Source organism: Simochromis diagramma, unplaced genomic scaffold (genome assembly GCF_900408965.1).
Source record: "Simochromis diagramma unplaced genomic scaffold, fSimDia1.1 OVJJ01000305.1, whole genome shotgun sequence".
NCBI lineage: Eukaryota > Metazoa > Chordata > Actinopteri > Cichliformes > Cichlidae > Simochromis > Simochromis diagramma.
In genome coordinates this window covers 205,067-490,506 of record NW_024387169.1, presented here as the reverse complement: position 1 = coordinate 490,506, position 285,440 = coordinate 205,067, and the positions used below count along the sequence as shown (strand labels likewise).

General features: G+C 41.3%; 6 protein-coding genes and 1 non-coding gene across 22 annotated transcripts; 6 read left to right on the top strand and 1 right to left on the bottom strand.

Moving 5' to 3' along the window:
- Window positions 1-108,940: 108,940 nt before the first annotated feature.
- On the top strand, window positions 108,941-129,614 carry marcksl1a (MARCKS-like 1a). The gene is made up of 3 exons (XM_040049010.1): window positions 108,941-108,953; window positions 126,812-127,107; window positions 128,246-129,614. The coding sequence occupies exons 2-3, from the start codon at window positions 127,024-127,026 to the stop codon at window positions 128,768-128,770; spliced, it is 609 nt and encodes a 202-aa protein (XP_039904944.1). The 5' UTR covers window positions 108,941-108,953; window positions 126,812-127,023; the 3' UTR covers window positions 128,771-129,614.
- Window positions 129,615-130,561: 947 nt separating this feature from the next.
- trnas-gcu lies at window positions 130,562-130,643 on the top strand. The gene has a single exon. It is a non-coding gene; the product is annotated as a tRNA-Ser (tRNA).
- A 3,663-nt stretch (window positions 130,644-134,306) lies between these two features.
- LOC120744459 (gap junction beta-4 protein-like) lies at window positions 134,307-142,834 on the bottom strand. Its single transcript, XM_040048887.1, has 4 exons — window positions 142,498-142,834; window positions 137,709-137,916; window positions 134,774-135,075; window positions 134,307-134,691 (listed from the first exon to the last, which is right to left on the bottom strand). Exons 2-4 carry the CDS (start codon window positions 137,877-137,879, stop codon window positions 134,358-134,360), a joined length of 807 nt encoding a protein of 268 aa, XP_039904821.1. The 5' UTR covers window positions 137,880-137,916; window positions 142,498-142,834; the 3' UTR covers window positions 134,307-134,357.
- A 5,107-nt stretch (window positions 142,835-147,941) lies between these two features.
- Window positions 147,942-156,133, top strand: LOC120744460 (protein tyrosine phosphatase type IVA 2-like). 4 transcript variants are annotated; one of them, XM_040048889.1, is made up of 9 exons: window positions 147,942-148,069; window positions 148,625-148,767; window positions 149,976-150,101; window positions 151,357-151,784; window positions 151,815-152,004; window positions 152,094-152,186; window positions 153,683-153,813; window positions 154,668-154,742; window positions 154,823-156,133. In XM_040048889.1, the coding sequence occupies exons 5-9, from the start codon at window positions 151,909-151,911 to the stop codon at window positions 154,932-154,934; spliced, it is 507 nt and encodes a 168-aa protein (XP_039904823.1). In that variant the 5' UTR covers window positions 147,942-148,069; window positions 148,625-148,767; window positions 149,976-150,101; window positions 151,357-151,784; window positions 151,815-151,908; the 3' UTR covers window positions 154,935-156,133. The 4 variants fall into 4 exon arrangements, with proteins under 4 accessions (XP_039904823.1, XP_039904822.1, XP_039904825.1 ...); XM_040048888.1 differs by having other exon boundaries at window positions 151,357-152,004; XM_040048891.1 differs by lacking the exon at window positions 147,942-148,069 and adding an exon at window positions 148,106-148,183 and having other exon boundaries at window positions 151,357-152,004.
- Window positions 156,134-159,536: 3,403 nt separating this feature from the next.
- On the top strand, window positions 159,537-216,407 carry LOC120744456 (apoptosis-stimulating of p53 protein 1-like). Of its 8 annotated transcripts, none has more exons than XM_040048877.1 (24): window positions 159,537-160,027; window positions 174,970-175,117; window positions 177,008-177,115; window positions 182,852-182,916; window positions 195,576-195,671; window positions 199,392-199,448; window positions 200,014-200,134; window positions 200,394-200,473; window positions 200,568-200,735; window positions 201,155-201,295; window positions 201,377-201,572; window positions 201,936-202,061; window positions 207,061-207,128; window positions 207,396-207,594; window positions 207,697-207,924; window positions 208,017-208,235; window positions 209,469-209,619; window positions 209,738-209,775; window positions 209,856-210,223; window positions 210,331-210,468; window positions 211,880-212,013; window positions 213,412-213,578; window positions 213,667-213,866; window positions 214,798-216,407. In XM_040048877.1, exons 1-24 carry the CDS (start codon window positions 160,019-160,021, stop codon window positions 214,837-214,839), a joined length of 3,267 nt encoding a protein of 1,088 aa, XP_039904811.1. In that variant the 5' UTR covers window positions 159,537-160,018; the 3' UTR covers window positions 214,840-216,407. The 8 variants fall into 8 exon arrangements, with proteins under 8 accessions (XP_039904811.1, XP_039904810.1, XP_039904812.1 ...); XM_040048876.1 differs by lacking the exon at window positions 159,537-160,027 and adding an exon at window positions 169,606-170,225; XM_040048878.1 differs by lacking the exons at window positions 159,537-160,027; window positions 201,936-202,061 and adding an exon at window positions 169,607-170,225.
- Window positions 216,408-216,463: 56 nt separating this feature from the next.
- On the top strand, window positions 216,464-221,944 carry sdsl (serine dehydratase-like). Of its 2 annotated transcripts, none has more exons than XM_040048885.1 (9): window positions 216,464-216,581; window positions 218,355-218,508; window positions 218,596-218,632; window positions 218,721-218,860; window positions 218,948-219,036; window positions 219,123-219,356; window positions 219,443-219,573; window positions 220,988-221,074; window positions 221,210-221,944. In XM_040048885.1, exons 2-9 carry the CDS (start codon window positions 218,362-218,364, stop codon window positions 221,311-221,313), a joined length of 969 nt encoding a protein of 322 aa, XP_039904819.1. In that variant the 5' UTR covers window positions 216,464-216,581; window positions 218,355-218,361; the 3' UTR covers window positions 221,314-221,944. The 2 variants fall into 2 exon arrangements, with proteins under 2 accessions (XP_039904819.1, XP_039904818.1); XM_040048884.1 differs by lacking the exon at window positions 216,464-216,581 and adding an exon at window positions 217,200-217,343.
- Window positions 221,945-231,405: 9,461 nt separating this feature from the next.
- On the top strand, window positions 231,406-283,089 carry syt14a (synaptotagmin XIVa). Of its 5 annotated transcripts, none has more exons than XM_040048902.1 (9): window positions 231,406-231,519; window positions 244,277-244,324; window positions 256,408-256,560; window positions 260,102-260,329; window positions 269,518-269,789; window positions 269,874-270,323; window positions 271,762-271,951; window positions 277,393-277,482; window positions 277,649-283,089. In XM_040048902.1, the coding sequence occupies exons 1-9, from the start codon at window positions 231,507-231,509 to the stop codon at window positions 277,960-277,962; spliced, it is 1,758 nt and encodes a 585-aa protein (XP_039904836.1). In that variant the 5' UTR covers window positions 231,406-231,506; the 3' UTR covers window positions 277,963-283,089. The 5 variants fall into 5 exon arrangements, with proteins under 5 accessions (XP_039904836.1, XP_039904837.1, XP_039904838.1 ...); XM_040048903.1 differs by lacking the exon at window positions 277,393-277,482 and adding an exon at window positions 272,445-272,522 and having other exon boundaries at window positions 231,407-231,519; XM_040048904.1 differs by lacking the exon at window positions 277,393-277,482 and adding an exon at window positions 272,466-272,522 and having other exon boundaries at window positions 231,408-231,519.
- Window positions 283,090-285,440: the final 2,351 nt, after the last annotated feature.

Below are 285,440 nucleotides of genomic sequence, written 5' to 3'. Positions count from 1 at the left end.
TACTGTTACCTTCCTATCAGCTCAAGGCCTCTGACCTCTGACATCAACAAGGCAACCGCTTGATATTTTCTCTGTTTTCAGACCAACCCCAGAGTTGGTTGTGTGGGAAAATCCCAGCACATCAGCAGATAGGTTTGACCTCTTTCACTGTACTTTTTTCTAATCTTTTTTGGTCAAAGTTCTTTGGCCGTTATTTAAATAAATGCGTAATATTAAGACATACAGAGGTATGGAGAAATAATTAAAGCTTCCTAATAACACCTGAGAGTTGCAGATATGTTCGAGCAGGTGTTCTTACTCTGAGGAATAACGGAGCCATCTGTGGACTTTACAGAAGAGCGCTGCTATGATGTGAAAATAAGAATACAAATGACTGAATGTGAACTCAAAGATGTCTAAAATTTGGAGGAAAACACGGGTGAAAAATGATCACAAATTTGAATGTGGCTGGTAAATTATTTCATATTTAGCCTTTAGGGTTGGAAAACCTTCAGTTCTGGCATATGCTACAGCAAGAGCATATGTTTGCACCGACCAGCCCTGCCACCTGATGGCGCTGTTGCTCCATTTAGACAGTTTTAGTCACAAGCTGCCACTCCTTTTCTTTCAGCTGCAGCATCCATCTCACACACGGATCAGCCACGTTTCAGACACACACCGATGTTTTTATCATCAGTTGCATTAGTAGTTTTCCTTCTTGCATTTTTCACACACAGTCTCATCTAATTTGACACCCTCCCCCTCCCCGGATGCCCCGAGGGGGCTGTCAGTGAAACGCTTTGGTGGGTGCTTGTGGTGGCATCTGCTGGGCTAATGTAGGTCACAGTGGAGGGACACCTGTACAGCGTGCTGCCTCTGCAACATGGATGCTGTCTGAAAAGATGGCTACTGTCTGCCTGTGTCTGTATGGTGGGTGTGGTCATGGTGGGTGACTGGTGATGAATCTCCATTTCAGATTTTCAGATTTTAAGCATGGATAAACACAACCTTGAACCTTGGTCTCCTGCGGCTGTGTTGATGGATATAATAAAGAAAGATTAGGCAAATCACATTCAGCTCTTTATAGCAGGAGGGGCCATACATGAATGACCCTAGAGGTGTGTTTGTGGTGCTTACAGCTGGCTCCCAAGGACAGAGTCACCTAAAAGACTTGAACATGTTTACCTGCCTATTTCTTTTATATTATTATTATTATTAATACTAATGATGCTGTTTTATGCTGAAACCAGCAGACTCACAGCGCTGTGGTAATGGGTTGTGCATATGCTGCCCTAACTGGACCTCAAATAACACAGAGTCCATATACATCACATTCTTTCGTACCCTGTTCCCACTCAGAGGCCTTAGTCAGCAGAAAGGCTGTAAAAGAATTTCCTGTCGAAGCCCACCGCTCCCTGCGCCTGGAGTTGCATGCGTGTGTGCTTTGCATTAACGCCGCCTTTCAACAGTGTCATGTAAAGATCATTTTAATAGTGTGTGGGGGAGAGAGGGGTGGGGGGGAGGCAATCAGAGTGGAGAAAGAAATATTCCCCTCCTGAGGATTTCTGCAGCGCCTCCCCCCCGGTAATCCATCCTTCACCAAACTCTTCCTGCTTCTCTTTCTGGCTCTTTGACTTTCTCTCGCTCCCATCCACGGCCACATAGACACTAACCGGGTCCCGCACGTAGACCTCGAGTCTCCAGCAGAAAAATGCATAGAGAGTCAGGGTGAGGTCATTGTCTTGAGAGCGAGTATTATTCTCGACACCCTAAAGGGAGAAACCCTGTAACCCCCTCTGCCTTTCAGTAAGCACAAAAGACTCCCTTTGAGGGAGGAGGCCGTATGGAATGTGTTACCAGGGTTTTCTATAACGTCCGGTCTCCAGATTCACACCCGTTCACCCCTGCATCTTTGTGCTGTCATGCAGGATGTGCGTGTTTTGAAGGTTTGATTAAATTCTATGTCCATTAAGGTTCAAAACTAGCGTTACATAAGCTTTGATGCACGTATGATTCACCTTCCCTTTCACAGTAACTCTGCAAACTACATGTCTAACATACATTAGTCTCCTCCCTTCCAAAAACAGAGAAAATGCAGCCACCATGCAAAGATCTGATCCATCCCTGAGTCTTGTGGGGAAAAAGAAGAAGGAGAAAAAAAGGCTCCTAAAGGACTCTTGAGATGCCTCTAGATTTTTCCATGACAAACCATCGCCTTTCCCAATGCTGAGTGGTGGGAACTGGCTACTTTGTTTGTGCAAAGCGGTGTCTGGGAGGAATGCAGGGTTTAGTCCGGGAGGGGACAGTTGGGGGAAAGTATGATAACTCCCACTCCATTCAGATTTATGGTGAAGACAGAGGGGCTCCTCTGGATGCATGTCAGGGGACCAGCAGCGCACCGCCCCTCTTCTCCCGGCCTGCCAAAGCAAATGTTTAGTCGAAACCCCCTGGCTATTCTTTACATCCTCTGCTGTCTTTCTCTCCCTCTCTCTGCCACAGTATGGGAATGTTAACAGCAGTTTTCCTGTAAAGGTTTTATTCTGCACACTTTGTGTGAGCAGGAGCTTTGAAACCTGAGTATACGTCAAATTTCGATATGATTTTTTTTTTTAAATTGTGGAATCTGCACAGTTCTGCACACATAATGTTGCAGTTCAAAATGATTCAGGTTTCTAAAACACCTTTACCTTTTAAAGGTCATTTTCATTTCATATTAGTTTGATATTTAGGATACCGGCTCCTTAGTTTTGGTGCAGATATCTTCATATCTGTATGCCAAAAACTGAGCTACAGGCAGCAGTGAGTTAGCTCAGTGTAGCTTGAAGGTTGGAAGATGGGAAATACACTGGGGGAACTGCATGAACTCTTTGGAATTTTAAGGTTAACAATCATCCAGCCTCTGAAAGCCACAGATTACAAACAAGGTTGGGAATAAATATTTAAATGTGGGCCTCGCTGCACTATATTCCTGCAAATGTTGAACTGGAACCTGATTTACCTTCTGTGTGTTTTCCTCAAATAAAGACATTTTCATGATAAAACGATGCAGAAATAGTGACAGACTGACTCAGAAATATTCAGAGCACAGGAAAGTAAGTGTTTGGAGAACCACTGACTCTCTGCTGAATGCTTTCACAGCTCAAATGATTTTTATGTCCATGCCTGCTTTATTGTTTTACTACATAAAATTGCATATTTTATTTGGTAGAAGAAAATATGCAATTTCTGAAATCTACCAAAACCCAGTAGACAAACTACTTCTTGCTTCACTCTATCAGGATTTATTTCTCAGACCTGACAGTGCTCCTGTTTCTTCTCCATCCTCAGTTAAACTCTCAGTGACAAGTAAACGGAGGTTAGCGTGTCCCTTTGAGTGGGCATGTGAACCTGCTTGAATGATCACAGTAATATCTTATCACTCTAATCTGTTCACAGAGTCTTTCCTTACACTGTCATCTACTCAGTGAGTTAAAAAAAAAACATTCTTTGTTTAAAAGCTTACTGAGCACAGTGTATAATGTGTGAGTCATTTCACAGCAGAGTGAGACTTTTATGAAAGTTTTAAAAATCCTTTAAAACCCATCTGTTCCCCGCTGAGCCGGGCAGACACAATAGCCCACAAGTCTCCACCTGTGACTCAACTGTGCTCATTTTATCCTCTTCTCCAATTCTTTTTAACAACCAGACCAACCACTCTGAATGTCCTGTTCCTTCCCCTCCATTCTGCCCTCCACCACCTCCTCCTCTTTTCATTACTGTCCCATTCATTCAGTCATCCGTTTTATTCTCAGGCTTCTCCACTGCTCCGGGACACCAACGGACCCATTCATCTTTCTCTCACTGTCTCTCTCCTTTCCTCCCTGCCTCCCACCATCCCTGGTCTAATCACAGGACCACACACTCCCTCATCTCATCTGATGTCTGGTAATTGAAGGTGAGATTGTTTTTGTGGTGGAGGAGAGTTGAGGCACAGCCGAATTTGACTGTCTGCACCATGCAAATTAGACTGTCAAAACTTCACGGAAGTCTCCATTATTCTATGAATATAAGCCGGCGCTAGCTAGGCTGTTACATAAATCTGCCTTGTAAATTGCTGAAACCAGGAGGGAAGCTGGTGCACAGTGTTCTCTTGAGATAAGACAAACTGAGGACTCATAAGGACTCCTGCTGGTCCAAAACTTCACCCTTATAATAAACAGAACAGTGATTTTAATGTTTTTTATCCTTTACTGTTTGCAGATTCAACCAACATGCCTTTAGAGGCGGTGAAACCGGTTGGTTAATCAGGTTTTTTGTGTTCTGTAAGTCAGTCTATTCATATGAGCACATATGAAGTGCCAAAACCAGGAAACATACAGTTACAGTAAGTCTGTAAGTTTTTGGATAATCAACAGTTTTTCTAATTTTGCCAGTACAGTGAATTTTAAATCAAACAATAAAGATGGAAGTGCAAACTTTCAGCTGCAATCTAACTGTTTCAGAATTACAGCTATTTCTATACACAGTCCTTCATTTTCAGAGACTCAAACGTAACTGGACCAACGAAAATAATCCTAAATATAAGAGTTCTTTTTAATACTCGGGTAATAATCCTTTGCGATTATGAGTGTCTGATATCCATAACCATGAACATCACCGAATGCTGTGTTTCCTCGTGGAAACGCTCTGCCAGGCCTTCAGTGCAGCCACCTTTTTGTTGCGTCTTGTTTGTGGGCCTCTGCCTTCAGTTTTTGAAAAGCTGCTCTGTTGGGTTCAGGTCAGGTGGCCGTTGAACAATTTCCCATTTCTCTGTCTCGAGAAACTCTTGGGTTCCTTTCGCAGATTGCTTTGGGTCATTTTCCATTTGCACTCTGAAGCGCTGGCCAATCATTTTTGCAGGATTTGGTTGAATCCGAGCAGCCCCGAACACTTCACAGTTCATGCTTCTGCTTCTATCAGCAGTCACATCATCAATAAACACCAGTGGCCCGGTTCCACTAGCAGCCATACGTGCACATGCCATAACATTGCCTCTGTGATGTTTGACAGTTTATGTGGTATGCTCTGGATCATGAGCTGCTCCTTCTCTTGGTACAAGTTTGGTTTCTGTCCAGAGGATGTTTTTCACGGCCGAGCAGACTGTTAGATGTTTTATGGTCGTTCTTGTGTGTAACCGGGGGTTTGCACCTTGTTGTAAACCCTCCTGCAGGTTTAAAAGGTTTGGTTTGTAGAAACACACTGCATTGGCTCTCAGTTGTGAGGTGTAACACTTGATTAAAAAAAAGATTAGAAGTATTTACACCAACCTGTTCATTTCATCAGGTTTTAGCGAACGTGAGGGTAGGCTGAGCTTGTGGGTGAAACTTTATGCTGATCACAGTTTCTTCTGCAGTTTGCACTTTCGTTTTTATGCAGTTTGTGTATTTGTCAGTGATGTTTCTCAGCACTAATGTTTGTGCAGTGTGGTAACTGAATAAGGCAGAACAAACCGATCAACTCCATCTTATCCCTTTTGTGCCTGTCATCAGTTTCTCTTGTGTTTCGCCTGCTGTGGCTCGTTTGTCTGTGTCACCTCTGTATGAAGACATCTCTTGATGTTGGACCTTGACAATGAATGTGCTTAACCATGGAAATACATCTGTCATCATGCACCTTAGTTCTCTTCTGTGATCTTTCAGGCCTTGTGGTGTTGCTGAGCTGGTCAGAATGGACGTTGCTGTCGATTTGACCACTTCTGTCTTTACTCAGATTTAGTCTTTCAGGTTAAAACCCCTGAGACGTTTCGAGGGGTCCAAACAAACATTTATGCACAGGAAATTCTTGCTATGTTTGATATTGTAAAAAAATGTTATAATGTAAATTTAACACTTTCAATAAGCCATGCATGCTTTCTGTCTCTCTGAGCTCTTTATTTAGGTTTTCTGCCTTTCACTTGTACTGACTTGAACTTTAGATTTCCTACTGAGAGGTCCTGTGAACAGCTACCAAATGCAAGTTTAACACTTGGGAAATAGCAGAGATGTGTAGAAATAGAGACAATCTCAGAGGTATGCGCTTTTTGTGTGTAAAGTAAGAAGGAACACGACAAGCCCGTTATATAGCATCCTCGGATAATCCTAATCCTAGCCTGCTGTTGTGTCCAATGTCAAGTCCTGTGGCAAAAGTCATTTCTAGGTCTGGGCTTAGCCTTGAAAAGGAATTTTTTTTAAAAAAGGAGGAGAAACTGTTGGTTTGCATGCTGCCGAAGCTGCTGCTGGCCCGCCAAACCTGCTGATCCTAGTGCTGCGGCCGCTGGAGGACCCTCTTCCTCCTCCTCTGTCCCAATCCCAGTCCAGGGGATCTGACAGACACTGTGAGAGTGCCATCTGCCCTTTGACAAGATTACACAGTGCACTGGGCCAAGAAATCCGCCAGCACAGCAGATTAAATATGAAATATAGGGCAGGAATAGTTGTGCTGCTGCATGTCTAGATTTAGTTGTACCACGTCCATGATGGTGCTATTAAAACACTTTTATTCATGTCTCCACTTCAGTCTTTTTGTGTGTCATTGTGTGTGTGTGTGTGTGTGTGTGTGTGTGTGTGTGTGTGTGTGTGTGTGTGTGTGTGTGTGTGTGTGTGTGTATCTAAATTCACACCTGAACCTCTTGTCTCCTGTTTTTTAATTCTAATAAATGCAGTCCACCTTTGTGCTGTTTATTTGCTAAAGTCGTTGGTGGTTAATTTCCCCCAGAAATGGAAGCTGAGAGAGAGAGAAAAAAGAAAACAAATCAAGAGACAACTGAGAGCGAGCAAAGACAACCACTTTGCCTGAAAATGGTTACTATAGAAACTGTGCCTTTCTTTCCTCTCCCCTGGTCCATTTGGAGTCGCACATTTTTGTTTAACACTGGGTGCAAATTAGCACCACCCATCCTCCTGTAGTCTGCAATCCTGTTGGTGTTGCCGTAGTTGTTATATACTGTAATTGTTAGATATGCCAGCCTCAATTAGTAGGAAAAAGAATCCTGTTCCATAATCAGTATTACAGTCCCAGTTATGAGACTCCTTGCAGGAAGTCCAAAGAGCCATCGCTATAGCTCACTTGCAAAGAATTCCACAACCGACGTTTGTGTTTTTCCTCTTTGCTGTATGAATGAACAACCTCGTCAAACTCTGAATGTGCCTGGAGAAAGAGGGTTGTGGGAGGCTTTTTGGCTGCCTGAGAACGAGCTTTCTTCACTTCCCTTGGAACAATCCAGATCCACACAACCATAACCCTCACAGTCGGAGCCCTACGGCTCGACACACGATCGGGGTCAGAGCAATGCAAATGCAATGCAAAGCAGTGTGAGTGCACGCATCCTTTTTAATGTCTCATGCCTGGTGAGTGAGTGAGACCGCTCTGATTTGCAAAGCTAATGCTATGCATCACATCACAAAAACAATGGAAAAGTTTTATGCTCTAAGTTTTTTTTGTTATTATTATTATTATTGTGGTTTCTTCCCCGGGCATGAATGATGTTTTTGTTCTGCTTTGCATATTTTTCTGGACTTTTATCTTGCTGTACATCGCATTTTTACTCTTCTTTCACACTCCTTCATCCGGTCCCTCTCCCCACTACATTACCTCTGGCTCTTTAGGTCTGGATGCCAAGCTGTTTTCTCTGAGTGCCCATTTATAGATTACTCACCAAGAAATCATGTGGCACAATTGAATTACCACTGCTTACAGAGGCCTCTATTACTGCTGAGGCATCTGGAGAATGCTCCTTTTAACCAGCCAATTGCCGCCAAACCATCCACGATCCCAGCACACAAAGGGACCCTTCTCTGTTGCCCTCGTTGGCCCTGAGGCACTACTGCAAATTAATACATGCAATTTAATACAGGCATAACAGAACACTGCAAAGGGCACAGAAAATAGGTTACAGCTTGTGTTATATATTTTCTGATAATACATTTTCACTTCTGCACATTTAGTTATAAATCTCAGGTGTGTTTTACAGGGCTGCTGTCTCCCTGCCTGTGTTTTCTGTGACTATTCCCCTTTTTCTTTCCAGCACAGGGTGTAGCGGTTGCTGACTGGCCTCGATCCACAGCTGCAGATGTTCAGTCCAAAGGAATCCACCATAAAGATCTCATAGGCAGCTCTGACTGCTGGTACATATAACTAACAACTGATGTCTGCATGTCAGGAGAAAAGTATCAACGCCTTTTTTTTTCAAGCATACTTTGGTTTTCTTTACCATTTAAATTATGTACAGTCATGTGGAAAAGGAAGACTGTGCAGTCCTGTAAAAAACACCAGGTACACCCCATAATTCAATAGTCTATAGAACCACCTACAGCAGCAGTAACTTGAAATAATTGTTCTCTGTATGACTTTATCAGTCTCTCGGATAGTTGTCAAGAAATTGTGGGCCCCAGTTCAGTGAAGTTTCTGGGCATTTGTTTATGCACAGCTCTCTTAGATTCCACCACAGCATTTAAATGGGCCATTGCTGCACACTGTGTCTTTTCTTTTTCAGCCATGCTGTTATAGATTTGTTGCTGTGCTTGGGATCATTGTTCTGTTGCGTAAACTAATTTCCATTCCAGAGCATTGTATGGCCTGACCTTGGGGTGAATTTGCTGGAATGTCCACTCCTGGGAATTTTGTGGCATTATATTAGCACACACCTGAATGCTTAAGAACAGCAAGCTGACAACACTTCTGCTATCATAGAGGTTTTGATACTCATACTTGCTGATGATCAGTTATTAAAGTGCTTTTATTTTCACAATATTGCCCAGAAACCTTGGAAAACTGACTTTTTTCACATGACTGTATATAAATAATCATATTTGTACCAGAACTGTGGATTCATCCAAATAATTATGTAGGAAAGACTTTTGATAAGGGGTCAAGCAAGCAGGGGAGTAGTTGCTCCGGTGTTCTGATCCAGGTAAAGTAAAACTGGGGGTGGTAGTGAACAGGATGTAAGACAGCAAACATGGCAGGCAAGTATTGGAAACACTGACTTGGAAATAAACAAAACTTGAGCACTGAGTCTAGACTGTTACTGCACAGCTGTTTGTTACAGCTGTGCAGTATACTGAAAGTTGGCGTCTGAGACATGCAGATGAGTGGCAGTAGACCCAATCCTTAAATACAAGGAGGTCTGATGAGTGATGGGAAACAGGTGTGCCAGTCAACCGACAGCAGGCAGTGGAAGGATGCCACGCCCCCCCCCCCCAAGCACTGCTCACTCACTCATATTAGAGGGGAGGTGAAGAAAGAGGGAGAGAGCGAGCACAGAAAAAAGGAGCCAGCACAGGAAGCCAGTGGATCCATAACAGTATGAGGCTGGCAGCTTGTCTCAGTTTGGATATTTTATCATGGAGGACAGCGGAGATTAAACACGCTTTTGAAGAATGTATTTCATTTTGCAGGTATGTCACGAGAAGCCAAAGCATTAAAAGTCTTGTGCGATATTAAAGTGTGTTTAAACAACAGACTGACAGTTTTATCAGAAAGCTCACTGCGTTTCTAGAGAAGTCCCTGACATTCAGATTAATAGTGTGTCAACGTGTTTCTGCATAACTGTTTTGTACTAATCAAAGTAGTAAATAGATGTGTGTTAGAAATTTCACAAAAATGTGGCAGCAGATGGAAATCACCAGTGTTTATGTCCAGAGGATTTATTCTCTCATCAATATTGCGTCTCATCGATCTTATACAATCAATATCTGTACGAAATTTTCCTCATTACCCAGCCTGTAGTTGCTAAAATATTTTTACTAAGCCTGTACAAAATTTACTGCGGATACCACAAATGAATGTACAGAATTTTTGAAAATCCATTCAATAGTAATATGCCATAGTTCAGTCTGGGCTATAGTAGTAGACTCACTGCCCCAGCGTTGCCTTTCATAGAGAATATCTGGTTTACAACTGGCAGTGAAGGAAAGAGGAGAAGAAAGAGATACGAGTGAGAGGAGGAAGTGAGACGTTTTATTACCTGGTCATTTCCCTTTTCGGAATGACAAATTTATATTCATAGTGCTGCTACGAAAATAAATACCAAGTCCTTTAAAGGTTAATAAAATAGCTCTGGCGGTCTCCCACTGCCATCATCGGCACCCGGCCTACGTCTGGCTACTATGGCAACGCTCCCTCTGTTGATTTATGCTGCAGATAATTAGGAGCAAAGATGACAGAGCTCACAGGTGTGAACACAAACACTCAAACACTCATTCATACTTATGCACAAACATATGCATATGCCGTATACTTGCGCTGTCACACGCTGCTACAAAATCTCATTATCGAGTGGTTTTTGCTTCCTAGATTTAATATCCCCTCTAATTTGGCAGCTCCAATCACCGTCCGTCATTCTCATTCAGAGTGGCAACTTGGCTGACTCTCAATGCAGATACTCTTTCTCACACTGTACACAAATGTATGCCACTTGCCAAGCATGAAGCCATGTCTCCATTGCACTCACTGGGAGAGCATCCTCATTTGAGTTTTGACACATTTCTAGCATGTAAAGGCAGATGGCTTGAGCACGATTTGAGGCAGCGGTTTCAGGAAAGCCTCAGAGGGGAAAGATCCCCTTAAACTAATGAGAAGTGAATGAACTGAAAACGGGGAAAGAGGCTGGGGCATGAAAACAAGAACGAACAGCCTTTAAAGCTGGTGGGGTCATACATAGATAGAGAACCGGAAGGGGCGTGTACGAAAATGTGGTCTCGCTCGTGAAATTCAGATAAATCATCTCCAGTCCAGTACTGAAACAAGTGGCGCCTCTTTGTTGTAGAGCAGGAGTGGGCAGTTCCAGGCCTCGAGGGCCGGTGTCCTGCAGGTCTTAGATCTCACCTTGGGTCAACACACCTGAATCACATGATTAGTTCGTTACCAGGCCTCTGGAGAACTTCGGCTGTGTCCCAATTAAGAGACTGCACGCTTGAAGTACGCGCACTACGCGTACTATGTACGGTGCGTACTATAAGTACGAGAAGTGCGGAAGTGAGAGGCTTGTGAAATGGGACGGTATACGCTTCATCGCGCTGTTCAGGTTGCCTAGCAACCATGATACTAACCGCGAGACACGTTACATACAGCTTTGTTTGACAGAAATGAAGGAGAAAAATGTTTTGTTGGTCATTCATTTTTGTCATGACATCACTGTGATTAGTTGAGTATCTGAGGCTGAGACCACGGGACTGTAAAACATGATAGTTGGGCTTCATTTCTGTGCTGAACAGACATTTAAGATTAGTTAGTAAATAACAATTAGTTAATGTTGTTCATGAGACTAAAGTCATCTCACTGTGGCAATGTAAATATAATATGTCCAATATTATAGTATTGTCAGATTATTATGATATATATATATATATATATATATACACATATACATGTATCACTGACTTTCAGCTTGTTGTGTTTGTGGATATATGACTGACTTTAATTATTAAACATTCGCACATAAATAAGTGACGTCATATTCAGTACTTTTGACAGTTCACTCTTCGGCCGCTCCATCTTATTAGGGAAATTCCATATACATAAATGTAAATTTCAAAACTCAACCCCATCATTTAATTTGTTTTTGATTGAAATTGAATATTACTTAAACTCTCTTAAATTAACTTGCAATAAAAAAGGTTTATCATTGATTGAAATTCATTCAGAAATGTTTAACGAATGAGCTGTCACAACTTTCAAGTACAAAGTTATTATGAAGTCTGTCACATTCCCCCCCCCCTTTTTTTTCTTTTTTCTCCTTTATTTATTTATCCTTCTTATTTCATTGTACTGTATATTGTTACTCTTATTTGCCTTGTATGTCTACTGTACAAACTGAACTGGAATGACTGACTGTTTGCTTTATGATTTCAATAAAGTTTTGAAAAAAAACAAACAACCTCTTCGGCCGCTCCCTTCTGCCTTATTTTGCGGCACAATTCTCCACACCCACCGCCGCGCTATGAATTGTGGGATATATGGGACCACGAAGCGTGCACCGGACCACGCTTGATATTTGGGGAAATCGACAGCGCATTTGGAGTATGCATTTGAAGCACACTTCGAATTGGGACAGCCGTCGTCGCGTGGCGGTGACGTAACCGCACTTAAAATGCGTACTTCAAGCGTGCAGTCTCTTAATTGGGACACAGCCTTCAACTACATGTTGAGGAGCTAATTTAGCCATTTAAATCAGCTGTGTTGGTTCAAGGACACATATAAAACCTGCAGGGACACCGGCCCTCGAGGCCTGGAGTTGCCCACCCCTGTTGTAGAGGAAGGTGAAGTCAGTGCACAGAGGTTCTCCTTCTTCATCACTCTGCTATCTGCAGCCCTCTGCAGCTCACTAATCCTGTTCAGAGGCTCCCTTCACCTCAGGGTCCCATTGAGAGTGTGAAACTAATCCAGCCAAATGGATTTCATCAAGTGAAATGGAAAGGTAATGATACCTCTGGCACTTTGGGGCTTTAAATGTCTACTTCAGTATTTTTCTTCTTTTCCCCTCCTTTTGTCCTGCCATGTTCTGAGAGGTTTCAGGTTCAAGCTGAACATGGGTGGAGTCTCTAAAAAAGTGCAACTTAGCGTAGAGCTTTAATACACTTACAACAAACACACACACATATACACACAAATGTGCTTTAGACCGAGGAGAGCTGAGAAGCATCATCCTTCCAGCCTGACAACCCATAACCACCCTCCTCTCTCCCCAAAGGCCTTACTGCAGGGTCACTTAATAGACTACATTTCAACGCACTGCAGGCACAGACGCTTGCAGGTGACATCACCAGATGGATGATGGGGGCCACTGCAAGGCCGAGGGCTCCTCTTTCGTCAGACCAGTTCACCTTAAAAGTGCACACTCCCCCACTGACACGCTCGCCTGGCTCCTCTACCGCCCCTCGCGCCCACTCCACACGGCAAAAACGTGCAAAACCCAAAATTTGCAACCCCAACCGTAAAAATGATGGATGAAGGCGTGAAATGTGACCTTTCTTTTTGCATTTTTCTGTTACACTCTTCCTCCACCCACCTGCACACCTCTCCAGCGTGTCTGATGTGCTCGCTGGAATGTGCTGTGAACCCACTGTTTTTATATAGTATACAAATACTTTGTTATCTGCACTTTACGTCAGTATTTATCAGTCTGACAAATTTTACTTTTACTCCCTAAATTTTAACACAAATATCTACAACTCCACTTTCTACTCCTTAACTTTTTAAAACAGGCCCATCACTTTAAGGTAAGACTTTTGAGGGGAGTTATTAGTTCACGTAACTGCGTGCCTTCAGACATCAAATCACGATGTCTATTAGCTGCGGTCGCAGTATTTTAGCATCTAGCAAGTGCCACTGAAAAGGAGTGCGTAAGTGGCAGCTAATTTCAAATGCTACATTTCAAACAGCTTGACAAATATCTGCAAACACACAGTTTTTCTGTGTGTTTGTGCATATTTGTGAGATAACTCAGAGATGGAGAAAGAAGCAAGAGAGTGGACAAGAGGTAAGGTTTATTCTGTGACATGTGACAAACCTCATTCATTTCAGTGTTGTTTGCAGTACTGTGACAAATATACAGTAATGCAATATCCTGGACTGGTGCACAGCAGCTGTGGTGTTCATAGTCAGTTTGAGGTTACTTCAAGGGCAGCAGATATCACATTATATTTAATGTGATGATGCTGATTAGATTGACTCAGTGAATTCCACATTTATACCAGCTTTACACTGTCTAGGAGTGGGAAATCAGCCATATAGCACAGGTCAGCTGACCACAGCATGTGTACAAAATCTAGTTGAATTCATCACAGAAACTATTATCAGAAGCTATTGACTTATTTCTAAGTGTTTCTTTCCCACACCCAGAATTCTGGGTCTGCCAGAGGCCTCCTCCTGTAAATAAGGAGTTCTTGCTTATCTGATCACCAGGCATTTCTCTCTGATACTGTAGGGTCTTCAGCCAGCTGAATACTGTAAAGACTGTTGTGAACTTGGGCATTATAAATAAAACTAAAATGCAGTTCTTTCGTGTCATTACGGCTTGTCATGAACATTTTGATTTTTGTAACCTAGTGCGTGCCACTAGGTGAAGTGTGCCCGATGAAATGTGTCACTGTTTGCTGCCATTTTAATGATATATTGATATAGGATCTCAGAGACTATCAGCATATAAAGATGGAGATGCTGGAACAGCTTGAAAAGATTTTCTGGAGAAAACATTTGCAAGTGGCGGCACTCTGCCAGTCTGGAGTCTGGCGCTCCTACAAGCACCATTTGTAAGCAGTGATGAGGCTGTAGTGATGCCACGGCTGGTGTGCAATGCAACCAAGGCAGTGACCATATTGTAAAGGTTTAGAATATGCCTATTTGTAATGTTAAACCAAATAAATGGGTACTCTGTGGCACCAACGTGACAAAGTGTCCGTATGTGAAGAGTTAGCAGTGAGATCGACTTCCTTCCTCTGGCAGCTTAAAATGAAATCACATTACATCGCAGATGGAGTAAGTCATAAGTTAGGCGTTAGATTCCTGCTGCGTTAGAGGCATGGGCAAGGAGAGACTTGATGCATTCCTGGGTTCCAGATGTGCACATCAACTTATTGTATTTCCTCAAAGAGGCTCATGCTATCCTCAAAGTGGTGACATTTCATGGAAGAAGATGAAGTTTGGGTTAAAGACGGAGAGTGAAGGGAGCCAAAAATGTGTGAATTCTCCTTCTCCCCAACATACGAAACTACAGAATCACACACTGACACATGAAAACACAGACCAACCCATCAATCACTTGCTAAATAACAGCATACTTCTTTTTCCACTCCTTCAGCCTGCCTCGTGGATGCATGAGTGTTTCACTGGCGAGTTTTATAAATGATAAACAACTGAAGTGGAATTGTATTCACACCAATCAAACAGCAGGCTCAATACGAGAGCCAATGGAGAAGTGCTTTAAGGAGGAAAATTCTCTGATGACTGCTGACTCCAGAAAAACCCAAATCAATATCAAATCCACCAATTTCTCTGCTGAAATACTTTCCTCCCTCAGATTATTTTTGTCTGGTTCCAATAACCAACACATGGCAGTGAGTAAGAAACACTGACAAAAGCATTACACTGTCATTCTGCATATTAATAAAGAGTCCTTGTCAAGGGAGCTCATGCAGAATAGATTAATCCACATTCATGCGCCTTTATATCCATCACTTCTACATATTTTGTATTCTGGCATCATACTTTCTGTGCATTACTACAGTACTGCAGGACCTGGTTAGCAAGCAGGTGCATCATTAGGTCTATTGCAAAGAAGTAGGATCATTAGATCTAAGTAGCAGACTAAGAAAACTAGAATCCATCACACATCCCACAAAAATAATATTTTTTTTGTTCAATAGTGCTCTTATAAATGCTCCAAAACCCAGCATACCACAAACACAGTCAAGAGGTTCAGTTCAGTCATTTGATTGGCAGTGGTTAAGACTAGCAGACAAGTAAGTCCTATTAACTCTGTAAAATATCTAAGCCTTAATAGCATTTAAACAGTTGAGTTATTTTTAAAAAGCCCACTTTAAAGTAGAGTTGGATGTCTCGAGACCGGTCTTGGTCTCGACTTTTACGTGGTCTTGGTCTTGTCTTGGTCTTGACGAACTTTTGTCTCGGTCTTGGTCTCGCTGTCTCGGTCTTGCGTTCTCAAATCAACATAGTGTTCGGGAGATTTGGAGTCAACCATCAGCGGAGCGGGGGGATGGCTTACTGGGCTTAAGCCCGGGTCATTTTTTCAGAAGCATGGGGTCTTTTGGAGTGTAATTTGTTACGGTGTGTTCACACCGAACACGATGGACGCGAACAAAACGCCCCAAACGCCCCTAATTTGACGCGTGCACATTCGCGTCTCAACGCGTGTCCAAAAAAAAGAACCGGAAATGTGGGAGAAAGTTGTGCCAGACGGAATCTTTGCAAGATGGCAGCTGTCGAGCTAGCGCTTGAAGAGAGAGTCTCCCTTCTCTATTTACTGCGGAGAGCAGAGCAGCGGCGTAAAAGACGTCCTCGCCGTACCTGGGTCCATCAGGTCCTCCAGACGCGTGAGCAGTTTGGTGAGTTTCACCATTTGCTCCAGGAGCTGCGCCTGGATGACGGCCGATTCCAGCGATATCATCGTCTGTCACTCGGCCAGTTTGAGGACCTGCTTTCCCGCGTCGGTCCCAGAATCGCCCGCCTAGACACCAATTACAGGCGCTCAATCCCACCTGCAGAGCGCCTGTCCATCTGCCTGAGGTTAGTAAAAGTGTTTAATACGGTAGTCCTTTATTGATACCTGTGCTAATATATGCTAAACCATCCATTTATACACTGCTAACATGGATGTGCTATGCTAACAGTGAATGCTGTTGGCGTTTACTGATAGCAAACTGTGGTACAGAGACGACTGTTTATAATATTTCTAGTGATACTCAGAAGGTCTCAAGTCCCGATTTAATTCGATTTATGCTGTTATCAGCAATGATAGCATGGCTGTGGTGTCATATCAATGTATGCGCTCGGTGTTTGCTGATATCAAACTGTAGCATTAGGACCACTGAGTTAACCTTTGTAGTGATACTCACTCCTTTTTATTTAGACCTGGTTTAATTCTGGGATAGTTGAATATTTGTATATAATCACCGCAGACTGTTTTAGATTATATCTAATATATATCATGTAATTATCCTTATAATTACAAAATGCTTTATGTAAGATTTATGTTTTGTAATTTGGAATTTTGGAATTTCAATAATGTATTTTGTAACTGCAGTACACATAATACTCATTTTAAACAATTTTGTCCAGGTTCCTTGCCACCGGGGACTCCTTCAGGACCATCGTGTTCAGTTTTCGAGTTGGTGTGTCCACGGTGAGCCAGATCATCCCCCAGGTAGCGACGGCCATCTGGGACTGTCTAGTGGACAATTTCATGGCTGTGCCTTCAACTGAAGACTGGCGGTCCATCACAGAGGGATTCCAGGAGCGCTGGAACTTCCCTCTGTGCTGTGGAGCTCTGGATGGGAAGCATGGCCAAAGGAACCCCATATATCATATAGGAGACACACACATTGATATACACTAAATATTTATTCCATTTCTTTTTTTGTGGTGCCCAAATTTATGCACCTGCTTGATTTTGTTTAAACAATTATTGCACACTTTCTGTAAATCCAGTGAACTTCTTTTCACTTCTCAAATATCACTTCGTGTGTGTCTCCTATATGATATATTTAACTGACATTTTTTATTGTAACAACGATTTATACAGGAAAATGATGGCTATTAACAATGTTGCCCAAACTTTTGCATCCCACTGTATTAGTATAGTATTAGTCATTATAAAAATTTATTTGAAATAATATTAAAATATTAAGGCAGCACGGTGGCACGGTGGTTAGCACTGTTGCTGCACAGCAAGAAGGTCCTGAGTTCAATTCCAACATCAGGCCGGGGTCTTTCTGTGTGGAGTTTGCATGTTCTCCCCGTGTTTGCGTGGGTTCACTCCGGGTACTGCGGCTTCCTCCCACCGTCCAAAGACATGCAGCTGTGGGGATAGGTTAATTGGATAATCCAAATTGCCACTAAGTTTGAATGTGTTGAGTGAATGTGAGTGCGAATGGTTGTCTGTCCCTGTGTGTTGGCCCTGCGACAGACTGGCGACCTGTCCAGGGTGTACCCCGCCTCTCGCCCTATGACAGCTGGGATAGGCTCCAGCGCCCCCCGCGACCCTGAAAAGGATAAGCGGAAGCGAAATGGATGGATGGATAATATTAAAATTCTCACACAGAAATACATTAAATATATAAAATATAAGTATTTACAGAGAGACAGGAATAAAAAGGACCAGCTGCTCTCCAGAGCAGGAACAAGGCTGAGGAGGAAATGCTCCATTGGAGACTGTGTGGCCTCTTCAGGGACTCCAGGATGGCCAGCTCCACCGCCGATGGACCGTCCTGGGACCCGTCCCTCATCTGCCTCGGAGCTGTCCTCCTCTGTGGGCCTGTAAAACAGCACAAAACACAAAGCAATGAGAAGACTGCTACTAGATTTTAATTTCAACATCGAAAAAAAACAAACAGGATATAATCAGATTGGTTGTAGACATTTAGTAAAGGTGATCACAAGGGAATCCCACCGAGTAAAAAGCTATCAGTGCTTGCTGTACATCTGATGCTACAATTACATACCTGTGGTGCAGCAGCAGGAGCTCAGGGACTGGGCAGCCAGGAGAAGCAACAGGGGATGCTCTGCTGCAGAATCAGTTGGTTCTATCAATACAGTATTAAATGTTAACAGGTTGAATATAATAATCATAGAGTAGACAGTGGTCCCTCATTTATTGCAGCAGGGGTTGGGGTTCTCAGAATAACTAGCCCCTCACCACGCACTTTATACACTTTTTTCCCCACACACATGAACATTGGTCACAGTTCTCACAATTGATTCTCAAAGTGCAAACCTTTGTAGCTTGCAAAACGTAAAAGTATTATTATGCCGCGTTTTGTCTTCATCTGCCTGCCACTTTCGTGCGCCTTTTTCCCTCACGGTGCAGGTGTCTATTTCCGAATGAGGCTCATAGTTATGGGTGTTTTTGTGCTGTTTTTTCTATTGGACGTGATGGTTATCAAAACCAAACGTGATAAATTTGGCAAGCGCAGGAGACATGACACGGAGCAGATTTGTCAATCAGGCTGCAGAATGCAATGCTGTACTGTGCAGAAAAAAATCAGCGAAAAAGCGAAGCAGTGACGGATGAGCGGGACCACTGTGTGCTGTTTATTAATAAACAATAAAATATATTCCTATATGACAACATGCATAAAAGCAGAACGGTATTTGTACATCAGTGGGAAAATAGCGGTGGCTTGCTAGCTTTTGTGCGGCTTCCCCGGGTCAGTGAAAACTTTCAAAAGGGAAATGAATGAACTTACCAGGTTGCCCGATCTCTTCACATATCTTCCTCCAAGCTCGGTCCTTTTTATTCCTGTCTCGGTACAGAAAGCAGCTGGTGTCGTACAGCTCCGAGTTGTTTGCTACGGCATTGATTAGCCTTCCCTCCATTGAAGTATGAAGGGCTTTGGCTGGATCTGCCCCTTTGACCTAGGTCACAGCCACGTCACCAGGCTCCTGATTGGTTGTCGCGGCGCGATTTGACGCTGGAGTTCAGATTTTTCCAACTCGAGCGGTAGATGCGAAACGCGCGTATGCACAAAATGCAACACAAAAACTCACGCGCATGGTTTTATTCGCGAGTCAAACACGCCAGACGCGCTACACTGACGCGCGTTTCACGCGTTTTGGCGTTTTCGTGACGCAAATCTGCTTCCGAATTTTCACGGGACCCGCAATCGCGTGTCATCGCACTTTTCCATTGAATTTACATGTAAACCTGACGCTCTATTCGCGTCCATCGCGTTCGGTGTGAACACACCGTTAGTTAGATGCCTGACTGACTAGGGCTGCTCAATTAATCGAATTTTAATCACGATTACGATCTGGGCTTTCAACGATCATTAAAAATGACTGAGCCGATTATTAGCCCCTCCCTCGTGCTGTACTCTGGCGCTGCTCCGAAACATGCACGAAACATAAATGTTTACATTTTTCGTTTATTTTTTATATTGCAAACATTTGCACTGTTATCAGTATTTGCACACTATTTTATATTATTTTTTAAAGTCATTATTCTATACATTGTTATTGTTAACCCTTTAAATCCCTGTAGAACTGGAACCGCGTAAGCTAGCGCAATAATTTGTTTTGCATATGAAACCAGAGGAGTTGTACTTACATCTTATGCCATCAGCTTGTCCTTGGTCACGGTTTCCTTCCACATATAGCTTTGCAAAAATTGCATAAAAAGCGCTTGCAGGAACAAAGACATAATATTCCAGAAACAGGCTTTGCCGATCCGATCAGCTGTTCGTAACACTTCCCACAATGAAAAAGACGTCAACACGAACTACCGCATGTCCGCCATTTCCTGTCCGAAACCGGAAGTGACGTCATTTCGCGGAAAATGTAGTTTTTTTACTTGTAGGCCTTAAAAGCCTATACTGGTGTTTTTATAAGTCATGTTTGACTCTATACTTTTCTGAATAGTTTCTGGGATGCTTAGAACTCGAATTGCACTGCTGGAAATAGTTTATTTTGATGCACATGCTGTTCTCTTTGCAAATTTGCATCATAGGATTGTTTGTTGTTTTTCCTGCAGTATATAAAAATTGCTGTATCTCCAAAATAAAACTATGAAGACACTCAAAATAAATTTCCTGTGGTGGGAAACTATTTTTTGCAACTTTTTTGTATTTAAAGTTTTGAGGGATAAACCTCTTAAATTTCCCCAAGTAGAAATATATGTAAAAAAAACAAAAATGATTTTCAATTTTTTTTGTAGTTTATTGCACTTTTTTGTAATTAATGTAATTACTATGGACTTAATGCATACATATTATTAAAATATGGGCTATAACAGTTGTATTGATGTATAGCAACTTGAAATGCTCCCAAAAAATGACACTACAGCATGTAAAAAAAAATATATATATATAAGCTCTGGTGGACTTGGTTCTATGGTAGGTCTTAAAGGGTTAAATAAATATCGTCAAATAATCGAGATCTCAATTTCAGTGAGAGTAATCGTGATTATCATTTTTGCCATAATCGAGCAGCCCTATGACTGACAACTGTATAAAACAAAAACAACACACGAAGCACAGAGCGCACCGTCGTAAATTCCCCCTAATTTTGGTATGATCCGAGCTCAGGCACTGGGCGACTGAGCACAGCACCCATGTGAGCGAGGGGGGGAGAAGCTGCTGCCTGCGAGTTTGCTGCAGACAGAGGAGAGCTTAAGTTTGATTTGATGTTACAATTAAAAAAGTGTTTGTGTTTTTATCTGAAGAGTGTGTAAATATCTGGTTTCAACTGTATATTTGATGATGTTGGTGTTTGGCTTGATTGTCAGCACAAAGAGGGAGAGAGAGGGGGAGAGAGAGGGAGATGGAGAATGAGGACAGAACAGAGATGGAACAAGAGCAGGTGAGACACACATGTTAGTCAAATGGTTGTTTGCCAAAACTCATCAGAACATGTATCTAGTGCCTAGTGTAACTTTTTAGATACCATTTGTTACTTTTCAAATTCTATATTTATTAAGTTATGCAGGCTTATGAAGGCTAAATAATTATATAAACTTTTCTCAATCTAAATAGTGTACTTTGGTAGAATTAAAAAATAAGTGTAGTGCAGGTCTATGATGATTTTTAGTGCTACTATCATCTAGTTTTGATTCTGGTTCTGTTTTGGTTAAGTCCTAAGTAGTCCTGATTTTGAACTGTTGTAGTCCTGTTTTAATTCTGGATCAGTTCTGGGTCTGGTTGAATTGGGGTTTAGTCCCTGTGTCTTGATACAGCCCTGATTTTGTTCTGCCTTGCTGCTTAATTAAAAACTAGTTTAAGGTGTCCTGCATATGTGATATATATTTTTCCCTATATGAAGTCATTCTTTTTTGAACAAAACTCAAAACAGAGCCTATTAATCTTTCAGTCATTTCCACCCTCACTTAATTTCCTTTTGCTGCTCAGCTCTCACACAGTGGCTCAGCTATGTTCCAATCCATCCATATTGTGGCCTCACATGCGAGGATATAGGATAATATCATTATGTGAAAAACAGAGAGGGTGAGAGACGCGACAGTCAAGTGGAGCATCTGTCTGTCCTCTCAGTAAGTGAGTGAGACAGTTGACAGCGGTGAGGAGGGCTGTGCGAAAGCAAAAACACATAAATATGCCTGACACCCGTAAACGTAGCAGCATCTGGCTGCAGTTTAAAGACTTTTTTTGTCTCGACTTGGTCTCGGTCTTGTCTTGGTCTCGGATTAGGCGGTCTTGACTACAAGTCTACTTTAAAGTTATGAGGAGGATAATTAGTTTCAGAGATACAGATGGAATAAAAGATGGACGTAGCGCTGGGGTCTGAAAATCAAAGCTACATGCAAAAGCCAAAAGAATAAATAATTCAGTTCAATTTGCAAATTTCTGAAAGTAGTTTTATCCATATGGTCATTGGCTGATGAGTCACCAGATCTCAATCCGATACAGCACCTTTGGGATGTGGTGGAAAAGAACATTTACATCATGGATGAGCAGCTGACACGTCTGCAGCACTGTGTGATGCTGTCATATCAATTTTGAAAATTTCTGGCAGTTTTTAAGCCAACAGGGAATCCGAGTCCTAGCAAGGTGTAAGCAAATAAGTGGCCAGTGAGTGTACGTGACAAATGAATGTGCCTCCCTGACATCTCGGATGTACTAACGCAGCAGCCTCATTGATGTGGTGTGCAGGAGGGGGTGGGGCGGGGTTGGGGGGGTCCGGCCACACCTGCCAATGAACACCCTTCACCACATCAAAATGCATCACACAAGTAAATGTCTCTCAATTCAGTGGTGAAATATGCAAAGCAACACGTTAAAACGTCTCTGCCCTCTGTCATAGCACATTCCTCATTTTACACTGCAGCCACAACACACCCAGTCAAATCAAAGTGTTCTTTTGTGAACAGCACAACCTCGTACCCAGGGCCTCCCATCCTCGACCACTCCACAGTCCGGAGTAAAGAGCAAGCTCTGGAGTTCCAAAGCAGAGGATTACAATAAACCGCCCCACCCCAAACTCTGGTCCCACGCCAAGCCTCAGATATTTCACTTTTGTTGACAAGACACTTTTCATTCCAGTACTCCCCCCTTTATTTTACTGCACCCCTCATCTCCTCACTTACAAACTATCCATCCCCATGTGTACAGCACTGCATGCATGATGAGGACTTGTATTATGAATCATCACAGATGTTTTGTTGGACGTCCACACTTTAGAGAATTGTGGTTGCGTATTAAGTCCACTCCTTAACATTCCATACACACATGTGGAAGTGTTTACATCCAGGGAAAAACTGTTTAGGGGTTTGAGCCACTCGAGGCCACATGATCGAATGTGGGACGGGGGTGAAAAAATTATTTTTTTTCACACCCGCACCAAAAAATGATGGGATAACTGTAAAGACCAAATTCCCTGTAATCCTATCTTTGGCATTACAACCACTGACTTAATTTCTGTCTTTCTTGGTTTCTTTGGTCACCACCTGTTCATCCAGATCCACCGTGATGAAAAGCATGAGAAATTTATCCGCTTTTGCTTTCTTGATAACCCTCTCCCTGAATGAAATTATCCAGCAGTTCATGTATTTCTTGCTTTGACCCTGTGCTTCTTCATCTTCTTTATCTCCTCCTCCTCAACTGCAGGGAATCTCCAAGATCTCATTACTGAACCGAAATGGCTGGAATACAGCGCCTGATTAGCTCCAACTGACCTTTAGTTTGTTTTCCAGTAATGCAGAGCAGCACTGAGTGATATCCTCAAGTCATATTCATGGCTCTGCAACACTCTGCATGCATGATTTTTGCTCTACAAACCAGATGATGAGCGTGACCCTGCTCATCCACCCACACCAGACTAAATGCATTTATTTAACATGATTTTACTCAGGACTGTTTTAGTGAGACAGAAAAAACAAACGTGTCAGAGAGATAAGCCAAACTGCCTCATCCTGTTAGTATTAGTGTATTCTCAAAAGGCCCACCGCACCCCGGCTCTCTCTTGGCTCGTGGGCTCTTGTACATGGTTGAGATGAATGGGTGGGATGGGGCCCGTTCTCACTCCCGAGGCGTAACATGTCGACGTTTTGTCACGTCCCGCGGCGTTCCTGAGGAACGCAAAAGGAGACCTTCGGCGTTCTTATGGTACGCGGCGGGTGATGGCTGGAATCCAGTGCAATGACGCTCCCGCGGTAATAGACGTTCCAGCCCTGTATTCCAGCCCTAAACCTAACCTTATCCCTAACCCTGACCATAACCTTATTCCTGATCTTAACCAGGACTATAATGATGTTAAATAGCGTGTTTCTAAGTGATTTGAAGAGAAAGAGCGAACATGTGTAGATGGAGTCCAGACGGTTCTCATATTTCCTCTTTTTTCCGAGGTCGTCATTTAGGAACGTGGTGGGTAGCCGAAAACGTAATATGTTGAGGATTTGTCACCTAGCGTAAAATGTTACGCTTTGGGAGTGAGAACGTGTTGGATGGGGAGTGCGTAAGGTGACTTGGATGGCTTTATCAACCGTGAGTAATTCCTCCTCGTCCTTTTCCCCAGCTCCCTCGGTTCCTGATCTCTAAACACTGAATGTAAAGTGAACATCTGTCCATCTATCTATCTCTATCTTTACCTCTCATCCTCCCATTCGCAGCTGCCTTGGCTCCAGCTCTCTTTGGGGAGGAGGTGGGCAATTATGCGACGCAATGAGAAACAAATAACACTTGCTTATAGCCGTCTGCTGGTTTGGATTACACTGATTGGCTGGTGTGTGTGCTCCGGGGCCAAATCTTTGAGAATTTGTTATTAAATTTTTGACCTGTTCTGGCTGCCAGAGGAGAAGAAATACCATCTGCACCTTCTGGAGAGCTTCCCCTGTGATCGGGCTCTGATGTTGGGCTCAAGCTGTGAATTACTGTCTGAGCTGGAAACGAGGGACTCACATGAGCCGTGTTATGTTTTTAAAGCCTCAAACAGCTGTGAGGTAGCCATTTGGAGCTGCCCTTTTTCCCTCAATCAAATTACACAAACTGGAGCTGCTCGGACCTGTTTGGATTGTAAAACGCTGGCGTCCTTTGACATCGGTATCAGCGGGGTTGTGATGAAAAGGAGCTAATTCCATATTGGATATTCTTACACCTATAGATTTACTCTCATCCTCACGTTCAGCGGAAACGAAGCCCAGTGCAGTGCAAACACTCTTCTTCTCAAACATGGTAAAATTTATTATATTATATATTATATTATTTATTATTTATATTATTTAAATGGATCTGTTATGCTTTTCCTTATTTTCTGTCATATTGTGCTGTGCAAAAGTCTTGAGCCACCCCTTGTTGCTGCGTGTTTTGCTTCCAAGGATCCAGACTTGTATCTTTGGGCACTTTGTTACCAGCAGCCTCTAACAAACACATCATTTATTCAATTTCTTTAGTTAAAGTTATGAAAACATGCCTGAAAAAACACAAACTGACAGGTTAAATGATCACCAAAAAGGTGATTCTCAATGAGCTACCAGCCAAAATCTTGGATTATATCTTGGGATGGTGTGCACGCTGTGGTTGTCCAGGAAATTGGACAAAGGAAGACGTTTCAGGCCTAAAAAAGAAAAAAAAAAACAAAAACTATCTACAGCAGATAAGCACTATCTGAAAGTCATGTCCTCAAGAAATAGGAAAGAAATCTAGCAAAGACCTGACAGGACCTGAAATATAGATCTGGCCCTACAGTTGATCCATCTACTGTTCACTGAAGAATCATCAGGAATGGTCTCAGTGGAAGTTTGGCTGCCAAGAAGCCATTCTTAAGCAAGGGAACGAGGAGGGAAAGGCTGATTTATGCCAAATTACGCAAGAACTGGACTGAAAATCAGTGAAACAGGCCTTATGGATGAATCCAAAGTTGAGATTTGTGTTTCAAAAAGCATGTACAAAGTTGTCAGGAGAAAGGTACAACAGCAAGTGTCAATTGTCATCTGTAAAACACAGTGGAGACTTTCACTAGCTGGGCCCACATCCTCTTTTTAGGTTTGGCAGTGTTTTACACTGTTTTACAGTGAATGACTTAATCAGGAATTGTGCTGCGGTTTGGGGAAAGCCTTGATGGGGACTGGCAGATCCCTGTGTACTAATGAGAAGTGAAGAAGTGAAAGAATTGAAAAAAGGGGAGGTTATATCTCTCGGCTGGCCTGGGAACGCCTTGATGTTCCCCCAGACAAGGGGTGAGAGGGAGGTCTGGGCTTCTTTGCTTGGGCTGCTGCCCCAGCGACCCGGCCCCGGATAAACAGAAGAAGATGGATGGATGGATGGATGGATGGAGAGACGGTGGGCACGAAACCGAGAAACAGCTTGTAGAACTGGGGGGGTCATATACAGATAACACCCGGAAGAAGCATGTTTGGAGGCGTGGTCCTGCTCCTGAAATTCAGATAATTTATCTCCAGTTGTGAGAGTCTCAGTCACTGGTTTTGGGGATCTTGTCAAAACTGATTGAATTATGAACGTAGAAAAGTGTCAGATTTTGATGTACCCAACCCAGAACTCAGTATTATTGAAGCAGTCTGGGATTGTTTTGACAGAAATTGGAACAGAAGGCAGTAAACATCCAAAAAACAGCTTTGATTGTCCTTAAAGGAGCCAGGAGTACCATTCCTGAAGACTATGAAAAGATAGTAAATGCCAAATACTGACTTTCAAGGATGTCAGAATTGCACAAATTTTCTTGTTGCCCCTTAAACTGTGTTTACAAGTAAGAATATTAAGGGAATGAAGGGTGGCTTAAGACCTTTGCACAGTATTGTAGTGTTTCGGATGCTAATATTACATTTTTACAACATGTAAAAATTTGAATGATGAGGTCAACATCACAGCTGCCCCACCCTCACATTCAGGGTGAGGCATGCGGGTATAAATAAAATAAATTGGCAGGTAGGGTGGCCTTCAAAGGGACAGAAGGTAAAAACAACCCATGTCCATCAGTGGATGAACTCAATGGTTGCATGAAGGACAGTATAAAGTAGATAATGAGCATCCTGAACTATTAATGATTCAAAGTTACTCTACTAAGAGACCAGGAATACAAACATTGAGCTGGAAATGAGCAGAAAGAGGCACTTTAAGGTCATAATCCAATCACACAAGAGTGGTTTGCAGTCCATCTCACCTTACTCTCTATTCATGAGGCTTATAAAGGACTTATTTTCTTAATGGACATCAAAGGTTTATGACCTTATAATCCACACTGTCCCTCTTGGACAGAGGGACAGGATGGATCTAGCTGCTTTCTAAATGTATTGCAAAAGACAATAGAAGGTGTTATGGTAAGCACCTTACTACACCTATTAAGTTTCATTTTGACAACATCTTCCTGTCACTATAATTTTGAGAGTAAAAGGAAGTGAAGTGCAGTAGGAGAGCCACAAAGATCTATTCAGGGATGAAGTTTGGGTAGATGAATGGATCCTCGAATACACTAAACACCACATTTAACCTGCAAAGTGCTGCAATTCAGATAAAAATGTGTCAATTAAGTTTTTGTGTCAGCGACTAAGTCGTTGCTGCCAAAACGACACATTCCTTCAACAGTGTCTAAACCAGAGTGTTCAACATGTTTGACACTGACAATGAAAGCCTTCTGTGCCAGACTGCTATTTTTCTCGGGATAACTGACTGCTGTTGTGTATCAAAGAAAATATTCTTCAATTTCTGTTTGTTTTTTTGTCTTTTTGTCAGGCAAAAGAGCCTGTAAATGATTTTTCCCTCGTGAGAATTTTTAACTTTTCAAATGTAAATTACTTATTTGTAAATCTGGGTTTTATTCATAGAATTATTGGTGGGTTATATCACCAGTGGGTTCAACATATAAGAGAAATTATTCCTGTGCTCTATATTATATTATGAAAGCTGTCAGTATGGGATGAGATTTAGGTGATTAACTTCTTGCCATACCTCAAGTCGTGTTAAAAACAGTGACATCTGACCTTGTTGTAGTACGATCTGGTTTAAGGTGTTAAATTAAACTGAATTGTATTTACATTGTTTATATTATTTCGTCTAAGATGGTTTGGGGAGCCGGAGGAGCCTGAATTCTTTCTTCTTGGGCACCTGTGACTCTTTGGTCTCATCCACAGCTGGTATTTAACATCACGTCTCTGCCAGATTGTTTTCTATCTCAACGTGGTAATCAGGCTTGCTCTTGGCCACTCACTGTAATCCCATGTACTTATCACTATGCTCCTGTGCATGTTCTAGCACCTTTCTGCTAGACATTTGCTTCTTCTCAATCTTTATTGCTGAGTGTTGTGGATAGGCGTAGCTTTGGGTCACGTGGTGTCGGTAATAGTAATAGTGATTGCTATATCACCTGTTCACGGCCCGAGGGAATTTTTGTGAATGAGTGGGTGATGGGGGAAGTCGACTTTTGCTGACCGCTCAAGCTTGGAATGTTTTTGATCACTGTTTTTCTACGGATTTTAAGGATTTGATAACAAATAAAGGAGTTTTAACCTGGAACTTTGACTTACGTTTTAAACAGCGGGCGCGTCAACATTATTCCCCTATTCAGCTGCTCGGCGACTCAAAGGCTTGACAGTCGCCAATACTGAGGATTCTTTCAAGGAGATGTACCACCTCGCCCTGCCTGTCTGCCCATCCTCCTTTAACTTTCAGACTTCTTTTGGAGAACAAACCAGTGATCCAAGCTCCATCGCCTCCTGCTCCAAGTATACTATCCCACATCTTTGAGACTTTTTTTTGGAAATTGCCTCTTTGTCATCCAACCATTACACTCAACCTCTTCTCTCTTTCAGAAACACTGACCTCTGAGCTTGGACGTCTCCTGCAAGAGTTCAGTTTGTTTACATTCATCCCTGTGCAAAAAACCTCTGTTGTCAATAAATCTGTTGAACTGTGTCCCTGGTGTATATTAAACCCATTATTTGATCTCCTAATTCCATCAGAAGAGTGATTGTGAAGCCTGCAGCCAGGGCAATTACTGGATCCTCTTGTGAACACTCATGGCCTCCCTTTTTGTTTACAGACACCTCTGGTTTCACTCTTGCTGTGTACACTGCCTGAGGATGAAGCTGCTCTGATGACATAAGTCACGTATATTGTGTACAAACAGGTTTTTGTCTCGTCTTCTCCAGAACCTGCAGCCAAAAACTGAAGTCACTGGTTTCCGTTGCTAATAGAGACACTTTTGTTTAGCAGCAGTTGATCAACATACTTGACAAAGTAACTGTAAACTTATTGGTAGCAGTTTAAATCGTGTTTTTATTTGTGGTAAATTCAAAACCATTTTAAACATAATGAGATGACAATAATCTATTTCCTTAATAACGATTTGTGCATTTGCTTGCGTGTACAGTACGCACAGTATCTGAAGTGTCCATGTGTTTGTAGTGCAGAGGCAGCTGTGTGCGCCTGTGAAACTGTCACACAGCGACACAGTTTCGCTGGCTTTGGAGCCTGAGCAGTTTAATCCTTCAGTACGTAGAATTAATTTGCTGTTCCTTGACTCCCTGGCCCAGAACACAGGGCCATATGGCCCAGCTGGTCATTGTGCACAATGACCAATCATAGAAGACACAACTTAGAAGCAAAGGTGAGGCAGAGCGTGATGGGTGCTGTTAACACCCCGGATCAGATCTGTTTGGTGGCACAGCAGTACACAGTGAAAAGCAATAGTGACACTTTGCAACTCTCTGAGGAACGCAGCGATCACTTCTGCTGCCACGCTGGGACATTTTTGATTGACGCCGATCAGCGCTGCCACTTCCACTGTGACAAACCTGCTGTAGTTATCGCCGCTCTCACTTTGCCGAATATTTGAGGCTATCCATAGCTGCAGTCATCTGCGTGGGCGCCCTGCTACAACAAGTGTTGTGTCTGTTTAACACACTGTGACTCACGCATAGTGAATATTTTACACCTGACCCCAGGGCTGGAGGGAAAAGTCCACCCTGAGACGTATACTGTATGCATTACACTGAGACTGCAAAAAGATTTTGCTGTTAAAGCATTTCAAGCGCTACTGCTGGGCTGTAAGTAGCTGCTGGATGGGCTGGACTCAGTTTTTACTACGACGATCCAGTGAGTAGTTGTTGATTCTATCATCACTCAGAGGAGTGCCAGGGTGAGTATTATAAATATAGACACGTTTCAGGCTGTGATAGCAAGTCTTGGTGCTACAGAGATACGTCAGACCATCACTACGACACGTACCTCCCACCATCCTCCTGCGGTGGCTCCTAGCAACAGAATTTTCCTGAATGTCAGGAGAGTGAGAGATGGTGCTGGGTGTCTCATTATGACGGCGCGAACAAACTGCATGCCTAAAAACAATGCAATTACCTACAGTGCGTCATCTCTGTTAGTCATATGTTGCGTATCATGCATCCATCAGTTTGACAATGGCTGCTTCTCTAAAGGGAATGAATGGAAAGTCGGTTCTGTTATTTCATTTACCCACCTCTGTCGTTCTTCTTCTCTCGCTCTTGGGTCGTTTAATAATTCCGTGTGCTTTCCTCCACTGAACTGGAGAATCAATAAAGTCTTTTTGTTCTCCTGTACGACATAAATCATCCCATTAAGAAATCTTTTGTTGCAAATGGCATCTCCTCCCTTTATCTGATACTCATTCTCTCAGTTTCTCTCTTTATCCCATTCTCCTCTGCAAGCAGTCTAAAACACTCCTCTGGGATGCTGGCTATGCTGTAATTCAGAAGTAGATTAAGAGAAGATACAGGGTATCTAAAGGCAGCAGGCCTGGGAGAGACAGCACTTGAGAGACAAAGAAGAGAATGAGGGACAAAGACAGAAACAGAGAGCGGCAGAGATTGATGGCTGCAGAACTCCTAGTATAGTAAGCAAAAGTGGATCAGATAAAGAAGAAAGAAGGACACGAAAAACGAGACAGGCACCCACATCGATAGATTCAGACAGACAGTCTTTGTAGTTGGACCACAGGAGCAAAGTTAGACCAGAGCAACTCAATTCAGACCTCTTAGTCTTAAAGACACTCTGGTGATCGGAAAATTAAAGACTCTACAGTCTCAAATGGATTGGAAAGACCTCATGATGACAGCATCAAACTAATATCTTTGGTTAGTTAGCAATTAATTCACCAATTTACTAAATCTGATGGCAACAGTGAGTATGGATCAAGCAGGCTAATATGAAAAGACAAAACGCATGCTGGGATCAGTTACTTTCATCTGGTTGGAAGCCTTTTTGTTTTTCCCAAGTTTATCTTATTACACAATGAGAAAAATGTGCCATTAAACACAAACTGTGGAAAAAATAATAATTTGGAACAGAACTCCAGAAAACATCAGGATAATGAGTCTGCCGTTGTCCGGTCTCACATGCAGAACACATCAGGAAATAATTTCAGGAGCGTTCTGACTTCTGGAAAAAGTCTGTTTGGATTAGAGGAAGGTGCTGCTTGTTTAGAGAGTGCAGAAAGCTGAAAACCGGACACCAAATGGTTGCTGTGGATTTGTTTAATATCTGATCTGACTTTTGGGAACGAAGCACCTTTTGTCAGGGTGCATGAGATCCTGGATCCCACCACGGATGTGGATTAACTAATCCAGGTTAACGGGTTGTTATCAGGTTAAAATAGTCTTTTATATCATCCAACATACTTGGTTAGCATTTCATCTAAAATAAAGAGAAAATGGTTACTTCTACTCAAGGTATGCGTCATGGTCTCAATTGCATCCTTGATTTCTGAATTGTTTGCGATTTCCTTTGCTTTTCTTTGTCTTTTTTTTTTTTTTTAACTTTCTTCTTTGTTTGTGATGGCCTGTCCCACCTATATTAGTGTTACTTGTGTCCTGCAGGTTTCAGATATCACCCTGGGTCAGCACACCTGAATCACATGATTAGTTCATTACCAGGCCTCTAGAGAACTTCAACACACGTTGAGGAGGTAATTTAGCCATTTGAATCAGCTGTGTTGGATCAAGGACATCTAAAACCTGCAGGACACCGGCGCTTGAGTCCTGCAGTTGGTGTAAAGTTATTACTTCTTATCAGTTTTCAGTAAAGTTGTCTTAAAAATATTCAGTAAAGTAACCTCCAGCCTTCAATATTCACCTTCATTGAAAATTTTCTAATTAAAATGCAACCACACTAATGCAGGATCTTGAACAAGCCCAGTACATAACTCAGTTTGTGGTTTAGTCTATACAAATAACATCTCGGCTTAAATCACTGTTTTTTTTTCAGCTGGTTAATGACTGGTTACAGTGACATGCTTGTCAGACTAAATAATGAGTTACAGTTAGGAATGACATGGCTGTCAAATCAGCACAAAGCATTCATTGGGTTTGTTCAGGTGCAGTAGTTTTCCCAGCATGACTTCTCCTCTCCACCTGCAGCCAAACTAGAAAACCACAATACTTCAACCTGCACAGTTTGGAGCAGCTTGTTTCCAGCTGGCCCGTGAAGCATGGCGTCCTGCAGGGTCCGTCCGTCACTCTGTCGCAGTTCTGTGCGTCTTTGACAGCAGGGACAGGTAGAGAACCGAGTCGCAGTGCAGCACAGTCCTTCTGGCTCACAGAGAATCTTCATCATCCTGAGACACAGTTGGGCTGTTAAACTATACAGCACCAATAACACAACACAACTTTTTGCTCGGTCATCCTCACCTCCTCAGTTTCACAGAGTTTTACCACTTGCAGAAAACACCTGTGATGTTTTCATCTGTAAAATGTTACTGGATAAACTTCCAGTTTACCTTCCTACCCTTTTCTATCCCAATAATTACCAGCTATGGTCTTCCAGATCAGTGCTTTTAAGTGTTTTGGTGGATCTGATGGAGCTGGACATGGGTTTACCTTCCTGAAAGACCTAAGTGTGCTTATATGTGTTATTAAAATTAAAAGCACCATAAGGAATGTGGTGAAGGAGGCGTGTGGACGTTTTTCTTGAGGGCCCCCGTGTTATAGATCTAGTATTTTACAATATTTAGCATTTTTAATATTGTTTGCTGCTACCTTAGGCAGGTCTGCATTTGGTCTCAGTGTTAAAATAAAGTAGAAAATAAATTGGTACTGTGCCTAATTAATCTAAAAAGATGAAAACGTATCTTTTTAATTTTTGTGGAATTGAAAAAAGGACGTTTATGACAGAAGAACGTGACATGAGAGCCGACTCCAAATGAACAAACATTTCAGCACTAAGTGAGAACCATAAATACAGTGCAAAACAATAACACACCTGGTGGTTTAATCAAAGCAGCTACAAGACACACTGCCGAAAGCAGTCCTTATAAACAGTGGAAGTACATCTCAACTGAATTTCAAATCAGCTCAAACTCTCATGCAACCTGGAAGACGTTAGCGCCTCAGCAACATCTGCAACAAATATGAGACAGTTAATCTGCAGTTCTATAGTATCTGTTTTCTTAACCACTTATCCAACTGAGGGGATGAAGACAGATGACTGGAGGCTCAACAAGGTTCTACTAAGGAAAGGGGGCTCACAGCAGATCCCTAAAAAAAAGCAGAACATGAGCAAATAAAAAGGAAAGTAAGAAATGAATTTGAGCTAGGTTATTTTAACCTGCACAAGCAGAACTTTAAATTGGTTTGCACCATTCGTGTGGACTCAAATCCACAACTTGGGAGATCGGGTTCACTGTAAAATCAGGGTTTGGTACACTGACAAAACCAAGCAGACAAAACAAGAGAAGAAACATGTGAAACATGAGAAGACAAAACCAAAACCTCGGAAAAAACGTGATGGTTTCATCTGCATGGGAGTCTTACATTTTGGTATACTCATACACCCTTAAATATGATGCTGTAACTGTGTTTTGTCCTGACTGGTGTCACAATATCCAAGCTGGTTTGATGCTGCACGCTGGTGTGGCCAAAACAAACACACACACACAGACACGCACAGAAAAAAGCCACATTTTTCTTTTTTTCATAGTGAAAGTATCCATATTCAATATAAGTAAAGGTGATGTGATGTCTGCCTGCATGCTGTGTGCTACGCCGTCCAAACATCACTGTATCATGATAACAGTCTGCCCCAACAGGCGGCACCATCCCTCCTCCACTCTCTCTGTCTCTGTGTTTTTCATAGAGGGGGGTCGGCACACCCCAGTAACAGGTTTGATTGGAAAGCATCTAGCCCCCAGCAACCAATCCCCCAGCAGCAACACACACACTCACACATACACACTCACACACACATACGGTTTCCGTGGAAACTGTGGTGCAGGGGGTAGACAGAATGATTCGGTCTATGGAGCGAGCCAGACTATGGTGATGAGGGGACGAGGCCTCCACCACCTCTGTGGTGGTGGGGGTGGCGCTACTGGTTCATGATAGAGAAAAAATAGAGACGAGGAGTTTAATAAGGGAGTGATTTGGGGTCAGTTTAAATGTTAGAATATATACACAACACCGACTTAATTCATTTCTGTCGACTCGCTGTTTCCAAAATGAGGATTTCAATCTCAAAGGGCATTTTAAATCAGAACTGACCTGTTAAACTCTAGACTACTGTTCGACACATGCAGCTGAAAAACCTCCAAATTAAAAATTAAAGTGTGAGGCCAAAATGGGCTCGAAGGATAAGAGACATTTAGGAGAACTTGAAAACTGGCAAAAAACAGCAAGTATATTCACTAAACTGGGGCTCTATTAAATAACTGTAGAGCTATTTCGAGTCATGTAGTGATTGCACAGTTCATCTAGAAGCAAGTGTTGCCACTTTGATCAATCAGAAAAAACCTTTCGGGGTATTTTTTCATGCATTATCAAAATAACCTTAAATGGTTTTCACTGGTCACCAGCACATAAAAACTGCATGTACAGAATTACCCATCAAATCTAAAGTTTTTACAAAAAGCTGTAGTTATATTTCAACCACAGATTTTAAATTCAGAATTCCTTGAGTGGTGCATATCTCTCCTAAAAGTCTCCACTGGTGACGTTTTTCTAATGGATAAGGCCTGGACCCGGTACACCAGCTGTAAGGAGTTAAATAGGAGAAACTACCAATGTAGTAAAAGTGCATTTTTTCAGTACCGCCATCAGAAAGTGTTGGCGTTACTGTAAAATTAATCTCGTTCTTTTTGAACAAATCGAATAAAAACAGGGCAGCGATGGCGAACGAGCTGGCTGTCTGGATTGTTCTACTTGGAGCCGGATGTCATGCAGCTTCCAAAAACCAGGCTTTTTGGAGATTACTGACTCTGAACCAGTTCTCTCTGGTTACTGGAACAGGATTAACTGCTGCTGCTGCTGCTGTGTGTGTGTGTGTGTGCCTGAGGTTTGTATGTTTATGCATGCATGCACATATGTGCATGTGTGACAAAGCTGGAGAGCAAGTGAAAAAAAGAAAAGGGAGACATGGAGAGAGGCCAGCCATGTGTGTGTTTGTGCTTTCCCAGCATCCTTTGTTGTCTGGCCTGATAAATGTGGCTTAGCCCAGAATCGTCTGTTTAATCTTGCCGCCATTTTGTTGTTTGGTGCAGTCTATGGCTCTTCCCTCTATCTCTCTCTCATGGCAGTCATACGTGTAGCGGCGGGCTTAACTATCCAGCATGGTAACCATGGCAACACTGACAGAGGTTTATCAGTGGCCATGGCGACGGCTGATGCACTGTGAGGTGGCTTGCTGTGGTTAGGGGATGAGGTGGAGTCGGTGGAGTCAGAGCAAACGGCTGAGGCGGGGGGCAGCCACACCTTGGTGAAGAAGATGGACAAACACTGAAAGCTCAGTTTTAAGGTGGTCTGTGTGGTTTATTTCTAAACATCAGCAGGGACATGCATGCGTGAGTGGAGGTGGTTTATTTTGTCCTTTTCTGGCCGGGTGCCTGACAAACTCATTAATCCTGCCTTGTTAAAATCAAACCTATAGGACCTCATACATTTTAATGTATACATTTGAATTTTTATTTCATCACATTTTGAGTAAAGAGTGCTTAAATTTAACAGCAATAAATCTCCAAAGGAACATCTCTGAATTCACTGTGCAAGTACATATAAATAGAGACTAATATTAACTCTCAACTGCGAGGGTGCAGAATTTGTTAGCCATGTCTCTCTGCACATACCCAGCAATAATTTTGATATTAGAAATAAATACAGCAGTGAGTCACTGAGCTGGGATTGAATTTCCCTTAACAGCTTTTTAATTATTATTATTTTTCTCCCCTTTTAGTAAACAGTGAGTACGCTTTAGCTATCTCTGGGTGCAAAGTTCCCAAAAGGAAACAAACAGTGAGCTGTTACAATGATGCAGAGTCTTCAGACAGCCATGGAAAGGAGGTTTTACGACACTAGCGATAAGCTGGTGCTTGTCACAATCCTGGGCCGTTTGACCCAGCGCTTTGAATTATAATATAGTTTGATGTTTATGTTTAAGTTTATTTAGTCATCTTAAGCTCCTACGTTTCTCAGTTATACTTCTTTGTGTTATCACCACCTATAATTAAGTCTCCCTTGTCGGTTCGTCATGTTGAGTCTGCGTGTCTTAACCTGTCCTGCTCAAGTCATGCGTCCCGTTGTTTCCTGTTTTATTTTGAAGAGGTCTGGTGTCCCATGTTCATTGTGTTTAGTTTCACTTCCCCTGTCGGGTCATTATGTTCATTCTAATCAGCTGTTTCCCCATGTGTTTCCTCTTCCCCTGATCACCTCCTGTGTGCTTTTAGTCTGTGTTTTCGTTCCTTCCTTGTTCAATCATCTGCTATGCTCATGCTATGTTTTCCAGGATTTTCATGTACTTATGCTAAGTCTTCACCGTTCAGGTGTTCATGTTCATATTCAAGGTTTTTGTTTTTGTGTTTAGCCTTAGTTCGCCCAGTTTAGGTTAGTGTTTAGTTTTACCTTTGCCCCTTGTTTTATAAAATTAAAACCAGCCTTTAATAAACAGCTTGCTTTGAATAAATATTAAGTTTGTTTCCACACTGTGTTTTGTCTGCATTGGGATCCTCTATTCTCCACTCCACGCAGTCTGCATCCGCTGACCGTGACAGCGCTAAGCTAGGCCACAACAACATAAACAAAAATGTAGACCATTTCTAAAACACTAGTCAGTGAAGACAGGCCAAAGAACAGAATAAAATACATCTGATTTGTGACAGTTAACCATGTTACTCATATTTAAGAGAAACAACCTGTGTCCCGCCTCCAAAACTTGTTCAGAGGTTGGACACAGGAAGAGAAGAAGACACAGCTGAACATAATCAAGACAAAACTCTAAGTAAGGACAATCTATTAGTAAGAAAAACAGCAAATGAGGACAGAAATAACCAAAAAAAAAACTCACACTGAAGAGGCAAGAATGATTAAAAACCTAAAAGAACCAAGAAATAAAGACAAAACAAGGACCCGAACTTCAAAGCCAAACTTCAAAAACAAAAAACCCAGTGACCATAGCAGAGGACTTGTTCACAACCAAAAAATTTTTCACTCTCATTTTCTTTACTAAATGTACCTGTATATTGTTTACATGTTTGTTTGAAATAAACATTGCAAGGAAGACAATGGCTAAACATACATAATCAGTTTTTAAAACCTGTGTCTAATTACATGCTCTTCCATCTTTTATCGTCAGCTGCACATCTGAAGCGTAGGTTATACTCATTGCGAAAATGGACAGCGTAAGACCCAATGACTGTTCTGCTGTTCTTGCGCTCTTCAAGTCCACTGGCTTGGAACACGTGTAGCTGGTGTGTTGTGATGTAAATTCTCCACCAATGATTCCACGTGGTCACAAAAAAAATGGGCGAGGAGACATCCGCGTGGACTAGAGTGGACCATACTGGAGTCACAAACGCAGAAATATAATCCCTGCTTTACAGCTGGATGGTGACAATAAAGCACTTAGAAGCATCAGCAATCACAAGTTGTTAGCCAGTGAGCTAATTGCAACTTTGTTTTCACTATGACTTTAAAGGAGTGACTGAGACCATAATTTATAACACGGCCATTTCTCCATTGACTTCTATAGGATTGCAAATCTTTTTGTAACCACAGGTATCACCCCTGGTGGCCATTAAATAGAATGCAGTTTTAAGGCATTTCTGAATGGGCTTCTCTTTTTTTTTAGACCCCAAAGCTACTTTTTATTTTGCGGTAAGATTAGAAGCTGCTGTACAAATAAGAGAAACGTGCAAAGCCAGAGATGACTACAACTGTCAAAAACGAGGTTCATCACAACCTCTGCATGGTAAAACAAACCTTTCATGTATCTTCCATGACAATGTGCAGTTGTTTAACTCCATTCTGGCTTTCAGCGCCTATACCCTAGCTTAAAGGTGTTTGGCAAATGAAACCAGAGCCAGTGCATCATCACTTATCAAGCAGATTAAAGAGAGATGGGATAAAAAGCGTGTCCAGGAGAGAAAATCAATACAGGTAATTAAACCAACCAAGGTTGATCAGGTGGCTGCGAAGTTCTAACTTTTTTATATTTCATTTTCTGACTGATAGATTAATTTAAATCAGTTGTATTTAATAGCCTCCCAAATCCTTTTTATACAGCATGTGTGAAACAGCGTTGACTGGGCACCAATCAGCACTGTCTGGTCTTAAGGGACTCAAATCTTGCCTCTCGACTGAAATGAGAATTTTCAAATCAATTTCTCTTTTTCCTCTCCGTCCACCTCGAACGGATTTGATTTTTTTTCTTCTCCTCCTCCACCAGAGCTGAATTGTAATTTAAAAAGTGTTTGGTGTAAATACTGCTATTGTTGGAGGCGTAATCAAACATTCATGAGAGAGAGGGATCTAGGGAGAGACGGAGAATCTAGGTCACAGAGTCTCTGAGACGGCGGCTTCACCGAGTCTCTTTTTCTCTCTCCTCTTTGTCTTCTCAGCTAGCTTTCCTTCCCCTCTTTCCTCCACTATTCTCGCTCCTCTTCGCCCCCCTCCTCGGCTCTCATTTGTATTCCTCTACTCCCTTTCTCCTTACATCTTCTGCTTTCTCATCTCTCCACATCTCCTCTCTGTCTGCATCTTTCCCAATCTTAGAACCATATTTTTTCCCCTTTTCTTGTCCCACATTTTACAACTCGTGATTCTGATTATTTTTACATGTGACTAAAAACACACCTGCAGTCATGTTTAACCACAGCTGTACATACCTTAGCCAGTAGATAAGCTACTAATGCCCCCCTTGACCATCATCAGTCAAGGAGAAGGTCATGCTGTCAGTGCCTTTTACAACCATCTCCAAGCCAACTGTGGTGCTCTGAGCACCACATTAGCAGAGAGTGACCTTGTGAGCGTGTCCACAGTGTCAGTGAAGACAGAACAGATGCCACCAGGAACATCGGGAAGAGAGGGATGCAAAATTAAAATGAAGGAATTTTTAACTGTTCCTCAAAAAATAATCCAGTCTTGAGCTGGATCATCATTATTATCTGTAACTCTGTTTCATGCATATATTATGCTAGTATATACAAGAGTGGCTTTTTTATTTAAAACACCAAAATCCTGCAGATTTTTGGCGCCTTATCGATATCCTAAATCACACAGAAAGTGCAGACAAGCATGTGACCTGCCACACAGCCATCCATCTAACCTCCTGATGCACACTTTGGAGCTCTTTAAGATTGTGTGTATCTGTGTGACACATCTGCCAAACATGTGACAGAATGGCGGTGTCTGACACCCCAGACTGAGAACACAAAGCAATGAACCATTTAAAATAAGCCTTATGCCATCACAGGTTAATACCGTGTCCGCCTCATAAGCAGTAGATGAGAAAGTTCAACATACAGATGCTTATTTGAGATTCTTATCATCGGACTACTCATCATTTCAAAGGCATTTATGAAAATGTCCCTTTTTACTTGGTGGCTTAATCCAGGAGTGAAGTGGTAATTCTGATAAACACCTACAAGGTGTTGATGCCCTTGGTAGAGATTATTCTTAAAATCTGATTGGAGAAGAGTGCTGGCTGATATCACACTCAGTATAAAAGATGGAGGAAACCTTCACTTTTTACTTGTATTTTTTAAATGCCCACTAGAGGGCGATAGATGTGATACAAGAAGTCTTTTGGCCCTATAGATGTCTATGAGAAAACCACCTTCGACGTAACCTCTCTAAAAGCTTCACTGATGACTGTATGGGCTCAGTCACTCACTTCAAGTCCAACTAAATAAAGCACTAAATCCAGTTTGCAGTTTTTGGTCTAAGTAAGAAGGAGGGATAATCCAGGATATGTTTGCTGGCTGATAACATAACTGATGTCGTTAGCGAATGAGAGTGTGGTTCCACTGTCAGTTTCCCCTCACGTTCACTTCCCGGTTTGAAAACACAAAAATGGTGACTGTCAAATTGAGGTGCCCTGGTAGCTATGACCATTCTTTTTACTGTCTGTGACCGACAGGGAAAAAATAGGTGACCCTGATAAGTAATGACACATTGAGTAAGATGGAAATGTGGATTATAAATTATTTTTTCCATAATGTCAGACAGAATATATGTCCAGTTAATAGCAAGAACGTTTGGAGTCATCACCCAGAAGTTAGCCTGTAAACCTTTTGCTTAAAATTTTTGTTTTAAACACAATTTAGTTTCCAGTTTGGTTTTACCTGTTTCTGATTAGTTTTTAATCTTCGAAAATGTTACATTTCACTTTTAATACAAAGAAGCGGCTTTATGCTGCAACATTTTTATCTGTGCTGGATTATTCTCACTAACTATAAATTTCAGACTCACCACTGTGAGGATGGCCTGCTTTGGCCAGTCAGAGGAATTCTCATTTATACAGTTTTATATATAAGGCAATACTCGGATTGCTGCCTTACTAGATATGTTTCCTGCTTGCAGTGAAAAATGCTGGTGGTCATTCTCTTCATCCGCAAGGTTACCTGTTGCTTTCTGTTCCATTTCCACAAACTGAACTTTGCAAAAGTGCTTTTGTCTGTGTAGCACGGTTAGCTTGGAACGAACTGCAGAACTACTGGAAAATGACAGAATTCATTTTATTAAGTGCTTCTTGAGACTAATTCCACAACATGCAACTGTTGTCATTTTAATTGAAATTTCTTTTTAGTTGTTTTTGTGTGTGTTGTTGTTGTTGCCTGTGTTTAATTGTGTAATTGTTGTAACTGTGAGATACTTGCTGCTGCCAATCTTGGCCAGGCCTGCTTTGAAAGATAGGTTTTCAATCTTAATGGGATCTTTGTGGTTAAATAAAAATAAAGTTTCAGTTTAGTGTTCAATAGTTTCAATGTAAGCTGTAGTATAATATGGCAACACTGATGAACACTAAAACTGTGGACATTTTATGTATAGTTATATAAATATAATTCATTATCTTCTCGCATTATTATCAAAAATCTCGTTTCACTTCATTTTTAGCTAACTATAATAAACAAAAAATGGAATTACTTAAAAAAGGCTGCTGATTAGTTTAAGCTGATTAGGAAATGTTTTTGGAATTCAAACGTTCTTCGGATAAATGTTGCATTTAGTGGTTATTTGCAGATAAATTAAGGCATTTTAATAAGTCAGCCTAAACATTTTCAGTTTTCATGGTGACTTTTGAGAACAAAACATTCTTCCTTAGGTAAGCACAAGTAAATTATCATTAATTACATAGTGTAATTATTGATATTTTAATAGGATGGTTACTTTCTGGTCTCTGCTGGTCTAATCTGTATTGAAAGCAGCTTTGTTCTCCATCTAAACACACTGAAGCAGAGCATCCATTGTTGCTGCTGTAGCCAGTGTATCGTGCACTGCAGGCTGGAGCAGTGGGTATATCTTATATACGGTATGTGTGTTTGCATGTTTTCCTCTGGCGCATGTTGATTTTAATACCAGTCCTGCCATGTTCCAGCTGATCAAGAACCTAAATCCCTCTCTCTCTGTCTGTGTGTGTGTCTCTCTCTCCCACCCCCCTCTGCGGTATTAGAGGGTCCGAATGCACTGGCCGCCGCAGTAGACCCACTGGCATTGAACTCTCTCCAGCTAATCCATTTGTATGTTTTCAATTACATATCGGCGGCTATGGAACAAGTGGACAGTAAGCTCCTGGCTTCTGCCTGGAAAACGCTTTCCCTTTGTGACCTAAATATCAAGCTAAAGAAGAGAGGTGGGGGGTAAAACAAAACAAAACCAAACCATACAAAATAGGTCACATATTTCCCAGTTCCACTCCACAGGATTGGATTGTGCTGAGGAGGAATAATCACGGTCATGTTTGAATCTGACAGGCGGATTGCAGGGCTGCTGCCTCCCCCCCCCAATCGGTCATCTAGGACGAGCCAACTGGCTGAAGGGATGACTCAGTTTTCTGTGGCAAGCTTCGGTGGAGTTGCACACTCCGTTTTGGCTCGGTTGTAACCTCAGACAGCAGAAAATCACAGGGACGTCGTCCATGGTCTTCAGCTTGGTTGGTGCAAAAATGAGTTTACACATAAAAATAAACAGCATGAACAGAAAGACATTACATTACAGCTGAGATGTCCAGGGCATTAAAATGGGATGAACCACATTAGAGGATATCAGTTTTTCCCTCAGTTATTTTCAAATCCCTCAACTCCATTATTATTTTCTCATTTAATTCTCCCTGCTCCTGGAGCTCTCGCTCCACCGTTAAGTCTAGTTTTCTGTCTGGCTTTCGCTCCTCTGTCACCGTCTCTTCTGTTTCTGGTCATTACTCACCATTATCAGGGGAACCTGTTTTCGGCTCAGCAGACCTCCAGCTGAACCTCCAATCCTCCCTTTTCCCATCCACTCCATTCGACTCCACACACCACCACACACACACCTCTGCTTCGTACAACCTGATGAAGAGCAGCTTTGACAGGCTCATCAATAACTCAAGGAGGCTTGAACACACAAGCAGCTGCAGCCAGGGGAGATTTTGAGATTCAAGAATCAATTTTTTTATTTTTCAGCGGTGTCTTTTTAGCATCCCCGGCTGCCTCTAATATACATTCAACATCTCGCCTTCTTTACTCCCTAACACGTCCTCTGCTTTCCCACATCCTTACCAGCTTTCTCTCCATCAAGCAGAAGTCCTTTCATAAATGTCACATCACATCAGGCAGCGCAGCGTCGGTGGAGCAGACAATGCAAAAGAAAAGCGAGACAGAGGAGAGGGGGCACACCAAAGGTCCCCTGCCTTACCCAGTCGTGTCTACCTTACCTTGAAGTAAAATTACATCAGGGAGAGGAAGAGTTAGGTCCTCTTCTTCTTTGGCTTCTCCCAGGTTTTACCTTTTACTGTCTGATATTCCTGTGTGGCACTGAAGACGTTTTAACCCCTATGTCTAATTCAGAAGTTCACGTGTAAAACACAAGCATCCTGACATGCTCATGTGTTCTCCCTTTTAAAGAGGCGGGTGATGATGCAAAGAATGGTGGAGGAGGTGAGATCTTGAATGTTGCAGTTTGGCAACTGGATAAGAAGTAAGCCCACACATAAGGAGTAACAAGGTCAAATGTGCAGGTCTCTTTCTGAGCTTACACATGGCATAACAAGCGTTAGAGTGATAAGTGTGCATTGATGTCTGATTCCTTCCACTTTATGTATGCCTGCAGGTATGTGAGCACATGTCGCCAGCAGCCTCTGTACTTCCGGTGTGCGGCGCATCTAATGTATAAACAGAGACAAGTTTAACCCGGCACGCATCACTGGCTCTGTGTCGAGCACGCTCCACTGAGCAGGGGAAAGTTTTCATGTTTGGCATTATGTCAAAGTGCCCCTTTAGAAATAACTCATGCATCAGTAATTGGCAGTCCTCAGAGCGTGGCTCTGTGGCGGCGGCGAGTTTGACCGATTGTGCCCCATATGATGTATTGCAAAAAACAATGCTTGGGAGTGTGCTGCTGCACTATCATCGCAGACTGAAGGGCTGCATGTGCAAAGTTTGTCAGGCAAAGTTGCCTTTTGTAATAAACTCAGAGGAGAACACGAAAACTTTAAATCCCAAAGGAAAAAAAAATGGTTACTATATTTTGTTACTGAATACTGAATAAAACATAAGTACAAGTACAAGTTCAGCTGTAAACAGTTGGCAAAAGAATCTCATGGGTAGCACTTCAGGAGCTTCTAAACATCCAACACAATCTTCTTTATCATGTTAGCTTAAAAAGTTAAACCTAAAGCAAATGACCTTCCAATTTCAGCTTAAATCAATATAAGTTTAGTTGTAGCATTACTAGTTGATATTTCATTTAGAGATTAAGTTGGTGATCTAAAAATAAGTGCACAGGAAGGATGCATTGTTAATGATTTACTAATCTTTAAACTCTCTGATGATACCAGAAACTAATTGTCTATATAGTTTGTAATATTCTTATTCTCAGTATTTACTGACACTCTGATCATTAGTCTGAAATGTCAAAGACATCCTAGGACATATCGTCACCTTGTTTTTCTTCTCCTGATCAGTCCAAAACAGAAAGCTATTCAGCCAATATTAAACAGAGAAAAATCAGCAGATGTGTAAAAACCACTAAATTGATGTTGTTTTACCTTGAAATCAATAAATTGGTCATTAAAATGACATATTTTCACTTTCGGAACAGTTTGGGTCAAGTTACCTTTAAAAACCTTAAAATTAATTTAAATTACAAGTATATTGAATCCATTATTGAATCCATTATTTCAGAGGATTACCAGTTGAGACGAGCAGCCCATTAAAGTTATTTTTCTCTACCACAAGTGAACAGCTCTCACAATTCTGCAAATGTTATCAGTGGACTGATAACATCCAGTGGGTGACAGTTCCCTGCATGCATCCTGCTATGATGTGGAGTTGAGTAGAGAAACCAAATGCAGGACACTACAATCAGAACTAAACTAAAACTGAGCCTAGACACAAACACAGAAATGAAGTAGAGGAAGGCACAAATAAACTACTACAAATGCTACTCCTAATTTACCTGAAACAAAATGTGAGCTAAAACAAAACTAAAACTAAGCACTGGAATGAAATTAGAAACCAAAGCTTCAAAACCAACACAGCTCAGACTCGCACAAAGGAAAGAACGGGTCGTTCCAAAGAGCTCACTGAATGTCTTCACCCTGATCAGCTGTAAGTGGTGTTACTGCGAAGTGAAGGCCTTTGGGAACCACAACAACTCAGCCATGAAAATCCAAAATAAATTCAGACTTGTGCCCTCAAACTTTGTTTTTTTAATGTCATTTTAAAGTCAACATTTGTACTTTTCAATCATTCCACCCTGGAAAAAGAACAGTTCAAATTAATCATTAAAAGCTGAAAATTACCACGGTGTTCATGCCTGGATGGAAACTTCTGACTACCACTGTATACGATTATATAGAAATGCTAGTATGCACTGGTACAAATGTTACTTTTTGACTTGTTGCAGCAAAAGAAACTGAAAAATATGGTGTTAAAAAACACCAACAGCAAGAAAAAATGGTAACTTTGTGGCACATTAGATCATCACTGTTCGTGATAGGCAATTAAGACGTATCAAACAGCTGATACGAAACACAGTGACTCATGCAACCTGTCATTACTCATCTATGAAGCGTATCACATTCAAAACAAGTCTTCACAAAGAATGACTCATTAAAAAAAAAGTTCTCAGTGTGAATACATCAACCTGACTTTGATCATGGTGAATAATAATGAGTCAGACTCAGAGAGACAGAAGAGCTGTTAATTCTTGACGGGCGTCCACAGGGAACAGGTGGGTCCGAGCGCTGTCTCTCAGGTGGTATCGGGGGGGGGGGGGTCAGGCGCTGGATGGCTGCTTCTAATTAAACTGTCTCAGTGACAAGTGTATATGCATCCTTCCCAGGCCATGCCACGTGGAGCCGGGCTTAACTGAGCGAATAATGGCCGCCTGGCGAGAGAAGCGTGACCTCACGGCCCCTCCCCTCTGGCTACGTTGCCAATTAGATGAACACTAGGTAATGACTGCATTGGCGTTGTTCATCTGGATAATAGATAGGATAGGTTACGTTCGTGTTCTTGTGTGTGTGTGTGTGTGTGCTTTATTTTTGCTCACCCTGATGGAGGCCAAGCCCTCACCACCTGCTCCGGGAACGTTTTTAGGGCAGCCTGTGTCAAATTATGACATTAGGAGTTTTATTAGAGCCCTGGCACTCTATAACAGATACACAGCCTTAGGTCTGCGCTGTCAGAGTGTGTGTGTGAGCCAGCTTTGTCAGCTAAATCAAATTTGTTGCGCTCCATGGATCTTCTATTATAACAGGCTATTTCAATAAAACCTGAGTACCTCCCACCGTGGCCGTTCTGGAAAAACTGGTGCTTAAGTTTATTGCACATTAGTGACATGTACCCAAAAGGTTTCCTCATGGGTGGAATAGCCGTGCAGCACAGACACATTCGCGCACATACATTCACTCAAAATGGCAGCTAAATAGCTAACCAGGCGCTTAGCTGAACCAACAGCAGAAGAAGGGAAAACAAACAAAGGGGTCAGCATTAAATCACCTCCATCCACAACTGTGTGTTACTGGGGAGCTCTGTGAGGAGGCACAGTGCTGATAATCAGTCCCAAGAAATCTGCAGTGTTGGGAAATGAAGGGGGGGGGGGCTTATTGTCAGTCAGTTTGTTGTCATGTTAGCTTTTCATGCGCGTTCAGTCCATAAATATTTGGTTTTTATAGTTTTGCCTCTGTACACCATGAAAGTGGGTTTTAAAACAGCCAAGATGCAACTGAAGTCCAAACCTTAATATTTTAAGGGGTTTAACAAAACTGTTTAAGGCATTATAACCTTTTTTTAGACAACCCCCCCCCCCATTTTCAGAGACTGAAAAGTAATTGAACAATTATTTCATGGCAAACTAAACAGATAAAAGATCTGAAGTTGGTTAAATGTGTTGAAGTCGCACGGTCCATCAGTATCTCTCAAGCTGCTGATGCAAGTGGAGGGGCCTGGTGATGATGTGACTGCTTATAGAAGGTGTGCAGGGCAATACTCTCAGCTCAGACTCAGACAAATGCTGCAAACTGATCAGGCATTGCCTCACCTTGCAAATGCATAATGACCCAAAAGCAAACTGCAAAAGCAAACCAAGTTTCTCAAGGTGGGGAAATGGGATGTTCAATAGCCAAATCAGTCACCTGATGTCAGTCTGACCGAGCACGCTCTTAGTTACTGGAGACCAAACTGAAGGCAGAGAGACCCACAAACAAGCTGTGAATACAGGTGGCTCCAGTGCAGGGCCGGAGTGGGATGGGCCAAAGGACTTTCATCAATATTAAAAACAATCCATACATTTAAAATAATGTTAATTAGTTTGGTTTATTTGGTGCCTCTGAAGATGGGAGATTGTGTATAAAATAACTGTAATTTATTGTTTTAAAAACCACAATGGATGTGTACAGAGGCAAAATTACAAAATAAAAATCCCAAATTTGTGGACCTCCCTGTTTCACACAACATGGGATTTTCTGCAATATCACTGCTGGAAATAATCCTTTTAGTTTTGGCAGTGGGTGATACGACACGACACCCACTGGCTCACTGTGAATTCCCAGGACAATGACTTGCTCTAACCCAATATGTTCTCATCCCAGGGTGTAATATAATGCCATTTTGCTGGATGCCACCTGTGTCACCCTATTCTTGTTGGAAATATTGGCAGCCCAGACACACCTGTCCCATTTTCAAGACCCTGTTTGGAGGTTTGACAGAGATCTTTGCGAGCCAGGCGACAGTGGTTTGTATCTCACTGAGACCTTAGTGTTTTTCATAGTGTTTCACTTTGATTTCACCCAATGATCTGTTTCATTTTCCTTTCACTCAGAATGGAAAAAAAAACCTACTCAGGTTTTGGAAAACATAACTGTGGTTATGTTAAAACGCGCACACTAAAACAAGACGGGCTGGGATTGATGGGCCGTCTCACTAATGCCATAACTCGAAGTGTTGAGCTCTTCTGCCAAAGGAAACTGTAAATGAGCCATGCTGCGACAAAACAGCATTAACTCACACCGCGGGAGCGAGATTGGCCATTTCATGGATTTTGAACATTTGACTGTTTGACTTTCAGCCCAATTGATGGCAGCACACGCGTCCTCGCATACAGCTCACCAGGAAATGTCCAGAAAAGTTCAGAGCTGCGGTGCATGTGTGAAAATGGATTTAGCGAGGCATCGCTGCTGCTGGAAGAGGTGCAGGGTACTCGCCTTACCCTTAGAAGAAGGGGAAAAGAAAACAGCAACTGCAGGATGGGTGGAGAGGACTGAAAGAATGCAGGAGCAGCGTTCCTCCCTTTCCCCCTGACTCCCCCTTCCTCATCACACTCCTCCAGTCCCATCATTCCTTGTGGCAGGAAATGGGGCGTGTGCCCTTTGACCTGTCAGGAATGTTTTCCTCCTCCGTCCCGGTCGCCCCTGACGGTCAAGCCCGTCACAAGCTGATAGAGTGGAGCCTGTGAAACAACACCGTCACCTCCTGCCCTGCCCATCCATCCGCTTACACACCCTTACGTGTGCGGTTTACAGAGAAATGCCTCATTTTTATCTCCACTCAATTTCTGATCTAATCACATAACTCGCTGTGTGCATCCTCTCACAAAGTGTTAACAAAAGTCAGGAAGAGGATACCTATGGTTTGATGTGACACGGAGCCTAGCAGGCTCAGAGAGAGGCCTATCTGTCCCCGTGGCCCGCTGCCAGCTGCAGAGTGAGGTATTGCACTACAGCTGTGGGTGAGCTGCCTTTGGTAATGACTGTGAATGGGCTGTATCTACGGGCCATTACTCTATGGACTCAGCTGAGGCAGCAGGGTAATGCTGACTAATGGAGATTAACTTTTCGGCTGATGAATAGTATACCCAGCCGATGAGGCTCAGCAACAGCCTCTGTCCCCGTTTGCTGATGCTTATTTGTTCGTTTTCACAGCAATGACCATTAAAAGGAAAATTAGTTGGCATAGAGCTGTAGATAAGTTGTTGTTGAATGGAAGGGGAGAGTGTATATGCTCGCCAGCTATTAAAGTGTGAATCTATTAGACTGTATAAACCAGACAGCAAATTAATTTGTGTGTATTTACCTCATTGTAGCAGCGATATTGTTTTTCCTGCAGTAAGCGCTTTGTTAATGAGATGACTGAAAAGCAATACTGGATGCAAACAGAAGTCTCCTTTTATATGAGTTGACAATACACTCAATTACCAATATTTGCCGAGCTTCGGGCCGTGACATTAAAGAGGAATTCTGTGGTTTTAATATTTCATATAGAAACATATCAGGCATGGGCTCATGTTATGAAAATAACCCTCTGTTTTCATTCCTCCGCTGACCGTTTCTGGCAAGGTGCCCTCTGGGGCTTTTCAAGATGGCTGTTTCATCTTATCACCTATTAGATCCAGATGAGACCCAGGCCTCCTCCTTCTGACCGACCCTGTCTCAACAATTCAAAGCAGATGGTGGCTAGAGCTGGCCAAAGCCTCCGTCTGAAGCTGTTGCGCCGAGACAAGATGAGCCCGTGTTAGCTAGCTCGCAAATTCTCTTCCATTAAAGGGAGCGTGATGGAATGTCAGCGGCTGTTAAGCCGAGCTGAAGCTCATATACCGGAATAATCGTTTGATTTAAAAACATCGATCCTAAATGCTGCTTTCCTTTTGCGCAGCAAAAAGTGTCAGTCAGGATTATATCTGCGGTGTGACTGAGGCATGATCTCATAAACGTCCGAGAAACAGAATATGAAACAGAAGACTGATGAGACCCCTCCCTTAAAACACACATCATTGCACCCGCACAATCCAAAGACAAGGGTCACAACATGTCACACACTCATAAAACACTTCATTTTATGTCTCGTATGTTTTCTCCGAGGCCTCTTCCTTGGTTATACAAGATACCGGTTTATTTTTCTCAGTCTTCACTTGAAAGTGCTGTGGGTCAGTGTTTCTTTGGCACCTTTTTATTTGATTTCTATTGCTGTTTAAATATTTTTAGTTTACAGAAATTAAAGCGCTTGCACTTGTTTTTTTGCTTGTTCGTCAGTTGTTGCACCTCCAAGCAAACTGTGAACACCTGAGCTGCGCACAGTGACACTCTGTGAATCTACTGCAGTCTTTTTTGACACTCGCTCACTGTTGAAAAACTAGAAAATGACACACACGCACACATCCACACCAAAAAGGAGGCAGCTTCTCTGTTGTCAGGCAGATTTATTTGCAGTTCAGTCCTCATGTTCTGGAAATAACATCCATGCGGCAGGTAGTAGGTGCTTTAAGATGCTGTTGTGAGCTCTGTTGTCTGATGAAGAGCAGGTGTGCTCCTTTTCTTCTCTTTCTGTCCCTGTTACATTGTTAAAGCTCAGCAACCAACAAAAACAACAGTATCATAAGAAATATAGAATATTTCATTTCCAGTTTGGGTAAATTGTTATTCAGACAGAACAATTATAGAGCATCTCACAGTCCTGGTCAGTGGCAAAATACGAAAGACTGCTGACTTGACAGAGGTTCAGATGATGATCATCGACATCCACAAGGAGAGAAAAATCCTCCTTTTAGATGAAAATAAATTTTATCTTTCATAGAAATCAAGATCCTAGAGCCAAGACGAACAGGGGAGAGGCAGAAAATCTGAGATATTTGAAGTTTGGTGTGACGTTTCGCCAGTCTGTGATGATCTGTTGTGCCGTGTCATCTGCTGGTGCTGATGTTGGTTGCTGATGCTCTAAAATCCATTTTAGAGCATTTCATGCTCCCATCTGCTGACAAGTTTTATGGAGATTTCCTGATTTCCTTTCCCAGCAGGACTGAGCACCTGTCCACAGTATCCAAAGCTGCTGCCAGATGCAATCAGCTTGAAAATTCGCCTGACATGAAGCCCAAAGACACTTTTTGAGGAATCCAGAATCCAGGGGAGCTGAAGGCTGCTATCTAAGCGAGTGTGACAGTTTTGAAGTCTTAGCTGGTTTCCTACCACTGTTCATAAACATCTGCGATATTTTTCTGAATAGAACTTAAAAGCTAAAATTCCAGATATGGATTAAAAGATGGGTATCAGCCCAAATCAAAGCATTCCAGCATGAAATTCCAGGCCTCGTTACCCACCGTGTCGTGTGTGCTTGCTTACCCTCGGTTTCCTGCTATCATGCTGTGGGGGCCTCTCCCCTCTTTAATCTGTGTTTACATTGCCGTCTGTCTCAGTTTGCCCTGGTTCCAGCCCCTGCCATGTCAAGAAACAGGGATTCCTCTCTGACCTTCTGTGACTGGATGACCTGTGGCCTTCCATATATGCGTTCACACTCCGACACCAGACCAGAACTCCACCTTGACAATCTGTTGTGCAGTCCAAGATGCAGCTGCAGTCGTGCTAAAGAGGAAAATAATAGATGGACCGAAAGCAGAGAGAGCTGGGGACTGAATGATTTGCTGCTTGTCTGATTTTAACACGGGACTTTCACATTTGATTTATTGTGTTGTCATCTCTCTGTCTATCTGACTCTCTGTTTTCTCTGCCTTTCCCTCCCTCTCTTCTTTCACTCTCCCATCGCCCTTACAGCAGTTTCCAATTAAGATTAGGCCCCAACATGGAGGAAGGCCAAAGCACTTTTGCACTGGTTGAGGGTGAAATGAGATTTGCTAAATGGCTGAGAATGAATAGGTTATAATAAATAAATAGTAATGAGGCCAATAAAAAGATAGCATGTCATGTGTTTCCATGAACAGAGTCTGAGCTCATCCAATGGAAAACTGCAAAATTCAATCACAATAGAGTCAATTTAGCCAGTAATTTCCAAATCTGCCAGGGACAATCATCATTAGATAAACTTCCTAATATAAAAAGTCTGCAACCTTTTAAGAGTTTATATGTGTGCACATGATATATATATATATATATATATATATATATATATATATATATATATTTATTTAAATTTGTACTTCTGTGGATGCAAAGGGAAACTATTTAATTTAAAAATGCTTATTTGAATGATGGTTTCTGTTTGGATTATTTGTTTGCTGGGAAGTATCTGCTGGCTACCTGGGCACTGCGCACAGCCAAAACATGTAATAAACATGTAATGTCATCAGGTGTTAGTAGGTGGATGTTTTCTACCCTGGGATGTAGCTGTGCTCTTTCACACTCTGCAAAATTTCTTTGTAAACAAACATGAGCAGGCTGTTTGCTGTAAGCTTAGAAATGATGCAATTTCTAAAATTAAACACAAAATCTTTATTATCTTATGACTCACAGACTCCATTTAACTTTTATTGAAAAACAGATTCTATTTTTATTCTCCGGTATGTTGTTAGGTTAGTTTCTGTGGTGAGTTTGCATGCTCTCCTTGTACCTATGTCGGGTTTCACCAGCTACTCCAGCTTCCTCACACAGTCCAAGAACATGCATGCTAGGTTTGGTGAATCCACAATGACAATAGGTGTGAATGCACAGAATTTAATGTTGCTCTCTTGCAGCATGAGGTATTTTGAGTGGTCAGTAAAAGTACAGTGCTAAATAAATGTGAGTCCATATGTCTGAAGCATTATTCCAGCTGCAGACTTGGTGAAAACCTGAAGCCTGGAGTTATATGATCGTTTGGATGGAGCACAAAAATACTGAGTGAAACAGCAGTTCCAAAATCCCTCAAAACCAAAATCAGTGAACTTTTTTCAGCCTCTCTTATAAGCGTCTGAGCATAATTAGATACTTCCCAATTTTAAAAAATTGAATGGATGTACAGTACGGTGCTTTGGATATGAATGTCATTATTTCTTGAAATTGAAATTCAGGGGCACTTATTTCTCCTTCCTGAAGTGCTATTAATCTCAGCCCTCTCTGAAGCCACCAAAATTCAGCCTTGAAATATGCTATTCGTTTTCCTGCAGACAGTTTGGCTTCTGTTAGTGGACTTATCCTGCAGCTGCGTCTGCAATAAATTAAAAAAAGTTAAGTGAAACTTTGACAGCACGGGTTCATTTTCAGGGAACAATTGTAGGCAAAACATAATGTACTGCATAAATAAAATAAAATGAACATTTTAATGATGTTATCTTTTTTGTCATTAACTAGTTCCGCCTCTTCTCATTTCCCAGGTGACAGTTATATATTTTTGAGGTAAAAAAATATACGTGATGTAAGAGCATCTTTAGTCCATCGTAATGAAGACACTGAGTCTCCCTGTAAAGAGATGGCACTGATCAGAGGAGAGACCTGTTCATTCCACTGCAAGTATAGTTCAGTATATTTAGCGTGTGATTGTTTTTAAGAATTCATCTCCTCCAAAAGGAAATCAGACATTTCTTTGCTGCACTGATGTGTCCTAACACTTTGACACATGTGTGTTTTATGAAGTTACAGTGAGGCCATGATGAGGTTGTTGGAGGAGTGTTTTAGCATTTGCATGTTCCCATGTGTGTGCAGAGTCCATTGATCATTCTGTAAGCCTGGCAGCCAGGAGCCAGGTAATGGATGATGCTGCTGAGAGCTTTATGAACTCAGTGACCTCTTACAGTCCAACTCACAGAACGGGGAGCAGCTCAGACAGCAAACAGCATCTCAGAGCTTTGGGACAAGAGGCACCAATTTAATTCAGCTGTTCTCTATAGGGTCAGGTAGGAGCAACTGCTCTGAGAGGGCGACCAGATGAAGGGATGAAAAACTTGGAGGAGGATGACTGACTGAAACTAAGTGGTGGAGAAGATAAAAGGTGGCCTTATGACAGATGCTGGGATTTACTCTAAAATGTGACACTGATTAAGTGATCTTTAATCAATCTATAGCCACTCCAGCTGCGAGAGCTATGCAATGAAATGTGCATTTCTCACAATACAGAGCGCTGGTCACAGCGAAATCCCACCAAATGCTGTTTGTCCATTCAGATCAGATGGTGGAGGAAAAGCAGCCACCCCTCAAGATGTGTTGATGTGACCAGCTCATGTTTCATAATGTTTCTCTGTTGATCTCGCTGCGGCATACCACAGAGACAGCCCCATGGTGGCCTCCATCCCAACTGCCACCATAATGCATTCCACAGGAAAACATAATTGGGACACAGAGGAGTCATGATCACAGAGCACCAGTGCTCCTATCCTACTCCCACTCCTCTGGGAAAAGGTTCCCATGCAACCCTGCATAGACCACTGTTAATCCGGCCATTTTCACAACTTCACTGTCAGTGCTGGATGAAACAGAAATGCATTCCCATCTCAGGGCGTTAGTGTTCCTGCTGGCTTCATACATGCACACACAAAGTCTCTTTTAGGGCTGGTAGCTTGATGTATGAGCCACGGGAGCATCATGTTTAGGATGGAGTGGGGGCGTGCCTTAATGCATCTGCCAAACGCTGCACAACTGACGCATGGTCCGAAATAATGAAGGGAGCAACAGTCAAGTTTATCAGGAATGTAAGAGTCACACAAAAACTTTAAAGATGAAAAAAGACAGAATGAAAGGTACAGACAATGTTTGATTGTTTTTAACACTTGGTTCACTTCATCACTTTGCATGCTATAATTTTGCTCTTCTCTGCATCATGAACCAACAGCATCCCACGAGGGCGATCTGTCTGCCTTTCTGTCCTGGCCTTACGAGCGAGGTGGTAACAGGAAGAAGTCCGTCAACCAGTCGGTGAGGTTTGTGTACCATTTTTTTGTTTCTTTCTTTTTCACTTTATTTATAATTTGCAAGAGACTCTGATTTTGGGTTATGGTATGCCCATTTATAACATGAAAGGACAGTTAGCGTTTCCTAGACATAAGTCCTTGTATGACCAATTTGTAGTGAAAGATGTCGCACTACATGCCTAATCTTTAGATGTTCAGATGTTTTATCAGGATAATGTCTTGGTTTAGTGCTTATAGTTTATAGTTTATTTATTTATATAGCACATTAATGACAACAGGAACATTGACCAAAGTGCTGTACAAGAATACAAAATACCTAGTAAAATAACTTATAATATTGGTACCAATATTATAACTGTACATTTAGGTAGAGCACACGAGAGGCAGGGCACACGCTTGGGTGTTCCCTCTGCTCTTCACACAGTGGTTCAATTAGAAATTACATAAGCTGTGTAGTAGGAAGCTGGCAGGGTAAAGACCATTTAATATCCATATATCCAATATCCATATTCATTCAGACATTTGCATTCTCACATCTAAAAACATTCAGGCTGCAGTGCAGTGCACGAGTGCAAACATGTTTAGGGAGTTCCAGTCGCTCGCTGCGCCACTGTCACTGAGAAAGAGCCACATGCGGAGCCTACTACAGTCACAATTCTCAGATGGTTTCAGTGATTTGAGTCACACAGAAGACTCGACGGCTGTGTGATTAGATCTTCTTCCAACAGCGCTCTGAGTTATCTCACGGGGTTGAAGCCTCACGCGGCACTGGAATATCCCCATTAGCAGCTGGCACATATGGCTGGAAGTTTCATGTGGAGAAAAATCCATTTTACATAGTGAAAACACTGAAAGGGTCCTTACTTCAGCTGTAAATCAAATACACCTGAATCGCCTGCCCTGCATTAAACCAGTATTAAAATACTGACTCTCAAACCACCAGGGCCCCGTGGTGCAGTCCTGTTTGACCATTGCAGTCAGTCTCGAAGGAAATGAGAGCGCCACATTTAGTTTTTGCTGAGCTCATGATTTTCCAACACTTCTAAAGAAAGACACAGAATCTCAAGATAAGAGGGAAGTGATGACAGTGAACTTGCTCTATAGTAAACTTTCTTTGCCTGGCTCAGCCAGTGCAGCATCATTTGAGTGAATTTCTACTGAATGTTATCCATTTTAGACTGTCCTCACTTGGCCCGGCCTGGCTGTGTTGATTGGTATTGCAGAGAGAGTCCAGACGAGACACAGTTATCCTCTATTGATCTACAGATGACTATCATGTAGGGTTGTTCAGTGAATCCAAGCACAGGGGAAGCGTTTAGCTCCATGTGGTGTTTTTAAAATCAAGCTCTTCACTAATACGCTGAACAATTCTTGAAAGTGACTACATGCAACTTTTAAAAGTTAAAAGGAAATAGCTTTTCAATGGTGCACGATATAAATCCTTTTTCCTTTTCATGTTTCATCAATTTCATCAAATTCAAAGGAGTGTCAGCAAAACAATATCAAGAGCAGCAAACCAAAATATGCATGCACGTCTCTGCATAGCAGAACTAACACTGAAGTAACACACTTTTAACGGCGTCATCTTAGCAAACACTTACAATTAATGCTACTTTCCTTCTGTTGCATTAATCCAGCAAGTTTATAGCACAATTCTTACTACTCACTGGTCTTTTCAGTGTTTCCAGATGTACGACTATATTTACTATATACTATAATTTTTGTAGGGTCAGTAGTTCTAAAAAGGTGTGAATTATCATACACTGTCTGCATAAATGTCCATAAAAACTAGGTTAACTAGATTCACAACACCAGTTAAACCAAGGAGATTGCCTACAAGAGGTGCGTACATAAATGGAGCCAACATCAGGAGGGCTTCCTCCTTTAAATCCCTTATCCGGGAGGATCTCTTTTGGTCTGCCAACACAAAGGCGTTGGTAACAAAATTGGAGATTATGTATCGGAATGTCAGGAGTGGGACCACGCCTCCAAACACACTCCTTCCGGTTCTCATCTATATAGGTTCCCCCAGTTCTGCAAGCTGTCATTCTCATTTACAATTCTTTAACTTCTTCACTTCTATTTAGTACATGGGGATCTGCCAGGCCTGGGAGCTGCTGCCAGTCCACTTCGAGGCCTTCCCCAAACCGCAACTCAATTCATGTCCAAGCATTCACCTTTACCTACTAAAACGCTGTCAAACCTAAAATGAGGACGTGGGCCCACCTAGTGAAATAAATAAATAAATTAGCCCAACAGTGACTAGATTTCCTGAGAGTGCTGTGGAGAAATCACATATAGCAGAGGCTGTTGTTGGAGTACTACTGCTCCACCATTGTGAGTGGTTTGCCAGCTGCTCAGTGCCAGGCAGGAAAGCTGCACACAGGGTCACTGACTCCACCCAGAGATCCATCAGCAGGGCAGTGGGCAGCTCCTGGTGTCTCAGCGTGCAAGCAAAGTAATGAAATACTCTTCCCACCCTGTGCACCACTGGCCAGAGGGCTGATGGTACAGATGCATGAAAAGAAACTTCAAAGTAATTTCCTCCAATGAGCCTTCAGAACTCTCATCTCCTGTAACTAAAATGGGCCTTATGAAGATGTAAAACTATTTAACGAGTCATTTTAAGGTCAAAAGCTAGTCCTTAGGGTGTCACATCATGTAATCATGTTGTGAATGCGTAAGCTCTATTTCATGCGTTCAGACTCAGTGCAGTCGTTCACACAAATCGTGTCATGTTGCTAGATAAATTTGAGGCATTTATTTTTTTCAAACAAAGCTTCATTTTTCCCTTTTTTTGATGTGAATCCACACATCTGCTCATTTAGATCACTGCATTTGGCAACAAGTGCACTCATAGGTCAAAACGTGCACCAGTACTGAATATGCAGTGATATGGAGACACAGCTGGACTCTGTTCCAGGTCAGTCAGCTCTAAAATTATTTGTCTGCCTCCTCAGTTGTGGTCCCAATTCTGCTTACAAGAGCTCAAACTGCCCCCTGACATCCTGAAATATGTATGAAAGTGCTTGTGATACGTCTTTAACTCCTGGATCAAACCATGAAATTCTCCCTTGTGCTGTCATCTCCTGAGAATTGGATGAACCCAGAGTTTCTGTTTCTTCCCTTTCTTGTTCAGACACATCAGGACCGGCTCATCACGGCTCAATGCCGACTTCATTTTTTTCAACTGAGTGTTTTCTGAGGACACATTTTCTATAAAAATGCAACACTTTGTTGTATAATGCATATACACACCAAAGTTTGGAACTTAAAAATTCTGAATTTTATGTCGCTTCTTTGCGATGCACCCAGTGTATAAAGGCCCTTAAGCTGATGGTAGTTGTTATTTCAGTTGGGATACATTCATAGATTGGTGCAATTTTAACAGTTTTTAGTGTTCCATACACACATTCTTAATGCCATATTTTATTCCCTGCATCTAAAAAAGAAAAAAAATTTCAGCCAGAAAAGATAAAACTTATTTGTCAAATACTGTCACTTCATTTTGTTTGCCACTTCATATGCGCCAGACTTTAGGGCACAATACGTAGTCAATGTCATCAACAGCCCTCAATGGAAGAGTTGATCCAGAAGCGACGACAGCAATGGTTTGGCCATGTCTGCCGCATGAGCAACAAATGCCCGCCGTACCACCTTCTGCTGCAGCAGCACCCCGCCCACTGGAGAATCAAGCATGACGCGCCCAAGACGACTTGGATCAAGCAAAGTGAAGACGCTCTTAAACCGTCGAGCAAGGAAAGGTCAAGGCCACAGATCGCAAGGCCTGGAAGTGCATCGTTGCATCATGTCAACATAACAAATTAGTGTGTGACAAATGGGGCGCTCCCACAGCCGTAAAATAAATCAAACTTACTTCTCCACCTCGTTTAATTACAGTTTTGATCAAAACAAACACCAGCAACCACACGTTCTTAACAATAATGAATCATTCCTGTCCCAGCTCTTGTGTCAAACAAAACCTCAATGCCACAAAGGAGAGAAACAGTTAGCAGGCTTTTTAAACCCAGTACCCACTATTTTGTTTAATTTTGCTACCATAATTAAAGCGTCATATCCATGGGAAACAGAAGGCTACACACTTGTACGTCAACACTCACCAGCAACACCATTTCAACTATTTCTTGCAGTTTATTTACACTCAGCCTGGGGCTGAAAATTAAATGAAGGTTAAAAGTTTAACAGAGCTGCAATGAAGGCCTTTGGAAGGATTCTGATGTATAGAATTACTTAATTACATTCACAGGATTACTTTCTGTGATTAAAGAACTAATTAGGAACTGGAACAAGCTGAATATGAGACAAATAATAACTTGCAGGCATTGTTTTTCTGTTTGCACTGAGCTTTGAAAGCATTGTTTTCAGTCAGTACTGAAAACAGCTGGAGGGAAGCTAACGGTCTTTTGTGTGTGTGTGTGTGTGTGTGTGTGTGTGTGTGTGTGTACACTCACTGCATGCATTAGTAGATGACTAGAGTGCTGATGGGAAGTTGGGTGTGGCCTGTGTGTGTCCTTCCCCTTTCCTGTGCGACACTAAGCAGTCACCCCTGTGTTTACAGGAGCTGAGCAGCTGAGAGGCAGCAGAGGTGTCACTTCCTGCCACCAAGATTAAAACACATGCACAAATAGCCCCTTGCTTACATAGAGAGGGACACACAACTGAAATTTAGTGCCAACAAAGCAATGCTCATTTGAAAAAAAACCCCACCAAAGACATTTAGAAAAATAAATAATGTTTTGGAGATGTATGAGAATAAATAAATGGCATGTGCGCATGTAGGTGTCAGCACTTATATTAGACTACATAAAGCGCATTCACGCGTTCACACTTCTTGTGGCATTCGCACATATGATGAGGCATCACGAACAAATGCACAGAGAGCTCTTACAATAGAGGCTTGTTCTTGAGTCTAACCAACCAATGCACGATTATTTTAATGATATAAAAGCAATCCCTGCATAGCAGTTATTATATTCCAGCCGTTTTCAGTTTGCATCACTATGAGGTTGAAGAGATCTGGATGGATTTTATTGTCATCTGTACTGTATAGTCATGATATTTAGAGAAGTAATTTCCCTCATTAATTTGTGAGCCAATCCATTTGCTATATTTAAATTTTTTGACTTCTTGACATCAGGCAGCTCACTGGCAACCTATTTGAGGGTTAGGGTTTGACTTTAACACCCACCCTTTGTTATGTTTCTATTTTTGGGGGGCACCCAAAGAAAGCTTTTAGCATATATCTTTATCATATACCACACTACAGGTGGTTTTTAGATGATTTCCAATACATTTGGCTCCATTTTGGCCACAGAAGGAATCCTGAGATGCTGCACGTGTAGAATCAGGATAAATAAAGTTTAATAAGTTGGACACCATATTTGCTGTTGTAGAATTCAATTTAGGATTGTTTGTGTGCCATGTCTCTCTCATAATTCCTCTGGTATAAAGATGTTGCCTTTTAGCGGGTACACTGAACTGCAACATGGGTGCAGCCTCTTGCTACACTTGCATAAATGCATAAACCCACCGTAGTACACTGTACACACACTTTAATAATGGGTCATTTCACAGTGAGCTTTTTTTAACCATGTCTAGTAAGAGCAAAGTTCACAATAGGATGCCAAATCCAGTAACTAAGCATCAAGCAGACACATCAGTCTGGGACTAGATTAAAAGTGCTGACTTTAATAAGTGCGCTTAAGTAGAAATCTCTGCAGCGTGCATGGATAACATCCCCTGAATGGGTCATTGATGAGCAACCAATGTGCTATTTACACAGTCATGTGCTTTTGTTCAAAGCCCTTTTCATCTCCAACTTACACAACTACTAGCATGTATAATAGATTCATCTCCAATGCTCCATATTTCTAAAATAGACATTCAGAGCACAAGCAGAGTGTCGCTCACTTCTTTCCCCTGCTGCGACAAAAAAAGAAAAAAAAGATGATCATAAAGCATTTTACGTAAGAAAGAGATTGAGCAGGATTATGACGATGGCAAATGTACACAGCCTTGCACATAAACACATGGTTAGCAGTGGACGAGAACAATGGCACAAGATCACACACACGCAGATGTGATTTGGGTCAACCAGCAGTGGACCAAGGTTTTAATTCTGCTAATGACTAAAATCTGTCTGTCTCTTTAGCATGGCTCGCTTCTGCCAAAGGTCACCATCTGAGGACGCACTCATCAGTAGGCTGCTAGTTGCCTCTGCTTTGACTCTGATGAAAAGAAAGATGAAAGGGAGGAGGGAAGGAGAGACTGAGTGTCTTGTTTCCTCTCTGCCAGTGGAGGAAACTGATTGAGCAGGGGTGTGGGAACGCCAAAGCCAACAGCTAGGGGCTCAGCGGGGCGCCGAAGGCCTCCTTGGCAGGATGCAAGCAAAGGGGATTGTGGGAAATTACACGGGATTAGAGCGGGCGTCTAATGCTCTCATCCAGCGGGACATTTTCATCAAGAAACAGGGCTGTTGGACAGGCACAAAGAGAGAAAGAGAGAGAAACCTCAGCCGACCCTTTTCTCCAGCTCCCCAGGATTAGACTTTACAGAAAGATTCTTTCTTCTGCTTTGTGGTGCCTCCTTACAGAAATTGTCAGTGTGCATGGGAAGAAGGGAGCAGACAATAAGGAAGAGAAGGAAAGCATTAAGGATGCTGTTGGGTGGAAGTCCTGATGTTCTAGTTCGAGGTTTCACTACAACTATACCTTCCTTTTGACTCCAAATGTTGTTACAGTGTTCTTTAAGCTTTCTGTCTAATGTTATAAAGAGAACAGAAAGAATCAGATCAACTGCTCGATCCAAAAACACTTTATTTGATAAAGTGATCAAATGCAGAGGTTTGCTGGTGGCAGCTGAATTACCACACCGACAAGCAAACTTCCTTACTGGTGGACATAAGCAACAGTCGCCTGGTTAGGTTGTAACCCAGCCTGCTAAAATGACATTACACTCTAAAGTCGGCAAGGTGGGTGGCAAGAGGAGAAAATGCAGGTAACCTGAGAAGGAATAATCAGATTTAAAACAAACACAAAAGATAGTTTACTTTCCTTAAGGTTTAGAAAAATGTTTTCATGTGCCTTAAGTCACTTTGTTCAAACGTTATTAACGAAGACCATCACCTTTCTTTCAAACAGAATTACTCTGCTTTCCCTATTTAGTCCTCTCTTCCTTCTCTCACCCCAACCGGTCGCAGCAGATGGCTCCATGCCTGATAATCCTTCTGTGTGTAAGGAACAGTCAATCCAAAGCTGAAAATGGGGAAAAAGGGAGAGGAAAGAGAGCCAAAATGACTTGTTTAAGACAGGATGAACTGAGGGGCAGTAAAAGATGAATAAGAGTTGTTTCAAACTGTAAATAATGGAAAAGCTATCCCATCCATCCACCCATCCTCTGCTTCATATCATCATATCCCTACTCTCCAGCTGCCTCCTCCAGGGGGACACTAAGGTGTTCCTATGCGAGCCAAGAGATATAATCTCTCCAGCGTGCCCTGGCTTTGTTCTCCGAGTTTGACATGCCCAAAACACTTTGTCTTGAAGATGGAGAAGCCTAAACCACATCAGCTGGCTCCTTTCAATGTGAAGTAGTAGCAGCTTTACTCAAAGTCTCCCCGGAATTACAGAATTCCTCACCCTACCTGTCAGGGATAGCCCAGGCACGTACTCTTCATCTCTGATCTCATTCTTTTGGCCACAGGTGGGGGTGGTAAACTGACAGCTTCATTTTCACACCGGTACACCATCTGCATCACTACAAACATGGCACCATTCTCAGGATGTCACCATGTAATGTTCCAAAAAAGCCTGGCACTTGGGAAACATTAAGGGGAAATTTAAGTTGTAGGAATATAACCCAAATTTCAAAAGTGTTGGGATGCTGAAATGTAAAAATTATAGTAATAATAAAATGAAAACAGAATCCAGTGATTCACAAATCTCACAAACCTGTATTTTGTTCACAATAGAACATAAAAAAAACAAATCAAATGTTTGAGCAAAGGTATTTTACTGTTTCATGGAAATGATGAAGTCATTTTGAATTTAATGGCAGCAGTATGTCTCAAAAAACTTGGGGCAAAGTCAGCAAAAAGCTGGAAACACGAGTGCTTTAAAAAAAAGCAGGAGTAACATTTAGTTAATTATCAACAGATCGGTAACATGACTGGTTATAAAAAGGGTATCTAAGAGAGGCAAGGTTTCTCAGATGTAAAGATGAAAGCAAACACAGAATGATATTTGTTTCCTTAAGGATGAACTATTAACTATTCTGCTTTCCTTCATTCCCACCCCCAAAGTATCCACCAGTACTAAGGAATCACCAGGATCAAAGGACCTTCTTCCAAAAATGGAGTGGAAATCTATCTTCGACCACCTGTGACTATATCTATTACTATGTTGGAAATGTCACAAACACTCTGTGGGGGAAACGGGAAACACCCTAGGGACAAAACCGTATGCCCACCAACACCACACAAAGCGGGGCCCAAAGACGAACACCACACTATTAAGACATTTTCAAAAGCATGGACTTCATAACCATAACAGCCAATGTTTTGGAGAGCAACATGAATACCTACGTGAATTCTATTTTTTTTTAAAATGATGTTTGTAAGTGAAATGCTTATTGTTTATGAAGAATTGCCATATTATTATTATTTTTTTTATTTTGTATTTTTTGTGTTTTTATCCTATTACTAAAAGGTTTTTAAATAAGTGTTATTTGTGATTTTTATGTGGGTTTGGTAAATGTTTTTTACTATATGGTTAGGGAATGAAGACTGACTCTTCCCCCCTCAGTCGAAGGCAGGAAGACGTGCACAGTCCATCCCTCAGGTGACCCGCTGGCGCGCCCTGGGCGACACTGGCTTTTCCAATAATGCACCAACATTCATCCATCCTCATCATCAAAATAACCCATCCGGGTTTGTGACTTTACACTTATTTGTTGTTGTTTTTTAATTTTTATTCTGTTGATTTTTGAAATATTTTTATTTCATTTTATGTTATCTAGTAATGATAAATAAAACAATTTTAAATGAAATTAAATGTTTTTAATTGTTTTTATAATAAATTGAAATAAAATAAACCAACAGAAAAAAAGGTCAGTAAAATTAAATTAAATGTAATTAAGTTTAAATTTGTGCCGTCGTGACGTTTCGGCTGTGAAAAGAGGCTTCTTCAGGCTATGGCACAAAAACAATATAAAAAAAATACTTTGTGTCTCTAAGGCTACGTTCACACTGCAGGTCTTAATGCTCAATTCCTATTTTTTGATCAAAAATGCGTTTCTCTGGCGCTGATAATTGGCGTCTGTCTTGTGCCAGTGACGTAAAAGATGTATTTAATGCGACATGACCGTTCAAACAGCAGTCGCTTTCCAAAACATCAGGTATGTATCGGATTCAGTACCACATACGAAAGTGACCCAGGTCAGGTTTGAAAATATCTGATTCGTGCTGTTCACACTGTCATACCATGATCGGATATGGGTCGCATAGGGTCAAAAAAGTCGGATTTGATACGCTTGAGCCTGCAGTGTGAACGTAGCCTTTGTCTCTGTGTTGCTGCTTCGGTGTTTTAAGCGAAATGCCCTCATTCTCTGTCATGCTCCTTTTATAATCACTGTTCAGTAAAGTTTCACCTTTGCTTTTTCCTTTCTCATCCACAAGTCACAGAAGCCCATTATTGTGTATGTGGCCCCTTTCATTCAATTTTAAATAATAAATTCCCCATGGATTACGATATATTTTTATTTGTAGTAAATTTTTATACCCCCTCATGTTTACACATCATATTGGCATTACAAATTTGTAATAAATTTTTTAATATGGAAAATTTTCTTCCCAAATTTTTACACGTGTTTTAATATGTATTTTGTACTTGCAAATTTTTATACCCCCAAATCATGTTTGCTCATCATATTTACATGAAAAATTTTTAATCATAAAATTTTATCTTTGTAAATATTGCAAATTTTTCATTCTAAATTTTGAATATTTAAAGACTTTAACAGACCAAATTTCTAATTCCCTCCAACAATTTTATCAACCCTACATATTCTCCAAATTTATAAATTTTTAATTTTCAATTTTTAACCCCTCCATCCTACTGGAGTTAGGGTTAGGGGGGATTAGGGTTAGGGAAATTTTCAGTGACACCCCCCAAATTTGGCCTAGTAGCCAGATATTGGTGTGGAGTGGATGGCTACCAGGTAATACACGGGCTTACACGTGTCGCTTATGGGTCACTTCCGACATTGCAGCAGGTGCACAGAGTTTGATTTTGGTAATTTCTTACCACTGTGGGGTATTTTGCCAGTGGGATCTACTTATCCCATTCCGATAGTTTGGCCCTTACCAGTAGATCCTGGAGACTAGGGTTTTTCTTGTATGCTGAAATTATTTTGCAGTTTTCCTGCATGACCGACCCTTGAAGTGTCCTATGAAAGTTCTGCTTCAAGACCTGATGTGCTTTCACTGCGTAGGAAGAATAATTTGAGATGATCAGGATTAGTTTTTGTTTCTCCCTTATCCGGGATTCATTGACCGTTCTTTGTGTTAGACTTTTTCTTTATCTGCCTCAGTAGGGATTGGGGGTAGCCCCTGCTTCTTAGGGCTCGAAACAATGTGGCGGTTGATTGTTCTCAGTCTTCATTCCATGTTCAGAATGAACTCTGAGTTGAGAGTAGACAATGCCCTTGAATGTATGTTTCGGATGGAAGCTTGTTTTGTGTAATAGTGCATTGGAGTCTGTGAGTTTGAAGTATATTTTGATGTCCAATTTACGTGTTCTGAATGTGGTGGTGTCCAAGAAGTTGATTTCTGTTGGGTCTAGGGTTGGTTTGAGTTTTATTGAAGGGTGGTGGTTGTTTAGGGTTTGGACAAATCCCTCAAAGTCCTTGGCAGAGTGGGTCCAGATACCCCAGATATCATCCAGATATCTGAGGTAGATTCGAGGGAGTCTGGAACATTTGAGAAAGGCAGATTCCTCTCATTCTGCCATAGACGTATTTACATAGGCCAGCGAGAAACGTTTGCCCATGGCCGTTCCCTTGATATGTAGGTAGGTCTTTTGGTTGAATACAAAGTCATTACAGGTTAGATTCATGTGTAGCAGGTCCAATATGTGTTCATCTGGTCTTTTCTCATCTGGGTTGTTTTGCAGAGTTTTTCATGCCCGTGTGTGTCGATGTTTGTGTAGAGATTTTCTACATCCATGGAAAACAGAAAACACGATTCAGGTATTTGTGTTAGGGATTTCACTTTTTCAATGAAGTAATTCGTGTCCTTGATACAGCTCCTGTGTTTTACGGAAGTGGTCCAGGTATTCCGCTGATCCGTATGATTCGCTGCCACAATCTGAGATGATTGGGCGTCCTAGTGGGCATTTCCCTGGGATTGGCCAGTCTGTTGGGGGTTTGTGTATTTTTGGTAACAAATAAAAGAATCTGGGTCTTGGGGGGCTTTTAATTATTATATTTTCAGTTAATGGGAAAAGAGAACTACTACTTCAGAAGCTATTTTGGAACAACTTATTTAAACCAGTAGTTGGCATATATAGTATGTCTTTGGAGAAAGTGGAAATCTGTTTGACTAGGAGGTCTAATAGAATAAATGGGGCTTTTATTTGCTGATGAAAGAGGCCACAATGATCAGGGACATCAAACTGGGGTTGCTCAAAATTGTTTTCTTTCTTCTGCTGGACCAGATAGCATTATCTGAGTTTCATATCTTTAAGAGGAAGTGCGAGTGATTTTGTTGCATTTCTTCTCATCTTTGAGGTAATATTTGATGTTTATTCTAGTTTCACATCTTATTATTTAGTCTCTTAGGAGAAAGAAAAGTGAAAATGAGTATATATCTAGGTGTTTGGACTGTGCATGTATTATTCATTTCATGCATGCTATTCTTTTTATGGCAGTTTTTATAGATATTTTACTTAGCGCTCAGTGCACGTTTGATTCGATGGCAGTGGCAGTCTCTAACCGTAATGGCTCCCTGTTCTTCTGGATATCTCTGACCCTGTAAGTATCCATTATAAAAGCACAATCGATGGCAGCTTTGAAAATGCACCAACAGGCAGTGCTTTCCCCTTGGCTGAACCGTCGGGTGTACGAGGTAAAGAGAGTCCATAAAAGTGACAAAAGAGTCCAGTCCCTGCTGCTTTTAGAGACAGGCTGTAAACGCCGATGAGTTTATTTCCACTTTGCTCATCCTAATGATTCAGGACATTTTTACACACAGAGGAGAGAAAAACACAAAGCAATCATTAGTATACTTTTCCTATGGTTGGAAAAACAGGAAGCATGCATCTTTATAGGGAAAAATAAAACATTAATAACACCTTTTTAATATTTGGGATGCCAGGTGCCAACTTCTCTGGTGTGCATTTCCCCTTTTACTTTACTTGTCGCTGTTGAGTGCAGTAGGAGAAGTCACTGCGAAGCCAGGTTTAGATGCCCATTAAATTTGGCTTAATCAGCTCCAATACAGCCGTGACTGCTTTGTGTAACTAGTCGCGCAGGCATAATTGGAATGATATTGTGTACAATCTAATTAAAAGATTCAAACTCCTTCATTTCTGCTTTTAAGGTTATCCATAAGTCATATAATTTCATCAACTATAAAATGTGATTTACATCAGAAGATCCGATTACTTCTACTGCTATGAATGCCACATTTCATACAAACAGAGGAAATGTCTGCGGCCCACTGCAGAACGAATTATTTTTCCTTTCTACTTAATTTATGTCATAAAATATTTATTTTTGCCCTTTTTACCCTACAGCGCTGCTAACGTCACAAGAATCCTAAATTCCATTTGCTAACTTTCTATTCAACTATTTTTCATTTGAGGATTTCGAACATCTGTCCTTCATCTATACTTCAAACCAGTGGTAGTACAATTAGCACTAATTCCCACTAATATTTTGTTCAATTTGGTGCCAAAGGGCAGTCTTGGTAGAGTCGAACACCCATGGGGAGTAAGTCCATTCACCAAGGAGTCTGTGGACCCCTGTTGTCTCCTTGGCTTCAGTAGAGCACTATTCAGGTTGATTTAATAGCACCACAGCTCTATACGCAAATGAAGCAACACTGTTCCTCATAAACTGGCACCTGAGTGTGTATCAAATATGAACACAGTGCTATTAATGTTTACTGTGATCCACAGCTTTTACAAGCACTTTGTTAAATACAGCACAGCCTATAAAGCTGTACTTTGAATACCACAGATAGCACGTTGCAACTGCCAACCAACACAAACTGGAGGTCACATGATTCTGGTCTACTAATCCTTCTAAGAATCAAAGACTGCAGGCAGCAGGACTTTCCAAAGCTGAGCGCCACTTACACAGAATAACCACAAAGGAGGAGAGGGTACAGACAGTCTTGGTGTTCAAACCCAAAGACTGTGGTTCTCGTCTGTCTCCTGAGGGGCTCAGAGGCCCTGGGGTCCCATTTTGCAACCCCACCCCACTAATCTCTGCTCTCTCCAAGAAGCTGCAAATTCTCAGTGTAGAGCTGTGATGAATAGCTTGTATTTTATGATGCATAACAAGAGTGATTACTCACAGAGCTAATTATTCTTTTTGAGAAGTGCAGGGGGGAGACCGCGGCTTTGTCAGGAAGCATTTTTTTTCATTTATTGTAACCTCAAGTAACCCAAAGCAGGCAGGAAAAATAAAGTGAAGTGGTTTCTGTGTGAAGAGATTACATACAAACAACATATGGTTCTTCTATTTTATTTGGGTGTTTCCCTGAGTCCTCCTCTGTCATCTGGTTACCTCAGTGGCTTGGTTTCCCTACCTCACAGCTCGTTTGTTTAGCCACGAGTCAACACACACACACAGGGTGTCATGTATAAAGAAGCCATTAGATAAACAGCGTAACTTGAGAAGTGCTTTCCCCCGCCAGGTTTACGATGTCAGCGGCTCGATATCAACAGTTTTAATCTTCAAATTACTTCACTTCTTCCACCTTTCATCTACATCCAACCTCCCACCCACCCTCAGGACACAGGGGATGTTTCACACATTCAGCTCAAAACTATGCCACTTCATGCCACTTTGCATTGCTGCTGAGCAAGTGACTCACATTTGTGCAACAGCTTCGAGACAGGAAGTGGCAGCGTACTCAGCGCTTACTTAAAGTGTAATAAAGTTTATTGGTGTTCACGCTTCACTGATATTTTTGCTGTGGAGATTTTTATTATGCACAGAAGCTTCTTTAAAATTATAATTTTTTGAAAAACGTAATTTAACTGGGCAATGAATGAGAGATAAGATCCAGGAGAGTTTGAAGAGCTTTGGCAGTAACCATAACAAACTTTGGCACAATAACTTCACACACAGCCACCGGTGAGTGCACTAAATATACAGCCTGTCCAGTGCAAAATCAACAGTGTCACAGCTGGCAGCCTGTTTGCGCTGCCCAGACAACCGTCAGGCTCTATAAACAATGCCTCTGTACTGCCCCTGCCCCAGCTCGTGCACCCCACCGCACCATTTGTTTGCATTGCCTGCTGCATGACATCACCACCTGGGGTCAAAACCCCTCCAGCCGATTGGTCAGCTGCAGCAAAATTGCTGATCGGGTCCAAAGATCACAAAGTAGTGCCAAGAGGTGACATCAGCGTGTGGAGCTTAGCCAGTGACCGAGAGATGCCTGTTGGACTCTAAAACAACACACAACATACGATGTGGACCTTCATTCCATCCAGCAGATGAAAAGGATGTGAAGCAGCTGAGATTAAGTGTGCGGTAAATCAAAAAATGTGCTGTGGTTGTGCTTTGGATCGTTGTTTCTTACTGAATCACACATGCAACCCCCCCCCCCCAAACTAACTTTTGTCCGTCTCTTCTTTATGCACATTAAAAACTGGTGAGTAATAATGCATGAAATGTGTTGTAATTTGTCTCATCAGATGTACTTGTGAATCACAACCGACTACTGTTATATTCACGTATTGTTTTCCAGGCCCACAGTAATTACAATGCAAAGGGCCTGTTAGAATTCCTTTTTATTATCCGTCTTCATTCATCCATCCATTCATTTTCTGTTGTCGCCAGGGTTGCCATCAAAGCAATGACACTCAGACCTCCCATCCATATGTTCCCAAATTATCTGAAAGATGTAATCTCTCAAGCGTGTCCTGGGACAGACCTGTGGGGGGGGGTCCTCCCTGTTGGACACGCCCAAAACACCACAGCGAGGAGGCAACCACAAAGTCAGATGTTGAATCACATCACCTGGCTCCTTTTAAAAGACGCTTTTATGCTTTTTTAGGGCCTGATGCTAAAAAATTTATTAAATCTTGAACACATGTGCAGTACCCATGATTAAAATGTATATATATTAATTTATGGGTACTGCACACAGGGGTGTGAAAAACTCCATAACGCCTCTTACAAAATTGCAGCAAAGGAGCCTGACCACTGTTTCACATACATGTATGAAATTTGGGACACATGTGCTACTGTCCAAGATGCTGGCGCTATGTCCTAGGATGTTTTACAGAGAATTTAGATGTGTCGCTACAAAACCAGTCAAACCACAACCTACTTGCCACAGGAAGTCAGCACTGTAAAACTAGAACCCCTTTGATGATATGGCGTTAAATTTTCTGAGCCTGAATTTTTTTTAAAAGCTGAAGTTGTCCATTTCAGACCCTTTGACCTTCACGCCTGCCTTACAGTGATCTTGGCCATTTGGAAAGTTTTATAACACCCTAGGGGTGATTTTTGACACCTTCATATTTGATAAACAAATAAATGCTGTCGTCAAAGCCAGTTTCTCCCAGCCGATGGTCCTTGTGAAGGTTAATGGTGCGTTCCATTTGTCTTGGAAGTCAGATGCTGGAGCTGGGTATGACATCATTCCCAAGTTGAGCGCATCCCAGTACCTGCTTGGCTCAACTCGGTTTTTTGGGGTTTCCATTAGGTGGTAGGAACTTGTTTAGTACCTACTCGGACAGGTTTCCAAGCAATATTGGTCAATCAAAAAATGTCACATCAGCATACCACATGCGACCAATTGGCCTGTAAGAGGTGTCACTCAATGAGTCATGGGAGCGACTCCTTCACAAAAATCCAGACCGATGAGGGAAATGACTCCAGAAAACCAACACCGTGGTCCCGAGTCTGACAAAAAGCCACAGACCACACAGCAGGTCTATCACCGCCTCAACGTTTTTCATTGTTGTGCTTGTAGTGCATACAAATTACGTTATTGAACTTTTATCTATGTTGCTATAATATCCCACACCAAGTAGAGTTGGAACAAGCAGCCCCTTCACATTAGGACCTCATCAATACTCGACATTTTCAAAACCTGCCTGAAATCTCATTTTTATTATTTGGCATTTAAACCAGACTGAGTGTCGGCTTCTGCTTTTTATTTGTGTCTGTTTATTTATAGTGTGTTATTTTGACTGTTTTGCTTTTATTCCTTTTCTTTTAGTTGTGTAATACTTTGGTCAACTCTTGCAGTTTTTAAATGTGCTTATAAATGAACTAGCAGGATTTATATCATAAATATCAGCCGATACACGTGACAGCTCCAAATTATTACATTATCTGTTTTGTTTTGGGGGGTTTTATCCATAAAAACACCACATATGCAGATTTGTGTTTGTGTGTTTATGTCCAGTGTGCTCCAACTGATTGAAAAAAGCCAAAATCTCCAAAAGAAGCTTTATAAGTGAGTCACCTCTTGATGGACTGCCCTTCACGAGCTTTGGTCCCTACAAGCCAGTTCCAGGAAGAAAGTCCTTTATCAGCACAAAGTAGGTCTGTTTTCCAGTCATTGCTGTTTGATTTTTCATTAGGAAACAAAAAACTTAAACTCCCCCTCAACATGACACTGATGAATCAGTTAGCTTTGAAACTATGTTTAACAATCTTTGACTAACCAGACTCCTGGAGAGCTTCCCACAAAGACTCACAGGGAGCACAACAGGAGGCCGCATTTACTGCTTTAGCGAAGTGGATAAAAGCTGGTCCCAGCAGCAGCTGTAAGACTCCACATACTCTCCTGGGCTTAAACCTTCCCTAAACTTGACTGTGTTTGGAACAAAGACCCTGATGCGGCTCAGCTACACCGTTTTACTGACTGATGATGATGATGGGGAGCGTGGCTTAAGTCTATAATCTACTGTTCACTATATAAAGCTCGTACTTGAATGCAAAGAGGGGATCATCATTTTCTGTGCCTGAGATTCTCATTTTTAAATTGTGACATCGGTGACCTGAGAGTGAGGAAATCCTTAAGTCCTTCTAACACCAGACCTTTCGGCTGTTGTGTTAAAAAAAAAGTGGCATTTGGGATTTGGGGATTTTCGTAAGCCACTGTGTGCTTTTTGTCCTTGTCTGTCCCCTCTTTTCATACGACAAAGAAAGAGTAAACTGTCTGTAAATCTTTGTTAAATTAGGGACTCTTTACTCATAGACGTAGCTGGATTACCCAGTTCCTTTTCTCTGTGAGGCTGGGAAAGGTAGGGGATTTTTTTATTGCTTTTACTGCACCTATCTGTAAATTCCTCAGTAAAGGTGGAAAAGAAAAGCACTTCTTCTTTTTGCTTTCAGTTTCCTTTTTCCCCCTGGTCTAGCAGTGCGTTACACAATGAGTGAGTGTAAAACAAACCTTTAAAGCGAAAGACACTTTGTTATTGAGGTGGTGACAGACGTTCTGCCCCACATTTCACAAGAGAAGTCATTGTTGACGGCTGAGGGAAACACCACGTGTGGTAAGTCGGTGACAGGGCATAAGAACAGGCTTGTGTTAGTCATTGTACATTACAGTTAATGCATCTGACAACCTGGCACTGAAACCGCTGTACGAGAATCAGCGTGAAATCCCATCAGAGTGTACAATTATATCTCACACACATTCATAGATAAATACAGTCATGCCGCAGTTACACGCAACCTGTGCCCTTCTTGTGCAGGCTGGTGTGCCTAGTGACAGATAAGTGCTGGGGGAGGTGCCTGTTTGCTGTCTTGTCTGCATGGCGGATGGGCTTTGACTCAGTTATCTGGCTGGTGGTGGCTCCTTTGAGGATGTTCCTCTGACAGCGAGAAGCCTGCATGTTTCTGTTATTACCAGTAAAACAGTGACGTCTCTGCAATAAGTCACAGCGGTTATGTGTTGCTTTACTTGCGGTCTGTGGTGCTTAGACTTTGCATAATCTTAATACTATAGATGCAGGGTTATACCTGGATAGATACAATGGTATCCAGTTGGACAGATGGAAAAACACAACGCGAGGAATTTTAAAGGTTCACGCTATTTCCTGGTAAACAGAGACATTCTTTCATTTTATAGAGACCTGCAGAGACATGGGTGAACGTTATCAATCACTATAAATGAGGCAACTCAATTTGTTCTTCTCACCCTCCCCAATGTCACTCTGTAAGGCAGCATTGATTCCAGTTATATTCCTGTCAACAGCAGCTTCATTCTGCCCGAAATGAACAAGTTACTGCACATCACCTGTTTTATGTATCGCTACGCGTCGTCGCTGCCACCAAAACTGTAACAGCGCGAGGCCTAACTGAAAATGAAAAAGTACTTCTATTAAGTGTGATAATTAGCAGCTCAGTAAAGTCCTGGTGGAATATGATGGATGGCATCTGTTAGAACAGCACTGCGTCTCTGTCATCTGTTTTAATGGGTTTTTTAACAATATGCAGGCTCCTTGGTTCAAAACAAACCTGCAGTGCAGACAGTAGTCGGCATATTTTGGTTGCAACTTTTTGTTTATGATACCTTCAGAGTGAGATAGTTTCCTTATTGATAATGATCTGAAATCAAGCCTAAAACTTTTCCGGTGCCTGTCATTTATCAAAACTTGTTTTACCAGAGTTAAATAAAACACTGGAATAGCCTCCAGCCTCCACTGGCCATTAAATTACAAACTGGTTGGTGCACCTGATGCTTTTGGCTCCAAGTACAATAAACTTTTTTTTTTTATCTGTTTGGTGATAAAAATCTCTGCCCTAATACAATTTTGCCCACCAAGATTAACTGCATGGTGAAGCTTCACTGTATAAATTTATTAGAATACACCACAGTCATCGCTCACCTCAAATGCTCTTTAAGTCAAGAGAGTGATGGATCTTTCCTAGGTATGCTGTTTTTTTCCCTAGTTCTAGTGAAAGAGGGTCTGCGGTCTGCAGAGGCTCTGAATCTACCAGCATGTACATCAAGTCTGAGCAAATATCACACTAGCAGTCATTCATGGGTTTGAGTCTAGTGCAGGAGTCTTGCCAGTGTGATTTTCTTTTCTTTCTCCATGACAGGATGGATATGTGGCCCTTGTTAGGTGGCCTCAGGCTACAACTGAAAATCTGCTCTGTCATTTCCTTTTGTCAAACTTCTTGAAATAGTTGAGTCTACAAATGTACCATAAGGAATCTGTGAGGCTGCACTTACAGCAGCCCCAGCATTTTTTTTAGTTTTGATGAAGCACTGCAGTTTTCTACCTATGCCAAAAAATAAGTGAGGAGGACCAGTTAATTTAAGCTTTAAAAAAATATTTGTTCTACACATGTGACTACAGTTCAGGTAGGGTTAGGTTTGTATGGCCCCTCTTAATCCAAAGTCCAATTAGAATATAGCATATATATAAGGCAGTGAAACAACCAAGCAGTTTATCAGGACAGAGGCATCCTGACAGCTTGATCAAATCACACTTAATTTGGTGTCAGCACATGAAACACTTGCACAGATATTACCTCATTTCCTGTTTAGCAACTGTGCCATTGATTTTCACTGGCGATAAACAAGAAACAGGTTTTGAAACTCTATAACCAGCTACTTTCTCACTCGTGAACAGTACCGAAAGATCAGAGAGGTGAGGTTCCATGTTGCCAAAGCCGGTTTAAAAAGACAGGCCTCTGCCTTTGACCTCTGTTCAATCCACAATACACCGAACCGCTACAGCTCCTCCTACAGTCAGTGAGCCTCAAGGAATGTCTGATTTTGGCACCATAGGCTAAGGTGCTCTCAAAAACACCCCGAGCCCAGGCTTGGCTCCAGGGTGGGGCCCCAGTGTCTTAGCTTTGTTGGAGCTTTCATCATAGGGGTCTTTTGAATCAAACTAAGTCGATGCCCTCTCCTCCTTCTGGGATGCAACTGATCAAAACTGCAAATGTAAAATCAAGTAAAATCCAGTTCCATCTGTAAAGTTTGGATTTCATGTAAACCGGTATCGATGCCCCTTTGAAATTCAAGCGAAAGAGAAAAGAAAGGGAAATATAACTGACAAAACAAAACTGTGGCTCAACACTTCTGTGTTGAGACATCATGACAATTTCTGTGGTTTCTTTCATTTTTGAAATACGCAAAAAGAAAATGACCTTGGTACTTCCTCTTTCCGTTCTTCAGTTTCATTACAAAAAGTCCGGGTCACTAGTCGCGGCACAATTGAGGATTTCAATTATTCTGCAATATGATGAAAGAAGAGAAAAATCTGTGGGGTTCCCATGCACTTTCCTGGATTTGACCATCTCTTTGCTCACTCCATATGAAACTCTCACACACGCCCTGTGCAGAGCATGATACTGGAGAGTGACAGCTTTTTATGTGTGGTTATTCTGTGAATAATTTATTTTAACTTTAGTTTAGAGTCAAAACATGTTTCTGCGTGTTTCTGGAATTCAGTTTGAGCTCCAGTAACATGGGCCTATATTTTTCAGCAGGCTTTGATATTGAGAAGGCAGCACAGTGTTTTGACAGCTTTTAGAGTATGATGGAGAGAAAGGGGAGGGGGATGGGAAAGGAGTAGAGGAGTGTGGGGAGGTGGGTGGGTGTGGCAGAGAAGGAATCCTGGGCTGTCCAATGTCACATGAAGGAGGGCTGCAGGGAAATAAAAGGAGGATGGGGGAAGGTTAGAAGGACAGGCTTATCAGGATGTTTGTGGAGATAGATGGGAGCAGGCTGGATGTCTGAACCACAACAGGATGAGGAAGTACTCCAAAGGGCAGGAGCTCATGGAGATAAACACATAATATGTACCGCACCTTCTTGCCAGGCTTCTCTCTTACACACATGCTCGCATAATGTCAAGTAACACTGCAGAAAGGCTCGGGGTGTATGGATATTTAATGAAACACCCCCACTCTCATCCTCCAATAAATATCCTCACTAGCAAGAGAGTCCAATGGAGGAGGAAGAGGAAAGTAGGGCACGTCTGCAGATTTAATGAGCCCCCCCCCCCAAAAAGCGCTGTATGACAAGCTTATGTTTGCTCCTCCAGCAGAGCTATACTCTCTTCAAACGACAAACTCCATTCTTCTGACATACAGAAGAAACGCGGCGTTATTGAGGCCAACCCATCCGATTTCTTTCAATTGTAAAACATGGTGGATTTTGTGGATACTTAACAGCGGGATGAAGGCCAGAGAAATGAGTCCCATCTACTGCGTGTCACAGCAATCATGTTTGATTGTTTTCCGAATGTAATCCCATTGAGTGGGCTTACCCTGCATTAAATCTCAAAGCCTGCTTTTCATTTCCGAAGTGCATTAGTTCGAGTCACAATGCTATTTTTCGCCGACAATTATTCAGAGATCATTAACTCAAGAATTCTCCTCATATCTGGAAAACAAGAGGAAAAAAACTGGGATGCACTGGGGATGTGGGAAAAAGGCTAAAATTAGCATAAAGCACAAAAGTGACAAAGAAGAAGTTTTGGGGTTTTTTTGATGGTCATTAGGCCTCAGGGTGAACCAGCCTGAGGATCTGTGGTGCTAGTACCTGCATGGCTTTCTCTGATGCAGCTCTGAATGAGACTCTGTTTTAGAAGAGTTGTGCTCAGGCTGATTTCACCTGAGGAGATTCTAGATGCTAAAACAGATACGTAATGTCCCTTTGGTATGGCTAAGGAACACACCCAGATGCAAAAAGGCACAAATGTAAATACTTCACAGCAAATGCACATACTTACCAAGCAGGCAGCACTCGCCAGAACCAAGACAAAACAGGCAGCCATGTATCCGGAAACAGCTGAATATGTGTCTAATTACATCTTGAGGTAGGTCAGAGCTCATATTTGTCCTTCCCCCACACAAGACCTTATTTACCACTTGCAGCCTCATGCTTTATGCTAGCACTACACCAAGTCATTGTGTCTGTAATTGAGGACATGGGTTGTTTTCAACAAGGACGCCGTGTTTTACTGACCCAGGGTGCGGCGTGTGGCGAGGTGACTCAAATGTTTGCTTATTGGATGTCAGTAAGCAGGTTTTTGCAGGAAGAATGTCAGTTTGTTTGTTCGCATTCTTGCTGCGAGGAATCACAGTGTGACAGTTTGGTTTGTGATCACGGTGACATTGATTCAAATAAAAAAGAATTATAAAAAAAACAAGTTGACATTTTTTTAGAAGACCACAAATTAAGAGCAGATTTTAATTATTGCTAGCACAATAAGCTCACCATGTGTTTCTTTGGTGCTTTTGATGGGATTGTTTTGCTTCTGTGTCTCAAATTCCTCCTTGAAAATGTAACGACAAACCAGCACTGCTGCATAAAAAGTCTCCTTCGTGACACAATTCCTTTGTTCAGTCTTGTCAATACCTGTTTCTTTTTCCAGTCTGAAATGAAAAAAAAATGCAGCTCATCACGTTGTCTCTGAAAGTGTCTGTCATTTTCACCTTGTGTGAGACGGAAGAAGGAAGGGGGCACGGGTAGCAAAGCAGAGGGAGAGAAAAGAAGGATGGATGCTCTGCAGAGTATGTTTGATTGCTGTCTGATTACAGCTGCTGCTGGAGGGAAGGGCTGAGATGTTCTCCCACAAAAACCTACGCACACATCAGCAAGTTCATCTGAAGGCTGCTGAAATCAGATAGCTGGCTGGTTGGGACTGGGTCACGAGAAATAGGCTATAACCGCCACAGAGACAAATCAACTAGAGACGTGTATGTCTGTGCTCGTCAAGTGGCAACATTTTAAAGTTATTAACATGTGAAATGTCTTAAATAGCCAATGTGACATCACCAGCTCAGTTTGTGGACTCTTTTTTTTCCTAAACAGGGGTCATAATTTACAAAATAAGCATGATGTATTTATTTAAGTTTAAACCTAATGATTGAGACCATAAACTCATTAGGAACGTGTTGGCAGAGGACATAAATCGAGTTAGCAGTATAGTCTTTTTCTAATGCATTTCTATACAACAGGGGTAGGCAACTGCAGGCCTCGAGTGCCGGTGTCCTGCAGGTTTTAGATCGCACCCTGGGTTAACACACCTGAATCAAATGATTAGTTCATTACCAGGCCTCTGGAGAACTTCAAGAAATGCTGAGGAGTCATTTAGCCCTTTAAATCAGCTGTGATGGATCATGGACACATTTAAAACCTCCAGGACACCGGCACTTGAGGCCTGGAGTTGCCTACCCCTGCTATACAATGTGGCTTCTTCTTGCAACCTGGGAAGCTGTCCCCTGCTGGCCGTTAAAAAACGTTTTAAGGTGTCACTTTTCGACACTTCTATTTTTTTTCTTTTTGAAGGAGGTTTTATATATGTGTGTGTGTGTGTGTGTGTGTGTGTGTGTGTGTGTGTGTGTGTGTGTGTGTGTGTGTAACACAACATACTAAGGCTAATGCCATGCAGGCCTCTAGGTGTTTAGATGGAGTGGGGGTGAGTGGGTGTCGGGTCTGGGGCCCCTTCCATGCCATTTTATCCCCAGCGGCCCCTCTAAAGTTACCCACTGTCTGTGACTGTAGCCAGCAGGTCTCACATCACTATATTCACAAAAGGCTCTCTGTAACTAGATAGCCTTAACTGGTCCTGCATTGCTGTCATATTTTGGTCAACATGCATACTGTGTCAGTCACACATATACACTCTTCCTCTTTGTGTATCCTTGCACCTCTTCTCCTTGAGCTGCTTTTACCACCTCTAATCCTCTTTCCATGCCAGAGCACAGACTAGGTTATTACAGTTCCACTGTGGTTAATGAGAGATGTGAGGTGGCTACAAGGTAAATCACTCATCACTTGGCTGAGTTGAAACTGTGACAAAGCTGCTAACAAAGAGCAAAAAGTGAAGTGTAGGGTGGTGGGGAAAAGGGGAGTTTAATTATTTTTTTGCTTTCTGTGGGCACACTTACATACAAAAACAAATATCTATATGCCATCTTTTTAAACTAGACTGAAATATGTACAGACTGATCAGTGTGTGAGCTCCTGCCTTTATGTCTGTGATTAATTAGGGCCACACAGCTAGGAAATGAGTACACTGGGTAATGCTGTGGCTGTATTGATTTTCTGTCTGCCTTCGTCTCTTTCTGCTCTTCTCTACCACCACCTCCCAATCAAGGAAGCCTCAGCTGAGCCTGTATAAGCCCCTGTACGTGAGGCGTTTCTGGTGGCACAGAGTTGCTTCTCCACCCCACACCAGGGGAAGGGAGGCTACTGGTGGAGTCCTCAGAGGTACCAGGAAGTGGAAGCTGCCTGCAGGAACACCGTCGACACAGTGTGGTCTTTCCTGGAAACACTGGCTTTTCGGACGTGCCCTCGAGTCTAAACGCAGGCTACTGCCACCTCCACACTGGTGTGAGTAGACTGTTGATGATGGGGAGTGTGTGTATATTTATGTGTCTGCTGCCATTGTTTTACAATGCGCTTGAAAAGTCTGATTTTGAAGAGCTTCTTCTTAAGTTGAAGCTGGCCGTCAGCACTCCAGCAGAAGTAGACGACAGATCAGCGAGGACTCAATCAGCACTCTGCCAGCATATCAGAGGCCTGGTGTGGAGCCACGGTCAGGAGCTCTCAAGGCCACATCTTCTCTTAGAAAGCCTGTGTGCACAGGATCACCTTATCTGTGACCGCACTGACCACCTTCTGTCATTATTGTGGTTATCACTAACTGATAAGATTGCATGAATCACTCTGTGTCACCAGTAACCCACAAAAACAAAAAAGGACTGCCCTAACATAGAGTTTTAAAAATATTCCAGTTTGCTAGTAACTACATGCCTCTCTACTGCTACAGTAACTTTTAAAATGTAACTCTCCAGAGTTGAGACCTTGAAGTAGAGTTGCAGTCTAAAGCCTGGATTGCAGACATGGATAAGGATAGCTGGAGACACCACAGCCGAGTAGTCAATCCTGTTACACTTCTGTGAAGTCCACTGCCGGGCATATGCATAGTTTCTGCATTCTAATGTAAATTCTCCACAAATGAGTCATGGTCCACCAGGGTCCCAGTGGCATAAGATTCATTCAGAAAGTATAAAACCCGTTTTATACAGCTCTCTCTTCCTCCCAAAACCATAGTGACTGCATCTACTACCAGACCATCAAAAGCAACATAACAACCTCAGCTACACCGAGGAGTAAACGAGCTAAATGTGGACTATTAAACATTCGGTCTCTTTCTCTTCTAACTCCCTGTAATAATAACTGATCAAAATACTGATTTACTCTGCATTACAAAATCCTCATTATAGCAGGATGAACGTTAATTTTAATGAATGTCCCTGAGTCACGCTGTCAGAATCCCTGAAGCACAGACCAAGGAGGAGAGGCAGCAATCTTTCACTCCAGCTTATTAATCAACCAAAGACCCAGACAGAGGTTTTAATTTATTTGAAAGCCTAACTCTTAGCCTTGTACAGCCTAACTGGAAATCTCAAGGGCCGGTTATGTTTGTCGTTATCGATCGTCCACCTGGCCCTTACTCAAAGTTTCTATCTAATATATCTGACTTTTCAAATCAGATTAGTTCAGATAAAATAATCATAGTGAGTGATTTGAGCATTCATGTAGATGTTGAAAATAATAACCTCAACACTGTATTTAATTTATTATTAGACTCAACTGACTTTTATCAAACAGTAAATGAGATATAGGGCGATCGTGGCTCAAGAGTTGGGAGTTCTCCTTGTAATCGGAAGGTTGCCGGCAGTGGCGGCTCCTGAAAAAAATCTCAGGGGGGGCAATTTTTATGATATCGACTAAAATGACCCATTTAATGAGTACATCAAACAACACAATTTTAATTTGTTGCTAGGTGATTAACTCATACAGTGATACCTCATGCCCACTAGATGGCAACACACAACAGAAAGCTTTCCTCTAGCTACATAAGTTACAGGTAGAAAGCGAAAGAAATTAGCATCCAGTAGCCTTTAAGCAAAAATGAATGTGTCCACTTACTCATTACTTAGGCTACATCAATCCAATGTTGTGTGGTGTAATCAAGCAACAATATAAAGCCGGCTGCATCATATAAATCAATATGCACAGCCTGTCAGCCACGACTTGCGCTGGAACCAACTCCGACAAAAAGTCCTGTTGTATGCTTTTGACTTCTCCTTCGTTGCCTGGGTTAGTTGAATTTCGGGCTTGTCAGGTCCCAACTCTTTAACTTGCAGTTTTTCTGCCATTGTCCTTCTGGCAAAAGGGTAGGTTAGAAGCGATCTAACCGAATTTGGGGGAGGCTGTGCCTCAACCGTTAACAATACCGCTGCCATCGTCTCTCTCTGACCTTATAGCTCACTTAGGCTACTGACTGAGGTAAAATTCTAGAACAGCAAATCTTCGCGCGTTTTCTGCAGGGGCGCAATTTTAAGCGCCCCCAAACCATTTAATTCAGCGACGCTGATAGGTCAAATATTTATTATTTTCCCCTGGCAACCATTTAATGATAGGCTATTTCGCTGCATATCAAGGGCGCTTTGACGAGCGCCCCAGAAGAAGAAAAACTTTGTTGGTTGACAGTCACTGGTAAAATGTTAAAATCGGGCTGTATATGGGCCAACAGATAAAACGCATTGTGTTTTTTAAAAATAATATTTTACTCCTCCACATTGGGGGGGGAGGCCGACGCCCCTGGGCCAGCCCCACGGTTGCCGGTTTGAGCCCCCGCTTGACGTCTCGGTCGTTGTGTCCTTGGGCAAGACGCTTCACCCTTTCCTACTGTTGCGCCATGTCCGAGCAGCCTTCGCCCCTCTGTGTCATTGCGCCCCCAGGTGGCTTTGGCTACAATGTAGCTTGCCATCACCAGTGTTGTGAATGTGTGGTGAATGGTGGATGACTGGATGTGTAAAGCGCTTTGGGGTCCTTAGGGACTAGTAAAGCGCTATATAAATACAGGCCATTTACCATTTACCATATATGCACACTTCAAAGCATTCCAATCCGTTGCAAAGAAATTGGGATTTCACAAATTTAGAAGATCTTTGGCCTTAAAACAGAGTTTTTCACTCTATGAAAAATCCATTTCTAAAGCTAGGACATCTTATGATTTGTCACTGACAGGGACAACCCCAGTTTTCTTTTCAGCACTTTGTACTCATGGGAAGCTTTCTTCCCACATGAAAGTTATTCACAGAGTACTGGTTCCTTAGGCAAAATGATGGAAAAACACAGCATACATTTTCATTGCTATGCAGATGATACCCTGCTATATTTTTCCATGAAGCCAGATAATACAATTAGCTAAGCTACTGGCATGTGTTAACCTCCTAGGACCTGGCGTCCACATATGTGGACATCACATTTTAGGTTATTTAGACTAAAATACTTTATAGACACCAAAACCGTTTTTTACCCCTAAAACTGGGTATGTATTTTTTCTGTGGATACTTGCTTTCAAAAATGCAGTTTTCAGCACTTCAACATTAGCTTCATTTTTCAGAGGTTGTGTCTCTGTAGTTTTGCAAAAATCTGACCAAAAACCAGAGTACTGAACAAATTAAAAAATTGTCCTGATCTTCACTGCAGTTATTTAGGAACAAGAGCAAAAGCTAGTAGAGGTAAATCCCCTGTGGACCATGAAATATAAAAAAGTAATAAGGTAGTCCGTCGTATTTGCTGAGATATTTGAGAGTGGCACAGCGTGGTGGACCAAGTGAGGGCGTATTAACCCAAAGGTGTAGATACATGCAGCTAAAATTATTATTTTAATCTTGTAGGCTGTAAAGGAAATGTTTACAGACACATAGCCTTGTTGTATAACCACACATGAAGTACCACACTGACCCCCATACCCATTTTTTTTCATCACTAAATTGTCCATTCCCAATCCCCCCATCGCCAACCCAATATTCTGTTTATATAAATATCCTCTACCCCTCCAGCTACCACATCCCTCCACGACCTAGAGGACATGACCTAAATGGGTGGACTTAGTAATGGTCTCTATGCCCCACAGCATCTTGTTGTCATGACAGCAGAATGGTTGTGACTATCGGGGTGCGTCTGCCTGCTGAACTGATTGAGGCAATTGATATAAAAGCAGAAGAAGGGAGGGGTGAAAAGAGGTGCGATGGCACCAGTGGGTTTCAAGAGAGAAAATGAAACAAGTGAGGTGAAGACTAAATCATTGAGAAGCATTTCCCTGCAGCATAGCGAGACAGAAAGAAAGAGGAACAGGCACAGGGAGTGAAAATGAAAACGTGAGAAAAGGGGAGAAAGTTGGAACCTTGAGCAGATGAACAAAGTGGCCTGGCACCACTGTGAACCAAGAGACTTTAGAAAGCAAAGGGGAAAGATAAAGAGAGATATTTAGAATAGAAATAGATGATTTTGAATGAAACGGAGAACGGTAGATGGTTACAGGGGAGAAAATAGCATGAAAAAAAGAAAGAAGTGAAAAGAGAGAAAAAGCCAGGGGGCTAATGGGCTTGTGGCTAATCAATCCTGAGTGATGGCCACTTTAGAGAGAGCCAAGCTGACAGATGGAGACCATCCCTCTGCTTTAACTCTCCCCTGACTCCTAACTCACCACACCAGGGCACATCAGAACCCCCCAACCCTAACAAGCCTCACCCACCCAGAAGGCATGTAACATCACGCAAATTCAACACACATACGGAGGCGCACTCGGCCCAGCCAGCGTCTGTCAGATCAGCCAATCCATTTAATGTGTGAGAAATGGCCATAAAAGAATCCTTACTGTTATTCCTGATGTGGATGAGTTTGAATCAGTGCAGCATCAGTTGTCAATTGATTCTCCATAACAACTGATTGGGCTAAATGAGCACTGGGATCGATCGCTGGCGACAGGAGGAGGGTATGGTAAATGAGTTATTACTCATGTGGCCAGGCACGTGGTACTTTTATACACTTGTTCTCAGTGAGCAGAAAAAGAGACAAGAGTGTTCCCATTTATTCAAGACTACTGTGTAAATCAGTCACGTGCTACCACAGCAAGAAAGACGCATATTTTCCACATCGCTGTGCAAACCCACAGCATGTGGACAGACATGGATAGCAGTATAATGAGTGGAAAAAATGGGAAAATGGATGTTATTTAAAGATCCCCGGGATGCTGCGGTTCTTTGTAAATGCACAAGGTTTGTGGAAGGTCCACCAATAATACTTAAGAGTATTTTATACTATGATATTCAAACTGGTGCTGAAAAATAAAGCCAACGTGGAAGGGCCAAAAACTGCTTTTCATCTATTGGCTCCAAAAGTGAGTCAATCTCCAGACTGTTGTGTTTAAATGAGAAATAAACATGTTCACAGCCTGATACAACACAGAAAACAAAAGGTTTTGCTCTCTAGCCAACACTCTCATTCATAACTGTTTAAATTGTACTAAGAGTCATGCAATATAGGCTTGTGGCCACTTTGGTTTTAACACAGGCAGCTGTCTGTAAGACCTCATTTCCGCTAAATTGACTGAAACTGGCATCTTGACTGTCTTTGCGGTCTCTTATAAGACCCTAGGATACATACAAAACCCGAGGACTATGACAGTGACTTCACAGTGGCTACAGCCATCTTTTATATACAGATGTACCATATGATGGAGAAGACAACTTTGCACACTTTTACTGTCCCTTATAAAAACACAGCAGTTCAGAGCACAACTGCCAATGAAATATTTCAATTTAATCCACAGCATCAAAAGTATTGCTTCATCATTAGAAGTTGTTCACAATCCCGTCCTTAAACCAAGCCAGAGCCCAAAGCAGTGCCAAACAAGAAAGCAGCGTCATAAATTGCACTCTGCTGGCCCCGATAAAAAAAGATTAAAGGGAAAAGAAGAGCAATCCAGCGACAGGCTGCTTGGACAAGGGTTGGATGGAGGGCTGCTATCAACTCCTGAAAGACAGCAGGAGGGAGGGAGGATTAGGGGGACAGTGCTGAGGCCTCCACTGATAGATATTCAGCAGACAGTCGCTTTCTGTCCTCACTATCAGCAGGGATGTTGCCACTGGGTCATGCTCCCAGGCACACAAGCTTCTTATGCATCAGTGTCAACAGCTGCAAGACTCCAGTTGCTACTGTCTGCTCGTTTGCAACTGCATATACATTCATTTCTGAACATATGCGTGTGCCACTCACATTTTTGCTCCCTGTACCAAATCATACAATCCAGCGCACTGTCTGGTCTGTCCTTAGCCAGTCCTTTCGCCGGGGAACAGCTCTGTTTTCCTCACCCAGCTGTCACGTCAAAAGACAGCCAGTCAGTCAGCCGGCGAAGCAGCAACAGTATTCTTCCCCTAGACGAAGCTATGGCTCGGATCCTTTACTTCCTGAGCCATGGAAAAGGGTCAAAGCACAAGCCACAGATGGCAGAACTTGGGCCATGCTTTGGAGAAATCTAACTCTGTTCAGAGCTGGAGAGCTAGAAGGTCAAAAAGGCAGAGAGAGGGGAAAAAGAAATGGATCTGGCTAGAAATGTGCGAGGAAACGGAGCAGAGACAGGCCGTTTGTTTCCACAACCCAGCGCTCACACACTGGAACACATCCATTAGGATTAGGCGAGAATCTTTATTGCTTTGCAGATCATGAGGTATTCTTTCAAAGCATATTCATTTTCATGCGTATTCATAATTTTCAGGCTCAAGTTTTGACAGTGTTGACTTTGCAGTGATGTATGGTACTAAGATCAAAACGTTCCTAGACTAGACATCTTTCTTAGCAATGAAAAGCACCTTTGAGGGGGGAAAAGCATCTAATCCACTGACATTTTAAAACTAAAGTCTGGCCTCTTTGCACTGTGAGAAAATCACCTGCTGAGCTCGGTAATTGAACGTCTCTGTTCTTCTATTATTATCCTGGTTCACCTTCGAGACGCTGACATGCTTAATAATGAAGTCTTTGTTAATTAAGTCAGCTGATTAGGGACCTGATATATAATTAAATTCTCAGAGAATAGTCGAGAGGAATATCTCAGTTTCATTGTTATCCCTTTTGGTCTTAATCTATGGCCCCTCGGTATCTGCTTGTTAAGTTTGAAGTAAGAGCCATTTCCGGAGCCAAAGACTCCTTCAGATCCCAAAAGTAAACAAACACCGAGGCACCGCTAAGGATTAAAAAGTGCCTTAATTCTTTCATCTCCAACAGAGTGATTAGCGTAGCTGTTTTGCCAGGTGTTAGAATCAAGCACATCCAAGAAAGGCAGGGTGCTGAGCCGTGTTAGCAGTAAGTTACCCTACTAGTCAAAAGTCTGGCCTGTCTCACGCCTGTGTGAGTGAATTAAGCAATAAATTGGGGAAGTCATAAAAAAAGTTTATACATTACTTTTCAGTGCCATCAGCTCCAAAACCTCACCTCTCCATGTTACAGTAAGTTCACATAAAAGTCTTTGGAATGAGGTGCATTTGGAAAACTTCACTGTTGGCATGAAGGGCAGCAGGAGGCGAATGATTCAACTGTGCTTTTAAAAAAGCTATAGGTTCACAAGGGCACTGGTATTGTTTGAATGAAGGATTTTCCACCTTTGTTTTAAAAAGTATTTCCCTCCAAATGAAAACAAAAACTATGTGAGGCTCTACCAAGAGGACATCAAAGTAACCCTAACTGCAATCTTGGCCAATAAGAAGCCTTCACACAATAACACGGCACACAATCTGATAAAAATGGCATCCCACACACAGAGATGCCGTTTCTGACACTCTTTACCCTGGAAGGAGTTTTTTAAAAGCTAAAAAAAGTTTGCATGCGGACAAAAGTCATAAAAAAACGTTAACAAAATATCCGTGCACATCTGGGCGGGGACATAGTGAAAGGAAAAACGGAGAGAGCTCGGAGAAGCGTGATTTCATGGTACATTTTGAAAATATGTTACTGTAACTTGACTCCATCCGTTGGCTGGACTCCTCCAAAGTTAAAATTTCACTTCTGAAAGCACCATTACAATTTATGTTGAGCGTGTACATGCAGCTTTTCGGCAGCACAGTGGTTCAGTGATTAGCACTGTTGCCTCACAGTAAGAGGGTAGTGGGTTCAAACCCAGGCAGGGTTCTTCTGATGGTGCTTGTGTGGGTTGTCTCCAGGAGCTCCAATTAATCCTGCACCAAGAGAGTCTCACAAAGTCTCTTTCTCACTCTAATTGCTCGGTCACCCTGGAGTGAAACACGACAGGACCTTCCTTGCGAGCAAGAAAAAACTGTCATTTAATTGTAACTAACTGCCAGTCATGTGACCAAGTGTATCTATTCAATAACAAATATCATAGCATTAAATTTATTAGGCTGTTATTATTAAACTATGTAACATAAATGGATGAAAATGTATATGTACATGCCAAATGTCATTTCTGAATGTCTGAGTTAGTTACTGATTAGTCACATACAATCTCTTTGTTTGCCCAAGATTGGTGGCACCTGCAGGTAAAGAGGGTCATTAATTACAGAACTGCCAGTTGTAGTGCCATCTCCCCATGAGACCGATTATACCAAAGTTTATCTTTAAAGTCAGAGTCCATGCAGGAGTAGAAAAGATATCAGCTTACACTAATAAATGACGCTGACTGTGACAAATGAGGTAATCATTAAAGACTAAGAAAAAAAAAATCTGATTAGTCAAGTGCTAATGCTTGACAAACACCCTTTTCGTCACACTCTCTAATGTTGCTCACTGAAAAATGATGCCGGGTGGTAGAAGGCGGTGTGGAGAACAGGTGACAACACTGCCTGGCCCCTCCCTTTGATGGCCAGTCAGGCTCAGTTTACTGAAGAAAGTCACACGGCAGATGGTGTCCAAGGAAGTGAATTAGCACCGAGATGCCACGTCCACATGCACCAGATGGGGGTAGAAGGAGAGACAAAGAAACTGGGGGAGAAAAACAATGGCATAAAGGCAGCGAGGGGTAGGGGGATGGGGCAGTGAGGATTTCTTCTGGGCTCATTTGTTTGTTTGCTTGTGGGTGTTTTAGCCTTTGTTGGGCCAATGCAGAGCTTGGCCAAGTTCACGAGCCTGTCAACTGTGATTACACCCATTCGGGGACTCATTTAGAGTCCAGATCTCATGTGTAACACCTCTCATTTTCATGGTAATGTTACATGTGTTGTGCAAAGCAAAGCTGGTCAAACATGCTAAACTGTGTTTTGTTTTCTGGTTGAAAAGGTGGAGATACCGCTGGCACTCAGTGAGAGGGTGCCTCATGTGAGTAAGAAATAACAACCGCACTGGTGTTCGCCCAAAAATTGTTTCTAATATCATGTTTTTCCCCTCTGATCCCACTTTGCAAACTTTCTTGTCCTGTGGGGGTTCTTGAAGGCTCAGAGTGACCCTAGCGCCCAGATACTTGATACATAAACATTGTACGAATGGCAGATCGCTATTTAGAAAAACAGAAATAAGTGCAGTCCTTTGTGTTGGAGCTGGGGAGAAACAGCCATGTTTTGGTCAAGGTAATCCCACAGTGTGAGTGCTTCAGGAATGGGCTCAGGAATGTTAATTAGGGAGAAAAAGGGCAACATGATTTAAATGCCACACAGATGTGGCCTATCGGTGATGCAATCTTGCAAGGAAATGAGTTGTAGCGCTCTCAACCGCAGGGCTGTGTCCTGACTGTACACAAGGCTGTGAATGGAAATGTCAGAATAAAGTTGTTCTGTAACCCAACTCTGAAAATGTCCCAGGCTATCTTGTTTTTCAATCTCGCTCTCTGTCCACACCCCTCCACAGCCCATCTGGCTGTGATTATTGGCCGTGGCCTAATCCTGCACCGTGTCCCTTTTTCACACAATGGGGAGGGCCAGTTCTCTATTGTGTCACTCATCCCTCTTCTTCTACCTCTTTTCTTTGCTCGCTCCCCTCCCACCCATCCACCTCGCCCTTTCTCCATCTTTCTTTTTCGATCTCTGTCTGTTTTAACTCTTGTTCCTTTTCTCCTCTTTGCCTGACTGCTGCTGCATCTGTCACTAGCCGAGCGGCAAGCGTCTGTGTGGCCCTCTGCCAATGCTGACAGCTGGGAGAGAGAAAGAGAGGGGAAAATAAATGGCGGCGGGGAGAGAGGGAGGGAGGGCGAGCAGAGTGGGGGTCGATACATATCAACACAAGTCAAAAATTCCAATATCACCTTTCTGACTGCGCACAACATTACAGAAGTTGCAAAAGAAATCAATAATAGTGACAGATAAATAACATTAAGGAGTGGAGCAGCAACTGCATGAGCAAGCGTGTGCCAGGCAACCTTTTGTCCTTTCGCTTTTGAGAGATTACTTTTACTTCTTTTCTGTTTTTCACAGTATTCAGTTCCTTTGCCTTTGGCCACACTGGAAGTGGTTTAAAGAAGTCATATGCCCCTCCGTCCCTTTCCCTGCCTTCTTTTGGCAGGCGGCCCTGTTTCATGACACTCGGAGAGCTGGTCAAGTGTCTCTGAGTCCACTGTTCTATTTTATTGACCTTAGTTTGTTTACAGGAAGAATAAAATAATCACCGGATGGCTTTTGTGTCCAAAACTACAGCATAAGCCTTGCATTTAAGTCATTATCCCCCAAAACAAGTCCCTCCAATTAAACGACATGTACTGCTGGCATTTTTCCAGAAGCATTAGCATATTTAGTATTAAATGGTAATAATTCAGATTCAGGTGTAGAAATCATGTGAACCAGCTGTTTGCATCTTCTTGGCTCATTTTCAGGGCATGGTGCTACAGTTTACTGCTTCACATGAAGAACAAGGACCAAAAACATGAAAATAGACAACCACTCACTGCTAGTAGTGGTTGATGCTGCAATTTAGGGCCAGAATTGCAGATACCAATTCAGTACTTTCAAATAATAAAAAGCATTATTCTTATTCTCAGAGAATATCTTCAGAGAGGTCAATCTTTGGATCTTTGTAACATTGACCTCTACCTCTGTGCTCGGGCTCTGGGTGTGTCTAAGGGATTTACTTCCTCATCAGTTCGTTTCTTTTTGCTGCTGAGTCATGTGACTGCAGGACAACTAAACACATCAGAGCGTGAAAGAGGGGGCGGAGCAAAGTGTGCATGCATGTTTGCACAGACATGTCTACTTTCCGATAAACAAGAGCAACACACTGAAGTTAGAAAAGAGAAACAAAGTATTGATCCTAATATCAGTCCAATACCCGTACCGGCACAGGTATCAATACTATCAATATTTGGATCGATCCGCCTATCCCTACAAACTCGCTCAAAGTAGGAGGAGAGGAGTGGGTATGGGAGGTATTTCTAACCTTGACTACGCCACTGAGACCATCACCATGGTCGAGCTAGAAGTGATTATATTTGAATAAGGGGATGCTAGCATGTTTGGTCAGCAAGGAGCATCCCCAAACAGATACCTGCCTGTTAGTGCTAGGTAGTAAACTGAAAATAAAATCACTCTTTGGATGGTTTGTACCTCAAAGTTAGCCATACTGTTTCTGAGATAACTCTGTATCAAATGTATGGTTGTCATGGATGTATAAACATGAGCATTTTATTTGAAATTAATAGCTGTGTTTCCATGTGTGTGTTGAATAACTCAGTACTGGTTGCAGACTTATATATGTGCACCCATTTTTGGGGAGGGCTGTGTTTTCTTGAGAGGACAGTCTTCATTACATGGAGTGGTTTGCAAGAGAAGTCCCAAGATGCATTGCTTCACTCAACATTCTGCTGAAAGACAGACTGCAGCAGGCTCGGGTGGGCTTTCGGGTGGTCTGACCCAAAGTATCAAGTAGCAAGACTTTGATGCTGAGCTACAATATATGTTTACATAAGCTAATACGGCAAAACGAGAGTTGGTATTAAATTTAAACAGTTGTGAGAAAAACTGCAGTTAATACAAATTTACAGTGTTGTAAAGTGGAGCCCCAGCGTGCTAAGCCTTCAAAGGCAGCAGATTAGTACATCGCCCACTCTCCTGATGCGGCATCGCTCGTGTGTTTGTATTTAATCCCGCGTACGACGTCAAGGGGAACACACTGGGTGACCCATCTTGTAAATATTTTGCAGTGTGTTTATTTGGCAGCACAAAACTACTCTCTCCCTCCTCTGCCTGCAGTTTAAAAACAACACTGGCATGTTTATAATATATACATACCAATATACGAGAGCACTAGTGGAAAAATATTTCTGTATTTGCCATGCAGGAATCTCAGGAATCACATGGTTCCTTCCTGAGATAACAGAGGAGAGCACTGCAGAGGGGATATGGGAGTTTGGAGGGTGGGATGAAACCAGAATGCAGTATTCCAGCAATGAAGAAGGATCGTTGTTGCACTTTTTAATACTGTGTGGTGAAAATAAATATGCTGCGGGGGGAGAATGGAAGAGATATATCGGAAAGATAAGCAGCAGATTGTGAAGGAAGAAAGAAATTAGGAAAAAAGAAGAGTCCGGGATTTGTTTCCACTGAGGTTCTCCAACATACACGACAAGCAATAACACTCAAGAGAGATGAAGCTTTCCCTGCGCAGAATACTAAACGGTTCACTCACACTCAGGAATGAGCAGGCTGTAGTAAGTCTGATTAAACGGTGGGGGAGGCAGGCAAGCAGAGAGCGAAAAAGAGAGAGAAAAAAGGAGTAAATCTCCATTTTTTTCCATCTGGAGAATGTATGTCAGTAGGCTGCACTATCTGCCTGGCCCACATCTCTCGCTTCCACTTTCTAAGCCTTTGGGAGAAAGACTGATTCAGTGCAGTGAAGTACAGTAGTCTGTTGCCAATGCAGTCAATTCATATTCAGAGTGCGTACTCCACACTGTTGCACAGCTCACACTGCACGCTCACATCGACTGGCTAATGGATAAATTGAAGAGGTCTATCTGGGCACCACTTGGGCTCCATGGTACCAAATGGGCCTACCTGAGCATTTTTCTGGCCATGTCCATCCCATTATGACCACAGTGTACCTGTCACCTGACAACACAAATCTGGAGGAACTGTGTGATGCTCTCATGTCCATACAGAGAAAATCTCTGAGAAATGGTTCCAGCATCTTGTTCCTTCTGTGCCATGAGGAATTAAGGCAGTTCTAAAGGCAACAGCATCAACCCTACTGGATAACCCAGTCTACATCCTGAGCCACATCCACCCACAGCCAAGTACCAGGTTCCCACAGTTTGGCCCATTCTTAGTGCCTGTCCCATCAAATTAAAAGCTCAGTTTTTCTGTCTGCTAGTTACTGAAAACTGAAGGAATTCTGAAATCCTAGTTCTGGGTTCTTTAATGTACTGGCCCCAACTTAAGGGCATTTTTTACTTTTTATGTCTTTTGCTGGAGCACACAGTTGAGGGACTGCCACACATTAACAGGTCATTGAATCAGGACTCAGTAATGCTCTGTCTCTTTTCCTGACCAGCAGCAGTTACTGTGTTACTCTAACAACAAGGAGCTAGTAAGTAATATATAGAAAGCCATGCAAGCATTATTTATGCTAAGACAACAAAATTTCCTTCACTTTCAATTTTTATTCCCAGACTGTTCCAAACCCTTGAGCAGATTTCAAAGCGGATATTGAAAAACAAGGAGCATCCTGTTGTACACTGACACTGGAGCCAGAGGGGACATTCATCCCCACTTCATAGATTCAGAGATGGGACGCCACTCCTCGTTACCACCAATTATCTGGCCGTCTGTGCGATCAATGAGACCTTGGAATGTATTTCCTCAATAGGTAATGAAATTTAAAACTTTTTAGATTATCAACAGCACTTGGGGGAATATCCCCCCAGCACAAACACAATTACCGGCATATGCGCACGCTCCCCGCCCCCAGACCTCCCCGTTATCTCAAATTGAATTAGAACTTTAATGAAGAAGTTATTTACCTCTAGTCTGTCTAACCCTGAGAAAGCCAGGCAAAGACAAAGCAGACGTAAAGATGCACCACAGCCTCTTGACTTATCTTAGTTCTTGTGTGTGAATGTTTAACAGACTCTGGTGATGAGGAGCTGTGCTTATGCGTCTGAGAAATGTGCTCACATTCTGTTTCCTGTGTTGTGGTTCCAATGCCAACAGCTGTAGGGGAAGTCAGAGGGTGTTTGTGGCTTCGGCACTTGTCTGTGTATATATACACAACCTGCATGTGTGTGAGCGTACGTGGCCTGTTCCTCCACCTCCCTGCTGGGGCTGTTCTGTTTCCTGGTTGCAGGTGCTGCTGTGAGATCACTTCCTGCCGACTCCCCGTTGTGTGCGTATTCATGGGCTCCAGCCATTTCCTGTCCACAGGGAAGAGGAAACTATAGGAAACAGGATGAGCATCCAGGGCGGGAAGGGTCACAAAGAGCTGGGTGAGGTGGAAGAAGGGGGTGATGACCCAGGAAATAGTGGAGAGGACCTCAGATAAGTGGAGAGACCCAATCAGGGCTTGTTTGCATAAGAGTGAATATGTTATTTTCAAATAGTTTAACACAAAGGCTTAAATGAAGGTGGCCTAACCACGTACTGTGCCACGTACTGTGCCACGTAGTGTGCGACACAGTTTTTATTTGGTCCCAATGTCTATGTCCAGGTAGATAAAAAACATTAAATGTGTCTTTAACTGCATGCTTACGTGATGATTTCTTTTCTACGAAGAGCTATTAGCTGGAGATTTGAAATATCTCAGTATAGTGTGCAGTGTATCCTTTTAAAAATTGAGGAGACTGGACAAATGAAGCTGCAGGCCTAAGCAAAAACTACTGATAACAGATGAAGAGCATAGTTCATCTGAAAGTCATGTTCTTATGAAATGTTGGAAAAGAAAAAGTGAGCAAAGATCTAACACAGAATCTGACAGATGGATATGGCCCTTCATCTACTTACAAGAAATTACAAGAAAGCTGCCTAAGAGAGTTCAACACAACTGAAGAATAAAGGTGGTCGTTCCAAATACTGACTTTTAACCAAGCTCATTAGAATTGTGCAAACTCAGTTTTTGCCTTCTATATTTTATTTCCTTTTTTTCATTTTTTATAATATGTTTCACTAAATCACTGAATTTATTTCATATTTTCCAAGCAAAATATAATGTGAGGTGGGGCGGCTTGAGACTTTTGCACCGTACTGTGTACCTTTCTTACTGAATAAGGCCACTGGGTCCATGTTACATCAGCCAATAATAGCAAAACATTCAAATGTTCACTTTTCTTTCACCATTGCAGACACCAAGAGATAATGACAATAAGTGCAATGATGAATCAGCACAGGACTTCTTGAATAACCAGAAATGACTGGAATCCTTTATGAACAGCCACAGTCTATAACCCCGTCAGGATGAGTAAAGGTCATGAGGCAGGACGATGATGAAGTGAACCTTCCTGTTTGTTTCCCGTCGTTAACTCTGTCATATGATTTCCAACTGGCACCAAACGTCTCTTCTTACCTGGAAGCTGTCAGTTGGAAACTGGTGACGGGGGACAGATGTGACTCATGTATGATCACATACTGTATCTACTGCCACATACACTAACCCGTTCATTACCCACAGGCAATGTGAGGCACGAGCCCGGGCAGGCCTCTCATTTGATGTTTCTGCTATGCTTCTCGCTGTCTGTCTTACGCTTCTTCCCTTCAGGGGCAGAACTCTGTGAAACACATTGTGTGAGCTTTTAACGATGTTCTGTGTGTGGGTGTTGATGTACAAGGCAGCAGGTTCAGGACTTCTTCAAAGATATTTCTTCACTAACATTGGAGGTTATTGTGTCCTTTATGGACTCTCTAAACAGCCGGTCAGATTCTGGTCAAAATATAATTGCCAAAGAGTTCCCGAATGTGCTATAACTTTGAAAGGGCCCTTGCGATAAGAATCTTTTTATTATTACAATCAACTGCCCTGCATGTGCAGTAAAATGTATTTTATCTTCAGGGTCACCTTAAGCATTTACTCTCTCTCTCTTTCTCTGTGTATGAGTGAACAGAAGAAAAGGAAAAACTGAGATACCCAGAATGTGATCCGCATCTTTCCAGGAAATTCCTCTCCATCTTGCAGCGTATCTCAGCTCCATCTGAAGATGAAGAGGATTCATCCGAAGTCAAACAATGATCCAGTACATATTTTGTCGAGCTTTAAAAACAGCCGCACAGATCCTGACTTACACTTAGCGCTCTGTTGACCTCTGACCTTCACATATCCTTCCAGAAGTTGTTCTATCTCTGAAACACTGCACTTCATCTGCCCAGCTCTCTGGTTATGCTCTGCTCTTGTGTGTTTGCAAGATTTATGAATGAATTGGTGGGCCAAAGCCTGGCAGAGTTTCCTGTCTCACTGGTGTGTGTGTGTGTGTGTGGATGGATGGAACTTCCTGTGAAAAGATGTGTGATTTCCCATGCTCACACAGCTGGGCTGTGAGGCAATCTGGGAAAACACCCTCTGCTATAGGGAATACTAACAGGAAGCTAAAAATCACTCACTTGATATGATGAAGTTTGACGTTCCTGTTCTGAAGAAATCCTTCATGAGGAGGAAATGAAGATACCTCATTTAATTCTCTTTTCAAGACCCTGCTTGTTTTCCATGTGTTGTTGGAACTCCTGGAGATACGTGACAAAGACAGACAGAGCGTTCTCAAAAGCACATGGCATTCATTGGTGTACTGAAGCATTCCAGGAATGTAAAGATACACAGGATGAAGGATGGAGATGGCTTAAATGCTTCAGTTCTCAAAACAGCTCAGTATGAAGCAACGAAGCTTCATGCCACTCAATTTCCAGAAATTAAAATGGATATTTCCAATATCAATATATAAAAGATATCAGCTGCACTTTTGTTTTGTTTGAGGCTTCTGTTAAACTAAACACCCCCCTGATCTCTCACCTTTCCCCCAGAGTTGCGTCTTCAGGAAAAAATGCAGCTCCCACTCAAAGAACATGATGTGTATATGTGTTGAGATAGCTAGAGTGATAGTCATCTCATTTTCACTGTGAAAGAATGAATAGCTGCCTTTTAGAGATCATAGATAGCTATGAGCCTCAGACAATATGAACGATCAGATGAATATCTTTGCACTAAGTGCTTCTTGCTTTTGATATAAAAGCATTTTTCAGGCATTGCATGTGCAGCATTAGTGATTTTATTAATCACATAGTGGTGGTATCTATCATGCAGATGTCATTTTTACGTTACGCTGATGAAGAGCCAAGTTATGCATGCATTTGTTGCAGTACTTGCAACAGACCTTGTGATTCAGAGTGTTATTAGCAGAGAGTGCAGTGACGTATGACCAGATATTTGAACATTTAGATCTCTACACCAGCGTGTACGTGCATGCACAGGCTTTTTTGCATTAGGAACAGTTATATTGTATCATAAATAATGTCTTGTTATTATATAACATATTATAAAATAAAAAATGCAACTGATCAGAAAAAAGAGAAAAGCGTAATCAATGCAGTTATATGTAAGAATAAAAAGCGCATCCACATAGTTATAGATTAGCAGCAATTTGGTCAAATTTGGCAACTTGTGGTTAAAATAACTGCTAGAGACATGAAGTGGGTGAGTCCCAAGTTCTCAACTTTCAGGAGAGAGACTGAAGTGACTTCCAACAGGGGTCAAGAATACTTCTGGTTGACTTGATTATGATGACGGGGTTGTAGCTGAAAGAGTCAGATCACGTCACTTTTATTTATTAAGCACATTTAAAACAACAGTATCTGACTGAGTGATTTATAGTTAACACAAACATGTTAACATTCCAGGTGTCTAAAAGCAAAAATACAAAACCCCAAAACCCAAATAATCTAAAGTCTAACAACTATAATGAAAAGCAAAGTAAAAATTACACTAATTTTAAAAATGTGAAAAATAAATAAATTAGTGCAAAACAAAAACTGGGTAAAATTATATCATCTGAGTGTTGAGGTTTTCTTGATTGTGCAGTTTTTGTCTTATGATTTTCAAGCGTTACATTAAGTCTGCCGTGTTCGATACTATCAGTTCATTGGAAACGAGTGATAAAACTTCGATTATTTGAATCTAGCCTCATGCTAGATTTGGGAGACATGGTAGTTAGCACTGTTGCCTCACAGCAAGAAGGTTCAGTTTTCAAATCCAGTGGTTGGCTGGGTGAAGATAGAATGTTTTGGCTGTGTCTGCATGGGCTCTCTCCAAGTCTTCCTCAGTCTAAATACATGCATGTAAGGCTAACTTGCAATTCTAAGTTGCTTCTGGTTGGAAACCAGTTCGGGGTATACCCTGCATTTTGTCCTATGACAGCTGGGATTGGCTCCTGCTACCCTGAAATGGATAAGTGAAAGAAATTCATGGCCCGTATTTGATACGACACAGAGAGAATATATAATGTTCTTCCTCTACCCCCCCCCCATTTTTGCACATGTCGAGGAGCATGTCAGGCTACATTTCACTGTGTGTTATACTTGTATAACTATGCATGTGACAAATAAAGAACCTTGAACCTTGAGAGAAGGATTGTGTAGATTCAACCAATTCAGCACAACAAGCAAGAGCAGGATCAGTGAAAGTAAACAGCTACAACATGCAGAGTTGGGTCATTGGTGGCAACTATAGACTACGAATGCAGTAACATGCTGCGACCTTAACACGCTGTGTTAAAGACTAACAATCCCCCATCCTCTGTCCTCTTCTTATTTACGAGGTCCTAATTGGCTGAAGGCTGCCTTTAGGAGGCAGCCGGGATGGGGTCGAATTCATGATGCAGACTCCTCTGATCTCTCCTGGGGGTGGGTTAATGGGGCAGGAGCAGACAAACACACTGACTGGATATCCCCCCAGGAGGAGTGTGTCATAGGGCCATTAACACTTTCACAAAAATATCTAGATTTATATGAGGTGTTAAACCTGAAGGGACAAAAGTCAATATCCTGTAAAAAAGTACAGACAAGAGAGCATCCACACCAAGACAGTCTGTATGTTCTATGTGCTTTATGTAACTCTGCGAACTCAGGAATGATGATGAAAGATGATTAATCTGCCGTTCAGGTATGAGACTGTGCTGTTAGTCTTAAGTGGAAGCTTGTTGGTCATGAAAGGATTTCCTGTAAGGAGCCGCAGCGTCTGCAATCTCAGCCACATACCCTCATCTTTCATATCTCCAACTTCACTGACCCTACTTATCTGTGTGGTTAATGTGTTTTGTCGCTGAGAATAAATGGCCTGCTATCAGTGTTTGCTCTTCAGAGTCTCATCAGTTTGTGACTCAGCGTCAGCACATCCACTATTACCCAATATTCTCTGGTCTTCTCAGATTCTGCCGACGTTGTGAATTCTTTGAGAGTTTATCAGCGTGACGTTCCAACTCTTCAAATCTCTCCCTGTCTCGCTCTGACAATCTTTTACACATGTGTCATCCAGTCACGTCTCTGGGGAAAACGTGTAAAGGCACTTCCTGTGAGATGACTGACCCAGCATCCTGTGTGTGCTCCGCCGCCCAGCGGGTTACTGTCACTTCCTGCATGACCTGAGGGCACAGAGGGCTGAAGTGAACCAAAAGTGTCTGAGAGGGTAAAAACAATCTAAATGTGATTCAAGGTTTGAGCAGCGTTCCAGGTGTTGTGCGCGCCTAAATATAAATCTTCATTATGACATGATGAAGGGATCATTTTAAAATCCCCAAAGAGGCTGAGAGGGAAAATAATGAGTATGCAGTGGCTCATTAGTTGTCCATTTTCATTCAGGAACAGATCCAAAGCTTTTGTCCCACTTTGTAGCTGCGGTGAAGCTATTTTAAAATGGAAAGAACTTGCTTCCTGTTGAAGCAAAAATACTAATTATAGCAACTAATAATTGACTAAGTACCCTCTTAATGTGCTATAACCAATTAAAATGAAAAAATAATAAAGTAATTCCACATTCAGGGGTTGAAATAACATTGCAATGTGCTTTGCAGATCCAGTATGTCTATGTATATATAGTGGGGGCATGACTCACAGACAGATGATAAAGCCTCGACTGGACCTTTTATACTGTTTCTTATTATCTGTCTTATGCACACTGTTGCATTGGTGTATCCTTAAATGAAACATGACCGATGTTTTAAATAATGAGGCCAGCATACGTACATGTAATAACTGTGAGCAAAACACTCAGTCACCCTGAATGCTTGGGTTCAAACAGCTGTTTCCAAATCTGAGTGCTTTGTGATGTCAGAGAGGGCGGGATATTTCTAAGGCCTCAGTCACCCTGGCCTACAGATGAGTTGGCAACCTCCTGGCAATCACAGGTCACCGGAAAAAATGTGTTTCCTCTGACAGGTTGTAAGCAATTTCACCTGGTTGCATTTCTGTGGTTGCTGACCCAAAACCCTTCTTGTGAAAGCAGCTCACCCATAGTTTGCATGGAAGATGCTGACTCCAAACATTTGCCAACTACTTTGTGAGATTCTGTTAAACGTTAAGAAACTGTCATGCTTGGTGTAACCAACATCTTGCTCTTTTGCAACTTTTACTCTGTGATGCAAACCAGACCATTTACCTTCAGCTTTTCAAGTTTCACTACAAAGCAACACTGCTAACGACCAGACATTGCAAGGAGGTTTTGTGTAGCTTACTGCCAAACTCTTTGCTGCCACTGGCTGGGAGATACACAGTTTTCCTTGGTGAGCAAGTAAGCAAGCAGTTTTCGACAAGCAAAGTTAGCTGAAAAAAAGAGGGGATATAATGGCTAAAGTGCTACACCAAGGCTCCAAAGCTACTCTGACAAGAACAAATATCTCGACTTGGAAATTAACATAACAGGCCCCATTAAAGGATTTGGAGATAGTTTACTGAAGTGTTTTAACTGTGTTTACATCATCGGAGAGAAACAGCACAATAAGTTCAATAGCAGCAAATATGGTGGAAGGATTTTTATGAGCTTGGTGTCTAAACAATGAAAAATGATCCAGGAAGTTGGAGTAATCATGTCATGTTGTTTCAAAGGCTGGAATTTTAGTTTCTGCTTAGAGAACTTTGTTTGTGTACTGCTGATAGTTATTCAGCAAGATGAACATTTACACCAGGAATGAAATTCATGTTTAGGGAAAATCAATGACTGAAACATCCTCCTGAGGCCTTTCCCCCTGCTTAGTCAGAACCAGCCTCAAACGTTACTTGCATGTCTCCAGCTGCAGCCATTATGTTTGGCAAAGATTGAGGGGAAAAACTGCCTCGGTTCTCTAGTGACTGTGTCAGCTCCTCGTTCTCTTAAATTAAATAAATCAAAAATGAGCACAGGGGGTGTTCCTGAAAACCTAATAAAAATCGGGACGACTTCTTTAACAGAACAATAAACAATGTTATAGTGCTCTCTCATCTAATCTCTGGTTGTAAATGATTTAGAGCTTTATTATTTTTCTCATAACTTGATAGCTGATTGTCAAACTAAAATCTGGGTGAAGCAGGAGGCAAATATCAGAAGATAAACAGAAAGTTGTAAACGGGAAGCAAAGGATCAGCTGAAGTTCAGCAATGACAAAAAGAACAGAAATGTAACTGGCTGAGTGACGATTAGGTGAAACTGTTTAACAGAAGATTATAATCACAGTGGAAAACAGGCTGCTCTAATATAGTGCGTCATATTAGAGCGGCACTGGGTGGGATTGTTATCCATTACCAGAGGAAACACTGGGAAATGGAGTAATAAGGGGACAATATTTTACATATAGACATATTTTAAAATAAAAATGCATCAGTGCCTTTGGTCTAAATTAATAAACAGCAACTGCTCACTCAAGTTTATTAACTCTAGACCTTTATTTAGTTTCATTTAGAGAAGACTAATTATTTTTTAGCAGGAACTTATATTTGACTTCCTCCTGACTGTTCAAAAAGGGCCGACCCAGCAAGACAGCATCAGTGACAACAGACATAACACTGATTTAGTCAAACTCACGAGAAGGAGGAACTGGGTTGCAAAGCAGCTTGTAGAAGCAGCAACAACTCTAACTCTAAGATAAAGAAGCTTATATACTTTGCTCTTTGTGTAATCACTAACTGGCACCGTGGGCTGCGCTTGTCTCTGTAACCTTTTCTATTTTTCTATTTGATCTGTATGTGTAGACATGGCACCAAATGTACAAAAGATCCTTACACTAATTCCTGGATCCATATCCTGGCTTGACTCAAAAGGAGTTTTCATACCTGCAATGATTGGTGCGTTGAACTGAATTTGGTGCAGTTTAGCAATTTAGCAATTGCACTGGACCAAAATAACTGCCCTGAGAGCTCCTCCTCTGAAGGGTCTCGGTGCAGTTTGTGTATGGTGTGACTCCTCGATCCAACCCAACTACCAGGTGTACATTGCAGGTTTAAGCTATACACCGTCCCATAGCAAAGGTCATTAGGGTCTAGTAACTACCGGTGAAATAAAACCTACATTTTCCATGTTCTCCAAAAGTCCCGAGCACAGCAGCTTCTTGTATTTCCTGTATTTCCTTTACTTGATCTCCACAGAGACACATCTGACCAGTAAGCACACTGAACATGCTCATGTGGCTTATAATGACACATTACAGTTTGCCCCTCCTTTTCCTTTGTTTAACCTGCCAAAGGAAAAGGAACCCTACCACCTGTAGACGAAACTAGAAGCTTGCAAACTCACCGACTAATTCGAGGTCTGTCCCTCATTTTCTTCTTCTTTGGTAAAGGTTGCTAACTAATAAATGATGGAGGTGATTTTTTGCACATTAATGGGATTAAGAGTAGGATGTAGGATTTCAGGGTTGTCAGGGGAGTTTCCACTTTCCACTGTTTACAAACTGTGAGTGTTTCATTCGGGCGTCATCTACAGCAACTCCAAAGAAAGAAAGAATGCACTTACAGATGGACAGTATAATTACTACATGGTTACTCCTCTTTGCTGTAAAAGAAAATCCTCACTGAGTAAGTGAAGTTTACAGATTTCCAATCTTAGCGAGGAAGTGCCACAAATGACCCTCATTCTGACTCAAACCCGAGGAAGAATGCAGTCAGGCACGCACATGCCCTCTATGAAAAGTGGCACCCGGAAAAAGTGTCGGATTGTTTGCACTACAATGTTATCAGTGGTGTGGTGAGTTTATGCGCGTTTTGCATGCATGTTTAAACAGCACCTCGCTCATACCTCTCATAACTCAGATTCCTCGGATTTTGCATGTTTACAAACAGCTGATACAGATTCTGCTTGTCCTCCTCCATCTTGAGATGAAGCTGGAGGAATGCTGGGATTTGGATAGTGAAGACATTTAACAGAAAAAAAGAGTTTTCTTCATCCCCTTCTCAAAGACATTCTCTAATCGTCATCTCTCCATCATTAACCTTTTTTAAGTTTTGCTTCTTTATGATTCTCTGTGCACAGGAGGGAGTAGAACTGTTTTAGTTGAAGATCACAGGACTCCACAGAAACCCATATACATGTTTGTGTCCAATCCAAGTTGGAAAAGAGAAGCTTTAAATGGGCGTAATTGTTCCCTCTCGCCATTCGATAAGCTGCTTGAAATCCCAAAAGCCCAAAAAAATCATATTTAGAGCAGTACCTTCCAAAATATTCATGAGTATGACAGAAACTCTGAGCTTCAGTGTATCATATCATATTCTAGCTCTGCTCGTATCTTTTCCCAGTAATGCATTCAAATTGTTACCAATTTCTTTCACACTGAACTCCATTTTATGAAAAAAAAAAAAAAAGATTCTGTAGCATACAGGACAATAGCGGACTGTGACTATCAGTGGCACCTTTTGGGAAGACTAAACCTCTGATCTGGAACTTAACATGTAAAAGATGCTGAGCTTCTAAAACAGTGGTCTGGCCCTCATTTTATAGAAATGCCAAATGTCATTAAGGACGGTGCATGTAATGTCACGCTACAGCCTGACCACTTGAATATGATGAAAAATGAAACCACCAGCTCAGTAATGGAAGAATAAACATTTCCATCAGTGTCACGTCTACATTAAAAGTTCCTTTTAAAGAACATCTGGTGATTTGCCTATTTACATAATGCATCTGTATCCGAATCTAAATTTAGCTTCTTGCTTAGAACAAATTTGACATTGCTGCACGCTGCAGCAGTGAGGATGATGCATGCAGTCATTGGACTATGCAGTGAACTGTCTGCCAACCTTAGTTATTTTCCCCTTTTTATACTGCCCCTGCAGAGATTTTAGAAAAAGAGGAAATTAGCTATTTTCTCATAAACCTTTGCTTTTCCTAGTCAGGATATTTTCCACATGATGCACCCCAAGCTAACAGTAAACTCACTGAACTATTATCTGCAACATTCATATATTTGAGCTATCCAACGTGATCTGATTTCATCAAACATCTTCATTGTCACCTGCATCTCTGTCCAAGATAACAGTGAAAGTGGTTTTATTAAGATTATGTGGAGTGGTCAGTCTCATCTCCTCCTTCCGTGGGAGAAATGCTCTTGGTGTGCCAACACTGGCTTTGGTTCAGAACAATGAGTAACAACTCCAACAAGTGAAGCCTTTGCAGTTTAATAAACTGTAGTTCCTTTAGTGGCCACTTGTGGCTGGTCAACTTTACAAGATTAAAAGGCATTTTTAAAACCTGCTTAAAAAAACAAAACAAAAACTGTGGATATCTTCAGCTTTATAAGAAATCTACAAGACGGGATTTACCTATCAGGATAATGGATACTGGCACTTGACATTTGTCTGAACACAGGCTGCTAGAGCCTCACCTTTGATGCTTTCGAGCATTTTAAATGTTATTATCTGACAGATAATATGGTGGTTAATTGTGCTAATAGCCCCTCCACAAAGTTTGTGCCCCGGTTTTGGTGGGTGAATTTCTTTATTAGTCTGTTAAACATTTTGTGTCTGAAAGTGTGGAATATTAAACCAATTGGTGACATCAAGGTAGCTGTGTTGATTTTTTTATACACAGTCTGTGAAATTCTGTACATGACTTTTTTTCCACTCGGAGAATAAAATTTATTGTATCTGGTGATCCTCTAACCTTTTCTCTATTAGCATTTCAAGGTTTGCATTAAATCTGTGACATCTCTGTAGCTAAACAATGGATTGGCACAAAGTTTTAGCCAGAATTTAGTGTTTTATCAGATGAGACTGGTGACTTTGAATGATCTTCGGTGCCACCATGAGATAGTCATTTTGTGGTTCTGAGTGAAATGTTTCAACAGCTACTGGAATAAATATCATGAAATTTGCAAACGAGCAAGTAAAGTTTATTCTGAACACTCTGTAAATACAGCACTTACTATACTAGACTGAATATTACACAAACACATTAAAAGCATATCTATTTTAGGCTGGAATAGTTTCATGTTTCTATCTATTAATAAGGTTTTTTGTTTTCAACCATGCAGTATACTAAACTGCTGATCTTGCAGCTATCAGTCGTATTTTGCAGCTTCTAACTCTTACATTTTATCTTTGTTTCCAATGTTGACTTCACCTCCCCTGTTGAGCCCCCATGTAGTGCTCAGGACCAGCACTGAGTGAAGGACGACATCAGACCATATTAAGGGGATCGTGTTTCCTTCTGATGACCCAGGGGACAGGGGAAGGGGGGGTGGACCACTTCCTGTGGCCATCCAGCAAGCACCAAAAACGCCAAACCCTGTAAAGGCCAGATCAAACAGATGGACTGGACACAGTTCAGGAAAATGAATTTCCGCTGTAACTGAAGCTCTTCTGCTGTTCTTCTTTGCAGACTCACATTTCCTTCAATCAAAGTTTCACTTCACCATTTCTGTTCAGCTTGATATGCTTGTTTCACGAGGTTCATTTACTTTTTGCCTCACTTGTATCCAGTTTCCTTCTGTCTTTTCCTTCTTGTCCACTGCAGCTATATTTCTCCTTAAAGCTCACACCTCATTTCCTTTGAACCCACTCCACATTCATCTCATGTGTCTGCTCACACTGTTGACATACAGCATTCCCTCACAGCGCTGCCACGATGTAGCCCTGCATCTCTTTGCTCTCCAAGATGAGACAGTTGTGCGACAGAGGCGTCAGATCTCTGACTATGAACATCTGGAGAATGTTAATGTAATCAACACAAATCAGATTCCTCTAACGGCCATTGGCAGGAGCTCCGGGCTCTGAAGGCAGAGATGGACTGGGGAGAAATGGAGGTAGCAAAAAAGGAAAGGGAGAGTGAGTGAGTGAATCAAAGAGGAAAAGGTTTGTGTCCTAGAAATCTAAGCTGACATGCTTTAGAGTATATAGCGCATTCCTTTTCTTCTCTCGCTGATGGCTGTGGGGTTTTGCTGATACAGAGCAAAGAGAGAGCAGAGTGGAAACACTTACATGGTGAGAAAATGGGGCCCTCTTCGCAGCACAAATGAAATTCCACCCATGAGATGTTTGATCTTGTAGCATGGAAGCAGAGAGGGTTTCGGGGTCACATATGTCTGTGTGTAATAGAGAATGTGATTAGTTTGCCTGTTGAATGTGAGAGTGAGCCATTTGTAATGGTAACCTCTGACCTGGGCTGTCGTAACTACGTTTCCTCTCCCTTGGGTTAGTGTTTGTGTGTGTGCGTCGCGGGGGAATCGGATGTACTTCCTGGTGCACAGTCTCCATGTATGGTGACTGACCGGGAAAATAATGATAATGCAGGAGCAATGAGGTCATCCAGTTAAAGGGGCTCTCTCTCTCCCAGCCGAGTGACCCAGATTGCTGTAAGCAGATTCTGGCCCAACCCCTAAAACCACTCCACCCGCATCAAGGGATTGTGGCCCCCAGGCCCACATGTGAGCCACACACTCGCCTCTTTTTACTTGTTCTTATAGTGAGTTTATCACTGTGAAACCCTCACTGTGCACTACTCCACTGTCCACAACTAACCATAATCACTAATGTCATCCACACATGGCTGCTACACCATGCTACAACATGCTACAACATGCTACAGCTGCTACACGACACATAAATGTCAACCTGTGCAGTCTGCTTCTGAGGATGCACACACACAAAAACATGCCATGTAATATATATAGCATGTTTATTATCCTTTGTGCAACCCCCTGCATAAAAAGAGACCTGAAAGGAAGGAAGGCAGACAAAAAAGAAGAATCGAGTTTAGAGAAGGATGTGAAGAACAGGATGAGGGAAAAGGAAAGAAAGATACTTGGAGGAAGCCTGGAGAAGGTATTTATACCCTCCTATTGAGTCAAGAGACAGACAGCGAGGCAGACTAACAAGCATTCAGCCATTAACGAGGCAGAGGTATTAGGCCAGGTGGCTGAACCAGACGGTATGCAATCAAAAGTGGAGATGGAAACATCAAGGGTGAAATTTTTAGGCACCTGAAGAAGCTTTTGTGATCTTAAAGCAAAGACAGGCATCGTGTAACAGCTGGCAGCAAAGGGCAAGTAAAGGCTGTCTGATACAGAGTGGAGGGAGGTGGTGAGAGTTAACAGAAGGAGCTGTTCTTCTGAGTAGATGGCAATAATGAGTAACAACCAGCATCCAATTCCTGTGAGATGAAGCCCTGCTTTCAAATTTTCAGCAGGGATGTTTTAAGGATTTTCTAAATGGGGTGGCACAGTGGGGGATCAAGAACTGTTTGGCGAGGGGAGTGCAAAGGAAACAGGAAACAGTGTGAGAAAATTTCATTTTAAATCAGACAGACCTCAAGCATGCATGAACTTGCATGTCTGCGTTGTAAAAGTACGGCAGCCACATAGATGCACAAATTCTAACTGCAAGGTGAAAGAGGTGACAACATGTATTTTGGTTAGAGAGGTAAATATGCATTATTTTATTAGGTGGTAGAGTTTGGGGGGGTAGAATCCTTTGCAGAGTGAAGCAACTAGGATAGAAAGAGGGGGAGTCTATTTATCAGAGTTTTGTATTGATTATGACAGATAAGCAGTTAATGAAATGGATAGGTTGTGGTTAAGGTGTGCTCGAAAAGAGACTTAAATGCTGAACACACAGGCAGGAAGAGCTAAATGAATAGTGACATTTTTATAAATGAATGCAAAGGGGGGAAAAAAGTAAAACAAAATAAAAATCCAAACACAGAGCGAGAGAAGCATAAGAAATGAGAGACAGACACACGCGGATGGAAAAGGTAATCTGACACAGGTGGAAACAATCAAAGACAGCTGAAACCAATGAGACGATCACAGAAGAGTGAAAGCAACAAAAACAGCACAGCTCACAACAAACTACTCCTGTATCACTCTAGGCTCCCTCTACACATGCTGAATGGAAACTGCAATTAGTTCTAGTTGAACTGAAACATACGTTTTTTGCATTTTTTGTGATGAAACATAAACTGCACCTAAAAAAGCCTCCAGGCGAGTGATAGCTAGAGGTAGACTTGAACAATAATTCAGGTGGAATGTATCTGTATATATGTGAGGGGAACCAGGCTATCGTATAAACTTAGCCACTATGTTTACCTGAGAAGAAAGCTCCTGGTAAACTGGGTCATTGGTTAGGCTGACATCATGTGATTGGACATTAAAAGTTGTTTAACGTGCCAGCTCCACGTGACACTAGTGCTGATCATTTTTTAGTGACTGCTCCTCGCAACAGAGGAGCAGTCACCTGTCACCATGTCTCCTGCCTCATTCATGCTCTATCCAGGCAGCACGCTCATCTAAATGCAGTCCTTTCAATAGTGAAATCACATCTTAAGCACACTAACTCTGTTTGTGTATAAGGTAAGCAGATGCCCCTGATTTTTGTTGGCTGAAAATCTGCTCAGCCGTGGTTCCAGAGGACATGTGCCTATGCATGCATCCTTATTGATACCCAAAGACGACTAACACAAAAACAGCATCTCAAATAACTAATAGAAGTCACTGCAACCAATAAAAGGTATAAATGAATATCCGGTGATGATAAAAACAAACTGTAACCTCGATTCATTCTAATAAGAAGTTGAAAAACTTGAATTCAAATGAAGTACAGCATATTTCTTCTTCAGTGTGTGTCTATGTCAAAGTTTCAAACTGTCTCTGTCATAAGCTGGGTACACATCTATAATTATATAACATACAAGCATAAACTGACTAAAACGAACTTATCCTGCACATTTTAGAAATAAAATAAAAGGCAGAATTAACTCAAATGTTCAAAAGACTATATTAATAAGGAGGAGTAGACTCGATGCATGGATTGCTTCGGCTCAATCCTGCTTGCTCTACTATTGCTTGTCCTGGAAATATGCCGCTGCTCCCAGGATGCTGTCTGTCCATTGCAATAGCATTATTTTTATGATGTTTTTGCTACTATTAGCCCTTATTCCTGTAGATGTTACCTTTCATGTTATTTTAACACTGCTCACAAGTTTCTGCATTCCAATCACACCTCCCCAGCTGATTTACTGCTGGTGTTTGACTACTGCGACAGCAAATAACAACAAAGTCCCATTCGCTGGAGAATATAGGGAGCTCTACATTTAGTATAGCTATAAGCATTTGACAGAATAAGTCAAAAATAATATCAAATATGTAATGTTGTGTCATTTTTGTGGCTTTGAGGGATTGATTTTGTTTCATCTTCATGTGGGGCTCTTAGAGAAAAATCTGACAGCATATTAGCACGCATTAAGATAAGCCTGGTTGGATTTAATAAGCGAGGGCTCGAGAGGACACAAAGTTTGCAAGGCAGCTTGATTGCTATGCAGACAGATACAGCAATGTCTGTGATGGTTTCAGAATGTAAGTAAGTATTTTCAAGAAGTTAAGGTTTCCTTGTGTAGAGTGGGTTTTTTAATGCATTCCCTGTGGTGAATCTTTCTGAGAGGCTTTGTATTTGGTGGTGGTGGAGGTCTGTTTTGTATGGATGGAGGCCAAAATGCAGAGAAAAAGATGCTGTTTCCAATTTATCTCCATTATTGTTGACATGGCTTCAGCAGAGCTCAGAGGGGGGAGAGGGTCAAACTATCACCTTTTTCTGCCCCCGAGCTCTCCCACAGCTGCCACCTCCATCCTAAATAATTACTGTCAGAAGCCCGTGTAACTTACTGCACACCCTTTCTTGCTCACGCTCATCAAGCACAAACCCAGACCAAGAACAAACCAGTAGAGGATGGAAAGATGTTGGCATTTCTAGAAAAAGCAACCCTCAGGCAGTTTTACCACTTGGCAGCCACTTTTGTAACGCCCCTGGCCAAACACAAAACCAAGGCCTTATTTAAAAGAATGGTGAGACAGCCATAACGGCAATTTCAAGGGTTCCCGGGACATAAAACATGCATTTATAGAGTCACCAGTCAATTTATAAATAAAATAAATGTTTAGTAACTTTGCCCCAAAGTAAGGTTCACTGTTACACTAAGTAGTAACATGCGTGGCTAGATCCTTCCCTGTTGGGTTTTTGAGGGGGTAGAAATGACTTTTGTGTTATGCATCAACCAGTTTGGCATTACATAATTTTCCCATAGTTTTCCATTCAGGATTCTTCCAGCGGTTTCTAGAAGAAGCCACACATTTTATAAACTGCTGACTTTTTAAACCCTCTTTCACTGTAGCCCAGGAAACCTTCTGTAAACTCCATCGATTTACCGAGGCGCACTTGTGTGGTGCTTGTGGCAGCTCTGATAATTGCAGGCATGCTGTGGGGCGCTTGAACCTACTTTCATGAACTTATTAAAGCGGAGTCCCAAAAAGCCAGAGACCAGGAAAAACCAGGTTTGATTTTTGGTCCTGCTTGATGAGATGCAGGACTTCCATGCCTACTTTAGTATACTGTCAGTACTGTTTTCAGAGGTGTGGTAAGACTTGACTGATGCGCAGAAGCCAGTCATAATGAGCCATAAACTTAGCGCGGGGCGCGTTAATCAGCTTAGAAGTTTGTGACAGCGCCTGAGAGTCAAATGGCGGGCTGCGCGGTAAAACCACAATGCATTATGAAATAAAGAGCTAAAGGCAGCCACTAACACAGTAATGTTATTGAGTTATCCCATAACAGGCTCAGCCAAATCCGCCTGCTGCACTTTGCTTAATGTACAACAGCTGGTGGCAGCTGGAGCCTGTGGCGGCCATAATGGATATGATATCATATCACAGTTCCCGCCCACTCTAACCTCCCATGATTCCTCATCTGTTGTCGGCTGCAGGAGAGTAGGGAGGGTGGCAGTATGAGTGGTGAGTGTCTGCAGTGTAGATATCATCCACAGCTTTCTGCCTCTTCTTTTATTTATTTGTTTATTTGTTTGTTTGTTTGTTTAACAAGAACAAAACATCGTAGCTGTCCCATTCAGTGTCTCTTTGTCAGCATTCATCATATCTTTCATATTTAAGCCTGACACTGTCACTATTAGCACTATTACCTCACAGCAAGAAGGTCCTGGGTTCAAATCCAGCTGTGGAGTTTGGATGTTTTGTCCAGGTGCTCCAGCTTCCTCCCACATTCCAAAGACATGCATGGTTAGGGTAAGGTTAATAAGTGTACCCTGCCATGCATCCCATGACTTATAGGCTCCACCAAAACCATGATTCTGAACTAGGTAACTGGGAAAAAGTGTATGATGCAGGGAAGTGATGCAATGTTATGTATTGGATTAGACCCAGTTGCCTAATGCACGTAAATGTTTTCAGCAGCAGGTAATGAGTCCAATTTCTCTGTACAGAACAGCTTCAGCTCTAAGATGTTTGCTGGTTTCCTCACATAAACTGTTTGTTTAGGACTCTTCCTGACCTTTTGTGTTATATTGTGGTCAACACTTTGATTTGAATATTCTAAAACATCTTTATCCCACTCTGCTCTCTTTCCTAGGTCATCATTTTACTGCCATGTTTTCTTATTTATCCAGAAAGTGTCACCTGGTCTCTGTACTGACCATGAACAATATAAAAGATGGACATGTCGTGAAGACAGACATTAGACTCTGCATTTTGAAGCTGCAACATAGCTAGTAGTTAGATAGTTTGGTTACCCCAAGGCGGATCTGCATCTCTGGCTGGTATCAAACCAGCAACCTTTTACGTAGCAAGCAAACCACTGCAATATGGAACCACTCCCTATATTAATATTAAAAAAGCATCTCTGAGTTAATATAAAGACTAGAGTGAAAAATGAAAATGTGAAAATCTACAAAACCTGAAGGTGTTGGTGTTGAATCTCCAAAATGCTGGTGGCATTCCTGTCCTTTAACATGACAGATATTTCTCCAAAGCCATTACTGCTGTAGCTGCTGTGTCATGACACCAACACCAAAGGACACTTTGTGCATAAGAAGGAGGCATCTGACAAAGAGTTAAACTACACCCGAGGAAGAGACCTCATTATTTTTCTCGTGTGCTGAGTGCAGCTGTCTGTCTTTGTGAACCACTGTTTATTTCACAGACAAGTATTTTGTGAAATAAAATACTTTCCTTTTGAATTTGCAGGTCTATTCAAAATTTGTAGCTCTTTACTTATGTTGAGCCATCTTGGCCCATATGTAGTACAACAGGCCCAAACCATGATACTACCACCGCTATCTGCACAGATGGGAGGCAAAGTTTCTTATGCAGGAAAAATGGATCATTAGCACTCAGCTTACAATATTGCTAACAGATGCGGAAGACTCCAACACAAAAAACAATCTTCTGCCAAAAAGACACTTTTTTTGCTAGAAAAAAAAAAGTTGTGTGAAACCTCCTGTGATTCCAGACGAAGATGCAGCTTTCCTGCAGTGAAAAGCCACAGAAAGCTTGAAAGTTAAAATGCTGACTCTGTGACTCAGTAGGCGACCGTGAGTCAACCTCAGCTTGGAAGTTTCATGATGGAGATCTGTGTGTGTTTGTTTGAAAGACTGCTGGTCTACTTTGCCCATCTATTCAAAGCCAGCAGACATGAAGTTCATCAGGTTCAAACTTCTCCATTCATGTGATCCCCATGCCAAATGAATTCCATCACTGTCGTCATGGTGTTGTCCTGGCAACCACTTAAATGCCTGTCATTGACGCTGCTGCTCAGTCAACAGGGAAAGTGAGCACAAGACAGAGAGTTGAGGTTGGGGGAAATGCAAAAGGATGGCAGGAGGAGGTCGAAAGGGGGAAAATGTGGAGTCAGAAATAACTCTGGGAGATTTACAGTAAATGACAAGATGAGAGTAAATATTTGATACGAGCTGACCATTAAAACATTTTCAATAATGTAGGGAGCCTGCGAGCACTGGCTGACATGCTAGTGACTTATGCAGATCCTGTTCTGTTCACATGAATGTTGTCCCCACCTCTTTCCCCTGCAGGAATACTGGAAAAAAGCTGGGATGCACAGCAGGTACATGGTTTATTAATGATTATGACTCTATTTTTGGACTCTATGTGAAGAAAGATTGCCTTAGAGGGCAGAAAATGTCCGGATCATGGACTTCAACTTATATCATGCAGGTTACATGGGCTTCATTCTTCTCCTTCTCATCGTTCATAATGCAGAAACATGAACAGATGCAATTTTTGCTTGCTCTTATAGCCAAATTGTCTTTCCTGTTACTTCTTTGCATTCCCCCGAGCTCCCAGTTCTTACTCATATAATCTCATAATGAAACAAATCTCTTTTATATTAATTTTTTGGCTTTGTTTTAGTTTTTTAACAGCTCACAAATGTAGCTACACATTCATATGCATATTTCACTTGTGTCGTGACATAAGAACGCCACTCTGCCCTCCCCTCAGACTGGGAGCTACAAGAGTAATCCATTTGCACAGCAGCGGAGGGGAGAGAGGAGCGACCAGAGGGACCAACATCTAGAGAAAGGGGAAAGGAAAAGGGCTGTGAGAGAATAAGGTGCACCCGCAGACGGTCAGAAATAAAGACGTAGCTCATAAATGTTCTACACACAAACAATTATTAACTCAGTATTTGCAAAATAAGTAAGATGTTTGTGTGTGCAAAGGCCTGCATGGCCTCTGCTCTTTGATGAATCAGTGGATGATATATGACATGTAATGATGCAAGCTGATGAAAAAGTGAAACGCGAATGTGCTTCATGCCTGCAGGGAGCGTGTCAAGGGTGATGAGAGCTGTCTTTTCTATATGAGGCTACTGGAGAGAAAAAGTTACACTGGCTGATTCGATTGAGGAGTTTAATTGGGTTGTCACCTCAGTGGGGTCAGCGCCAGATAAAAAAAGAATCAGCTATAACAGAGAGGCATTTAAACCAAATTAATTCTAGCTGATTATAAACGCAATAACAGCTATGTGACTTGCATATGGCATAGATACAAGAGCGTAGTTAAGTACACATTTGTGTTGCATTTCCACGCCAGTAAACCGGAGGTTATAAATAAGATGCACAATAATTTGCAATGAAGTTAGCAAAGCAGGAGACATTTCTATATAATTAATCTAAGCTTGTACACTTTCACAAGTTACACAACAAATTAAAGCATAAACAACAACCCCTTAAGCCCAATTAACAGCCTGTAATGCATAACCATTTAAAAGCGCCACGCTCATCATTTAATGTCGCAATAGTTACAAAACAGCAAAGAGTAAAAAACCTGTCAAGGTGCACAAATGGATATATGAACTCATGACACGCTGGGACTGATAAACTAATGAATGACTTCTTTCTAATTCCAAAGAGACCTGGAGGTATGAAGCAAATATCAGACACTTATCCCACACACTGTCTTCCTCCAGTGTCAGGATGAAGTGTGGAAGTAAACGAGCAATTAATAACCAAAACATTAGCTTGAAATTAGTTGTTAGTGCCATGACCTATTGCCTGTGTTGGTGATGTTCCAACAATGTCCACATCAATGGACTTTAATTGTGAGTTTTGCGACTTTTTAAAGCTGCACAGAAAATGCCCTCATTAGCATTGCCCACGTAATGGCTCTATCTGCCTCGTAATATAACTGACTGGTTGGTCACATCACATAGGTGGTAGCTTTTAATTGTGTTGGCTAGAAAAACGCTTTAAAAGGCTCTGGCTTCATTTTGCATCACAGGCTTCTCTCTTTTACTATGAAACTAACCAATAAGCTGAACACTGATGCTGCACTTCAGACAGTGTCTGGGTTTTGGCACGTGTCAAACTCGAGGCCTGTGGGCAAAATACACCCTTTAAAAATTTCCTTCCAGCCAGCCCTTCAATTTAGGTTCTAGCTGTCAGCACACAGTCACATAGGTCCCATGCACCAAAATGACAGGCACACTTCAAACATACCTGCAAGTTAACATGCCTGTTAACCTAGAATGCCACCAAAAAGCTGGTGCTGAAGGGAGACAATCTCAAGAGCGATTTGAGACTGAGTATTTGATAACAGAGTGTAAAGTGGGACCCACAAGATATCTGTTTTCCAAGAAGGGAATTTATGCCAAGATATGGAGCCATAAACACTGAACAGAGACTTAAAAAGTCACTGAGCTAAAGAGGCATGCAGCTACAGCAAGCTAAATCTCACAGTGATGGGGCTGAAAAGGATTTTTATGTGCAGTAAATTTAATGGCAAAAGGCCAGGATGTATGAGACAGGCAAATTTCTCCTTTTTATGTTTTTAGGTAACACTTTATAATATGGCCCATGACTATTACTATTACTATTACTATTACTATATTACTATTTTACTGGAAATTTACCAGAAAAACAAACAATATTTCCCAATCTCGCGCTGTTTAATATTTGTTATGTTAATTTGTAAGGCTTTTATACAAGATCAAAGTTCAAAATTTCTATCTTTGTTGATGAAAAGGCATAACTGTCATATTCAGACAGTCAAAACCAAAGTTATGATGGATTTGCAGCTTTGTTGATTGGTTGAGAGCTTTCTGTGGACTTCATTATATATGCAAAGTGTGAAATGGATTTTCTTGTCATTAAACTGCAGCGTACTATGTCTGGCCCTTGATGTGATTCTCATTTTCCAGTGTGGCCCTTAGTCAAACCAAGTTCGACACTCTGGGTTTAAGGCGTCTGTTTCCAAACCTCAACACCATTACAAACACCACTGATCAAACATGTAGTCTGTTTAAAATCCCACAACTCCCACACTGGCTTTCATCAGCACTGCCACATGACTGTCTGCGTAACTGCACGAGAGGCTCGGGCCAAAGCAAAGACGGGTATCTTTCCATTACGGCACTCTGCTCTCATTCGTTATCCTCATCTGAAAGGTGCATCTTGCTATTGATTTCTCCCACCTGCCAAAAGCTTGGTGAACAGCTGCTCAGTTGGACGGCCACATTACTCATCCTGGACACTTAGCAGATATCAATAATCAGCCGTTTCCCTCTTCTCTATTTGGAATAACAAGGCCATACATCAGGCCTAGCAGTCACTAGCTTGCTGCCAAACTGCTCGAGACTCCAAACTCTCTCAGCCCTTATAAGGTAATTCAGTCTCTGGTCAGACAGGGAAGAAGATGAGTCTATAGGTTGGGACGTTAGAAAGACACCCATCATCGAGAGCTCTTGTTTGTGTCCAGCTCTAAATGCTGAGACATTCAGCTCGTTAAGTTTTATTTCTCCCCATAGGCGAGCCATTACGGCCCTGAAACACCCTCTTGTTACACTCTGACACAGCAAATTCAGAAACACCCGTGCAAATGACACGCTTGTCGATCAAGCTGAAGAAAGTGTCCTTGGCCAACCTTGAGTGTGTCTGTGTTAGTGCAGTGATGTGTGAGGGGGGTACACACAGGTGCGTAGTGAGTCTTTGTATTGAGTTGGATCCGAGCAGGACCCTCTGAAGATTTGAGGCGTTTAATGATAGCACTGGGGCCGAGATAAAGCCAGTCAAAGCGCTTTGCTGCCAGTCGTTAATTACTCTGGATCACGCTGACCTTGACGAGACCAGGGTCACACAGCCCATTAGGAGGAGCGACTCGCCTCCACCCAGGCAACTTTCCCATGACACCCCCATAAATCTCCCTAAAAGAATCCCAGAGAGCATAAACCCAGGCTCCGCTGCACTGAAGACGCTTCTAACTGTCTGCTAAACATAACTCGGCAACTGGTGTCAGTCAGCTTGATTTCCTTTCTCTGCCCACTCTCACACAACTGCATCATAAAAGTATTATGGTTTTGGTTACTTTTAAATTCAGGGAGATAATCTGACTCCATGGAATGTTTCAGGAATGAGTCCCTTCAGGGCAAATTCTTAAGCGTATGAAAGAGGAGCCGCTCCACCATTAGCCAGAGTGACATCCATCATCAAATAGCCTTAGCAGTTCAACTGGCCCTGAGGGTGCTATACGCAAAAAATCAGCGCACAATGCATGGCGATCAAATCCACCCCTGCTGTTTGATCATCTCCTTGTGACATGTGCTTATCGCTGCAGGCATCTAGAGGCCAAAATCCAACCATGACATCAATAAAGAGCTGACAATCTCATCAAATTATGAGCTTTTTTCTATCTTTATCTCACTCTCCGTAGGTATACGTATATAAAGGTGTCAATCATTTTTATTGTGTTCAAGCAGATTATATCTCTGACAGTCCCGAGTGATGCCCGATTTGCTTATATGTTGGGTTACACAGCGCCTGATCAAATGGTGCAGTTGGTGCCCTTGGCCCAAATACCACACCTGCTGTCACCCCTGTCTCTCCTGATGCTAAGAGCTTTATTGTGGACAGACGCTCAGGGTCTTCTAAATGCTTAACCATTGATCTCCACTCCCAGCTCATCACTGACCAATAATAACCTAGTTAGCAAGCCCCAGAGGGACATCACACAAAGACAGGATCTCCCTTTGGGGGAGTCAAATGCTCTTTTCTTCCCTCTGCTGTTGTTGAAGCAGGTGTCTTTCATATTGTGCTTGTCATAAGGAGATATACTTACACCATTTTGTTTTTTATGGATGGTATCTCAGCCTCTGACAGCGAGCGAATGTATGAGAGAATAATATGGGCAGTAACAGTAAATCTTACTCAGCCTTTCGCTCATTTTCCAATGATACCCAAACTTAAATAATGACCCACTGCACCTACTCTCTTACCTCACTACACTTTCCTCCCTGTCCCCTCTTTCAACCAATCAATCGCCGATCAATCACGTGCAATCGCTGTCACAGGACGAGCAAAGAGTTACGGGCTAACCATTCTGTCAGACAGTTAATGCAGACTCAACTGGGCAGTTTGGTCAAGCTAGCACAGATCGATGCTACCTGCCTCAGCAGGCCAGTGCAGATGAGATCAGCACGCACAGCCAGGCGGCTCTAGATTAATTCACGAGCCGAGGGGGGAGAGGTCCGCTGGTATAGCAGGAGCTAATGCAACTGGGTTTCCAGTCTGATGATAGAGCTGTGAAGGCTGGCTTGAGGTCAAAGCAAAAAGGCAGGGTGAGATTTTGACAAGTTGCAGCCGTTGTCTTTGTAGCCTCGGAGTCGTTAATCTAATTAGGAGAGGGAGCCGTACACTGTTACATCCTTCAAGCTGGAGACTTCTAACCTCATTTACACAACTCACATCTGAGGTCTTAAGAGCAATCGCTCAAACCTACAGATAGACCAGACATTTAAACTGGTTTTAATGTAATCCTCTTCAGCTCCATATTTCTATTCTTGGACTCCATTAGACATTGTTCTCTGGCTTATGCTGAGCCTTGGTGCACCTTTTCAGTTCATTCAGTCTGTTTTAGAAGCTGGCACACTGAAGCAGCCATTAGAACAACATCAAACTGTAGGAGGTGTATGTTCAGATCTTAGCTGGCAGAAGCTTCCTATGTTTGATTTCAGAAGCACATAACAATAGAAGATAAAAGGCATCATCACTCTAGTTTCTGTTTGAGTGGAATAATTCAAACACACGTGTACGTACCAGGAAAAAGTCATATGCTCAGAATAAACTAAGACCGAAATGTGAATAACCCAGACTCAACAATTCACTTCTTCTCCTGAATTATTTAATAACTCACAAGGACTTTCGCGGTTCACAGGGATGTGCTTTTATGTAACCGTGTTTTGATAAACTGGACGGGGACAAGAGAGGGAATTGGGGGCAAGAGATAAAGGGGGCGGTTATAAATAGGTCACTCACAAATACGCCGCAATGATGCTCCATGACAACCCAGCTGCAATGGCAGATGGATAAAATGGAAAAGTGGAGCAAAATGACAACCAAATAATGAACCGTGCCAAAGTGGAACAAGCAAGCAAAAGAGGAGGAAAGCATGCCACCAAGTCACCGTAACTGTACCCACACTTAGATGTCTGCGATGGGTGGGCAGGCGGGACAGGCCCATTTTTACATAATTAATCCTGTTTTTACAAATGTTGGCTTATAAAAGTTAACAGTGGTAATAATCCTCAATTGGCAAACCTCCTCTTATGGGTTAAGAGCGTAGTTGATTGTGATCAAACGGCGAATGAGGAGTCAACAACAGAAGTGAGCTCCTTTTATTTTAAGAGGTGCAAAGTCAATGAATCCGACCACACGCGGCTCATTAAAGCACAATGGCCCAGGGTCGACTCTAGACATTTATTTATTTTTGCTGCAGGCCTTTTTCTGCACTCTGCCATCTCTACCATTCCTGCTGTGTGCGTGTGTGTGCGTGCGTGCGTGCGTGCGTGCGTGTGCGTGCGTGCGTGTGTGTGTGTGTGTGTGTGTGTGTGTGGTAAGAAGGGTGGGGTATATTGTTAGAAGCGGGCAGCACGATTTGACTTTTTGCCCCTGTGCTCTGAGACAGGATTGCACTGCAGCAGCTGGGATGAGCGTGGCCATAGTCGAACCTGCAGTAACAACAGCTACACATACATATACACACACACACACACACACACAGACACACACACACTTGGCAAACCTGCAGAAAAACATAGCAGACTCTGTACTACAGTTTTTGTGGGGACATTGATGAGCTTGATGTTTTACGGCTTCCACACGGATTAATAAAGAGCCATTTGCAAATAACGATCACTATTAATTTTCCAGTTAGTTTGACATGGTATTAGTCCATGACAGAGAGAACAACAACATGACCTCAGTGACATTAAGCTCATTATGTCTAGACAGAACTAAACGCCGCTGAACATCCTATTCTTCTCTGGATGAGATTAGTGTTGCATGGAGATGCGAGGAGGGGCGTGTCTGCCATCTTTTATTTCAAAATGATGATATCTAATGTCTGAGTCATGCGTAGAGGCTGAGGGGGAAACCCTCGAAGTTCTTTCTTCATCTCTTTTCTCTCTCTTCTCTTGGGCTCCCCTCCCCCCAGCCCACGCCGGGCAGCCCGCTGTGCCTCAGCGGGCTGCCAGGTCATACTTAACACTAACCACAGCTTCTCCACAAACCTCCTCTCTCACCATCCCCCACCCGATTCTTAAATCTGCATTACAATAAAGATGGTAGAGAGGAAAGGAGGTGGGGGTGGTTTGAGCAGCCGGCGGAGAGAAAAAAAATGATGGTGGGCTCAGAGAGAGTGATGATCTCACAGATTGGTCGAAAAAAAGCCCCACATAGCGGTTAACCCAAAACTGAGCTAATGAGTGTATCTGTGTGTGTGTGTTGGGTGTCTAGCAGTTGGGGGTAGATTCATTTGCATGTGGCTGCACGCAAGTGGTTGTTGTCATATATATTTCTTTGTGTACAGCAAACAAATTGCACTTGTGCTGTCAGCTATTCCTGAGCAGCAGGGAAGATGTCCGTTTGATTTTGTATCAAAAGCAGCCCTTTTTTATGATATGCACAAAAGCTGTCACGTAATATAGCTTATCATGTTTTATTTATCCACTTTCAGCAGTGTGTCAGCATGTCTATGCTTGTGCTCATGGGATTTCTGAGTGTCATAGGTCAGCTGACATTTTGCAGTTTTGACAGGAGGAGGAGGTGTGGATTTGACTTTTCAAAAGCTTCATCGAGCTGCCTTCTGCCTGTTTTACACTGACAGCTTTTTTGAGACACACAAGGGCCATTACAGGAATAAAAAAACACAATAGCCCAATTTTGTAACATCTAACGCACAAGCCTAGACATCACAGGCTTGTGCCATGTAATGCCTATACTGCAAAGATCACATGTAATGCTGTCAAAGCTTTAATACATAATAATTTTGCATGCCTGTCACTAGAACTTCATTCATTCTAAATTGTGTTTAAAGTGATAAATTGTTGTTAGTAGGTGAGACCTTCTAATAAGATCCGCACTGTGACATTTATAGAGCAGCGTGTTTATTCACACTTGAGGCTGACACATTAAATGGTTGTCAGCTCAGCTGAAATGGTTTTCATGTCTGAACTTTATTTCCTATTTTCATGCTGATTACTGCTTGAAAAGGGGTTTCAACTTTCCAAGAAAGCCCACTTTTAAGTTTAAGTATGTAAGTCGCTGATACAGGGTAAATATAAATGCTGCTGAAGTCGTAACAAAAGCTCAGATTGCATTAAAATAATTGCAAGAAAGCCAAAGGAGACATGAGTATGGTACTGGGTCCAACTTGGGCACTAAAACAATGATTAGATTATGTGACAAACAAGCCATAATCAGTCACAGAAGTGCTGATTATGCACATATCCACAGCATCAAATAGGGCCCCTGGCATGGATAATTTATCCAAAAGGAGTTGTTTGGAGTGTGTGACGTGATGCACTGGATTATGGCATAAATTAAAGTGATCAGTCACTCCGAGTGCAACCCACATCACAAAAGATCACGGGAGAAAAAGCCAAAAGAAAAACATCAACTAAGACCCAAAGGCTGTCTCCAAAAGTCTGGAAAGGTTCTCACGACCATCCGTCCAAGCACCTTATGGGGACTTCATGTAGCTGACACACGGTTAGCTGACGTATTATCTGCTACACAGTGATAAGCTACAGGTCTATGGTTTGGCTAATATAAACATATTAACACAGGGACAGTAATGCAGGATGAGGGTTAAACTGCTCTCAGCTAACATCCATGGTAAAGACAAACACCATCATATGGAAAGAATAAAACAATGAAGATGGAAGAAACTAATATGTCCCTGCATTGTTTGGGTTACTTCAGATCCCAAACGTAAAGAAATCTTTTGAAAGTTTTAAACAGCTTAAAGATACATGTATAGTATGTATCTTATACATATAGAATGATCACTGAGTAGTTTCTGGAGAGGTGCTTTTGTCTAATCAGTTCAGAATCAGGAGTTATACAAACACAGCATTTACCAATATACTCTAAAATATAACGCTAGCATGCTCATATGTTCAAGTTTGCAGTGATAGCCCTGCTAAGATTTATTTCTTATCAGAACACAGTAGCATACAAACTGACAAATTTTAGCCCTCCAAGAGATTGCAGACCTGTCCAGAGTGAACCCTGCTGCTCGCCCTATGACAGCTGTGATAGGTCCCAGCTCACCTGGATGGATGGATCCGGTTAAGCTGACTGCAAAGATTTAACGGTAAACCATCCAGGTGTTGGTGTAATATTTAGAGACCATCAAATGTCAATGACATTCAGCATCTTAATGAATAAACAGTTAACTCTGCGCCTCCAGAGCAGTTTAAGCAACTACCAATAGGAGCTCATACTGATTGACATATGACAGGGAGGCAAAAACACCAGAGGGTAAACTAGGCAACCCGAGCCTGGATTATTCGCTAGCAACCAACTGTCGGTGATGAAGCAATGCACATGATTCCTTTGTGGACATCTCTTTGAAGTTAGCCAGCTTCAGCATAAATGTGAATATCTGCAATCTTATAAACCAAAACGTATTCTTTATGGAGAATCAATTGTACGTCCTGCTTTTGTAAATTACTTATTAATAAAAAAATTAATTACAGACTCTGAAATGATCAACCTTGGCTGTTTAGGCTGATTTTCCTTTTGTCTCTGAAGCTTGGACGAGGAGAACAATCGAACCATAATGTGGGAGGGATGAAGAGGCAGAGCGGAGGAGGAAGAGCAGGTTGTGATAATGATGAATGAGATGATGGCACACTGACCTAGTAATGCAGCAGCTTCATTGCCAGTGGGGGTAAGCTGCCCTACTACTACTGTACGCCCCTGTCTGATACACACACACACACAGCCATTTTTCCCTCTGCCTCACTCATCAAGCCTTTCTGCTCTCCTTAACCTCTCACCCTTTCCTCTTACTTGTCCTACCATCTGTTTTATCTCTCGCTCCCGTCGTACCTGCCCTGCATGTTATGACAACAGACAGAAACAAGGCACCGTTGGTGGAATTTGCCAAGAACTGTTCAAGCCTCGAGATCAGAGACAAACACGGGGAGACAATGAACAGGAGTCAACAAAGACAGAAAGAATTTATGATGAGGAAAACCAAAATAAAGCCTGATGGGGAGGTGGGGAGGGTAGATGTTAAAAGGGAACCACGCTTGATTTCCCTGTAGTCACAGAGAGGCTGAGAGTCTTGCCTGCTTAAATTGTGGGAGTCATCTCAGATAAGCAAACCTCGGCAAAATGATAAGGCAAACAAACAAACAGAACGCCAAGGCCTTCCCTTCTCCTGCCTTTCCACTGAACTGTGTACCTCTGTAACATCGGCCAGAAATGTTGATAGAAGCAGCAGTTGCCATGGTAACCGACTCTGGCCCCCTGTCTGCACGCATGCAGAAATGTAGGGTGGATTGGGGGGGGGGGGGGAGTTTGTCGCGTCATGTCTGCCACCTTAGGCAGGGAGGTGTGTGTGTGTGTGTGTGTGTGTGTGTGTGTGTGTGTGCGTGTGTGTGTGTGTGTGTGTCTACAGTAAACACATCCACTGTTTCTTTCCCTCCATTTTTAGAGCTTGTGTTGTTTTCCAGGCTCCCCCTGCGATGTGAACGACTGTTTTATCAATGAGGCGAGTCAAACATGCAAGCCTGGCTCAGCACTGGACATCCCTCCTGCATCCCTTCCTCCTCCTCCGTCTCCTCTGAGAGCGACTGCCAGACCCTGCACAAGCCCCTGGCCAAGATGGCTGCCATGTGCAGCTTTGTGGTTGCCTGCTGGTGAGGGCCTTTTTGCAGTCAATAAGCTAGTTGATCGAAATAATTTGCATTACAATGGGCTTTCTTTTAAGTCGACACGCTCGTATTCATGGCAGTGAAGAGGGCTGTGCACCTGATTGTCCTTGTAATTAGGTGCTTGGCAATGCAAATGCTGTGTTTAGGAGAGACATAAAATCGCATTTACAACTCGGCGTATAAACAAAGACGCTTGGACGCCACTTTTGAGCAAAATTCAGTGTTGCATTAGCATTTTCGATGCTTTAAATAATATTATTTTCTACTCTGAAAGGTGCTGTACGATTGCATCAGTTATTTAGGTACTCGAGCTCTCAGCTGTGAGACAAACGTGAAGTAAAACCAAAGGAAAGCACACAGGAAACAGCCTGCACTCTTGTTTTTGTGATTTTGTATGCATGGATTGCTGACAAGCTGAGGAACCTTGGGAAATTACATATTCATCATGCTGATCTGCTCAAGTAATCTGTTCAAGGTGACTGTCATAAAGATAACTTTTTCTCCTCCCAGAAGCAAAAGGAACTCCAGAGACGTGTTTCTGATGCTGCTCCCTCGCTCCAGCCCTCCTCTCTCTTTTATTTTTTTATCCCTCTATCTTTCTAATTGTAATGCGCAGTTGGCTTGCAGGGAGCGAGAGAGACAATGGGGGCTTTTTGGTGAGAACTCATCCCATGTCAGGGCATGAAAAATGGCCAGCAGCACAAACAGGGGCATTGACCGGCTCATTGGGGGGGGGGGGCACCACGTTAAACGTGACAGAAATAAGCAGACAGGTCAAGACCAGGGGTACTTCTTCAGCCACATTCTCGTTTTTCTCAAGGAAATCAGGACTTGTTATCATCACAGTCTGCATCCTACAAGTGTGCGTGTGTGCTCTGCATAGAAAATAAATAGTAAGGCCTCCATGTCAGTGCCTTGGCTTTTTTTGTGCTTATTGCACTCTTAACGGCACCATTTTTCATTTTTAAATGGGTGGTTGGGAAAGGCCATTGCACCTCATTACCTGTGGGAGTTGTATCTCTTTTCCGTTTGCTGGGAATGAGATGAGACGATTGATTCCACATTCAAACCTGCGAACCAATATAGAGCGACGAGCACTTTAAAAAGTGGGGAAACAGCCAGCGCAGCTCTCTTCACCCTGAAAACACTCCAACGTCACTTTTAAATTTGCCTAATAATTTATGACCTGTTTTACCTCTGCACAAGTGGTTTCATAAGGACCCACATCCTTAAACTCTCATCATGCAACCGCAGCTATTGTTTCTTTCTTTTGTGAGTGGGTGCAGGGACCTTTACCTTTGGACAAAGGTATAGATGTAGGCTAAGCAAAGCCTTAAGTGCTAAGGGGGCAATGAGGCCAAGTAGGTGTAAAAGAAAGCATGCAGAGGATTTTAGAGAGAGAAAACTATTTCTTTTAAAGCTGAACCCTGGTGTTATAAGACCCGCTAACACACTGTGTCTTTTCAAAGCAATAATGCTCATGTTTGTTTCCTGACTAGGAACCAAAATATTACACCTACTCTCAAGAACCTTTAGTGATTTCAGCCGTTTTGTGTGGGTTCTTCTTTCTCATTGCCAAGGCTTTCTCTGGTAATCAATTACACTCCCAGTACAGCTCTAAGATGTCACTTTGCAGTCTTTGAAAAGCCTCCCAGTCAGTACAGAGCGCCTTATAATCTTATGTCACTTTTAAAACTGCCGATCAACAGTCTGCTTCCTGTTTTTCACCTGCACATGCATGTCCAGTGTACATCTACATACAAGTAGAAAGATCCCTATATTAACGTAATATTAAACTTTTGTATACGCTTTCTTCTAATACCCAGGTCATAGTGGTTTGTCATGTGATACCAAAAAGAGGAGGGCCAGAGTGACATGCAAAGTCTGCTGGGAAACGCTTCAAGGGATCAGAAAACCACCTCAAAAGCATTGGATTGAAACAGAAGTTGGTTTGTGATTATATTTCTGTTTAACAAACAACACTGAAAGCATTCAACCTCTATTAAGTACGGCTTTGTTTTATTTTCCTTTAACAGTTTGCAATTACACAATCTTATTAGCTACAGAAATGCAGAAAAAACATTCAGATATTGGATATTGATTCTATAAATAGTGAACAAGATTACATTGTGTACTACATACTAAGCAAGAGTAACGTCTCATACTTGGAAATAAAATACTCATTAAGGGGCATGCGCCCTCTATAAGAGAAAAGAAGGTTAAATATATGTTAATTAAAATAATCATTACAATAATGGGAGTAGCTGTAACAATAGTTGTTGCTTCCACTGCTGATAAGACACTGTTATCAATCTGATGTAGGCAAGACTGCGAGGGGGTGTGAGAGCAGGAGGCCCAAAGGGGCAATTAACCTGCCTTTATACCCCCGCCCCACCATCTTTGAAAGTTTACAGATCAAAGTATCCCCAAAGTTTAAAGCATTCCTGCGTACTCAGAAAACCCACATGCAAAAATCAGGCCAGAAGAATATAGAAATTTGAGGTTTGTTTGAGTTTTTTCAAATTAAAGTTGACCTTTAAGTTTGTCACCCAGTAAAACACTTTTTTTCTCCAGCCAGTGACTTTTTGACCTTCACTGCTTTTGAAATAAATCTGGGCTGACCCCGCCCCGCTAAGCTGCCTGACAGGGACTTGTTTGGATATCGTTCCTGTGCTGAGGACTCTGGGCCTCTTCCCAGTGTCTTTCTCATTTTTAATATTCTTACCTAAGAAATTTCTTATTGTTAATATAAATTTTACTCCCTCTGGTTCCAGATGCTTGATGCCAGACTGAACATAATTCCCACAGCACCACCTCACGGGTACACCTATCCTAGTGTTCCATATCAGAGCACTGAAAGGAACAACACAACCATAATTGAGCCATGAATCAACTGAAAGATGAGACCGGGAGGGGGGGGGGTTAAAAACATCATGTGTTTCTCTTTCTTGACTCAGTTTGGGAGAATGTATGGAGGTCGGTTAGCTGTGACATGTGTGTGTGTTTGTGTGGAGGGGGGTTGTTCTAGTGGGTGAACAGGGGGAAAGAGACGAACCCACGTAGGGATGCTCTAAAAGAAGGAGGAAATCATAAATTGCACTTAATGAAGCAGGAGAAGGGGGCTCGGCGCCGTGTTTTTGTTAACGTGAGGGATAAATGATGGGAAAGGAAATTTGACAATTAGGTTTAAAAGGAAGAAGCTGGTATACAAAAGCATGTATGCAGGATATAGAAGCTTTCCACTGGCTTTCATAACTCTTAAAACACATGACCCCTGACCTCTCGGTGAAAAAAAAACCGCAGTGTCACTGCAGCGACCGTGGGATGCACGGTTCTAGCCAACGAGACCTCATTAATAGCCGACAGTCTGATTCACTGTCTCGGTGTCTGTGTTGGTGACAAAGCGGCCCCAGTGCCATCTCAAAGTCTCTTCTGAGTGCGCTGCGTGTTATGTAACAGGTTTTCTCTTGGAAAGCCGGGCCCTGTCACTCAAATTCCAGAGGAGGCCATTAAAATTCCTCGCTTCTCATTGATGTGCTGTTGTTCTGCGATCATCGAGTTCTGCGGAGGGCCTCTTTGAGATAAAGGATGTTGCCGGGAGGCTGAACAGCAGATTAACGTGGGACACCTCAGAGAGCTGGAAGTCCTAGGCTTGGAATAATCGAACTTTTTTAGAGGATTTCAAAATGTTTATCCATAACTGATGGCTTACAACTTCAACCATTCGGCTACTACTCTGTTTACCAGATATTCAGTATGCTAGTGAACACAACTGCTTCAACTCCATATTTCTATCCTTAACTGACAACATCCACTGTTAGCCATGACTTTGGTTAAACAGCTGCATTTTAGCTACAACTGTAACGACTCATCACCGCTACAGATGAAAAGGAACAGTTTTACTTGCTTGTGATGGAATAAAATGACTGAAATGCAGTGTGTTTACATGTTCGTGCTTATATGTTTACTCGTTTCTTCTTTCATCTAGCTGTTAAAGCTGAATCTGCTTTTCATGTGTTTTGTCTTAAGACACATTTTATGTTCATTTTTCATCTTCAGGCACACAAACACTGATAAAAATGCTTTTAGTGTTGACTTTTATGTTACCTCTGTTTTTTCTCACAGTTTATTGAATGGTTATGATTTACTGATCATGTCTTAGACATTATTTATTTGAGGAGAATATAATTTTCTATCCAATGGGTGTCATATATTAGACTTTTTAATCAAAACAAGAGACACATTCACATTTAGATTTTAATTTCAAATAAAAGATAAAACGTCTGCTTTAAAATGCTTTGCTGCACTTCTTTAAACTCTTTCATGTGCAGCAGTGATGCTGTGCATGTACTCAGGACTTTTATTAGAAGTATATTTCCACTGCTTGTTTTTACCTTCACTTAACTTTTCTGCTCACCTGTTCGGGTCAAACCTCTAAAACTCGTCTTGTTTTCCAGAACAGATGAATGAATTTTTCAATTTGTGCCAAATTATAAACAATTCACAAGAGAACAAAGTTTAAAATGTGTCCACAATCTTCCAGACATCTGAAGCAGCTGGAAAATAAAGTCTTGCTGATGCTCCAGCTGAGTGGCAGACTGTGGCAGTGACAGCCCGGAGAAAGAGGCCCATCCCCCCGCTGCAGATTGGACAAAGCCTGGCCGCCACGCCCAGGGGAGGGGTCTCCGGTCGATTTTGAGGCGCGGTTGAAATACTCACAGCCGTCTCCCTGACATCCTTTAATTTGAGCTCAGCCTCCGTGGGGTTCACACACACTTGAGGGGGGGTCTTCTCGTTGACAAACCTTTGTAAGGGAGAAGGAGATCCTGTTGGATTTTCACCTCTGTTTTTTAGGCGGAAAGCTCTCACCTATCCCAGAGCTGGATTTTTAAATCTCAAAATCTCGAGGGTTTTCTTTTTCGATTTTATTTTTTGTTCATAAAACTAAAGGAAAGACAAAAATGGGAGCCCAGTTGTCCAAGGGTGGAGTAGCTGTTGAGGGCAAAGGCGCCGCCGACCCTGCTGCTGCTAAAGCCAACGGCCAGGTGAGTAAAGCGGGCCCGGTGCGCCCGAGCATCAGCGGGGAGCCACATGGCACCCGACGCCCACTAGCGGCATGGGTGCCGCGGTGGGGGGCTAGCGGTCGCTCCTTCGTGTCAGGGTTCGTTCATAGCTGTGGGGGAAAACACTTAAAACTGAATTTAGCCTAAAATGAGGGCATCGGGAGACCTCCGGCTGGGCAGCCGTCGAGCAGCGCGCAGTTGCCCGCCTGCCTTTGTTAATTCCGTCTGCTGTCCCACTGGGGAGATTTACGCGCACATTTCACCCGAGAGCGTCGGATTTGGGTCCCCGTGTGAGTTTTGAGCGTGTTTTCTGTCATGAGTTGGGCGGATAGTCGCTCTGAGCGTCGAACAAAAGATGTGAGGCGAGCGGTGCAAAGGATGCAAATGCGCTCTGCTGGAGGCGCATTTTGCGGAGTTGCAAACAAAGCGCGTGCAGGCGCCAGTTCTGACCCCATTTCCCCCCCGGCTGTTACCCACACACAGTCTCTCTCTCTCTCTCTCACACACACACACACACACACACACACTGTGGAGTGGGTTTCCGCGTAAACTTTGAACAATTTAAATATGTTAGAAGTGAATTGTGCGTTTCGATTACTGGTGTGTGACTGATCCGGTCAGGATACCCGTTATTACGGAGATGCCCAGATGAACTCATGTGACCCACTTCGAGACATGTAAAAACGCCCCTGTTGCTGCTGTTGGTGAGTGCGTGGACTGATTGTGGCTTTGTCTGAGCTGAAGCTGATGTGAGCTGTCTGCGCTCTTGCGTGGAGCTGGTAGATGTAGGATGAGAGCGCAGAGCAGGTTTCACGGGGATTCCTTTGTTCCCCAACTTGCTGGTAGTGTTGATGTTTTTGATGTAGCACTACTGCCCCCGTGTGCCAGCTCAGAGTAATACAGACAGCTGTTAAATCCCCCCCCCCCCCCCTCCCACCACAGTCAGAGCTGCTCTCCTGAAGAATAACATGGATTAACTGTAGGCATAATTGGGCTAATGTTAATGTGTTTACAGTGCGCTCATCTCATTATGCATAAATAATTCTTCGTTTCCACAGGCAGTGTGTTTGCGTTGACCCACCTCCAGTGTTTTAATCCATGACTCTCTCCCTCTCTGCAGGAGAACGGCCATGTCAAAACCAACGGCGATGTTTCAGCCAAACCCGACGGGGAAGCAGCGGCCGTGGATGGAAATGGAACCGCGGAGCCAGCCAAGGAGGGCGAGACCAGCGCCGGAGACGCTATCGAGCCCGCTCCTGCGGCCGAGGGCGAGGCAGCCAAAGCGGAGGGCGAGGCTGCCAAGGAGGGCAAGAAGAAGAAGAAGTTCTCCCTGAAGAACTCCTTCAAGTTCAAGGGCATCTCGCTGAAGAAGAACAAGAAGGGCAGCGAGGAGGGCAAGGAGGAGGCCACCTCCCCTACGACCGAGGACAAGCCCGAGGAGAACGGCCATGCAGCCAAGGAAACCAAAGAGGAGACGCCGGCCACCGAGGCCAAAGAGGGCGAGGCCGCAGAGGCCGCTCCTGCACCCGAGGAAGAGGCCAAGGCCGCCGAGGAGGCCCCACCAACAGAGGCCGCACCCGCCGAGGAGGCCCCTGCCGAGGACACGACACCCGCAGCCTCCGAGGGCGAGGCCAAGGCAGAGTGACTGCACTCCAGCACGGCACCTGAACTGATTTTCCAAGATTAAAGTATATAAAAGTATATATGAGAGACTCGTGCCACGCTCTTAAAGTTATAAACAAAACTACAAAAGAAGACAAAGGATATATCACGTTTGCTGATTCAACCACCAGTTCACTGCCTTTTATTAGTTCTTCGACAGACGGAAACTCACCGGGCCCTCTCATGATGAAAGCGTTGGCTGGCGTCGCCCCCTCATGGTACACACAGGGACTGGCGTGCGGCGAAGGTAATGGATTGGATGTGGAGCGAATCAGGAATACTGACTTATTTTCCCAATTCATGGAGAAGCATCCTTTTAAACAGCGTGGCAGCCCTATAACATCTTATTTTTCTTTCTCATCTTTTTTTGGGATCTAAAAATTGTCACCGTCAGCAGAGCGGGGCAGACCGTCTCCTTCACTCGAAATGACTGATATATGGACACATAAACCTTTCAGATCATCTTATTAATTTTTAGAATTCTACATTCCTATGTTTTACCCCCAAATTTCAAGTATTTTGTCATGTATAGGGAGGAGAACATCAAGGAGGGGAGGTGGAAAAAGATGTCTTTGTTCGTGCATTTTGGTTCTTTTTCTGGCTAAAACCACATTCGAGCTTCTTGAGTGTTGCAGTGTTCACATTTCAGAATTTATGGCGCAGGGGTTGGGATTGTGTACAAAAAAATGTGAGCTTTTTATCTGCAAACTGTCTCTGTAAATATGTTTTGGCCAATATTTTTGGTTCTCTTTATTTTGCTATCGTTTGAAGATGTTAATGGTTTTACTGTAACTTTTAATAAGGGTAAATAAATGTTTGATCCCCTCTGTCTGTCTTCTGCCTTGTGATTCGCCAAGACCGGAAAATCTGGCTGCTTAAACCTGCAATCTGGACTGATTGCAGTACCACATATAGATGGGATACTATAAACTGGATTCAAACACATGATGGCATATTGACACCACATGAATAAATATCAGGTGTGCATGTACAGGTCATGACAGCAGTAGACACCCTGAGAAATTAAATTATTAACAAAAGGAAAGATTTAAAGCATCATTGTCATGCAAACATAACCTTAATGCAAGAGCTGCACGACCTCATGAGTTTGTGGTCATAAAGCATGCTGAGTCACGTGCAGCAAAGCAAAGCATAAATATATATATATCCTTACATAACTAATTAACGTTAGGACGCAACATATGGGATACGCAGGCACTAGATGCCATTTATTTGGCGACCCTCTAGTTGTAATTGGTGGTCTTTATCTCCCTCTGCTGGAGCGACTGCTGTACTGCAAGTGCCTGTGCCGCCTGTTGCCTTCCGGTTAATCATGAACGTTTCGTTTACACGTTGTTGGTGTTTGATGATAAGTCGCAGTTGCAGCCTCCTCTTCCTCACAGCTTTGGTAAGCCTTTAACCACACACACACACACACACACACACACACAGATTTAAACCGATCAGCTCGTCGAACATCGACGAGTCCACACAGTGGCTGCCACCCACTCATATGTCAATCAAGATTATCCTTCGCTCCTATTGGTAGTTGCTAAGTTGAGATAAGTTTAACTCAGCCCACTTTGTTACGTTTACTTTTTTGGTTTTTTTTGCAGACTTTTTACAGTGAAAGCCGTATTTACTGTTAGAGTGGCGCAGAAACAAAAGCGAACATGGCGTCAAACGCTTTAGCTGCCCACCGTTTATCTATGTATCATCTTTGCATACTGGTCCCGCTGATGTCCAGACTCAGTAATATTCGTGCGGGGTCACAGACGAGGTGGCCGAGTGGTTAAGGCGATGGACTGCTAATCCATTGTGCTCTGCACGCGTGGGTTCGAATCCCATCCTCGTCGCAGTGAATGTTTTGTAGGTAAAACCTGAAATGGGTTTTATTCCGTGTGACAGTTCGACTCGGATCCTTTTTCAACAACACGTTCCGTCTTGAAGTAAAGAGACATTTAAATTTTTTAAAAGATCCGTCGCCCTTTTTGGCTTTTTTGTTAAACTGCTTTGAAAAATTGGATGAAAACCGCATTATTCTTGTCTTTTAAATTCCTTGTGCAACAGGGGTGTCAAACATCAGGGTTGAGGGCCAGAACTGGCCCACCAATGTGCAATTAGACATCTTAGCAATGTGCTAAAACTATAGTGAAGTCATGTCTTTTTCTTTTTTTTTTTTAAATGCATTGCTTTCCTTTTATTGGGTCTGGCAACATTAAAGATGAGTAAAAACATAATAAATTTAATTAATTTATAAATCCTGACAGGTTTTTAGTTACAAAACATGTAATGTGTCTATTTTCATGTGGATGCAATGATATTAAATACTGAAAGTAAACAGTTTAAAAGATGTTAAAATTTATTTTTTTCATGCTGGAGTTTTTAACTTCATGAGCTGTCTGTGTTTCATGAAATAGAATTAAAAGTCTCACAATCATCATGACATACCGCTGGTCACTTATTCGGGCAATTATATTGAAGCATTGCCTGACATACAAATAAAACTGTATGTAGTTCAAACAAATTTGAAGCATTATTGATATTAACTTTAACTTAAATGGTCATAAAGTGTGCAAATATGCAAATAAATGTCACATTTGTTCAATTTTGAGAATGCTGCTATCTAGTGGTAACATGTTTAAACTGTTATTGTTCCACATTTTGACTTTTTTTGCTCCGGTTTCAGTCAGATAAATATGACAAATGGTGTATTTGTGAAGTACTCTGTGTTTTTAATGAAAAATGAAACCTTTATTTGCTGTTTAAGCAACAACGCAGCAGCATTGTAGGATAATACTGCACATATACAGCTTCATTCCTGCAAAGAAAAGACAGTCTACACAAACAGTTTATAATCAGTTTCTTTTTTATTACAAGCAGATAAATATATCACTGTAATGTCAACAGTGAATGAACAGCCTGTTACTTATATAAAAAATAATCTTGGACCACAGCATGTCATTCCAGCTGACTCATAGTCAGAGCAGAAGTGAGTGCGAAGATTAAACTAGAGATTAAAGTAGACATGTCTCGTAAAAAATCACACAAAGACAGTAGCTAAGGTTCACACTCTCCACTTTAAATAGTAAAAATCTAATAACCGTAATTAAAGGTAAATTTTAAAACCTGATGACTAAAGCTCATCTTAACAGGCCACACAGCAAAAATGTGTCTAAAACATGTCTCCCAGGTGCCCAGCAGATCACTTGTGTTTGCTTTCTAACCATTCCCAAACTTCAGCTCTGATAACGGTTAGTGAGAGTCGGATATTTTCTTCTTTACTGTAAAACTTTGCTACCACCACCTGACAGCTACTCCGACTGACTTCTTTCCAAAAGTGGGATAAAAAAATGACTTAAGGATCATATTTCAAATTCTGTGGCCTTAACTTAACTCTTGGACCCAACTGCAGTAGTGGCCACAATTTGGATATCGCAGTCCGGCATTTTTGCCTGAAGGTCAAAGGGCCCAAGGCACAGTTTTTACACCCATCTGTTGCCATTTAGGTACCACCAGATTTGATAATCAAGAGCAAGCACAGGAAAAAAATCCATCCATCCATCTGCTGCTCCAAGCTAACCACAGGAGCCCATCCTGTCCCTGCCCTTGTTCTAATCTCACCAGTGTGCCCCAAGGTTTTATCTCATGCTCCTCACTTAGAAGGCACCTACTTGGCACTTTAGTCTAATGGAGAGACCAGGCGCCTTTTCCACAATCTAATTTTTGGGGCATAGATGAGACCATAGATGATGGTGGGAGTGTAGATCGATCAGTAAATCAACAGCTTTGTTTACATTTGGCATATTTTTCTGTTTAAGTATCAGAAAAGTCAGAAATAAAAACCACACCTGATGTTTTTAACTGGGGACAGACCTCCTGCCTCCATTGCTGCCCCGTGACATTACGGTGGCCTTATTAAAGCACAAGATTCAACCACCAGATGATGGCGCTAACAAAACGATAAAAATAGATGTGTCTATAATTAACACACATTTCATTGAATATTATTTTAATCTTTAGAATTGTATACAAAATTGTTAGATCTTTGTCAGGGTTGCAGTTTTACTGCAAAAACTGTGCATTAAATGCACCGTAGACCTCAGATCAGAACAAGCCGGGTGTATCTTAGTGTAAAGCAGGAATCTCAAACTCATTTCACATCCTGTGACACATCTTAAGTGTCCGAACCAGCCAAACACCCCTTTCTGTCAGTGTAAAGATGTTAAACTGCGCAGTGCAGTTTCAACAGTGCAGTTTTAGATAGCAAGTGTTGTAATCTGCAATATTTACAATGGTGTGAGACAATTAATTAAATAGTCGTTGGATATGCAGATTCTTAAATCAATAACCTAAAATTAAATTCCATTTAATTTATCTTGTTGATACGGAATAACCTGAATGTTTGTCCTCGCATCTTTGTGACATAAACAGTGAAAAAATGCGATGTCGGACCGCTGACAGTCCTCTTCTCCAGCAGTGTTTTCTGGTCAGCAGCTCTAGGTGCCATTTCTTTAACCCAGCTGACATCATGAACGTTTCATATGCAGCTGGATGAGAGGATCATAATCCACAGGAACTAGGGATGGGTACCGGTATCCGGTGCCATTATGGCACCGGTTCTGTCATAAACGGTAGTAACCAGACCGAAAAGCAGCGCACATTTCGGTGCTTTTTTTTTTCCTGAGATGTCACACACTTTGGATTCCAGCCAATCATTTTACCTTTGCGAGCGTAGTAGGTGGGCCCAGGTACGTACGTTCTTTTAGAGCAGAGCTACAATTTAGAAATGCCCAAGGCGAAGCGGTCAAAAGTCTGGCTGTACTTCACAGCAAAAGATGCAAACTCAGCAGCCTGCAACAAGTGCTTTAAGGTGATACTGTGCAAAGGAGGTAACACCTCGAATCTGATGAAACACCTGGCGACGTATAGCATTTTGTTAAAAGCCGAGAAATGCGCCGTATTTGATAGCTTGCTGCAAGAGCTCACACCGAGCACATCTACTGCGGGTGTGGTGCCTGTTATCGGACCCGGAGTTTGCAACATCCCCAAAAACCCGAAGAGGAGAGTCCTGGCCCCTAGCCCTGCCAGTGTAGCAGAAATGATGACGGATGATGATGGCAGCAGCAGCCGTTCTTCTCTGCGTGAGTAGTTTAATGTTGTTCGTGTGTAATTTACGTTGAGTAGGCTAACCACGTTATTACATTAATGCATGTAAGGTGAACTAGCAAACACCGTCGTAGTTACATGTGGCTGTCTTCTTGTTTGATGGCAGATACTCCCTTCACCCTGGCCAAAAAGGCTAAAATGACCAAAGAAAAAGTGGAAAACAGTTAAACATGAGAGGTTTTTGGACCAATTTTGTGTTCTCCATTCTTTAAGCACCGGTTCGAGCACCGGTTCGAGCACCGTTTAAACACCGGCACCGTTTCAAAAGTACCAGTTTGGTACTGGTATCGGATAAAACCTAAACAATACCCATCGCTTACAACCCTTTTTGATCAGTTTCAGTAGTCTTATTGGGTACTTTCTGTTCCTGTTGGCGAGCCATGATTGCAGCTTGCAGAATGCTAGAGTACTGTAGTTTTAGCATCCTTCCTCTTGCTTAACTCCAGCTCGCTGTCAGTCACTGTCGGATCTCTCCTGCTTCTGCACTGAGAGCGTGGCGGAGCAATGGTAGTGAGCTCGTGCTGGTCAGCGAAGACGAGCCTCTCGTTCTCATGTCGGATCTTTAATATTTTCATGATGCGCTTGCCGATGAGGTAAATCATTTCGAGGATACACATGAGGATGCAAACCGCACTGGAGATGACCATGAACAGCATGAAGATCTTTTTTTCCGTCGGACGGCTGATAAAGCAGTCAACGGTGTTGGGGCACGGCGACAGCTGACACTTGGACAACCTGACAGAAAAGAGTACAGCAGGTTTTAACGAGTTCAGAACAACACTGATTCATTTTAATAACAGTAAGTTACCAGCATTACCTGGGCAGGTCATATCCATGATATAACTGAAACAGGATATAGAGAAAAGCTGAGTCAAATCCAGCTTTGAAGATCAAACTCAGCAGATACGTCCACCATAGGCCTCCTCTCTTCTTGCCAGGGTTGGCGTAGAGGTGCGAGCCCTGGTGCAGCTCGACGTATTTCCTGTCCTTTCCTTCACGGAGTTTCACGTGAGCCATCACCATCAGAGACGGGCAGGTGACAAAGATGAGCTGCAGCGCCCACAGGCGGATGTGGGAGATGGGGAAGATGTGGTCGTAGCAGACATTGGTACAGCCGGGCTGCAAAACAAAGTCGGGGTCGTAACTCGCTTAAGTAGCTCGTCTCACGTCTCAGATGGAGAAAATCAGCAAGAGCAAAGGATTTTTGCATTAAAGAGAAACTTGGAGAAAAGAAAGTGGCTGTATTTTTATTTTAGAGTACAGCTAATGCAGATGTCATATGATGATAAATACAAACAGAGGGACTATTGTGGTGTCAGAATGAGAAGCTGATGCAGAAGGTTTTAATGCCTCTGTATGACGCTAAAAACTGACGATGCTTTGAAACCAGTTTCTGCTTTTAGGGCATAAATATAAAACAAAAACAAAGTTTAAGACAAAAGATACAAAAAGAACCAGGTTAGTGAGACATGAAGTATTTTGCTTTTCTTTACTTTTTGCTTGCTTTCATTTATTTGAGAAGATATCCTATAATTATAATATGCTGTACACAATATGCTTTTAATACAAGGCTTTTAATGTAACACCAACACTAATTCAGTCTTACAATCTAATTTGGTAAATACGTGACAAATGAAAGGAAAAGCTCAAACAAACGAGTGGCTGCAGAGGCTTTCACCGAAGTGCACAACTGAATTAACATTCAGTCGAGGTTTAAGGCAGGCATTGGAAATGCTGGGTAGGTTCTGTATTGATTGTGAGAGGAGAAGATCCCACTGATTAAATGGAAGACAAATAAATCGCAGCGCACAAAAGCTGCAAAACTGGCTCCTGTTTTAATAGGAACAGTGAGCAAAGGAAGGTTTGCCTTTATGATGTGTGGAAAAGTCATCAATAATCGTTTTGTGGTCACGTTCAGTGGCTGTGATGCTCGTGCATTAGTGTGAACAGTAAGGATAAACAGACCACAAGGTGAAGGTTCATAAACCCGTCCTATTGGTGGCATTTTTCGGCGCACCTGTACTCTGACAGGGAAGGATCAAATCACTACATTAGTGGCGTCCGGTGATTCTTGGAACACAAGAGATGGATTAACAGTATGAAAACGATGTGAGTCATATTTATGAAGTTACATTTGTTTTGTTCACGACCGCCGTTCATGTCGACTGAACTTTTTTACGATCACTTCGTTAGTGTCTTCCTGATGTTCGGTTCAACCGTGTTGTCTCGATGTGATATCTGTCTGTTGTTTTGACTTTCATCGCAGTGTTCGACTGTGTCGTGCTGCACATCACACACAGAGCAACACAGTCAAATGACATAAGACTACATGCAAAACAGAGCGCTCACAACACGAGACCAAAGAGGTAAAGCTGCACTGACAAACCGAAGTCACTGCTGGGCAATTTTTCATCTTTTAGTTCATATGACAAAGTTTCAGCGTTCTTCATTATATAACAGTTTCAAATTTAGAATAAAAAGTTCTGTATAGAGAAGACTGAAACATTATATCAGAAAGCTGCACTGAATTTATGTAGATCCCAGCCTGCCAACATATTGTGTCTAAGAGGGAATTTCGTCTTTTGCAGTTACCTTTGTTAGAAAAAGTTAGATGCATTCACTGAGTCATAGTACTTTAACAACGTTCTGAAAGAATTAAAAGTTCAACTTATGGGATAATATAATTAAATAAAATTTTGTATCCTTTAAAAAATATGCAGGATTACAGATTTCCTGCTACCGCGAAGGTCAAATATAAGGTCAGTGTAGAGGTGAAATAGAGGCTTCATTAGATTTATGATGATACTTAATCTATTTTACATTTCATTAAACTTGGATGAAGAGCAGAGAGGCCGTCTGAAAATGAGGAAGGTTTCTTCAGTCCATTCAGGTAACGGGGTAATTAACCCTGGATCCCTCCCAATATGCAAGGACATGTCAGCGTATGTTTGTGAGTCGTCAGGAGATGAAAGGACAGAAAAAAACAAGTTCGTCTCAAAGACGAAACAGCTAAGAGCGAGCTGAGCGATGCAGTCACAGCTCGATTTGTGTGACCTTAACGTCTCATATGATGGCAAGGTGTGGCCATGGCTCACAGACATGTTCTGCCACTTTGAGATGTGTTGGCTACATCGGTTTCAGAAGCGCTTTGGCTGAACATCAGGATGCTTTGACAGGTAATTAACCGTCAGGCACGATGTTTATGTGGGTGGAAAACAACCTTGTATGCGGAAGACTTGGTGAATCAAACCTGAGGAGGAGTGAAGCTGTTCTGGGCTAACATCTTTGTTTTCAGTTAAATTTCTTCACAGAGGCTTTATTATAATCCAAAATGACCCAATTAGACCATCCAAAGGCACTGTATGTGTGAGTAAGTCATTTGGTACCTGAATCTTTTTCTTTAATCAACCGCTGGTTGGTGATAGTTTCTGCATCAGTAACCAACACAAATTCAACTTTTGAGGACTGCTGACATTAATTTTCAGCCCATTTTCTTTTCATTTATCTATGCTTTGGACTGTAAAGCACATTCTTTCAAACCAAGACCACAACCACCATCACCACCTCTGAAGTGACTCGGGCAGGTTAACTTTCCAGTTTTAAAAATGTCTCTATATTGAGTGTAAATGTAGAAAATCAGTGGACCAGATTTCCCTGAAGGGCTTATGAACCAGTGCCGTAACATTCTCAACAACTCTTATTTCTCCCTGTCACTGAAAAACATTGGAAGGTGGGGTTAGTGACAGCCTTACCTGTCGGGTGTTACACACAAAGTCTTTGTTTTCGTCACCCCACACCTTCTGAGCTGCCACCACGAACACCAACACCCGGAACACGAACACCATGGACAGCCAAATCCGCCCAAACGCCGTGGAGTACTTATTGACTCCGCTCAGCAGATTCTCCAATCCTGACCAGTTCATCCCTGTCGCTGCTGGACTGGCCTTGGAGATAAATGCTCTGTGAAGAAAAACAAAAATACAAGTTACCTTCCCTTAGATTTAGCTTTGCATTCTATTCTTATTCTCAAATTAGGTCTTGCTATCGTTAAGGATCAGCTGCAATGTGGGTCACTTAAATACATGTCTAGGCTTGCATGAATTCATTCGTATCAGCCAAACAGGAGAGAGTACACATTTAGAAACACTGTAGGTTTGCACAACAGTACAACTGCTGATTCCCTTCAATGCCCAATAAATCATTATTTAGGCTTATTCATCTTATCGGGATCCTCACGAATGAAACTGCATGCTTCAGTAACTGTAACAAAATGTAAACAGTTAAAATAAAATAAAATAAGGGCCATAAAATGATGAATAAAACAAATCTACCGTTTGTTTGCATTTGTCTACATGTAGAAAAATGTGACCACCACAATTTTATGTTAGTTTAAATTAGCTGTGACAGCTGACATCCTCTGAGATTGAAGCATTAAATCTGGACAAACGTGCCAAAAACCAGCCCCAGAAACAAGTCAGGCCCTGTGGACTTAGTTTAAAAACCCAAATTTAGAGCAGAAACAAGCACACTTAAGGCCAGCTCATTTTTTTTCTTTTCATAACAAATACTTTTGTTTAACGCACCCATTTACAGTGTATACAAGGCTTAAAGTTATGTATTATTGTGGGCGTGGTTCCCTTGGTTGACAGATGGGTGCCTGCGCAAGTGGCTAACGCTCTTTATCTCATAATGGCGTTTGTCATATTGGTGCCTTTTGAAGCTGACAAGTCTGTGCTCCAGTTTTATTGGTTCTAGTATTAGAACAAGTATCTGATTCTGAATGCATGCAGTTGACAGAAGCAGCTTACTAATGAAGCAAGTGTTAAAGCAATATGGTCACATGTCCTTCAGCAATGTTTTTGGGCTGGTTAGAGCATCTAACCACTTGTTTACCTTACAAAATGTAAATGGAGCACTCAAAGTGGTGTATATAACATGCCTCATTCACAAAAGCATTGTTTTTTGCTTTCTAGCTAACATTCACACACATTCATATTCCGATTGATGCATCGGAGAGCGACTTGGGGTTTGTATCTTGCCCAAGGACATTTTGCATGCAGACTGGAGGAGCGAGGGATCAAACCACTAACCATCCAGTAAATCTTTGACCTGCTCTACCTCCTGAAATGCAACCAACACATTTCTTTTTTGCAAAATGGATTATTGCATCTTTCTTAAGGACAAAACAAAGCATCACACACAAATGTGCAGGGAAGCTTGTGAAAATCTTGAATTGTATTTGAGTTATTGTGCTAATGCTTTTTTATTATAGACATTTGAGCTTCTCATATTAGAAAAAGACTCACGCTCTTCTCAGTTTGACTGTGTATGATGTCAGTGGCAGTGGATATACCCAATACGATCGTCACAGACACACTGCTCTGGCATTAAAACCTTAAAGGCAGATGAACTGGCTTGTTTCAGATAGAGGATAAATTCAGAGGCTGCCTTAAGGCTTGGGATAAGCCGAATAAGACTTATTTTGAGCAATGAATCCTCCAAAGTTACTCTACTACGGTCCAAGAATAGAAATATGAAGCTGTAAATAACTGAAGGTGTTTCTTAAATATGTACACATATAATCTGAGCACAACAAGACTGTATGTCTGTGTGATTTTAACACCTAGAGAGTCTTTTATTAACACTGTGCTCTTGGATCCTATGTGCTCACAGGTTATTTGTCAGTATCGACTGTCTGCATGTTTGCTGCTGCTGAATGACATTTATCAGTGAACACCCTAATGACATGCACCCCAGCTTATCTACGAGGCTATGGTTTCTGAACACTGTGCAGTGTGTGCAATCAAAGTGAAGTTTTCTGAACTCTCAGAGTTTCCAAAGCTTGCAAAGACAAAAACATGCTTTTGATGCTTTTTGCTACATTTCTGCTTAGATTTTTATGTGCTTCAGGCAAATGTTAAATGCAGAAATATAGGAGAAGAAGCTTAAATGGAAGGTGTGGGTGTATTCTTTCAAAGAGAAAAGGATGAACTTTCAAAGTACTGCAGTCGTTTAGACTGTTGTAGACTCCCCTCTACAACAGTGGAAGAAAGAAGGAAATAAAATCCATATGGTTTCTGTAACACGCACAGGCCTCTGTGGTTTCTGGCGCAGTAGAAGGTCAGTCAGTGTTTAGAAAAGAGTTAAATATTTGGAATTTACGAAAGAGCATTGGCTCAGTTTGGAGGAGTTTTCTCTGTTAACACTTTAAACTCCAGATTAACTCCTGCAGCAGAGGCTGTTTATGTTGGGGTCAGTATTTTTGAATTGAAGGCGTATTCCAGGATGAATTTCCTTTTTTTTAAGACAAATTAAATATTGTTTTAAAAATAAAGAAACTGTTAAATCTTTGTAGAAACGGGGCAAAAAGTATTTTAAGATTCAAACTAAGCAACAAAAAGGTCGATAATACAATGCATGTGTAGATCGTATTGTCATTGGGAGTGTACGGTCAACCTCTGACAAGCACAGACCAGCAAAACGGTGACCCAACTGAGACCATGAACTCAGGTATGGCCATTATTTTGGATGCTCAACACTGCTTACAATCAAACCTTTGATAGGTAAAATGCCACTAAGACACCTTCACCAAAACTTCCAGTTCAGCCACTTTAACACCAATGGTTTACTCCTGGTGGATGGGAGTGGCATGCGTGGGAATGCAGGGAATGCAGATGTTCAGAGCAGCAAAGTGGACAGAAACAGGAAATAACAGGAAAAAACAGCATGAAAAGCACAGACAGTTCTTCAGTGGACATTTTTCACTTGAGCTACTTGTATGTTATCATTTCTGTCGTCTGCAAAGTTAGCTTAATACGGAGCCCCGCAGGGGACATGGGAGAAAAAAAAATTAAGACGGACTTTTGCGAGATCTCGCAAAACTATCTCGGGATCTCGCAAAACTTTTGCAAGATCTCGCAAAAGTTTTAGCCGCATTCTTCCCGTTAGCTCGACCTACTACAGCCGGGAGGAACACCGCTTTCCCGGCACATCGTGCCTCGACCTCCCGGTCGGCTTCGAGCCGGCATCCGAAGAATGCGGCTAAAAGTTTTGCGAGATCTCGCAAAACTTTTGCGAGATCTCGCAAAACTTTTGCGAGATCCCGAGTTAGTTTTGCGAGATCTCGCAAAACTTTTGCGAAATCCCGAGTTTGTTTTGCGAGATCCCGAGTTAGTTTTGCGAGATCTCGCAAAAGTCCGTCTTAATTTTTTTTTCTCCCATGTCCCCTGCGGGGCTCCGTAGCTTAACGATCAACCACAGCATAAGAGAGCAGCCGACATGGAGCGGTTTGTGACGCTGCCCCCTGGTGGCATTAATCAGTTATAACATGTAGGTGACAATCTGCAAAGCTGTCCATAGGCTCTACGTAAGACCAACACACAGCCATTATTAGCTAAACCATTGCTCTGACTTTTTGAGGGTCCAGTAGGTTTACGACATGTAGAGTAGCCAAATTTCATTCCCAGAGTGAAAACGTTTTTAACTTTTTATGAAATGCTGTTGCTTCTTTTTTCTCCAAAAGGATAATTTCACATTTAATTGTAGCTAAAATGACACAATTTTTTTAACAATTGTAAAAAGAAAAAATTGTATTTAAAAATTATATAACCATTTTTGTTATACAAAATCACTGATATCAGTATTTTAGCTGTGTGGAAGTGAAGAAAGGTTTGAAAGCTTTTTGGGACCTGTTGTGCTGTTGGACAACAGAAGCAGAAAAACATAAATGAGAACAGCTTTGATGGGATTTCAGCTGTATTTAAGTTTATATGAGCACAGAGAAGAGGACAGAAGCAAACAGCTTGTAATGTTAGCCGCGCTCTGTGCTAAGACTAAACTTAAAGGGATTTCCCAATTTTTGTGGGACAATTATTGTTTAATAAAAGGAATCAGTAGTGGTTTCTACTAATGCCACTGTGGACGTGCTTTGCTCGTAGCTTGTACAGTCTAGTTTAACAGTAGTGGACTGAGAAGCAGCTGATTGTTGGTGGCGGGCATTCTGACAGTTTGTCAGTGATGCAGGAAAGAACCAAAAGAAATACAAACGAGCCATCCCAGGATCCTCAGCAGCAGTGTTTTGTACCATAGACATATATTTGGTTACAGTCATGTAAGAGACTAAAGCAAAGAGAAAACCTAAAAGACATAAAGGAGGCACTTTAATAGAAACTTTATGTATCATCGGTGGCTACATGGAAAGTTTTTACTGTAATGTGAACCCCGCTCCACCACGCCTCGGTCTTTTTGATGAACCTAGAGTTGACCACCATTTTTTTCCCCTCATATTCTAACACTTAGTCATAACAAAAGGAAATGTTTGTTCCATAGCTGGTTATTATTTTAAATGAGTTTCCCTATTTTTCTAGCATATAAACAACTCGTGTTCACCTTTTGCATTACTTTTAAAAAGAACAAAAACATACTTTAGCTTGGCCAGGGGAAAAATGACAGACTCCTGAATACAGTTTCCATGTTTACCGCTCACTTCTGACTTTAGGATACAGTAAAATTATTGAAAACCAAACAGAGAAAGGAACTTACTTGAAAGTGAAACGCCACTTAAACACCCCGTGTGCCGACACCAGCAGGCGAAGACTAAGCACTGAAGGGAAAAGCTACTTTCAGCTTTTCAGCTCCTTTCTTTCCCCTGCTGCCTCTGTCTACTCATTCTTTCCTCAGAACGCCTGCCAAACCAGATTCAGCAGCGACGTCATGACAGACGCACACATGAACATCGGCTGTGTAGACTCCACTCCCTAGAAAACATGTAACCTAACACGTTATAAATAAGTAAAGCAACAGACACAAATTCTTCATTGAGAAGGAAGACAGAACATCCAGCTATGTCAAACAGAAAGCCTGGTGTGTGTGTGTGTGTGTGTGTGTGTGTGTGTGTGTGTGTGTGTGTGTGTGTGTGTGTGTGTGTGTGTGTGTGTGTGTGTGTTTGGGGGTTGAAGAGAGTAACTAAGAGAGAAAACGCCACACCCTGAAAGCGGACAGCTTGTGGAAACTAATGCAAATATCCTCAGATGGCAAACAGCTTAGCAGAATCATAGTATATCAAACAGGGTTGGGAGCAGATTGCAGCAGTTTATCTCAACCTGTTTAATGATTGTGACACACAGTAGATTAACAGAAATGAGCACTGACAGCCTGGATCTTTGATCTGGATAAACCTTTCAAGTTTGTGTAACCACGTGCGATAGGTGGCTAATCAAAACAGTTTACAGTATAGGAAAAGCCTGCTTTTTGCCCGTCTCATCCTCCAGTGTGATTTTCCTTAATAAGTGTTAACGTTCTGTTCGGTCTGTCTGTGAAGGTTCTCAGTCATCCAGGTCATTTTAATCTTAGCTTGGAAAGATAAGCGTCTGGACTTCTTTAAGTTTCTTGAATTGGTGGAAAGACACTCCCATAGGGCTTAAATATGAGACTCTCCACCAAGCTTCTCGGATGAGAGGTGAAATGTCTTCAAGAAACTTAAAGAAGTCCAGATGCTTTTCTTTCCAAGCTCCTTAAATTTCTGGTGTGACACTGGCATTTGTAATTTCATTCCTATAGCACATTGCATTACATGCAAACTCAGTGTGCTTAATAATAAAAACATAAAAACAGTTTGCATTTTCTGCCTGCCTCTGTTATCAGATCACAAGCAACAGGGAACCCATATTCACTGCAGGTTTTCTCCATGTTGAACAAACCAAACAAAGATTTGGACTAAGGGTAAAATAAATTTTCTCAGAACAGAACAAAAATCTGTTTTTCAGCCCTGAAATTTCCATGTGGATATCCTCTTTATTTAAGACATTGTGAGGGCTGGAAAAGGTACGCTTCTTGAAAAAGGTGCCAAATTTTAGTGCAACCCTGTGTAGGTACTGTATTTTGGAAAAATAGTATATTGTATTACATATGCTGAGATTACCAGAGTGAAATCGATTCTGAGGGGATTGAGTCGAAACCTTTTTCCAATTTGACAGATTTTATATGAAATAACCTGCATACAAAACAAATAGCAGGACATTTAGGTTTGGGGGAAAAAAAATTTTTGTTTTTTTTTTTAAACAGAGGAAGTTAAAATACATGTTTTTCTCTAATAAGTTATTTTAAAAGTAAAAAAAAAAAACCTGTGTGCATGATCACATGTTTATTTATGGTTTTGTCTGAATACTGGTTTTCTGCAGGCCAGTTGATAGGTGGAAGGCTTCATGATAGCATAGGTGGCATAAAATCATATAAATTTGATGTTGTTGTTGTGAAATTAAAATAATGTGATGTTTCGATGCAAAGGGGGGGTGAGGTGGCACCAATGCTTCACAGCAAGGAGGTCCCAGGTTTGAATCCAGTCTGGGGTTTTTCAACTTGCAGTCCAGCTTCCTCCCATAGTCCAAAGGCCTGCTTTGGGTTAGGTTATTGGGCTATTCTGAACTGGCCATAGATGTGAATGCTTGTTTGTTTCTATGTGTTAGCCCAGTGTCAGTTGGTGATCTGTCCACGGTGTACCCTGCCTTTTGCCCCATGTCAGCTGGATGGATGGACGCTTTTGTAAGGTGTTACAGGTGCAGACATGCTAAGGTTGGGTAATTTTAGCCTATTGTCAGTGATTGTTATGCAACAATGATTTCATAATACAGATAAGAAGCCTCAGAGACCTGAGACCTGCCAAATTTACCTGTTTGGCAAGTTTGGCTGCTCAACTCTGGATCATGTAGGAAGAATTCACAGTAAGATCATGGTAACACTCATGTATTATAATGAACTGTGTTCCAGTTAAATCCAGACGTGAATTTAAGTCCATACATACACAGTCTTAAACACTCAAGCCCTATCATTTGTCAAAGACCACATAGTACAAAATTATCTTAATAGAGCATTTTGTTCTGAGACTACTGGCTTACTTTCTAAAAGGCAGAGCCTTCAGACTTTCCTTTTTTTTTATCAAAAAGGAAAGTCTGAAGGCTCTGCCTTTTAGAAAGTAAGCCAGTAGTCTCAGAACAAAATGCTCTATTAAGATAATTTTGTACTATGCTTATAATCAGTTTATAATTAGGGCTGATCTGGTGAGTCTGAACCAACCCTGGGGCTGCGGGATCGGCTTCCAATGATGCACTGAGCCTTTCTCTTCCTCTCTTTTCCTGATGTACTTATATGCTACTACTGCATGCCATCACTCTGTCGGTTGAGTTTTGTCCTCGTTGTGTTCATAGCCTACCTGCCATTAACTTTTTCCTTCTTTTTTTCTCCTGACCACCCAATCAGTTGAGGCAGATGGCTGCACCTCCCTGATCATGGTTCTACTGAAGGTCATTTCTTCTTAGAAAGGTCTTCCTTCCCAGCATCGCCAAATGGGGACGTTTGATTGCTCTCTGATCTGGTTTTTAGCCTTACAATATAAAGTACCAATTTACCTGAACTAAGTTAAAATTTGTTATGTATTGTTTTGTATAAGACACAATGTTGAGGTAGAAAGGTGTCAGTTGTGAGGAAACACAGTGGAATGTGAACGGAAAAGTATGGATGGATGGAGGGAGAAGCATGCATGCATACAGTATCACTAACAGAAGAAAAGCAGGATTTGCTTCTGAACAAAAATCCACTTTTTACCTTCAGTTTTCTTGGCAAATGTGAGTCTGTTATCCAACAATAGTCCTAAGGACAAAAATCATCTGTTTCAGTTTTATAATCCCACTGTTAAGTCATCTGACTGTTGGGGTAGATGCCCCGCAGATATGGAGAATGGTGATTTATGACAACTTTTCAGCATCTATTGGAGACCATAGACATACCCTAAGGAGTCAAAATCTATAGAAAGGGACATATGATGATGATGATGATGATGGTGAAGTACTTGCTCAGAGTGGTCATCTGATTGTTGAAATTCTCTCTGTATTATTGTAGCATCTTCCCCCACATTCCCACGCACACCCACTAAAAACAGACCTGCAATAGACACGTATTTATTATCAGTGAATAATAAGTCTGACCATATTGAGCCCACACACACTGATAACAACACAGCAGTAGAAATGATGACGCTGGCACAGTTTAATGTGGAGCTGGAGTCTGTTTACACACCGCGAAGAGCAAAGAGGCGGAGCTTTTACTGAGACAGTGAGCTCAGGTAGAGTGAAAAAAACAGCAGCTGTTCCTGTGACCACCATTAAACCCTTTACTGGGAAAAGGCTAGTGGAGTCCTTTGTCAAAGCACCTGATCAACAAACTGACACGACCAAAAGCAAACTCTGTAGCTGCTCCATCCACCGCTGCTCCGTTTGTTTTACACAGTCGAAATCTGCAGTAAGAGTCCAGAAGTTGTATTAAAATATGCAGATGAAATGTTATTCATACAGCGTGCTGAATGCTGACAATAGCCGTCCTGTTTTATATGGAAGCGATACCTGCAGCAAACAGGGGTGAGTATAAAGGGGGGCATTGGGTGTCCTAGACCTTATTAATTTCAAGGCTTTTGTAAGATTTTTAACACTGTAAGTGAAATAATATCAAATATTGTGTTAATTAAAATCCATTAATATTTAAAAATATAGAAATAAGTTTTTTTCCACAAGCCAATAAAAATATAAATGGGCTATTAAACTCTGGTCCACTGACCTGATGGTTGTTAGGTTGGACACTGAATTAATATTAATATCTACACTAACATAGCATCTGTTTTCAGCAGCACTTGCTTCCTATTAAAGCCAGAAAGCCTTCCAAGAAGACAGAGTAAAGGTGCATTTCTATGCCTTAGTTTAGTTTGCATATATATCTTATTTTATTTGTGACTTTTGACTGTACTTGATATTATTTATACATTTTACAATTTAAGAAAATGTTTTCTTTTAAAAAAAATCTAATTTATTATGACATGTACATACAATCAAAGGGGTTTAGTTGTTTTTTGTGTTTTTTTTGACAGATGTTATATGTAGTTAAACGTGAAAAGATTGCAATTTCTAAAATGGAAAACAATGAGCAGTTCATTTTGAAAGACCTGTGTTTTTTCTCCTTTGAATGTTTATGATTGCTCATTAATAAGACAAAAATATTTCTTATTGGATTACTCAGTGAATTGATGGAATAATCTATCGATTCATCGTTCACTAAAATAATTGCTAGCTACATCCCTAGTCTTTCCCCTACAATATAAAGCGACTCGAGGTGACTGTTGATGGCCTATGTGAGAAAATACACCAAAAAACAAAACACCAAAACAAAAAACATTCACTTATCCTTTGGCTTTTAAAAGTTGACATACCTCAGCTGTTCAGGCTCAGGTTACTGTTTTGTATCAGTGGGTAGATTTAGTCTGTAATACATGATCATCCCTTTGTGGATGATAAGCATAGGAAAACATACTGAAGAAATAAATATTAAACAATCTACATTTGGTTATGTGGGATATTAAAGCTACAATTTGTTCATCTGAGCCATGAGCTAACTCCTATGTATTTGTACTGTGTTGCTCTGCACAGGAGGAAACTTAAATTAAATATGCAAAAAGAGCAAGTCGTCAAATAAAATCAAACCAGTTAGCCATTATAATGGTCTGTAATTAATGGTCTGTAATTTAATTGAGTTTGTGTTTTTTATGGATAAATATCCAAACCATAACATCAAGGTAAAGGAGGACGAGAAAATGGAAACTTGTTTCTAACAATTAAATAAATTAATAAAAAATTGCAGAAAGAGGGAAGTTGAAATTTTGAGTTCTTTCAAATTTTTGACTTACTGACTATTTCTAAATTTCAAGATACATCAGATACAACACACTTTTTCCTAATTCACAAGGTGGTCAAATTGGAAATGAGAACATTTCTTCAAACACAACAGGTGCTGTTCAGTTTTGAGTGAGTGATTATCATTAAATTAAGCAAAACTCATATAAAACAACATAGTGTCATTGAGCTTGCGAGCTTTCTTTTCATTTTTTTCTTTTTTTTAAAAACAGGCTAACTTAAACCGGAACATGGGTCTTCAGCAGTTTTATTTTGGAAAGACGGTGACCGGTAGTCATCATGTCCTACGTTGCTAACTTGACGTTTTTTTTCAACATGTCTCCCTCGCAGACTCTCGTCCATTATTAGAAGCTTCTGGATATTTTGTAAAACTGCTTCGTTTTGTAAGTGCTTTTGTTCACGCTGTGCGTTTCAAATCTACGCTATAGCCGTCGCTATTGTCCGGCTAATGTTTCGTGTGTTAGCAAGGTCACTGTACTCGCTGTTATTGAAAGCCGGTGAGCGTTTTAGCCTGGAAATGTTAGCCTGCTTTTTATTCTGCTTGTTGACCTGGTTTCTAACTGACCTGTCTTGCGGAGCATTTAATGACAGAAGGTGCTGTTGTTTAGTTCAGTAAGACAGTTTGTAAATAATATGCTGACATTTTCTCTTAATCTGCGTGTGTCATAATCGCTCTATATGTGCCTTAAAAAAACAAAAAAGCCAGCTGGCTTCTCGGTAATTTAACTGTAACTGCCGTGTAGATTAATTTTAAACATGGATGCTCTCGTACAGGTATTTAAGTGATTAGCCTAGTTAAGTGTCATGCTTCCCGGTTTATTTTTCGTTTTTTTTAAAGTCATATTGCGTTTGGTTATTGGAATATCAACATGTAAGCTAAAACGCAGCAGCTGAAGTCATCGATAAATATCGACGTGTTTTCTTCTTATTCGCTGCAGGTTAGCACTAAGCTAACGGGCCGTTAGTCAGCCAGGACCCAGAAAAACAGCAGCAGCATCATCATCAATGGTGTGTCTACATCCCGGAGCCGTCACATTTTCCTGTGTCCGCTCAATGAACCATCTCCTCAGCTCTCATCACGGTGAGTATATCACCACGCTGCAGTTCGTGTTGGACTCGGGTGACCATATTTCCAGATAAATTACATCTGGGATAAGTTTAGGGCCGGCTAGAAACATTATGTGGGCAGCTTGGAGAAGGTAAGGACGGGAGATTAGCGCATCCAGCTGGTAACCTGTTTGTCTCTGTTCATGTGCCGGTATCTCTGACATGAACGTCAGAATGATCTCTGACAGAGGTAAACAGAATAAACAACTTGGTTAGGCTAATATTAGATACACGTCTGTGTTTTAGGTTTGCGGTTTTACAGGCTGAATCATTTGTTCTCTGTAAGAGTAACACAGATGTACCATGAGATTTTGGGTCAGGTAGGAAGGTCAGACCAAGACAGCTACACCACTGAGTATTTCATATGTCATTATTTGTCATCCCAAACTATTATCCAGATATCAGCTATCATGCACAGGTAGCTTTATTAGCTTTATTAGGTAGTCAATAAGCTTTATTCATGTCATTAAGCTTGTTATGACTATGTTAAGACTACATCTCTGACTATAATCCTTCAGTGTTCACAGTGGCAGTTCACCTATCAGTCTGCTTGATCATATGAAGGATAAATATCCTGTATTTTCTTTCCCAGCCTTCTAAATAGAAAATGAAGCTACATTTTTTTTCTGTACTTTTGAGGTTGAAGGAAAACTCCCAAAAGTGCCTTAGTTCTAGACTTTTCTCTACAGGAGCACAACTAAATTCTCTAAGGTTTTCACACAAATGAATTGATATATTTTACTATATTTGGTAGTTAAATTCTCAGATATACTGGAATAGATTTTGCAAAAAGTTCAAAACATAACCAAGCTGAATAGGAGATGCTACGTGAACTCGGTGGGCTCGGGGTTTATCCATCTGCTTGTAAAACACAGCAAGAATATCTTGATGCACTAAGGAAATACCAAACTGTAAAAACACTCAAGACCGAGATCGCAGATTTCACTCTAGTGTTTGCATGGTTGTGTGTTCTCTCTTTGTTCTTTTTCAGTTGCTCCTCTGTCTCGTGTCTTTGCTGGGTTTTAGTAGGGATGAGTCTATGTATCACTTTATTCTTTTATGAGCCACGTGTTTTTTGTGTTCACTTTTATAAACCATTAAATGGTTACAGGAGGACAAAGGGTGAAAATGTTGTGCATTCTGGTCTCATGACTTCATCTCTTCTTCATGTCTCGCTCTCAGGCTGCACATGTATGGCGTTGGCGAGGCTTGGAGGGGAGTTTTGCCAAGCCCAGCACCTGCTGCTTATTGTGGACAAGTGAAAAGGAGACGTCAGCTAGGCACACTCACTGCCATTCACGCACACAGGTGAGTGATAAAGGCAGGCAGTGCCTTCATTTGAAACTTTGAGGATAAAGTCTAGTCCTTGATGTGTTATCTCTACAGCATCAAAAGCTTTACTTCTACAGCCTGGCACCCATGGCTCCATTTTTGTACTTTTGTTAATTGTACCATATTAAAGCTTAAAGTCTTCACTTCAGTCTTATAGTCCACTGTGGTGAAGATCGTCATGCAAATTCTTTATAAAAATGACTACTAACCATGATTTAAGGAATGCTTATTTTTTAAAACCATTAAGTTTCTCCTGAAGGTGAATGGGAATCAGCTGCATGCACAGCATGAATTCATACGCAATCCCTTCCTGAACTCGATGTCCCAATTGTTTTTAAAAAGCTGTTATGCAGCCAGAGCATGAAAAATAACTTGGTTCAATGTCAATAAAATACATAATTATCACACAGTAAAACAGTTCAGAAAGGTAAAAAAAAATGTCACTCAAAAAGGGGCTCAGTTAAACAGGATACAATGAATAACCTGTTTATGTTACAATAAGGAGCTTAACTATAAATGATGAGGTGGTAAAGATTTTCTGTATCCGTCTGTGTGGCAGTGGAGCTGAAACGACTTTAAGTGTTCAGCTGCATGTCCAGTAAAATGTGAACAGGACAGTCAAGCTAACTATCCACATCCGTTTACCACAGCCACAGTCCCATCAGCTGATGTGGGAATCCAATCAGTGCGTTGATTCAGATAACAGTCCCAAATTCCTTCAATGAGCGATACGGACGCGCTCCATCAGCTGGCAGTTCAGTATTTGCAGTAACATGTCTGGGATTGCACTGCAGAGATTAACGTCTCTGTTTGTTTCAAAATGGGGCGATTGTGGCTCAAGAGTTGGGAGTTTGACTTGTAATCGGAAGGTTGCCGGTTCGAGCCCCGGCTTGGACAGTCTTGGTCGTTGTGTCCCAGTGTGTGAATGTGTGTGTGAATGGGTGGATGACTGGGGTCCTTAGGGACTAGCAAAGCGCTATACAAATACAGGCCATTTACCATCTCTGTTTGTCTCAAAAGTCCTGAAATCACAGAAAATTCACTAGTAGACACATAAAAACTTGAATTTATAGAGACTTTAAAAACCATTTCATCACAGTAAAGCAGAATATATATAAGCATCTTATTTAGATGAGAATTACATTTAAAGTTTACCAGTAAATAAAAAGTCACAGCAAAGCTTTTTTGTTTTAAAGTGACCTAAAATGGCCGACCCTTCCTGTCCTCATAGGTCCCTACTGCCATCCCGTTCAACCCTTATGAAGAAGAGCCACCCTGCAGTCTGTGAGCTGTCTCGGAGAGAGGGGCAAGCATTGGTTTCAGCCTGGGAGTTTCCTCTCTGCTCTTCTTCTTTCCAGCTTTTCCTCTCCTCCTCTTCTTCTTCTTCTTCTTCTTCTTCTTCTGCTGTGATTTATACAAGTCTTCTCTGAATGGGCTAATAGAGTTGAAAGAAAAGGAGGAGAGATCTGATCTTTTTCAGTCTTGATTCAATCCGCCAGAGTTTAACTCTTGCCAAGCCAATTTTACTTTTACTTTATTGCCAAGGCAATTTACTTTTCTATTTCTCGACCAAAATTTTGTATTTTCGTGAGATTGATTTAGTAACATTCACTAAAAAACACAATTGTTTTTCTTTAAGTGGGAAGATTTTGTTTGTTTGTTTGTTTGCATTTTGTTTTTAACACTCAGAAGGGTTTTTCCTCAGACTCTGTTACTCCACTCTTTGAAGCACAGTACTTTCCAGACTTTTATTCTTTATTAATAAGCTTCTCTGGGTATAAAAATGAACCGGCCGGCTCCAGTGGAGATCTCCTATGACTGTCTGAGATTCCTCATCACGCACAATCCCACCAATGCACAACTCGGACGGTTTATAGAGGTAACACGTGTTTAAGATCTCTGCACGTTTTCTCCTTTGGAAGACACAGAAGCAGGGTGTGGTGTTAAAATGTGTGATTTGATGTGTAGGATCTGAAAGCATTCGGAGTAAACACCTTAGTGCGAGTGTGCGCTGCCACGTATGACAAGACACCGGTGGAACAAGAAGGCATCCAGGTTCTGGTAGGTGATGCGTAGCAAACAGTACTTAGGCGGCTGTAAATAATGACAAGGGCAATTTGTGAAGAGAGAGTCACACGTTGAGTTTAACGCAGCTGCTGTCATTAATGGATTACGCCAGCTTCCAGTACCAAAGTCTAAAAACACACAGAACCTAAATCAAACAATAGAGTGGGCTGAACAGTGAACGTCAACCACAAAGGGTGGAGTAAGAACATGATCTGCAGGGTAGTTAAAGGATTAATGAGCCGAAAGAAGAAAATTAACCTTCAGGTGACTGAGTTATGCATTTCACTGTCCTGCTGTGATATTTTCCGTGCATCCATGAATCTGTTCTCCCTCTTATCTGGTTCAGGTCATAGTTGAGTTGGAGTCTATCCCAGCAGATTACGAGTTTTTCAGTCTATTTTTCTACAGCTTTTCATGGTTTTTTACATGTACTGGTATGAAGAGAGTTATGGAAAGGTGTGGGTTTATATATATTTTTTTAATATTATAGACTTTGATTTTATTATAATGTCCCACTTCTCATCACTACATCCTGATGTTTTCTGGTGAAATGTGGCTAGACCAGTATTGAAAGATATCCTAAAGAACCTGTTCTTTGACACCTAAGCAGCCAGAGCAGACGTACAAACTGCAGATTGTGCAAAGATGGATGTAGCCGTGCTCAACAGCTTTAAAAAAATATTACAGTTTCCTAAGTTGGTATAATGTTCTGTTCAGTATGATGTAAAATGTGTGACCAAGGGCATAAACTCATCAGGAAGGTTTTTATTGAGGTGTCAGTTCAGTCTGAAGTCCTTTTTTTTTTTTTTTTTTTTTTTTTAAATTCTCCAGCATCTACTGCCCCCTTCTGGCCATACAACAAAGAATGAAAGTGTTAGGCTCTTCTACCTTGGCTTCACTTTTCAGACCCTGTTTATGTTAGTTTACTTTAGTCTTACATCACAGCGTTTACAGCTTTAGCTGGTTTGCAAAGCTCATTCTTAGTTGGGTCTTTAAAGCACAAGAAAATCAATGTGTTATATCTCGCTTACAAGACCTAAGACATACCTGATGATTTCAGGTATATTTGTACAATGTTTGCAGTTCAGTTACCCAAATACTTAAAGTCTTGTGCTGAACACAGTTTCAGAATGTTTTTAAAAAACATAACTAATAGCATAACATTTTGGAATATCTGTAATAAATAATGATAAACAATTTAAAAAGAATATTTACACACAAATTATTTTTTAAAGAGAAAAATCATTTGTGTGTAAATTAATCCAATACAAAAAAACCCACTTGGTCATTTTAGTAGCTAAAGCAGGCTTGGTTTTCAGCAAAGTATTCACAGCACATTATCCTCACATACACTATAGAGCTATAATTATAGAAACGTCTCGTGCATTAAGGATGGTCACTAAAATAATTTAGAGGTATTTTAAAAACCTACGAACGCTGACTGGTCTGCAGTAAAACTGAGCTCAAGTTAATGCTTTACTCTTTTTCAGGATTGGCCATTTGATGATGGATCCGCCCCCCCGGACCAGGTGGTCGATGATTGGCTGAGCCTTCTGCAGACAAAGTTTCGAGACGAGCCTGGCTCCTGTGTGGCTGTGCACTGTGTAGCTGGATTGGGACGGTCAGTATGAAGCTGACACATGATTTATTCTGATGTTTAGTACACAATAATTTTATATAGAGCACAATGTGTTGTGCGTGTTTTCAGCTGCGTTTACTCTTCAGGTTTTGTTTGGTTAGTGTGTGTCTGCTTGATCTTTCCTACTTCTAAGCCTTATTAAACAGACAGCAGCCACTGTGCTCACACTTCAAGATAGTAGTTCCTATTTTGGTAATGAGCATAATATAAACAGTCAGTTTAACACACTTTAAGGATGACTGCAATAAAGTGACAGCTGACAAAAGCATTCATTTTGCTCTCGCTGTGGTAGTTTCAATTATTTCCCACAAAAAACCTGCCAAGTAAGTCATACAGGTGTCAAATAAATCAGAGCTCTGGAAACCTTTACAACTGGCTGGCTTGTACTTGTGTGTAAGTTGGAGCCTAAATATATGGCAGTGTTTTTTAGCTGCAGGCTGCCCTTGGTGACTCAAAGCTCCAAATTGTCCGTCAGTAGTTGTCTTAGCTGCCATAACTTGACATGCAAATGTAATACACATTGTGTATTTGACTGGAAGGGTATCAGAAGAAGTAACACAACCAGAAGAATGAATCCCACCCTACTCTTAGCCACTGTTTAGGCAGACAACATGCAGACTAAACAAAAGTATAAATATTGGCAAAGGCATTGTCCACTTGTGAAAGCTACAAGTGTAGGCTCTTAAAAGTTACTGAGTTGAATTCTCTTGGAGGCAAATGATTAAACTAGGAAAATATCACCCCCAACAAATGCAACTGAGTCACCTGTTATATTCTACCACCAGTCACATACAGGGGTTAAAGTTTAACTAAGGCTTCCTCTTGTTTGTCCTCAGAGCGCCCGTGTTGGTGGCTCTGGCTCTAATTGAATGTGGGATGGAATACGAGGATGCGGTGCACCTAATAAGACAGTAAGCTTTGATTCTGCTGCTCCTCCTTTTCTTGCATTGTATTTCGGAAACTGAGCCTAATGTCTCCTCCATTTTGCCAGGAAGCGCCGTGGCGCTTTAAATGCCAAGCAGCTGCATTACCTGGAGAACTACAAGCCTAAACTGTGTCTGCGCTCCAAAGATGCCAACGGGCAAAGCTGCTGTGTACAGTAGGACTCTTTGCAAAAAGAAAGTGGAGGTTTTAAAGTTTTTATTTCCGTTTCTTTGGTTTCAAACCTCCCCTGAACATGTAGCAAAAACCCACAAATACTTAAACAGAGATTTAAAAGCTTGTTTGTCTGTAATGTAAAAATAAAAACCCCCAATAAGATGTGATGAATAATGCAGCTGGCAGTGTGTTTGACAGTGTTCTATAGTCTGCAGCTTGATATTTGCTCTAAGCTAAATGCTGAATAAATAGAGGCTTGTTGGTTTATTGCACATCAATCCACACAGTGACTGAGAGTGATTTATTTATGAGTCTGTGCTCACTGATCAAATCATTGTCCTGCAACCAGAATGCCAGAAGAATTCAGTTTGAAAACACACAATATTTAAGATGAAAACATATGATGACATGTGTTCTCAGTGTGATGCAAATGTTAGATTATCTACTTTCCTTTTATGTCCCAAATCAGTCATAAGCTTCTGTAGAACAAACTTGTGTTGGCTATAAATATTTGGCGCTGACCTCCATGGAAGTGGACTAACATGTGGAAGAACAGTTGTTGAATGTATTAACAAAGGAACATGTAAAGGCTTTGGTAGATTATCCTAGTAACTGACAAGCATTAAGAACATAATTAAAATCGTCCAAATATTCACATTTCTTCCACTGCATCATACACGTTTGTGGGCCAGTAAACAGTATGGGGTATTAATCTGCCCGCTAACACTAAAGCGTGGATAATCTGCTCGATGAAAATCTGTGATCCACTCTCGGGTCCATTCAGACGCATTAATGTTCACTATTAGACGTTAGGGAATAAGTTAGCAACACAATCATTCAGATGATTTTAGAGCCAAAGTTCTTCTCATCTCTCTGATCAATAGGATAATCTCTCAAATACTTTATGTGTTCCTGTTGCAACAACCATGTAACGGCACTGTGGAGCCACAATGGCTGCCACTGCAAACATTACTGGCCATAGTTCTCATCAATCTCTGGCTCCACTTAGCTCTTCGGTCAGTGTTTGTAAGATGTATCTGGTCTTTGTGCCATTATTTTCTTATAGATTTTATTTTATCTGTTCCTTCCTGTACCCTGTATCTGTTTGTATCTGTTATTTATTGTTTCTTTGTGAGATGTTTGTCTGATGGATGGGGGGAAAAAAATCTTAGTCTTGGAAAATTAAAGTGTTTAGTAATCTTAACTGTTGGTTTTTGTATGTTTTGATGCAAAATGAGGCAATTTTGGCAGTCCCAGTGTTATTGTGACTTAAGAAAATACATTTTTTTAATTGTCTTTGGTATCAATTGATAAATTTGACAAATATTTAGAGTGATAGCCACATAAAGGAAACTGTAATCAGACCAAATTATCCGGGGGGATGCTGTGGTCCTGATCATTTCAGCCACACGTATTTTTTTTTGTTTGTTTTTGGCACAAATATATTTAAGTTTAATTAAATAAACCCTTGATCAAAATGATATGCAGAAAATCCCTGCATTGTACGGGTTTAAAATTTTCAGACATATTAATAATTTATCCTCACAAACCTCTGGCCATCTTCTGCATCAGTTCAGCAGTTGGACTGTTACCCACGCCTGATTACTATGAACTCGCCATTGCACAAAGCGAGCCGGCCTCCGGCTGTGGTGGTGCTTGTCTGAGTGGAATCGCAGCATCACGTGGACCCTGTGGATGGCTGAAGGTTGATTGGTTTTATTGACTGACCTACAAAAAGAAAAACATGCACAGGAACTGACCTTGAGCTGACGAGCTGCAGCTGATTGATAATAATCCACCAACCGCGAGGGCCGATTTATTAGGTACAGTTTACTAGTAACCAGTTGGACTGGACTTTGACCTTCAGGACTGCCTCAATTCTTCATGCTCCAAATATGCTCTGCGGGACTGAGATCTGGTGACAGTGGGAGCCATTAGAATACAGTCTAAGAACTGTACTCTAGTGGCTCTGTACTCTCAGATAGTATGAACACTCTCAAAGTGTGCTCATAAAGTGGGACGTGGGAGGGATCCATGCTTTCATGTTGTTTGTCTTAAGCAACATGAAAGCATGGATCCTACCATTTGAACACTGGAGCCGTGGTGGTTCTCGCGTGCCTGGAGCGCTGGGACCCTCTGCTCGCACCGGGGTGGGCGGCCTTTACCAGGGTTGACTGCCTGTCTCCTCTGGGACTACCACTCCTTGGTGTGGGCGCCCCATCTGGGACCTCCCTCCTCCTGATGGGATGAGCGTGCAGAGACGTGTGGCCTTCTGTCTTTAGTACTCTTGGGGGCTGCGGATGGCCCGGTTCTCCCAGACCCATCTCTTCCTGCCTCTGGCTCCTGGGGGACGCTATTACAGCTTCCCACCTTCATTCCCAAGTATGTTTCATAACAAAGACACACTCACACTCTGTCTCTTTCTGTCTCTCTCACACACACACACACTCTGCCTGTCCTAGCTTAGACATTGTCATACTGTGTACCACATATAATGTGGTACAAGAGGAGCCTATCCGATTGTTATCGTCAGACTGAACAACCAGATTGAGAATTTATATAGCTAATCTTGGAAAAGCAAAATATGTTTAGCTCAGATCATAATTCTGATTGCAAAAGCTGCCAGACAGGATTTAAAAAACATAAATAAAGAAAAATAATTAAGTCATTTTCACTGAGATTTAAAAGAAAAACCACAAGATGCACTTTGTAAACCTTCAAATGCATTTAAAGCTTTGAACATGAAGGTAATTTCTGTTTACAAGTGATTGACCACATCACAGTAATAACAGGTTTTAGTTGATAAAGACCTACAGCGTGTCAGAGGAAGCATTTCAATAAACTTAGGGCAGTAATTTAGTCGTTTATGACTTTAAAATGAGCATCATGGCTCATTGAGGACATAAATACACACAGGCAGACAAATCGTCCTTGGCAGCAGAGGACAGCTCTGTGATAATCTGCTGAATTTATGGCAGCTGAGCATCTCTAAGCTCAGTGTAAGCTATATAAACTCTGTGTGTGAGTCCACGGCGTCCTATGTCGTCGTTTTTCCTTCTTCCCGTTTATTTTTAAAGGGGACGGATCTTGGATTGAAAAAAAAACATCTTGCCCAACAATTCTGCTGTTATAAAAAATTATAATTTTGCAAAACTGTAAAGTTTATTCAATATTTTAATTGATACTGTAAAACTGTTTACCTAAATGTTTTGTTTGTTTGTTTTTTGGTTAGGTCTGCAGAATGAGCTTAAAGAATCTTAGCTTTCAGACTTAGCAATTGAGACTCTTTATTCTGTATCCATGTACTCTCTTTCAAAGGACCAGGAAAACTGACTCCCAAGGTGTATAATGGACATGTTATTTCTTACATTAATTAATTAAACAGTCTGGCTTCTATTCCAAGCGGGGCATCTGGTATTTTGATGTTGAACCGACACCAAAGTGTGATCAAAGGAGAAATGTGAAACCAGCCATCTTTGGGCTGCAGCAACAAGAGCCACCAAGTCAGCGGTTTGACTAAAAGTGCCTACATGTCCACAGAAGATGGCTCTAGTGGATGATCGCAGGATCCTTTCCATGACTGAAAAATCTATAAATAACCCTTTTCAGAGCAACCAAGCTAGAACACTCTTCAGGTGGCAGGCATATCTTGATGCACACCTACTGTGAAGATGAAAGAAAACACAAGTGATTCATCAGCTGCAAGAGCAGAAAAAGAAATGGAGCCAGAAGTTCTTTTAATGGTTGAAAATCAGATTAAGATGAAATCAGAGAGAAGAAATTAAATAAAAGGCCAAAAGATCTGAAGCCTACATCACTTTCTGTCAGACAGGCATGGTTTCTGGGTCTACATGTCAACTGAATCCTGATAGGTTCATTTTAAATCCAGGTTTCTGCCATATTTCTGCTCTCAGCTAGAAAACTTTACGCTATATCCCATAGTACATATATCTGCAAATTTACTCGTATAGTTCCATCTCAGACTCAACTTTGAAGTGTTGAGCCCATCACACATTTTATAGCGTAAACATGAAGAAGTGAATAATTTTGTTTTGACTAATAAAGCAGAGACATTGTAAGAAAGAGATAAACCTTTTAAAGGCTTATTTTATGGCAGAAACCTAGAACACCAAAGCTTAAAACAAAAAATGAAATATGACTGGTGGTTCTTTACATGCAGTTTTAATGTTCTGGTGATCACTAAAATTAAAGTTAGAAAATACTTTACAATACCTTCCCAAACAAGCGTTTCTTATAATGATGACACTGGCTTTGAGAAGTATTTTTACTTCAGTTCAAGTTAAAGCTCAGCTAAACCAGCTATAACAGTATTTTACGGTTTAATGTGAGTACTTTTAAGTACCACAGTGCTTCATTCAGCACTGTACGTTCAGTGGAAATACAGGCACTGAAAAGTCCGAGTCACCGTGAATATACCTCCACATATTCTGCGTAGTTAGGCGAGTTTGCAGGATCAAGGCAGAAGGCACTCTGTTTGTAGTGTGAAACTTTTTTTGTTGCTCATGAGGCCGACAGAGGGCGCTCGCACTCAAAAATCAGATGAATTAACGCAAAATGATATGAAGCTTTACTTTAACGATTGTTCAGCCACCGATTTTTACTACAGGACTACTAGAAGAGGAGGAAGAGGAGGAGGAGAGCAGGGGTCAGATGGGAGGGATGATCAGGACGGTGACCCAGTTCACCCCGCAAACCAAACCGGACGACCGCCCACAGCTGATCAAAGGATGCAATTAGTGAGATTTTAAGGGTGATTCCAGTTTATAAAAACATCCAGCTGCATTTCCCCCTGGAGAGAGAGAGAGAGAGAGAGAGAGAGAGAGAGAGGAAGGAAGGAAGAGGGAGGGACTGAGGAGTAGAGAGGAGCTGGAGTTTTAGGTTTCCCAAGCATCTGGATGTCTGGGAGGGAGAGACGAAAAAAGGAAAAGGGCTCGGATTTATGGAAAACTGTCCCGAAGCAAAGGTAAAAGGCAGAAAAAGCACGCGCAGAGAGGAGAGAAGAGGAAATTAAGGAGGAGAAAGTTGTTTTTCCAGCGGGACGGGTGCAGCATCGCAGCGAGCAGCAGGAATGTTACCGGTGAGTTTTCATTCATGAAAGGTTCCAGGAGTTTATGGATATGCAACTTCTGAACTGAAGAGTCGAGCTGAGGCAGCAGCCTGGAGCCTACAGCTTCAAACACACGTCAGACCCTTAGAAATAAGCTCATTTCACTCCTGCAATGTATGTCTGGATGAGGGTATAGTTTGTTTCAGTTCATTTATTAATTAAACATTTTTAAACGTACTGTGTGCATTAATTTAAATGTGCCAAACCTCAATATAAATGCATGCTGAGCTTTCACTTGCTTGTGCAAGTGCAACTACTGCTAGGCAGGATAAGGATAAGATAAGATAGGCTGGGATTGAATTTATTTATTCTAAAAGTTTGGAATTTCCTGTAACACAGCTGCCAAAATATTAAATACTACCTCTAACAAAATAGTTGAAATAAGGCAGTAATAGGTCATTAAGGTATTGATACCTAATAGAAAAAAAGAAATCAGATTCAGTGGGTTAAAGGCTAAAAAAATAAAAAATAAAAAAAAATATATAAATAAATATATATAATATATAATAAATATATAAAGCTATGTAAAAAGTTTTATTTCAATGCAACAAAGTGGCTCCATAGTTGGACTCAATAAAACTGTAGTTTTCTAATACACGAGAAGCTCAGCGTGTAAAGTGCTGTGACAGTCCAATTTTTACCCTTGTTTTCCACTTAACTGTTTAATTTTCAAGAGCGGCACCAACTTGGAAACCAACGCTCAGTTTAGGAAACGCTTTGAGCACTTCCCATGTCATCTCCAGGAATGTTAGCGGTGAATTTTCATTCAGAGACAAGGAAACAAAGAAATAACTAAACTGCTCAGCACTTCTCACATTCCTTCAACTTTAGTGAGTGCATGTCACACAACAGCCAATCATCAGCCAGAACCAACAAGACAGCTGATTATGTGACTGTATCCTGATATTTTTCACCATGTTTTTTTCCTAATATTTAAACATTCGTTTGGAATTGTGGGAAACATTTTTACACCAGACTTCATTTAGTCTGTTTGAGCCAGATGACTGCAAAGTGACTCAGTGCAATACTTCATGTAATTTTAGATTTTCTTCCCATCTCTGAGGGGGTCTAAGGGCACATCTTTCACCATCTTACCATGCTGTGATTGCAGCCATTTCCCAACTCTGTGAATGGAACTCACGGCCATTTATTAATGGTCACGACAGGATTAACAAATATGAAACTGAGATCGTGGTGCAACTGTACTGTTGCAACATCAGATGATGTTGAAGAAGTCATTGAAGACGTTTTTGACACTAAAAACTTTCCATCCAGATGAACAGAATCAAGTTTCTGTGACTTGGAGGAAAAATGGACATGATGACAAAATAAACTGTGGTTCAGTGGTTTTGTGCTGAGATTTTCCACAGTTGTCCCAAATTAACTCCTATCAGTGTCTTCCTATTGGTGTCTAAGCAAAAGTCTTTTAACCATTTATAAAGCATTAACTACATCTCATTAACCCTTTATGAACAGCCTTATCATAATGTGGGTTATGCAGCAGACGCTGGAGGTTCTCTGTATGTACACACAGGAAATATCTGCAGTCGAGCGCAGAGTGCCTGAAGTGTTTTTGTACTGCCAGGTCCATTTGTGCTGGTTTTTGGTTAGGTGCCTGAAGCGGGGTCTGTGTTTAGCACCAGCTTGACACATTTTCACATTTTGTTCTAGAACATATAATCCCTGAAAAGATGAAAAAGTGCATTTTGGAACTGGTATGTGCTCTACAGAGGGCGTGTGCTAACGAGGGGCGTAATATTAGAGTCTTCTCATCATCCTGCTCTTTTCTGGTCCACTGATAGCGTTGCACTTCTTGCATTTGCATTTATATTTGCACTTCAAACATCACGACAGTGGCACAAGCCGTTAGCCAATGAGATCCACCCTTTGCTTTTGGTATCAGCTTTCAAAACACCAAGATAGTGATGGCGAAAACAGCCATCTTGAGGCTTGAAAATGAGACTTCACAAACTTAATGGGTGATGTGACAGTAGCCACCTCCATTCACTGTCTATAAAAAGCATCATCTGCTTCATCTACTTTGCTGAAGGTCCCGACCAATGTTATGTTTCCATTCACACAGTAGAGTTAATGTATATATATGTTTGCGTTCGTGCTTGTGTTGATCTGCATCTTTTAGAGAAAAAGTCTCAAATTACCAACCCTGAAATCGGTGGACATTAGTATTCCTGTTTCCCTTCCGTCCTTCCTCCCTCTATTCCCGTTTCTCTTTATCTCTCTCTCTCCCACATGACACATGGCAGAAAACACTACACCTCTTTGTGGCTGCTGTCAGCTCCAGACAATACTCTGAAGATATACAGAAGTGTTTACTCTATAGAGCGAGGCAGAGGAAGAGAGGCATAGAAGCCTGCTACCTTGACTTTTGACCTCACCCTGAATTTCCAGTCCTCCACCTCGGTTCAGGCGCTTTCTCTAACCTTTGATCCAAAGTACACCATCTCCTAGCTTGTTCTGGAAACCAGCCACTGTTCACTGTATTGTTTTGACAATTAAAGCTCTTTTGCCCTCGTGTCTCCAAACAGGGGCAGCTCACAAGACTGACACAACAAATTCAAAACAGAGCATGATATCATCTTGCAACTTCTTCTGAAATGTTGAGCAGCCGGCACATATTTTCCTGGGTACAGAGCCGGCAGCACTGCCGTCAGTATCTTCTTTTTCCATGAATAGAGAAGCTACAGAAATATTACAAACGCCGTACAATCTCTCATTTACTTTATTTTATGTTGAACTTCATGAAAAATTTTGCATCTTCCTCAGAATTTTTGTTCAAAGCTTTAGCACAGAAAACCTATACTCTTACCTTAAAAGACTCATTTACAGCTCCATATTTTTGCTCAAATGCTGCTACTAGAGTAGCTTTGCATGATTCAGACTCATATATTGACATAGTAACCATTGGCGCTTTTGTTTACCTTATAATATGAAATTGAAAGGGCAGAGTATAAGAAAAAGCTCAATAGCTTCCCCTTAAAAACATGTCTTTACTTAAAATGTAATGGTAAATACAGAGGGGGCGTGCCATGTTGTAGGCGTGCCATGTTGGTGACAGAAGTTACATGTAAACGTCACGGAGCAGAGTCATTTCTATTGGTTTAGGACGTTTATGTTAGAATTTAACTCAAAGTGCTGCTGGATCTAAGTTAAGCATCAGAGACACACCTGAAATGCTCTAGGCTCTAAATATTATTTTATCTTTATTCGTGTATTTTTAGCAGTAGCAAATTTAGCATTGTCCGTCGCTAATGTCTGTAATACATCACGTCTGGATTGGAAAAAAACAACATTTTAAGCTTGGTGAAAATATTTGTAAATGGATCAAGTGGCTTTTTGCTTTGGAGTATTTATTTATTTTAGTCAAATAACTGTGGTATTTTGTGAAAAGTTGTTATGCATAGACTTTGTAGAAAAAGAAAGACTAAAGAAAGTCCATGAAAATAAATGATTTATTAATACAGCAGCAGATACAGTGTATTGCCCCCCAAGTGTGAGAATTGTTTTGCTTCTCATTGAGCTGGTAGCTCATGTTTTACTCAATGCACACAGTTCCTATAGAGACGGTACTGACTGTTCTGTGGGTGTGTGGGTGAGGGGGTGTGGATAGTGAGAGTAGGGTGGCTGAAACACAAATCACCTTCAGCTGTCACTGTGGCCTACTCCCCCCCCCCCACACACACACACAGAGGCCAAGATCTGGCAGTAGGGAGGCTGGTGTGACTCTGGGATTGTTTTTGGTTTTTTATTTTATTTGTTGTTTTGTTATTTGTTGTTTTTGCTCCTTGCTTTTTTTTATTTAGAAGCTTTATTCATTTAAGCGCAACACACCTTTAATAACCAGTTGAAACATTTTTGGATGCAATGAAACCAAGCAGCAACCTCCAGAGCTAAAGAACAGTCTGAGTTAAAATGCCAAAACATGCAGTTCCTGTAGTGGCCACTTGAGGCTGGCTCCAGATTGAGTCCCCCACCCGAATTTACATATTTAACCCATATCAAGCACATTTACAGGTGGTACCACAAACGGTTTTGGCCTTTACAGACAGGTTAATCCTATCCATAAAGGCACCTTCTTAATATCACTCCTTCACCTGGATAATTGCCTTAGAGGCGTGGCCACATTCATTGACAGGCAGCTGGAGCCGATTAGCAATTTCTTGTTTTCATCTTCACTACTTTGAATCCTAAAACTGGACTTTCTCACTATATTTATGGTGTTAGTGTCTTTAAAATCATTTTTGAATTGAATTATCTGCGTGCTTCAGTTTTAGTGAGTGAAATTCTAGCATTGTATTAGTCCTCTACCTAAGTTACCCAGACAGTTTATGAATGCTTGCGTTAGTCGATAAATTAACACTCCAGCCATTCGTCCATATCAGGTAACTTCTGGCTAAAAAAGAACAAAGGAAACCCACCACGATGCTCCATGGAGCTTCTTTTATCTGGTCTGTGGTTAAAATCTCCAACTTTACAACAAAAGTGTTTTATCTGCAGAGGTTATAGCCTCTGCAGGTAGTTTCCTATCTGTCTAACAAGTCTACAGGTGGCTGAAGGACACCATAAACTGTATGATAGACGGACATCACACCATCACTTCACTGTTTATTGACGTTGTGGTTCTAAGAGTTGAGCGATTTGAGTGTGCAGTGTTCTCAGCTTTTCAAATTGTGACTTTGTTATCAAAGTCACTATGTATCCAAACAGAAATCACTTTTTTAAGCAGAAGAGTCGCCCCCTGTTGGCCTTTAAAGAGAATACAAACGTGGAAGCTACTTCCATCTTTACATCATCTGTTTACATGGTTTCATTCACCTGGATATTGGATTTAAGGGTGTGGTGTCCTGACACAGGCAGCTGTAGCTAATTGCTGTCTGTTAGATTTCACGTTGCTAATGGAAGCCACTGAACTAGATCTCTACGTCTGTTTTGTGCTGTGGGCACCTTTTGGAGCATTTTTAACAGTTTGCTTAATTGTATTTTTGAGTTAGCTTAAAATATGTCATCAGTCTGCCCTCAGTGAGCGCTGCTCCATATCTCCTAGTTAAAGCTTTAAATCCCTCCAGTTTAACAGCAGGTGTTCCTTGAAGCTGCCTCTCTGGAGGGGCCGAGCTATTTTCTATTCAGTGTGCAACACTTTCCAAATTTTCTCCCCACCCACGTTGGCTGATTTATCCTTTCATGATTCATGATTAACAAGTAAACGCACTGTCGTTTGAAATATCACAGAAATTTAATTTAAGTTGTGTGGGCTGCTGCAACCAGCTGCTCTCAGATCTTCTTCCTGATTTAATTTAAGCTCCTAGACCAGAAAGATCTAAGGTGGAGGCAACGATGTAAGAGCAGAAGCAGTCGCAGGACATGCAGAAAAAAAAAAAAAGTGGAAAATGCTGCAAAACTTTGAAGAAAGGAACCACCTGCAAACCATTTCACTCCCCGGAGAACTTCTCTCCATGAACGACTGGTAGAGCAGGTATAGGAACACTACACTCCCACATCCCCAACACAGTTTATCATCATTCAAAACAGCAATGCAACAGCAGCCCAAACATCATCCAGTCACATTGGTTACATAATTCACAGGAAAACGACACACTTCCTGACACGGCCATTATGCTTGGTTATACAACTAATGCGGTGAAAGACAGACTCACAGTCTGTAAATACAAGGCCGTCTTTGTAGAAACTTTATATGTCGTAGGCATTCTGAACCATCGAGGCCTAGATTCAAATGAAATATGAACTTTCAGCTTCTTTGGAAAAGATGATGAGGAGGATTACATGGACTGTGGACCAGGCTATTTCTTGGTTGTTGGCATGCAAAGAAGTCATGCTCCCTCACCACCAGTCGCTTGGTCATAGACTGATGGCCCCAAAGCTAAATCAGCTGCAGTGTGAGGTCTGTTTTATTGTCTCAAGTGGTGGATTCCAAGTTTGATTAAATATTCCCAAAGTGAGTTTGATCCTTTAGAGATTTTATAGGGAAGAGAGGCTGGATTTCAAGTAACTCGGAATCCTATTCATGATTAATGGGGAGGGGGAGCATGAGGTGGAGCGATGGATTAGTGTGGAAATGCAGGCATTTGCTGTGGTGAAGAGAGAGCTGAGCTGGAAGGTGACGATTTCTTCTTAGCAGTCCACTCTTAGCAGTTTCCTCTGAGATCAGCCTTAGACACTGGGTCAAGAACATCTGGTGGGATTAGAGCCACTGCTCCATATTGAAAGGAGCTGAGGTAGCATGTACATGCCTCCCGGGTGCGTACTATCTGTGCATACACATCTGGGAGGACACCCCTGGGTAGACCCAGAACCTGCTGAAAAGATTATATATCTCATCTGTCCTGAGAAAGCCTTGGGATTCCCCGAGGAGGAACTGAAAAGCATTGCTGCAACCCCAACCTGACTTTGGTTAACTGAAAGGTAACGGAGGATGGAATTCCCTTTTTTGGGTTAATATTATCCTAGTATGATGAATTTTACTTTTTCCTCATTATTTTAAACAAAGAAATAATGAAGTTTATAACTTTCTTGTTTGTTTTAAAGAAACACATTGGTACATTAGATCATCTAGAGGCTGAAATAAAGGTGAACCTGTGGCTGGATGTACGTACGTTCATAAAATTATTTAAACAAACATACTAAAATATTCTGATATTTACACACTCAGTCATGCAGTACTTGCAAACAGACACAAGTTAGTTTACACGGTATTAGCTCACTGAATGATTGGAGCTGTTTAAGAACTAATTGTAAGCACTTGTCCTTCTAGTGGACAGCTGGTGATGGCTGATAAACATGCCTCAGTGGTTTCTCATATGCCTTAGTGTGACGTGCAAACATGCACACTGCAGTCAGCGTACTTCCTGTAGAGCTGTAATGGACGAACGGTTGGAAAAGTGGGTGTGAGAGAGCCCGGTTGTCTCTGTTCTGTCCCTGTATTGTATGTTGTAGGTGGTTGTACATCACTGTCCTCTTTAGGAACTTGGACAAACATTTTGTGTATTAAATCCAGTTCCTACAAACTCATAGTAGATGTTCGTTGGTCTGAAGGCCCTGATAATACACGTGGCAGTTGCAGACTGCTATCATTTATAAGAAAAACACTGCCTGCTATGTGATTAAAAGTTAATCTTTCCACTTATCTATTAATGACACGTGTGACTGATGAAACGTCTTAATGATGCTCTTCACTTTAATTCGAGTATCTCTGAATATAACTCTTTAATCAAGAAAAGTCCTTCTCACTCATCACTGCCTGGCTCAAGTGTCTCCAGGCAGCAGCTGCAAAGGATTGTGGGGCATAAATATCAGTCAGAGTCACATGATAAATAATCTGTGTTGAAGATTTCTGATTATGCGTGTGCAAGAACAGGAGGAACAGTAGATTTAGTCACAGTGCATGTTAATGTAACGTCTCTTTTCTACTGAACTGTGTACTGATTTTCTGCCAATAGCTGCCGCAGAGACAGAGGGTATCTGTGTGTGTTTGAGCACATGCACCCAACATGTGACCTTGTGTGACAGGAACAGAGAGCGAGGGGCGAAGCTCTTCTGCCAGTGTACCTTCTGTGTCCTATCTGTGTGTGTGTGTGTGTGTGTGTGTGTGTGTGTGTGTGTGTTAGTGCAGTCATGCTGCAGCATATCAGTGCAGCCTCTCTAATCTCTGCCCTCCAGCTTTACCACTGCTGCTGCTGGACAGCTTCAATCCACACCACAGCTCAAATAATACAGATACGCTCATATTTCTGCAGATTTGTAGTTTATTAGGAGGTGGTGTGGTTTCATTGTTATATTTAGGTGTTTCTCTTAAGTTGAGGTTTTTTAAAAATTTCACTTTGCAGTAATTGTTCAACAAACATTAAACTGACTGCCCGCTTTATTAGTTACACCTTGCTATAACCAACATTTACCTCCTTTTTGCCTTAGAGCCGCCTTAATTCTTCATGGCATGGATTCAACAAGGTGATAGGATCACACAGCTGCTGCAGATGAATTAGCCACACATCCATGATCTATGATTTACACGTGTTCAAGATAATTTGAGCTTTGTGAAATGGCGTGTTTTCCTTGATAACCTAGCACCAGGATAACTGTGGCCATAAAGGGATTAACATGGCCAGCAACAGTACTCTGGTAAGCAGTGGAGTCTAAATGACGCTCAGTTGGTACCAAGGGGACCAAAGTCTGTCAAAAATATCATGCCATTACCACACCACCAATCTGAACAGCTGATACAAAGCAGTATAGAGCCATGCTTTCAAGTCATTTATGACAAATTTTGAAAATTATCCAAATGTTGGAGCAGAAATCAAGACTGAAACAACCAGGCAGTCTTTATGGTAAAATTTGTAGCCCCAGTTTCCAGTTCTTGGCTGAGAGGAACTGCACCCTGTGTGCTCTTCTGCTTCTGCATTCAGATATACTCTCATGCATACCTTGGCTATACTAAGTTATTTCAGTTACTGTTCTCTTCTTCTCAGCCTGAAGTATTCTGGTCTTTTTCTCCCGACTCTGGCATTAACAAGGCATTTTCAACCAGAGAACTGCCGCTCACTGATAGTTTCTCTTTTTCAGACCATTCTCACCCTAGAGAGGGTTGTGCAGGAAAATCCAGGCAGATCAGCCTGTCTGTCACCCCTAAACGTGACACACTTAAAGTCACTTAAATCACCTTTCTTCCCCATTCTGATGCTCTGTTTGACCATCAGCAGATCGTCTTGACCATGTCTACATCCCTAAATGCACTGGGCTGTTGCCACGTGATAGTTTTTTTTGACACGTGAGTCACAATTGACAAAACTTGGAAGAGCTATTAGCTATTTGCTTGGAAGGGCTAATAGCAGAGTGTTAGGAGAGAGGGTTAACTCACAGAGTTGAGCTTTTTGTTCTTTTATAACCAGTTAGCTGAAAAGTACAGTGAGTAATAGACTTTATGCTTCCCTAATACACAATAATTTACTCATTAGACATAAGAATTACTGCAATTACAGCAATTAAGTCAAATTAAAAGCTCATAAATGAGAAATTTATAACGTGGAACAAAGTCACATAGTGACCTCATCCTTTCCTCATCTTCTGATTTGCTCTGCTTCTGTGTGCATGATTTAAAAAAAACAAAAGGTTTGATCACATTGTCCTAAAGAGAAAACATGTCATTCATAGTGCAACACCTGAGGTTATAAAATTCAGCTGTAGTTTTAATTAATCTAAAACAAAACTATCTGTGATGCAGCTGTACCAAATACCATCGTCTCGATGTCTCGAGTCCTGCCTGCTCGTACTTTGCTCCCTCTCCTCCACCTGCATCCACGATGAGAGGGACAAGAATCAGGGATGGTCTTTGTTGTCTGTGTTCCTTCTTGGCTCCATCATCTATGTTCCTGTGCTTCCTGTCCTCTGCATCTAGCTACTTGATTTGTTTTTTTGTTACTTTTGTTTTAACATCATCTTTATATGACTGTGGTTAACAGATGTTCTTTAAAATAAAGCTCTGTTTTGTTTCCGTCAGGTTTAGTTGTATTTAAACCAACTGCAGCCTTTCACAGCAGCTGGAAGTTGGTTTACTTTTATCATGAAGAACTAAACTTTCACCTAAAACTGATTGGAGACAAGCGTCCAAGTTTTACAGTCAAACCTTTGACTCAGTCACCGACAAAAAAATAGAACCGCCCCCGTCATGCCAGATGTGTGATGAACATATAACAATATCAGCTCACGGTCTACTCCCACCAACAGACACAAACAGAGTCTGGCCTTTCCTTTCTTATGGCTCATCTTCCTCACCCCCTCTCCTTATATTTACTGAAAGCCGACTCCCTTCCCTCCTCCCTCACTGACACCCTCTCTCACATTTGTATTCCCTGCTCCACGTACATTTCAAACACTCTCACCTACAGACACACTACCTTCTCTGTCTGACACCATCAATTATATATCTCACTCTCGCTCTCAAACACACACATGCACGCACACACGCACACGTGTACACACGCTAGTGTGTGTGCTTCTGCTCAGTGATTTTCCAATGAGGCGTTTTTGGGGGCTGGTTTTGGAGCGGCTGGTGTTTCTGTCTGAAAACTTCAAACTGAGTAATTGCAGGAAACAGAAGAAGAAGAAGCAGCAGCTCCAAACCAGGAAAAGCAAACAGTGGGTGAGTGAGAGAAGAGCTCCACTTTGCTTTTTCATATATGTTCTTCTCAGTCTAACATGATGAAGTTAGTTGTGTGAGTTTTATTTAGTTTTTGCTAGGAAAGGTCTGGACGGAGTTTTCTGTACTTGAGTTTTGGGCCCTGATAGAGGCTAACATGTTGTTTTAAAATGACTAATAAAACGAGCATTGATTGTTTCCTGCAGACACTAACACGGGCTGTTTGTCACCCTGGCTCACTCTTCCTCTATCTGACTTTCTGTTTTTTCCTTCTCTAATGCTGAAAATAGCCCGAGTCACTCCATTCAGCCCCACAGGCATTTCAGGAACTACAGCTCAATCTGCCTCTGTGTGTCTCAGTCACTGATAGCTAGGAAGGAACTGTCATTACTGTGAGGTCATTATGTTCACATGATCAGTGAGCACTAGTACAAGTGATTTTACTGATCCTAACATGCAGTCACGGTGCTTTTGAGTTTCAGATTCTTGATGAACATTTTTTTAGTTTGGGTTTATGTTATTATTCTAACGGTGAGTTCTGTTACTAAAGCTTTTATTCCTGATCTTTACATTGTGGTTTTCCTAGTAAGTTCTGGTCCCCGTGAACTTTATTATTATTCAAAGGTTGACTGTCAGTTCTTTTGGTTTCAGGCTGACTCTGCTTTAAATGCTTGCTGACATTAGGAAAGTCACTAAAGGTCTGTTAACTTTAGAGGTCTGCATGTGCACAAAGTATAGAGTTAAAGTTAGGACATAAATGTGCTGCTGCAAAATAGAAAATTGGAATTTCTGGTTTGTGATCTTTTGCTTTGTGTCACTGATACACATTTACCTGTAACTTCATTGGGTACACCTTGCTTGTACTGAGTTGGACCGGCTCCTTTTTTTTCTTCCAAGCTTTCCTAATTCTCTGTGGCATAGATTCAACAAGGTGCCAGAAAAATTCCACAAAGATTAAACTCCATGTTAACAAGATTGACAGACAGACAGATAGATGGTGCATCATCCTGCTGAAGCTCTGTGGTCATACAGGGATGGACATGGTCAGCAGCAGGTGCCCAAATTGTGCCAAATGGTGAATCTACAATCCAATACAGCGCTATTATTATAACATGGCTGTAGGTATAATATATGGTACCTGGGACTTTCCACCATTTTTTAGAAATGAAGAAGCCTCTTACATGGGAGGTGAAACGATATCATGAAACTTAGATATTTCTTAACAAAGTGGCTCACAAAATCTTTTTTTCTTTTCATGCTTCAGTTTGACACCATAATAAGGTTTTCAGTTCCAGGTAAACTGTAAAAGAAGACTGTAGTTTGGACGGGGATGCAGGAGTTATGTGAGGACAGTATGTTAGACAGAGCTGGGACAGAATTTGGAGGTAAAAAGCTTTCTATTGTACGCGTCAGCTCGTGTTTTTATGCAGTGTTCATAATAACCCAGAAGAAGCTTTTGGAAAGTTTAATGCAGGACGACATCAGCGAAGTGCAAAGCAGTGTTTGTTTTCTTCTCAGACATCGTGTCCAAGCCTTTAGGTTTAACGCAGCTGGTTAACGTGGCAGCCTGTGAGGGATCCGAGAGCTCAGCTTTACCTTCATGCGATTGAACTGCTTCAGCAAATAAACTGATTTATTTATTTAAAGGATGAATTTGAGATCTCCTTTAATTGTTATGGTTTGAAATAATTTTGATACAAAATACAAATCATACAACTTACTTGCTTAGACCAGCCTGATCTGATTGTTTAACAGAAAATACAGTTTCATTTAAACCTTTAAATTATGCTTGAGTGAATCGTGTATTGCAGGATGCTAGCACCATAGATGAGCTGGAGGAAGCTCACCTACAGTGAAGCTACAGTATTTTACTGTTTTTACATTATGGCTTTGATTTTTATTCTTTGCTGTAGACTTGGTTCCCTCAGTGTTTTCCTCTCTGTTCCTCACTCTGTCTTTGGTCTTTGTATTTTGGTTTCTTTGCATCCCTTCTCAGGAAAGTCTGAGTTCAGATGAGCAACAGTGAGGTTTTAGTTCCAGAAAGGCTCATCAATCAATTCATCTTCTCTTTGTCTTTTATCAAAGCATCTGTTATGTTCCTGTCTGTGTTTGCTGCTTTGTTCCTGTTTGGTTTTTCTGCATATTCAGTGTTCTTTTGATTCTGGTTCTGGTTGGACTTTTGTATTTCATTTGAGACTTTTGATCAGCCACAATAAAGGCCTGCCTCATTTTTTATAATGTTTGTGTTATATCACTCGGCACGGTCCCTCATTTGACTTTCCTTTGTACATCAAGACTGTAGATTTGTAATAATTGAAACAATTTCTCGAGACACGCTTAAAATATTTAGATTACTAAAAGATCTGAAAGATATAACTGTTAATATGAGACGCCTGATTAATTACCAATAAATGACATTAAAACCAAAGACCATGCTGGGAAATAAATGATCCCTCACAGGCCAAAGTTTTAGGAGAAAACAGATTGTCTCACACCACGAATTTTCCAGTTTCACAATTAAAAACATTACAGGGCCACATGTAAATAAATAAGTGATCACACTCAGTCACTCGAAGGTCAAAATACAAGAAAATGTGCTGCAGACAGTGTTTCAAATACAGCATTTATTATTAGTGAAATTCACCGACAGCGTGTTTGCACTGCATTCGTCTTTGTCTGCTTTGTGTAGTCTTTTTTTATTAAATCACTTAAAGGAGAAAAGCACACTGGATGATTTGATGTTCTTTTATTGCAGCCAGCACCCCGTGAGTGTAACAAATGATGTTTCTGACCATGTGAAAAACATAACAGCGCTTCTGAGGCCACGATTAGCCTACTTTGAACGATTTGTGGACGAGTAAAACCCCTGGTGTGTTTGCAGGGTTTAGGAGTTTACTCGTGGGTGTATGTGTGTGTGTCTAATCCAAGCTTTAGAGCCCGTGTCCCTGCTCTGTCCGTCTGCATGCAGCCAGAGATTACTTGACATGATCTGGGACAGGTATATAGAATACTGAGGATTAGTGTACAGAGTATACTTTGAGCGTGTGCATACTGTAGTATCTGCACAGGAAGACTGTGTGTGTTTGTGTGTGTGCGTGAGAGAAAAAGAAAAAGCAACACTGAGATTAAAAAGTGTATATGTATCTGTGAGCGCTGTGGTGTGTCGATGCACTCCTATCCCAGATTACCCTAAATTTATCTTTCGACTGCCGGCTGACTATCTGGCGTGACATCACCAGTGACATCACTGACGGTAACACAGGATGTCCTTTTCTGATTGACATTTTAATCTTTTGGCTGCAGAATTTACAGGATTTGATAACAAAATTATTGAGAGGGGATCAGTACTCCGCAGATCACCTTTAAAATCATAAAGTGCTTTTTCTGTTTATGTTAACAGAAATAAACGGACACTAAAATGAGAGTGAGCCCACGGTTCTCAGCTGGAACAAAGTGGAGTGCCCACCCTGGTTGGAGTTCAAGTGATCTGGAGTCTTGTTGATTGGTGACCTGGGGAGGAAGTGGCAGATTGGTGCAGCAGTAGTAAAGATGATCTTGCCCTCACCTATCCACAAGTTTTAGGTCGTGACCAGAAGAATGAGATCATGGATACAAGCAGCAGAAATGAGCTTTTTCCAGGGAAAGTCTGGGTTCTCCCTTAGAGATAGGGTGAGGTGCTCAATCATTCTGGAGGGGCTCAGAGTAGAGCTGCTATTCCACATTAAAAAGAGCCCGTTGTGGTCATTCATCTGACCCGATGTCTCCTACGCGAGGTGTTTCAGGCAGGTCCCAATTGGTGGAGACCCACAGGCAAAGATGGAGGAGATACCTCTTCTTTGACTGCTGCCCCAGCGACGCAGACCCGGATAAGCAGGATTGATGGATGGATGGATTAGGCTGGGTTTGCCATTGTCATAGAGAGAATTGGCCGTGTGTGTTACTCTGTGTACAACCAGTTATGTGTCACAACTAATAGAGTAGGACAAGATTCGAAAACAAATTAAAAAGTCAGTCTTTACTGGGCCAAAAAGTAAAGAGGACGTCCATAAAAATCAGACAAGCAAACCCAACAAAGAGTATTCAGAGGCAAAAACCAGAAAACAGAATTATAACACTAAAAAAAACTTCACATGGAGTACAAAGAGAATCTGCCACTGAAAGAGGGGAAGACACACATTAAACTCACATTAAAAATGAAAGAAAAGAAACGCCAAAATAAAACAAGAAAAGACAACAAAGAAAAACAGTAACTCAGGATTCAAAGTGAGACCTCACAGTATTGATTTTGTGAGGTTATTAAGCTGAGATCAGTGTTGTGATGACATGGATGAAGGACTATATCATGCTTTTGTTGGACAAAATCTGCCCCTGCTCCTTGGTCACCTTCATATCGCCCAACATTAACATGTGTTGTTTTTTTAATACATTACTTTTGTATTAAACTTATTTTTCACTTGAATATCACAGCTGACTCACCTGTTGTCTGCACATAATGAAACCCAGCTGCAGAGGTGGTCTTGACTTCATACTGGGATTTTTAGCTTTGAATGTAATCATCGCTACCAGCCACAATAACTCCTTCAAAATAAGAGTTTAAATATGGCTGATAAATTAGTTATTTAATCAGCATTTGGAGATTGGTGATCTGATTCCAGCCAGTGAGTCATAGGAAACAATCTTACTGAGTTTGGGGGTCCATATAAAATAATATCTAAGTGATATTAACCTCATTTTTCTTTGATTGCAGGTGATCCTGACAGTTTACCTCAATGACACCCAGCAGATGCTAACTGAGGTCCCTGTCACTCCAGCGACCAGAGTTATCGATGCGGTGGAGTACTGCAAAGAGGCCGGTGAGGGGGAGTGTCACCTAGCTGAAGTATGGAACGGGCATGGTGAGTCCATTCATTGGTTGATAATGCTTATTGATTAGTATCACTTAAGGAAAGCAGCACATGCTGCAAATGCAAGACATTAACTTCATGAAAGCTTTAAAGTGGAGACGCCGAATGCATTATTCAGCAGCTGCAGATTCACACACGGAGCTGAAAAGTGGCATCATTTGATCAGTGTCAGTGGCCCTTTTAGGTGCTTAAATTCTGTCACATCTCTGGTCCGGTGGTGGATGCTCATATTAAAACCAAACTTTCAAATAAGGAGGTCAGTGTAAGTACAAATAACCCCAGTAAGCTGTAAGCTCAGTTCTGCTCTGTTTAAGTCAGGTTTTCTGCTCTCGCCTCAGTGATGTCAAAGAGAGGGGATATCCCTAATATATCCCTAAAACAACCTGCTATTCATATCTTCTGTTAACTTATAATCATAATCCATCCGTCCATCTTCCGCTTATCCGGGGCCGGGTCACAGGGGCAGCAGCCTAAGCAGAGAAGCCCAGACCTCCCTCTCCCCGGCCACCTCCAGCTTGTCCGAGTGAACATCAAGGCATTCCCAGGCCACCCAAGAAATATAATCTCTCCAGCATGTCCTGGGTCTGCCCCGGGCCTCCTCCCAGTGGGACATGCCCTTGAACACCTCACCCTGGAGGCGCCCAAGCTTATAATCATAATCAGTAAGAAATCTTGACCAAAGTTAGAAATCAGCCAAGACAAGACAGGATATTACATCTAGAAAATTAGCTGAACGGGACTGGACTATTCTCACAGTGCATCTCTTTATCCATACACTCGTTAATCATAAAGAGTCCAGCTCATATAATTACTACTGGCAGTCTGTCTTTGGAGCATTGGAGTACTTGCATGATTATAATCTTGCATTAAGAGACAGGATAATCGACACGGCGTAACTCAGATCTGAGTCACTTGCTGTGAAGCTAATTATAAACCGAGTCAGACCTACAGCATGTTGCGGCTTCAGCTTGTGAAATCAAGAGTGCTGTGTGCTCCAAGTTTACTATATGAATAGACCAGCCCATCTCATTCACACACTGAGGGCGTCCATTAAAGCGTGGCCCACATTCATTCAGTCATAGCTGTCGACGCGGTGAAGCCCGCGCAGTAACGGCGGTGCGTTTGTGCGGCTTTGTGATGTGACTGAGCGGCCAGACAGGATATAAACGGCTCTAATACTACACCATGTCTTCGTGAGTGTCTGTGTAAAGCAGCACATAATAGATGGCGGCATAAATTGTGTGCCGAGTGTTGGTGCGTGACAACAGGCTGTGCCTCAAGGGCACAGCTGGCTTACTTCACTGTGAAAATATTGATTCTCTGGGTTTTTTTCTGGCTTCATTTTTCCACACTAACATTTGTAAAAAAGGGTAAAAATAAATCCTTAAAGCCCCGCTCCACTCAGAAAGAGGTTTGGGGTTTTGTGCGTTTCACTGTCACTGTGCAGACAATGGTGATAGGTTGCTGTCTTGCATATGCTGCATATATGTTGCAAACCTTTCAATCCTACATGTGTGGCTTGATGTACAGCCAACAACAATACAGCTGCAATTTTGAATTCTTATTATTTATTCCAAAGCAAAGATTATTCATTCTCTTATAAGGAGCTTTTGCACAGTTTGTAAAAAAAGACATATTTTACAGTATCTATGTGTGGAGGATACGTTTATAGACAATTTTGGCCGTACACGACGTGCACAGGTAATTTTTTGAAACTAGTCAGTGAAATTATACATGTCGACCTGATAAAATTGTAAATGTGCTGTTTAACAAAGTAAGAATTCTGAATTATCTCTTTCTAGCTCTATAACACAATAGTGTGACGTTATGTAATTAGTGGGATCTTTGTCAAATGTTTTCTCACCCTTCGTCTGTTCTCAGAGCGAGTTCTCCCTCAGGAGTTGTTATTGTTGGATCTCCTTCAGCAGTGGGGAGCCAGGAGGCCCGAGGTCAGCTTCTACCTCAGACACTGCCCTTCCTGGACACAAGGTACAGCAAAACAAATACACATACACACTGAATTCATTAAAGCTCTCAGTAAAAACTACGTTTATATCCAGCTGTTGGTGTTAAACCAAAAAAAAAAAGGATTTGGGGGTATTATTGAAGAGAACGTGGGAAAAACACGGTATAAGTGCTGTGCATGAGGTTTAGAGGTGAGTTCAGGGTCTCGGTCAGTAATTAGCCAGATAAGATGATTAGAGTTACATAATGGCAGGGGTGTGACGGCGAGGGGGCAGACAAATGCTGCTGAAACGCCAGGCGATATTCTGCCAAAACAACTCTTTGATGTGCTGGTAGACATAAAGAAGAACTTTGTGAAACCAGGCAGGCGAAATGACCCGATTTTCCCCCGTAAACTTCTTAATCAACGAATGAGCGATTGTGTAACGTTTGTTGAGAGTTACCGGCCAAAGCATTCATCAGCAGGCATGTACTGGCGTCACTGTAGCGCTGGTGTGTTTTTGTGCCTGCGTCTGGTGCTCCCCACGGGGACGGGACAACCTCACCACCTGCTGGTTCCCGTCTTGCCCCTCAGTCATTAAAAAGCTCAATTATCATTCATTAGAATCTCATTATTATCGTCTGTTAGCGAGCTGTGAAGTCTTTTCAGAAAAATGAATTAATCACCACCAAGTTTTTTTTCATCTTGGCTCAGCCCATTAAAGCTTTCTCGTGTCTGTTGAGATTTTTTCATTATGGTGTCTGGATCTCAGATTTTATCCAGTCACAGTTCATATGCCAGGAGATCTGTGGTAACATAAAAAGAACAGCAGCTCATTTGGTCTGCTGCTGTGGAGCGCTTCTCTCTCCCTGTGGTCCGCCTGCTTCTTTAGTACAGATGTGGTTTTGAGCTGTGAGCGCACGTAGCTACAGAAAGAGTAACATCATCTGTGCTTGTAAGGGATGGATTTGTTGGTGCAGCCCCCTGCGGCAGCCAAACTGTCCCACACTTCTGCTGCCAGCTTGTGTTTGGCTCTGCACCTAATACAATAAAACAGCTTCTTAAATGAGCCAATAGCTCTCCAGGGACTGGAGCATCACATTACCCTAATGCATTACCTGCTCCTAGGCTAATTTAGCTTCATCTGCCCTCAGTGCCTTATTGAAGGTGCCTGTGGTGAGTTTGCACTTCCTGTGCAAGGATATCACTTTCCATCATCAAGACTTCTGTAATTAATCCACATTACCTAAAAATTATTGGTCCGTCCATGGAGAGCAAACTGGTCTTATTTGAATGGAACAGAGGTAACTTAATAGAAGCAATATGGCCCACAGCACAGACTGTATATGAGTGATGGATGTAACCAATGTGTGCTTGGTCACATCCATGGTCCAAACAAATATGTTTGAAAGAAGGATATAGGCTAACGTTTGCAAGATGCATGCACAGGCTGTGAGTATCACAGAAACACGACTAGAATTTCATTAAGCAGTTCGTTAGTTCAGGTTAGCATTCAGAAAACCAAATTATTTTTAGATATCTGTATTAAACTCCACCACTTGGTGCAGTCATTCATTCCCAACCCAGAGAAGCAACCCTCCTCACCTCAAAGGGCGCCATAGCTCATCATCAGACTAGGATACCTCCTGGATCCCTCTGTGGTGAGGTGTCTCAGCATGTCTGCTTAGTAGGAAATCCTGACACTTCTGGAGTGATTACATCAAAAGGAAGGTCTGAGCATTTCTTCTCAGACCGCTTTCCCGTGATAAGAGTCAGATTATGGATGGACTGATGGATCGATGTCCCACGGTGAAAACCAGAGTGTAGAGTACACAGTATATTTAGTTATTGATCTGCTTGATGTGAACTTTCTCTCTGCTGGTGCTTAAATACAATTTTAACTACTTTATTGAATGGGGAGTGCTGCTGTGGCTGCTTTATTGGCTGGAGGTGAAAGTTGGAGCTGCCTGGGATTAGCCCAGATTGAACCTGTCTCATTTGAGCTCAACTCTTTGAGCGATCGTGGCTCAAAGAGTTGGAAGTTCGTCTTGTAACCGGAAGGTTGCCAGTTCGAGCCCCGGCTCGGACAGTCTTGGTCGTTGTGTCCTTGGGCAAGACACTTCACCTGCCACCTACTGGTGTTGGCCAGAGGGGCCGATGGCGCGATATGGCAGCCTCGCCTCTGTCAGTCTGCCCCAGGGCAGCTGTGGCTACAAATGTAGCTGCCTCCACCAGTGTGTGAATGAATAGTGGAATTGTAAAGTGCTTTGAGGGCCCCGAAAAGCACTATACAAATGCAATCCATTATTATTATTATTATTATCTTAGTAGATCTAAGATGAATCCTGCAATTAATAGATTAAAAACAGATAAATACAGAGCTACATAATTACATGTAATTAAGTTATTTTAAGGTATTAGTAAGAGATCCAAAAATGTTGAATGATCAACATTAACATGAGTATAGATTTTTCCAATTTTGAGATGAAGAGGAGCACATCATCAGCATACAAAAAAATATCTTGTAGGGCACAGAATCTGTTTGAAGTGCTGTTGTACTATTATGGTTTCTTATGGCCAAAATTGACAAAATTGATAAAGCCCTCTCCAAGTACAAACTCTTCTAAGACCTCAAATGAATAAGGCAACTCTACCCGATCAAAAGCCTTCTCTGCACCCATGGACATAATAAGCTCCTGTATCTTATTCACTATAGAAAACTGGATAATTATAATTTTCTCATGTTTGTAAGAGGTGCTCTGTTTTTAACTAAACCAGTCTGGTCTGATTTAAGACCTGATTTAAGTCTGAGAGGGAGATAGTTCTTGAATCTTTTAACCAGGATTTTGGGGAAAGTTTTGCCGTCAACATTGCTTAAGCTAGTTGGGCGATAAGAGCCTCACTCGTCAGGGGGTTTATCTTTTTTGGATCTCAGGCTATAAAATTAACTTTGATAAAATCAAGAGCAATGCCAGTTGGTTTTATAGTAAAACTTCACATCCATCTGTTTCCCCTTTCTTCTGGACTGACTCTGAATTGACACCTTCTTGAGGCACAATTTGACCAGAGTGCAAAAAGAAAAAAAAAAGGAAGGACCTTACAAGATGGATGAATCTGACAGCTTCATGAATGGGTAGAATAACTCTTATAAAGATGAATATCCTGCCAAGATTACTTTATTCTGTTCAGTTGTTACCACTATATATTTCTAAGATAGCAAAAGAGACTGAAAAAGACTTTTCTAAATTTATTTGGCAAGGGAGAAGACTGTGCAGCTCTCTGTAGAGGTTTATCCTTCCCTAACATTAGACATTATAATTGGGCATGTCATGGCAGGCTCATCCATGAGTGGCTTTACTGTTATCTTAAACTCCTTTTGAGAAATGGGGATGTAATGCCTTTGATTTAGTAGGAGAGCTTACATGTAGAAAATAAACCCAGCTTCAAAACGAAAGACAATCCAATTCTTCCAAACACAATGATAAGATGGCGAGATATAAACAGACATAAATTGGTAGGAAGGATTTAGTTACCCACATTACACCTCCTCTCAGCAAGAGAGATTTTCTCCCTGCTTGTATTTGGATCCTGGTGCAGAAAAGGTGTCAAACTAACAGCAGACCTGTTTGATGAAAATAACAAACTTATGACCTTTGCCCAGTTTCAAAATACCTTTGGCCTTCCTCAGAAAGATTTTTATGCATATCTTCAAATTTGTCACTATGTGACGTCGCAGGATTCCTGCTCACTTCCAGGCTCCATAGAAAATTATTGTGAAGTTTGCTTTAAATAAAGGTTTTATTTTGGGTTTTTACAACATCCTGCAGAAATAATATAATCACAATGCTGGGAATGTTCTCAGGATGATTTACAGAAAGCCTATGGTGAGGAGATTTGAGAGGTTTAGTGTAAATGATCCCATTCCTTATTTCTAAGTAATAAATAAAGGAATTCAATATAAGATAATACATGGAAAATATGGTGTCCTGTGGTGAATCAAATACATTCCAACAGGTCACCCCCTAGGAATGTGTATTCACTGTTTTTGGGAATGCCCTTATATTTCCAAGTTTTGGAAATATGTAGTTAAAAGATAAGTGGAGTTGTAAAAAGTAAAGTTTGTAAAGATCCTGGGCAATTTTTATTGGGGCTGCCCAGTGATCTATGTGCTGACTAGGGATGGGTATCGTTTAGGTTTTATCCGATACCGGTGCCAAACCGGTACTTTTGAAACGGAATGGAGAATACCAACTTTGTCCAAAAACCTCTCATGTTCAGCTGTTTTTTTGTGAAAAGATAACAATGTTAGCCTTTTCTGCAGCTATGGGGCATATATGGTATCACTCTTGGCTGGAAGCAGTGCTTAAACAATGGAAAAAACACAAACTTTGTCCAAAAACCTCTCATGTTCAGCTGTTTTTTTGTAAAAAGATAACAATGTTAGCCTTTTCTGCAGCTATGGGGCATATATGGTATCACTCTTGGCTGGAAGCAGTGCTTAATCAATGGAAAAAAACACAAACTTTGTCCAAAAACCTCTCATGTTTAACTGTTTTCCACTTTTTCTTTGGTCATTTTAGCCTTTTTGGCCAGGGTGAAGGGAGTATCTGCCATCAAACAAGAAGACAGCCGCATGTAGCTATGATGATGTTTGCTAGTTCACCTTACATGCATTAATGTAATAACGTGGTTAGCCTACACAACATAAATTACACACGAACAACATTAAGCTACTCACGCAGAGAAGAACGGCTGCTGCTGCCATCATCATCCGTCACCATTTCTGCTACACTGGCAGGGCTAGGGGCCAGGACTCTCCTCTTCGGGTTTTTGGGGATGTTGCTCCGGGTCCGATAACAGGCACCACACCCGCAGTAGATGTGCTCGGTGTGAGGTCTCGCAGCAAGCTATCAAATACGGCGCATTTCTTGGCTTTTAACAAAAACGCTATGCGTCGCCAGGTGTTTCATCGGATTCGAGGTGTTACCTCCTTTGACAGTATCACAGTATCAGCTTAAAGCACTTGTTGCAGGCTGCTGAGTTTGCATATTTTGCTGTGAAGTACAGCCAGACTTTTGACCGCTTCGCCTTGGGCATTTTTAATCTGTAGCTCTGCTCTAAAAGAACGTACGTACCTGGACCCGCCTACTATCCTCGGAAACGTAAAATGATTGGCTAGAATCTAAAGTGTATCACAGCTCAGGAAAAATAAAGCACCGAAATGTGTGCTGCTTTTCGGTCTGGTTACTACCGTTTATGTCAGAACCGGTGCCATCATGGCACCGGATACCGGTACCCATCCCTAGTGCTGACATCCTTAAAGGAGAGCTTACATTCAACTGAAGATATTAATATGTCATAATAATTAATTATGACATATAAGGACAGATAAGTGGATCCCTTTTTTCTTTTTGGGTGCAAAAAAAGGATTTTCTCTCTTTTTTTTTTACTATATTGTTATTGTTCTTTTTGTGAACACCAATTATGTCGTCAGTATTTGCTGTAAATATTCTCTATTTTGAAAATAAAGTGTTAAAATAATAATAATGATTAGTATGCGGTGTACGGGAAAAGAAAGCAGATTTTCACATCCTGTTCGTTTATCCTTGCGATAAGGCGAACACGCGCGCTTCGGTGGTTAATTAAGGCCAAGGCTCTGTTTCTGTGTGTGTCAGTCACATGTCTGCCAGGTCACAGGGCTCAGCACACCCAGGTCCAGTTTTAATATGCTGTTTCAATATCTCTGCACACATTTCTTTTCATTGTTCATTTATATGCAGGAAGTCAGCAGCCTTTGGAGCAGAGCTGGACCACAGCAGCAACAGCAGAAAGTGCTAATGACAAGGTTGGTACACACACACACACACACACACACACACACACACACACGCGCACACACACACACACACACACACGAGGAACACGACAGGCCACGTTCTGCATCTCCAATTGGCTCAACCTCAACATCCAGGCTTTCATTGTCTCCTGAGATTTTGATTCTGTACAGTTACAGCATGTTTATACACACAGTCTATGTTTTGTATATGTAACTACAAAAAAATATATCATGCAGTTATTTAAGCATGACATATCAGAGGTTTTATTTCTAAAACTGCAGGATTCATACTGATGTGCATGCACCAAAAGAATATTCTGATTTATTAAACTGGGATTGTTTCTGTTCCTCTGAAGCTCCACGTTAGGTTCAGGTTTGTAAAATTTCATCAAAACACCTCTGTTATAAAATTTGAAGATGAGGACTCGGTGAAGAGCTGCAGCACACAAACAAACACCCACAGCTTTGAGACCATCCATGTCAGTTATGACTTCCTTGATTCCAGATAGCACACGGCCTCTTCAGGCCACAGCTTTGGGCTGTCTGTGGTTTAACCTGCAGCCAGTTTGGCATAGCGCCATCATGGCCTGTGGGTTTTGTCATTGTGAGGTTCAGGTTATTTCTCCTGGTTTAGCTTCTGTTTAAGGTTTTGTGTTTTGCTTGGATTTTGCGTTCTTTGAGTTATTAATCTTCTCCCGCATCTTCTTCGTCGTCATGATTAGTCTCTCGTGTTTTGTATTTAGTTTTACTTCTTTTGTATGTGATTAGTTTTAGCTGTGCCCCATTTCCCACCTGTTTCCTCTTCCATTGATTGCATGTCTGTGTGTTTGTATATAGCCTCAGTTTCCTGTTGTTTTTGTGTGTGTTAATGCCCTGTGTGTGCTCTTTCCAAGAGTTTGGAGTGTTATTTTTGTTGACTTAATTGAAGGTTAGTTTTCATTTACTTTGTTTTGTCTGCGAGTCCTGCATTTGGATTCTGCTTACTGCTAGAAACTGTGGCAAGAGCAACGACTGGAAAAGGAGGGAAATCGTGGCCTGTAAAGGTAAAGTATACTAGCACAGAGGTGACAAACATGCAGCCCGGGGGTCAAAAGGTCACCTGGATGTCTTTGCAAGAATGGAAAATGCAGTTTATTCTCATTTGTTTGTTTTTTTTAATAAGCTGCACTGCTGCTCCTGGTGATGTCATGTCAGCAGTCTTTTGCATACATAGAAATATCTGGAAAGTCAATTCTAGATCTGAAATGGTTAGAACTCAAAATTCAAAGTCAACATGTTTTTGCTTTTGCAGATTCGCTGTGATTTGCAAATGTAATAATACATGCTGCTGAAATTAACTACTCGGGCTGTTTTTGTAAAATGATGAAGAAATGATGTAAGCATTAAAAGACACTTTGGTTATCATGCAGCAGTTTTACAGGTCCGGCCCACTTGAGATCAGATTGGACTGAATGTGACCCATAAACTAAAGGGATATCTGGCAATCTAAAAGGGTTAACCAAGCTTGTTTGTACCGCACATATTGGTGTTTCATGCATGGACCAATAGAGATACACTAAGTGTTTATTGGTGAGCTTTAAAGGTGGATTTGGTTAGTCATACCCTCTGTTTGCACAAATGTTCCTATAATTTATTTTGATAGCTTTTGGGTTTGACTTTCAAAATAAATGCAAGAAATAATCCCAGTCAGCGAAGGATAAAAGACATCTGGCTCTTTAAACTTTCCTTAATAGCATTTAATTTGAGGAATACAAAATAAACCCCGTAGTCGCAGCGAAGTAATTGTATGAGTGTGTCTTTGTGAGCCAGTATTCCCACACGTACAGCACAATGCATGTGCACGTTTGCGTGTATGTATTTGTCTGTGTGTGTAGTGCAGCGGATTAGCCGGGGGATTAGTGACAGTGATGATTGAACTGTTCTACCAGGAACAACCATGCGAGCACACAAACACAGCACATGCACTATACATGCACACTGTAATTGCTGTTTATAAATTCACAAAGAGAAAAAAAGGGTAATTAGTCTTTTGTCACCAGCCTGAGTCAGTCCTTCAGCTAACCATGTTTTGCTTTGCCAGCGTGCCTTATCCTGTTATCTTGAGGTCATGCAGTAAAAAGAGCAACTGACCTCATGTTTGGTGCTTTTAATTTGTCACTAACAGCTATTTTGAACCATGCAAACCATTGTGTTTCAGCACAAACTGCACATTTGCTTTGTATATCTGGGTTAGGCCTCGGCTAGCCAGTCATAGACTGTTTTTGTGCGTATTGGTGTTGGTCAGTCTGCTGGATGGTCATCCTCTGTGTGTGTGTGTGTGTGTGGGTCAGTCAGTGAAGGTAGGATTAGCTTGGTCCCATGACATAACCAGGCTAAGAGGATTGCTAGTGAGCCAAACAGCTCCTCCTCCCTCGTCTCGTCTTCCTTTCACCTCACACACTCCTTCACACTCTTAAGGTCTCCGTGTTTCTTCGTCTTCATCCTTGAACATTTGCTTTAAAGCAAAAAGATCTGAGGCACAACAAGACAGAGGGGGTGAGTTTTGGTCCATTTCTTTTTATATGGGTGTGTGTGTGTGTGTGTGTGTGTGTGTGTTTGAAGCTACGTTGATGCGATTTCCACTTTTTTTGACCTTTTCACTTTAGATGAAACAGTAGAATAACTCCACCAAACAGAAGCCAATCTGAAGGTGACTTTGAGCGAGTGAATAATTGTGTATAAGCTTGTTTTCTCCTCCTTAAACTTCCGAGAGATATTCTCTGACTCTGGTTGCACTCACACACATTGGCTGGATACTTTACGAGCAGTTTGTCTATGTGTCAGGGTGGAGCGTTTGGCCGTGTGTCTCTCTGTGTGTCAGTGAATCAGTGTGGTTTACATCTTGTGAAAACAGGGTGTGGCTTCTTCTTGCTTGACTGTGTTATTTTGTCTGTGTGTGTGTGTGTGTGTGTGTGTGTGTGTGTGTGTGTGTGTGTGTGTCAGCCTTACTTTGGGATTTGGAAGCGTGTCTCCGAGTTGGGGTGTAGCTGTTGGCGCTGTGTAATCATATCCAAAAGCGCTCACTCACTTACGCACACAAACGCACACCAGATGCTGTTTCTTGCCACAGGATGATGTAAAGATGACAGCGATGTGTGAAAGAGATCGGTGTGTAGTAGTTTTTAGAATTGTTATTCACTGATGAATAGTGATTGATCCTTTAAGTTTTTGACTGCAACAATCCAGGATAAGTGAGTATTCCCTGTTTTCTTTAAAAAGTAGACCAGACTTTGTCATTCTCCGACAAAAAAGGACAAATACACGAGCTCCAAGAGCAGCCTAGTAAAGTCAGTCGAGTAAAGACTAATTTATATTTGATGGTTATATTTTACAGATTGTAGTGACATTTTTTACCTGTATTTGTGGTTCCTGGATGATGATTTTAGTTGTGATATTTTCATCTACGCCACAAGGTTTTCAGTCTATCCATCATTACGTGTGTGCACAGCTACAGAGAAAATCATGTAGAGTTTCATTTATGCCTCAAACTGCTCAGATTTTTTTTAAGTATTTCTGAAGACTTTACCACAACAGATGGATCCACATGTTTGATTTGGCACAGATTTATTGTTATATTTTTTAGATGTTGGATGCCATTCTGATGCAGCATTTTCATTTATCTGAATTTGGGACCTGCAATAGAAGATGACTGGCTTGTGAGGCTGGGTTTGTGTCTCCTTCTGGTCTGAAACTGGTATTAGGCCCCAATCACAGGAGTCTAGAGACCAGCCAGTGACGCCTTGACAATCACCAGTCATTAGGAATAAATATGTATTCCCCAACTGGATTTTGGTGCTGGACTTTCCTATCAGTCACTAAGTGAAATTGGTTGCAAAAAGGTTTGTAGTACAGCAATGAAAACCTCTTTGCAGTTGTTTTGGCCACTAGCAGATTCACCTGGTTGCCCACAGTTTGAAACACAAAAACACGACACGTCAAGCAGTAGTGAAACTGTGAAAGGTGTGATGTACCTTTTGAATTGTGTTGATTGTAGCAGAAAGCCACACCTTTCTCTGGAGCTCGGAGAGTAAATGGCGAGCGTTTGCAGACAGGTCATCGTATGGATCAATGTGGATTATGGATCGATTTTACCTGGCCAGCAACCTCCTGTAGCCACTCCCTGGTTACCGAATTTCACAGTTTTCCCCAATAATCTTTGGTGGCCTGAAGCCTTAACTACTGCAACACGGAGCCACAAGTCAAAAAACACTGATAGACATTTAATTGTAAACTGAAAGTTTTTGAAGTACTAACTCTGTTTGTTGGTAGCATATAATAGTTATTAGCATACACCAACCTGGTCAGGACCCAGCTAGTTTCTAACAATATTAGGGAAAGGAGGGCATGGCTGTCTAATGACCAGTCCAGATGGGGCTGGTTGGGAAATGTGTCATATTTTTATGCTCGCATCTCAGGGAAAAAACAAATCAAGAGGATTCCCTCTGACACATTTGGCATGGCTCTGAGTGGTGCATTTTGTTAGCATATACTGTCCTGCTGTTAGCCAATAGTACTGATGCATAATAAATTACAGATGAAATTAAATTTTCATGCTGACATTAACTGCATCAGGGAGCCGTCTGTGTCCTCAAACTGTGCCGCTCTTTGAAGGACTGACACATACTCTAAATTAGAGATGGTCGCTGTGTTGTTTCACTTTATTCTGTTTAGGAAAAACATGTTAGCATATAGTTTCTCATCTGACTGACACAGTGCTAGTTGGTCAATAAATGAGTAGCTGTTACTACTTAATGCTGGTGTCTTGCAGGTCTTTCCCTTTGCAGCACACCCTCTTACAAACCTCGCCCCTGACCTCAGAGTAACCACGAGGGCCGTCACACACTTTGAGTTAAGGCACAGAATTCAGTTTGCTGATCCTGCTCTGTGTAACTCAACTCCATCCAGCTGCATGTGGGAGCGCTGCTGTGGGATATATTAAGCAGTCAGGTGTGTCTGAGCGCTCTTGACCAAACACACATCAGGGGATGTGTTGATTTAAATTAATATGAAGCCTTTCAAAGTCCAGGGTCAGGGGCGTCTGCGGACTTGAATTGCCTCCTGTGACGCAAGTCCAGGTGCTGCTGTGCCGAAGCTTCCTATACTCTTAAATTAAATGCTGTTAACTGCTTTGCCCAAGGACACAGTCGGGTCACATGATGGACAAGTTCAAAGATGAGCTCTTTCAGTTATAGGATGTTTGCAGCCACCAGGCCACCCTGCTGTGTGGATGTTGGTTACTGAAGCTCTTCTGATAACAGAGCTCTCCCCTTTGGTCCGGCCTGGGGCTTCAGGAATGTCTGAAGGCTGTTATTGTAGATTTAGAGAAATATTTTTACTGGAGGTGCACAGCAGATGGGCAGGGGATGGGTTTTATTACTGGAGGGACCTATGATCAGAACAATGTGTGTGTTTGTATGCATAACTTTGAGCACTGTTGAGAAAGGCAGTGTGCACACACTAAGAAGGTCAAATATCTCCATGTGCTTCAGATTAGAGGCACGATTGCACCATGAGAAAGTAGTTTACAGCTGAAAAACACACACTGCTCAGGTTGCCAGGGTTGTCTGACACCAAATATTACTATCCAAGCCTCAAAGCCACCCCCTGCTGTCATCAAAGTAGCCCAATTTTGTTTGCCCTAAACTAGGACTTCCCCACCAGTTAGAGCCAACAAAACTGACAACTGAGCAAAGCAGGTGAGCACCCACATGGTTGAGATCAAAACCCAGATCACACACTCTACTGCCATCCAGGCATGTAGATGTTTAATCATTTTTTCAAGAAGGAAACGTGGCACAGCATAAAAAGCACATCAGAAACTTCAGTCACCTTCAGATCACTGTTTTCCACGTGGACCATGAGTGAGAAAGCAGCTCCTCTGTCTATCAGGAGTCCACGGCACAAATTGCTCTTTTCCAGTCTAGAACCGGTTCCACATGTTCTCACCAAAAACAAAAAGTTGGGTAACTTCAATGAAATGAAAATCAGGACAGATAAGTGGATCCAAACTTCTATTAGTAAATATTTTGTTCTCGTTATTCTGTAAATGTGGGCTGTTTCTGAAAAGACACCAAGACAGAACTGGCTCTGCACTGGCACAGCAAAGTGTTGGTGGAAAAGGGTTTTGACAGCCAAAATGTGGATCCTGGAGCCAAACAAAGCACCAGAACACCTCCATCTAAAAGCAAAGTCCAAATATGGATCTTTGAACATCCTAATGTTGCATCTATAACACTGTATCCACAAAAATATTGAAGCTCTTTATTGAAATCTTTGTGTTATGCATTATTAAATGAGTGATGCAAACCTGAAACGGACTATTCACCTGCTATAAAACATTTAGAACAACAATACAACAATGCAGGCCGCAAAAAGAAAACACTTTAAATGTAATTGATGTTTAGTTACAGAAGTAACTAAGTTAAAAGCTCTGGTATCTCCCTTAAACTTACCCAAGTTAGAAGAATGCCCTGTGATCCTCTTCTTAAAGTGGCTGCAGACTGAACTCATTGATGGCACCGGTGCAATAGTTAATGTTCTTGGTGTTTCCATTGCAGTCTGCAGATACTAGCGTCAAGATTTCCATTTCCTTAAAAACCCAAGTAATTTTGCCAACCTTCCTGGAGTCACTCATAGAAAAGAGGTCACGTTTTAGTCAAGTTTGGAAAAACATTGTAAGAATTAAATTATTGGGAGATCTGAACTTCAGCTATTAAACTGTTAAAAGTAACATTTTTGCTATTTCTTCTTGGATGTGTGCAAAATTGTCATATCTAAAATGATTTTAGTGTTGCTCTGGCAACATATCTGTTGGCTGTGATTTCCATTAAAAGCCGGAGGTTGTGAGAGTTTTGATGTCTTTGAGGAATAACTAATGTGTGTTTGTCTGTGTGAAAGATGAAAATGTGCGATGCAGCATCTGAGTCACATGTCACTGTGTGTGTGTGTGTGTGTGTGTGTGTGTGTGTGTGTGTGTGTGTGTGTGTGTGTGTGTGTGTGTGTGTGTGTGTGTGTGTGTGTGTGTGTGTGTGTGTGTGTGTGTGTGTGTGTGTGTGTGAATGAAAATATGACGCAGCAGCAGTCAGCTGTTAACTGTATAGTGTGTGCGCCATGCATACTACCACAGCCATTGATCATCTTCACCTTTTTTACACCACACATCTGGAGCAGGAGGCAGAGGTTGATGAGAGCAGCTAGTGCCCCATCAGGCTGTGGTGCAGTGATTTTCCTTCTGAGAGAAAGTAGGAGAAAGAAAAAGGGAGGTGTGAGAGGAGAGAGAGGGAAAGAGAGTGAGAGAGGATGTCGCTGCAGCAAAAAGCCAGCTGCAGAGAAATGACAAGGACTGAGAGAAAGAGAGATGAAAGAATACAGATATGGAGAAAGATTGGGCTTAATAAGCAGAGAGAAAAGTGAAGGAGGAGTGGAGACGAATAGATGAAGAAAAGGTTGAGGTCGAAGAGACTGGAAACTGAGAGCAATAACAGAAAAAGAGGGTGATACTGAAAGAAAACAGAAAACGAGGGCGGCGATGAGTTCCTTCTCTCGTTTCGCACCTATTTGTGTTTTTTCATGTTTACTGTGGCAGTTGAAAGCGGTGTCACATCGGTGGGATTTGCTCTCTGTAAAAACGTCACATGAGAACGCACTAATAATCGAGAGTTTTTATGAGAGAGAGAGAGAGAGAGAAAGGAGGAGAAAGGAGGGTGTGTGGGCCGAACGAGTGAGGGAGAGGAAGAGCGAGTGTCGTAAATCTCAGCACATCACCAGGCGGACGAGAGGGAAAGTTGTGATAAGGATCGCTCTCATTTCCTCCTCTTTAAGCGGTTCTCGTGCGAGCCTCTGGCAACGCTTTTCCATCAGAAACCATTAAGGTCCGGCGTGTCTCTGAGACGCTTGTGAGGATGGAGTGGAATGAGGTAGATTTGGTGCAGGAATTTACTGTTGAAGGACAATGCAGCAAAATTAAAGTCCGCTCCTGCAGGATCACATGGGACAGCCTGCAGGTAAATACAGCACAGCGGGATGCTGGTAGGAACTGCATGTTAACGTCAGCGGGGGGCTCGCAGCAACACAGTCTGCAGGATGTGTTAAAGTGTCTTAACAGCATGAGCGGCATGACACTGTGGCTAAGTGTCAGGTGAATTTTTAACTTTCCTGTAGCTGGAGTGCATGTTCCCATTTGAATCAGTGGAAAGCTAGAAGCTGAAGCATTTAGAGGACTTCAGTGGCAGGAAATCCCAGGAAAACTGTCTCACACACTGCTTTGACTGACAAGCGATCCTCAGCCTCAGTCCTGCAGACGGAGGTTTTTAAACTGAGGAAGTCAGCAAAACTGCTCAGGGTGTTTACAGAGCAATACGTATCATGTTTGCTTTTCTGAAACCAGCTGCAGTCGAATCTTCAGAGGTTTTTCTAGATGCTTCTAAAATGTATTTGCGATGGCTCCAAAATGTGAAAAGTGCTGATGCATTGCAGGGTTCTAGTTTAGTACATTTTCAAATAACACACACGTGTACTCCTGTGCAAACACTCGTGATACAAAAGCAATAGAAAGAAAACAATTACTTTTCTTGCTTAAAGGTAAAATAGGAGCAGGCTCGGCTGTGATGGAGAGCAGAGGCAGAAAAAAGATGACAATATAATTTAATGAATAACGTGAAAAATGGAACAAAAATCATACACGGCAGGAAAAATTTTACTAAAACATATTCAAATGAACAGCTCTAAAAGGTCCTCAGTGCTGGCAGTAGTAGGATTGTTATGCATGGAGCATGAGGAAGAATGCTGGCAACTCATCCAGGTGACTGTACGGGCATTAAGCTGCAACTGGAAACGAGTCCATCATCATGCATGACTTTGAAACTGACTGCTGGTCACTAGTGGGCATTTTAGGCTCTGGTTGCCTTGGTAAGCCACTAATGTATTTACCATGAGGTCATATGTCAATCAGTGGCATCCTGCACTCTGTGGAAGTTGAGAGAATTTATCTCAGGTCCTGCCACATTATGTCACTAGGTGCCTGAAATCTATATATGGTCTCTGGACAGCTTTATATCAGAGTAAAAATGAAGTGTATACTCACTTTAGGTGATCAGAGCTGTGCCTGAGCATGTTTGACCCCCAAAGTCAGACCATCCATCCGTTCTGCCCTGTCTGACTTTAACAGGTGGGTCCGAGAGGACATGTTGTGCATGTTGTAACTATGTAGAACTTCAACATTTTGGCACCAACAACAGCATTTCTGAAGTTTAACTGAAAATCGCCATGTTAACAAATTCATAAATCAATAAGGCAACGAGAAAGGCCGATGTGAAACGACACCAATTAAAGCATAAATACATAAACTCATGAATCTCACGATGCTCTGCAAAAGCACTTTTCTTCATGATAAAAATGCAGAGCGTGCACTAAAAGAACGAGGAACTGAGAGGAGAGAGAGAGAAAGGAGCAGTGGTTTCAGCAGTGGACAGAAAAGACTGAAGCATGCTGTTGCGCAGTTTTAGTTTAGTCTGTGTGGAGGGGAGGCTATCAGGCTCAGGCATGGCACAAGACAAGTGTGCCTAGTCTGACTGCATCCTTCATCAACCACGTATGGTTACTGCATGTAAGCATAAAAACTCCTTTTTGCTGCTTGTCTGAAGCCCCACCCTGTAGTTCCATCTATGCATTATATACATTTTAAAGGGATATCAGACTGAAAGGGCTTAAAAAATATAAAAAATCTTAAAGTGTCTTATGCTGATTGGCTCTGATATTACTCTTGAGATATGAGAAAACAATGCAATTATTGTTGCACATCAAAGTGAGGAACCACAGGATCCCAAAAGTCAGCAATTAGCTAATGATATGTGGCGACGCTGCCTGGAAAACCTTGTGTATTGTGCATAATGTCACTGTCTAACACATGATGTATTGCAGTGGAATACACTATGTGTGCATTATGTTTTATGTAGATTTACGTAACTCAGTCCACGGTCTATAGCACAGTGTCGCTGTCAGGGCTATTAATCACCAATACTGATATTTAGCATAGCACTAGTGCTGCCAGAGTTAGAGCTTCCAGTAGTTAAATTGATGATGATTTTAATTTGTTTCACTGATTTCACAACTTGTGTCATAACCCAAGGGCGCTGTTCAGGGTAATGGAGTTATTCATCAGCGCCTCCCTTAGTCATGGCACATCTAAGTCTCCACTTAGACATCAATATTTTTTCACACATTTAACAAAATTTGCAGTGGCCTCTGTCCTCTTCGACCCTAATTTAACGTTTGGAAACTATTTCTGTCTTATCACTGGGAAAAAAATCATTTTTACTTGAACTACTCAACCCTTACTCCAAGTCCCATTAAATGCCAGCAACAACAGACTCTTCTGTCTCCAGTTTCTGTGTCCGATAATCGGAGCAGTCCCCAAATTCAGGCCACTGAAGTACTGCCAATAATCATATTCAAGTCAAACAGACACCAATGTAGCTCTCACAGAGAAGACTGTAGATTATTTAGATAAAAAGACTGATTTGGGATTTTTTTTTCCTTGAGCGCCATCAAAAGAAAAACCATCCATGGTTTCAAGCAGACATCTGGCAAAAACCTGCAATGATCAGAACTCAGAACTCACATAAGTAAAAATGATTTTAGTGCACTGAACATAGATGAACTGACCCTTTAAAACTGTGTATCCAAAGACTGAGTATAAAGAAGGAAGTAGCCACTGTAATGTCAGCCAATAACATTGTAATCGCTGGTTTCTGAAGCATTTTGGCCATTACCATTTCAGCTTTTTGAAACCAGATGACACAAGTGAAAACACATGACAAAGAAACCGAAGGACATTGCATACTCAAGGTCTCAGGGTCACTAATAAGGACCATAATTTATAAAATGAACATCATGTTTTATTACATTGGACTTGAAACTAGTGATTGAGCCCATAAACTCAAGAGAAAAGGGTTTACTAAAGTAATCACGAGTCAGTTGCCAAGAATTTTATCCAATCTGTCTTGTTCTTGAGCAACCGCCCCCTGCTGGCCTTTACAAGCGATTCCCATTTAAGGCCCATCTGCACTGGTTTTACTGTTTAGACCTCTGTTACTGATACTCTGATACTCACTGTTTGTGAGTATATCATTTATACTAATAACCATCTTAGATTTTGCCATACTCGTTTATATTACTTATAATGTTGTCCCACTACAATCTGTTAACTCTGGTATTCCTCAGGGTTTCATCTCAGGTCCCGACTGATTCCTTTTAGATGATCAAACTGCCCTAATAGATATCTGTGCCGTATAAGTAATCTACTATACTAATCATATAGTGTTTCCTCGGCTGACCAAGGAAATAAATACTTCTTGGTGATGTGATGCAATAAACTAAGCATAACTTAAAAGTTCGCAGTTTTTTAAAAATTATTCACAACACACATTCTCGCCCGGTGATGTGGGCAGATGGCTCATCTGTTAGGGGTTCAAAATTGGAAACAACAGTCACACGACGAGTCTTAAAAATGGAAGATGTTGATGGGATCAAATTTCAATAGATATCAGTGTACAGAGTCTTCATCTTTAATGCTCATGTATTCATTTGCCCATAAGACAGTTTCTGTTTTTGTAGAACATCATCTGAGTCATTTTGACATTTGGAAAAGCTTCAGATTTGGGATTAACTTTGCATAAGAATACAGTTGCAGCACAATAGGCGGAGTTTGTTCAGCCCAAATGGGAGTGATGGATGATATTCATACGTCAATGTTACTCTGGATGGGGGGTTAAACTAAATGAAGCTGTAAGCCTGTCTGAGGTTTAATAGTATGATCGCATTTTTAATCCCAGGTTGAAACTCCATTTTCTCTGTCCTAGGATGGCTTAAGTTGATGTAGTGTATTATGTCATAATCAGCCATTCACACGCTGATAGTAAAATATCTCCAGAGGCCAGACCTTTCTGGTGTTGTAGGAGTCAAACTGTCAAACAATAATTATTAAATATTATAATACTGTACCACAGTCTGTTGAAAAGTATTGTAATCGTGGAGCCGTGTTCTGATAACCTGGCTATTAAAGGACAGATGTAGTCATATCCAGCTTGTCTGACTTCACTGTGAACTGGAAATGAATATAACACCCCAGGTGCAGTGTGTGTCTGTGTGTGTTCATAAGTAAATGTGCACAATAGTAGGATGTAGCTGGGTTGAAACCTTCCACTGTTGTCTGCTAAAGGCATTCCTCCCCGTTTCCCACCCTCACACGTACACGCAAACACACATCAGTCTCTAGAAAGATATTCCTGAACAAAGCACTCTCCCAGAGATGTTGATATCTGTAAGGAAATGCTGTGAGGGAAAGGGGATGATTCTGGCGATTTTTTTTTTTTTCTTTCTTAGCCCTAAACTATAATTCTGTCGCTCTTCCAGAGCCACCAGCTGCCTGCCTAATAACATTCAGTGAAGCTGCTCAGTGACCTAAAATGTGAGGTGATATATGTGTGCAGCTGTGCTTTATCTCCTGTCACAGTTTGGGTTTTCATCTCGACAGCAACAGTGAGACGTGTAATGGATGGAAACTGTGGGAAAACACTGTCTGTCTCTATGTACATAATGTATTAATGTATAACCCCTGTGTGCCGGTGTAGGTTCCCCGTGTGGAGCTGACCCTCTCTGAGCTCCAAGAAATGGCCACAAGACAACAACAACAAATAGAGGCTCAGCAACAGATGTTGCTCGCCAAGGTAAAACACTCACTCATACTGTACACGCACACAGAGCTGCTGGATGGATTGCCTGTCAGTTAATGTAAGGTTAGCTACATTAGAGTCTGTCTGAAAAGGTCGGCTTTGAGGCCCCTGGAGCCTCAGATGAATGTGTGTGCGCATCACATCACATGCATCTTTTTTGTGTGTGTGTGTGTGATTGAGTTCAGGGTTTGAGGAACGACGTGAAAGATTGGCTCTGGAGGAGAGATGTCGTTTTCAGACGTAGGCTGGGGAGAATTGAGTTAAGACTTTTTCCGAGGCTGCAGTTTCTTACATGCACCACACAGGAGATAGTCTGGTTCAGAAATACTCAGTGAGGTTTACCTGAGGGAGCTGCCTGGGTGGAGCGTGCAGGAGGACGCGCACATGACAGCTGCTCTCCAGACTATTACCAGCGCTCTTCTCACATCAGCACAAATCGATGAAAACTCGCACAGTTGAAGGTCACAGTAAGTTTGTGCTGGGAAGTTTGCACGTTAACCCCTTAAGCCCAAGGTGACATGGGTCAAAATATTGCTACGCCCAGATTAAGTTTTTTTGTCGTTGTTTTTTTCAAGTACATATATATACCCAGTCAGTTGTAGATGTGCACACGTTGTTGATGTTGAAGGGAGACAGTTTGAGCAGATCTGAGAGACTGGACAGTGTGGGTCTTTACATAGTGCGTCTGTTTTGTCATGAAAGAGTTTCTGTTTTAGAGCAACATAATTTGGGTCGTTTGAACATTTGGAAAGCCTTCACATAGGAGCTGAACTTAAAAATAGGAACGCAACTACAGCACCACAGGCTCAGTTTGTTCTAGCCCATTTCAGAGTGTTGGAACTGTAAACGCAAGTTTTGTTTTTCCTTGCAGCCAGCTTTGTTGCAGAAGACTGAGCTATGGATTTTTAGCTAGGCTGACCATCAAAAAGAAGTTAGACTTGTAGAAATGTTGTTTGGTGGACCGTGCTAGTGCTGAGATTTTGGTCCATATTGATGTGATAGCCTCACACAGTCGCTGCAGATTTATCGGCTGAACAACCATGATGCAAATCCCCATTCCACTACATCCCAAGCATGCTATAGTGGACTAAAAGTGAACTCATTGTCATGTAAAAGAAACTAATATGAGATTAATTAGAGTGTGAGATAAGTACACTGTGGTCATAGAGGCATGGACATGGTCAGCAACAACGCTCAAGTAGGCTGTGGTATTTAAACAATACTCGGTTGGTGCTACCGGGCCAAATGTGTGCCAGGAAAATATCTCCTGCACCATTAAACCACCACCACAAGCATGAAGCATTGATACAAGGCAGCATAGACCCATGCTTTCATGTTATTCTCTCCCCCCTCTTTCAGTCACTTTAATTTAAAAACTGTGTAATTTTAAAACTGTATATTCTGTGTATTTATTGTCTCACTCTTATTGCTTGTTCTTATTGTCCTTCTCGTCAACGTTATGCTGCTCTGTTGTATGTTAATTGCCCCTTGGGGATAAACAAATACTGCCTGGATTCAGAACAGAGGTCTTTATCAAAGAAAGGGGTAAAGATGCTTCTTTTTTGATGTGGTGTGAACTCGACTTTTTCTCACTTTTGACTCTTTTGGCTGATGTTTAGAAAGCTTCAGGGCTGCAGCACATGTGAGAAAATATCTGGAGACACAGATCATGGTCATTCAGCCCCATCCCCAGATTCAGGAAGTGGCCTTCTGAGTTAGCAGGAAATGAGTTCAGCAGGGACCTACAGCTGCTGGGAAGTTTACCCAGTATTGTACTCCAGGAAGGAGACAGGAAAGTGAGCCAAACGGCATTCATTTGGTAAAGTTTTCGATAAAATGCATCAACCACAAACTTTTATTTGGCCATTTTGAGTTTTTCAAGACTGCTGTGGAAGTGATTTCTTTTGCCTGTCAGTTTAATGCTGATATCCAGCTTTTTTTTTTAAAGCAGCAGTTTAACTGCTTCTGTAATTTGACAGCTATTAAGTGTTTCCTTCCAGCTTGCTCAAGCATTTCCTTGCTGGATGAAAAAATTCCCAGGCGCTGATGTAGAAACATTTTCTGTCTTCTCAACATTAATATAACGAAACGTAGATTGATGACTTCCTGGAAAATAAAAAGTCGAAAACATAAAAACTTTTATTCCTGCACTACGTCTGTAATTAAACACCCTCCTGTAATGTAAACAGTGTAATGTGTTAGCAGGGCGGCTTCCTGCCAACATGCCCTTTTCTCCTCCCCTTTGTGTGTGTATGTGAAAGAGAGACACACACACACACATGCACACACACACAGGTCAGCCGTACTATGTACCTGCAAAATACAGAGTGAGTGGTATAAACTGCTTCAGTCAGCATCACACATCACAGCCTTTCTCTGTCTCCTCACTGTAGTTTATTGTGTGTGTCAGATACATAGATACACACAAGCTTAAATGAAAATCAATAGCAGCTGATGGTCTTCGGAGTTGGATGTGATGATCGGGTGAAAATAAACTGCATGCATGGCAGTTATTATAATATTATGCTGTTGACTAAGGATGTGCACGGCCAGATGATTAAGTGTTCCTGCCCTCACTATTCAGCACTGAAAACACTTCTCGTTTAAATGAATAATTCATATTTTATGAATGCATAAGACCAGCTGTCTGTTAGGTCTAACTATGGGCATCCAACATGTGGACCACGGACCAGTACTTGCACACCAAAGGGCCCAGTTTATCCCACTAGATTTCTTTGCAATTTGTGGAAACTGTACTTAAGTCATTAAGTACTCCAATTCACTGTTGCTCCTGGTAAAGTGATGCCAGCCTTTAATTAATTCCTCATTAATGAGGAATCTGACATTCTGTTCTTTGGTAAAATATTAGACGAGTGGGGTAACTGGTGTCTCCAAGTTTGACTTACAGTTTCAGCTTTATTAAGATCTTAAGGCTCAAGTAAAGGTTGAGGTTGAGATAGATGACGGCTGTGTGAAGCTGCAGATGTGATGGTCCAGAAAATGCATGTTTTATGTAGAGTAAAGATAAACACTTAAACACGGCAATAAGCTGCTGGTGCTAGTGCTGCTGATATATATAATCTGGTATTATGTGTGTACAACAGGATGCATGGTATGAAGCGGCACACTCATCTATTTCAGCAACATTTGAAATAAGATTTTATTCATGAAAAATCATGCAGGTGTGCAAAATGAGAGGGAACAATGTGAAAACACATGCATGTGTTCTCAAAGCACCAAAAACCAGGAAATATTATCCATCTTTCCATTAATCTTCTTAACCACTCAACCAATTCAGGGTTGCAGTGGGGGTCTGGGGCCTATTTCATCTGTCACAGGGCGAAACGTTGGGCACTCCCTGGAAAGGTCACAGAGGAAATCAAATTCATGAGCACCGTGAAATAATTCTATTATCAGTGCATAAACTGAATGTGATTTGTTTTTCACTGAGAACTCATGAAATTTTTGAATGACAGCTTGACAGGCTTTCAGGTTCTCCAAGTGAAAAAGGGCTCAACCTCGCTAAGTTTAGTTGGTATACCAGATAATCTTATTTTTATAATATAAAAATAGTACTTTTTAGTTTTTTTTCTGGCTGGGTTTGCAAAACATGATTTAGTTTCTTTAAAACTGAAAATGCCATGCCACTTTTCAAATGAAATAAAAGAAAGTCTGGAAATGACTCTACTTTCACTGTACTTTTGTTTCCTGCAGGAACAGAGACTGAGGTATCTTCAGCAAGGAGGCAGATCCAACCAGGGACAGTCACAGGTGCGATCCACACCTCTGTTAGTCTTTGAGTCTATACAGCACAAGGACACCCTATTTAAAGTTTGCTTTGTTGCTTTACTCACAATTGTGTGAGCAATATATTCATCAAACTAATACAGTTTAAAATACAATAATCTGCATACTGCTTCCTTTATGTGGTTTATATCTAATAATGTGACTGCAGTCTAACCTAGAGGCCAGTTCGCTGAAGGTTAAGTTTCCTGTTTGTCTGTCGGAGGGCTAAATGTTAACAGGTGCTGAAGCTCTGTCTGTTGATTACTGCTGTCTGCAAGTATTTTCCAAGTAAAGCAAATACCTGCGCTTTCATTGGATAACCTTCAGAATGCATTTGAGCATCTTCAAATTAAACACATTGTAGGCATTTATTCCTGAAACTGAGACAGTAAATAATCAACTAAAACGTGTATTTTTCTGCATCTTGGGTCACAGTTTAGTTAAATTACAGAGCAGGTATCCTTTCAGTATACCTAAATGACTGGAACTGCCACCACCTGAGTGTATGGGGAGTTTTTAACCACTTTAAACACTGACTTCTCTTTTTCAGTCTGAAGCTGAGAAGCTGCAGCGGCTCAAAGAGCGAGTGGAGACTCAGGAAGCGAAGCTGAAGAAGATCCGAGCCATGAGAGGCCAAGTCGACTACAGCAAACTGATCAACGGAAACCTCTGTAAGCCTAAACACTCTGTAACACTGTAGAGTTGGTGACTGTGGATTACAGGCCCTGAAGTAAACGACTGCATATTAAAAGACCATGAATCTAACCTCATAAAGCCTTGATGCTGCAGCGTGAGGGATTTTTTTGACCATTTACTCAGTCACTTACAGTGTGCTCGGTGTTTATATGTATTTCTGTAGAATCTGAGCACTAAAATCTTAATAACTACAGCGATGTAATTTCAATCTGACGTCCTGCTCTCTGTGTGTAGCTGCAGAGATTGACCATGTGAGCAGCCTGTTTCAGGAGAAGCAGGCGGAGCTGCAGACTGCGGTGATCAGAGTCGACCAGGTACGAAAATTTATTTGGTTTCTATAAACTTTGAAGCAGATTTGATTTGATAAGATATATGTGCACATATATGTATTTAATTTTGGTCTAACAGTTGACTCAGCAGCTGGAGGATTTGAGGAGAGGACGCCTGCAGCTACACTCTGGTGCACCAGGTCAGGGGGCACCCACGGGACCCCAGGGTGCAGGCACTGGTCATAAGGGATCGCCTCTTTCAGGCCCTGCAGCTCTGGAGCTGAGGAAACTTTACCAGGAGCTGCAGGTAAACTATACCCTGAGCAAACACTTGGCCTTTGCCAAGCAATCTTTACGGCTAATTGAAAAGATGTGTAGTAAATGTTTATGTCTCAATCTGGTTGGAAAAACAAAGGACACCTGTTCTTCCTCATTATCTACCAACACCTCCGCTGCACCACCAAACCATCTAAGCATGTGGGAACAATATGTTTTAGAAGCTCATGCAAACAAACAATGCAATAAACACTGTAAATGCCATGAGGTTATACTAGTTTGGTACCTACAGTGGATATAATGTGGCTGTCTGATCACAGCTATTTTAAAACCAATCAAAAACATAATAAAAATGTTGCAGAAAAAAAGATGTTTAGTGGGACCTTCTCCTGCCTGCTTTGGGTGTCAGAAATCATAAATGTGAGTAAAACGTTTTGGGGGGTTTTTAAGGCTCGTAACCGGCACAATCTGGAGCAGAGCAGCAAGTTGGCCCAGAATAAGGAGCTGCTGAACAAGAGGAACGCCCAGGTGACCGTGATGGATCAACGCATCGGTGACCTGAGAGAACGCCTGCATAAGAAGAGAGCAGAGGTGCAGTCTGCAAAAAAGTCTGGTCTTTCTTTATCATGTTATATGAGTCTCATTCTGGGTGTCTGTGTGTGTCCACTTCAGTTAAGTCGTATGAATGGAGGCACTCTGTCCTCCCCTCAAAGCTCTTCCCACCCCGGTGCTGGAGTTTCGGGTCGAGTGGCAGCTGTCTGCCCCTACATCCAGGTTCCATCCGAGGGGAGACAAGAGCCAGGGTACCCGCTCCCAGCTGACCCACCGCCCAAACCCACCCCTCTCAGCCACATTCGCTCCCTCTCAGGTTGGTGGATGTTTATTTTGTTTTGGTTTTTTCCCCCATTTTAAGTCTCTGTGCTTTACCAGACTTGGTTTGTCTTTATCGCTGTCTGACCTCTAACTTGCTCTTCTTCCATTTCTTTCTCCTGTCGTGTTTTTTCCCTCTTCCCCTTCTCTGTCGGTGTTGGTGTTCTCTCCAATGTTCAATGATTTAATGTGGTGGTTCTGTGATTGCTGTTTTGTAATGTGTTGTGGTGCTGGTGTGGGTCTCGCTGTTGTTTTCGTCATTCCGATGTCATGGTGGTGATGTTTACGTCTGTGCTGTTGTTTGGTGGGTGTTATTGTCTCGTGGTTGGTGTTGTCTGTGGTGGTGGGTGTGGCCTTACAGAGGAAGAGAGGAGTGCCATCAGGAAGCCTCCCAGCCAATGGAAAGAGTCAGATTTAGACATCGTCCTGTCAGAGCCCACTGAGCGGTGGGAGGGGCCTCTGTCCCCTCAGGGGGGCGACAGTAACAGTGAGTCCAGGAGAAACCACTAAACACACTTACTCACCGCTGGGTTTATTGGTGATAGCACGATACTAGCAGCACCTTCAGCCTTAACTCCTCGTTTTTACACAAAAAACAAGTTGCTCAGTTGCCAAAAGTCACCTTACACAAATCCAAATGTAAAGTATCAAAACAGTGTATGGGATAGTAGTGAAAATTAGTTTATAGGTTATAATATTATTTCAACATAGCACCACATGTTTATGTGAAAAAGAAGGGGATGACCACTCGAAAGATTCACTTAATAGATTTTTTGAGCGGACGTTTAAACATTCTGTTATCTAGAAACTGCTTGTGTGAGTTTTTTAGGGTGAATATTTGGTAGTATGGCTCTGTAAATAAATGTAAAAATTCTAAAGTTAGTAGCATGCTTGTTATTTTTGTCTTCGCACTAGGATGATGTCGGCGTAAATGTGCAGTCATATTCGTTGTGTTCCCACTAGTGCTTTCAGGTTAATCTCGTTGAAATGACCTTAACACCACAACACGGCAAATCTCCGTTAACGAGCTACCGCCGATTGCCCCGTGCATGGGGCTAGACGGCCAACACGTTAACGAGCTAACTGCGCTAACACACTAGCTCCCACCCATGTAATTGAGCATTGCATGGCACATCCAACATACTGTTTTACTTTAGTCCATGACTCGCTTACCTTCAGGGTCATACGTCACATGAAAACCAAAATAATTCCAAACGCCAGATCTGAATGAGAGTGGGGGAGGTCCATGTTGCAAAGAGAGCTTAACTTCTGTCTTGCTAGCTTGCCCTGCGCTCTTCCTTCTGGTTGCACCCCTAATATATATTAGGGGTGCAACGATATTCGTATCGATATTGAACCGTTCGATACAGTGCTTTCGGTTCGGTACGCATATGTATCGAACAATACAACATTTGTAATTTATTTTATCAACTTTCCTTCTGACGATGCTGTCTGTGTTGAGCGCTCAGTGAATCTGCGTTCGACTACTCCGCCTAGGCTGCACTGTCGAGCGCAGATCCACTGAGCGCTCAACACAGACAGCATAGTCAGAATAGTTAAAATATATATTTATAATTTTAATAAATGACAAATTAAAAAGGCATGAACATTTTTTTTGTATCGAAAAAATATCGAACCGTGACACCAAAGTACCGAACCGTGAATTTTGTGTATCGTTGCACCCCTAATATATATATATATATATATATATATATATATATATATATATATATATATATATATATAAATTTCTTTTTTTTTTTTTTTTTTTTTTTTTTAGAAAGATCCACTGATGGTGCTCATACAGAGAAAGATGTTTTATTCGATTTATAAACCATCCCAGTCCAGCAAGAAGTTATTTTTCTGTCCAAGAATAAGTGTTTGTGTGTGTGTGTTTGTGTGTCAAAAAAACATGTTCGTGAGCAGTTATCATAGACTGTATTCCTGCTAATTAGTGCAAGTTAATTAGGAGGTTAGTCCAGCAGTCTACATAGCGATCACTGTCATTTTCAGATAATGGATTTTAAAAAGATTCCAGTATGTCCAAAATGCCACAGATGTAGTTGAGCGGTTCAGTTTAAGGAACTGAGTTTACTAAAAGTTGACCTCCGTTATTGTCATGAAGGGGAAATTTAATACAGAGAGCTTAAAATTTCTGTGTGTGTGGTTCTAAATGTGTTCATATCTGCTGTAAACTTGAACATTTTAACACGGGAGTTTATAGGGACTGACTCACTTTTGGAGCCAGCTGCAAAGACCCAAAATAGAAAAGGGCATTCACAGCACACATTTTCTTAATCTGACTCCCAGAGTGGATGCATTCAAACCGAGCACGCTCGTGTTTAAACCGCTATGCAGACCAGATGGTAAAGAGACAAAACATAATTGAATCAGCTGCTCAAAGGACCCTAAATTGTAAAGGTCGAGTGTACAAGGGTGCAGACATGCCATCTGATAGCCAACAGCTGCTCAGGGTTAAGAAGCACAGCTTCAGAAAATAAACCAAAGTCTGGCTTTAGACTCGAGTTTATTTATTCCGACATCTCTTCCTACACAGTGTGGAAAAACACAATTTAAACTGCCGATATCTATTTTTTTTCACCTACACTGAAGTAAAATAAAGAGTCTTCAACCAGCTTTGTTTTAACACCCATTGTGTTCTTGAATCCCAAAGCAAATGCCACAGTTCTATTAATGTCGCTGCTTATGTAATGCGGAAAATTCGTAGTTGTAAATCAAATCAACAGTCTATTGGGCAGGGGGCCATTGCACATGAATGAGAGAAAGCCTGAATTGTAGCTATCTTTAGTACGTGTGATGAGTGTGTGAGGGAGTCGGATAACAAGAGGTTTTAGGTGAGAGGGTGATGTCATCGAGGAGATTAAGCCCAGAAAAAAAGCAAAGCAAGGAATCATTTATTTGTTTAAAATATGTTAAACAAAACTGGCTCATATTTGCTAGAAAGTGCTGAAACGATGGATATTTATTACACTACTTTTTATAATAATTTTATATTTGGATCTAAAGCTTTCTGTTGTGCATCCTGATGGTTGGGTGAAAGATGTCGGATCTGTTTCTGGTGAACTCCTTCAGTTCCTTCTCATTACGTGAGGCCATTTGTAAGCAGTTTTTGTAGTGTGACTGTATATGAAAGGTGGCTGTTGAGTCTGGCTCTGAAAAGTTTTAAAACTGCATTTTTATTCATGGCCATCAGGGTGTGACTTCTCCAGCTGTAAATAGAAGTCAGATTATATAAAAGTCTGTGAGAAAATGATCGTGATCCTCTCTTATATATGACCTCAATAATTGTGATGTGTTTAAAAAATTGTTTTTCTGCGATTCAAATCGATTTTAGTTTGGAAAAATGCAATATTGATTCATTAAATCCTGAATTGATTTTTGAATATAAATGTATTTTGCAAGAAATGCCAGCATCTCATGTTAAAGCTCACAAAACTATTTCAACAACCAGCAGAACTATTAAAGAGCAGGTAAACGGATTCCACAAAAAGATGTAAACACAAAGTGTGGATCATTCACCTGACGGCACGTCCACGGACACGCTGTCGGGGCTGAAAGCTGACATCTCACAGATTCCGAAACTGCAGCTTTGGTCTCTCTCCGACCAAAATTCACTGAACCAGCAGCAAAAGAAGATCAAAATTACGCTTCACGTTTCAAAAACATTGTCATGAATTCGCTCTGTTTTTAATACGAAATGATTTTATCTTGTAAAACATGTTCGCATTTAAAGAAAAATAGACTATAAATCAGGTTATGCTTTAGCATGTGTGCCTGTTGATTTCATTACTGTATGAGCGTGCAGTTTTTCAGCCAAACCTTTATTTAAACAGGAAGTGAAATCTCTCTTGTGAAAGCGTCCTCACAGCATCAAATTAGATGTTTTTAAATGGAGAGAGAAACTGGAGCTCACAGGGGAGAACGCAGAAACAGAATGGTCTGCCTGGAACCACAGAGCCACCATGATGGTGTTCAGATACAGAGCTGGGCTGTTATCTACGTCAAAGGCAGGAGGAGAGATTTCTCAGCAGAGCATTGCATTTAATCATTTGTTTGCATTAAATGCTGTGGCTGCTGATTATTGCAACATCATATTTTACAGACAGAATATCAAACTCAAACGCTTAAAAATGGTGAACTAAAGAGACTTGAGTGGTGAGGCTGAAACGCTTTACTGCATGACCCGTTTGTCGTTTGCACCAGGACGTACCGTGACTGTGCTGTAAACTGTCTTTCCTCTATAACACTGAGTGACTGCTTCTAATCTGGGCTCTCAGGGGCAGGCGGCCAAGTTTCCACCTCTCACAGAACTGACTGCTTGTTTCCTGTCGTGACTGTTTTCTTCCTGAGGTCAGCAGGTTAAAGCAGCCAACAGGTTTTGCAGTACAACTTACTGTACAGACTGCGTGGCTCCTGGGTTGAAGAGTTAATCAGTATTAGTCTGGTATGAGCCAGGACTGTGACGTGACTGGGCGAAATGGTTAGGTAACAGTTTGTAAATGGCTGCTGGAGTTTAACATTATGTGGAATTTTATTTAGCAGCACTTATTTAGCCATTTTAGCGCCACGGCTTTGATGGTGGATCTCCATCAGTCATTTCTTCTCCACTTCTGCAATACCTTGGAAGATCACCTGACTTCTTCACAAAGCTATTTCCTGTTAAATGTCTTCAAGGGTGTGGCCAAGTTGCCATGAAATTCCAAAGCATTGAGCTAGGCTGTTGACCTTAGCTGTCACAGACAACAGTGGCTGAAGATTTACTACTGTGACTCTGCACTGAACTGAGCCAGTTTATTATGTAACAACACCTCTGCAGAGACAGAGGCTGAGTTAAACTTCACATTGTAGAGTTTTGTTCTGTTTTAAACCCTGATTGTAGCGGCTTCCTGTTTTTTAGAGGTTTTATTCTTCTAGTAAAAATAGTTTAACTGCAGCCACGAGTCATTTTCTGTGACCGCTATTGTCAGTCACTGTGCATTATTACAACTTACATTATATTGGCTACAAATTTTAAGTATTGATGAGTTACCTTTACTTAGTATTGTTATTTTAGATGTCCTTTTCAACCATTCATTCTTAATTTTCTCACTTTTTCTTGCTAAGACCCCTTTTTTTTAAATTTAATTGTAAATTGTAACTCTTGAAAAGTGAAAGGTGTAAGCGCCTGGAGTACGCCTGGTTGGGAATCAGTGCATTGTCCGCTTGGATTTATGTTGCCGAGTAAACTACAGACATGCTCTGTGTATGCTATTTTAGCAGCATTAAAATATACATGTATATGCAACAAATACACATTATATACACTCCCTTTAACCGATCATTTTTTTAGTTACTTAACCGTTCATAGTATCTTTTTTCATCTGTCTTTTCCATTTGGATTTATTTGCTTCTTTCTCACTTTAATTTCCTTTCCTGTTTTGATCCCTTCCTCGGCTCCCTGACTCTCTGCCGCTTTCTCCCTTCAGCCAATGAAGCACCGTGGCCCACCATCACTAAGAGCGTAACAGACTGGAGGACCAACAGTCCAGAACAGGTACTGGTGTAATTCTCAGTTATATTAGTTATTCTCATGAATTCTGTGATCATAATAAATAATTTATTGCACTGTAAGCGCTGTTATAGAGGTATCAAGGCTCGCTTGAGGCTTCTGCTTAGCAGTGAAGTGATGGTGTGAACTTTTCAACTCAAAATGTCTAAGGAGGAAAATCTCCATGGAAAGCAGTCATGAATGTCTCTGGGTGAGAAGAAAAAAAAATAGGTTATGCAGTTATACTTCATATCTGTGTCTCCCTCCCACCAGCTTCCCTCTGGTTATGGTACGTACCCCAGTGCCACCCACCAGGCAGCTGCACATCACTGCGCCACGAGCTCCCTGCCTCGTTCTGCCCCTGGTACACTGGGTTGGCCTCGATCCGGTGCCGCCTCATCCCCCCATTCATCATCCCCCTCTTCACAGCAAATACAGCACCGTATTTCTGTCCCTCCTAACTCAAGCCAAGGTAATAAATAGTTTTATTTATTAAAATAAAAGCTTATCTTCTTCTTCTTCTTCTTTCAGTCCTGTTGATTGTATAACTTTGTTTTTCTGTTTCTGCACTTAGGTTCTGCCACCACCTCCCAGCCCTCCCCGCTGTCCCCACAAACAGAGCGGACAGATCCCCCTCCGGCGGTGGCCGTACGTCCCTACGTCCCGGACCATCCCTCCAGGCCACAGTCCCCCAGGAAGGGCCCTGCTACTATGAACAGCAGCTCCATCTACAGCATGTACCTACAGCAGCCTCAGGCCAAAAACTACGGATCTCTGAGCAACAGGGCTACTGTCAAAGCAGGTGATTAAACAGCAATTACTTGTTTAGACAGTTTGACAGCTTCTGCAGGTGAAAACAAACCATAACCCATCCTTTTTCCTGTCTCTCCACAGTCTACGGTAAACCCATCCTCCCCTCCTCCTCCACTTCTCCATCCCCTGTCTTTTTCCTCCAGGGGGGAGGAGGAGGAGTAAAAATATCAGGGGAGGAAGCTACAGATAAAGATGGAGGAAAAGGAGAAGGAGGAGAGAGCGGCGAGGGCCAAATTCAACCTCCACCCAGTGTGGACAACATCCCTCGTCCCCTCAGTCCCACTAAGCTCACCCCAGTTGGTAGGTGCAACCAATCACCAATAAATGTTACCTTTCTTTGTTAAAATGTTTCTCCTGTATGTGTTTAATACCAGAAAACACATTTTGTGTTAAAATAAGAAGAGTGATAAAGATGCTGAACGCTGGACCTCGACAGGAGGAAACGAGAAACACCAGAGAAAAGATTCACAGATGTAATGAAAGAGGACATGCAGAGGGTTGGTGTGACAGATGATAGCCAGGGATAGGATGGAGGCAGATGATGGAGCAGCACTCAATGCACTGTCACATTTTAGGCCAAACTTTGTGCTGAAAAAAAGTATATTTGTCTGCACACTGAAAAAGATGTCACATCATGTTAAATACGACACTAAGGATTGAAAAAGCTCATTTCAAGCAATCTAGATATGCAAAAGATGTATAAATTAATGCTCTTTGAACTATAAAAAATGCATTTGTTTATTTTCTGTTTGGGTGTTAAATGCATGTCTACACACTTTAAAGTTTATTACAGTAACCCAGTCACTTAGTCACACTGGCTGCAGAAATATTACTCACATAGTTTCATAAATTTCCCGTGTCTTCACTGGTCTCTTTGAGTGATACTCTTCTTATTAGCTTTTTATTCTTACTAAAGCAGATTCCAGCCTCCTTCATCATTTAACCACAAATTTTATGTCAGTTGTTCAGTCAAGCATTGATTTCCTAGGAGCAGCCCTAGAATTGAGTCAGAGGACCTTCCTTAGAAAGAGCTAAATCAGCCATTCTCAAACTGCAGCCTGCTTCCAAATCTCCTGAAACACACCCAAACCTTTAATCACGTGAGCCAAATAAAATATATTTAATTCTTTCTTTTTCCAATGATACATTTAGATCTTTTTGTACTTAACTTTTTCCCTTGATACAAAAATAAGATGCGAGAACATGTTAAAAAAAGACATTTAAAAAATCTATCTCTCTTGGCCCGCTTGAATTGTAGCCCACACCTTGGAAATCATTAAAAGCAGGACCAGATTTTTAAATCCCAGAATATCACATTTATATCTTTTTATACTGTAAGTCTTAAAGAAAGTTCTCATTAAGTTATGGTAGTGTGCTTATCAGTCACAGATCACGCTATCCTGAAAAGCTTTTGGGAATAATTTCAGCAAAAGAAAAAAGATACAATCTCAGAAACAGGAGCAGAAAAAAATACATTTTGCCAAGAACAAATGACAAAAGAAGAAAGTAGCTTTAAAGCTTTGTCCCCCACAGCCCACTCTCAGCTCCGATACCAGAGCGATGCAGACCTGGAGGTTCTCCGCCGCCGCTTCAGCAACGCGCCGCGGCCCCTCAAGAAACGGAGCTCGATCACTGAACCTGAAGGCCCTCAGGGGCCAAACATCCAAAAACTGCTCTACCAGAGGTTGGTGCTACCACATGTTTAACTGCACCAGGACAAACAAAAAACTTTCAGGAATTTAAGACAGAAACAGAATCAAAATGGAAAAATGTAATTTGTTTTTGCCGGGGTTTTTTTGCAGGTTCAACACATTAGCAGGAGGCATGGAGGGAAGCTCAGGTAAGACACCGACATATGATGGTCAGGTGACATCTGTGTACCTAAATATATATAGATTTAAGTTCCTTCTTTAATTCTAGGCAACACTTTCTACCAACCGGACTGCCTTTTGGGAGACATGGACAACATTCATTCAGCTAATGGAAACGTAGAACGTGGAGATAAACAGGTCGCTGCAGCAGCCGCGGAGTGTGAAGCCCAAAACCTGAATTCGGATTCCCGCCGTTCGTCTCCTCCTGCAGTTACGACAGAATTATCCAAAGAGACAACAGCAGCGGCAGAGACTGGCAACGGCGTCTCACCATCGACCCAATCAAGCCCGATTCCTGTACCTGAGAGACCAGAGGACCAAAATAATAACAACCAGAGAGGCTCTAGTCCTGCTCAAAACTCAGTTGGCCACATCTCTCCTTCACCATCTCCTCCTGCCCCGCCCACTCTGCCTAAGGTATGTATACGACAACACAAAGCATACACATTAAACCTGGGCATCTGTCACACAACAATACACCAGGTTCATTTTCTTTACTGTTTCTCTTATGCTGTTTGCTGCAGGTAAAGCGAACCAACCTGAAGAAGCCGTCATCAGAGCGAACGGGTCACGGCCTGAGAGTCAAGTTTAACCCTCTGGCTCTTCTCCTGGATGCGTCATTGGAGGGAGAGTTTGACCTGGTGCAGAGAATCATATATGAGGTAAATCAGAACATGATGTTGTGCAATTATAGTGCTCTTATAACACAGTCTCACTTTTCATACTTGCAAAGATTACTGTGTTGCTTTGCAAAGGTAAAATTAAGTTGAATATAATTTATTTCTATAACTACATCAGCCATAGTTCCAAATGATTCCTAAACGCTGAAGCTAAAACAAGAAAACTGACTCACAGACATTTGAAAGCACTATTTTAGTTTCATCACTCATCAAAGTGACCTCAGTTTGGCCGTCGGTTTGGATGATGCTCTTACCTGGATGATTGAGCAGGCATCAAGACAGGTCTTTGAGGACATTTTTGATGTGGTCAGTGATTAAAAAGCAGAAGCACACCGACTGTGATCAGGTTGGAGCACTGATGAGACAGGAATGGATCGCTATCATTTAGGATTTGGGCCAGAAGCCGATATCCAGCATCCCACTGAGCCCAGAAGAAGAAGAAACTTATTGTAGTGAAGACACTGAAATGTGTCAGAATGAGTGACGAGGCTTGAGATATGCCGTTACAGTAAAGAGACAGTAGGGGTTATCATCAACAGAGATATGATCTGCATCTGGAGAATGACCTAAACCACAAATCTTGTGTCATACAACAGTAAACTTAAAAAAATAACGAGTGCATTTGAACTCAGAAGCTGTCCTGATGATATTTTCTTTAGTCCTGTTGAACAAATAGTCTCTGAAGTGCGAGGTAGCAGCTGGTCAACTGTGGAAAGTTGGCCTTCTTAGAAGACAAGGGAAACTTCTGCAGAGCCTTCAGATTTTGAGATAATTTTTAAGCAGAGCTGAAAATCATCACACAATGTGGTTACACTTGTAAAGGTTACTTTTTTGTGTTGCATTAAAAAAAACATTGGGTTATGCAACAGTGTAATATTTTTACATGCCAGTAATTACACCCACATGCAGACTGCCTCAACAAATTTGCCATTTACCAGGCAGTTTTAAAGCATTTTCAGTACCTTCCTGACAATACTTCCCTTTAATCTGTGCCAGTAGAGAGGAGGTCTCAGCAGGGAACTGTACAAGTTATAGTCGGGGATGCACTCTGTAGCAGCAGAGAAAACAGAGCCTCACATCTTTCGATGGAAACCCTGCCATCACTCACGGGAGAAGAGAGTCCTTACTGACTTCTTAGGCTTTAAACTGAAGTTAATGTTCTCAAGGAAACAGTCTGATCCACAAAAAGCTCAGTTTGATATTATTACACTCTGAGGCTGTGAGACTCAACAGTTTTCAACCTGCTCAAAACATGTTGTTTCCTGACTTTTGCACTGAGATCATTCTCAGCTTCTCCAGGCTGATATCACCATTGTGGAGGTGAGCAGCTAATAACTTATTCCAGCGTTCTCCAAGTCTAATATTTCTTTATACGAATCTCTTTTTATTTCAGGTGGAAAACCCCAGCATGCCCAACGACGAAGGCATAACACCTCTTCATAACGCCGTCTGCGCTGGTCATCACCATATTGTGAAGTTCCTGCTGGACTTTGGAGTTAACGTGAACGCAGCCGACAGTGACGGATGGTCAGTGCCTTCATTCGGTCTGTGTGTCATGCAGTAATACAGAGACCAATAACAGAGCAGCGGCTGCATGAAGGACTTGAGGGAGTTTGAGTAATGAGCACGCTTTGTGGTGGCGGTGCTGGAGCTCGGCTCAGAGGCAGCAGTGACAGAGATAATTGACTCCAATTTCATTTTGACTCAGCTGCCTTAGCAGTATTGAAGGAGGAGATTACAATATGCAATTAGGGTCTGTATCCACAAGTTGCTTGATTTAATTACTGATGCATTTGATTCTTTCGTGGTTAGTTTAATTTAAACTGTAGTTGTTTTAAAATGCATTACAGGAACATCTTTTCTTTCTTTCTTTGATTGGAAGTGAATGAACTTTGGTAAAAAGAGAAATGTTCATGTTGAAGGAGGACCTAATCCTTTTCTTTATTTCCTCTCACATGGAATGTGCGCAGTGCTGTGAAAAAATCTAGCCCACGATTCAGTAGCTTGCAGAACCACCTTTAGCAGCTAAACTAAGTAACCTGGAGAAATCGTTTTCTGTAGGATTTCATTACTCTCTCACATCAGTGTGGAGGAATTTTGACCCAATCTTTTTTTGGAGGTCTGGACTTTGAATGGGCCATTGCAGCTGTTGTAGATTTCCTGCTGTGCTTAGGATCATCGTGCTCCTGCATGACCTAGTTTCAGTGACGCTTCAGCTGTCACGTTTGACTCTAGAATACTTTGGTATACAGAGAAGCCCTTGGTAACTCATTCGTACAAGGTGCCCAAATCATCATCCCTCCACTACTGTGCTTGAGAGCTGGTACAAGGAGTTTGTGCTGATATGCTGGTGTCTGGTTCTGTTTTTATAAAGGTGCTAACACTTACCCTTCTAATTCCTATGGAAACAAACGGTAATGGTGTACTTCATTTTTCATAGGACTGCATATACTGACCGAATTGCGATGCTCATATTAAACATAGGCAAAGTTTCAGATTTCAGATACTGCTCTAAATGCTTGGTATATGCAGTTTTTTCTACTTTTAGCTCAATATGATATCAAAAAGAGGGGATAGCCCTAATAATAAGGGGAATTTATGAGCCCAATACTGGCTTATAAAGCTGGATCAGACCCACCTATGGGTGAATCTATTTGTGAAGGAAGCTAACAGCAAAGGGACAGCAGTTTGGTAGTTTTGGATATCTGCTATGCTAACAGTTTTTTTTTTTTTTTTTTGCTGTTAAGTCACAAACTCTGCCAGTCATACAAAATTTGATCAAGTGAGTTAAGGCAACTAAAAACTCAGCTGACTCTGCTTTAGATCTACACAAGATCTTTATTGCAATTACAGTAACATAATATATCATCAAATTTCCTTTTTTTCTTCCTTGCAAGGTCCCTTTTAATGTTGTTGTCTTCACAGGACCCCGCTGCACTGTGCAGCTTCATGTAACAGCGTCCACCTCTGCAAGATGTTGGTGGAGTCAGGGGCGGCCATTTTTGCCACAACGATCAGCGACGTGGAAACAGCCGCGGACAAATGTGAAGAAATGGAAGAGGGCTACACCCAGTGTTCCCAGTTCCTTTACGGTAGGAAGATACAGACGCACTCACCTGCGTGCGCAATTACCATAATCGCACAGGTAAACGTCTAAAGTCATCGTTGTGTCTCTCACAGGTGTGCAGGAAAAGTTGGGTGTGATGAACAAAGGTTTAGTCTATGCCCTGTGGGACTACACAGCCCAGCAGTCTGATGAGCTCTCCTTCAGCGAAGGTGATGCTATCACTGTGGTGCGTCGCCATGACGACACTGAGACAGAGTGGTGGTGGGCGCGCCTGAATGACCGCGAGGGATACGTGCCCAGAAATCTGCTGGGGGTGAGAGAACCGAAACCAAAAGAGCGACTCTGGTGAAAATATTACAGTGAGAAAGTTGGACATTAGTATAAGAACAGGTACAACTCAAGGACAAAAAGAGAGAGAAAGACTTCAAAGGAGTCGATGATACTGTGAGTTTTATCTCCTCAGGCAGAGTAGAGTGACCCTGATGATATAAACACGATCACCTTACTTTCACAGTGCCAGGAGGACCCAGCTGAGGATCTAAGCCTGTAAACATATTCATATGGTGCCAACAGTTGTGCCATGTAGCAGCAAATCATAAAATCAACTCTAAGACATACAGAAGGCCAGTGGAGAGAAGCCAGATTAGGGGTTATGTGAAAGTAGGAAGTGGAGATGCTGCTCTGTGGGAGGCGAGAGAGAAACTTTTCATGTGTACCACAAAGAGCAGAGTTGCAGTAAATTGGTCAAGAAAACAAAAGTGTGGACGACTTGCTCCAAGTCAGATTTTTAGAACAACAGTTTAAGTTTGACAAGGATTTTATTTCAAAAAATAGTCCAGTTTTATTCAAAGGTTAGGGCTGACTGAAATTCTGCTCTGAAGTTTCAAGCAGCTGGTTTCATGTTAGCATATAAGACGTCAAGGACACTTAGAAAAGATGAGATTTCTGATTTTGAGCTATTTAACTGCAGAAAAGTTTGCCCCATCCAACTCTTGGCGTCACATAGATGGTGTAAAAGAGCAGCAAGAGTATGTCAAGTACCTGTCTGTCCTATGTTTTGTTCAGTTTATACCACACAGAAAACATGCAAATGCAGGAAGACCTTCTTCCCACACGATGCCCCTCAGTCTGCTGGCCTTCAGATGTTCAGGCACCTTGAGAACATGTTGACATGATGTTGTGACCTCACCTACATCCTCGCTTGCTCTTTCTAGCTCTCTGTGTCTGTCTTGTTTTCTCTGCAGCTGTATCCAAGGATCAAACCCAGACAACGCTCACTGGCATAAAGCCCAGATCAGGAGCCTCATGCTCGCAGAGGGGGCATGCACGCAGGAAAGAAGAAGAAGAAGGAGAAGAAGGAGCAGAATGAGGGGAAGACAAAGATGGAGCCACTTTCTTCTATTTGTGTGGATGCAACAGAGCCAAATCGTGATAGATGCAGTGTGCATTTTCACCGAGATGTTGCAGAGCTGACGTAAATTCATAACTCAAAGTGTTCAGCTGCATGAGAAATGCTGAATGAAAAAAAAAAGAGTATTAAAAAAGCAATTTAAGCTTTTTTTAAAGCTCCACACAGCTTAAAATATGAAACAATGAGCTTGGAGTCATAAAGCTCTGTCTGATATTCTCCAAATATTCTTTAAATGTCGCTTTATTTTTGTACTGTGTTAATTTAAAGAAAAACAAAACACCCAGATGGGTGTTTATAATGCCAGCCTCATCAGCGACATAGCAAAGGAATGCGCTCTTTCTCAGCTACAGTGGAAACACCTTCACGCTGCACGGCGTGAAGGTTTGTAAATGCAGTAAATTTACAGGCTGAAAGTACGTGTGAGATGTGAAATGTGAAAGTGGAGCTGGAAAGAGGAAAGTGAGGGGAGGGTAAACAACGTTAACGGGAGTCAGGTTTCGGCAGAAAATGAATCAGAAAAAAAGAGTTGGAAGTGCAACCACAAGACTGTGACACGTGGAAGCTGGGATCTGCATCCACCCACGCACGGTGAAGCAAAAAGGTTTGAAGTCAAGTCAGAATAATGGGCTGTTTCTGAGTTCATAATCTGACATTCAAGCATTTGTCAACTATTATGGGATGAATGCACGCTCTCACATGTACATGTGTTCAACTGCCAAAATGGTTGTTGAGGGTAAAGGAGGAGAAAGGGGGAAAAGAGGAAGGAAAACAAGAATGAGGAGAAAAGGGTGTGAAAGTGAAGGATGGGTGATACTTTTATTTAGAGGAGATAAAAAAAATGCTGCTAGTTGTTGCATATTTTTCTTCAGACTAAAAATACCGACCCTCATGTGAAAACTGACGATTAACCCATTAACTAAAAGCTACTCTGTCAATCTGCTGTTAAATGTGTTACATTAAAGCTCCTGTGGCTGCTCAGAAAGGTGGCTTCAAAGAAAGCCCAGCCTAATTCTGGCCTGGGAAAGAGAACCTGTGTCAGTGTTAAAATGGGGCTAAATCAGCCGTGAGTGAAGGAAGAACTGCTTCCACTGCTTCTGCTTCTGGCCCTGATTTATATTGCTTTATTTAAAACAAAACATTGCTTTCTATTATTATTTTTCTCATTACTAGCACACACTGCTCCTGTTTCTTTTCATGTGTCAGTGCTGGTGCTGCTCACTGCTGCCACCTAGTGTACAGGAAAGGTTTGCCACAAAATAAAGCGCCGTTTTCTTCAGCACGAGCTGTGTAAAATATGAAGCAATAAGATGAGTGATGTTTGGTGTGAGAGTGAGATATTGTTCTGAGAAGTGCTTACCATCACTTTGTGTATATGCAAACTGTAACTATACAGCTACTGTACAATATTAATAAAGAAATTATAATCCCTACAGAGAAAAACAACAATGACTCAGCTCGCTTTTTTTTTTTCAACAATGCACAGCTGGAACAGTTACAGGCAGACACACGTGAGCTTACATAATTACAAGCCTCAAGTAATAAACCGTGGACTTTAGATGGGAATTAAAGTTCAAAGGTCATTCAGGAGAGCCAGCACCGACAGAAAGCTCTTCAGTCGTAAGTTTTTTTTCCAGATTAAAATCCTAAATTCAATCACTGTGGCGTTTGTTATGTAATTTAACTCTAATGCAGGAACTGAACTACAGAAAACTGTCAGCCTTTTATTTTGTAATTTCAAAATAAAAACACTTGGCAAACCGATCTGTGGGGAAATTTCAAAATCAGTTGAGTTACTTGGGCAGTTTTCAGTTTAGTTCTTATTGTTAAACTGTTCACTTCAGTTAGTTTTATTAGTTGGAGTTTAGATTGTATTCACTGTGAAATGGATGTTGTTTGATGAGTTCAGAACTGTACAAAATTACAAAACACTACTAACACTCATACTCATGTAAAAACCCAGTTTACATGCGTACCAAAGCTGGCTCAGAGTTGGTGTGCTGACATAGTTGGCGAAACTGACGAATTGTTAAGACACTTTTTAGACAATTATGTTATTTAGTTTTGTTATCTTGTAATTTTATTTGTCTAAAATGCTTTTTTTTTTTTACACTTAGTTTAAGTTTATTTTAGGCAAACGTCATATAATCTTGTTTCCAGCAGTAAATTCACTTTAAGTTTCTACATTCATTGGTTTTAATCAAACACTTATTTTGAAGCAGTGACCGGAAGTAGTCTTGTTACTATTGGATACTTTTCCGGTACAATGTGCTACATTCGTATGTAGCGTAGCGTCTGGTGAAACTGTAATACATTTTCCAAAAGTAAACAGTTGATTATTTTTTGTTGCGGGGCTCATTCACGAAGACATTTTAACCGAACGTAAGTCATGGTTTATATAATGGTTTGTATTTGATATCCCAAATTACAACGTAGCATTTTGGACGCTTTATGTTAATTATTGCTTTGTTGTGTTAATAAAGTTCCGCTGGCAGACATGTTTTGCTGCCACAGAGGCGAGAAGATTCAGACTTTGAGTGTATTTACCCCTAAAGAGAGCTGCTGAAGATTAAAGTGAAGAATATAAATACCTGATTTTCCACTTTGGACATTTTATTTTATTATTGAAAGCAACACTGCCCATGCTTGGTACATAATTCAAACGGTGATAGTAGTTAATATTAAAAACGAACCCATTTACAGTGTATTTACACAGGCAATAGACCAGGCATTCCAAGAGAAATACTAAAGAATTCACACATTGGGGTGTTTTTATGTGCTCTGGCACGTTTGGTGTCATTGGAAAATGTGAGATTAGGTTTCGAAGGAAGCCAAGGAAAATAATTTAACACTCGGGTTTATCAGGAAAGAAGCAGAAACTGAAGGTGGCAACAACAATGGAAGGAAGGAAGGAAGGAAGTGAAGGATGGTGGTTTTACAGATTTCGGTGGAAAGTGGGAGAAATGATTTGTGCAGTAAGAAACAGAAGAGATGAGATTAGAAAAATCAAAGTTACAATATTCACAGTAGGTGAATACAGTACATAGGGGGGGGGGGGGGGTGATATTCTCATGGTTACTAATAAAATATGATGCAGTTGATTTTAAATCAGATCAGAAAGATTAAAGTGAAATTACATGTGAAAGACAGTCTACCAATGAAAAATGACTCAAGAGTTCAGTGCCTTAAATTAACACAAATTGTGCAGAGGCAGCTTCTTTGTTTCTTCTCTTTCTTCAGCACTGCAATCTGAGAGCTGGTGATAGTTGTGCTCTGACTACCAATAAACCTAACAGAAGACGAAAATGTGTATAAAAGATGAACAACTTTTCCACTGTACCACCCACTTGCACTCTGTGGAGTTTTTACTGCTTCTCTTTCATTGGCATCTAGGTGCACCATGGCAGAGGTTTTCCACCTGAAGACACCGCTGCTGGAGAGCATCAACATGTCCAAGAGGGTGGGAACCACTGTCTATCTAAAAATGGAGAATGCACAGCCCTCTGGTTCCTTCAAGATCCGTGGCATCGGGCACCTCTGCCAGCAGGTGGGAATCTTTACAGCCCCCCTCACGCGTGCTCCCTTTCTTCAGATCCACATTGTCACACAGTGACTGTTTAATGTGTCGTTGCAGCTCGCCAGACACTCCAAAGGAGTAATCTGCTCTTCAGGTGACTCTGTCCTGTTAAACATCATATTCTCATTACAATGCAGTGTCATTAGTGTGTTTCTTTAGTATTGAAGGTGGTGTTTTTTCAGGTGGTAATGCAGGTATGGCTGCAGCATATGCAGCCCAAAAAATGGGCGTGCCAGCCACCATCATAGTTCCCTCCTCCACTCCTCCATTGGTGGTCCAGAGACTCCGTGATCAGGGTGCTACTGTCAGAATTGTAGGCAAGGTGAAGCTCACTGATATGATGGTTTAAAATCCAGAATTTAGATTTATTTTATTTTTTTAAAGAAGACTAAGACTCTTATCTTTGCAGGTTTGGGATGATGCCAACACAGAGGCTCTCAAACTGGCAGAAACTGAAGGGCTTACTTATGTTGCTCCATTCGATCACCCCTTGCTATGGTAGAGAACCTCCTCATTAAAGCACAGAGCACTTTAAAGAGACTCACTTTCAAACTGTACCTGTGTCCACACACTCACCCATACAGGGAAGGCCACGCCAGTATGATTGCAGAGGTCACTGCCTCTCTGGGTCCCAGCGTGAAGCCCGGAGCTGTGGTGGTGTCTGTGGGCGGAGGGGGCCTCCTGTGTGGGGTCATCCAGGGCCTCAAGGATGTGGGCTGGACAGACGTGCCCATCGTCGCGATGGAAACAGTGGGGGCACACTGTTTCAATGCTGCAATTAAAGCGGGGAAGTTGGTCACTTTAGATGACATCACCAGGTTTGACTTTAAAGGAGTTTAAAAGTTTTTTGCAATGAAGTGTTTCGAACGTACCCTCATCCATCAAACCTACTGCCTCTCCACAGTGAGGCTAAATGTCTTGGAGCGAAGACGGCCTGTAAACAAGCCTTCGACTACAGCCAGAGCAGCGAGCTGACAATCATCTCTGAGCTGGTGACCGACCAGCAGGCTCTGCACGCTATCCAAACATTCCTGGGTGAGTGTTTTTTCCTTGCCTTTAAGCTTGGTGATGAGTGTCAATTAATGAATCTTTTAATAGTTTTTTTTTTTTTTCATATTTCATCACATTTATTCTCACCAAATGCTATTAAGTCAGTGTCCAAATCAGCATGGTAGACTTTTGTTTCTATCCTGTGCGTCCTAATACCTCCAGTTTCCACGGTTACTTTGATAATAAGGAGTATAAAGAAGGGTTTTTGCAGAAAATTAGAATGAGGTTTTACTCTGTAAAAGACTTCCTGTACATAAATGCTTTCGTTTTGCTTCCCTGTACAATGTTTTTCTTCACTTCGAGCTGCTGGACAAGCATGTCTTTATGCCCCAGAATGAATGAAATTAACTGCAAACCATACAGGCCTGTGGAAGCCATTTTCTGCCCTCTTGTGGGCAGAGAAAGTCTAATGATTAATGATAGAGCTACAGCTAGGGGAAGGCAATAATTTATTAGCACATTTATTCAAGCACTATACTTGTTGGTACTTATTATTAACTTATACTGAACAACATCAGTTGTAGTTAATTTATCTAATACAACAAAACATATACTAATCTTATATAGCACAACACTTTGTGAAATATTAGACTAGGGCTGCTTTGCACTATAAACTTAAATATGTAACTAAAGAACACAGATCTGTGCAGCAATACTTTAAATTCTTCCCTCTCACATTAATCTTCTCATATTAATCTGGCAACCTCCAGTGCAGCCTGTCCTCTGTGGTTTGCAGTAAAATGCTGCCTAAATTTCCCTCATAAAATGATGCAGTGTCACAAAAGCCCCTAAACATACTAATTTATCATTTTATAACAGAACAAACACTTCTCCATTGAGACTTTAGAAACATTTTGCTGTCGGTTTATTTGAACTTCATATCTGTATGAAGTCAGGAGCCCTACCCAGCCAGCCAGTCAGAGGACAGTTTAGGCTTTAAAGGGTAGCAACACTTTCTGTTCTTCCTGGAGATCCTGAGGTATTCCCAGACCAGATGAGATGTATCGTCTCTCTAGCTGTTTCTGGGTCTACTCCAGGATCTCCTCCCAGTTGGGTGTGATTGGAAACCTGCAAAGAGAGAAACTAGGGAGGCATCCTAACCAGAGGCCGGAGCCACCTTCACTGGCTTCTACAGAGGAAATGTGAATTGTACAAAGCGGGTCCACTTTAAGTTGGTTTTTGGATGATTCACGCATGCAAAGAATTCAGGTGAAGGGTCTGAATACCTCTACCTTCAGTAACTATGGCAACAATGTTCACACCATGACAAAACTTTTTCATCAGTAACTTTTAAGCCTGCTGCTTTGTGGCTTTGCTGAATAGTGGAAAATGTTTGAAAAATTATGCACAACTAAGTGGAAATTGCACCAGAGTTAATGTGATGGCATGCCGGTTGCAGATGAGGAACGCGTGCTGGTGGAGATGGCGTGTGGAGCAGCGCTGGCAGCTGTCTACAGCGGTATCATAGTCAGATTACAAAATGAAGGTAAGTCCTCACCTTCCTTCTGTTTTCTTCATACTGAAGCAGCTGATGAGTACTTCAGTCCATCAGGCTGAGACAGTTGAGACCTTCTCAGTTCAGAGAAATGACTACATCAGTTACTGCTTCTCCTCATTTTAGGTCGTCTGCCAGCTCTCATGGGCCCTCTGCTGATGATTGTGTGCGGTGGCTCCACCATCAACATGGAGCAACTGACCAACCTGAAGCACAAACTGCAGAGTTAAACTTTTGTATGCGTGCAGGTGTGTGTGTGTGTGGGCAGGGTGTGTATAACGATGAAAAAACTTCAGTGAATGGAAGGAAAAATAAAGAAATGTGCAGTTTTACTGTAAATTTAAAAGCAAAAGTCTCTTTATATAATTTAAAGGAAAGTTTATAATATTTTAGTGTGATTATATGTTAAGTAACTGAGCTAAATCTTTATAAGTTATTAAGTGTTTTAATTTAAATGTCATTTTGAGTAATTATTGCTTAGCATGCAGTTACACAGTTTTGTCACATGGTGGTGTCACAGCTCTCTAATCAAAAGTGCCTCAAAGTTAGAAACACTTCAGACAAGTATTAGCATCTTTTTTTCCATTTTGTTTGTCAGAAAGCCCGCAGTAAGTCTCAGTGAAGTGTGACACTGTGTTTACCCACATGTGTGTTGACAACAAAATGAGTATTGGTTGGTGACTCTCGTAGCAAGAAACGGCACTTGCTCACTGATAGTATCTCTGCTCTGATCCCTGTGGTGTTCGGCATGAAAGGAGAGAGCATCAAATGTGGGCAGTTTTGACTACATGCAATGGAAAAAAACAGTATAAAACCCAGAGCAAAGCAACGAGATAAAAATAAAGTGTTTGCCATGCATAACTGAATTCATGGGTCATTCATTGAAATATCCATCACTGCCTTGTCCCCCCAGAATCAGCTGATAAGGACACTACACTGCACTGAGGTGTCACAGTTTAGTAAAGTGCTATGTTAAACAGAAGTGCCAAAATAGCAAATTGCAAAGAGAGGCTTGGAAGTTTTTCATATTATGAATAAATACTAGTCATGTGCAATGCTGCATATTTTGGTATCAATCCAATAGCGATGCTGACTTGGTATCGATACAATCAATATTTGGATCGATCTGCCCACCACTAATAAATACCTATACATCCATATTCTTCTGCTTATCCAGGTCAAGGTAGTGGTTGAGGTGGAGCTTGTGATAGGGTGAGGGTAGGAGACACCTCAGAGAGGTCACCCATCTTTCGCAGGCCTCACAACTCGCACTGTAAGGCCACAGTCAGTTGGTGCATTCAAACCCTCACTTGCTGTGAGGTGGTGGTGGTGCTTCGTTGCCTTCCTCTGATGTGCATTTCCGGCACTCCCCCGTGCATTTTGGGATACTCTGCTGATTTTTCATGCACGTGTTACTGCACATGAAAAATCTGCTGGTCAGATTGTTTTTGCGATCGGATTGGTTTAACTCTTACCTCTAACCCTGACAGCTGGGATCAGGTCCAGCTTGTCACAGTACTGAAGTAGACACGCAGTAAAAGAAGATATTAGATATTTTAAAGGGCAGGATTTACTATATTTTACATTTTTGAAGTTAAGGTGGGGTTGCAGGGTGGTTAAACCCATGCAAACCCCCCCCCCCCATTATTTCCTAGGCTGTTGCTTTGATTTGCTTTAAGTCAAAACAACAGACTTTGTTGTTCATGTCACATTAAAATTAGCAGTCAGGTCACTTTGTGTTGTGTGTAGGCGGCTATTACTATGGAAACAGCTCCTCACTGCTCTGTGCAGAGTTCATTTTAACAACTTGTAGATAGTGTTTGCCTTCTCAGCTCTCAGACAGTTGCATAAGATATCAGGTTCTTCACAAAGAGCACTGGCAGATAATGGGCTTGATGTGAACACTTGCATAATCCTGTGTATTTCTCTGCATTGTCTGTTCAGAAGCAGCCCGAGCGACAAAAGATTGAATTTTAAAATAAGAACAGCTCCACGTGTAATCTTGTGGAGGTGAAAATGGGAGTTTTTTGTGATGATAAAATGATATTTATGATAAAGGTGCATGTTGCAGCGTGTGTTCTGGTTCAATCTGCATTTCAAACAGCCTTTGAGGCATTTGTTAAAGTTTTATAATGAAAATATTAGATGGTTTCCTTTGCAGAATAACCGGCAATATTAATAAAGACTTATGCAATTTGAATAGCTGCATAGACAGAAGAAAAGCCTGGAAAATAAAAAGGCTGTGGCATTGTATTAATGAAAAGTCTGTATGCTACAGGCCAACAAAACTGCTCCTTTTACAGAGATGATCATGCTTGATGACAATCAGTTAATCAAGTGCATTTGGTGACCAGCACCTGCCTGCTGCTTATCTTATTAATTCCCTTAGAAGAAGTAAGCATGTACTTCATTTTTTAAAGCATGACTGAATAACAGTTCTAATAGCAAAACACCACAATGTCCACAGTGTAAAAGAACACAAACAAACGTTGGTGCTCGGGGGGGGGGGGGAATCTGTTTTCTGAAAATTGAGTGGCAAAAACTGCATTTTGGGTAACCATTCAAACATTGAACATTCAAAGGTCATATCATCCTGTGGGTTAGATGGCTGATCAAAACAAGCTATAGCTGGAGCTCGGTCCCAGATCGCAGCTCTCACGCATGGGTAATGACCCTCAAAGCAGGGTGGGTGCAGGACCAAAAGTGCTCATTGCCCTTTTCATTTGGTGCATTACTCAAAATTGTGCAACACATCAAAAAACTAATCAGCACAGTGTTTTTATTATTGAATATGAAATAGTGGAAAATCGTCTTCCTGTTATGCTCCTCTGAACAACACACTGCTTGGTTTTTAAGGACATCTGTTGCTGAAAATTTTAAAGAGGTTGAAATCTGCCATCACGTCGTCCCTATCGGATCTAATTCAGTAACAAAGGAGCAAATATAAAAGCAGGTTATCTCAGGATTAGCACAGACAACATTAAAGTATATGCTTCTCATTCAGCTGCAGTCTCTGATTGAAAGCAGAAACCAGTTTATTCCAGCAGTAACCCTGAGCAGTCTGGTTAGACTAGGTAAATCCCAGGAGCGCAGTCGACACTTCGCACTTCAAGGTCACACATGGTGCGGACATGATTGTGTTGTAAATGCTGCTCACTGTGACACAACAGCCTCACAGTCCATTCAGACGACCGGGAGAAACCGGTACGTGTCGCCTCACCTGCTCACCTGCTCTGTTAACGGCTGAACAATTTTCCGCTCTGTTCCCACATGATTAAAGATTCTTGGTCTGCATCATCCATCTACCTGACCTGCAGCTGTGCTCCCACCTCTGGTGGATGTGATCTGGGAAGCGGACTGACAGAGGAGCTAATGGTCGCAGCAGCCCATTTCTATGACAACAGAAAGCTTTGATGAGCCCAGCAGAGGGCATTTGAACAGAGCTGCGGCTATAAATAGAACAAGTAAACAAGTATGAGCAGAGGAGGTGGCGAGAGCGGTGCATGTCTGTGTTTATGTGTTATGCACATCTCTACATATGTACATGTAATTTGCACATATTTATTTATGCGATTAATGTCCCATTTATCCTGTCCGTGAATCCCCTCCATTTTCCCCTGTCAAACTCTTATCCCACCTTATGAACACAGTTTCCCACATGTGAACAAAGTGAGTGTAGAAGTATTCTTACAGTATATACTCACCGCATCAGCAAAGGATGCGGTTAGAGGTGACTTCACTTCCACTGACTCTAAAAGAAATTATTTAACAATTTCTCACCGGGATGAAAATATATTTCTAATTGCAGCTGAATACACAAAGAAAGCAAGCTTGACATTTTGTCTACTAATTCTGTATGGGCTCTCTTACTTTACAAAGGTCTTGCAGCCTGTTTGTCACGTACTGCATGTGGCAGTGTAAAGGTCACAGTGAGTGGTCAGTCCTGCTGGGCTGAGCCGGCCAGTGATCAACATTTTTCACCCCTTTTGTTTTCCCATTGTTGAATGTACCCTACATGCACAGGCTCACTGCAGTGAATGCACTGTAATTGATGTTCATGTCAAAGAGCGCGGTGTCCCGCGAACACGCTGCTTTTAACTCATGCCACACGCCATGAGGCATCGCTCCTTTTTTGCTGAAAAACTGTGTTTCTAAAATTAGTAAGAGGAGCAGAATGAGGATGCAGAGACGGCGTGTTATTGATGCCTCGATTTGGGAATGTTTGCTCATGTTTTTTGACAGGGAATCACAAGGTAGAGCTGAGCAGCTGCTGCGTGTTCCCAAGGCAACCTGATGACGGCATAGGAGCATATACTGAATCTTAATATGAAGCTTGATGAGTTGAGGATTTCATCATGGCAACAGGTTCCTATTAAAATACTTGTTATTCAACAGCTGCTCGGTTTCATGGGCTTCAGGAAAACTCAGATACTTTTTGTCCTATCATCCTATACTTTTATACAGGATGATCTTAACTACAGTTTAATTTTGATAAAAATGAATGAAGGTTGGTTGAGCTTCATCAGTAAACGGGGCGACTGAAGCCACACAGTGAGCTCAGGTTAGATCAGATACCGTGGCCACTTTATTAGGTACATGTTGTTTGTAAAAGATTGGCTCTCTTCTGCCTTCAGAGCCGCCTTAAGTCTTCATGGCATAGATTCAACCCTCCTCTGGGATTTTGGTGCATATTGACATGACAGCATCACACAGTTGCCCCAGATTTCTCAGCTGCACGTTCACAATGCAAATTGGATCTGGTGTCTGTGAAGGCCGTTTCAGTAGAGTTTACATCAGTCTGAGATGATCTGAGTTTCAAGTGCCATGGTGTGTTAAGAAGGTGATGAGTACACTGTGGTCATAAAGGGATGGACATGGTGAGTAACAATGCTCGGGTAGGCTTTAAACAATTATCGACTGGTACTCAGAGAAGAAAATATCTCCCACACAACCCCAACAGCTTGAACTGTTGATATAAGGCAGGATCGATCAATTCTTTCATGTTACGACAAACTCTGATCTTAACATCTGAAAGTCATAACAGAAGACTCATCAGGTGAGGCAAGGTTTTTCTAATTCTCCTATCGCCCAGTTTTTGATGAGCCTCATTTTCCTTTTCTTAGCTGACAGGAAGGACACCCAGTGTGGTATTCTCCTTCTGCATTCAGAGAAGCTCTTCTGCATACCTTGTTTATAGCAAGTGTTTATTTCACTTACTGTTGCCTTCCCATCAGCTTGAGGTAGCCTGACCCTCCTCTGGACCTCTGACTTCAACATGTCATTTCCTTCCAGAGAACTGCTGCTTGCTGGGTATTTTCTTCTTTCCAAACCATTTTCTGTAAACTCCAGAGATTATTTTTGGGGAAAATCCCAGCAGGTCAACAGGTTCTGAAAAACTCAGACCAGCCAATATGTCACCAACCTCCATGAAACATTCAAAGTCACTTACATCACATTTCTTCCCCATTGTAATGCCCAGTAGTGCTTTAGCAGCTTGTTTTGATCATGTCTACATGCATAAACGCACTGAGTTGCTGCCATTTGATTGGATAATTAGATGTTTGTGCAAATGAGCAGTTCAACAGATATATCTAATAAAGTAGTCAGTGAGTGTAAAGTCTTTGGACCAGCTGTAGGTCACAACAAGCTTAAATTAGTTTAGGTAACACCATTAACGATGCTCTAAAAAGCCCCAAGGGGGGTGCCTTGGTTTTGGAGCACGCCTCAAGTGGTCATTAGAGGAACTGCAGTTTTTGCAACTTCTGGATTTCAATTCTCAGCTCCAGAGGTTGTTGTTTATACGTAGAAGTTTAAAGCAGGGTATTTGTGGCTTGTAGGATTGTAGTACAATAGAAAATTACAGTATATCCATCACACCCCAGGCAGCAGTGGTTTTCATTTCAATAATGCATGCTGTATGAATATTTCATCTCAGTGCTGTATTTAATACCTGACCTTCAAGATTCACACCGCAGGGAGGCAATGATTTCACACTACACTACACTGCGTAATTGTGTTCTGATATCTCCTGGAAACTCAAAAGTGCTTTTTAAGTACGCTAACAGAAATGATCAGCTTGCATAAAAACACTGGAAATAACTTATTGCTCTGCGACTGCTGTACCATCAGTGATGATACTGATACCTGCCACTCAGGTGAGGGATGTCAGTGGGCTGTGTGTTGAAAGAAGCTCGTTCATTGTATCTGAAGAGCTAAGACAAACACTTCATGTCAGTGTCAGTCTGTTCTTAGGAACCAGAGCCCTCCTGCTTTACTTTTCAACCGTCAGCAATTGGTGATTAACATCTGAGGTGGTGGGTGAAGCAGCACTGAGTCACGTGAAGCACTGCTGTACTGAAAAATCAATTTACCTGCAGATGTATCAGAAAAAAACAACACCTAAATATTTAAAATGCAGAATATTAATATCCATTCTTTACACTTTACATAATATTTAAGTAAATGGCATGCGATAATTAGCAGCTGTCAAACCAGCTTAGAGGTACATTACAATCATCTACAGTTGACACCTTTTTTATTGATTTCCACTTACTGACCTGTGAGCCACACCATTCAGCAGGTGGAGTCTGATCCACAAATAATCAGTCTTCAGGTTAATCACTTCAGGGGCTGAACTATTCAAAATATTTCCTACCTAAACCATCTAAACTAATCTGTGCTTCCTTCCTTCTGCAGGCCTCCATCAGCATCAGCTGAACATCTAGTGGCAAGAAATCAGATCTCAGCAGAGAAATGCTAAATAAACATAATCTTTAATCTGTGCTTCCAATTATACGTTACCAATTACATTTATAAATGACTAAAATGAAAATCTGTGACATGTTTTACTGAGTTAATGAAGAGGCCCTTAATTACACACTTCTACAGTTTGGGAGCTAAAAGCACATGCTGCAGCTTTTCAAAGCAAAATTACTGTTCAAGCTTGTTTGAGTCAGGATTTCAGCTCTCAACAGATCAGGGTCTCCTGTGCTTTTCATGCCGACATGTTTCCATTGGATGACAGTTCAGGACTCCAGGCAGATGAGTATAGTATAGTATAGTATAGTCCCTCGATACAGAGGAATGTGTGCAGAATGGAGAAATAAGTAATAGCACTGTCTGCAGTATCACAGCATATTCTGTGCCATATGTAATTACCTTATACGCATGCTGACTTTTTGATGTGCAGTGACAATAAAATATGACTAATTATCATTAAGGTCCAGTTGAATTATTATTTGATTGGACCAAAGGGCAGGCTTTTGAATATCTATCTTTTGTCTTTGGACTGCTTTCAAAGCTGCTTTTCAGCTTTGTCTCTGCATAGTTTTCTCTGGATTTCCTGAATCTTTCACATATTTTAGGGTCAAAAGTACCGAATTGTCTTAAATGTCTGTCAGGGCCTGATAATTCAGGAAGAACGATATGAAGTTAAATTCTGGACTAAACAGGACTGCAATTCTGTTTATAACCATGTGCCAGTGCAGTATTTCAGAGTGAACCCCCCTCCTGTCTTTCAGCGCTACCAATTAGGTTTTCCATTGCACTGAATGCACTGACGATACTGTTACCCAAGCATTATACTAATAATGGCTCATTTATTGTATGCGTTGCCTTAAAGGGGGGGGGGGTTGAAGCACACTGGAACATGCAATAGAAAAATGTCCGTTAAACTAAGATGATGAAATACATTAAAATGATCGAAGTGAAGTTTATATCTGTCCTCATTCTGAGCACTGCTGTACTGCCAGCTTCTTTTTTACTTTATAGATGCTGAAAGCCTTAAAGGCAAAAGTTAAAGTGGATAATCTCTTTAGCAGGATTGGAAGTGTTGCATAAAATGGAACAAATGGGCCAAAACATGTAGAACGCACTGCAGAGCTACATCTAAAATATCTGTCCCATTAAGCAGCCTGTCTGTGTCACTGGGATCTGCTGCACTGCATTCTTTTCTATTTTGGAGTTCTGCTTCTCATTTTTATTGACCTTATGTAATTTTCTATTGAGGTTAAGCAGCACTGCTTAAGAAAAGATGTAGGAGGGATTTTTTTCTTTTTACTGTTTAACTAAATTCCGGAGCTGCCACTACAGCACCTCCCTACTTTCACTGCATTTCCATCGCCATGCAGTGTCCATCACATTAAGTGCTGTTCCAAGCCAACTAGTTTTAAATGTAAGTGGGTTGTAAAAGCCCTCCAACAACCAGTCTGCATCAAGGCTTACTAGAATAAGCTCACAACACTGACATTGCTTTCATGTCTCAGCAATGAACAAAATGAACCAACTTTCAATATTTATAAAAAAGAGTTCGTTTGAATCTAATTTCTATTACTAAAGATAAAATTAAGACAAAGCAGGGTATGAATGAAAATTAATTGCAATAGATAAATTTTCAATAACTGATGATCTCAGTGCACTATCTGATAATCTAAACTGCTCAAGCTGCAGAGAAAGTTTCTGTTTGCATCATAGAAAGGCGAGGACATCCCAAAGCGTGCCTCTGTATTTCTACCACAACACCTTTTAAGACTCTCCAGTGGCTGCATGTGTGACTCCACATGGAGTGGGAGGGTGTAGGAGCTGGACTGGAACTGGACCTTCAGCTGCAATCAAAGAAAGTTATTGTTCAAGGCTGGACGTTATGGAAAAAGGTCTTTCCATTTTCAGGTATTTTTTAAGAAGCTTAAACAAGCTGGTGTGTCTGTTACATGAAAACATGAGAGTGAGTGAGAGACTGATATCACTGGAGTTATCACTAGAGCTGTATATTTCAGTTTTTATATCTACTTTATCTTTAAAATAGACCCTTCAAATCAAAGGGAGAAAGCCTCAGTGATCAAACGATCCCATGTCAACAGCACTATGGCAACAGTGGGAAGACAGAACTCCATTTTAACAGAACCACACTCAGATTGGCATCAGTTGAGGGGATAAAAAGACAAAAGAGAAGCATAGAGAGAGAAGGACAACAGAACATAAAACATGAAAGAAGAAATTCTGAAATTCTTCATGACTGTTTGTTCAAAACTAAAAGAATCAGTGACATTTATTCTGTTCTTAGTTTTTATGGACAGAATTTCGCTGCGTAGCCAAGTGACTCTCAGCTGGCCTGGGAACGACTTTCTCCTGGACAAGCTGGAAGAAAGGCTATCCTGTAACCCTGTCCCAGATAAGCAGAAAAAAGATGGGCCGATGGATGGAACAGTTTAACGTAGCTGGTTAAAGGAAAGGGAGCTGATAGCTGAAGGCTCTGGTTCTCATTTAGTTTCAAAAACCACAAATAATCCTGTGATCTGTGTTCTGTTGAGATGATGTGTTACTGTAAGGTCCCTAAGATATGACAGAGGCTGATAGTTAAGGAAGAAGGAGATTACGTTATATTCTGGATTTAACTTGGGGCCATTTTTGTTATATACACAACTTTGCATTTCATCATCGTTTATTATTGATCTCTGGTACTTTTCCACAGTGTTTCTGCAGTCCTCTCTTCCTCCCCTCACCCCCATCCAGTCGCGGCAAACTTACCCTCGATGAGCCTGGTTCTGCTGGAGGTCTCTTCCTGTTAAAAGGGGGTTTTTTCTGCCCACTTTCGCCAAGTGCTTGTTCATAGGGGGTCACAGTGGGTTTTCTCTATACTTTTTAGTGTCTTTACCTTACAAAATAAAACACCTTGAGATGACTGTTATTGTGATTTTGTGCCGTATAAATAAACTGAATTGAACTGCGCCTGAGCCAAAGTCCCTGTTGGCACTCTTGTGCAACCTGTGTGCTGCTTTGATATTTTCAATCGCAAATATGTTTTCTACCATATATTTGTCAGTCTGTGATTTTATTGTAATAGCTGCGCAGTGAACCGCGGCTAACAGACGCAGACGAGCGAGATTTCTTCCTGCAGAAACCTTGAGGCAGATACTTGATGCCCAAAGTGATGATAAAGGCAGTCAGTCATTTTTATGTGAAAGGAATTAGCTCCTTTCACATAAAAATGACTGATGATGAACATTTTAGTATATCTGCATAGAAGCAAAGGAATTAATATGGGTATGATAAACAAGCAGGGCAATTAAATGATCCCATTCTACCATTTTAGCCCCTATAATGTGTTGTGAACCAGAATAATTTATATTAACACCACAGATTTTAGATTCAGATGTGTCAGGATCTGAATAATATTAATATATATAATCTAATTAGTCATGTTGGGCGGACTAGCAAAAATCTGATAAGTAATAGAATTCCTGATCATATGATTCAGCCTGTATCCTCTCAGCTGTGTGTGGTATTTGTGCAGCAGACATTCAGCTTCCTCCCCGAGCATCTCACGGACTGTACCACACCGTGGGTTCCCCCCTTTCCTCACCCTTGCAGTGGGCCGCTCCCCCTTCTTTACCGCCCACTTTGGTTGAAGCCAAAACAGAACATCATGGCGATTGATGGTAAGTAGGCCAATAACGGCTCTCCTCTCCTTTTAATTAACTTCAGCTGGAAATGATACGTGTCAGCGGTGATTTGCCTCTGCTTAAAAGTGTTCGTGAGCTCAGGAGATGAGTGCTTGGTTCGCTGGAAGCAGTGAAAGTTGTTTTTCTAATTTTCTTTAAGGCGGTAATTTTCCTTTGCAGTGTGATAGAAGAGAGGCAGGAGGAAGCTGGAAGCGGCGCTTGCTCTGTTTGTAAAGGTGGTGCTGAAAGGAAAGCTCCACTCCGCTCTTTAAACTGCATGACATTCATTCAGACCGAGCGTGTGTGTGTGTGTGTGTGTGTGTGTGTGTGTGTGTGTGTTAATTTCACGGAACTCGAGCTGTCATTTGGTTTGCAGTCTCGCTGCTGCACGTCTGTGCTTTACAACTCGGAGCAGAGCTCACACAAACCACATTAACGCACTGTTAATGCGGATAATGAATGCGTGATTTCTATTCCAGTGTCCACCGTGTGCTTTTACTGCTCACCTTACTCCGATTATGTAACTTTGCAGGTTGTAAGCAGCTTTGGTGCTTAGTTTGTTTGATCACTTTGGATCCCATGCTCACATTGCTGCGATACATTAAATGTCACAGGAAGGCAGACATACCATAGCTTAATGATAGATTTTTATTATTTTTTATTAATATAGAGTTCCCTTTTTTGTGTTGATAAGACGTGCTGAATGCGTGGTATGAAATACTGTATGAGTGTGTGCGGATGAGCATACAAGCCAGTGTACTCCAGTGTGGAGTCTTTACAGGAAGTTGCTAACATTTTTTTTAATTGCATTATTTGAAACAATTCTCTATAATTTTTTCAATCTCAAACATAACTCTAACATTTTGTTACAACATTTTTCCGCACTGACTCCCAGGCCATTAGATCAGAGTTTTACTAGCTTCTAGTAAGTACAAAAAAGCTCATTTAATTGCTTTACACACTGCTGGTTTAATCAGCACAAATATTTCAATGGTGAAAATTCATTAAATTAAATTCCTATTCCAGTTTTAGACTTGTCCCTGCAGGCATCGCTGCTAAAAAGAGAGGTGGGCAACTGCTCTCAGCCTGCGGCAAAGTTTTTGTGTCAGATTTATACAACACTAAAAATGCAGTCATTTGTAAATCTGACAAACCCAGATTTTATCCAAAGTAAAACATAGAAATCAAATCAAACGACTGTGAAAATCTATCATTGTAAGAAAATATGAATTTGAATTTTGTATCAGGCAAGAATGGGACACCTTTCTTCTCCCAAAAGTCCAGCAGGAGGTCTCCTCAGTTCCCAGACTGTCTTGAATGGTAAACATGGCCGGGCCCCAACTTTATTGAGACATGTTGCTGCCATCAAATTCAAAAATGATCTTTTTTTCCAGTCTAATCATTTGAAATGACTTTTAAGTTCTGCTGTGAATAAAATCTGGGTTCATGAGATTGTCAAATCATTGCATTTGGTTTTTATTGATATTTTACACAGCATCACAACATTTTGGAACCAACTTTTCACAGGCATGTTCACAGGTGCAGCGGTGCTGAAAAACCCACGCAGTCTATGAAATGCAGAGACAATAAGTCAGTGTTAGTCCTTTTAAATTGATGTGTTCAGCATTTCATTGTGTGACTGTGTGAATATATGCTGGAGGATTGATTTCAGTTTAGTTAATTTAATATGTTTGATACAGTATCCTCTCCTGCTGTGTTTCCCTTTTGTTTAGTATGTAGAATATCAGAGTTGGGGATGGAAATTCAGAAATGTTGCCCACCTACCCGGGCAGTATCCAAGCTTATCGATTCTTGATTCTTTGCACAGTGCACAGAAGATAAGAAGCCGGATGCTTTTTATCTTTCTACTATTAAACCTGTAAAAATAAACATATGTGGACCTACGTTTTTCAACACAGAAAACTGAGGCAACATAAAAACATCACTGATAATGGCACTGGTGTCATCTAAATCTTATTATCTTAGCATCTGAAACTGTAAAGTTATAAAGTTCTCGCTAGTCTTTGGAGGGAGGTGATAAAATAATAGGTCGTGAGGAATACAGGACAGCAGAGATCACCTCTAGAAAACAGCACAGTGACGTGAACTCCAGCTGTAATCTAGGCAAATAGACCATCCATTCTCTTTGGGCCTTCGGGCTCTGATCAGCACATAAAGTAAAGAAACACTTTAAGCGTGAGAGTCATTCATGTGTGATGGAAGAGCTAAATTTGCTGCTGCAGCTTTGTCTATCAGTTTGCTTTTTTATGTCTAAAATTTTAACAACAGGTTCAGACTTTAAACAAAACAGTCACGTGGATGAAACATGTCAGATTTCACTTTGAATAATAATCAGAAAACAATTAGTGGTCACTAAATATATTAGAAAGCTCTCCACTAAGGCGTAGGTCACCGGCTCTGTTCTGCCACCATCATGCCTCCTCCTTCATGCCATCTGACATAGAGCTTTATTCAACCACACCCGTAACCTCAACTTCCTCACTAGCATTAGTCAGCAAAGTGCCGTTTCCTGAAGAGTAGTGGTTTGCTGGAGCTAGTCGGCCCTGCTGAGATTTATGGAGCAGCTGTGGGGCTGACTGACACCTGCAGCATCCAGGGATCGGTCTCTCGGCACCAGTGGGAGGCTGTGTTTCTGTCTGTACTTGTGATGTTAGGTTGGGTGAACGTCACGAGGTGTTGGAAAACACAAGTCGATTAATTTCAAGGCAACGAATTGAGCTGTGGGGAAGGCATTGTTTAGATCACAGCACATTATCTAATTTAAAGGGATATTTCTGATGAATAATTTACGAGCTTTTTAAAGGAGAATTAGCCTCTCAGTAAGAAACCACTTAAAACTGAGCACAAGCTAATGGACCAGATTAAACACCGGCCATGCTAATATTGCATGTGTATCTTAGATGAACGTTTTCAGTAATCTCTGAAACTTGCGGCATTCGTGCTGTTTATCAAGTTACACGTGCACAATGTCAGCTACGTTTGCAGACTGGTGTTCAGACACCCGCGCAGACTCTTGTTACTTGTCTCTCTGCTCGCATTATGCAAGTTTTACTTTATATCACCAACAAACAGTCGCTCATTTTCTGCATCAAAGTGTACCGGTTTGCACAGCTGTCATCTACTTTTCAACCCTCCTCGGAGAGGACGTGTCAGCAGCCTGTTGGGACAGCAGCTCCAGCTAATGGCAGGAGATGGTGTAACATCTTAGAACTAAAAGGCAAGCAAGGCTGCTGTGCTTCAATAATATAGGAAAGATTTCTTCAACCAACTGTCATTTCTGGTGCAAGATAGTAGAGCAGTGTTTAAACTGCTGGTCGAGGAATGACGCACAAGTCTTAATATCAAGATCACTGGCCAGTGAAACTCCTTCTGTGCTGTCAACCCTTTTAATAATGTAGTGTATAAATCACTTTAAACCGCAAAGACATGCAAAGGATTTATTCTTGAATTAAAGATTAGAAAAAGTGGTGAAAAAAACAAAAACAAATTTAAATTTATTTTCAGTTAAATGTCTAAAAACAAAAGAAACGAAGGGATATCAGCAACTTTACTTGGGCAGTCTGTCTGTGTGTATTAACACCTATCCGGGTATATTTTGCAGCTCACGTTAGCTTTTTATTTTAATGATTAATCACTGGGTAATTCTCTTTCTTGGCCTGCAGCTGACTGGCCTTACTGTTTCTCCTCTCGTGATCTGCATTAAGGAGGAGGGTCAGTCTAACCACGACCTGCTGCAGGTTCAGAACTGGTTCTTATGCTGCTCCATCAGTTTTACCAGAGCAAAGCAAAGATGCACATGTTGCACGTTGCAGAGAAGAATCAGTTATTTTTAAATCTTTCATTTTAGAAAGCCTGTATGTATTCAGCTTCTCATACACCCATCTCTTCATCTATAAACACAATAGGAATCTGTGGGAAAAGCAGCAAATTCTCACATTTAAGAAGCCGGAGGGAGTCAGCATGCAGAAGCTTTTGCGCACTTGAATGGGAGATGAATTTAAAGAGGAAACTGGCAGGAACATTATAAGCATTGTTAATTTTTTCATTTTTAGCCTGAAGGCTTGAGTGAAGTGCGGCTCTCCAATTTCACCTACCTTGATGCCTAAAGGCTACTTTAGAGAGTACTGGGAGACTTTAATAATGTATTCAGTGACATTCAGCTTTGTCATCAGCTCTGTTTATTTTACTAATGCGCCGCTGAATCGTCTTAAATCACCATTATCAAAGCCTGCTGCTTCCCAAATGTTAGAGCTCCTAAAGCATCACTTTTGGACATGCCCGGCACGCTGTTTGTGAAAAGATCACTGAGCAGTTTAAAGGAGCTTGTGAAATTTTAAAAATCTCTGAAAGTAGTCTTTAATTTGCTTAAAAGGGACCAATTTTGCAGAAACCAAATGTTATGTCGACAGGCTCCACTGCATGCATCAGCTCCTGCAACAAGCTGTACTCAGATCGACTGGAAAATGGATTTCACATATCCTGGTTAAGTCCGGCTCTCTGGCTGGCAGATCGAAAGCGGGCAGCTCGCGTGCGTGCTGTTCTGTCTGCGCGGCGTGCATGAAGACTTGTCGAATCCTGAGCTAGAGCCAAGTGCAGAGTAGGCAGGCCAGGGTGTGTTGAGCTGTGGAAATATTATGTGTTAAGTGGAGCTCTACGTGCTGACATTTAGACTTCCAAATCGAAGTGAAATCCCTGCCAGGTCACTTTGCTTCTGGCACCTTTTTTCCACCGGTTTTGCCAGTTAGAAATATACGGCTGTCCCATATGTCATTTTAGATCTGATAGACAAAACATCTGAAAACATTAGGCCCGTGCTTCCTCTGGACTGGAGACTCCATCTCCATTTTCCTCTCCATCTTCATGACATGCCACTGTTTGTTATTGCAGAGCGAGAAACAGGATGTGAGGCGATGATTGCCAGTATCTGCCGACCATTTGAGATGAAACAAGCTGTGAGACAGTGTAGCTGGAAAAGAGCACATGCTCCTTGGAAAGCAGTTATTATTGTTAATTCATTATATGATGCTCCAATTAAAGTTCATCCCATATTTTTAGAAAAAACTGGATGAACTGACCACGTGAGGTGTTGCATGCAGTGAGAAACCTGTGGACAATTTTCACCTGTTGATTTGCTTTAGCTGTTTTTGCTAATTGGTTTGTTTTCAGGTCAACTTTAAGATGCAGTGTTTAAATCTAACGGCATGAGGATTTCTGTTGTCTCCACGAAACATTTGAACAAATCTCTGGTTAACACAACTCAGCATTACCTGCTAAAAATATCTCCCCCAACAGCTGGTAGAGTCCAAAATGAAGTTTTTTGGTCCATATTGACATAATAGCATCACACAGATACTGCACATTTGTCAGGTGCTCATCCATGATGAAAAACACTCAGACCAGTCCATCTGGCACCACATTCAAAGTTACTTAAAGGAGCAGTCCCCAACCCTCGGGCCATGGACTGGTCCCGGTCTGTGAGTCGTTGCGAGAGTTGAGGCTCGGGTTGACATTTATGGTTTTTATTGTTTGTTTGTTTTTTAAATCGTTTTTATCATTAACTCAGGTTCCCTGGGTCTTTTCCTGTGCATCATGAATAAATGTTCGTGGTTTTTTTTTTTGGTATCAGCACTGGTTTTATTTTGTTGTATTTATCTGCAACACTTTAAAGGCCGGTCCGTGAAAATATTGTTGGACAAAAACCGGTCCGTGGTGCAAAAAAGTTTTAGGACTGCTGACTAAAGTACTTTTTTTTTCCTCCTGAAAAGAAGGAGGAGAGGGACCTGCTTTGAACTTCAGCAGATCATGTTGACCAAATCTACACGCCTAAATTATCTGATCAGCTGCCATGTGATTGGCTGATCGGATATTTGCGTCGAAGCAGTTGAATGGTGTACTGACTGAAGTGGCCAGAGAATATGTTTATCTACCTATTTTCAGAGGTGGGAAAAAGAAAACATCACCTAAACTGCCAGCTCAATTGACCGAGCAAAGACGTTGTATTAATGTTAAATTGTCATCTTCACTGTTGGAGTATTCAGCATTATATATTTGAACTTTGATGGTGACTGATTTTGTCATTTATGGTACGTAAACAAAAGTTAAAATTGTTAATGAGCGAACATAAATAGTCTATCTGGACTGAGACAGGCTGACAGGAACTTTCTGTTAAATCTGTTTAACAGATTAACTAAATTAAACTCACTGGTTTGATTAAGAACACTGTCAGGTGTCATTATCAGCTTCCAAGACTTGATTAATCCTGGACTAAAAGGAAAGGCACTGAAGGCTTCCACAGAAAAACTTTGACTTGTTTATATTGTAAGATGAAGATGAAATGTGGACACAGACCTCACTCTTCTGCGTGGTTTCAGACTCTTGTCTTTAACTGTTTATCTCTCGCAGGATGGGAAGCTTTTAATGAGCAAGCAGGTTTTTTCCAGAGTGTATGTTTCCCTTGGATGCGCTCACGTGGTCCATGTGTTTTACCCACTGGCACAACAAAGATACAAAGATGGAATCAACAATGCTTTTGCTGTATATTTGATTTTCCTGTCATTTCAGCGCTTGTTATCCATTTGAGGCAGACTGAGGGATTTGTTACTGGGAGGATTTTGTGCAGTTTAGCGACTGATTGGCTGTCCACTTGGCATAGGACCAACGAGGGAGGCTGGCAAAAAAATAAAACCAATTATAAGCAAGTAGAGCAAATGTTAATTCATAGCTCATTGTGACATCGACAGACTTTGTTCCAGCAGCAACATCCAGAGACAGATTGAGGTTTAAATCTAACAGCTGTGGGTTGATTTGGAGTTAATTGTCTGTCATCTTAATTTCATGTTCAAGCTATTAACATCTTATGAGTGACACTAAATTAGACAAATCAGGTCTAAAAATAAAGAATCAACTTTAGTATGTTTAAAGAAATGTTTCCATCCGCTGGGATGTTGGATGCTACTGTATTACGAAGCTGTGATTTCACACCGGGAAGGAAATCCAGTTCAGCAGACCATGCTGTGGAGATGTAGGTATGAAGGAAACTGGTGCTGCTTTGCCATCTTAGAGCTGAGCTGTTGGTAAAGTAGGCTAATCTTTATTATACTGTATCAACCAGCAGCTAATTGGCTTAGCTGGAGCTTATTCTGAACTCATCGCAGCACAAACATGTTTCATGAACAGCCTGATGTGGCACGACTTTCCCTCCTGGAGCTTCAAGAAAGACATTTAGTGATTTTCCTGCACGTGGCTCAGTTCCCTATGTACACTCAGTTGTACTCGCCTATTTTTGGCTATTTGTTTAATATAATTTATTAATAAACGAACCGAAAGAGTCATTCAGCATTTTTTCACATACACATTAAAAAGTCAGGGGATTTCTGGTGAATAAAAAGAAAATACACCTTCTTGCTACTTGTTCAATTTCAAAAATTTTTTTTTATCAGGCATACCAAATATGACTTTGATTGTTAACAAGAGAAACACAACAAGTTTGTCTCCCTGAGTTTTCTTTTCATAACACTTCCTTTTCTGCACCGACCTCAAACAGGAAAAATTATCTGTCCGTTTTTGTTTTAGCTGAACTTTCTGTGCCGCAGCCTGAGTTCATCCATCTCTCCTGGCCAGACACGTACGCCTCGGCAGCCTGATTACAGGAGGCAGGTCGAGGAGATTCCTTAAAAAATCTGGGACAAACTCTATAAATGCTCCCAGTCTGGCCCCAGACGTCTGAATGAGGAAAGACTGGGAAGCCACAGACTTCACCTTGATTTAGTTTGCAGTAGCAAGACATGCTCCCTGGTGAAAGAAGGGGGATAAACAAGAACCCAAATCTTCATGTGTATTAATGACAGCAGGCAACTTCTTTGGAGGTCATGTGATCATGCGAGCTTCCATGTAATGACAAAAGCCTGTCTGTCCTTTTACATCATCAGCAGACCTGTAAACTTACTGCATAAATCAGATTTTTTCTTCTCATTTCTGAATTGCAAAATTAAAAGCAAAGTTTACACACTGAAGCTTATCTGGAGTCTCTTATCTTCACATACGTCTGATTGTATGTGAAGAACTGGGGAGGAATTTTCCTCAAAAACTCTGTAGCTACATCATCCATCGTTTATATTGTCGACTGTGCTTGTCATGAGTTGCGACAGGAAAAGGGAGATAATAATCGGACTGGTAGCCTGTTAATATGCTGCTTTGTTTTTTTTGCTCATACTGAATAAGCGCTGTTGGACTACAACCCAAATTCACACACATTGATGCAGAGCTTTATCGAAGCTATTAAGTCACTTTAATGTATCACAGAAACACTGAAACACCAGTGGATGCACAGTGGATTCCTGTAATCTGCTTTGTAGTTGGTTTGTAAAGGTTTTGCTTTGTCATGGAGAGACTATAGTCAGTTTTGTGACATGAGCATTGGAATGCAACAATGCCAACTGAAATGGCTGTTTCAAGTTTTTATCAGCTAAATATTTGGCTGGTAGCGCGATACGAGCAACCAGCACTGTGGACTGGCAATGGGGAAAATCTGTGAGAAAGTCTGTGTGTGTTTATTGTGTGTGTGTTTGTGTGTGAGATGAGTGAAGGAGGAATGAAAAAGGAGCGTCCTCCCACACACAGCTGCCAAATCGAACAGCAGATCCGTCCTCGGCTGCTTGTTTGGCAGGAAAGATTTCAGGCGCAACTTTCTTAAGAAGCTGTGTTTACATGCAGTAACTATCTGTCACACACCGGCTCAGGTCTTCAGGTTTTATCAGGTTTTCTGTGGCATTGGGTTAATGGATAGATAGCACTTCCTGAGGCTGTTTGAGCAGCGCTGAGTTGCTTTCATGTTCACTGAAAACTGATGGTGGTGCTAATGATGCTGCGTGTTAGCTGTAACAGTGTGAGAGCTGGATGTGGCCATGTTAGGAAGCCTGAGGTCTTTACTGTGAATCGATTTCAACATAGCCAGGTTATCTCGATGCTATCTGAATTCACTTACCATTCAAGATTCAAAGCGTTTATTGTCATGTGTGCACAGAAAAAGCATTTCTCTGTAAAATGAACAAATAGATAAAATACAAATAGCATGGATAAATAAATGGAGACCAAAAAAATTGAATTTGAAAATAGATTTATGTGCAAAACAATGGCAATCAAAATAAGCGGTGACACTGTTCATAACTTTCCTTCAACTCATTCATGTCACCTAAAAGGTAAACCTGTTTCTCCATCACCTGTTCAGCTCTGATGATTCAGTAAGGACATCTCCTGGTTTCATCTTCATGTTTCCCTCTCACCACATATCCAAACCGACATCATGATCAGCAGCTTTTACAGCTGTGGCTCCAGCAAACATCAGCTGATACTAGAAATTAATATTAAATAAATTCTAACAACAGCTGATCAAGCTTAAACGCGCTGCTGTTGTTTAGCGCGACATCCGCTGGTTTCCTCTTTCTGGCGCAAAGTGGGCGATAAACAAACAAGAGAGAAAAGCCGATCAGCTGATCACTGATCAGTTTCATGATTGAATGAGAGAAGAAGAGGCAGCTGTGCTCATAAAGACGCAGAATAAATCCAGCTTTGTGTCTTTTTTCATTGTAGCTGAAGTCCGGGACAAACTGTGTTCCTTTTCACCTCGATACGAAATGTGTAATATTTTCTCTGAATACGAGACGATTCCGTTTTTTAGGGGACGGGTCACGGTTGGCAACTCTACTAACTAACCTTATGAATAAAATAAAGTTCACTATCAGTAAAATCATAGCACCCACCCAGCTGTATAGAAACTCCGCCATGCTAGCCAGTACACAGTACGAGTTATTGTAACTGACGGTAAAAAGTCAGCAAAACGAAAATAAACTCCACCTAAACTTGGTTTATATCTGACCCAGATAGACTGCAGGTCATAACTTCTTACATGAAGTTCAGTTCACCTGACACTCGGACCGGCGGCTGCCTTGGGTCTCTCCTCCTCCTGCCTCCCCTCTCCCTCATCCACCTGGCCTCTTGTGGCAGCTCCGCCATAGCCACCACCAAACAGCTGAGTTATTTTTACATTTATACTGCCACATTTATACAATATACTGCCATTTATTTATACTGCCACTGTTCTATCGAGATTTACAACGAATGGCGTCTTATGTGGATCTCATTTTTCTCAGAAACAAAAAACATAAAAAAAACAAAGAACTTTTACTTTTGTACACTTTTATATTTTATAATTTTGGCATCCCATTTTAAAGTAGCCTTTTTTCTCATTTGTTGGATTTAATTTGATACGCTTTGATAGTTTCACATCTTTTTCTTTTTTTTTTCACTGACAAACCGACCTGGACTTTCCACCGTTTCATTGTTAGCTTGGTACAAGTAATGCTCTGAAGTAAAGGTCTAGATTCTTTGGCTTTACACTGCTGTGATGCCTTTTGTTTCAGTGCTTTCAGCCTTTTGTTGCCTTTGTTCAGCCCTGTACAAACCTGTCTGAATTCAGCCAGAGCTGCTCAACCTGTAGGCAGATCCCAGAGGCAGCCGTTGAGCTCAGAGACCGGGAGGCCCTCACAAGTGTGAGTAATAGTTCTGAATTACAGTCACCGTCTGAAAGGCCGTCTGCGGCAGAAAGCTGCTGTGAACTCTCTGTAAAGAGTTTGAAAAACGGTGACTGGGTGTCTACCTCATGATATACTGAAGCTTAGGTGGGTGCCCACTGCTGAGCTCACCGTGGAGCTGCCATCCATCGAGTCCGGCCCACTGGGCTGACAGAGTGTTGATAAAACTCAGACCGACAGAGAACGTCAGCGGCTGAACTGTTGTCTGATGCCAGACTTTCAGATCAAACTCCCTTAACTATTTGTTTGGTTGTTCCCATTTTTATTATGATTGAATAACAGCATGAGATACTGTATTGTTTATGCAACAATCAAACTGTGATACACGAGTGTGTGGTTTATTCCAGGATATGCAGAGGGATTAAAAGACACCCTGTGCTTCCAGTTTTTTTTCTCATGGATAAGGATCAGTGGTGCTTTGTGCAGTCAGATCCATTTTCAATCCATGTTTAGTGAGCCAGCGAGCTGCAGTCAGATGGATTTAAGGATGTTTTAAAATGTTGAGCCTTTGTTTTGCACAAAGATACACAGTTAAATATCTTACAATCTTATGTTGTGGGCTTTTTAAATGTCAGAGGGGCTGCAGACTGACTGCATGTATACTCAGGTTTGGCTTTGAAGGTGATTCCTTACAGGTTTAATGCTCCCTAAAGGAAAAGTCTTTAGAGTTTTGTTGTAAGCGAACATCTTAAACCACTGCACATTTCTAATGTTGTTTTAATATTCAGTTAGTATGTTAAAGTTTGTATAAATAAGGACGGAATGATGAGTAATGATGATTGATTTTTTTTAGCGACTGAAATAAATAAAGGAATAAATAATTTATATTATGGCTGAAATGTAAGAAAAATGCTAATGCAGTCATGAAATCAAACCAAGTTTATTCTCCAATTGGTGTTTTCAAAATTTTAAGCACTGTCCCTTCCACTGCGACCCCTCAGCACAGGTATTTAAACTGGTATTTTTTTCTCTTAAACTCTTCACTAAAGGTGCAATCGTACCCAAAAAATCAAAATCAAAATCATGTTACATCTCGGAAAACTCGTGTTGGAAATAACTGATTGTTAGAGGCTGAAAATGTACACAAGTGAAAGCTTTTCCCCTTTTGGTTGATAATAATAATTCACATTTAACTTTAGAAGATTTTTTTTATTGAATGATGATACACAGTGAACGTTTATCATGAAGGATGGTAAACAATGAAAGGATGACATATGGGTTTAGACACTGAAAGCTGGTAGGTTATAATGATGAACCAGGGAACCCAGTGAAAAGTACTCTGCAGCACACTTAGCTTAGCATAAAGTCTGGAAGCAAAAAAACAATTTCTACCCATATAAATTAAATGAATGATAAATATTGTGTTAATTAAAGATAGAGCTGGGCTGGAATAGTTTGTCCACTTTAAGGATTCGTGCTAACCCTTCTCCTAGTTTTGAACAGTTGTTACATATTTACTCATTTCTTTTCAGTTCTTGTGTTATTTCCTGTGCTTTGCTTGTTCAGAGTGAGACTGTGCAGGTAAAGTAGATGATTCAACTCTGGGCAATGTGCTGTAAGCTCCACACATGTATGCACACCACACACTTGTGGTATGCACATAAGATACACAAACCATGCACATTGCATGCAAAAATAATAATAATGTAAATACTGCGAATCCATGTACATGTTGTAATTACTCTAAAGGCTGCTCTTGTATCAGTGTAAATGACCCTGCTACAAGTGTATGTGTATATATATGTTGTGTGTATATTTTGTATATACATACGCATACTGTTTGGACTTTGGATTAGATGGCAAACTTTCATTGTTTTTAGTAATGTACTTTTCAATGACAGTCTGACTGAATGAAGCCTAATTTAAAAGGTAGTGAAGTTGAGCTGAAGCTCACATAACCAGTTATTGTGCATAATTGTGCAATAAAACTTTAATAAATGCAAGAAGGATGTTTCTGTGTTAATCGTCCACATCCAGCCGTCACCATCCAGTCTCTGTCTGTGTCTTCTATCCGTGTTATTCCTGTCCTTCTGTGGAAGTGTGTCCGAATGCGTCTCAACATATTTAAATGTGCGGCTGTGATGTTTTTGTCTTGTGTTCCCTCCATCGCAGCGTGGCTCATTGAAACTGCATTGTCTTTCCAGGTGGCGAGCGTAACTGTGGAGTACATGAGCTGATCTGCGTCAGAAAAGGTAGGGCAGATCAGAGCTCTGGGAGGTTGACCTTTGACCCATGCACTGCACCTCCCCCTCCACCTGTCTGATCATTTATCACCACTGAAAAACATCTGTGTGTTTGTTTCTGGCTGTTTCGAGTCGTGTTTACTGTTGGTCTGCTGTACTGTTTCGTTCTGTGTGCTCACTGCTTGTTCATGGTGTTTGTAAAGCTTGTAAAAGGTGATCAGTTAGAATTATCTGATGTTGCATCTGTGATGTATAAATGCTTGTGACACAAGAAGTCGCCTTTTTATTTCTATAAAAGAATTCTTTTTTTTTAACAGGTATGTTTGTGTTTGTCATAGTTAGCGTTTCCTTTATGTATGACCAAGTTTCTAAGATGCTCCAATGTCATGATTTATGGTTTTTATACATTTTTCTGAACAGAAGAGTTACAGTATGCTAGCATCGTTTTGACACTGAACTAGATAAACTGTTGTCATGGCAGCCACACAGCAGTCATGATGTCACTTTTGCTGCGTGCTTTCATTTGTGATGGTAGCAATTTGCAGCCAGCTTTATTTCAATTGCAGTGAACAAAAATAATGCTTGCAGAGCTGTAGCATTTTAAACATTTGATGTGTTTGCAAAGGTTAAAGCTAAAAGCTAAAATGAGATACCCAATTATGGAATAATTACCTATAAATTATAACATCCGCTTGTTGCTCTGATAACAGAAGCATTTAAATTCCATTTTTATTTAACTAATTAATTTTTTTTTTAAATATGCATGACAGATTTTTTTAAATTAAACAATTAAAGCATTGAAAAAAACAATTCACCCTTCCAGTACTCCAAGATGCCACGATAGGTTTACTTCTATTTCATATTAAGCAGTCAGCTGGTCACTCAGAAGTTCAGCTTTACCTCTAGTTAACACTTTGTTTTCATTGATCTAACACAGTTATTCACCGTAATATCACAAACAGATTGTATGTAATTGCAAACTTGACTATATTCAATTCCAAATTGATAGCAGACTGGCTCCATCTTATTTCCATTTTATTGCCGTCTCAGTGCACTAAAGCATTTTATTGTATGGGGAATGAAATGTTTAGAATAAATGCAAATAATGCTTAATTAGAATCCAAAAAATAATGTTTTGTTAAGCAACAACTATTAGATGGGATTTCAATGATACCAGATAACAAGTTACTGTATTTACATAATTGCATGTAAGGAAACACCAAAGTTAATGTTATTATAAAGTTATTACAAATTGGTTTTCTGTTCTCTGTTCTGTTTGTCTAAAGAATTTCAGTAATGAAATTGGGCGATTATTAATGTAATCAGGGAAGTCTTCATGTGGCGAGCAATTTAAATAATCTGAAATATTTTATTTACCATGTTGGTAAAGAAGTGGCAAAAAGTCCTTGTAAAACTCTACAGTATTCAAGCGCGGGGATTTATTGTTCAGCATCTGGTGGGTGTAACCACAAGCTTTTCTTAGTTCATCTGCAGTGAGTGGTTTGTTTAAATGTAACTCACTGAAGGGAGCTACGAAACGTCAGAGCAGTGTCAGACGATAATATAAAAGTACATATATGTCGTTACACTGACTACATCATGCGTACATAAAAAATGGGAGGCAGGCCATGAAGGTTTGAGTGAAAGTATGTGTGTATTTGTTTATGACAGAGTATGATGGGACATAAAAACAGCTTCTTGAACATTAGTTTAGATTTAGTGTTGGATGGTTCAGGCTTTCAGAGATTTAGGAGGAGAACGTCAGGGTTCCCCTGTATTTTTTAGAAACAAATAATAACAGATAAGGAATAAGATGAGTTTGTAGCTGCCCAGTTTTACTCATATTTTTCTATAATTTTCATTATTAGAAAATAAAAACACTGTAGTTTGTATTCTGTAATCAAAATTCTTGAACCAGTATTGTGCTGTAGTTATCAAAACAACAAATTACTACTTCTGCATTAATATCTTATTTGCATATGAAGAGCTTCTTTTCTTTTCTTTTTTAATAATGCTTCTATGTTCTGCTTCACTTTAATTGCATTGGAAAGGTTGTTGTTATTCTTATTAAAGGTTATTATCACTGAATGAAAATCATATTTCAAAAATATAAATTAAGGCACTTAATTTGTTGTTTAACGAATTCATCTTTTAGAGCGAAACCTCTACATGCGTCTTTTAGCGCATTTTCCACACAAGTCTTGACGTCCAGGAGACGGTTTCTCAATCAGTAAGGAAGCGACCGGAAACATTAGAAATGATGAAAGCAGAGTTTGAAATGAAACTCTGAACAAACTGATAAATGAGACTTCACCCGTTTAAATGTCACCTGATACCATTTGCATCTTCTTGGTGGTTCTGTGAACATCGTGGCTTTTCCCAACAAAGGGAAGTGACATTTAAAGGTTGGATATGACCTTTATAGTAATAGAAATCCTCACACTTGTGTCTTGGAAGAGGCTAAGGATTTAGCAGGGTGATACGTATGCTATCTACTAAGAGCTTTCACTGGATATATTTCGCTCATTTTTTATCCTTATATAACAAAGACATCAATTGATTTGGTGAAGAATATCCGAAGTGAGAGGATGTTGCAGAAAAAAAAGAGAGAGGTGTGCACAGTGTTGCCTGAGGAAGCTCCTAAAGATCGATTACTTGGAGCCAAGAAGTGTGCAGGCTGTTTTTGTCTTTTTTGGGTTACCTAAAAGAAATCCAGGATGCTTATACCCTCCAATGCGTGGTTAACCTTAGTAATTATTTTTCACTGTCATATATTAATAACAAATCCTGCTCCTAGTCATTTCTCGGTGAGCAGACATGGTTTGTTTTCGATGCAGCTCATATATTGACGTTCCTGACTTCCTGATTTTTTATTTATTTATTTATTTTTTTTGCATTTTTACACACTAATAAATCAAGTTAACTAGAAGAGCTGTAACTTGGCATGTTCAGTGAAAGTACCGAGTACTTCTCTTTTACCACGGCATACTCGTGTTCATAAAGAAAGTATTTCAAACTAAAAAATAAATATGCACAAGTGATTGCAGAAGGCCCTGATCATGATGGAGGGGGCAGCTGAGTGGTCTGCTTGTAGAACTGTGTGTGTGTGTGTGTGTGTGTGTGTGTGGGTGTGTGTGTGTGGGTGGGTTTAATGTGGGTTTAATCCATTTGTTTGAAACTACCACAGGTGTATGTGTTGTGTGTTTGCATGTGTGTGGCTACTCTGTGGGTAATGTGCTTCAGAGTATGTGTGGGAGTTTGCATGGGAGCGCTGAGAGTGCTTATGAGCTGCCTGTGGAGTGTGTGGGTGTCTATGTGGATTTGAGGAGGTTTGGTTCTTGATGACAGTTGGCATGTGGACAGATCAGACTTTATCCAGCAATGTCCTCTTCCTCCTCCTGGAGCATCACGTGAGATGTAGTTCATCCACTGTGTCCTTTTAGAAAACCTGACATTGTAAAATGAAAGCTGAGGACACCTCTGGCTCTTGCTGTCATTGCATTGAATGTTAAACTATTAAAAAGCTTTTCTGGTTGTAATTCTTGGTTCCCACTGGTGTGAAATGTTGGCAGCTACAGGAGTTTTATTTTAGACGAACATGAAAACTGTTGGATCTCCCCAACCAGGGAGGTGGTTGTCATCTTTTAACTGTTTTTTGAGGAGTTGAAGCCAATTGCTTTTCTTACACTGATTAAAGCGAAATGCAATTTTCATTGTGCCTTTTCTTTTGCATTCACCAGTGACTGGAGAATCAATTTTTAATTAAATCTAATTAAATCTCTGAATTACTGCTGATACGGAGTACCCATCCAATACCAGAATTAAATTGAGCTTTACTCCTCACTCTGAGAAGGATAATGGGAGCCATTCAGTTTTGCCTGAGGCAACATGAGGCATGGCTTAAACATTTCACACGACAAAATGTTAAATATGTGCATTACTAGTAAAATCTAATTTAGTTATTTTAGTAAAGCAGGATCAAGAAAAGTAAAAGAAAAACATTTTGCTCCACTCATCACACAGAAGGAGTGGAGCACATCTTGTTGTCAGAGGAGAATGGCCAATCTGCTTTGAGCTGTTGGAGAGGGAGGACTAACTCAAACACACGTTTGTTACAACTCAGACGTTGTACCTTAAAGCTGATTGGCTACAGCAGCAGAAGACCACACTGGATGCCACTTCTGTCATATGGGAACAGACACAGGAACTGAGAGTACATCTCACTCAGGCTCAACAAAAATGGACAGTAGATGAATGATTTGATCAGAAATCTGGCATCTCTTAGTACCAACTGAGCTTCATTTAAATGCGACAGTGTACCTGAGTAATTCTCCTAACCATATCCATCTCTTTATGACCAAACATTATGTATTTTCTGATGGCAATTTAATGCACCAGCCAAGTTCTAATCATCTCAATTTGGTTTCTTATACATAGCAATGAAGACACTGCACTCAAATGGCCTCCATAGGCATCAGGTCTCAGTACAATAAAGCACCTTTGGGATGTGGTAGAATCGGGGGGTCACATAATGGATGTGTTGCCTATAAATCTGCATGCTGTCATGATAGCTGCTAATCTATGCCATTAAGGAATAATACAGCTCTGAGGGTAAAATTAAATTAAATTTTATTTATACAGCGCCAAATCACAACAACAGTCGCCTCAAGGAAAAACTTTTAACAGGAAGAAACTTCCAGCAGAACCAGGCTCAGGGAGGGGCGGGGCCATCTGCTGCGACCGGTTGGGGAGAGAGAAGGAAGACAGGATAAAGACATGCTGTGGAAGAAAGACAGAGATTAATAACAAGTATGATTCAGTGCAGAGAGGTCTATTAAAACCATCTGAAGAGGTCTGACGGGTACTAGCAAGGTGTACCTGATGAAGTGGCTGATTGTATATACATATATGTAGCTAATGAATTCATTATCAGAACGATATTCGATCCAAATATAGAATCACACGATTTCTCTTCATTTGTAAACATGTAAGGGAGCACAGCTGTGGGTGAGCCTGTGACCCACAAAGTGTTGCAGTATTTATATATTTGCAGCATTATAATCTGTGGTGTCATTTCTGGGGGGGAATCACTATTAAGAGGTTTTATTTTCCATTAACAGAGACATCTGTTAATTCCATAAAATCTTTCTCAGTTTGTGAAAACTGCACATACAAGTTTTTGTATTTTTCTGATACTCATATTTCTCTAAATTTAATTAGGAGTTTAATCCTGAACTGATTTCATTGATCTGTTGCCATGAGGAGGAAAGTATGAGTTATGCTGCAGGAAATGCCAAATATGTGTATTTTCTAAAGTACTTGGTTGAAATACTCCCTGTTAATTCACTTCACACATTAATTTTCAAAAAGTGGCTCTTTTTAAAGGTGTTCGGTACATTTTATAGCTGTTACAGGGTTGCTTTCCCACATAATTGTTCTCTGTGCTTCTTGTGTAACACAGTCGGTTATTGTTTAATCGTCCGGTGAGTCATCAGTCAGTCCCACACACGGGGCTATTCTCAGTATTTTAATGGAATCTGGCTTATTTGGTGAAGTAAGTCCAACAGGAAAATGATAAATGATGTTAGACAGCTTATACCACACAGCACCCACACTTTCACACAGCACCAGTTTTGCTGTGGAATTAAAAAAACATTTTCTTTGATGAAATATTTTGTTTTGTTTTTTAGCAGATGAAAGAAGTATGATGCAGTTTATGTGTAGATAAAATAAAAATATATAGTAGTTTGAAGTCAGGAGTGAAACTCACTGTAGATCTCCACGATTTAATATTCTTTTCCCTGTTTGAGGCATTTGGGGAATTATACAGAGCAGGATCCCTCCCGCTCCATCTGTGCTGTGAATAATTCAGTCAACAGTGAGAAGCTGGTACAGTGTGAGCAGACAGGCATTCCCATGAGAGAACGCCTCCTGCTCCCTTAGCGCCGTGTGACCAGACACTGAAAGCTACCAACAATAATCGGCTCATTACAGACAAAGAGGACAACAAAATTAAAATCTGCCACCTTTCCTGACATGCACACATGTTTTAAGGCTAACAGACGAATATCAGGTGGAAATAAGCACATGGCAGGTTATGTAACTGTCTTCTGCTTCTTTAGATGTGAAAGAGTCTGGTTGTTTTGTGTAGCAGTCTTGTTGTTAAAGCAACAATTACTTAAGCTTAACTGGCACAATGTTATGCGTAAAATAAGCTCCAGATCTGTATTTTTCATTTTGAACTCTAAAAGAGTAGATTTGCATGATTCAGAGTTCAATAAACATCTGGGTTTAACTTGTACTGGGCCTTTATGCAACATTGTGAAGTCCTTTTTGAAAGCCTTCAGATAAGAGTTTACTCGTTGCCACATACATATTTTGAAAGTTTATGTCAGGAACGAGGAGAGGAACTGACTGCTAACAACTTGTCAATAACAAATTAATCACAAGTCATGAGAGCACATCACAGATAATAATACATTTTATTTAAATAGCGCCTTTCAAAGCACCCAAGGACACTGTACAACAGATAAAAACTGGAAATATACACAATGGTAAAAATAGAAGATAAAAGTTAAAACATACAGAAATTTAAGAATAGGCAATTTTAAACAGATGAGTTTTGAGGGTGGACTTAAAAAGAGAGAATGAACTAATATTTCTGAGGTCCGGGGGTAGGGAATTCCAAAGTCGAGGGGCAGAGCAGCTAAAGGCCCTCCCTCCCATTGTGATCAGACGAGCAGAGGGAACAGAGAGAGAAAGAGAAGATGAAGATCTGAGGCAGCGGGATGGGAGCTTCATCTGTAATAAGTCAGAGAGGTACGGTGGAGAGATAATCCTCCTTTCTGAAACAGAATGATCAAAATTTACAAAATGGTCTCATTGTTTTTATTCAGTCCAACCCAGAAAAGTCACTGAGGCCATAAACGCATCAGGAAAGTGTTTAAAGTCTAGGAGCTGTTTCCCTAAAGACTTATATAGAGCTGGAAGGCTCTTTGCATCCAAAACTGTCGCCCTCAGTCTCCCGTCCATCAACCCGAGTCAGTTGTGGCAGACGGTGCCTCTCCCTGAGCCTTCTTCTGGTTCTGCTGGAGGTTTCTTCCTGTTAAAGGGAGTTTTTAGTTCCCACTGTTGCCAAGTGCTTGCTTAGAGGCAGTTTTCTGATTGTTAGGGTTGTCTCTGTATTATTGTGGGGTCTTTACCTAACAGTATAAAATACCTCGAGGTGACTGTGCTTTATAAATAAAGACTGAATTTAACTACAGGTTGTCTGTGTCTGCCTTTGAACACACCTTTTTCTGATTGCTGTGCTTTGTAAACCAATGGTTTGAAAAGCTGGTGGGCGGGGCTTCCGTGCGCACAAACAGTGATAGTAAGCGAGTAGTAAGTACATGTGGTGATCTCATTATTAGACGCTTTGGCCCTCTTTAATATGAACACCACCACCTGTCTAAGATGGAAATAAACACCAGCTTGAAAAAACTAAAAAAAACCTTAAAATTGGTAAAAAGATTTGTTTTACCTGGTAAGATGATTCCCAGTGATGACAAAATACGATCGACCAGCTCATTCTTGGCTGTAGGAATGATGTTAAGTTGATGCAGAGTTCTGTCACTGGTGTAGGCCGTAAAATGGGAAATAAACCCCACTGCCTGTCGCTGCGTCTGAGGAGATGCACCTATCAGTTAGTGTTAAAGCACATTGATTAATTTTGCTTGTCAAAGCCACTGGGGTTAACAACTTCCTGGCAGAAACTCTGATCAGTGTAAAATATTACAAAAGTAAGGACAAGCATAATAGTTCCCCTTTAAAAGAACAGATGTATTTTTCCTTCAAACCTGGAATGAACCTGGTTTTATTCAATCTTGACAAACACACAATAGACTGAAACCAGTGCAAGTTCTTTCCTCTTGGTGCCACTAATGGCTAAAACCAGTTAATTGTTACAGCCATTATATTGGAATTAAAAACAGAGAACCAGTCATCATTGCCACTAATGGAGAAACACGTCTTCTAAGTACTTTCTTGCCAGATGGGCTCATTATCTCCCATTTGTAAGAAAGGCAGCAGCTTGGTTTAATTGAACAAAATGGACTTTTACATGTAGAGCTGCATTCATCATGGTAAATGAGCTCAGCAGTAATCTAAAGTCTCCCATTGCACTTGAAAACCTGTTCCATCTCTCCACTTTTGTGACTGTGCATGGAATATTGTAAAGCAAGTGCTTCTCAGACGTTTACTCTTTTACGTATTGGCTGCTGCTGAGTACCTCTGCCACCCCATCATTCATGGGCGTATGTCAGTACACCCATGATTCTTTGGGTCAAATAAATTATTATGTATGACTGGTGAAAGATGTGTATCCACATACATTGGGAAAAAAATAGGTGGACTGTTCTTTACAGACCCAGAACTAGTGCTGCATTTTTTTATTTTACTCTGCACAACTTTTCCCGCAATTACAGTTTAGTTATTTTAATCAGCATTTTCTTTTGTTTTTACAGTAGTCAGTGTTTGTACACAGGAAATACAAGCTAGTTGCATGCATTGTAACTCATATAGAGGCATCCAAAGAAACAAGTCAGGGAAACGGAGAAAAGACACTGAAGTAGTCTAATAGTTGTATCAAAGTTTATTGCATTGAATTTTAATGCATGCTGGCTTTTACATTTTGGACTTTTGTTTGAGGAAATGTTCTCTAAATGGACCTCCTTGATCTGTATTTGAATGATGATGTAGATGATAGATGTAGCTTTTAGATCTGAAGTCAAGTTGATGCAAAATGGCCTTAAATCTGCATTCTTTATAACGACCACCAGGGGGCGATGACTGAGGTTGCAAACACGGGTTCTGATGCTATAGAAGAATATGGGAAGAAAATGTTTTATTGATGATTTGATGGGCTCGGTCACTCCATTCTGATCATATCAAACATGTTAAGTTCATTTTATGTGTTTATGTGTATGTGCATTATACGTATCACTAGGATTATCTAGGACATGTTATAGGTTGTGGGTTCACAGTAAAATTTACAACCCACCAGTCACCTTTGGTTTTAAAGCACCAAAATGGAACCAGTGAAAATACTCATCCTGAAGCTTCTTAATGACATTCAAAAACAGATGGATCCTACCACAGCAGCTGGATCCATCTTTTATACATCTATAAGTAACGATGCCATTGGTTGCATAATGTGAAACAGGAGCCAGGTGTAGGTGTAGCATGTTAAACCCTTTCAAGTTTTGGAAAGAACATTGAACATTTATTTCTCATTCACTGCATCCTGGGTTCTAAATTCTTCTCACCATCACCACTGTGCACCACTCTGTATGCTCACCAGTATTCAGGTGGATGACAGAAAGCATACAGACTGCTGCTAAAGTTTTCTCTCTGTCACAAACTTTCTCTGTGTATGAAGTGTTTGAGCGAACAGCTTTCAGGGGTAAAATCCCCTGTTCGTCCCCACATGTTCTGAATGCAAAGCAATTCTGCAGGACTGAGGAAACATTTGATTCCATTAGACACCACACTGAATCTGCTGGTTTTATCATCCATTGATCTGTTCACCACAACCAGCAGCCTCTTTGCAAAGCTCTGTAGTGTAAGACATAATCATTCTGTAAGAACATGCGTCATACTTATTAAAAATGGCTTTAATGAGTGCCTTTAATGGCTTTAATAGGCGCTTTACTTCCATTGTAGTGTTTATTGTCTAATAGCACTTCTGATTAGCACGACTGCAGTCTGTTGTGTCACTAAGATGGTTGATCTATCAGGCATCATAGCTGAGACAATTCTGAATGTTTCTCGTTATGCTGGGGAAAAAGTAGAAATTGTCCCTCATTTTAAATTTTGACTTCAGCGATGTTTTGGGATTAGTTTAGCTTGTTAACAGGATTATTCAAAACTGTGTTTCATAAACATTTCAGTAGAAATCTGGCTCGGCCCTGCTTAGAACTGACTAACCTTTGAAGTTGATCTGGATCCAGACACCTTTAAAAGGGCTCTTTATCATCAAAACCTTTAAAAGTTCCATTTTTTTCCCCTTTAGATGACTAAACAGAGGATGAGCAACAAAATGAGGAGGAGAAAATGGTCAGGGGTGGATTTCAACCTAAGATTGCAGTCTGTTGCCAGAGTTGCCAAACAGAAGTTGGCATTTTAAACCATATCTAAAAAATATACACTTACCAAATACTTCACTTTTTACACTGTGCTACAACCATGCTATGTTTCTCAGAGCTTGTGTTGTCAGCTAGGTGAATTTAGAGTTCACCCAGCACCTCGTAGGTTTGAAGCATAAATTCTGTAAACCCTCCAAAATTAGTGACACAATTACCAGAATAACCAGAATACGACAGCTGTCAATCAGTTGAGCTGAGTCCCCTATTGCCCTGTGGCACATGAGTTGCGCTCGCAACATGTTGGCAATGTAAATGCATTTGTCTGTGCAATTGCCTTGTGATTGAACGACTGTTTTACGCTCAACATCTGGATGACCAGCGGGTTGCTGCAACTACATGCAGTTGGTTGTTGAATGCAAAAAAAATTCAACACATTCACTGGTCAACCACCTATTTTGTTGCATGGAGGTTTCCATCCTTGTATTGTCCGTGTTTTTATATTTAACAGTTATAACCGCTCACTTCAGGCAGACAGTCCAACAAGTGAAGTGAACCCTCTGGTTACAGATGACTTGTCCTCAGTGAAATGCTAAAAAAATCTTCTGAACTGGCTGCAGGTGGTGACAGCAGGTCTCTGAAGGCTGATTGCAGCTAAATCTGACAATCAGCCTTCATTAGTTTAATGTAAGCACAGTAAAAAAGTGGTTTAGGACAAAGATGATAGGCTTATTTGATCACTTTGATGCCACTGATGGAGAGAATAGAAAAGCATCCTGACGTTTAACCGTCTGTGATGGCGTTGCACCTCCATCCTGATGCCATAAGGTCATACATGTAGCTGAAGGTCATGCATTTGTATTGTCACCAGTGCAGTCAGGATACATGTATCACCTGGGCCGGTTCATTCTGGCGTAACAAAGCCTCGCTAATGATGTTTGTGTCCAGACCTAACTGGATCTCCTGATGTGCGGCACTCAGTGCTGCCTTTAATGAGATCTGACTCGCCCGTGCGTCTGGGGGTCCGTGTGATGCTGCACCTGAACCTGTCACTATGGCAACCAACAGGTTGCGTTTCTACATTGACACAACCCCTCTGAGTGTCTCCTTCACTCCGGTTTCTTTGCCTCTGTGTCTCTCATCTTCATTGTTTGTAGAAGTGTTTTTTTTGTCAGATGCTAAATACTGACACAGTACAGATGTTTTTTCTGCATTGTACCCAGCGAAGGTTTCAGCTGGAGCCAAGATGTGTTCTAACTGTACAACTAAGATGTTTGTGAATGTGGACATTAGTAATTTGTTTTTATTTTTAACAACTGGTTAATATAATTTGTGGTCGTTTTCAAAAAAGTAACATATATCACACGTTACTTAATAACTGATCTAAAAATGATTTATTATGTTTTTTTTTCTCTACTCACCAAGAGGACCTGAAGATTAATCTTAAGATAACTTCAGTCTCTTAGTCCTACACACTGACAGGATTCCTTATTTTGAAACACATGAAAAACTCTGTCAGTGTAGAAAAGTAAAAAGTCAGATGTCACGTCGATTTTATTGTAGAAATAGATACAGATAGAAATTGAGAGTTGAAGTTGGACTGCTTTTTTTGGCACTTATTCTGTTCCCTGTTAAATATTTGGCTCATACATTCATCTGTATCATCACTCTACATTCTTTGCTGCTGGCTTTGTGTTCACCTGCTGATTTTGCAGATGTTTTGCAAAGAGGTGATGTCCTGTTAGCATTAGAGGATAGTTGTGTTGTTTCTGGCCTGGACCCAGGTTTCACTTAACTGTCACTTCTTCTGAATATTTTTTTTTAGCTCAGAAAAAGTGAAAGCGGGTGTGAATAAATTATTACCATTATTACCATTTCTTACAACATGACAACCTACTACATTAGATTTAAGGCTAAAAACAGCTTAAGTAGTCACGTTTTGATATTTAAAAATGTGTATTTGTTTTCTAGTCTCTCCAGAGGTGCTGGGGTTTCTGACAGCCATCGGACTCTTCATCATCCTCATGACTTTCCTGTTTTGGTACCTCAACAATAAGTTGGCACTAGAGAACCCAGGAAGCCTTCAGTGCCTTGATGAATTCAGGAAAACCACTGAGCTGCAAGGTGAGCATGCATAAATTTAAAATGAAAGCACATTCGGTTGTCTTTCTTTCACATCTGATTTTCTTTAGTGCCTTTGATCCCAGCACGAGGCCCGGCCTCTGCATGGAGCCATTTTCCACTGACACTGGCCTTTCTCAGCCCATGCCGGGATTACTGTTACTGACAGCTGTAGGACTGTTTACTTGTCATCTGCCCACGGGGGCTTCAAAGGTTTAAAAGGTTGGTGCCCCCCGGGAGCCCACACAGGGAGTTTGCTCGACTCAGAGAAGCCATCTGCAGAAAACAAAGGGAGGCAGTGTAACGCAGCAAAGTGACTAATCTCAATGACCTTCTGTGTGGACAGATTTGGAACAGTGGCTGTTTTGACAGACACATGAGACAAATATTAGTTCGAATTGTTAGCGGTCTGTTGAAAAAACAGTTTACAGTCTCCTGATTCTGTTTGTTAAAGATGTATGTATTGAAGACTGCATGTTGTAAGTGGGAATGTATGTTGAGTTAGTGGGAAGGTTTGCAGAGCAACCACGGATTGGGTTATTTTAAAAGCTGTGCTGCCCCCTGCTGGAAAAAATACAAAGCTACAGTGAGAGAAAACTAGCTTCCTGACTTCACTTACTGCTCTGATCAGCTACATTTTTATTCTCTGCTTTATTGTGTTTCTTTCCCTAATTTTAATTATACCCTCACTGAGGATCTGTATCACAGTGAGAAATACCTTCTTCTAATTGAGAGGACGTGTAACTAACTATAGTCTTTAAGTGACCACTTAGAGCAGGGATGTCCAACTCCAGGCCTCAAGGGCCGGTGTCCTGCAGGCTTTAGATATCACACCTGAATCAAATGATTAGGTCATTATCAGACCTTTGGAGAACTTCAAGACATGTTGAGAAGGTAATTTGGCTATTTAAATGAGCTGTGTTGGATCAAGGACACATCTGAAACCTGCAGGACACTGGTCCTCGAGGCCTGACTTAGAGTTTGAATATTTATGGTTGGCAAAGATTAAAAAAAAAAAAAAAAAGTCTTTTATGTTTTCCATGAATAGTTGTCAGCTGTGTAACAACTGTGCACAGAGAACCATGGCAGCTTCATTATTGGAAATAATCTTCATTACTGTTTAAACAGCCTCCACTGTGACTTCAGGTTGCTGCAAACGTTCAAAGTTTAGACTATTGAAAATCTTGGTTCACTCAATCTCAATCTGTCCTCTGTGTGGAATCACACGTTTGCCTGTTTAAGGGTCTCTTAAATGGTATTGTGAAAACGCAGCAGCTTTTATTGAGACGCCCTCGCCTTCCTGCAGTGGAAGGCAAATTGGCTCTGGCAATTTGTGCTTTTGTGTTCAGATCACGTCCATTAGCTTTTGTAAAACACACCTGTTACAAATCTATCCAGTTTCTTTTCAACCTTTGTCGTAGTTTCAAAACGTGTCACCTGTTCAGCTTTTAAAACAACAAAAATCTCATTTTGGCGCGTAGGAATGGGGCGTAGGAGAACACCTGGAGAATATCTCATCCGCCGTTGGCCAGGCTGCCAGTCTGTCACGGCACAGCTAATAAATACATTTGGAAGCTCTTTTTTTTTAAAAGCATTGATGAAAGCATGTTGTTGTTGTGACTTAAAAGGCATTAATTGAAAGTTGCATGATTGTTGCTGGATTGATACAACCAAAGCAGGTGAGCAGATTTTGCTAACCATCAGTTAACCGAACTAAATGAGTTTATGCATTTGACAGATTTATGACTCGTTTAAAGGATGCTTTAGTCCATAAATGCTATCGAATTTAGAAGAGATTTAAATTTAATATGTGATGAAGAAAAAGTCGCATTGAGTGATAATTCCAGTAGAAATGTTGTAGAACCACTTGGCAAGATAAACAAGAAAACCCATAAGAGTATATGACATCAGAGTAAATGACACACAGACTGAAAACACAAGCAGAATTTTAAACATCTTGTAAATTTCTCTGAATTCAGTCACTACATCACGCTGGATGTGTGATGGAGGTAATTTGGTGGAGGAGAAACCAAAAGGAGAGAGTAATATCGCAGGATGAGGGTGCAGATGTTCCTTTTTAATCACAGGGCTCTTCTGTTTTCACTGCAGTGACTTATCAAAGGCTTTTCTGAGCGATCACGAGCTTTCTGTTCAGAATGATCCAATAAGCTACAGCTGCCAGAACCAGTGCAATGATTTTTTTCCCTCATTGATTTTATCTGTTGTGTCCACCCATACAGTGTTTATTTTTATATATAAAAAGATGCTTCTTAAAGTGAAGCCAAAGTAAAATTGTCTTAAACCTGAATTCCATCTAATAGCCAGCAGGGGGCATCTCCTCTGGTTTCAAAATGCTGCCTATGGAAGGACATCCCATCAGATCAGCAAACATGTGGTGCTTACAAAACCTATTAGACCATCACCCAGTGTGAGGTTTAATCCTCAGATGTTTTAAATTAACGGTATTGGTGATTCTCAAAATCAATTTTATGTTTTTGTAATGGTTACTCCACCAGTGTGTGCAAGCTCTTTAATCATATTCTTTCATGCTAAAATATAAGTATTGTTGTTATCCAAACATTTTCAAGTTTACTCTTTTAGAAACAGCAGAAAAACAAAGTAATGCACATTATTAGTTTTTGATTAAGATGCCAGATTTTCCATCATTTATTTGCTTTCTTGAACAGAAAAATTACTTTTGGTGGTTGTGTCCGCTCAGATTTGGGTGTTAAAACAAGAATTCACTTTGTTTTTTACCTGATAAATATCATTTTTATTTTAAACGGCTTTTTAAATAACTTGTGTTTTCTTGCTTTTATGACAGGCGGTCTAATAAATGTACCAAACACTCGACCTGATGAGCTTATAGACTTAATCTCTTGTTTAAAGCCTTATTAAATACAGTGCAATGTTCATTTTGCAAATTATGAACTTCATTGACCTTCATTCAGCTACATTCAAATCCTTCATGACGTCCTTCAACCTTTTGAGCCTGTCATCATCCACTTTTGTCATCTTCTGTGGTTTTTTTCAGCTCGTCCAGTGAATTCTTCCTTTTATTTAAAAAAAAAAAATGAACTAGTTTGTTGATTTGGTCACTTCTAAAGGTTCTTTGTTTTTGTTTTGTTTTTTCAATTGAATGATTAACGGCCTCCCTCACTTGTATCGACATCTCTTTGGGTCTCATATTGAGAGCTCCAGCAGACAGCTAGTTCCAGATCTTTTATCAACATAATTTTTATTTCTATGACGAGGTAACGGGCTTCACATGGCCATAAAACAGTCAGTCAGTGGTCAAGTTACTTTTAAGCCCCTCAAAATGTGTGACTGTGTATAAAACTTCCTAACATAAAGCCAGCAAATTCCTAAAAATACCTCAAATTAATGCTAAAAGTCTTCAGTTCAATCACACCGCTATTGTTTTTGTTTTAATTTAATACACACTGTGCGTTGAATCATGTCTGAAACAGTTTTTGTGATATATAAGACAGTGTGGAGGGAAATGATTATGGAACTGACTGTATTGTCCTCTATCCCCAAACAGATAAGGTCTACTCCGACGCTGACTTGCAGGCTTCATCGTCGGACAGCGAGGATGAACTGATGGGTCAGTATCAGGAAGCGGTCAGCCGCTCCCAGGGCCTCAGAGGAGGAGCCAAGGTGTCCTCTAATGCCAAGCACACTGGAGGTTTCAGCTGGGAGAGCCGGCAGAAGTACAGCCCACTTACTGCTGATTATGATGGGTACAGCAGTGAAGCCTCAGCTGATGATGGTGGGTCCTCCCACATTTGACCGTCTTGTATGTTTTCCGTGTATCCACAGATTTGACACAGTGAGAAGTTTAGATATTTCCTTCATATTACCTCAGGGAGTTTTTGTTAAATGCTCACAGTCTTCTGCAGCTCTGTACCAACAAACACAAGAACACCATATGTGTAACACACACACTTATACACACTGTCAGTTAATCTAGAGAGGTGATCAAAGCGAGGCTGCCGTTCAGCACACTCTCCGTGGGAGGGTTGTGAAACAGTCAACTGTCTGTACAATGTGCACAGCCGCAGCCTCGCACTCTTCCTTCTTTTTTTTATCACACGTCTATGTTTCCCTTCTGCCCGACTCGCCATCGCTGCGATTGTTCTTCACCCTTGTCGAGGTGGGTTCAGTCACAGAAGAGCGCTGGCACTGACCTCCTTGGATTAGTTTGTTATTCATCTGACACGTTATTGGCCAAGAAGCATATCGTGTTGATTTAACGCTATACAAAAAGCCACTCTTGACTTTCTCCTCAGTAAATGTTTACCCAACTTTATGCTTAAATAATAGCTTTGCATGGCATAAATGACAAGACTGGCTCCGCCTAAAATGAAGAGAATGTGCACGTCACCACTTACAATGGACGTTTTTTAAGCTCGTAGCTTCCTGAGGTGCTTCTTTCACCTCTACATCCAGCCTGCCATCTAACCCCGTCAGAACCATTCTACACTATGCCCCTAAATGTGAAACTAGCCCTTTAGGGAAAGCAAATAAGCAAATGTATCTGTTGCATAGAGAAGAAAACTGTTACAAGGAATGTCAAATTCATCTAAAAGTCCCCGATTGACCTGTTTTTCCATCCTGCAGAAATATATCGGCAGTGCTGTTGTTGCCTGTTTTCGTCACACCCAGACAGGAATGTTTGTGTCTGACAGTATTTTTCAAAGACAAAAACAATCTAGTCTTTGCCAGGGTCCTTGATTGGTGAATCACGTCTGAACCAGTTTTTGTGTTATATAAGACAGTGGGTTCAAGTGCCGGGTGTCTGGCACAGTCTATTTAAAGCCGCGTTTGAATGCGTAGCTGGGGGAGAAGTAGTACATGGCGTGCTTCTGACTCCATTAGCAGAGAGGCAACGGGCTGCACAAGGTTGTTGTTGAAGAAAAGCAGAGCGTCTCCTGATATCCACTAGATGGTCTCTGTTATCTTCAGATGATGCTTTGAATTTTTAGGTCACTATAGAAAATAATCCCACATGGGGAAATGAGTGCTATTCAGTAATATTATACTCCAGGATTTTCAGGTAACTCTTACTAGCAAAACTTTAGAATGAATTTATATTTAATCCTCCTTCATTTAGAGACACGAAGGAGCCAACTAGAGAATATTGTCCCAAAGGTAATCATTGAAATCTGAATTTTGTTTCTGGTGCCTCAAATGTAAATGTCAGTGCAGTATTTCCTTTGCAGCTGTGATGCTTTAAAGCTTACTTTGAAAATACTGCACTACATGTACTCACTGGCCACATTATTAGATACACCTTGCTAATACTGCGCCTTAACTCTTCATAGTTCAGATTCAAAGATGCGCTGAAAACATTCCTCTAAGATTTTAGGTTAAATTGACACGATAGCATCACACAGTTGCTGCACATGTGTTGACTTCACATCCATGATCTCCTCTTCCACCACATCCAAGTGCTGCTCTATTTGATTGAGGTCTGGTGACTGTGGAGGCCATGAGAGTACAGTGAACTCACTGTCATGTTCAAGAAGCCAAGTTTGAGATGGTTTCAGCTTTGTGACGTGACCTGTTATCAGAAAATGATTACACTGTGCTCATAAAGGAGTGACAATAATCAGGGAGGCTGTAGACGCGAACTATGCTCAGTTGGTTTTAAGGAGCCCAAAGTGTCAGGACAATGTCCGCCACTCTCCAGTTTGCCTCCCAGCCATTCTCTACCTGCTCAGCCATGTCTACGCCCACCTGGACAAGCTGACGTGCACTGTGGGAATCATGTTTTTTGAACTTCTCCAGTGCTTTCAGGCCAGCTCTACTGGTGGTAAATTGACAGTGACGCAGGTGGATGCCTCCCTAGTGACCTGGATAGTTTGCTAAGTGACTGGCAGACCACAGTATGTGCGCCTGCAGCACTGTGTGCCGGACAGTAAGTGTAGTAAGCGACACGGGATCCCTGCGGGGCACTGTCCCCTCTCCCTCATCTTCCCCTTTTACACCATGGACTTTAACTCCTGCATTGAGGCCTGACACCTTCAAAAGTTTTCTGATAACTCAGCCACAGTGGGCTGTATCAGGCTGTGGTGGGTAACTTTGTTATGTGATGCAGGCAAAAGCATCTGCAGCTTAACTTGGGCAAACTGTATGTGGATGAGAACACCGCTGACTCCTGTTTGCATTTATGGGGTCTGGGTGGAGACAGTGGAAGATTACAGGTGTCTTGGTGTTCACAATGACAGTAAAATAAACTTCATTAAAAACACAGAAGTGCTCTCCAAAAACTTATCAATTTCTGAGACGACTGAGGTCGTTTAATATCTCCCCGATGGTGCTCACAGTGTTGTATGAGCCTGTGGTGGCCTGTGCCATCATCTGTACTGTGGTGTGCTGAGGCAGCAGGTACCAGCAGACTCAATAAACTTACCCACAAGGTCAGTCATGCTGTGGGTGTGGAGCTTTTAGCGTCTTTGTTTTACTTATTTTTTAGTAGAGAAAGTTTACATCCATCCATCTTCTTCCGCTTTATCCGGGGCCGGGTCACACCAAGGCGTTCCCAGGCCAGCCGAGAGATATAATTTCTCCAGCGTGTCCTGGGTCTGCCCTGAGGCCTCCTCCCGGTGGGACATGCCCAGAACACCTCACTCAGGAGGCGCCCAGGAGGCATCCTTGTCAGATGCCCGAACCACCTCAACTGGCTCCTTTCGATGTGGAGGAGCAGCGGCTCTACTCTGAGCCCCTCCCGGATAGCTGAACTTCTCACCCTATCTCTAAGGGAGAGGCCAGCCACCCTTCGGAGGAAGCTCATTTCCGCCGCTTGTATTCGCGATCTCGTTCTTTCGGTCACTACCCACAGCTCATGGCCATAGGTGAGGGTAGGAATGTAGATTGACCGGTAAACTGAGAGCTTCGCTTTTACGCTCAGCTCTCTCTTCACCACAACGGATTGGTGCAGCGTTTACATTTTCTTTCATATTTATAATTTTTAATTGTGTGTCGATAATTAAAAACAATTTCCCCTGCTGGATTGATAGTGTTTTGATTCTGATTATACCTCATGCAGAGAGGTCACCGCTTTTCACTTCTCAGGAACATCGTCTGTGAACGTCAGAGGTGCTTGTGTAGGATCAGCAGTAAGTCAGCTGTTTCTGCCTACGTGGCACCAATAACAATGTCACATTCACCCCCCCCACCCCACAATCGGATGCTTAGTTTGCTCAGTTCATGATGTCATTGTGACCATGTCTAGATCAGTGCAAACAGTAGCTGCCATGTGATTGGCCAATATTTGTATTAACGAGCAGTTCGACATGTGTACCTAATAAAGTGGCTGGTGAGTATATATTGACTGAGCTGTTTACTTTGGTTTGAAGTCATGTTTGTTTTCTTGCACAAATCCATCACTGACTACTTGCCTGTTGCAGGAACGTCACGTAGTGAGTGTTCTTTGTGCGTGAGAGAGAAGCAGGGATTTGAGTCACAAGAGCCTGCCAGCAATAATTTGAAATTTATTCGGTTTATTTATGACAACATGTTAGCTACGCAAGGTCTTGTTTTGATTTTTTTCCCTCATGATTCTAATACCCTTAAAGGTTTCAAGGATTATCCAGATAACTGGCAGATGATGTATTTCTTGGCTGCCAAGAAAACAAATTCAAGGCAAAGCAGTTGTTTGTGTGCCTTCTGTAAAGTTTTTGGTTCATCAGATCATAATCAGCTTACTTATAATTGCTCGACTATAACCAAAGAGGAGGTAAAAACTCTGTCCGTCCGTGGCTGCACTTCGGTTGAAAGTACTGGAGGATCATTATTTTCCTCCCTGTGGTAAGGCTTTGATGGCTGTGGTTTTCTCTCCCACCAAGCCATCGTGGATCAGCAATAACAAAGCAGCGGCCTCATGCCATGGCTGACATCGGTTCAGGCTTTCTCTGCAATATGGAAAGTTTCATTAGATAAATAGGTGAATCGTTTCCATGATTTTCCACGAGCGCTAAAGGACACGCATTTCATTATTTTTTCAAGCAAACAGCCATAAAAGCTTCCTCTCCACACCCACAGCTACCGCTGTTGTGTTTGTCTGAGTATGAAGAGCTTCATCCTCAGGACATATGTATAAAACATGAGGAGGATTGTGCCAGAGCTGCAGAATCAGAGTTTGGGTGCCCCGGTGGCTTCACTCAGACTCCAAAAATAGGAAGTAAGCAGAAAGCAGAAAAATTATCTAAGGTTTCCCTTCTCTGAAGTAAGCCCCTGCTCTAATGGCCACTTTGAGAACTGTGTTGCACAGCATGTACCAGTGCTTTTTGATGGTTTTCTCGCTCATGTGGATAGTAGGATTTCAGCTTATGGTCAATGGGCCCTCCAAATCATTTGCTGTATATGATTATAAGTAGGTCCATAAATAAACTGTGTTGACACCGTATCCATATTTTTATTTTGTCTTGTCACCTGTACTTTGCTCTTGGCAATAATTATAATAATTAGTGAAAAAAAACAGTTATTATAAAAATAATAATGATTAGGTTTAAAGATTAAATGTAAACTTTATCCAAATGTTCAGTTATGTAAAAAAACTCTTCTTTTTTTCTTTTGTTATTATTTTCTTTTAAGAGAAATATGGTAGACACTCACATTTCTGTTAATTTACCTGTTGCTATGGTTTCAGTTCAATTTTAATTATATATCACCAAATCACACTTTATTTTGTAAGGTAAAACACTCTAATGACACAGAGAAAACTCAAAGATCAAACAACCCCCTATGACTTGGTGACAGTGGGGAAAGAAAAACTCACTTTTTACAGGAAAGAAACCTTCATCAGAACCAGGCTCAGAAACAGCAGCCATCTGCTACAAGAGGTTGGGGATGAGGTTTCATTGATTGTGGCTTTATTTCATGCACTTTACTCAGAGCTGATTGGCCTACCTCTGACCAGAAAGCTCAATTAAACAATCCAGAGTTCATGATTTGATTCAGTTTGAATGAAAGTGGTTTCATTGATCCAACATAAACCTTGGAAAGAAGCAAATTAGTTTTTCACATAGAACAAAATTCACTTGTATTGTGAATGAGGGTGCAGCGATGACTGGTGCCATGTTGGAAGTCGGCCACATTTTAAGGGCCTTGTTTACTTTTGAATGGTTACCCAACCAGCTCAATAAGAGCAAAGACCGTTTTCTGAAGCGTTAACTAATAAAAGTGAGAGAATGTTTCTCAGCCAAATTTTGTTCATCTCGCACTCAAACCTGCACATTTAGCACTTTTCTCACATGAAAATCGGTGAGGTGTGAGTGAGATCACGATAGCTTTATTCATATCCTGCAACTCAGAAGCAAAAGGAAGCTATTTTTAGTATCCACACCTCTGAGCACATGTTTTACAAAGAATATTGTAGACAGAGAATAAATGGGGATTGAAACTGGGAGGAGGGCATTCAGTCGTCATAGTCTACACTCTACACTCTGCACAATTTTTAAGGGATTATTTCTTGAGTGAAATGTAGTTCCAGCAAGTAGTTCCAATCCTGTACATTGTTTTCAGGATTAAGATTTCGTTTCTACCACCATGCTAAGCCAGAAAAATAGATCCCGGCTGTGTTTCAGAGATTCTTTAATGAATAAATTAATTATTTTTTTCAAATATAGCTTTCACACAAGAACTGGAATACATTGCAGCTGGGTTCAGTCCACTGTTCCACAGAGCCACATCTTCAAGCATATTTTATATGTTTTTAAGGATCTATAAAGTTGGGGGGTGTGCAACTGTTAAAACGCAAACCTGACCCATTGTTACAGGATGCAAGTCATTAGAACCATTTTATTACAGAAAACGTGCTCTCTACTCATTCTCAGTCAACACATGCAAAACAAAATACTACATTTTTTCCATATGAGGAATTTTTTTTTAATGTAACTCGAGTCATGCACTCATACTGGGTGTCCTTGTCTCTGACCCAGTTTTGTTTTGTCCTTCAATCGAGTGTTTTAGAATCAGAGACTTTAGTCTGGATGAGGTCTTTTATTTTGAAAATTGACTGAATTTTCCATTCGGTTCCTGATGTCTCTGACTTCCTGCCTCCTCATCTGCCCTGTGCAGCTTTAAACAGCTTCCAGTTAAATAAATAAATGAATGAATGAGTAGATTATCCACTATTTTAAGACATACGGAGCAGACGGTCACTTCTGGGGCACGTCTGGAACTGAAAGCATTGTCTCAAGTTGGTGAGGTCAGTGCTGGAATGTGGTGAAGCTCTTCTCAGTGTGTTTCTGGGGGAAAAAATAATGTAGTAGCTTGTTTGCATTTACACCATGCAGAAAGTGGCTTTAACACTGACACAACTGGTTTCTCACAGGGAGAATAAATATCAGTTTTATGTATTTATTGGTAATATAGCAAATCTATCTGCTTCTTTCACCTGCTTTGTTTAAATTGGGGTGATGGCACTTCTGTTTTCTTTACACTTAGCCTTCTACATAATCTGACGCTGATATTTTTGCTTAACTCCTTTTAAAACTTTTAGAAAGGTGGCAGGAGGTCAGGTGTGTTTCCTCCTGCTTGCAGTTGGGAAAAGGACAATCGAGTGCAGCATCTCTCATTTTTCATCTAAGATATTTTTGCCTGCTTCTCACAGGTGAGATTCACAAACTGTTTTCCCACTTGAAGAGGTACAAGAAGACAAAACAAGGCGAACGCCAGCAGAGAAGGGATAAAAGGGTGGGTGAGACGAGGGGAAGAATGGTAACCGTCCCAATTAGCGGGCTGGAGAAAAGAGTAGTGCTTTTACACGGCGGCTTCTATCAAATCAACCGCCCCCGGCTCAGCGGGAAAAAGCTGCTCAAAATGGATTTGCTCCTTTTATCAAGCCCTCCATGACACTTAGTTAAGACTCCTTTGCCTCTATCCTGCCACTGATATGTGCCACTTTGAGCTGGTGTCTCACTGACATTATTAAGAGTGAAAGTTTCAGGAACTTGGGAGAAAGCTGGAACATTGTGTTGGAGTGGATTACGTCATGACAGTGTTGGCTTTTTCCAAAAGTTAGAGGAAAGAAGAAATTGTTCTTTTCAAGTTATGTTCTTCTTCATCTTTTGTTTTCTTTTCTCTCTCTCTGCCCCCTTATTTTTTTCTGCAACAGGCTGGGTTTAAAGCATTCATTCCTCACCAGCGTCCCTCTGGGAGTATTAGCATTGGCTGCTCAGTTATTGTGAATCCAAATTGGACAAAGGAGTCAGGTTTGAGAATGCAGCTGACAACACTATTCAGGCTTCTTTGTAAGTGCCACAGAAATGTTCAGCACAGCCTCACTCTTTGCCTTCCAGGCAACTGAATCATTTAGAAAGGTGAGAGGCATAAAATGTGTGGCAGATTAAGAAGTATTCAGTTCAGTCCTTTTAATGGTGTGTATCTGATGTTTTATTTAGACTGTGCATTCAAAAGATTCCTCTCGCAGAGCGTATTATACTCACGAGGGCAGCTGCATCAGATCTGTTTGTGAGGCTGAAAAAGAAGTCTGAAAAATTTCAAACAAAATCATAATAATGACAAATTTACAGATCGAAATAATACTGATAGAGTTAGAATTGAAGATTAAACATTAAGACTCACCTGGTATTGTTACAATTAATTTATTATCTGTTAATCTTTAATAAGATGTACAAATTACATTTGCATAGCATTAATTGCTATGCAAATAAAACTAAGTACACCCCATGACTCAGTAGTTTGTGGTCCCACCTTTAACTGAAGTAGTTGTTTTCTCTCACAACACTGTGGAGAAAGTTTAGCCCACTCTTCTTCAGTTCATTGTCGTTTGCTTTCCTTCCACAGCATTTTAATTGAGCTGAGGTCTGGACTGTGACTGAGCCATTGCAACACCTTGATTTCGTTCTATTTCAGCCATTCTTAAAAAGAAACACATCAAGGTGATTTGCTGCTGTGCCTGGGATCCTGGGGTCCTCGTGCTGTCGAATGACCCAGTTTGGGCCAAGCTTTAGCTGTCAGACAGACGGCCTCACATTTGACTCTAGAATACTTTGTTTCATGGTCAACTCAGTGACCGCAAAGTGCCCAGCTCCCATGGCTGCAAGACAAGCCCAAATCATCACGCCTCCACCTTCGTGCTGACAGTTGGTGTTTAATTTTCTCCAAATGTGATGTACAGTGTGGCCAATCACCTCCACTTTGGTCTCATCTGTCCAAATGGCATTTCTCGAGAGGTCTTGTGGTTTCTTCAGATGAAACTTTGCAAACATAATCCATGGTGCAATGCCAAGATCCGTGTCTTTTTAAGTCTGTAGGGTTGATTTTGAATACATGCTGTAGTTGGTGTTCCACTACCATATGTACTAAATGGGCTACATACCCAACCTGTTGTAAAAATTTTAAATACTTTGAAGTTACTTAAACTCTGTTAAAGTTTTACATTTCTCTCATTGTTTACAAATAAATAAATAAATAAAAAGATCAAAACCTTCAAAATTGAAAATAATTGCCTGTGTTTCTGTAGCTTTTCACAGTGTCTCTTTGTTTTCGGTGCCACAGAGCTCCATTTATTTATTTACTCTGCTGTAATGCTCACATTCGCCAAATCAGAGGCTGAAAATAGTCTTTAAGAAATGCACGATTTTCCTCCAGTTTGAAAACCATTCAACCCCCGTCTGTTACGTTTTTGTTTAAAAAAAGAAAAAAGAATAGATATGTGTTTACCCTGTTTTATGGATGTAGTGCTTTTAATTGGATTGACAAGCTGGGTATGTTGGAATGCATTTAAGACCTTTTTGGTCTTTTGATGCTATGATGTTTGTTGATGATGATGAGAATACAGAATATCACCACCTGCTGCTACAGTGAAGCACTGATGAAGCTGTAAATGTGTGCAACCAAATTACTTTCTTTAATGGTTCCTATTAAATGATGTGTTATGATGTGTCTGTATTTTGTTATTTTATCTATTTATATCCTCCCAACCAGTCAACTGCATCCAGAGGATGAGACGGACGCCGCCACTGGATGAGCTTCAGCCACCGCCCTATCAGGATGAGAATGGCTCTCCGAGGATGTCCTGCACGCTGTCAGATCTGGGTGATGCCAAGTGTGATCTGTCCCACACCAGCGGTAGCCCCCACCTCTCTTTTGGCAAGTGCCCCAGTGAGGGCAGCGACGGCCCCGAGACTGAGAGTTACCTCAACAAGGGCTATGAGGAGGACGTGCCCAGTGACAGCACAGCTGTCCTCAGCCCGGAGGTAAATACCAGTCATGCAATATCAGAGTGATACTTTAGATTGAGGTGTTATTTTGAACACGGAACATTTAATTGGTTTCCGTAGGATATGTCAGCTCGTGGATCAGCAGCCCAGCTACCGAAAGGTTATGAACCAGATCCTGTTGCAAAATACGGGACCCTCGACATCGTGTTTGACTACGACTCAGAGGAGCAGCAGCTGTCTGTAACCATCATGGCAGTAACCGACCTTCCCAGCTACAAGCGCACCGGTAACATCTCCTGGCAGGTTCATCTGGTGCTTCTGCCCACCAAGAAACAGAGGGCGAAGACGGGGATCCAGAGAGGCCCGTGCCCCATCTTCACGGAGACCTTCCGCTTCAGCCATGTGGAGTCAGAGATGATCAGCAATTATGCTATCAGATTTCGCCTTTACAGCATGCGACGAATGAAGAAGGAGAAGGTGCTCGGGGAAAAGGTGTTCTACCTCACCAAGCTCAACCTTCAGGGCAAAATGTCGGTGCCGGTCACATTAGACCCATGCTGTGCACTCCCGGTAAGATGATCAAAGCAGGTGTTGGCTTTCAAGCTGCCACTCATCACCTCACTAATTACTTCTCTTTGTTGATTGATCTTTCATCTAACTGGATAACATTTTCAGAGTGAGATCACATTTTGCAGATCATTCTTACTGAACTGCCTGTTTTGTTTGCTTGTTGGCTTTTAATGCTTCTCAGGAGTAGATGGTAGTGCGACACTGCCTCCATTTCATCTTAGAGAATAAACAATAATCAGTTTACTTATTTTTTTCCTTTTGCTCACTTTATTTCAAAGGCTACAAAGAAGAAAGGCAGCCTTAAAAGGCACCTATTTATCCTGCATTGAATCTGTCAGATATTAGTTTTCTTTCCCTTTAGTAACAATATTTTTATTTATGTAGATATCCAGGTGCTGAATTAACCCAATACAGCAACATTCAGTGCTTAATTCACTGAACATAAGATAACTAAAAATGTAAAGAGTATTTTTAGTTATCTAAAAACACAAGTCCTTAAGTATAAAGAAAAGATGTGCATTATGTAACCTTCAAATGTTAGCTTGCCCAGCCTAATACAGGCTCCTTTTTTAGCGAGTTAGCTATCTGTTTGGAGATATCATATTAAAATCTTCCCTGAATCTGGTTTATTTTCCTCACGGTTCTTCTCCATGGCCAGCTTCTGGCCTAGTCCAGCATCCTCACTCTCTGATGACTTTGAGAGCTCAGTCAACAGTTTGAGGTAATAATGAATCAAATGCAAAGTTTATTTTGTAAATGTTACTATTATTAGTGTTCAAAAGTAGGATTATCCTGGTTAAGCCGTTATCCACTGAGTGTGATTTCAGTAACAGATCATTAATCCCACTCTGGCTACCACCAAATTTTATATCCAAGTTATAGTGGCTAGCATTATTTAGCGTGTACTATACGACACTATTTTGCCTAAACAAACACTCTGTGATAGTAAATACATCATGTATGTAGTGTATTAAAAGAAGTCAAAGCCAGAACCTCGTAGATTTGAAACCGGAAAACTGGATACATTGTAACTGCATAATGGTGATTTGCAAAATCAAATAGGCATTAAGGTATTCAGCAGCTTTGCCTTTATTCAGGAATATAACCAGAATACAACTGTGTTGGATTACAGATGAGTTGCGCTCATTGGCACAGACAGACTGAGATTGATTGAAACATGCTAGCAATCTGTCTGTGTTTATAAAGTAGATGGCAGACCTCACCGGTCTGTCTGAGAGTGATTACTTGATGTGATCGATGAATGCGAAAAATTCAGTACAATGACCAAGTAAGGAGTTTGACGTCCTGCTGGGACAGAGCAGTAAAGGGAGGGTGTAGTGAACTGCTGTTTGAATTGTAATTAATTTGTGTTTTGGAAAATCCTTAACAATTAAAAACTGATATTAAGAATGTTCTGAATGTTTGCCAACTCTTTCAGGGTGGCGAATCCCAGGTCAGCCTCTCAGATATGACATGCAGTGAAAGCGCCTCGTCATTCCAGTCAGTCAGTCAGGCTTCCACACCGGAGATCCTCGTGGGCCTGGTTTACAACGCCACAACAGGACGTCTCTCTGTGGAAGTCATAAAAGGCATCCACTTCAAAAACCTGGCTGCTAACAAACCACCCAGTAAGTACCCTAAAACGTTTTGTTGTCCAGTTCGAGAAAGAGCAGGAAAACACTTTTAATGTTTCAAATGCTAGAGCGGAAGAGGACAAGTTGAGCCTGTGCATAGGAGTTTGTTTTAATCTGAAGTATCTCCTGTAAACATCAAATCTATATATTTTACATACTATGTGCTTCCTTACGTTCAGTCTGAGAGGGACTATGCACAGCGTATAACTTCTCCGAATCAGAGATAGTGTACTCTATCTCGGCCACCACCTGCTTTTCAGTTTTCCTCTGGTTTCCCTCATTTCCCGGTCAGCCTCCTCAGTCAGCTTCCAGGGATCTGAGCAGCAAGTTCAAACAAAAACTGCCTCTTGTTGAACTTTGTGCAAATGTTGTTGTTGTTGGCCTTCTGACCCTGTTTCTCTTTCCTTGCATCTTCTGTTATGTCTGCACCTGAAACTCTCTCACCCTACTACCTTTTTGACATCTTGGTCCGCTGTTTTTCTTACTGCTGTCCAACCCTTGTTGTCAGATGGACTGTTCTGTTGTCTAAAACACTTGATAGGTGGACAGGTTTATATTATCAGAGGTGAGTTTCTGTTCTTCCCTGTAAAGTGTCATCAGTGTTAATTTCACATCCTTTTTTTTTTTTTAAATACATCTTCATGGATGCAAATAGATGTAAGTAAATGGAATGACTGTTGATTGGAGACACACTAATTTAACTGGCTTCTATCATTAATATATATCTAATTTGATGCTGTAGTATGTTGGATTGACTCAATGTCGCCTCATCCCCCAGTCAGTTGCATCAGATGGCTGCCGCTTCCTGAGCTTGGTTTTCCTCATGTCTTCCTCTTAAAAGGGAGTTCTTCGCTCCCACCGTTGCCAAGTGCTTACTCTTACTGATCACATGATAATTGTGATTAACTTTGTCTCTCTGTAATTTATAAGGTTTTACAGTATGAAACAATTGTTGCTATAAAAATGTAAATTACATATAACAGCAACTGTTTATGCAATATTGGGAGCCCAAGCTCTTTGCACCCATCCCAAATAAGTTGAAAAAAAGTTAACTAAATTCTCTTGGAAGCAGTTTTGATAAGATAAGCTTTTCCCATAAAACCTGAAATATGACTTTCTTTAAATTCATGTAAACTTTGGACCATAGGACTCTTATTGCATTTTAACTCTCATCCATGAAGATGCTCGGCTGTTGTACTGTAAGTCTTCTTGCTGTATTTCTGAATGCGTATCACATCACGCATGCATCTGAGATACCCCCTCCTGCCTCCTTTGCCCGTTTCTTGTGTTGCCTGGAAGTCCTTCGTGTTTTCACTCAGCCTTTTTCATGCTATGTCAGTCTAGTTTTCTTGGTGTCTGATAGCCAGCAAGAAGGAGATGTTGTCATTGGCCTAATTCGAACAGTACGCTTTGCACATTTTACATTTTTCGGCTTTGCTTCCAGCATATGAAACATAAACAGGACTTCTGAGTTGCATAAATATTCATCTAAAAGAGCCACACTGTACTGTCCTCCCATTAATTGCCATGTTCCATGTATTCGTGAATGTCTCTAACTAATAACTAGCTGTCAGATTTTGATATTGTTTGTACATTCCTGAATAGCATATCCACATACTTTATAGTCTTCAAATTGTACTTGGAAAATAGTCGCATCTGGCAACACTGAAAAAAACCTTTGTGCAAAATCCTCACGAAGGCCTTGATTGACTTTGTGCGTCCTTACAAAGTGGAAAGAGCACGGTGAAAGATGCGGAGCAATTTCAAAGCTTCTTTTCTGCCATTTCAAAACAGTACCGAGCCGACGAGTCAAGTTAATCATCAGCCGCAGCCCCTCTCATTCAGCAACAATGCCAAAGAGCCATGCATCACCGCTACTGACCACTTAAGACATCCACAGCTCTACAGAGCCCATTCAGCAGCAGTCAAAAAAGAAATCAAGGCTATTTTTTTCACTCTGCTTTTATGTCAAAGAGAGCAACTGAATGTGTGATTGAAGGCGGTGAGCTAGGCGTTGGAAGGCAGCTGGCACTCGACAGCATGAAACCCTCAGCAATTCATTCCTTATACCCCTCTTAGACTGGAACATAATACACAGCATTATTACAGAGTATGGTTGTAGACGAGGGGCGAAACACTCTCAAAGATCCATTGTGATTGCCAGTCTTGCCGCGCTTACTTTCCGCTGGATTTATGGCTTCAGTTTGTGCCATGATTTCTGCATTGAAATGAGGAGTGAATAAGGAAAGCGTGAATGCTGAAATCACTTGATAATGGCAGTGTTTTTCCTTTTTGCTTTTTCCTCTTCTGGGCTAAATGAATGAGCTTTATCGGGATTTTGTTTTTTGGAATGTGATCAGCGGGGTAATAAAAGGTGGAAAATGTCGCAAACTGCGAGCATCAGCAGTACAAGTCGTGCTTCTAAGCTCAGAATTCTTAGATACTTTAATCCCGACTCGATATATTATGTTCTGTCTTTGATTGCTAGGGTCTTGAGCTAAATATGTTTTTTCATATCTCATCTGAAAGCTTCATATAATAACATATTAGAATTATGCACCAGCAGTCGTACTAGTAGCAAGTGCTTTTTCTGTTCTGTTTCACATTAAAAGCCCCTATATGCATGAAAACCTGGCAACATGCTTGCATTAGTTGCATAACGCAACTATTAAAATAAATACTAACAAATGAAATTATCATTTTTATTCATCAGATTATTAAAAAATAGATTATTTAAAGAGTTTCTAGTGCAGCTAAGAGGCAGAGGGCAGTAGGGTTTTTTGCAGATCATTTGGTTGTGCAAGCTTCCTTGGGCAATGAGAGCTGGCGCCTCCAAATTTAAGGCCACAGTTCTCAGCCAGACAAGGGTGGATTGCCCACTCCAGGTTGGAGATGAATTGCTGCCCCACTTGGAGGAGTTCAAGTACGTCGGGGTCTTGATAACAAGTTGCGCCTCAAGTGGACTCGTTCAATTGCCTCTGGGTCTTGATAAGGAGCTGGGGAGGAGTGGAACAGGAGGCTAGCAGGATTGATGCATCAGTGCAGACGATGTGCCACTCTGGTGAAGTGTGAGCCGAGTGTGAAGGTGAAGCGGCCGATTTACAAGCTAAATTTCAATGAAGCTGTGTAAAATAAAGTGCAATAATTTGCAAGTCTCATAAACTCTTATTTTATTCACAAAACTCAAAACTTAGAGAGAAGTCACTATTTTAAGGAAAATATTGGCACATTTTATACTTGATGGCAGCAACACGCACTAAAAAAGTTGGGACAAGATCAAGTTTACTACTGTGTTATTTTTGTTATTTTAACACCAGTCTGTAAACATGTGGGAACTCATGACACCAGTTGCTGGGCTTCTGGGAGAGGAAGGTTGTCCCATCCGTGTCCGATCTGTTGTTATGGATGCAGAACTCTCTTTAAAAAGATGCGATCAGATTTGTAGGCAGCCAAGTCCGTAGGGACTAATACACCCCATAGCATCAAGCATGCAGGCTTTTGAACAACGCTGATAACAATCTGGATGTTCCTTCTTCCCTGTAGTCAGAAGGCTGCAGCATCCAGAACCTGCATTTGTGGATGGCACAGTGAACTGTGTTCACAGACAGTGATTTGTGGAAGTGTTCCTAAGCCCATGCACTGATTTCCATTAAGCAATCGTGCCTTTTTCAAGGGCATCCAATACTGATTTTTGGTCGTGTCCCTCGCACACAAAGGTTTCTCCAGATTCTTTCATTAGATATTTGGTGCTATAGATTATAACATGTTGACAGTTTTGAATTTTGCATATTCTGAAATTCTTCCACAGTTTGCAGACAGTCTGGTGAACCTCTGCCTGTATTTACCTCTGAGAAACTCTGCTTCTCTAAGATGCTCTTTTTATGCTACTGACTGTTGCGAATGAACTTATTTATTTGCAAAATGATCTTCCAGCTGTTTCTTTGTAATATCACTTACTTTTCCAAACATTTTCGAGACATGTTGCTGCCAAAACAATTCAAAATGAGTCAAAAAGTAAAATGTTTTAATTTAAATATATGACCTGTTTTTCTCTGTTTTATTGTGGATGAAATATGGGATTATGAGAAAAGCAAATTCTGAATGTATTTGCATTTTACACAGTGACACAACTTTTTTTTGAGTTTGGAGTTGTACCAGTCCCTCCTACCTTCACAGCCAAACACTGTGGGCAGTGCCTGAAAGAATGAGTTTGGAGAAAAAAGCGGTGAAATGAAGTTCCTCCCATGAGTGTTTGGGCTCTCCATGGGAGTAGCTCAGCCATTCAGAAGGAGCTCAAAGTGGAACCACAACTCCTACAGACTGAGAGACCCAGCTGAGGTACTTCTGGCATTTGAATAGAATACCTCCCAGTGAAGTGTTTCACCATTCTGAGTCTGCCCTGGACACACTGGGAATTTATGGAAAAACAATACTAAACACATTTTTTAAAATAATTTTCTACAGATATATAATTAACAAAAACTTCAGTTCAAGCTTTTCTGAAATGATGAAAGAAAAACGCGTGTGCCCATACACAGAAAAGAGTCTGCTTGAGAGAAATAGACCTTAACGGGAAAACTGAAGAAGACCTCTTTGCATAGTGAAAGAAAAATAAATCCAGTGAGAATCTGGGTTACAGTAAGTGTCTATTGCCAAAGTCATAAGGGCAAATGCATGGCACCCAAAAAAATCTAAATAAAATCTATATATTTCTTTATTTCCTTCTGAACATGATACAGGTATTGGTCATATTAACACTTTAATGCTGGCAAGAAATGTTTTTAAATGGAAGCAGTAATCACATTTTTAGACATGCATGAAACAAATGGAGTTTCCATGAACTGAGCAGTGGCGTTCAATTCATAAATCATGAAAAACACTCAGTGCAACAACTGAACCTTCTTATTTTTCCCGGTTCTTTTCTGTTACGCAGTTCCTCCACAGATTTTATTCAAGACTTTTTCGAATGTCTTGTATTTCCCTTGTTTCTGACACCTCTCACCCAGATTCTCATTTAGTGTCAGCAGACCTGTATATCCTGCACAATATGTGAGTCACATTTTGGACAAAGCATGTCTTGGGACTACCTCGGGCTCTAAAGTTTTAGCATAAGTCATTACGTCAAATAATAGCAGCTCTTCATGGTAATTTGTGATGAACCATGTAACCAGAATTAATTAATTTTGGCTACATGGTTCGTTTCAGAAGGAGCTCCTAATCCTTTCAAACACAAGCAAACGTATGACTAACTTTCTCCAGTCAGTTTTCATCTTCAGCATTATCCCCCATTTCAGATTAGACATCAGTAGTCGCATAGCAACAAGACTGAAGTAACGCTCCCTGCGCTCACAGCTGTGCTTTGTGTTTGATCAGAAGAAAAAACGCATCCTATGTGGTCATGCTCTTATATATCATCCGCTGTGACATTATTACAGAAGTGAATGCTTTGTGGGGAAAATGTGTCATTCTTTGCTGCAGAGGAAACAGCTGCAGCAGGTCGTCATGGCTGATTACTAAGAGGAAAGGTGAAGAAACATAAGGATTTTGCACAAAGGGTCTATTATTTAAGTCTGGTGCTTGAATTATTTTCTTTCCTTTTTTTTACTACTACAAAGCTATTGTAGAATCTCAAAATATATAAAGATGTATCATTTCCCTTGTAACTCTCTCCTCCACCTGCTTCCTCTCTAGATACATATGTTAAGCTGACCTTACTTAACTCCATGGGCCATGAGATGTCCAAGTGTAAGACCTCCATCTGTCGAGGTCAGCCCAACCCAACCTACAAAGAGACGTTTGTCTTCCAGGTAGCTCTTTTCCAGCTATCGGACGTCACGCTCATCCTATCTGTCTACAACAAGCGCAGCATGAAGCGCAAGGAGATGATTGGTTGGATTTCGCTGGGCCTCAACAGCTCTGGAGAGGAGGAGCTCACCCACTGGACTCAGATGAAAGAGTCTAAAGGACAGCAGGTTTGCCACTGGCACAGCTTGCTGGAATCTTAATGGCACAGCAAGATAGCGCGCAGGCATAGCTACACGGCGGCGCCGCCGTCGTTGTCCCAGATGGGCAGGAAATGGAAATGTTCAACTGGGAAGCGGGAGTGCGATGCCGTCCAATGAACCAGCGTCAGTGGTGATGAAGAGACGGGAACACAACCACATCTGCACTCAGTTTCTCAGCTCGGCATGGCATAAGCGATTTCATGGCTCTGTTTGACTAAACAGTCATGAATTAGTTTTATGATGAGACATGCTATTTTCCATATACTGCCGCGTAATGACCTTTAAGTTTTTGTAGATGGCATCTTTTTGTCTGCTGAGCCGGTTTAGCTGGGGCTAAAGATCATTGAGCAAATTACACCTGGTAGCCATATGTACCCACACCTCCAGCCGCATAAATACAAGTAGGAGTTTCTAAAGAAGGTTTTAATTTTCCAGACCACCTCTTAGCAGATCCTTACCTTAAAATTTAGCTAGAGACAACTTCTTACCTGGAAATGTCAAACGAGGCTGGACATTATCATTGTGTCATCCCCATCAACTTCAAAAGCACAAGAAGTTTGGCAGATTTTAAAATGGCAGTTCTACAATGGTGTAAAATAGGGACTGTAAAATAATTAAAAAGGAAAAAAGCTTCTTAACTGCAAAACCCACCTGAAGGTTCCTGTACTTCTTTAAAATACTACAAGCAATCTGAAGTGCTTCAGTCAAAGGCAGCTGGACTCCTTTTAGGTTTTTGAAGACATCGTCACCTCTCACCTGAAAGGGTTATTTGCACCTAAAGAAGAAGAGACTGTAAAATACAAATGTTCAGATTTTGGATTCACGTGTCTACTCACGTAAGCATAACTCATGATCTTAGGTGGCGCACTAGACAGCACTCCGAATCAGTCTTTAGAACTGAAAAAAATCTTCTGAATGAAAAGTAAAACCTCTTCAGGAACCTAAAGCGAGTGCAGCTGCCTTCAGTTCAAACACTTTAGATTACCATTAGACGACTGAGAACCCATTCAGTCATAGATAGTAAAAAGGGACTCATGGGGGAGGTAAAACTAGTCACCATGGAACTTCCATAAAATCCTAGTTCTTACATTGGGAATGAGGTTCATGCAAGCCTTAGCTTGTTTAGTATATAACAAAGAGTGACAATCCAAACAGCAACAGCAAAACATTTAACTCAGTCAGAATGCATTAATGGTAAATCAAAAAAGATAAAGCAATTAGAGATAAGGACCTGTAAAGAAAGAAGCAAAAGGCCGGTCTAACAGCAAACAGGAACTTCCAAAGCTAAAAGAAGAAAAGAGACACCAGTGTGTAAGCGCAAAAACCATTTGAGGTTGGTTCCAAATGTGAGTCAGTCCCCATAGACTCCCACTTTAAAATGCCCAATGTAAAGCATTAAAATCATTAAAATGTTTATAGTCTGTTTATGGTCCATCAGCTAAGCCCATTCTCTACTAATTGGAGTCACTGAACTGGATCTCTCCACTGTGTTTATGCTGTTTGGAGCACCTCTAATAGAATTGTCTAACACATAAAAGAGCTTGCTGTGTGGTACAAACCAACCAAGAAATCTCTCACTCCACCCTTTTGTCTACATATCATTAATTCTGGGTCCAAAAACCTAGTATAGCAAAAATACTGAGTCCAAACCAATGAACGCCTTTATGGTGTCCATCTTTTACATAGTCCATAGAATTTCTCCAGATGTCTGATGTGTGAGTCGGAGGTGTGGGTACACAGAGCTACCATTACTGGTCATGCTAACTGCACTGACTCTCTTTCTCTTTGGACCAAAAAATGACATTTCACCTCCTACAGTTCACCTTCCCTCTGTCTTCAGGCTTTAGAAGATCTGGACTGTGACCGGAGACTTTGCACTGGCAGGTCTTTTCATCAGATGTGACCAGCTGATTGGTAACGATCATGTCTTAAATCAGAAATTATATTTTAGTGGATGTTTAGAACAGAGAAGGGAGCACTAGAGGAAGAGGACTTTTCATTTTCTTATTTTGTTTGTTCACCTTTTTTCTGACTGCAGCTTTAATCACTATCACATCATTTTAGAAACATGCATGCCACATGCTCCGTCCAGGGTAACCATAAATGGGACAATTATAAAGTGAATATAGGGACTTTTTCAATTTTAAATGTCCTTTACCAAAGTTTATTTCATCACGCTGCATTGTAACCAGTGCAGTTTCATTCAGGGTGGTGGGAGGTTATAAGGCAATCATAAGAAAAAGAAAGTCAATTCTAAGGTTTTTATGTATCAGGAAAAAATGTTAAAAAGAATCTAGGACTTAGCTGGTCTTAAAAGTGCATCATCAGATGAACAGTTTTTAGTACGCCCCTCTGTTACCGACCACATTTATTTTGTCCTGATAAGTAAAACCTTAGAATTGATACTTTCTTTTTCATGGCTGTAGATTGAGTGAGAATTATTACACTTTAATGAATTCCTCTCTGCCGACACTACTGAGTTACAAGCATAGCTTTTTTTAAACTCAAGCTTAAGTAGAATAAATAAATGTGAAGAATAACAGAAGATGTCAGACACGCCCTGACATCACTGCCAGGGTTTGTGTCGAGATGACATTCAATAGTGATCGTGGAGAAGAAACGAGTGTTTCAGATTGTCGAATATTTATAGAAAACACCAGTTGGAGGACACATTGACTGACTGGGATATGCTATATGTAGGTTAGTTAGATGGTTTTGTGAACATGACTTTTCATTCGAAGGTTACACGCAATGTCACGATTCTTTAAAGAAATTTCCGACACCTTTTTGAATATAAACGGCTCATTAAATCACAGCTAACAGGTGAGACTAAAACCTACTTGTTACCTTTTTCTAACCTGCTCTGGTGCTATAAGAGAGCTGTGGGTGTCCACACAGAAGCCCTTGCCTTATGGTTTTTAGTCAGTTCATCAACTTCTTGAAGAGTTCAAAACACAGACACACCCTGAGAGCACACAGACCTGCATCCACACTTACAGAAAGCACACACAGTGCAGCACCACTCAGCCTCGCTGGAGGGAATTCAAACTTTTGAGGCGATTTCATTACGGCAGCGAGCACCGACAACCCTGCAGACTGTCTACGGGCTTTTTAGCTGCAGCCGCTTTATCTCTGCGTTTCATATACAGATAAAAAAATATATATATACTCTTTACTGTGCCTGTGGTTGTGGTGAAAGGTAGCTTTGTGCAGTGTTTACCAAGTGTGTGTGTGCGTGTGTGTGTGTTGACTGGAGAAGGTACAGTAAAGGGGGCGTGGGGGGGGGGGCTGTGATGTAGGTAGAGTTGTTGCATTTTCTTGTTGGGTGTAACTGTTTCTGATTTTAATTACTGGTTATTAGAAGAAAACAAGCCAAGTCCTGATTGTCTGACATATGCTTTATATTAGTACGGTAACTGTTTTATCTATTTTTGTATCAGCAGCCGGGAGAAGAAAATGTGTCAAGCCAGTTATTAGTGAATCAAATAGTAACCGACTCCGTGAGCAATACTGTTTGAATTGCTACTCTTTATGATTCAGTTTGTTTACGTGGGGGAAGCAACACACGTCTTATAGCTCAGGTCTTATTTACGTTCCCTTTTCTAAAACCAGAGAGGGGTGTGATGGAGACCGGCTGAGTTCATCTCAAAGCAATCTGTCAAGACTTCTCAGCTTTGATGCTTTCTAACAGCTTGAAACAGAAGCACAGCCTTTACAGCACAACAGTGAAACACACAATGTGAAAGACCAAAGCTCATTTGGAAGTGTAGAGATGCACCTGTAATCTGAATCCAAAAGGTTTTTATTTTATGGGATCAGCCTGGAGCCTTTGAGTGAATTTGTATAGTGTGATATTTGATTACCTGTGGGGGGGAGAAAATGGGGTGTGTGGAATTCAACAGAAGACGTGCAGGGATATATTAAAGTGGGATCACAGGCCCCATAGTTAATAATATTACAATATTATTATCAGTAAAGTAACAGATGAAAAATATTAACACTGCTGGGAAAAAAAATCCTCTTCTCTGAAAATATAATTATGCTGGAGAGAACTGGTACCTAAAAACCAACTGGAAATGTTATCCGCAACACTTGATCCATGATTCATGTTCCCTCCAAATACGGAAGCAAAAGAAGGCCAAAACATTTGACTTCTAGATACTGTTACGTTTATAGATTTGAAAAAATGAAAATGCTTTCACGTTGTAAAACTTCAGAAATGTTGTTAAAGTATTTTTAGAGTTTGCAAAAACCAGAAAGCAATACTATCACAAAAGGAACAACATCATACAATCTGGACTGCCTTTAGCTCTGATGACAGCATTCAACGTGGGATCATTTTGATAAATTTATCCAGCATTTTTTTCCATCTAGAACTGCATTAATTTCTCACTATTATCTTGTTTGACGATGGGAGAGGCAGAAATCCCAAATATTCTCAGTGGCCTTAAGATCTGGACTCTTACACAATCTGAGCCCAATGAAGCCTGCCGTGGTCGTCTTTGAATATGCCCTTGACATCAGGGGAGAAAAACATCCATTGATGGAAAAACCTGGTCATTCACTATGTTAAAGCTGTCAGTATATCAGCATATATTTGTATCAGTATATTCAGGAAGTCAGCTAACCTCATTTTTTTTTTAACGTACAATTCGCTGAACCTAAGGCTTGCCCAGCAGGTACAAGGCATGATGGGCGCATGACTTCATCTACCCCTCGTTAGTTAGCGATAAGTCTGGAGCAAGGTAAATCTGGACCACATGACCTTTTACCATTGCCCCAGAGTCCAGTCCTTATGATCCCAGCAACGTGCAGCCCATTTTTCTGATTAGCCACACAGATAAGTGGTTTTCTTAAGACTACACAGCTATGTAGTTCTCTTAATTTCATATCTATGATGACTGTGGTCGAATCTGATTTCACCAAGTTTTTAAGTGATTGTGATCACGATCAGTCAAGTTTTTTTTTTCTGACCACTATCTTTCCAGATTTCAATAATGTGTTGTACATTTCTTAACCTGGCTTTAGTACTTTCAGCTTCTCCAAAGTTGTTTTCCTTGCTTGATGGAGGCCAATAATTTGACCCCTCTGCAATAGAGCAGTGCATTTTTATTTATTTATTTTTTATTTAAAAAAGAGATTCTACTAATTTCATCAACTGAAACGAACATTTTTGTCCTCAAGGAGCTGCTCGAGCACCCGAGGGCCAACTACTTCATCTGCTGCCAGCATGTGAGACCATGAAGTGCTTTAGAAACAAGTGAAAATACTTGAAAGTCAATTTAAAATGCAGAATTTAAAGTTTTAGGTTCGTTCAGGGTCGTTTGAAGAAGTTTAGATGTACAACAGCAAACTTTTGACACATGAATTTTCTGTTTAATGTAGTCTGTTTACAAAAACAGAAGTAAAATTTCCAATCAGGGAATTAAAAACAGATCTCTGTACGTTTAAATTCAGTGCAGTGTACATATTTAAACTCTGCTGGTCTTCTTTTGCTTCCGTACCAAACGACAGAAACCTGTTTGACATCCCTTTGACGAGCTCTGAATGTGTTAATCTTTCACAGGCTGTGTTCCACTAATTACGTGTTCAGACTTGTACATTTACGCTTTGCTGCATCGTTTCTTACGCTTTCGTTTAATTTACAAGATTTTAAGAATTTTCTGGTTTTTTAAGGCTGGCTTTAATTTGTGATTTTATTTTATTTTTTAGAAACTACCTATGCCACAGACGGCATCGGTGCCTTACTGTTTTTCACTCAGCAACCTTGTGTCACAGTGTCTTAACGTACCTGTAAATGTATTTTTCTCCTGTACTTTGGACTGACTTTGATTTGTAAACTGTCTTATTAATTGACTTCTGATAGAGAATTTCTATGTGATGATATTGTTTAAAAAAAGAAACAAAAAAAACAAAGAAACATCATCATGGAAGAGTTTTTTTTTAATTGAATTGTGTGTTGCGTTTGAATCAATGTCCTAAAATTTGCCTTAAATTGCATTTCCACAAAATAACCAACAGGTGGAGCAACCATTGCATCCTGTTTCTTTTTTTTCTTTTCTTTTTTTTTTGTCAATGTTTGAACTTCACTTACTTTATAAACTTTTAACTCTCCTCCGTCAAATGTAAACCACCGAAATTTGCATGAATTCAAAATAAGCGTGGCAGTGTTGTTTCTCGAAATCAGACTGCCTGCAGCTCACGCGGAGAGGGGCTCACTTGTACAGTGGCATCTTTTGATGAACGTTTCTGCCCCACAGGCAAAGATATCATAGCTACACCCAAGTGTACATCTAAATACCTCCCTTTTGCAGAAATCCTAAAAATGGCACAGAAATGGAACGTTAAAAAAACCAAACACATCTTTAGGTGGATATCTATTACTCTACACCTAAATATGTTTGCACTTGTTGTACAAGAGTGTAATTAATTCCAGCTTCATTTTTATTGCACAGACAGACAACTTTAAAGCTGTCAGCCCTCCCCCCCTCTTGTCGGGGACTTTGCTGTGATGAAGTGACACCTCTGCTTTGTGTGATCCTGACACCCAGCAGTAGTTTGAGCTACATATAAAAAGAAGGTAAAGAGAGAGAAAACAAGATCAGAGATACAAGGTTTTCACAATTAACTGTGTTCCCCGACACGTTCCACAGCTGAACGCAGAACAAAGCGCTCTCAGGGAGAAACACTGGAAAATAAGATTCAGTGGCTGCTGTGGAATCAAAGGGGAAATGCATAACAGATGAGAGGGGTTTGCTCCCTCCCCTCTCTTTGTCGGTCACATCCCTGCAGAGCAGATCTTCCAACACACAACCTGTCTGAAAAAAAAAAAGCTGTTAGAATCCTTCAGGTGCTGTCGGAAATTATATTATTACAGCCAGAGGGCACGTGGACGTTTGAGAAAGTAAATGAAGTCAATGGTGTAGCCAATAAAAACAATAAGCAACTGCCAGGATGGCTGAGCAATAAGTAGTCCTGCAAAACAAACAAAAGAGGCATCAATTTACTGACATTAGTTAAACTTAACTGAAGCTGAAGGAGATTTTAGTAAGTAGAAGAGAAAGTAGTTCTTCAGGCAGATATGAACGAAAGCATCCAAGCTTACAAAAAGGCATTGCACACTGCTGCAGCACTTGGCTTCATTAACTATAATCCAAACACTGAGGTGATTTCATTTCTCCAGCGAGCAGCAACAGCCCTACAGAGTGTCTGCAGAATACCAACATTTGATGGCTCCAGGCAAAAGCCGAAGTACACGCTTTTTAGAGACCAGGGGATTATGTAAAGTGGTTAATAAAGAAAATATTAAGTAGATTAAGCAATACCCATTGTCTGCAACTTGGATTCAAATTATTCTCAACTACTGATTAACAGGTTTAAATTTGAGCCTGAGGGATGCTGGATTATTGGGGCCAAGGTGGATGTTTATGCTACATACAATATACTTATAAGGAAAGTAATGATTGTTTAGAAACTAG

Coding starts and splice junctions, on each gene's coding strand:
- marcksl1a (XM_040049010.1), top strand. CDS start 127,024: ATGGGAGCCCAGTTGTCCAAGGGTGGAGTAGCTGTTGAGGGCAAAGGC. Junction 127,108..128,245: donor CTGCTAAAGCCAACGGCCAG/GTGAGTAAAGCG, acceptor CCCTCTCTGCAG/GAGAACGGCCATGTCAAAAC.
- LOC120744459 (XM_040048887.1), bottom strand. CDS start 137,879: ATGAACTGGTCAGGATTGGAGAATCTGCTGAGCGGAGTCAATAAGTAC. Junction 135,076..137,708: donor TTGTGTGTAACACCCGACAG/GTAAGGCTGTCA, acceptor TTTGTTTTGCAG/CCCGGCTGTACCAATGTCTG. Junction 134,692..134,773: donor CATGGATATGACCTGCCCAG/GTAATGCTGGTA, acceptor CTTTTCTGTCAG/GTTGTCCAAGTGTCAGCTGT.
- LOC120744460 (XM_040048889.1), top strand. CDS start 151,909: ATGAACCGGCCGGCTCCAGTGGAGATCTCCTATGACTGTCTGAGATTC. Junction 153,814..154,667: donor TGTGTAGCTGGATTGGGACG/GTCAGTATGAAG, acceptor GTTTGTCCTCAG/AGCGCCCGTGTTGGTGGCTC. Junction 154,743..154,822: donor GCGGTGCACCTAATAAGACA/GTAAGCTTTGAT, acceptor CCATTTTGCCAG/GAAGCGCCGTGGCGCTTTAA.
- LOC120744456 (XM_040048876.1), top strand. CDS start 170,100: ATGAGGCGTTTTTGGGGGCTGGTTTTGGAGCGGCTGGTGTTTCTGTCT. Junction 175,118..177,007: donor TGAAGTATGGAACGGGCATG/GTGAGTCCATTC, acceptor GTCTGTTCTCAG/AGCGAGTTCTCCCTCAGGAG. Junction 199,449..200,013: donor CCAACCAGGGACAGTCACAG/GTGCGATCCACA, acceptor TCTCTTTTTCAG/TCTGAAGCTGAGAAGCTGCA.
- sdsl (XM_040048885.1), top strand. CDS start 218,362: ATGGCAGAGGTTTTCCACCTGAAGACACCGCTGCTGGAGAGCATCAAC. Junction 218,633..218,720: donor AGGAGTAATCTGCTCTTCAG/GTGACTCTGTCC, acceptor GTGTTTTTTCAG/GTGGTAATGCAGGTATGGCT. Junction 219,357..219,442: donor ACTTTAGATGACATCACCAG/GTTTGACTTTAA, acceptor GCCTCTCCACAG/TGAGGCTAAATGTCTTGGAG.
- syt14a (XM_040048902.1), top strand. Junction 244,325..256,407: donor GCTGATCTGCGTCAGAAAAG/GTAGGGCAGATC, acceptor TTTGTTTTCTAG/TCTCTCCAGAGGTGCTGGGG. Junction 270,324..271,761: donor ACCCATGCTGTGCACTCCCG/GTAAGATGATCA, acceptor CAACTCTTTCAG/GGTGGCGAATCCCAGGTCAG.